At 35.7% G+C, this 243793-nt stretch overlaps 1 protein-coding gene, 1 long non-coding RNA gene and 1 pseudogene across 2 annotated transcripts; 1 reads left to right on the forward strand and 2 right to left on the reverse strand.

Moving 5' to 3' along the window:
- Positions 1-41247: 41247 nt before the first annotated feature.
- FAM47A (family with sequence similarity 47 member A) lies at positions 41248-43830 on the reverse strand. Its single transcript, XM_002831502.4, has one exon. It carries the CDS (start codon positions 43736-43738, stop codon positions 41405-41407), a length of 2334 nt encoding a protein of 777 aa, XP_002831548.3. The 5' UTR covers positions 43739-43830; the 3' UTR covers positions 41248-41404.
- A 14251-nt stretch (positions 43831-58081) lies between these two features.
- Positions 58082-58946, forward strand: LOC100450585 (ferritin heavy chain-like; annotated as a pseudogene).
- Positions 58947-116497: 57551 nt separating this feature from the next.
- LOC129052905 (uncharacterized) lies at positions 116498-237979 on the reverse strand. The gene is made up of 3 exons (XR_008518047.2): positions 237371-237979; positions 176693-176762; positions 116498-117256 (listed from the first exon to the last, which is right to left on the reverse strand). It is a non-coding gene; the product is annotated as an uncharacterized LOC129052905 (long non-coding RNA).
- Positions 237980-243793: the final 5814 nt, after the last annotated feature.

Raw genomic sequence — 243793 nt, forward strand, 5'->3', positions numbered from 1 at the left:
AAAAGTTTAAAGCCACCAAGTTAACATAATATCAATAAATAGAGAACTCAAAAATGGTAGAAAACTGTGGCATTTTATTTGCCCTATGTCCAACTCCGTCCATGGCCCAGCAGTGATACAGAAGACAGCAGTCCATAATCCCAGTGTGATTATGGTTCCTGGTTCTAGAAAGAACAGAATAGAACTTATTTATAATTTTTTTTAATTTTTAATTTTTGGGGGTACATAGTAGGCATATATATTTATAGGGTACAATGAGATATTAGGTATGCAATGCATAATAATCACATCATGACAAATGGGTTATTAATCCTCTCAAGCCTTTATCCTTTATGTTACACACAATCCAATTTTACTGTTTTAGTTACTTTAATATGTACAATTAAATTATAACTTAATATAGCTACCCTGTTGTGCTATCAAACATTAGATCTTATTCATTCTTTCTATTTTTTTCACATATAATTTTGTGTGCTGTAACCTGTCTGGAATCTACCTCCAGGATTGACACAAGGTGCTTGCCTTTGTTTTGCCTAACTCAGAACTCATACAACAGTAGAGAATGGTGAACATTCCTCAAAAACATTGTAAGGCAAATGAACAACCCTGGGGCAAAATATTATGGTTGAAGCATACAATAGAGCAACTAAAGCCTGAGAGGAAAAGACAGGATGTTTATTTGAGAAATTAGGCATTCAAAAGTGCTCATGTATAGGAGATAATTTGCCCAAGGCAGGGTACATACTCAGAAAAGACCTGAGAGTGCCCTATACTTTCAACTCTCATTAATCTATAGGTTCAGTGTAAGTAGGAAGTGAAGGGAAAAGCCATGTTGTAAATGTCCTGGCTAAACATTGAAGGAGTATCTCAGCACAAATTCAATCTGAAATATTGGGAGAGGGCATTAATGAAAAACCTATAGCACACCTCATAGTCAATGGTGAAAAACATAAAGCTTTTCTTCTTAGATAAGAACAAAAAAAATGCCTGCTTTCATAACATACTTTGTATGGAAGATAACTGCCAAAGCAAATAGAAAAAAAATTAAAAGAAACAAAAGACATCTAATTTGTAAAGGTATAAGTAATATTATATTAACAAAATATGTAATCCTATCTATGGAATATTGCAGAGTCCACCAAAAAAGAGAGAAAACGCCTTGAGTTAATACACAACTTTGGCAAAGTTGTAGCTTACAACAGCAACCCAGAAAAGTCAGTTGTGTTTCTATACACTAGCAATGAATAATGCAAAAAGTAAGTTAAGAAATCAAATAATTTACAATATCATCTAAAACAATAAAGAACCTAGAGAAAAGGTTAGCCAAACAGGTGGTGGATTTGTACATTGAAATCTACAAAACATTGATTAAAAAAATTAAAGAAGACTTAAGTAAGTGAAAAAATATTCTATGTTCACAGATTAGAACACTACCCAAAATGATCAATACATTCAAGATAATCCCTATTCAAAGTACAATGACTTTTGGGAGAAACAAAAAAGCCAGTTCTCAAATTCATATAAAATTACACGGGGTCCCAAATATCAAAACAGTCTTTAAAAAAGAAGGACAAATTTGGTGGACTCAAAACTTCCCAATTTCAAAACTAATTTCAAAGCTAGTAATCAAAGTAGCGTGACAGTAGCGGAAAGACAGACATATAGAACAATGGAAAAGAACCGGGAATCTAGAACAAATGCATACATCTATAGTCAATAAATTTTAACAGGGATGCCAAGATGATTCAGTCGGGAAAAATAATTTTTAAAATAAACAGTACTGAGGCTAATGCATATCTACATTCAAAGGAATAGATTTTTACACCTATGTTACACAATATATAAAACTTAATTCAAAATGGATAAATGACTTTAATATGGGTTTTCAGATCAATTGACATATAGTTTCTCATAATATTCTGTAATAGTATTTTAAATTTCTGTGCTGTTAGTTGTAATGTCTACTTTTTCATCTCTATTTTTATTTACTTAGCTCTTCTCTCTTTTTTCTTAGTTTACATTAATTAGTTATCTGATGTTATTTGCAATCCTCACATAACCAAAAAACAAAAATCTATAACAGATACACAAAAAATAAAGAGTAAGAAATTATATCATATCACCAGAGGCAATCACTTTTATGCAAAGGAAGACAGGAAAGAAGAGAGGACCAACAAAACAACCAGAAATCAAATAACAAGATGGCAGTAGTAAGTCCTTACTTACCAATAATTAACATTGCATGTAAATGTACTAAATTTCCAATGAAAAGACATAGAGTGGGTGCATGGATTGAAAAAGAAGACCTAATTCTGTGCTTCCTACAAGAAACTAATTTCACCTATAAAGACCCACGAAGAATGAAAATAAAATGATGAAAAAAGATAGTCTATGAAAATGGAAACCAAAAAAGAATTGGAATAGCTATATTTATATCAGCCAAAATGGAGTCCAAGACAAAAATTATATAAACAGACAAAATGGTCATTATATAAAGACAAAGTGGTCAATTCAGCAAGAAGATACAACAATTGTAAATATATGTGTACCCAACCCTGGGGGACTGAGATATATGAAGCAAATATTATCAGAGCAAAAGAGAGAAATAGACACCAATACAATAATAGCTGGGGACTTCAACACCCCACTTTCAGAACTGGACACATAATATAGACAAAACAATTAACAAAGAAACACTGGACTTAACCTGTGCTATAGACTAAATAGACCTAACAGACATTTACAGAACATGCATCCAAAAACCGCAGAATACACATTCTTCTCCTCAGCAGCACATAGAACATTCTCAAGGATAGACCATATTTTAGGCCATAAACAACGCCTTAAAGTTTCAAAAAAATTTAATTATGTCTAGTGTTTTTTACTGACTAAAACGGAATAAAACTAGAAATTAACAACAGGAAGAATTTGGGAAACTATAAAACACATAGAAATTAAACAATATACTCCTGAACAATGATTGGGTAAAAGATGATATTAAGAAGAAAATTGTAAAAGTTCTTGCAAAAAGTGAAAATGGAAATATCACATAAAAAACCTATGCAAAAGCTGTACCAAAAGGGAAATATACAGCAATGCCTACATCAAAAAAGTAGAAAAATTTTAAACAAACTACTGATGCATCTTAAAGACATATACCAGAAAGAGCAAACGAAGCTCAAAATTAGTAGAAGAAAAGTAAAGGACAGAGCAGAAATAAATATGATTGAAAATAAAAAAATATGAAAGATTAATGAAACGAAGAGTTTTTTTAAAGATAAAATCAACACACCATTAACCAGACTAATTAAGAAAAAAGAGAGAAGATCCAAAAAAATAAAATCAGAGATAAAAAAGAGACATTACAACTGGCAGCACAGAAACTTAAAGGATTGTTAAAGAATATTATGAGAAACCACATGCCAATAGATCAGAAAACCTAGAAGAAATAATAAATTACTGGACACATAAAACCTACTAAAATTGAACCATGAAGAATTCCAAAACCTCAAAACCAAAATAACAAGTAATGAGATAAAGCAGTAATAAAAGGTCTCCCAGTACAGATACGCCCAGGACCTGATGACTTCACAGTAAATGCTACCAAACACTTAAAGAACTAATACGAACCCCTACACAAGCTATTTCAAAACTGTGAGGAGAAGGAAATATTTCTAAACTTATTCCATAAGGCTAGTATTATGCTGATACCAAAACCAGGCAAAGGAAAATGAAAGGCCAATATATCTAATGAACAGAGATGCAGAAATCCTCAACAAAATATTAGCAAACCAAATTCAGTCACACATAAAAAAGATCAACATTATCAAATGGGATTCATCCCAGGGATGCAAGTGTGGCTCAACATGAACAAATCAATAAACGTGATACAACATATTAACAAACTGAAGGACAAACATCATATGATCATTTAAATAGATCCTGAAAAACAATTTGAGCAAATTCAATATCCTTTCATAATAAAAACTCTCAACAAACTTGGTATAGAGGGAACATACGTCAACATATGAGAAAAGCCGTATATGACAAAGCCAAAGTTAGTTTCATAATGAAAAAGGAAAACTTGAAAGTGATTCTGTAAGTTCTGGAATGCAATAAGGGTGACCATTTTTACCACTTTTATTCAACATAGTACTAGAAGTCCTAGCCAGAGAAATTAGACAAGAGAAAGAAATAAAGGAGATTCATATTGGAAATGAAAAAGCTAAATTATCTTTGTTTGCATAGGCTATAATCTTATATTTAGAAAAAACTAAAAATTCCACCAAAAAAACTATTAGAACTGATAAACAAATTTAGGAAAGTTGCAGAATACAAAATCAATATACAGAAATCAGTAGCATTGTAATATGCTGAAAGTGAACTATCTGAAAAAGAAACCAGGAGAGTAATCCTATTTATGGTAGCTACAAATAAAATAAAATATCTAGGAATAAACTTAGCCAAAGAAGTGAAAGATCTCTATAGTGAAAACTGTCAAACGTTAATGAAAGAAATTGAAGAGGACACAAGGAAATGAAAAGATAGTCAGTTTGCATACATTAGAAGAATCAACACTGTTAAAATGTACATACTACCCAAAGCAATCTTCAGATTCAATGAAACCCTTATGAAAATATCTATGACATTTTCCACAGAAATAGGAAAAAAAATGCCAGAATTTATATGGAACTTCAAAAAATTCAGAACAGCCAAAGCCATCCTGATCAAAAAGAACAAAGCTGGAGGAATGATATTACCTGACTTCAAGTTATGCTACAAAGCTGTAGTAACCCAAATAGCATGGTACTGGCATCAAAAGAGACACATAGACCAATGGAACAGAGTAGAGAACCCAGAAATAAATCCATACATTGACAGTGAACTCATTTTCAACAAAGGTGCCAAGAATCTAGACTCAGAGCAATTAGACAAGGGAAAGAAATAAAGGGCATCCAAATTGGAAAAGAGAAAGTCAAACTATCTCTGTTTGCAGATGATATGCTTATTTACCTAGAAAATCCTAAAATCTCCTCCAAAAGACTCTTAGATTTGATAAATGAATTCGGCAAAGTCTCTGATTACAAAAAGAATGTACACAAATCAGTAGCACTGCTATGCACCAGCAATGACCAACCTGAGAATCAAAGCAAGAACACAATCCCTTTTACAACAGCTGCAAAATAAAATAAAATAAAAACCTAGTAATACACTAAATGAAGGATGTGAAAGAGCTCTACAAGGAGAACTACAAAACACTGCTGAAATAAATCATAGATAACACAAACAAATGGAAACGCATCCCATGCTCATGGATTGGAAGAATTGTGTCCGGAATTGGTTCCTTCTGGTGGGTTCTTGGTCTTGCTGACTTCAAGAATGAAGCTGTGGACCCGCGTGGTGAGTGTTACACTTCTTAAAGATGATGTGTCTGGAGTTTGTTCCTTCAGATGTTCAGATGTGTCCGGAGTTTCTTCCTTCCAGTGTTTGTGATCTCGCTTGACTTCAGGAGTGAAGCCGCAGACCTTCCCATTGAGTGTTACAGCTCTTAAAGGTGGCACGTCTGGAGTTGTTTGTTCCTCCCTGTGGGTTTGTGGTCTCGCTGACTTCAGGAGTGAAGCTGCAGACCTTCGCAGTGAGTGTTACAGCTCATAAAGGTAGTGCGGACCCAAAGAGTGAGCAGCAGCAAGACTTATTGTGAAGAGCAAAAGAACTGGAAGGGGACCCGAGGAGGTTGCCGCTAAGGGCTGGGGTGGCCAGCTTTTATTCCCTTATTCGGCTCCATCCACATCCTGCTGATTGGTCCATTTTACAGAGCGCTGATTGGTCCATTTTACAGAGTGCTGATTGGTCCGTTTTTACAGAGTGCTAATTGGTGCATTTACAAACTTTTAGCTAGGCACAGAGCGCTGATTGGTGTGTTTTTACAGAGTGCTGATTGGTGCGTTTACAAACCTTTAGCTAGACAGAAAAGTTCTCCAAGTCCCCACCCAACCCAGAAGCCCAGCCAGCTTCACCTTTCAGGATCAATATTGTGAAAACAACCATAACCATCCAAAGCAGTCTACAGATTTGATGCAATTCCCATCAACATACCAGCATCGTTTTTCACAGAATTATAAAGAACAATCCTGAAGTTCATATGGAACCAAAAAAGAGGCCAAATAGCCAAAGCAATCCTGAGCAAAAATAACAAATCTGGAGGCATCACATTACTGGACTTCAAATTATACTACAAGGTTATATTTCCCAAAACAGCAGGGTAATGATATAAAAGTAGGCATATAGACCAATGGAACACAATAGATTACCAAGAAATAAATCAGAGTATGTACAGCCAACTCATCTTTGACAAAGCATACAAAAATATTAATTGGGGGAATGGACACTTTATTTAATAAATGGTACTGGAAAAGCTGGCAAGCCACATGTAGAAGAATAAAACTGGATCACTATCTGTCACCTTATACAAAAATCAATTCAGGATGGATGAAAGACTTCAATGTAACACCTGAAACAATAAAAATTCTAGAAGAAAATATTCGAAAAACTCTTCTAGACATCAGCCTAGGCAAAGAATTCATGCCTAAGGCCCCAAAAGCAAATGCAACAAAAACAGAAATAAATAAATGAGACCCAATTAAACTAAAATAGCCTCTTCATAGCAAAGGAAATAATAATCAAGTAAACACACAATTCACAGAGTGGGAGAAAATATTTGTAAATTACAGATCTGACAAAGAACTACTACCCAGAATTTACAAGGAACTCAAATCAGCAAGAAATAATAATAATAATAATCCTATCAAAAAATGGCCAAAGAACATGAACAGACATTTCTCAAAAGAAGATACACAAATGTTCAACAAACACATGAAAAAATGCTCAACATCACTAATCATAAGGGAGATGAAACTTAAAACCACAATAAGACATCACCTTACTCCTACAAGAATGGCCATGATTTAAAAGTCAAAAAATAATAGATGTTGGCATGGATGTGGGGAAACGAGAATGCTTATATACACTGCTGGTGGGAATGTAAATTAGCACAACCTCTATGGAAAATGGTATGGAGAGTCCTTAAGGAGCTAAAAGTAGATCTATGATTTGATCCAGCCATCTCACTACTGGGCATCTACACAAAGAAAGAAAAAAAGTCACTATATGAAAAGGACACTTGAACATGTATGTTTATAGCAGCACAATTCACAATTGCAAAGATGTGGAACCAATCTAAGTACCCATTGACTCATGAGTTGATAAAGAAAATGTGGTATATATACACCATGGAATACTACTAAGCCATTAAAAAGGAACGAAACAATGTATTTTGCAGCAACTTGAATGGAGCTGGGGGGCATTATTCTAAGTGAAATAACACAGGAGTGAAAAACCAAAAATTGTATGTTCTCACTTATAAGTAAAAGCTAAGCTATGAGTATGCAAAGGTAAACAGAGTGATATAATGAACTTTAGAGACTGGAAGAAGGTGAGTGGGAGGAGGGCTTGGGAAAAAACACTACACATTAGGTGTGATGTACACTTCTCAGGTGACAGGTGCACGAAAATATCAGAATTTACTACTAGATAATTCATCCATGTAACTAGAAACTACTTGTGCCCCCAAAGCTATTGAAATATAATTAATAAAAAACAAAAACTGCAAGTTAAAATTGATTAATTCACTATTAGAGACTTCAACAACACTCTATCAGTAATTGACAGATCTAGCAGGCAGAAAATCGGTACAAACATAGACAGCCCAAGCCATTAACTGGATCTAATTGACATAGAACACCTTCATTCAAAAACAGAAGAAGACATAGTCTTCTCGAGCTCACATAGGACATTCAACAAAATAGATAATATTCTGTAATATAAAACACACCATAAATAATTTTAAAAAATAGAAATGATAAAAGTATGCTGTCATAATATAATGGAATTAAGTGGAGTAATAACATAATATAATGGAATTAAGCTAAATAATAACAGAAAGATAGCTGTAAAATCCCAAAATCATTGGAGATTAAACAACATACTTCTGAATAGTATGTGTCTCAAAAAAGTCTCAAAGGAATTTAAAAGCATTTGGTACTAAATGAAAATGAAAATACTACCTATCAAACTTTGTGTGATAGAGTGAATATAGAATAAGGTGAAATTTGTAGCATTGAATGCATACTTTAGAAAACAGGAATATCTAAATTCAACATTCTAACTCCTATTTTAGGAATCTAGATAAAGAAGAGCAATATAAACCTCAATCAAGCAGAAGAAAAGAAAATAACAAAAGAAATTAGAGCAGAAATCAGTGAAATACTAAACAGGAAATCAATGGAGAAATTCAAATGAAAACAAAAGCTGGATCTTTGAAAAGATCAAAAAAAATTTTAAAAACTCAAATCAGGCTAACCATTAGGAAAAAAAAGGCACGAATTGAAAATATCAGAAAGGAAAAAGAGAACATCACTGCTGATCCCACAGTCATTAAAAAGATAACAAAAGAATATTATGAAAAAGTCTATGCCCGCATATTTGAAAACTTAAGGATGAAATTATACTAATTTTCTACAATCTGTGACAGAAAATAGAAAAAAAAATAATAACTTTTCTAACTAGATCCAGATAGGTTTACTGGTGATTTCTACCAAATGTTTAAGGATGAAATTATACCAATTTTCTAAAATCTGTGCCAGAAAATAGAAGAAAAAGGGAATACTTCCTAACTCCTAACTCATTCTATAAGGCTAGCACCTCCGTAATACCGAAATTAGATAAAGATGTAACAGGAAGGGAAAACTACAAACCAATATCCCTAATGAACATAGGTGCAAAAACTCACAATATACTATTAGGAAATCAACACCAACAATGTATAAAATAATTGTACATTAAGTGAAATTATTTCAGATATGGGAGGCTGGTTCAACATTTGAAAAATTAATATAAATAACGTATCCCATCAACAGCGTAAGAAGAAAAATCATATGACCATAACAATAGATAGAGAAACAGAATTTAACAATATCCAACGCTGGTTTATTACAAAAACTCTCAGAAACCTGAATACAGGAGAAATTCCTCAACTTCATAAACAAACCTGCAAAAAATAATGTCAGGAATGTTAATGTAGATAAAATTGATATAATAACGTAGGGAATGTTAATGGCGAGAAACTAGATTCTCCATATTATTTCTTCATATTACTGGGAAAAAGGCAGTGAAACCCTCTCTCACAACTACTATTCAATATGGTATTGGAAGTCCTAGCTAGTGCAATAAGACAAAAAAATGAAAATGAAAGATACATAGATTGGGAAGAAGAAATAAAACTGTTATTTACACAGCTAGTGTGATTTTCTATTCAGAAAACCCCTAATAATAGACCAAGAAAAGCCCTAAACTAATGAGCAATTTTAGCAAAGTTGCAGGATACAAGGTTAATAAACTAAGTAGTTAATAAACTACTTTTCTATGTATTATCAAGGAAGATACATTAAACTAGATAAATTTGTATTAAGACTAGTGACAAATTTATAGCCATTTTAAAGCTTACAGGGTATGTCCTAACACATTTTTTTAAACTATGGTTACTAAAACAAAGAATAGATCAAAACAAAGAAACCGGAGCTCAAAAAGATTCAGAAAATTTACTGCAATAGAGACCAGAAACATTGAAACCCATTGGCTGACTCTTGTGTTCTTGGGCCCAAACCCTGGGCACCAGGAATCTCATGGCAGATAGGCTGCAATATCCCAAAAAGGCATTCCCCCAATGACCATATTAATTATGAATATGGAAGACAATGAATGAGAAAGTTCAGTCCATAAAATGGAACTACATTCTGATAGATTGGCTATCCAGAGGGCTTCTCCACTGAAGGCAGAAAATCAATACTAAGCCTTTCTAGCAGGCTATGCTATATATTACGGACAAAAAGCTACTGTGAATTCCTTCCTCTTCCCCTTACTCAAATAAAGTTGTTGCATTCCTTCTCCATCGTTTTATAATGAATATATTGGGGGCAGGTAATTTATCTTTTTTATATAAAGGCACCACATTTGGACTTAATGAATAAGAGCATAGATCAAACATTTAATTCAAGCTGGATTTGGTAATTAGATGAGCCTATGAGAATGTCTCTCTTTGAAAGAATATAAATGCACTGAAAAAAAGTAAATAAATTTAATATGTATATATTGGGGAAAGCACCAGTATGAATATTGAACTAGGAAATAAAAAGGCATGTCATGTTTGGTGACTTCCCAATAGTCCTTCAGCCTCTTTTCTTCCTCAATTTATAGAAATCCAATTTGTTCAAGTAGCAATGTGTCATTCTTCAAGCCTTAGGGAAGCCATATTTGATATAAACCAAGCAAAATAATCCCAGTACTATTTTGTGAGGGCTTTTTTTTTTTTTTTGAGACAGAGTCTCGCTCTGTCGCTAGGCTGGAGTGCAGTGGTGCGATCTCGGCTCACTGCAACCTCCGCATCCCTGGTTCAAGCCATTCTCCTGCCTCAGTCTCCTGAGTAGCTGGGACTACAGGCGAGCATCACCACGCCCAGCTAATTTTTGTACTTTTAGTAGAGACGGGGTTTCACCATGTTGGCCAGAATGGTCTCGATCTCTTGACCTCGTGATCCGCCCTCCTCTGCCTCCCAAAGTGCTGGGATTACAGGTGTGAGCCAGCATGCCGGGCCTGTTTTGTTTTTTTGTTTGTTTGTTTTTGTTTTTGTTTGAGGTGGATAAGTAACTCACTTATATCTCGAGCCATAGGGTAAAGGATACTGTGGATTTAGAAGAAAATAACACACCTTTTTCCTTTAAGCAAAATTTATTTTAGAGAAGATGGTACTTGGAGATGTTTCAGTCATGTTTAAATCATGAGCGTATAAAACTAACAAAAATACGCCAAGTGTGGCATTGAAGATATGTAGAAAAAGCTTAGCTATCTGTTGTCATTGCTGAGGCTTTTTGCCAAATAGGGAATCATTCAATTTTCTTATTATATTAATTAAATGCCTTTATTATGGAGTTTTGTTATCTCTTTTTTTTAAATTAGGATATAAGTTACTCTGCTATAACAAAGAGAACTAAAAATATAGAAACTCATACCAGGTCAGGTTTTATTTCTCTACATGTAATAGTTCAGCAATGCATGGGCTATTCAGGGTGAGTGGGCTGCTGGGTCTACAATGCCATGAAGGAAACGAGGCTTGTTCTATCTTATTTCTTTGCTACCTCTCCACTTCCACCCCCAATGGCGTTGCCCTCATCAGCATGATCAGCATTAACATTATGACCACATTGATATTCTAGCCTGTAAAAAAGGGAAAATGGAGAGAAAACAACTTTATTTTTAAAATAATGTGAGCAGAATGTTGCACACATTCTTTCTACTCACCCTCCAGTAGCTGAAATTCAAATGGCCACACCTAGCTTCATGGGATTCTAGGACATGAAACTTCTAGTTGGGAGTTCATGCCCTGCTAAAACCTTGGGTAAACAGTTGGGTTTACATTGCTCAAAAGACAAACAAAAACAAAAACAAAACAAAAAAACAAAAAAAATAGTTTTTTTCTACACTTGTAGCAATTGAAACACTTTAAGAAACAACTGATCTGAACAGTCAAATATTTCTGAGATTTTAACAAGATAAACAATTATAATTATTTTTAATGTTTATCTTTAAGAAGTTCTGGCTGGGCATGGTGGCTTATGCCTGTAATTCCAGAACTTTGGGAGGCCGAAGCGTGCGGATCACTTGCGGTCAGGGGTTTGAGACCAGACTGGCCAACGTGGTGAAACCCTGTCTCTACTAAAAATATTAGGTTGGTGCCATTTGGCAAAAACCGCAATTACTGTTGCACCAACCAAATACAAAAATTAGCCTGGTGTGGTGGCATGTGCCTGTAGTCCCAGCTACTCGGCAAGCTGAGGCAGGAGGATCACTTGAACCTGGAAAGTGGAAATTTCAGTGAGCTGATAACATGCCACTGCACTCCAGCCTAGGCAACAGAGCAAGACCCTGTCAAAAACAAAAAAACGAACAAACAAAACCATAAAACAACCGGGCGCGGTGGCTTATGCCTGTAATCCCAGCACTTTGGGAGGCCGAAGCGGGCGGATCACCTGAGGTCGGGAGTTCGATACCAGCCTGACCAACATGGAGAAACCCGCCTCTTCTAAAAATACAAAATTAGCTGGGCGTGGTGGCACATGCCTGTAATCCCAGCTACTCGAGAGGCTGAGACAGGAGAATCGCTTGAACCCGGGAGGCGGAGGTTTTGGTGAGCCGAGATCGCGCCACTGCACTCCAGCCTGGGCAACAAGAGTGAAACTCTGTCTAAAAAAAAAAAAAAAAAAACAGAAAAAAAAAACCCAGGATTTCTTTACTTTGAAAAAAAGTGGGTTCAAAAACATACCATAGAGGAAGCCAAACTGCAGGAATTGAACACAAACGATTATATAAATAATATTGGTAAGGAAAGTGTGGAAAAATATATGGGCATGTACATTTTAGACTACTATTTTAAAGCTGAAATGAATGAGCATATCCCAACATTGGTAGGTAGAACAACAAAAATTAATATAGTGAATTATGTCATCAGATATTCAAATGTTAAACTAACTACGTGTTCTTTCACTAAACACTGGCAAATAATGAGCTTTCTTCTTCCCTTTCATATATTGATTAATGGTGATAATATTTTACTGGATATTTTTCATTTATTACAATGAATTTGTCAGACATGGGAATCATAGCTTTGCTAGCATCGTAAAGTAAGTTGGAAAATATTCCTGCTTTCTCTATTTTTAAAATAATTCCTTTAAGAGTCAAGTGTTTCTTAATTAAGTAATAGAATTATCAAAGCAAGTCATTTGAACTTGAAACTTCTATGTAAGAAGGTTAATTATAGATATCGCACAATTTATATCATATTTTGTTTCTTTACATCAAAATTTCAAAATAAATTCCATAAATTTAATTATAGCCTTTAGTGTCATTACCATCTGTATGACATGTAATATTCCCCCTTTTTCAGTCCTGATATTGGAAGTTTGTACTTTTTTTGTTGTACCTTGATTAATTTCCCCAAGGAGTTATGAATTTTAAAAACCAACTTTTACTTTTGTTGATTTTCTCTATTCTATATTGTTTTCTACTCTATTAATTTTTGCTCACTTCTAACTTATTTCTGTCCTACATTCTCTGCTGTACTAGTAATTTCTATACAGATACTTTTAAACTTTTTATTCTTTTCTAGTGTGTGCATATTAAAGCTATTAATTTTCTTTTACTTACTGCTATTGCTGTATTGTGTTTCATTAAGCCATATTTTTAGTATCATTTGGCTCATATTATGTTCTACTTTATATTTTGCCCTCTTTTTGAGCCTTGGATTATATATAGTGGTAGTGCTTAATTTTTAAGCTGTTAAGAGTTTTCTTATTTTCATTTTTAAAATTTGTTTCTTAATCCCACAGATGATAGACAATACACTCAGTATGATTCCCGACCTATGAGGTTTTTTGAAACTTGCTATATAGCTGAGCATATAAATGCTGCAATTTTAGAAATGTGCACTTTATTAGCATTTACTTTCTACAGGTTCCCTGTACTGTGTTTTATACATTTAAAGTTAAAATTTGATCATTGTTATTTTGTGTATTTTTACTGATTTTTTTTCTGACAAGTGCTGAGACATCTATTAAAATCCTCCAATTTGAATGTGAACTTCTCAATTTATCTTTATTTTTATGTCATTTTATTTCTTTATACATGCTTGGATATGTAATTCAGAGCATACAAGTTAAGGATAGTTATATATTCCTAGTTGATTGACTCTTTTATCATTATGGGATTTTTTTCATTATAATTAGTAATAATTCTTGTTTTTTAATAGTTTTTTATTTTTAATTTTTATGGGTACATAATAGGTGAGTATATTTATGGTATACATTAGATACTTTGATACAATCATGCAATGCATAATAATCACATCATAGAGAGTGAAGTATTCATCCTCTCAAGCATTTCTCCTTTGTGTTATAAAGAATTCAATTTCACTCTGTTACTTTGACATGTGTAATTAAGTTATCATTGACTATAGTCACCCTGTTGTGCTATCCAATAGTAGGTCTTATTCATTCTTAGTAATAATTATTGATGTTAGACAATTTTTTCTGAAATCTGTATAGCTACATTGTTTCTTAATTGTTTGTTTTTTTCATATAAATCCATTATCAGTTAATTAAAAATACATTATCTTCCTTATATTTAATTTTTTTCTCTTTTAAGCAGCATGCACTTAGAATTTTCTTCAGTCTTAATATCTTTGTATTTAAATTGGAAGAGTTAGATCTTTTTTAATTTGAAGTAATTATTGATTTATTTGTGCTTGAATCCACCAGCAAACTTTTCTATTTGTCCCATTTTCTATGCTCTTTTTTTTTGCTATTTTCTTGACTTATTTTTAGTGAATCAATAATTTAATCATTTCATCTTTGATTAGATTGTTTTAAAATACTTTTCTTTAATAGTTATGCTAGAGATTATAACAGGTCTTGTAGATTTATTAATGTCTAACATAAATTTTTAATTTTAACACCTCCCAAATGATGCAAGGACCTTCAACACTTAAAAGTAATGTAGGCTCCTTTATTTTTGTATTCTTTTTTCTGAATATTAATTCTGCATATACTTAAAACTTATGTACCATATATATTATTGTGTTACATATTTAATATAATTTCAGATTCACCCACATATTTATCCTTTTCATGGTTCTTTATTCCTTTTCATAATTTTGTGTTTTGAACTGCTACAATTTTTTATTGGTTTTATCTGATGATCTCACTTTGGAATTGCTTTTGTATAGAGGTTACTGGAGAGAATTATCTCAGTATTTTTTTTTCCTTTTCACATAGAAACATTTATTTCACCTGTATTTTTGGAGGATATTTTTATTGGTTATATAATTCTAAGCTGCCAGTTATTAATGCTTACCACTTTAAAGCTGTCAAGTTATTATCTTCTAACATTCAATTTTTCTGATAAGAAGTCATCTTTAAATTTGATTGTTATGCCTTAGGAGGCCACGTGTTGATTAACTTTGGCCATTAAGAGGTTTCTATTCACCTTTGATTTTCAGGATTTTATTATAAATTGTCTAGTTTGGGGGTTGCTTGTTTTTGTTTGTTTGGTTTTTTGTTTTTTCTTTGTTTTTTTTGTTTGTTTGTTTGTTTTTGTTTTTTGGCTTGGAGCTCTTAGAGATTTTCCAATCAGTGACTTGACAAACTTATTCATTTGTTATATCTCTTCAAATACTGTTTCTGTGTTATTCTGGTGCTCCAATGACCCAAATGTAACTTTTTATTATTTTCCCACCAGTACTTTTCAAATTAAAAAAAAAATTATTTTTTTTAATTTTTAGTTCTTGTAAGTACATAGTGTTTATATTGATGGGGTATATAAGATATTTTGATATAGGCATTCAATAATCACATCAGGGTAAATGGGACATCCATCTCCCTCAAGCATTTATTCTTTATTGGTGCTATAAACAATCCAATTATATTCTTTAAGTTATTTTTTTAATGTTCAATAAATTATTGTTGACTGTAGTCATTCTGTCGTACTATCAAAGACTAGATCTTCTTTTTTTTTTTTTTTTTTCCCCGCAGAGTCTCTCTCTGTCTCCCAGGCTGGAATGCAGTGGCGTGATCTCCACTCACCGCAACCTCTACCTCCTGGACTCAAGCAATTCTCCCACCTCAGATTCTTGAGTAGCTGGGACTATAGGTGCACACCACCATGCCTGGCTAATTTTGTATTTTTTGTAGTGATGGGTTTCCTCATGTTGTCCAAGTTGGTCTCCAACTCCTGGGCTCAAGTAATCCGCCCGCCTCAGTCTCCCAGAATGCTGGGAATACAGGCACAAGACACTGCACTCAGCCAAATACTAGCTCTTATTCATTCTAGCTATCATTTTGTACTGATTAACCCAACCATCCCATTTTTCCCCAGTACCCCACTATCATTCCCGGAATATAGTAACCATGCTTCTAAACTCTATCTCCATGAGTTCAATCATTTTGATTTTCAACCTCACAAATACATGAGAACATGCAAAGTTTGTCGTTCTGTGCCTGGCTTATTTCACTTAACATATGACTTCCGGTTCCATGCATATTGCTACAAATGACAGGATCTCGTTCCTTATTATAGCTGAATAGTACTTCATTGTGTATATGTACCACATTTTCTTTATCATTCATCTATTGATGTACACTAAAGTTGATTCCAAATCTTGGCTGTTGTGTAGAGTGCTGCAGTAAACATGGGAGTGCAGATATCTCTTAGATATATGATTTCCTTTCTTTTGCATAATATACTGAGAAGTGGGATCACTGGATCAATGGCAGCTATATTATTAGTTTATTGAGGAAACTTCAAACTTTTCTTCATAGTAGTTGTAATAATTACATTCTCACCAGCAGTGTACAAGGATTTTCATTTCTCCACATCCTAGCCAATATTTGTTATTGCCTGTCTTTTGGATATAAGTCATTTTAACTGGGGGTGAAATGATATCTCATTGAAGTTTTGATTTGCATTTCTCTGATGATCAACAATGTTGAGCACCTTTTCATATATCTGTTTGACATTTGTATGTATTCTTTTGAGAAATATCTATTCATATTTTCCCCATTTTTAATCTTTTTTTAGATTTTTTTTTCAGTAGAGTTGTTTGAGGTGTGTAGATTTGTTCTCGGGTTTTCCATTCTGTTCCATTGGTCTATGTGTCTGTTTTTATGCCAGTACCCTGCTTTTTTGGTTACTGTAGCTCTCTAGCATAATTTAAAGACAAGTAATGAGAGTCCTCCAGTTTAATTTCTTTTGCTTAGGATAGCTTTGGCTATTCTGGAATTTTTATAGTTACATTTAAATTATAGGATTGTTTTCTCTATTTCTGTGAAGAATGTCATCTGTAGTTTTGTAGGGATTGCATTAAATCTGTAGATTGTATTGGATAATATGGATATTTTAACAATAGTGATTCTTCCACTCTATGAACGTGGAATACCTTTCCCTTTTTGTTTCTTCTTCAATTTCTTGCATTAAAGTTTTGTAGTTTTCATTGTAGAGATGTTTCACTTCTTTGGTTAGTTTAATTCCTAGGTATTTTATTTTACTTCCAGCTATTGTAAATGGAATTACTTTTTTATTTCTTTTTCACGTTGTTAACTGTTGGCATAGAGAAATGATACTGATTTTTGTATGTTGATTTTGTATCCTGCAACTTTACTGAATTTGTTTATAAGTTCCCGTAGTTTTCCTGTAGAGTCTTGAGGTTTTTCCAAATATAAGATTATGTCATCAGCAAACAGGATAATTTGGCTTCTTCCTTTCCTATGTGGATGCTCTTTAAATCTTTCTCTTGTGTGATTGTGCTAGTTCGGACTTCCAGTAATATGTTGAATAACAGTGGTAAAAGTGGGCATCCTTGTTTTATTCCAGATCTTAGAGGAAAGGGTTTCAGTTTTTCACTACTTGGCATGATACTAACTGTGGGTCTGTCATGTATGGCTTTTATTATGTTGAGGTATGTTCCTTCTGTCACCAGTTTTTTAGGGTTTTTATCATGAATAGGTGTTAAATTTTATCAAATGCTTTTTCAGCATCAGTTGAAATGATCACATGGTTTATATCCTTCTTTCTGTTGATATGATGTATCACATTGACTAGTTTGCATATGTTGACCCATCCTTGCATCCCAGGGCTAAATCCCACTTGATCGTGATGAATGATTTTTGAAATGTGTTGTTGAATTCAGTTTGCTAGTATTTTGTTGAGGATTGCTGCATCAATACACATCAGTGATATTGGCCTATAGTTTTCTTATTTTGATGTGTCCTTGTCTGGTTTAGTATCAGGGTAATACTGACCTCACAGAATGAGTTTGAGAGTATTCCCTCCTCCTTCATTTTTCAGAATACTGTAAGTAGTATTGGTAATAGTTCTTCTTTAAATGTTTGGTGAAATTCAGCAGTGAAACCATTGGGTCCCTAGCTTTTGTTTGGTGTGGAAAACTTTTATTACAACTTCTATCTCATTATTTATTATTAGTCTGTTCAGGTTTTGGATTTCTTCCTGGATCAATCAAGATAGGTTGTATATATCTGGGAATTTATACGTTTCTTCTATATTTTCCAATTTTTTGGCATATGGTTACTCATAGTAGCCACTAATAATCTGTTTAATTTCTGTGGTATCAGTTGTAATGTCTCCTTTTTCATCTCTAATTTTATTTATTTAGATCTCTCTTTTTTATTAGTCTGGCTAAAGTTGTGTCAATTTTCTTTATCTTTGCAAGAAACCAACTTTTTCTTTCATTAATCTTTTCTAATTTTTAGTCTCAAATTTTATGTATTTCTACTGTGATTTTCACTTTCTTCTACTTAATTTTGGGTTTGGTTTGCTCTTTCTCTTATATTTCTTTAAGATGCATAATTCATTTGTTTATTTAAAATTTTTCTCCTTTTATGATGTAGGCATTTATTGCTATACATTTCCCTTTTGGTAGAGCTTTTGCATAGATTGTTGTGCGTTGTGTTTTCATTTTTATTTTTCCAATAAATTTTACAATTTTGTTCTTAACATCTTCATTGACCCAATCATCATTCAGGAGCATTTTGTTTATTTCCTATGTGTTTTTATAGTTTCCAAAATTCCTTTGGTTATTGATTTCTGGCTTTATTGTGGTCAGAAAAATATTTGACATAAATACAATATTTTTGCAATTTTTGAGACCTTTTTTTTTGTGGCCTAACATATGGTCTATCCTTGAGAATTTTCCATGTGCTGAGGAGAAGAATGTGTAATCTGAAACCTTTGGGTGCATATTCTGTAAGTGTCTATTAGGTCTATTGGGTCTATAGCACAGATTAAGACAAGTGTTTCTTTGTTGGTTTGCTGTCAAGGTTATCTCTCCAATGATGAAAGCTGGGTATCAAAGTCCCAAGCTATTACTGTACTGAGATCTATCTCTTTCTTTACCTCTAATTGTATTTGCTTTATATATCTCGGTGCTCCATTTTTGAGTGCATATTTACAATTGTTATATCTTTGATGTAGTTTATATATTTGTCCCTGCCAAAATCTCATGTTGAATTACAATCCCCAATGTTGGAAGTGGGGCCTGTTGAGAGGTGATTGAATCATGGGGACAGATTTCTCATGAGTGGTTTAGCCTGTTGAGAGGTGATTGAATCATGGGGGCAGATTTCTCATGAGTGGTTTAGCGTCTCCTTTGGTGCCATTCTCATGATAGTAAGTTCTCATGAGATATGGTATTTTAAAAGCATGTGGAACCTCTCCCCATGTTCTCTCTTTCTTGCTCCTGCTTTTGCCAAGTGAGGTGCCTGCTTCCCCTTTGCCTTCCACCATGATTGGAAGCTTCCTGAGGCCTCCCCAGAGCAAATCTTCTGTGCTTACTGTATAGAATGCAGAAATGTGAGCCAATTAAACTTCTTTTCTAATAAATTACCCACTCTCAGGTATTTTTTATAGCAGTGCAAAAATTGCCTAATGATATCTTCTTGTTGAGTTGACCACTTCATCACTATATGGTAACCTTCTTCGTCTCTTTTTATAGTTTTTGCCTTGACATTTATTTTAAGTATGGCTATTCCTGCTCCTTATTGGTTTCTATTGGCAAGGAATAACTTTTTTCATTCCTTTATTTTTAGTCTGTGTGTGTCTTTATAGGTGATATATGTTTCTTATAGGCAACTGATCATGGAGTCTTTTTTTAATCCATTCAGCCATCCTGTGTTTGCATTGGAGAGTTTAGCTCACTTTCGTTCAATGTTATTATTAATAAGTAAGGACTTAACCAGTCTTTTTGTTGTTTTCTGGTTATTTTGTGGTCTTCTCTTCCATTTTTCCTTCCTTCCTGTCTTCCTTTTAGTGAATTTGATTTTCTCTGGTGGTATGAATTAGTTCCTTGCTTTTTATTTTTTGTGTGTCTGTTGTATTTTTTTTTTAATTTGAGGATACTATGAAGCTTGCGAATGCTGTCTTTTAAACCATTATTTTAAGCTGATAACAACTTAACACTCTTTGTACAAACAAACAAGGAAAAAGAAAAGTAATAAAAACTACACCATAACTTCATCACTCTACCTTTTAACTTTTGTTGTTTCTAATTATATATTATTATACTGTATATGTCTTGAAAAGTTGTTGTGGTTATTATGTTTATTGGTTCATCATTTATTTGAACTTAAGAGAAGTTTACACACCACCGTTACAGTGTTCTAGTATTCTGTGTTTGTCTGTGTATTTAATATTACCAGTGAGTCTTTTACCCTCTGATGATTTCTCATTGCTCATTAACATCCTTTTCTTTCTGATTGAAGTACTCCCTGTAGCATTTCTGGTGTTGATGAAATCCCTCAGGTTTGTTTGTCTGGGAAAGACTTTATTTCTCCTTCATGTTTGAAGAATATTTTTGCTAGATATACTATTCTAGGGTAAAACATTTTTCCTTCAACACTTTAAATATGACATGCTGCTCTCTTGGGGCCTGTAAAGTTTACACTAAAAAGTCTCCTGCCAGACATATTGGCGTTCCCTTTTGTGCAATTTGTTTCTTTTCTCAACTGCTTTTAGGATCCTTTCTATATCATAGACCTTTGGGAGTTTGATTATTAAATGCCTTGAAATAGCCTTTGTGGGGAGTTAAATCTGCTTGGTGTTCTATAACCTTCTTACATGTGAATACTGACATCTTTCTCTAGGTTTGGGTAGTTCTCTGTTATTATCCCTTTGAATGAACTTTCTGCTCCTATCTCTTTGTCTGCTTCCTCTCTAAGGTCAATGACTCTTAAATTTTCCATTTAGAAGCTATTTTGTAAATATATTAGGTATGCTTCATTGTTTTTTATTCTTCATTATTTTGTGTCCTGTGACTGTATTTTCAAATAACCTGTCCTCAATCTCACTAATTCTTTCTTTTTTGTGTGTGTCATTGTGGGTTTTTATTTCACTTGGGTAAATAACTAGGAGTGGGATTACTGGATCTTATGGAAAGCATACATTTAACTTCATAAGAAATGGCCAAACTATTTTCCAGAATAGCCACACCATTTTACATTTCCACCAGCAATAAATGAGACTCTCAGTTACTCCTCATTTTCATCAACACTTCCTATTGTCACTATTTTTTAAATTTTAGCTATTCAAATGGTATGTGTTGGTACCTCATTGTGCTTTTTTAAATACCACATTTTAAAATTTAAAACTTTATTATTTTAATTTGATATTTTCTAATTGACAAATAACTGTACATTTTCATAGGGTACACAGTGATGTTTTGATATATACAATGTGTAGTAGTCATATCAAGGTGAAGAGCATATTATCATCTCAAACATTTATCATTTCTTTATGTTGCCAAAATTAAATATAGTCATTGTAGCTACTTGAAATGATGTATTATTGTTAACTATTGTCATAATAGAGTGGTATAGAACACTAGAAGTTATTCCTCTTATCTAGTTGTAATTTTGTTTGGATTTTTTTGTATTTTTCTTTTTTTTATTTAACTTTTATTTTAAGTTCAGGGGAACATGTGCAGGTTTGTTATATAGATAAACTTTTGTTACAGGAATTTGTTGTACAGATTATTTTTTGACACAGGTATTCAGCCTAATATCCATTAGTTATTTTTCATGATCCTCTCCTCCTCTTAACCTCCACTTACATATATATATATAAGATATATATGTAAGCTATATATGTAAGATATATATATATATATGATATATATGTAAGCTATATATATGTAAGATATATATATACATATCTTAAAATATATATAGATTTTACATTACTTTTGGCAAATTTTCTTCCTGCTTCCTCTTGTAATCTTGAAAAAAATACTTGATAGTTTTTTTCTGTTTGCAACTTCGAGTTTTTGTATATATCTATGTCTCTACCAAATTCTTTTATTAATATATATTTATATATGTTGACCTGTATATATATATCTATTTATTATTATTGATATTTTATTGTTATATAAATCAATATATATCTATACATATTAATATGCATGTTGACATATATATCAATGAGAGAATTGTGTATATTGACTAATTTTAATTGGTGAATAATTATTTTAAGCAACTTTGAGTCTGTGACAGATATTCTAATATGATTTACAAATGTGACATGCGTGTCAAAAAATATGGTTTTTTTAATCAGTGATTTTCTGTTATATATGTATATTTTTGCATTTTTATTGTGGTCCAAGCCAGGTATTCAAAACCCAGGATATATCAAATTAAAAAGTAATTCATAAATTTAAAATTATTATTATGCAATGATTTCATAATTTCTAATGATATAAAAGCACCACAGCTTCTGGGACTTATACAATATTCACTTGTTTGATTAAGGCAATATGACAAAATTCCATAAAGGAGATTTTTAAATTGATTCTTTTTCTATGGCAAAATAATATAGAATTTTGTTAATTCTAATTCTTTCAATAACTGTAAACTTCAAGGTGGGAGAAGTAGCACCCCCCCACCCCTCCATTATCTCTGCAAAGTAGCATATTATATAAACCTGTAAGGACCTATGGAAGACAAAAGAAGGCTTACTGACAGGGGATCATATTCTTCATTGTAACCACTCTCAATATTTCTTCATGAGTATGTATTCCTCACACTAGTAAATAAGAGTAATATGAAGGAAGATGTGTTTACAGTTCTCTTTCCTCGATTGACAAACGTACTTACTATTTTGAACATATCTCACTGTGGCTGGAATCCTGTCAAAAGTGAATGTGAAGGCAAGAGAGCACACATAATGCACATATTTTATAAAGTGCAAATAAATGAGCAATGGAGAAAAACCCGCTTGAAATAAAGATTTACAGGATGAACAAATGGGTGGTTATTCAGAATTATAGTTGTATATCAAACTGTAGCCTTCTAGGGGGTAATTTCGATAATTGTGATATAAATGAAGATGGAGTGTGGTTGCCAAATGATATGGATTAATGCAGAGAAATTGCCCTCTCAAGTAGCTGGATTTTATGTGTAACTTTCATGATATTTTCACAATTGTCCACTAATTTATTGATGCTTCATTTGCATGCCAAATGGTGGCATTTTGGAAGAAGTATGAAAGACTACTATGTTTAATCTAATTCAACAAGTATTTATTGAACCACTTACATATTCAAGCTATTGTAAGGAACACAGAAGAGATAATGAAAATGGTTCCAGCCCTCAAGCAACTTTTAAACTACTGAGGATGACACATGAAACCATTAAATAACTATTTAACTGCTGACAACTGGTGCAGAGATTGAGTACCATAGAACTTCAGGTTAGAGATAAATTAAAAAGCACTTGAATGATCAGGAAATCTTCATGAAAGAGGATGTCAATTTTGCTGTCATGGATGTAAATTTTAAAACAATATCTAACCAATGTATTTTATCACTATGAGCGTGATTGTGTGCTATATCGTGCAGAACATATATAAATGATTAAACCATGTCCTCAAATATTTTATAATTCAGGAGGATAAAAGACAAGTTCACAGATAACTCTCATATAAGGCAGAATATTATATGGTACAAATAAAAAACATTAAAAGTATAACAATGTTCTAAGAAGGTGGTTATGACAAATAAAATGAGAAGTTGTGGAAAATGACATGGTATTTAAACATGACATTTTGGATGGTGTTCAAAAGAAAGGTTAGGAAACAGAGAAAAGTAGCTACTCCAGCATGAAGCAATAGAAATAAAAGCTCCAGAGACAGGAACAGCACAGGCCTTATTTTGGATACAGTAAACCAGTAGTAAATAAATGTGAAAAATGAAATAAATTATCACACTGAGCATTGGCCTAAAATTCAGGTTGAAGCATTATTCTTATTTCTCTGGGTATGAAGATCCATTGAAGGTTTAAACAGAGAATAACTTGATTAAAGTTGTGATTCAGAAAGATCAGTGGACCAAACAAAATTTAATGGTGAAATGAAAATGGTGAATAACAGAAATAGGGAAATAAATTGCTTTGACCTCGTGTATTTTGATGCTGTTAGGTGCTTACAAATTAAGATTTGTTATTTCTTCTTCATCTTGAAACCTTTATCATTACATAGTGTTGTAACCGAGCGAGTTATAGAGAAACGCCACACTCTGAGACTAATTCAGGAGTCCTTTACTGCCGGCAACCGAGAGACGGCTAGCATTCAAAATTCTCTTGGCCCTGAAGAAGGGGCTAGATTTCTTTTTTATACCTTGGTCTAAAAGGGGAGCGGGGGGGGCGGGAGCCTAGCTGAAGCAATTTTTACAGTAGCAGAACAGGCAAAAAGTTACAAGAATTAATGGTTACAGAGATAGTTACAGAAAAATAAACAGTTCCAGGTGCAGGGGCTCAAACTATCACAAAGAGATAATGCATGGGCTTTGGGTACCATCCACCGACCACATCCCTAGGAGCTGCTGGTGCAGCTTGTCTCAATATCTTATCAGTAAGTGCATTCCTGGATGTACTTGGAGTCAGCTTGCACTAGTTAAGTCCTTGAGGAATGGGGGTGGGTAAGGGGCTGCAAGTGAAGGAGCCAAAATGGAGTCTATCTGACTCTCTCAGCTAAGGGAGAGTCAATCAGGTTAAAACAAGGTAGGGCATCACATTAGTACCTCTCTATATTCTTGATACTTGTTCTTGCTCTGAAGTCTGCTCTGCTGAAATTAATATAGCTATTTGACTTTCCTTCTGATAGCTGTTAGCATGATACATCTTGTTGCGTCACTTTACTTCTATCTTATATATCTACATTTATATTTAAAGTGAGTTTCTTGTAAAAAACATAGTTGGGTTTTATATTTGATCCACTGTGACAATCTTTGTCTTTTCATTGGTGTATTTAAACAATTGACAATTAATGTGATTATTGATATAGTTAAATTAATATGTACCATGTTTTTTCTGTTCTTTATCCCTATTTTTTCTTCTATTCTTTTTTCTGCCTTTTGTCATCTTAATTCAGCTTTTTTTGTGATTCCATTTTATCTACTTTTTTTTTTAGCATATCAGTGATACTTATTTTACAAATTTTTAAAATGGGTTGCCCTAGAGTTTGCAATATACATTTGCACTTGTTCCAGGTCCACCTTAAAATAACTTGATACTGCTTCCTAGGCAATGCAAGCACCTTATAATAACACATATTCCCAATTTTTCTCTCATCCCTTACATCACTGCTGTCATTCATTCACTTATATATAAAGCATAATCATATATTTTTGCTATGGTCATTTTGAAAGACAACTATCTGTTATATCACTAAAAAAATAAAATTAAGCATTTCAATTTTATCATCACTTATTCCTTCTCTAAAGATCTTTTTTTATGGAGACATGATCATCTGACTTGTATAATTTTCTTTCTCTTTGAATATATTCCTTTAACATTTGTTGCAAGGAAAATCTACTGGCAGCAAATTCCCTCAACTTATCTCATCTGCAAAAGTCTTTATTTCTCTCTCATTTTTGAAGGATGATTTTGCAGAATGCAGAATTCTAGGCTGGTAGGGGTACTTTTTTCTTCTCAACAATTTAAATTTTCACTCTCTTCTTGCATGCTTTCTGAGGAGAAATAAGATATAATTCTTTTCTTTGTTATTTTATAGGTAAGGTGTTCTTTTATTTCTTCTGGCATATTTTTTCAAAGGGATTATTTTTTACCACCCCCACCACCAAGGTGCACATGGTAACTTTTTCCGATCTTCACTGTGAAAATATAGTTGGGCTCCTGGAGGTAAAGCTCACAAAAGAGTGAACATGCTTCCTAAGACTGAGTTCCCCTGGAGTTTGTATGTCTACAGCTGTCATATTTAAAGTTGAGAAACCAAGTTCATGCTAAGATGAGGAACAAAGTAAGAAAGTCCACTCTTACTGCTCCTATCAACATCATACTGGAAGTCCTAGTTAATGCAATAAAATCAGAAATGGAAGTAAAGGCATACAGATTGAAAAGGAAAAAATAAAACTCTTTTTTTTTTTTAGTTGGGATGATTGCTTATGTAGAAAATTTCAAATAATCAACAAAATCTTCTGTATCAAATATGTGATTACAGGAAGTTTGCAGATTACAAAGTTAGTATACAAAAGCAATTTTCTTTTTCTTTTTCTTTTTTTCTTTGTTTTTTTTTTGGGGGGACGGAGTCTCACTCTGTCACCAGGCTGGAGTGCAGTGGCGCTATCTTGGCACCCTGCAACGTCTGCCTCCCAGGTTCAAGCGATTCTCCTGCCTTAGCCTCCTGAGTAGCTGGGACTACTACAGGCACATGCCACCACGCCCAGCTAATTTTTGTATTTTTAGTAGAGTCAGGGTTTCACCATGTTGGCCAGGATGGTCTTGATCTCTTGACCTCATGATCTGCCCACCTCAGCCTCCCAAAGTGCTGGGATTACAGGCATGAGCCACCGTGCCTGGCCCATTTTCTTTTTTATATACTAGAAGTGAACAGTTGGAATTTGAAATTAGAAACACAATGCCATTTATATTGACACCAAAAACATGAAATACTTAGGTACAATCTAACAAAATATATATAAGATGTACATAAAGGGAAACTAAAAAATTGATGGATGATTAAAGATGTCAACTTTTTCAAAATTGTCCATAGATTCAATGCATTTCCAATCAAAATTCAAAATTGTTTTGTGGATTTCAGCAAACTGATTCTAAAGTTTATGTGGAAAGGCAAGAGACCCAAAATAGCCAACATTGAAGGAGAGCAAAATCAGAGGATTAATACTACCTGACTTCAAGGCTATATTGTTACAATAATCAGCATATTGTGTGGTATTGGTAAAGAAACAGAAAAATAGATCAATGGAACAGAATAGAAAGTCCAAAAATAGACCTACATTAATATAATCAATTTATATTTGACAAATGAGCAAGAAAATTCGGTGGAGAAAGAATGCTCTTTTCAACAAAATGTGCTAGAATAATTGGACAGTCATATGCAAAAAAATGAATGTAGACACAGACCTTGCACATTTTACAAACAATAGCATCAAATGCATTGTAGACCTAAATGTAAATGCTAAACTATAAAACTCCCAGATGATAACATAAAAGAAAATATAGGTGGCCTTCGGTTTGGCCAAGACTATTTAGATACAGCACCATTAGCATAATCTATGGAAAAAAGTACATACATTGGAATTCCTTAAATTATAATGTTTTTCTGTGAAACATCCTGTTCAGAGAAGGAAAATCAAGTCATACAGTGAGACAAAATATTTTCAAAACATATATAGAATAAAGAATTTGTATTCACAATACATAAAGAATTCTAGAAACTCAACTATAAGAAAACAAACATCTCAATATTAAAAACAGATAAAATATCTAAACAGACAGGTCATGAAAGAAGATCTGCAAATGGAAAATAAACAAATGAAAACATGCTCAACAGTATATGTAATTAGGGAATTGTAAACTAAAACAAAATTATGATGGTTAATATATGTGTCAACTTCATTGGATTGAAGGATGCCTAGATGGCTGCTGAAGCATTGTTTTTGGGTATGTGCAGAGGGGTGTTTTCAGAGATTGACATGTGAGTCAGACTACTGGGAAAGGAAGACCCAACCTCAATGTGGATAAGCACTATCCAACTGGCTGCCAACAGAGATAGAACAAAGGGAGCAGAAGAAGGGGGGTATTCAGCTTGCTGAGGTCTCTTGCTCTGACCGTCCCTCCCCTTGCCAGAAGTTAGCTTTCTCTCTTCATGCCCTTGGTAATCGGACTCCAGGTTCTTTGGCCTCTGAACTCTGGGACTTGCACCAACAAGCTCCTGGTTTCTCTTGGGCCTTTGACCTCAGACTAAGGGCAGCACTGTCAGCTTCACTGGTTTTGATGCTTTCACACTTGGACTGAGCCACACTATCAGATTTTCTCAGTCCCCAGCTGGCAGAAGTCCTATCGTGGGAATTCACCTTTGTATTTTTTTTTTGTTGTTGTCCTTGCAATAGTTTATTGAGAATGATGATTTCCAATTTCATCCATGTCCCTACAAAGGACATGAACTCATCATTTTTTATGGCTGCATAGTATTCCATGGTGTATATGTGCCACATTTTCTTAATCCAGTCTATCATTGTTAGACATTTGGGTTGGTTCATTTGTAAAGACTTGTTTTGTTCTTTGAAAGTTTAGTTGAATTTGTCAGTGAAGCCATCTGGTCCTGGAATTTTCTTTGCTGGGAAACTTTATTACTGATTTAATCTCATTACTCATTAATTGTCCGTTCAGGTTTTCTCTCTTCCTGATTCAATTTTGGTAAGTTGTATGTATCCAGGAACTTACATATTTCTTCTAGGCTTTCCAGTTTGTTAGTGTATAGTTCATAATAGTCTCTGGTGAACATTTGTAATTTTGTGATATTAGTTGTAATGTCTCCTTTTTCATTTCTGATTTTACTTGGGTCTTTTTTCTTTTTTTCCTTGGTTAGTCTAGCAAGCGTTTTATTGATTTTGCTTATCTTTTCTTTTTTTTTTCTTTTTATTATTATTATTATTATTATTATTATTATTATTATACTTTAGGCTCTATGGTACATGTGCGCAACGTGCAGGTAAGTTACATATGTATACATGTGCCATGCTGGTGCGCTGCACCCACCAACTCGTCATCTAGCATTAGGTATATCTCCCAATGCTATCCCTCCCCCCTCCCCCCACCCCACAACAGTCCCTGAAGTGTGATGTTCCCCTTCCTGTGTCCATGTGTTCTCATTGTTCAATTCCCACCTATGAGTGAGAATATGCGGTGTTTGGTTTTTTGTTCTTGCGATAGTTTACTGAGAATGATGATTTCCAATTTCATCCATGTCCCTACAAAGGACGTGAACTCATCATTTTTTATGGCTGCATAGTATTCCATGGTGTATATGTGCCACATTTTCTTAATCCAGTCTATCATTGTTGGACATTTGGGTTGGTTCCAAGTCTTTGCTATTGTGAATAATGCCGCAATAAACATACGTGTGCATGTGTCTTTATAGCAGCATGATTTATAGTCCTTTGGGTATATACCCAGTAATGGGATGGCTGGGTCAAATGGAATTTCTAGATCTAGATCCCTGAGGAATCGCCACACTGACTTCCACAAGGGTTGAACTAGTTTACAGTCCCACCAACAGTGTAAAAGTGTTCCTATTTCTCCACATCCTCTCCAGCACCTGTTGTTTCCTGACTTTTTAATGATTGCCATTCTAATCATGTGAGCCAATTCTCCCTAATAAATCCCTTTGACATATACATATATCCTATTGGCTCTGTCACTCTCAAGAACCTTGATTGATACAAACAATAAGAAACAACTATATAACAATTAAAATGGAAAATTCCAAAACACTGATAGCACCTAATGCTGGCAAGGAAGTTGAGTAACAAGAACACTCATTCTTTGCTGGTGAAAATGCAAAATGGTACACTACTTTGGAAAACAGCTTGAAACTTTCTTACAAAACTAATGTTTATAGCAGCTTTACTCATAATTTCCACAACTTGGAAGTGACCATGACATCCTTGAATAGGTGAATGGATGAACAATGTATGGCACATCCATTCAGTGGGATATTATTCAGTGATAAAAACAGAAAGACATAGATGAACTAATTTCACTAGGTGGAAAAAGCCAATCTGAAAAGGCTGTGTACTGTGTGATTCCAACTATTTGACATTCTGTAAAAGGCTGAACTATGGAGACAGTAAAAAGGCCAGTAACTTTCAGAGATTTAAGGGTTCTAAGGGAGGGAGGAGTAGATGGAGCACAAGGAATTATTAGGGCAGTGAAATTATTTCTCTGTTTATATTAACATATCAATATTAAAATATATACACGTACTATGTACCCACAAAAATTAGGAATAAAAAATTTAAAACAAACAAAAATATATATTTATTTTCATGTTTGGTTTTCACAAATTTTAATATGATGTGTTTAGGTGTGATTTTCCTTATATTTATCATTCCTGTGGTTTGTAGCATTTCCTAAATCTGTCACTGGTATTTTCCAGCTTCAAGAGTTTCTTAGTCATTAGTTTTTCAAATATTGTTGTTGTGCCATCTTTCTCTTCTATTCTTCTGTAACTCGAATTATACATTTTTATGCTTTTCACCATGTCCCAAGTGTCTCCTACACTTTTTCTCTGTTATTTATTCTGTTTTTCTCCCAATAGCTGGATTTGTATATTTTCTTCTGGTTTATCTTCTAGGCCATTAATTTTCTCTTTAGCTGTCTAATGTACTATGAAATCTATTTACTGAGTTCTTAAAATTGCTTATTGTATACTTAGTCCTAAAGTGTCCATTTTTAATTTCTTCAATTCTCTGCTAAAATTGTCTAACTTGCCATTCAGTTTTTTGAAATATCACTCCAGATAATTTTAGTTTTTGCCTGATATCTCAAATACCTGACTATATTGTGGGTCAATTGCAATGGTCATGTTTACAATTAATGTTTACTTAAGTTTTGTCTTTTCGTATGTCTGGTTATTTTTTATTCAGGATAGTATGTGCGGAAAATGTACAGATACTTTAAAACTCCATCTGATGTTAACTTCTTCCTAAGAAATTTCATTTTGTTTCCCTCAACCAGATGTGCTAATGGAAGATCACCTTAATCATGTGGTAATGAGTTTATTATCAGAAACTGGGCTTCAGTCCTTGTTGAGATTGAGCTATTTCTAGTTCTCTCTTACTCTTAGAGAATAGCCCTTAGAGATACCAACAGAAAGTTTAGGTTGTTAGCTAGGTCCCTCTAATTTGAAGTCTCAGAACTGCCATTTTCTCCCTTAACTCCGCAAAACTTATAAAAGCTATGTCCTCAGTTAAGAAACTGTCACATTCCCTTCAATGCTAAGCCTATTGCCTGCTAATTTTGAATTGGAAAATTCCCCAGGGACAAAGCAACATCAACATCAAGTTTCATATTCTAATAAAGATATTGGAACTTCAAAGCTGAAACCTTTTAGAGAGGGGTGAAGGAATGCTTCAGAAGTCATAAAGAAAAGCAAAGAAGACATTTACCCTTCTTCTAGTTACACTTCTAGGAAGATACTGGAGAAACAGTCATTACGTTTAAGAGCTGAAATGGAAGAACAGAATTAGTGCCGAAACAGAAAAGCCAAATTTTAGTAAAAAAAAAGAAAAAGATAAAGAGACCTACATGAAAAATATGACTATAAAAGTTTTCTAAATTAGTTGTCAATGTATGCAATTCATAATTATGACCAGAATTTTAGAGATGACACAGTTGCAGGTAGTAAACAAAAATTAAAGGTGTTAGAGTTATTTTATGTGTGTCTTGATTAATTAGAAGATTCATATTCCATTCTTTGCTTACTTTGTGATTTCTCTCCACTTTCCTACGGACTAAATGGGTATTGTTTTGACAACATTTTGAGTAACTATGTTTCAAGATTGTTTGTAAAAAATCTGTTATCAAATATTTGTAAATTTTGAGATGCTTATATTAAAATATCAGAGTGAGATTATATTTAAGAAATAACAGTATACTAGTCAAAAAACTAAAATATAGTACATTTTAAAATTTAGTTTTTTAATACATACCAAATAAAGTCATCAACTAAAATGAGGGTGGATCTATCAAACCCTATCTTCCACTTTCAGGATTGAAATAATTCTAATAGATGTTACAGAACACTATTTTATGAAAGTATTGTCTTTGGTATGCAATTTAGTGGAAATAGCTTATGTTGATATTTGCCTTAATTTAATATTTATTTTTACTCACCCAGGGCAGTAGAGCTTAACTGTTATTTAAGAGAAAATGGCCTCTGTTTCTAACATTGTCAGTTCAAAATATAAACAGCATTGAATGTGTCAAACCCATATGTAGGTGGAGAATCTACATCATTATCATTTTCTTTAGATTTCTTATAATCCATAAGATGTTGATAAGAAATAGGAGCTTCCAGGAACCATGGAGTTGAAGGGGCATGAAAAAAAGGGTTAGAGGTCATTAAAGTAAGAACTACTAGTAATTTTCACCTTATAAGAAACAATGGCAGAAATTCAGGTTTCTATGGCGTAAATGATATATGAAAAGCAAACATTTGAAAAAAATCACTTAATCTCTCTAAGTTACAACTCCTCATTTCTAAAATGAAAATGGTAATAAAAAGCTGTACTTATTTTTATAAGTATTTGCTGAGCCACTGATGGAAAAATATTTTGTGATATAAGCAATGAAATATTTTAAAATTCACTTTGGGAGGCCGAGGCAGGCAGATCATGAGATCAGGAGATTGAGACCATCCTGGCTAACATGGTGAAACCCCGTCTCTACTAAAAATACAAAAAATTAGCCAGGCGTGGTGGCAGGTAGCTGTAATCCCCAGCTACTCTGGAGGCTGAGGCAGATGAATGGCGTGAACCTGGGAGGCAAAACTTGCGGTGAGCCGAGATCGTGCCAATGCACTCCAGCCTGGGTGACAGAGTGAGACTCCATCCCAAAAATAAATAAATAAATAAAAAATAAATATTGTGGAAAAATAAAATACATTTTAGAAATGCTTATCTCAGTGTCTTTGTTCATTTGGGCTGCTATAACAAGCATACCATAGACTGGGTGGCTTATAAACAACAGATTTATTTTTCACAGTTCTTCAGACTCTTAAGTCTAAGATCAAGGCACTGGTAGATTCAGTGTCTGGTGAGGACCTGCTTCCTAACATGTCTTTTATAAGGGCACTAATCCCATTCGTGAGAACTCTGTCCTCATTAGCTAATCACCTCTCAAAGGCCCTACGTCTTCTACTATCACATTGGCAGTTAGGATTTGTTTTTTTCTTTAACTTTTATTATAGGTTCAGGGGTACATTTGCAGGTTTGTTATATAAGGAAATTCATGTCACTGGGATTTGATGTATAGATTATTTCATCACCCAGATACTAAGCCTGGTACCCAATGTTTTTTTGCCTGCTACTCTCCCTCCTTTTAACCGCCACCCTCTCATAGGCCCCTGTGTCTGTAGTTCCCCTCTTTGTGTCCATGTGTTCTCTTCATTTAGCTCCCACTGATAAGTAAGAACATGTGGTGTTTGGTTTTCTGTTCCTTTGTTAGCTTGCTAAAAATGATGGCCTCCAGCTCTATCCATGTCCCTGCAAAGGATGTGATCTTGTTCCTTTTTATGGCTGCATATTATTCTGTGTTGCATATGTACCACATTTTCTTTATCCAGTCTATTATTTATGGGCATTTAGGTTGATTCCATGTCTTTGCTATTATGAATAGTGCTGCAATGAACAAACATGTGCAAGTGACTTTATAACAGAAAGCTTTATATTCCTTTGAGTATAGAACCTGTAATAGGATTGTTGGGTTGAATAGTATTTCTCTCTCTGGGTTTTTGAGAAACCGCCACACTGTCTTCCACAATGTTTTAACTAATTTACACTCCTACCAACAGCGTAAAAGTGTTCCTTTTTCTCCACAATCTTGCCAGCATCTATTATGTTTTTACTTTTTAATAATAGCCATTCTGTGTTGGCTACAGGCTGCCAAATCTGGCCATAAACAGGCCCCAAAACTGGCCATAAACAAAATCTCTGCAACACTGTTACATGCTCCTGATGGTCATGACGCCCACGCTGAAAGTTGTTGGTTTACCAGAATGAGGGCAAGGAACACCTGGCCCACCCAGGGCGGAAAACTGCTTAAAGGCATTCCTAAACCACAAACAATAGCATGAGCGATCTGTGCTTTAAGGACTTGTTCCTGCTGCAAATAACTAGCCAGAGCTCATCCCTTTGTTTCAGCCCATCCCTTTGTTTCCCATAAGGAATACTTTTAGTTAATCTATAATCTATAGAAACAATGCTTATCACTGGCTTGCTGTCAATAAATATGTGGGTAAATCTCTGTTTGAGGCTCTCAGCTCTGGAGTCTGTGAGTCCCCTGATTTCCCACTCCACACTCGATATTTCTGTGTGTGTGTCTTTAATTCCTCTAGCCCCGCTGGGTTAGGATCTCCATGACTGAGCTGGTCTCAGCAATTCTGACTGGTGTGAGATGGAGTCTCATTGTGGTTTTGATTTGCATTTCTCTAATGATCAGTGATGCTGAGCTTTTTTCATATGCTTGTTTCATCATTTATGTTTTCTTTTGAGAAGTGTCTGTTCATGTCCTTTGCCCACTTTTTAATGGGGTTGTTTGTTTTTTCCTTGTGAATTTGTTAGTTCTTTATAGATGCTGGATATTCGACCTTTATCAGATGCATTGATTGAAAAATTTTATCACATTCTGTAGGTTTTCTGTTTATTCTGTTGATAGTTTCTTTTGCTGTGCAGAAGCTTTTTAGTTTAATTAGATCCCATTTGTCAATTTTTGCTTTCATTGCGATTGCTTTAGGCATCTTTGTCATGAAATCTTTGCCTGTGCCTATGTCCTGATGGTATTGCCTAGGTTTTCTTCTAGGGTTTTTATAGTTTTACGTTACATTTAAGTCTTTAATCCATCTTCATTTTTGTATATGGCTTAAGGAGAGGGTCCAGTTTCAATATTCTGCATATGGCTAGCCAATTCTCCCAGCACCATATATTAAAAAGGAAATCCTTTCCCCATCGCTTGTTTTTGTCAGGTTTGCTGAAAATCAGATGATGGTAGGTGTGTGGTCTTATTTCTGGGTTCTCTATTCTGTTCCATTGATCCATATGTCTGCCCTTGTACCAATACCACACTGTTTTGGTTACTGTAGCCTTGTAGTATAGTTTGAAGTCAGGTAGCATGATGTCTCCAGATTATTTATTTATTTATTTACCGTGACAGAGTTTCACTCGTGTCACCCAGGCTGGAGTGCAATGGCTTGATCTCGGCTCACTGCAACCTCCACCTCCTTGGTTCAAGCAATTCTCCTGACTCAACCTCCCGAGTAGCTGGGATTACAGCTGCCCACCACCATGCCCAGCTAATTTTTGTATTTTTAGTAAAGTTTGGGATTCATCATGTTGGCCAGGCTGGTCTTGAACTCCTGATCTCAGGTGATCTGCCTGCCTTGGCCTCCCAAATTGCTGGGATTACAGGTATGAGTCACTGCGCCCGGCCCAGATTTATTCTTTTTGCTTAGCATTGCTTTGGTTATTTGGGCTCTTCTGTGGTTACATATGAATTTTAAAATAGTATTTTTTTTCTAGTTCTTTGAAGAATGTCAGTGGTGGCTTAATGGAAGTAGCATTGAATCTATAAATTGCTTTGGGCTGAATGACCATTTTAATGATATTTATTCTTCCTCTCCATGAGTATGGAATGTTTTTCCATTTGTCTGTGTCATCTCTTATTTCTTTGAGGATTGGTTTGTAGACTGTCTTGTAGAGATCCTTTAGCTCCCTTTTCAGCTATATTCCTAGGTAGTTTATTCATTTTGTGGTAATTGTGAATCGTAATTCATTCATGATTTAGTTCTCAGCTTGCCTGTTGTTGGTTTATAGGAAGGCTAACGATTTTTGCTCATTGATTTTGTATCTTGAGACTATGGGGTTTTCTAGATATAGGGTCATGTCATCTGCAAACAAAGATAGTTTGACTTTCTCTCTTCCTGTTTGAATACCCTTTATTTCTTTCTCTTGCCTGACATTCCTGGCCAGAACTTCCAATACTATGTTGAACAGGAGTGGTGAGAGAGGGCATCTTTGTCTTGTGCCTGTTTTCAAGGGGAATACCCTCAGCTTTTGCCCGTTCAGTATGATATTGGCTGTGGGTTTGACATATATGGATCATGTTATTTTGAGATATGTTCCTTCAATACCTAGTTTATTGACAGTTTTTAATATGAAGGGATGTTGAATTTTATCAAAAGCCTTTCTGCATTCATTGAGATAATCATGTGGTTTTTGTCCTTAGTTCTGTTTATGTGATGAATCACATTTATTGATTTGCATATGTCAAACCAATCTTGCATCCCAGGGATTAAGCTGACTTGAACATGGTGGATAAGCTTTTTGATGCGCTGCTGGATTCGGTTTGCCGGTATTTTGTTGGGGATTTTCACATCAATGTTCATCAAGAATATTTGCCTGAAATCTGTTGTTGTTGTTGTATCTCTGCAAGGTTTTGGTATCAGGATGATGCTGGCCTCATACAATGAGTTAGGGAGGAGTCCTTCCTTTTCAATTTTTTGGAATAGCTTCAGTAGGAATGGTACCAGCTCTTCTTTGTAAATCTGGTAGAATTCAGCTGTGAATCTGTGTTGTCCTGGAATTTTTCTGGTTGGTACACGATTTATTACTCCCTCAATTACAGAACTCATTATTGGTCTGTTCAGGTATTCAATTTCTTCCTGGTTCAGTCTTGGGAAAGTATATGTGTCCAGGAATTTTTCCATTTCTTTTAAATTTTCTAGTTTATGTGCATAGAGGTGTTCATAATTGTCTCTGATGGTTATTTGTATTTCTGTGAGGTCTGTGGTAACAGCCCTTTTGTCATTTTTGACAAAACACACACACTCTGGCTTTTTGAGATGTCAGACTTCTTGTGCTGGTTCTTTCTCATCTTTGTGGGCTAATGTTTTTCAAATCTTTGAAGTTTCTGTACTGTGGATGGGCTATTTTTTTTTTTTTTTTTTTTTTTTTTTTTTACTTTCATCCTATTTGATGACCTTGGGGGATTGATTGTGATATAAAGTGGATTCGGTCAACCGGCTTCATGACTGGAAGATTTCCGGGGGCCAAGGCTCAGCTCAGAACTCCTGCCTGGATTGTATGCTGTAACTCAGGTAGACTGGTATCAGGCCCCAGCTTTGATCTCTGGCTCCTCTAGGTTAGGAACCTGTTGTACTGGAGGGTCTGAGGTGCTACCAGACCACTGGTCACGACATTCCAGTGAGTAGTGCCCGCCAAAGCACTTTACAGGGCTTTGACAGTGGGACCTGTCCTTGTTCCCATGTACCAGCAGCAGCTGCAGCAGCAGCATTGGAGGGTGCACACTTATCCATTTGCTGCAGCAGGGTTCTCATGGCTGCTGGGGTGCTAGCCTCGATGTGGATATTTGCGGCAGCAGTGGTGGCAGTATGGCTTGGTGGGGTGAGGAGCCCCCACTGGGACTGCGTGCATGTCCCTGCAGGTGGAGGTTTTAGTGTGGAGGTGGGGCATCGGTGGGTGCTGGACTGTGTGCACCCTCTGTGCATGTTCATGCTGGCAGCAGTCTGCTCAAGGCTGGGGCTAGTCTACTGTTTTCCATGCCTAATTTTGCTCTGGTGGCCCAGGCTCAGGCGCAGGGAGCTGGCAGGGGTAGGGCTGGGGTGCTCTGAGCCTGCCAATGTTCTGAAGACAATGGTGGTGTGGGGGGTGGGAGGAGGGGTGAGGGGGCACACTCATGCTAGCAGCAGTGTCAAGGCAGGGTGCAGGAGTTCCAGTACCAGTGTGCTGGCAGGGAAGGGAAGGCTAGGTCTGCCTGGGCATACATGCACAGGCATAGCAATTTGGATGGTGACCATGGGTGCAAATGAGCTGTTGTGTGTCTGCAGAGATCACTCTGCTGAAGCACTCTGCCAGTCAGGCGTGGTCCACCAGCTGTGATGTGAGCCCCAGGAGGCACCTGGCAACTGTGCTGCAAACAGCTGTGGCCAGGCTGGGGACCTGCAGGAGTCCAACAGAATGAGAGGTGCTCTGGTTGTACTGGTCCTGTTTCATGGATAAGATTGTCCTGTAGAGTTCAGGTCCAAAAGTTCCCTTAGGGCTAAATTGTCCTATGGCAGCGATTCTAGCCTAGGAGGATGCACGTCTCTGAGAGTGCTCCACTACAGTTGCTCCCACAGGACACCCTCTGTGCTCTGCCCCCGGCTGGAGTTCTGCCCCCACCACTTCTCTAAGTAGCTTTCCCTGACAACGCAAGTGTCCATGGTAGTTGAGGGGTCTCCTCCTGCTGAGATTCCAAAGGCCCACAGTGAATTTGGGTTGCTCCTTGCCTTGGGTTGCCTGTTAAACACATCCTTTTTGTCGGAGTCATTGGGGGCCAGGAACACGTTCCAGTGTGCAGTAGCCCCCGGAAGTGTTCCTAGCTTCCTCCCCCTTCAGCCCAGCCTCTGTGTTTTCCCCCGTCAGCTTTATCCTGACTAAAGCTACAGGATAAGAACATGGCAGCACTGGGATATGAACTCATTTTTGCCTTGCTCCAAAGGCCTTGCTCATTCATGCAGACTCTCAGAAATGAAAAATAATTCCCTTCATCTTCATTAAATCACATGTTCCTACAGACAAATTATCCAAAGCTTTTATGAAACCTATGTGATGCTGTAATACAATCGATTACTACAGTATTTATGGAATATACCATTCATAGCTTTAGGCTACACAGGGACAATTATATACCAAGCTCTCTTGAATTCCCTCTCTTTCTAAAACCTATGGATTTGAAGTCAGGATGTTTTCAGAAGTCCAGCTGGTGTTAAAAATCCAAATAGATCAAACATTGTTTCTTTTTATATCTGTGTGACAAGTAATACCAATGTGTGTAATTACAGTGTGGAGAAACGCACGTAATTTCTCTGAGGAAAGTTTATTTCACTGGAAGAAGTCATTGCCAATAAGCAATAGAAGCCCTAACCAGTGGCTCTTATTTTGCAATTAGACTTTTTCATCTTAATGTTAGTATATGTGCAGCCAAAGCAAGCACCACTTTTTCATCTTAAGCAAAGCCTAAGTTTGTGTGTAATATAGATGAAGGCTATTACCAGACCAACACCATCAAAAAGTCATTTTATTGGTGTCTTTCTGTTGTGATTTTTTTAGTACCTTTCTTTCTTTCCTACTCCCTCCTTTTCCGCAAATATATGTTGAGTATCAATTCTGTGATGCTTGAGGCATTAGACACTTTAATAACAATCCTTTAAGTCTTGCCCGAATTCGAGTTTGATGATATGGTGTCCATTGTGTAGATGAGGATCCATCCTCCGTGAAGTGCAAGGTCACATAACCAAATGTGGAAAAGTAGGTGTGTCTCTTGCTGAAAGGAACTGAACATTGAATGCTGCTGCATGAAGCCCAAGGCTTCAGTGGACAACCTCAGAAACCAGATAACTCGGCTGGCCGGTTGCGGTGGCTCACGCCTATAATCCCAGCACTTTGGGAGGCTGAGGCAGGTGGATCACGAGGTCAGGAGTTCAAGACCAGCCTGGTCAATATGGTGAAACCCCATCTCTAATAAAAATACAAAAATTATCCAGGCGTGGTGGCACGTGCCTGTAGTCCCAGCTGCTCGGGAGGCTGAGGCAGAAGAGTCACTTGAACCTGGGAGGCGGAGGTCACAGTGAGCTGAGATCGTGCCACTGCACTCCAGCCTGGGCAAAAGAGTGAGACTCCATCTCAAAAAAAAAAAAAAAAAAAAAAAGAAACCAGATAACTCTGAGCCATGAGGCGTGACATTAGCCTCTCAGAAGCCTGAATAAATAAGTATGGAGATTTCCCTTATTTTGAAGGCATTAATGACTCATTTCTCTAGGATATTGAAGTGAGTTCTCCAGTGGAAGACAACTGGAAAATGAGTGTCCTTGTCTACAGACATAAGATCTTAATAAAAGTAATCATAAAATTGACCTTGGTGGGGAGACACTGAAACAGGATTACATGGCCTGAGTCAAGTCCTTACAATAGAGAAAAGTATGTACAAAGACACAAGAAAGACACAGAGGTAAGAAAAGGAATATTGACTGGAGTCGGGAATGCAGGAGCATGTGTGTGTGTGTGTGTGTGTGTGTGCATGTGTGTGTGTTTATATACCTAGATAGGTTTAGATGAGCCTGGAGAATTAACAAGCCATGCTTGTATTTCATAAAAATGCACTGAAGAAGAGACATGGGTTGGAAATTGTTGCAGATACAATAAGACATAGTGGTGACATGAACCATGAACCTAAGTTTATGATGATGAATTTGAAGAGAAATTCTAGGCCTTGCCTTGGAAAACAACATAAAAAACTTCGTTCTTCAGGAACACAACGCCCACAGACAAACTTCACTAGAAACAGAATTTGTACATAGACAGATATATATATCACTCCTTACTTAGATGAAATATATGCATATGCTTCCATTTACAGATGGACTCTTTCATCACTGAAAGAAAAAGTGCACTTCAGATCTACACTACAAATATATTTAGATACAAATTTACCTCCACCAGTGTTACATGTTATTTTTGTAAGGTAAATAAGTTACTTGATTTATTATTTTAAACTTATGAGTGCATTTTAAATTGCTATGAATGAAATGAAAATTATTTGAACTTCATCAGATATGTAAGGATATTTGCTGTTGCTTGGTAGCTTTTCTCATACAGATCCTATTTTGCACATGAGATTTGCCAGGGAGTTGAAGCTACCTCCTATTTTGCACCTGTTTATATGATTTGGTAATAGTCTTTTGTAGTGAAGGCTTATGAACATGGTGAAATACATATATTCTATTGAGAGATATGATAAAATGGCATAACTCAAGTTTCACCTATGATTTTGATAAGTAGTTTTCAAACTTGTTTTGGGGGTTTGATGGAATCCCAAATGGGAAGATAATTTTACTATTAACAAGTGTAAACATTATTTTGGCTATAGACTCCAATTTTGGTTAACAAAATAATTGTCATAATTATTTCACTACAATTTTAATATAAGAAGAGATATAATTCTCCTTTTACTCAGCACTTTTTTTTTTTTTTTTTTTTGAGACAGGGTCTTGCTCTGTCACCCAGACTGGAGTGCAGTGGCAGGATCACGGCTCATTGCAGTCTCCACCTCCTGGGCTGAAGCTGTCCTCCCACCTCAGCTCCCCGGGTAGCTGAGACTACAAGGTACATGCCGCCACACCTGGCTAATTTTTGGATTTTTTATAGAGACCAGGTTTCACCGTGTTTTGCAGGCTGGTCTTGAATTCCTGGGCTCAAGCAATCCACCCACCTGGGCCTCCCAAAGCGGGGAGGATTACAGGCATGAGCAAATGTGCCCGACCCTATTTCTCTTTTAAAGAATAATTCTAATAATAATAATTTCTGGTTTTATGTATTTTTACAAATAATTGACATGATGATGTAATTTTCACAATGCTTCAACAATGTGAAAAAGTATATGTGAATATTAATCACATAATTGATAAAATATATGAAATAATGAAGCCAAAGCCGGTCATTAAGATATATTGATAAACATTAGGTATTGAATTTACAGATGTTGCCAACGTTGTACATCCACAGGGCCAGTCATCATAAATTATGATTGATGATTAAAATGAGAGCAAGAAATACCCAATTGAGCAGTAAATTGAAAACCGCCTAATCTTCTTCCGATGCCTCTGCGATTTCTTTGTACTTGTAGAATATCGTTGCACGTTGAATAGGAGTCTTAACAGAGTCATAAGTCCATCCCTTCCTAGCAAACAGCCTTTCAAGGATTCCAGGCATTTCATAGCCCTTGCTTAGAATGAAATCCTTAAAGGCAATTGGTCCATAAAGATCGTCAAGAACGTCAGGTTCATCAGGCTTTTTAAGTAAGAGCTTGGGGTCAATCAAAGGTTCATCACTTCTTAGCTTTTTCCACAACTTAGGCTTGAGGTACCATGCTCCATACTTCATCTTCACAGGCTGTGCGGTATAAGAATTCGATGGCGTGTGGAATTTCCTGCCCCAGTATTTTTCCTGTGAGAAGAATTTGTCCTCATCCTTTTCATCTAGCTCCATGCTGTACTTCAGCTCTGAGGAGCACTCCTTTACTTTCTTAACCTTTTGGTCCTCATGGGTTGCTCTGTACTTGGGGGTAAAGTCAAACAGATTCCTGATGGATTCTTCATCAGCTCCCAGGTCTCCAGCCCACTTGAAGAATTCACGGAGTTTTTCCGATGTGTATCTATATTGAAGAGAGTCAGAAACGCACTCTTTGGTGCTTGGTGTATCTTCCTGAAGCAGTTCTTTTATGTAGGATGCTCGAATCTTGGGAGGCTCCGAGAATTGATGGGACTCTGGAGATTTGGGAGGCTCCGGGTGGAGACTGGACACTCGACGAGTCTTGGGAGGCTCCAGACCGAGACTGGACCTCCGATGAGTCTTGGGAGGCTCCGAGCGGAGACTGGATGTCCGACGAGTCTTGGGAGGCTGCGGGTGGAGACTGGACCTCCGACGTGTCTTGGGGTGTTCCGGGTGGGGATGGGACACCTGAGTCTCGGGAGGCTGCAGGCAGGGTTCCCCACAAGGGGATTTATCAGGCTCGGTGGGTTCCTCGGTTTTCTTCACCCGGGCCTCACAACGATCCCATACGTCCTTCAGCGTCCTCCCAGAATCCAACACTTTCAGCATGTATAGTAGGAGATTGGACACCTGACTGGTGTCGGGAGGTTCCAGGCGGAGATGGCACACTCCAGTCTTGGGAGGCACTGGGTGGAGATGAGACACTTCAGTCTTGGGAAGCTCCGGGCTGAGATGGGACACTCCAGTCTCGGAAGGCTCCAAGTAGAGACTGGACGCCCGACGAGTCTTGGGAGGCGCTAGGCGGAGATGGGACACTCCAGTCTCGGAAGGCTCCGAGCGGAGACTGGACCCCCGACGAGTCTTGGAATACTCTAGGCGGAGATGGGACTCTCTAGTCTCCGGAGGCTCCGGGCGGAGACTGGACACCGGAGTCTTGGGAGGCTCCTGGCGGAGATGGGACACTGGAGTCTCGAAAGGCCGTGGGCAGAATTCCCCACAAGGGTATTTACCAGGCTCTGTGGGTTCGTCGGTTGTCTTCTCCCGGCCCTCACAAGGAGCCCGTGCGTCTTCCAGCTTCCTCTCAGAATCCAGTTTCAGCAGCTGTCGTAGGAGACTGGATCTCCGACGAGTGATGGGAGGCCCCGGGCGAAAATGGGGCACTCCAGTCTCTGGAGGCTCCGGGTGGAGGTGGGACACTCCAGTCTCAGGAGGCTCTGGGCGGAGACTGGACACCGGAGTCTTGGGAGGCTCCGGGCTTAGATGGGACACTCCAGTCTCGGGAAGCTCTGGGCGGAGACTGGACACCGGAGTCTTGGGAAGCTGCGGACGGAGTTGGGACACCGGAGTCTCGGGAGGCCGCGGGCAGAATTCCCCACAGGGATATTTACCAGGCTCGGTGGGTACCTCGGTTGTCTTCTCCTGGGCCTCACAACGAGCCCAAGCGTCCTCCAGCTTCCTCTCGGGGTCCAGCTGTTTCAGCACCTGTAGTAGGAGATCTGGAGGCATATCTTCTCCTAGATTGGGGTACATGGCCAAGGGATGCTTGGCCATCAGCTGGGCTTCCACTTCCTCTACGAACGCCTTCCGTGCTAGCTGGGCTGGAGAGAGCTTGGAAAACAGGGCCGCTTTCTTAAGCAGCTTTTTCTGCGCGCGTTTGGGGTCAGCTTGGGGACCTCTGAGAGATATTTTGGGGAGTAAAAACTCGTCACGGCGACAAACGAGCGTATCTTCGGGAGACGGACAGCCGTAGCGGAAGTCGTCCATGCCCTCCTTCACGAATACCCAGTTCTGGGTGTCCATTGGCGGGAACTTCAGGCGCCTGTGCTTGTGCTTCGCGAAGCACTTGGAAGGCCGTTTGTTACAGTACCAGGGCTTGGAGTCCATGCCCGAGGACCTCAGCCAGTCCTGCGGCCTCTGGTCCCCCATGGTGGCCCTCGCTGGGGTGCCGCGTCTCCAGCTTCTGAGGTTCCTGATCCCTGCCGCTCTAGTCGCTAGGAGACCGCCAACCACGCGCAGCCCAGGTTCCTTCCTGGAGGCGGAGCAGCGCTGACGCCACCTGCGCAGCCCAGATTCTAACAGGTGTGTAGTAGAATCTCATTCTGGGTTTCATTTGCGTTTCCTAATGACTACTGATATTGAACATCTCTATATTTGCTTATTTGCCATCCTTATCTCTCCTTGGTTGAAGTTTCTGTGGATTTTTTCCCCATTTTTAAATTGTGTTGCTGGATATCATATTTAGTTTTGAGAATCCTTGCTGTGTTCTAGATGTAAATAGGTTATCAGGTATATGATTTGCAAATTTTTCACTTCATCCTTGGCTTTTCCCTTTCATTGTCTTAACAGTGTCAAAGAGAAGTTTTTTAATTTGATGAAGTCCAATTTATCAATTTGTTCTTTTATGGATTGTGCTTCTTTTGATGTATCTATGAAAACTTGGCCTATCCAAAGGTCAAGGTTTTAATTTTTGTAAACAGCACAAGATATAGATCAAAGTTTTTATTTAAAAATGTACCTATTGCTTACATATATCTGATAATTTTAGAACTATTTTTGTAAAGATTAAATTTTCTCCACTGAATTACATTTGGAAATTGGTAGAATATCAGTTGTGTATATTTTTTGAAGGTCAATTTCTGGACACTCTTTTCTCTTCCATTGATTTTTCTCTCACACAAATTTCACACTCTGTTGGTTACTTTAGCTTTATAATAAATCTAGAAATTAGGCTGTATTAGTCCTTTAACAATGTTCTTTTACGAAGTTAGTTTTTCCTAGGTCCTTTGAATTTCTATAGAAATTTTAAAGTCAGTTTGTCAATGTCAGAAAAAAAAAGTCCTGTTGGGAATTTGATTAGGATTCTGTTGAATCTATAGATCAATTTGAGGATAATTAGCGTGTTAACAATAGGAAATCTGACCACTGAGAAATGTACAGCTTTCTATTTGTTTATGTGATTTTTCATTTTCTCAGGAATATTGTGTGTTTTTTAGTGTATGTGCCTTTCACATCTTTTTCTCTCCAGATTTTTCCTAAATATTGTTTTTCATACTATTATATGTAGTATTTTTTAGTTGCAATTTCCAATTTTTTGTTGTTAGCATATATAAATATTGATGTTTGTATATCCATTGGTATCATACAACCTTGGAAAACTCACTCATTATGTTCAGAAGCATTTTTGTATATTACATTGAATTTTCTATATATGATAGTGTCATCTGTGAATAAAGACAGTTTCCCTTCTTCCTTTCCAATCTGAATATCGTTATACCCCCACCAGTCCAGTTGCAATCCTTCATTTTCCTTTAAATAATATCAGTTAAATTTTTATCTCTCTTATAGTGCTTAAAACAACACTATGAAAAGCATTTTTATAAAAAATTTTAATAATAGACAAATTCAGCCTGCATTATTCCTTAAGCATATCATTTTCTCAGCACATAATAATTTTTTCTGTACATTCTTACTCATTTTTTAAAAGAAGGTTTCTTACTTCCCTTCTTAGGTGCAGCTGAACAATGTTTTCTACCATTACAAGCAGGTATACCCTAGTTCTTCCTTGTAAATGAGGTATGATCAATGCCTCTCTTGGTTTTGGCTCCTCCTCTGTAAAATAGACACAATGTCTATTCCTCTTAGGTTTCTCATTAAATCAAAGAACTAGATTATGTGTAAATCAAAATAATCTATATAACATGACTTTGTATAGTGTCTGGAACAGAATCAGCATCCTGTAAAATATTGTTAATTTATATGGTATTACTACAGTTTGAAAATAAAAATATCCTACATTTGATGTCTATATAAAGGAAAAGCAACATCATACATTTACATATCACAAATATTTTCATTTATTGATTATAAAATCTATGTTATAGTCTCAAGATATTTAGTAGATTTCATAATGTGAGATTGGTAAGACCAAATTTGATATGGATTTATTTTTAACTTTCTTTTTTTTTTTCCTTTTTTATTTTTATTATACTTTAAGTTCTAGGGTACATGTGCACAACGTGCAGGTTTCTTACATATGTATACATGTGCCATGTTGCTGTGCTGCACCCATTAACTCGTCATTTACATTAGGTATATCTCCTAATGCTATCCCTCCCCCATCCCCCCACTCCACGACAGGCCACTGTGTGTGATGTTTCCCTTCCTGTGTCCAAGTGTTTGCATTGTTCAGTTCCCACCTATGAGTGAGAACATGTGGTGCTTGGTTTTTTGTCCTTGCGATAGTTTGCTGAGAATGATGGTTTCCAGCTTCATCCGTGTCCCTACAAAGGACATTAACTCATCCTTTTTTATGGCTGCATAGTATTCCATGGTGTATATGTGCCACATTTTCTTAATGCGGTCTATCATTGATGGACATTTGGGTTAGTTCCAAGTCTTTGGTATTGTGAATAGTGCTGCAATAAACATACGTGTGCATGTGTCTTTGTAGCAGCATGATTTATAGTCCTTTGGGTATATACCCAGTAATGGGATGGCTGGGTCAAATGGTATTTCTAGTTCTAGATCCCTGAGGAATCACCACACTGTCTTCCACAATGGTTGAACTAGTTTACAGTCCCACCAACAGTGTAAAAGTGTTCCTATTTCTCCACATCCTCTCCAGCACCTGTTGTTTCCTGACTTTTGAATGATCGCCATTCTAACTGGTGTGAGATGGTATCTCATTGTGGTTTTGATTTGTATTTCTCTGATGGCCAGTGATGATGAGCATTTTTTCATGTGTCTTTTGGCTGCATAAATGTCTTCTTTTGAGAAGTGTCTGTTCCTATCCTTTGCTCACTTTTTGATGGGGTTGTTTGTTTTTTTCTTGTAAATTTGTTTGAGTTCTTTGTGGATTCTGGATATTAGCCGTTTGTCAGATGAGTAGATTGCAAATATTTTTTCCCATTCTGTAGGTTGCCTGTTCACTCTGATGGTAGTTTCTTTTGCAGTGCAGAAGCTCTTTAGTTTAATAGAAAAATTCCATGGACTGTATGTTACATTCAAGAGCCAATGCTTCAACAATTCTCTATAACAATACTCTCACTAGCAAGCTCATATGAGTACTCACTTATCTAAAATGCATGAGAGTTTGAAAAAATCTTCTATATTCCAAATAATCCCAGAAAAAAACATGTATTGAATCTCCTAAAGTTCAATTGCGCCTATATAAAACTTTTCATGTGACTGTTCATTAAAACAGTTTTTGTTCCTTAAAGCCACTTTGTTTTTTTCACTTTTCACAGTAGAATATTATACAAGGGACTCACATCCAGAATACATAAATAATTCTTAAAACTTAATAAGAAAACAAAGAACAGAAAACAAAAAATGTATAATACACAGTAGTTTAATATATAGAGATATATAGTTAAAGAAATAATTATAGATGTGTGTACATATTGGTTAGTATACATGCTTATGTTTTATAGCTCTGTCTCTCCTGAGAAACTAGAAAAAATGACACCCAAGTAACAACAAGTACATCCAGTGCCCAAATCTTGGTTTCTAAATACCATTCTCTAAAATAACAAAAGCAAAACAAAACAGAGATATCCTTGGAGAAATGAGTAATTCTAGGCCTGGGGCAGTGAAAACACAAGATTAACCTGGAGTATTATGTAATGCCAGACAATATGGAAGTTCTCAGAAAACAAAAGAATGGAAGCAGATCAGGAGCCAAACTGAAAGAGCACTCAATGGCCAAAGTTAAAACAATTTAGGCAACAAAATGAATTAAAATTTTAAAATTATAACACAATATAAAATAAAATATCCATGAGTCAATACTGATATAAATAATTGTACAAATAAATAAATGAGGAAAAAGGTACAAATATTTTTACAAAGAATTTCAGAAAATGTACAGGGATACTCCTCCCTTCAGGAGGTGGAAATTAATTGTCCTCCCCAGGGTGTGGGCTGGATTCTAAGAAGTAAAATATGGAATGGGAAAAAATAGTGACCTTTTAGTGGAGAAGCCTGGCAGTTCTCTCCTTAAGCAAGTGATCAATGTTAATATCAGCAGTGAGAGGTCGCATTGGTATCATGCCCTTCTCTGATAGGATGTGATGAGAAAGACACTTCACTTCTGTAGTATTCTCCCCTAAATTCCGGAATCCTAGTCTAATGAGGAGAAAACATCTAACAAACCCAAGTCCAGGGACATTTTACAAAATTCTCAAGTACTCCTCAAAACCACAAAGGTCATGGGAAACAAGTAAAGACTGAGAACCGGTCATAGACTTTAGATTAAAGAGACATGAAAACTAAATTCAATGTGGTAGGCTGGGTTGGATCCTGGCACTGAAAAAGGACATGGGCATAAAAAATCTCCAAATCTGAATTAAGTCTGAAGTTTAGTTAATAGTAATATGTCAATGTTAATTTTTTAGTTTAAATGCATGTACAATGTAAGATATTAATTTTAGGGGAAGCTGAGTGAAATGTGCATGAAAATGCTTTGGACAGCCTTTGCAAATGTTTCATAAATCTGAAATTATTCTAAAATAAAAGGTTTCCATTTTGAACTATAGATTGCATCATGATGAATTATGAACAAATCACTATTAATCATACAAGAGAGAAAGCTGTAGCTTCTTTAAAATGCATACTTGTTGCCTCCCCCCATATACAGTAAATCATATTTTTTTTCTAAGTGGAGCCAGTAATCTACATTTTACATGGTCTTTAAATTATACACACCAATATGTGAGAATTACTTTTGTAAAGCCCTGTGCCTTTTATAGGCCCCGAAGACTTTCAAAGAGATTAAAAACCACAGTAGTAATGGTATTATCCAAAGTAACCAAATTTGGGGAAAATTAAATTTCTGCATATACTAGATGGAGCCTGAGAACAGAATAATTCCCTTAGGTAACATGTACATACCTGGTGGGCCCACAGGATAATGAAGTCATGATAGAAGAGTAAAGAAAATACAAAGTTTGGTGACTGACAGAGAAAAAAAAAAAAAAAACTAGGAGTGAAAGCAACTTACTTGTGCAAACTGCCCTTCTTGAGTTGAAGAAAACTGACATCACTGTAGAGTGCAGAGAAATTACAACTGGCCTGTTCAGTCAAGAAGCACCAACTGCCTTAGTATGAAGTGTTATTCCAGAGTTGAATAGTGTGGCTGACAGGCAAAACCAACACCAACAAGCTAATAAAGAAATGTTCAAGCAAGTCAAAATGCTCTGAGTGGAGCAGCATGTAATGAATAAGCAAAGAAGGGAATGAGAACAAACAATGAACATCAATGTGATGAAGTGCATTGGTTTAATGGAGCCTAAGTATTCCCAGTTCTGACATCTTTGTGTGCCTCTGACTGCTCTTAGTTACCTACAACCTTTACTGCAGACTTAACTCAGGACGCCATTTTCATGCTCCAGCAGACTCAAGTTATCTGCAACCTTGCTGTCTCTTCTACCCACCCGCAGCACCTGCCAGCCTTTCTCAGATACCCAATCTTGTTCACTCTGATCCAACCGTCTTTGGAATTCTTTTGCTTTTATTAGCTCTTGCTAAGTTTACTTTCTGTGATGGTTAATTTTCTGTGTCGACATGGCTAGGCTATGGTGCCCAAATGTTTGGTCAAACAGTCTAGATGTTGCTGTGAAGGTATTTTTTGGGTGTGATTTAACATTTTATTTAGTAGATTTTGAGTAAATCAGATTTACCCTCCATAGGATGGGTGAGCATCATCCAATCAGTTGAAGGCTTTCAAGAAAAAGATAAAATTCTCCCAAGAAGATGGAATTCTCCCTCCAGACTGAAACACAGGAATCTCTTTGAGTTTCCAGCCATCGGAATCAGGACTGCAACATCAACTTTTGCCCGAATTTCTAACCCAAAACCAGCTCTACAGACTTCGGATTTGCCAACCCCCGCAGTCGTGTAAATGAATTCCTTTAAATTTCTCTCTCTCTCTCTCCCTATATATATATATATAATATATATATAAATTATATATATTATATATATTTATATATAGGATAATAGGAAATAGTTGAATATGTAGAATATAGAAATAATAGGATATATATATCCTATTATATAATATGTGTAATAGCATATATATATCCTATTATATAATATATGTAATAGGATATATATATCCTATTATATAATATATGTAATAGGATATATATTATATAATAAGAAATAATAGGATATATATTATGTATTATATTATATATCATGATATATATAATATATAATATAATACATAATATATATCCTATTATATATAATATATAATATATATCCTATTATATATAATATATAATATATATCCTATAATATATAATATATATCCTATAATATATAATATATAATATATATCCCATTATATATAATATATAATATATAATATATATCCTATTATTTCTATATTCTATGTATTCAACTATTTCCTATTATCCTATATATCACCCTCCTCTCGCTCTCTCTCTCTCTCTACATATATGTAAAATAATAGGAGATATGTATAACTCCTATTATTTTCTTATCTTTCTGGAGAAATCTGATTAATACACTATTCATTTTGATCATTTTTCTACCAGTAACAATGTACTTGTCTTATAATGAGATACATCGCAGCAATTTTACCACTGCTACACCCACTGATAGTTTTTCTCAGCAAGGTATAAAATATAGTTAAGGCCTAAGAAATAACATAGACTTAAAGATTTCCATTTTGTTCTTTGAATAAAAATGCATAGAAGAATTATTCCATACCTTGGCTGAATTATCAGAATCCCTTGTGGCACATCTTAAAAGTATATATGCCAAAACTCTGCCCTGAGCTTGCTCAATCAAAATTCCTCCCATTGATAATGATTCACAGCCAAGGGCTGAAATCCCTGGATACATAATAATTTTATCACAGTATCTCAGACAGGATATAGTCCAGCACTACTGATATTAATAAAGAACTTGAGGCAAAAAGAGAACAAATGAATTACACAAGTTCTCAAAAAGTAAAAATAAACAATGTCAGGCTAGTATTTTTATATTTCTAGAAGATTCATTCTATTTCCTTGTATAGATAAATTATAGAAAAATATGACAGTATTCCTGTCTCCTTGCATGCATATGTATCACGTGGTCCATTCAATTCACAAATATAAATAGAATGTAATATTTAGAAAATAATCGAGCAGACGCAGCTCTATTTTATAAGGTGGTTCAGCTACAAATGAAATTATCTAGCATATAATTAGAGGACAACAAATGGCTAAAATCTTGGCAATTTTGTGTATGGTTAAAGTAATAAAATTTTGAGGACAGGTAAATGTTACTGTGTCATATCCTCTGATTTAATCAAAAAACACTGGTCTCACTTTCCTATTGATGGAATTTTGGTAGATGCATTCAACAGGCTGTCATAAATCTTAGCTTATTTTCTAGTAGCTAGCAAAAAAAAATCCAGAATCACTTCATATCATGGATATGAATAATGTAGAATAATCAGTAATCTTGGTTGTCCACGAGTGCTGTCTTAATCTTATTCTTTGGCTTCAAATGCAACATTTGCATCTTTTACAGAATTCAAAATTTACAGAGTACTGTACACATACACACATGACCAGCTAAAAGCCATGTTCTCAATAGTGTCAACTTTACCTGGCTAATGTCCAACGTGTGACAAGCAGGCAAAAATATGCAATATTAGTATTATTTACAGACAGATTGTTACAATTTTAACCACAATTTTGAAATACGGGCTGTTAATTCTATGTTAAAACCACAGCTCTTAAAAATAACATGCATATATACACATATATTCATACCACAATTCACATAAAGGTCCAAAGTTTAGCTGGTTTTAATGTTAGTGATTAAAGCCTAATATGTATAGGCAAATGTGTGTACACAATACACGTGTGAACACACCACAGTTTTCTAAGATATTATTGAACCTGTAACAAAGTGTTGAGTTGTGATTTTATAAAAATAGTTCTATTATATTATTACCTTTGTGCTCATTTGACGCAACAGTACTCCTTCAAAGAGTCTGAAGGGTATTCTACATCAACCAGCTATGTAACAGCTTTATAATGCCAAGTGTCCTGTACAGAGGTTTACTCCAATGAACTGGCTTAATTTAGAATGTAATCTAACCAATTATATTTAATAGCATGGCTAGGAAAATCAGCCCCATAGCCTAAAAACCGGTGTCTCTGGGAAAAAAGGAAGTGGACTTTCCTTTTATGTTCTACCTCTTAGAAGGTATAGGAATCACAATATTCTAAGCAAAACCAGAGATATTCTCTACCTCTGATCCTTTCCATTGCTCCTTTTACATTTATAACAAATGAATAAGCTGAATGTGATTTTTCATTTTGTAGCTGCAGTCTCTGTAGACAAACTGATCAACTGAAATACTTACACTGATTTGATCAACATATTTATCAATGAATAAGGACTTAGGAAGTTATTTTCATGATTTGGACAATTGTGCACCTGGATTCATTTAGAAACTATTGTCTTTTTCTAAATGTTAGAGATGTTTAATGTGGGGAAGAAAAACTTAAGGAGGGAGACCCACATGGAGGAAATTGCATTTTTCTCTATAGCATAATTCAGGGATACATTGGATTAGAGGCCAGAGTGATGATTTGGAAGGAATTAAAAGCACTGATATTTGATAGAGACCTGGTGAACTAAGGAAGCAATTCTAAATAGATTATTTTGGATGTGGAACAGATATTTCCATTCATCATTGCAGTTGTTAGTCCTTGACAGTGATTTAAGGTCTGAGGAATGCTAAGCAATGTTACAATACCTGCACGTACATATGCCCTGCACAGTCGTATGCCCTGCTACCAGTAGCTGCTCTCAGCACAGCTTTCCTCTTTCACCCTAAGCCAAGGAATTTGCCATACATGCAGGCACTCAAAGTGAAGAGGGTTGCCTTTTAAGAGTTATTTTTCATAGTTCCCTTCTCAATTTTCAGTTTCAACAGCCTCTTCCCATTCAAATTGTCTGCGTTTGCCTCACCTTCCTTCTCAAACCACCAGTTCCTTTACAATACATCTTCAACTTAGGTTATATAAACAAATGCTAGGCTTTGTCTTTCCACACAAATTCCTCTTTGAGTATACCTATGCTGTATAAATTCATATTACTGCTTGAGTATACATATGCTGTATAAATTTGTATTACTGCTGTTCGTTTCAGGAATCACCTCTTTCCTGGCAGGAGAAAATCAATAGATAAGATTACTAATGAGAATGGAGTCCTACTGCCTCCAGCACTTAGCAGATTATTAATAAGCCTTTCCTCATGGATTGTTTGTCATGTAAGAAATCATAACTGAATAGCACCGTACACATAAGCAAAAGTGAAATGTTAATCATATTTCTACCTAAAGTGTATCATATTAATTCATATTAAAATAAATGAGGTTTAAAATCATATTGGCAGGAATCTACTAAAAGTAATATATGTTCTAGAAATTTGAAACTCCCTAAATAGACGTAACTGTCCTTAAATATTAAAAGACATACTGGGAAAATGGCAAAAGCCTTCAAGAAAACAAGTCAAAATCGTATTGTTTATTTTTCATGTATGAACAAGAATTGAAGAATGAAAAGCTCAGAAGGAAGGTAATAAATGTAAATAATACATAGGAAACATTTTACAAAACTTTTGTAAATTGTGCGTTTCACTGAGTTTTAACTTTAGCTGGTTAAAGTCCTTATCATATTTCTATGAAAGATGAAATCAACAAATAAACCATTGAGAATGTGGAAGAAAAGTTCAGAAAATTAAAAACTGAGAGGCCATTACTCATGTCAACTTATAAAAATAGTGATCACATTAAACATAACTTACTCTCTTAACATACTGGGTTAATATCGTAGTAGCTTATGCAATCATAGGGAAAGATTTTGCAAGGATTATCCTTTTCTCCTAGCATGTTAGGAAAAATTTACACTGGATTTTGGTGAAGCAAAATATGTACACTTTCAACCGAGATATTCTGGGTCTTTAGGCTAAGTGACATAATTACATCAAATCTATTTTTCCATAAAATTTACCACTATATGTAGGAGAAGGTATAAGAACTTCTGTAGCAATTTCTGTGTTTTTGACAATAGAAGTAAAAATAGCAAAGAAAATATTATTGAATATATTTTAATAATTTAAAGTAAATATATTAGCACATATTTTATAGATTATCAATTTACTAGCAACTAATATATTTATTCATCCTATATATAGGATCAGTTATATATATATATAGAGAGAGAGAGAGAGAATGGACATATATGTTTTCTTTTTTTAATTGTATTTATTTACTTTAAGTTCTGGAATACATGTGCTGAGCGTGCAGGTTTGTTACATACGTATACATGTGCCACGGTGATTTGCTGCACCTATCAACCCATCATCTAGGTTTTAAGCTACGCATGCATTAGGTATTTGTCCTAATGCTCTCCCTCACCTTTCCCCCCACCCTCCGACAGGCCCTGTTGTGTGATGTTCCCCTCCCTGTGTCCATGTGTTCTCATTGTTCAACTCCCACTTATGATTGAGAACATGCAGTGTTTGGTTTTCTGTTCCTGTGTTAGTTTGCTGAGGATAATGGTTTCCATCTTCATCCATACCCCTGCAAAGGACATGAATTCATTCTTTTTTATGGCTGCATAGTGTTCCATGATGTATATGTGCCATATTTTCTTTATACAGTCTATCACTGATGGGTATTTGGGTTGGTTCCAAGTATTTGCTATCGTAACTAGTGCTGCAATAAACATACATGTGCATGTGTCTTTATAGTAGAATGATTTATAATCCTTTGAGTATATACCCAGTAATGGGATCGCTGGGTCAAATGGTATTTCTGGTTCTAGATCCTTGAGGAATCACCACACTGTCTTCCACAATGGTAGAACTAGTTTACACTCCCACCAACAGTGTAAAAGCATTCTCATTTCTCCACATCCTCGCCATCAACTGTTGTTTCCAGACTTTTTAATGTTTGCCATTCTAACTGGCGTGAGATGGTATCTCATTGTGGTTTTGATTTGCATTTCTCTAATGACCATTGATAATGAGCTTGTTTTCCTGTTTGGTGGCTGCATAAATGTCTTCTTTGGAGAAGTGTCTGTTCATATCCTTCGCCCACTTTTCGATGGGGTTGTTTTTATCTTGTAAATTTGTTTAAGTTCCTTATAAATTCTGGATATTAGCCCTTTGTCAGATGGATTGATTGCAAAAATTTTCTCCCATTCTGTAGGTTGCCTGTTCACTCTGATGATAATTTCTTTTGCTGTGCAGAAGCTGTCTAGGTATTTAGATCCCATTTGTCAATTTTGGCTTTTGTAGCATCTGCTTTTGGTGTTTTAGTCATGAAGTCTTTGCCCATGCCTATGTCCTGAATGGTATTGCCTAGGTTTTCTTCTAGGGTTTTTATGGTTTTAGATTTTATGTTTAAGTCTTTAATCCATCTTGAGTTAATTTTTGTGTAAAGTGTAAGGAAGGGGTCCAGTTTCTGTTTTTTGCATATGGGTAGCCAGTTTTCCCAGCACCATTTATTAAATAGGGAATCCTTTCCCTGTTGCTTGTTTTTGTCAGATATATATATATATATTCTATTGGCAAAGAAAATGAACCAAAACAGGCTCTTGGGCCCATGAGATTAAAGCCAATGTCTGTTGCAATCATTTGGCATTTAGCACAAAGACTAACATACATTAAGTCCTCAAAAAATAATTATTGAATACCTGATGTGTTCATGCCATTAAAATTCAGTATTCTGTATCTATATTTGATAATCCCATAGATCTTTTCTTGTGTTACATCTAAATGAAAAATTACTCTAAGCATTTTCAGGATTATCTCAATCTCTTTACAGTTCAATACAGCCACAAAAATTCAGTGTTCTTATTTGGATGTGTGTTTTCAATCCTGTTAAGTGAGATTGCTGCCAGATGGCATTTCTTAGTGTAAAAATGAAGTTGTCTCATGTTCACCCGTGTAGTCATGTTGCCTTATTTCACCAGCTGCAAAGTGATGATTAGGAAAGGAATAATATATTAACAGAAGGAAACTGCAGCACCTTCAGTTACTGAAGTTCTTGAGACTCTTTATTGTAATTTATGAAAAAATCAAACTTCATCAGAATAAAGTATCACTTTACGTTTCACAACTTCATAAAAAAGAACTTGACTGGACAGTATTTAAAGGATGGCTTACATTTCCTGAAAGAAAAATTACATTATGAATCATTATGTAAAATAAGGTGTGTCAAACATTTCAGTAAAAAAGAGTGATCAAGAATGAAGATACTCCAAGTATATCAGGGTATATAGGCATGGCACAGTCAAAAGAAAACTTGCACCACAGAAACTAGATCTATTCTCAACGAGAAGTGATTGTGTTTAAGACAAAAATCACAATGTGAAATACAATAGAAATTTCTTAGTTTTTACTTTTACAGTTTTATTTCTAATATTTATAAATTGTTTATTTTACAAGTATAAAAACATACCTTTAAGCATACACATTTTTATACTAGTTTTATCTTAGTGAATATTTAATTAAAATTATAAGAATTTCTCACCATTGTCACTGATTCTTTTTTCTTCCAAAGGAAACACTGTTTAAATAAATAATCAACGTCCACTCCCACTCATTGTTTAAATTTGGAGAAATAATAAGACTAAAACTTTTAACAGGCTGATCAATCCTTTAAATAATATTTTTGAACCCTTACTATGTGGAATTGATCATTGAGCAAATTACACAGTTTTTGTCCTAGAGGAGTTCATGGTCCTGCAAAACTTTCCAAACTATGTAGGGAGGAATACAACTAAGAGTGTCACTGTCTGCTATTTACAAGTTGTGAGCTCAAAAGATGTGGAAACAATCTAAATGTCCATCAACAGAGGCATGGAAAAAGAAAACGTGGGATATACATACAATAAATTACCATTCAGCCTTTAAAAAGAAAAAATTCCACATATAGATGAACCTGGAAGACATTATGCCAAATGATTGCAACGGATTGTTAAGTGACATAAACCAGTAATGAAAAAGATAAACACTGCATGATTCCACTTATATGGGGTATCAAAAATAGTCAAACTCATAGAATCAAGGAATAGAATGATGGTTGCCAAGGGTTGGGGGAGAAGGCAACGGGGAGTTACTAATCCATAGATACAAGGTTTCCATTGATCAAGATGAATAAACTTTACCAGTGTGGTGGTACCCAGCTACTCGGGAGGCTGAGGCACGAGAGTCACTTGAACCTGCGGAGGTGGAGGGTGCAGTGAGCCAAGATGGGGCCACTGCACTCCAGCCTTGGCAACAGAGTGAAACTCTGTCTCAAAAACAAAAAACGAAAAAAACAAAACAAACAAAAAACCAAACGGGGGGAAACAAAGAAAAAAGAAAAAAATAAACTCTTAAGATCTGCAGCACATCATTGCACCTATCATACTCTACTGTCTATCATACTCTACTGTCTATCATACTCTACTGTGCACTAAAAAATATGTTAGAGTAGGTCTCATGTTAAGTGTTCATACCAGTAAAATTTTAAAAAGTGTGTTTTAGTATGTTACAAACGCTCTAATTCACAATTTATTTATCTGTAAGATATGGGTGATAATAATAAAAATTAATTCAGAATGTTTCTGTGATAATGAAATAATTAATATAGAGTGAACAGCCCAGAGACAGGTAATACTGGTTTTGGATTGATGCACCACGTTCACTACTCTCATTAAAAAGTGATTTTGTTTATTCATATGCATATATACACAGATGTGTAAATATATGCACACACATACACACACACACACACACACACACACACACACACAGAGAGAGAGAGAGAAAGAGATAAGCTGCCAAGTACTTATGGTCCACTTCCTTATGAGTACATCATGGCGTCTACTGCGTGTATTACTATAGACGCATTCAAAAGAAAACTTGCACCACAAGAAGGGATGATGCAGAACGTTGAATATTGCTCAGCTACAAAAAAATGAAAATACGAGGAATATTTAGAACAAGTTTTTATGTTAGTATCTATAAAAATATCTGGTAACTAATAGTTACTCAGTAGAAATGTATTGAATTCATAGATGAGAGCTAATCACTGATACTGAGCCAGAACGTGTTTTGTTTTATCAATTGTGTAACTGTTTTTTAAATGATGAAGATAAGTGAAAGTCCAAACAAAGAGTTTTCACAGATTATAATACTAAAAATTGTATCCGTTCACTCTGGACTTATTATGAATAATACTGTGAGTTAATTTTATATTTCAACTTCACTGGGTCTCAGAGTGCCCAAATACTTGGTCGAACACTATTCTGGCTGTGCCTTTGAGGATGAAGTAGGATGAGATTAGCATTTGAATCAGACTGAGTAAAGATGACTGCCCTCCCTAATGTGGGTGGGCTTCATTAAATCAACTGAAGTCCTACATGGAACACATCTCAGCCCCTGCGGAGCGCGACCCTCCCCCCAGAAGGGGTTCCACTGCCCACTTCCGGTCCTGTCACAGACCTAGCGACTCACAGCGGCCGCTGATCGCCTCGCTATGGCAGGTGCGCCAAAACTACCACCCCGACTGCGACGCCGCCGTCAACAGCCACGTCAACCTGGAGCTCCACGCCTCCTGTGTGTACCTGTCCATGGCCTTCTACTTAGACCGGGACGACGTGACCCTGGAGCGTTTCAGCCGTTGCTTCCTGAGCCAGTCGCACGAGAAGAGGGAGCACGCCCAGAAGCTGATGATGCTGCAGAACCTGCGCGGTGGCCGCATCTGCCTTCCTGACATCTGGAAACCAGAGCGTGAATACTGGGAGAGTGGGTTTGAGGCCACGGAGTGTGCCTTCCACCTGGAGGAGAGTGTCAACTACAGCCTCCTGGAGCTGCACTACCTGGCCATGGAGAAGGGTGACCCCCAGCTGTGCGACTTCCTGGAGAGCCACTTCCTGAACCAGCAGGTCAAGGCCATCAAAGAGCTGAGTGGCTACCTGAGCAACCTGTGCAAGATGTGGGCCACGGGAAACCGGCCTGGCAGAGTACCCGTTTGACAAGCTCACCCTGGGCCGCAGTGGGGAGGAGTCCTGAGCCCAGATGGGCCCCACAGCCACGGGGTGCCTTCACCGGGTTGGGCCGCCAGACAGGGTGGGCATGTTGCCCTTTCAGAACGTTATCTTCAGTTTTTTCCTTTCAGTTTTACCATTGTTGGCAATAAAGTTATCTGGTTTTCAAAGCAATAAAGGTGTCCAGTTGATGCATGCCTGCAAAACTCTCACTATTTAGGAATAAAGGCACATCCTCATGCAAGTTTAAAGTTGGTATCTAGCAGTCTCTCCACCCAGCCCTGCCCCATCTGCATGCAGCTCAGGATCTCCAAGGATGGAGGAGGAAGGTATTCCATGGGTCCCTGGAAAACACATTAGTCTTCCCTTTATAAACTACATGGATATATGGAGTGAGATGCAGTGGGATGGGCAGTCTTGGGCCCTGGTGTCTGGGGGTGTTTGGGCATCGTAAAGTGTGAAGCATGGTCCGGAATTCATCCCTGCCTCTGGGGAAGAAATGAAGGGAATGAGATTGGGCAGGGATTAAAATAAACAAAGAGGTCTTCATCTTGCCATGAAAACTTTTGTTTCTTAAATATGAAAATGTTAACATTTGTTGATTCTAGGTAGCAAGCTGGGGATCCTGGAAGATGGCATGACAGAGTACTCTCTGACAAACTCACCGTGAGTGACAGTGACTTAATGGGAATGGGCTGGTTTCTCCATAGACTTCATAGTAAATCCCTATAGTCACCATTGCTGGGCATCTGTACTATTTCTTCCAATAAAGTAGTTATATATACATATGTATTATAGTAAGTCCTCAGTTAATGTTGTTGATAGGTTTTTGGAAACTGCAACTTTACAAAGAAGAACTTGTAAGGAAACCCATTTTACCCTAGGCTAATTGATATAAACAAGAATTAAGTTTTATGGCATATTTCCCATCACAAAACATCACCAAACTTGTAAAGAAAGACCAAATTACTTCCAGTATTAAACATGGAAATAAATGTGAGTTATAAGTACATTTAAAAGATTAATAGAAACAAGTAAAATAATTATTTATCCATGTATTCCAGTTCAGGGGGAGAGTGGCTGGTGCATACCTGGGAAGCTTAGGGAGCAAGGCCGGAATCAGCCCTGGCCAGGATGCCATCTCATAGCAGGTCACTCTCTCTCTCTCTCTCTCTCTCACACACACACACACACACACACACACACACACACTCTTACACTGGGACAATGTAGACACCCCAACTCACCTAACGTGCACAACTTTAGGATGTGGGAGGAAACGGGAGTACACAGAGAAAATGAAAATGCATACAGACATGGGGAAAACGTGCACACTCCACACAGACAGTGGCCTCTCTGGAAATTGATTTTTTTCCTCATCAACGTTATAATGAAACAACGTTGAACAAATCAATGTTGAAGGAACGATATTCGAGTATACTTATATATGCATAGATTTAAATTTTGTTTATATGTATTTCTTATGTATTTATTTATATGCATTCATTCTACCAGCAGCAGGCTTCATTTTGAATCTCCAGACAAGATTCTGAATTTTTGCTTAGGAAGGCCACCTTTGTTCAAAGCAGTTCAGTGACTGTGTCATTGAAAATGATACATCTGCTTTCTAGATCTTTTTTGAGCCTGGTTTTATTTCTGTGCTCAGGTTTCATGTATCTAACTTCGATTTGGTTTTCTTTGCTTGCTACCAAAAGAAACTTAGCTAATAAATCTCATTATCAATACATCTTTATCAGGTTCTATTGTAATTACTTATAGTGGAGTGAATAGCTCCTCTGGGGTAGCAAATGGCATTTTTCACTTTATTCCTAATAGAGTATGCTGAAAGGAAAAAGCATGAAAAATGAAAAGGAAAAAATAGAAAAAATTGTCTCCATGAAAATAGAAGTGAATGCTGCTATCACAGCCACTCCTTATCACCTGGAAATGTGTTTCTATCATAATTTATGGGGTTTTAATTCCTTAAACCAGCTTTTCCTTTTTTTTTTTTTTTTTTTTTTGAGACAAGGTCTCACCCTGCCACCCAGGCTGGAGTGCAGTGGCACCATCACGATTCACTACAGCCTCGCCTCAGCCTCCTGAGTACCTGGGACTACCGGCCCACACCATCACACTTGGCTAATCTGTGTATTATTTGTAGAGATGTGGTTTTCCCATGTTGCCCAGGCTAGTCTCAAACTCCTGGGCTCAAGAGATCCTCCTGCCTCGACCTCCCAAAATGCTAGCATTACAGGCACTAGCCACTAAGCCCGGCCTTAAACCAGGTTTATTAGACTCTGTTCCCTATCATCATATTGCACAAAATAGCAATAGGTGTTCAGTGAAAAAATGGATTCGTGGCAATATTTTAAATATATTTGTATTTATATATAATACATAAATAATTATATATTTTGTATATATAAATATGTATAAATATTTATATATTAATATATATTAATGTATTTTATATATAAATATGTATAAATATTTATATAATATATTAATATATATTTATATATTTTATATATAAATATAAATTATATATATGCAGAACATATTTGTGTTTATTAAATTAGCAAATTTTTTTGCCTTTTTCAGTTTATATTTTTTACTCTAGGAATTTTCAGTCTTCAATATAAAAATATATTTTGTGAATTTACAACAGGAGGATAAAATATTCAGCATTTTCCCAACTTCCTAATCATGAGATGCTTTTTCTACCAAATTTTACAGAACAATACTCCAAAGAAAATAACTCGGTAAACAACATCAAAGAATCTCATGGCGTGTTATTCCAGAAGCATATACCTGGCAGCTTAACGGCTCTTTCACTGAGAAATCATTATGCAAAACTTGCTTTTGCTATGAAAATTCCAGCACAGTAACTTTCAAAGCAAAAAGTGGAATTCAAGCCCCTCAGCATGAGTGTGTGTAGATAACACACAGAACCATTTCGTTTCCTGATGGATTACTCCTAACACTATATTTCTTTTCTGTTATCCTCTAATTTTCATTTTTAAATGAATGGTTTCTAAGAATGATGACATTGATATTTATCTAATACTTAAAGTTGAGAGGTGGTTTAGTGCTCCCACATAGCTTATACTCCTTCCTTCCTCTACCTATATATTCATCTTATCAGCAGGAAAGTTCTCCCTTTTGATTTTCCAAGATTGCTCATTTTTGGTCAGTAATACATCCTTTGGACAAAAGCAGTCAGTGCCTTCACTCTTTTGGAAAACAAATACCTGTTTCTTTTCTCACCAAAGCATGCTGAAATTCCTCAAAATTCTGGCACTGAGCTATGAGGAAAAAAAAATAAGGCACATACGGCTTACAGTATTTTAATAATAAAGTCCTGGAATGTTAAATAAATATACAAGTAATGTGCAGCATCTTACAGTCCACCTCTTTCCTCCAGTAGAGATCATCAGCACTTTCTATGTCACTATTCAATTTTGGATGGACATCCTGTTGCAGTGCATTCCTCTCTAGGTTCAGTAAAGGACATGTTAAGCTTCTCTCCAGCCCTAAAATACATGTTGTAATTCTATAAATTGAAACTGCATTTTTCCGAAACAATATTGAGCATGAAGCGACACCTAACCATAAACTCTTGCAGCTGTTTTAATTTGAATGTATCCTCACAGCTACTTTTGGGTATACTTATAGTCTTATCATTCCAATGAATTTGATAAGGTACTTATTTTATTCCCAGGCAGACATTAACATAATACAGAACTATTATTTTCTAAATATGGAAAATATGTAATCATTTTTATAAATGATTATTTTATCCTAGAAAATAACAAGGTGATTAAAAATGCTTTTTCACAAGAGCAGTGTTTGAGTCCGGCCTATCTTACTAACCACAACTTTCATTTGTCTGCTGTTTGGCTGTTTAATTCGATTCAACAACATTTGTTCTTAATAAATGAGTTGGTGCTGGGGAGTCAAAGTTAAATGAGACATGGACTTGGCCCAGTTAAGTGAGATGTATTAGCAGTTTGCCAATTTTTAAAGAGTAAAACACACATCCAATGTGAGGTTATTTTAATGAACAATTAAATCAAGAGTGAATTTAGGAAGTGTTTTCATTTATAATTTTCCATTCAATGTTTATTAAAGAGGTAATGCTACACAATCATTCAATGAACTTTCACAAACAGTAATGAAATAATTTTTACAAGGTTTGTGGAAGAATATAGGCCAGTTACTCTTCATATCAAAACAGTGGACTCTAAACAAATCTAAAGCATCATCGTAATGACAATTATCTGAGTAATTTGTAGTATGGAAATAATGTATGAAGGAACTACCTATTCCTGATAATCAGGGGATGTTACCTAAGGGAGAGGGAGATTTTGAGCAATGACTCAACACAATGTAATAGATGAGATTTTGGCAAATAAGGAGATTACAAATTGGTTTACATATTTTATGATATTTTTGCCCTGAGACAAAGAATGCACTTGGAAGTGTGTTTTCCTCGTGTGGATCACACAGGAGTCTTCTAAGGGACTGGTTTAAAAATATGTTTTCAAAACTAGAAATAAGTTATTTCTACTGTGGATATGAATCTGCAAGAAATCTATTGGTAAAGGTAATCTAAAAAAAAATAGGGCTTCCTAAATGTCAGCTTTTTATACCAGAAAAAAATACAGGTACTAGTTAGTCTTTTACAGTATCATGACTTGCTTTCACTAATGAAAATAGCTCACAGTTATTGAGAGCTTGCCATGTATAAGGCACCAGCTTAAGTCATTTATATAAATTACCTCATTTCTGCCTCACAGCAACATAAAATGTGGTGCTATCGTTATACCCATTTTACAGATGATGACAGTGAACTCAGAGAAATTATATTAATTCCTAATGTCTCAAAACTAGTAAGTGGCAGAGGTGAAATTTATCTCAAGACATTTTAAAATTTGATTTATAATTTCTCCATTTCTCCATTGGTGATTCAGATGCTGCACACTGTGTAATTACCATGTATTTGTGAATTTTCTAAAATTCCTATTGTTATTTATTTCTACACTCATGCCATTGTCAGAAAAGATATTTAATGCCATTTCCATCTTCTTAAATTTGCTAAGACTTCTTTATGGCTTAACATTTTATTTATTCTGGAGGTATTCTCTATGTGCTTGAGAAGAATGTGTATTCTGCACAATGCAGTACATCTATTGGATGTACTGCCTTGTGTATATCTGCTAGGTCCATTTGGTCTAATGTGTAGCATGTGTCCAGTATTTGGTATTTATTTTCTTTCTTAAAGATTTGTCCATTGCTGAAAGTGGATATTGAATTCTCCTACTGTTATTGTGTTACAGTCTATCTCTCTCTTCATATCTATTAATATTTGTTTTATATATTTAGGTGGTCTGATGTTGGGTGCATATACATTTACAATTGGTATAGCCCCTTGATGAATTTACCCCTTTATCATGAATGACCTTCTTTCTCTCTGGAGGGAGTTTTTTACTTAAAACTATTTTTTTATACATATATGTAGCTATTTTTGTCTTTTGGTTTTTATTTACATGAATATATTTTTCCATCCCTTCGCTTTTATTCTATGTGGGTCCTTACAGGAGAAGTTAGTATCTTGTAGGCAGTGTGTGACTGGGTATTTTTTGTTGGCCATTCAGCCACTCTATGCCTTTTGATTGGAGAATTTAATCTCATTTACAATCAAGGTAATTATCAATATGTGAGGACTCACTGTTGTCATTTGTTTATTGTTTTCTGGCTGATTTGTAGACACTTCATTCTTTTTTTCCTCTATTGCTGTCTTTGCTTTGTGGTTACCACAAGGCTTACAAAAAACATCTTATAGTTTTAAAAGGCTACATTAAAAAAAGTTTTATTGTAAGTACAGGGATACATGTGCAAGTTTGTTATACAGGCAAACTTGTGTCACGGGAGTTTTTTGTACAGATTATTTCATCATCCAAGTACTAAGACTAGTACCTGGTAGTTATTTTTTCTGATCTTCTCCCTCCTCCCACACTCTGCCTTCAAGTAGGCCCCAGTGTTTGTTGTGCCCCTCTTGGTGTCCATGTGTTCTCATCCTTTAGCCCTCACTAAGTATTAGTATAATGGCCTCAAGCTCCATCCATGTTCCTTCAAAGGATATTATCTCATTCTTTTTTATGGCTGCATAGTATACCATGATGTATATTTAGCATATTTTGTTTATCCAGTCGTCCGTTGATAGACATTTAGGTTGATTCCATGTCCTTCCTATTGTAGATAGTGCTGCAGTCAACATTTACATGCATGCATCTTTACGGTAGAACGATTTATATTCCTTTGGGTATATACCCAGTAATGGGATAGCTGGGTTGAATGGTAGTTCAGTCTTCAGCTCTTTGAGGAAGTGCCACACTGCTTTCCACAATGGTTGAACTCATTTATGCTCTCACTAACAGTGTATAAGCATTCCCTTTTCTCCACAATTTCACCAGCATCTGTTATTTTTTGACTTTTTAGTAATAGCCATTCTGACTGGTGTGAGGTAGCATCTCATTATGGTTTTGATTTGCATTTCTGTAATGATCAGTGATATTGAGCTCCTTTTTATATACTTGTTGGCTGCATTTATGTCTTCTTTTGAAAAGTGTCTGTTCTTATCCTTTGCCCATTTTTAATGGGTCTGTTTCATTTTTTTCTTGTAAATTTGTTTAAGTTCCTTACAGATGCTAGATATTACACTTTTGCCAGATGCATAGTTTGCAAATATTTTCTTGAATTCTGTATGTTGCCTGTTTATTCTATTGAGAGTTTCCCTTGCTGTGAAGAAACTCTTTAGTCTAATAAGATCTGATTTATCAGTATTTGTTTTTGTTGCAATTGGTATTGGTGTCTTTATCATGACATCTTTGCCAGTTTCTAATTCCAGACTGGTATTGCATAGGTTGTCTTGCAGGGTTTTTATAGTTTGGGGATTTTCTTTAAGTCTTTAATCCATCTTGTGGATTTTTTAATATAGTGTGTAGTGTAAGGAATTGTGTGTGTGTGTGTGTGTGTGTGTAATGGGTTCAGTGTCAATCATCTGCATATGGTTAGCCAGTTATCCCAGCACCATTTATTAAATAGGGTGTTGTTTCCTCATTGTTTGTTTTGTCTGCTTTATGGAAGATCAGATGTATGTAAGTTTGCAGCATTATTTCTTTTTTATGTAGCATAAGGAATGGGTCCAGTGTCAATAATCGGCATAGGTCTAGCCCGTTATCTCAGCACCATTTATTAAATAGGGTGTTGTTTCCTCATTGTTTGTTTTGTCTGCTTTGTGGAAGATCAGATGTATGTAGGTTTGCAGCATTATTTCTGGGCTCTCTATTCTGTTCCTTTGTTCTATGTGTCTGTGTTTATGCCAGTACCATGTTCTTTTAGTTAATGTAGCCCTGGAGTATAGTTTGAAGTAAGGTAACATGATATTTCCAGCTTTGTTTCTTTTGCTTAGGATTTCTTTGGCTAATTGGGCTCTTTTGTGGTTCCATATGAATTTTAAAATGGTTTTTTTATAGTTTTATAAATGTACTTTTAGGAATAACATAGATTCTGTAAATTGCTTTGGGCAGTATGGCCATTTTAACAATATTTATTCTTCCTATCCATGAGCATCAAATGTTTTTCCATGGTTTTGTCACCCCTGATATCTTTGAGCAGTGTTTTGTAATTCTCAGAGTGGAGATCTTTCACATCCACTGTTAGCTGTATTTGTAGGTATTTTATTCTTTTTGTGGAATTGTGAATTGGATTTTATTCCTGATTTGGCTCTGAGCTTGGCTATTGTTGGTGTATAGGAATGCTAGTAATTTATGTACAGTGATTTTGTATCCTGAAACTTTGCTGAAGTTGTTTATCAGCTTAAGGAACTTTTGGTCCAAAGCTATGAGGTTTTTACATATAGAATCATGTCATCTCTAAACTGGGATAGTTTGACTTCCTGTCTTCCTTTTTGGATGACTTTTATTTCTTTCTCTTGCCTGATTGCTCTGGACAGAACTTGTAATACTACGTTGAATAAGAGTGATGAGAGAGGGCATTCTTGTCTTGTGCCAGTTCTCAAGGATAATGCTTCCAGCTTTTGACCATTGAGTCTGATGTTGGCTATGGGTTTGTCATAGACGGCTCTTATTATTTTGAGGTTTGTTCCTTGAATGCCTAGTTCTCTGAGAGTCCTTAACATGAAGACATTTTGAATTTTGTTGAAAGCCCTTTCTGCATCTATTAAGATGATCACATGTTTTTTGTCTTTTGTTCTATTTATGTGATAAGTCACATTTATTGATTTACATATGTTGTAACAATCTTGAATCCCAGGGATAAAGCCTGCTTGATCATGGTGGTGCTTTTTGATGTGCTGCTGTGTTTGGTTTGCGGTATTTTGTTGAGGATTTAGCATAAAAGTTCATCAAGGATATTGGCCTGAAGTTTTCTTTCTTTATTGTGTCTCTGCCAGGTTTTGGTATCATGATGATGCTGGTCTCATAGAATGAGTTGGGGAGGAATTCCTTCCACTCAATTTTTCAGAATAGTTTCCATAAGAATGGTACAATCTCTTCATCATACATCTGGTAGAACTGGCTATGAATCCATCTGGTCCTGGGCTTTGTGGGGTTGGTAGGGTATTTATTAGTGATTCAATCTTGTTGCTCATTTTTGGTATGTTCAGGGATTCAATTTCTTCTTGGTTCAGTCTTGGGAGAGTGTATTTCTTCTAGATTTTCTAGTTTGTGTACATAGAGGTGTTCTAACTAGTATCTGATGATGACTTGTATTAACATATTTCTATGGAGTCAGTGGTAACATCCTTTTTGTCTTTTCTAATCATGTTTATTTGGATTTTCTATCTTTTCTTCTTTATTAATCTAGGTAGCAGCCTATCGTATTTTTTTTCAAATATTCAGCTCCTGGCTTCTTTGATCTTTTTAATGGTTTTCTGTCTCTCAATCTCCTTCAGTTCAGCTCTGATTCTGGTTATTTCTTGTCTTCTGCTAGCTTTGGGGTTGTTTTGCTCTTGTTCCTTTCAGTTGTAATGTTAGGTTGTTAATTTGAGATCTTTCTAATGTTTTAATGTGGATGTTCAGTGCAATATATTTCCTTCTTAGCACTGCCTTAGCTGTGTCTCAGAGATTCTGCTATGTTGTCTTTGTTCTCATTCGTTTCACAGAACTTCTTAATTTCTGCCCTAATTTCATTATTTACCCAAAAGTGTTTCATGAGATGCTTGTTGAATTTCCATTTAATTGTAAGGTTTTCAGCAATTTTCTCAGTCTGGATTTCTATTTTTATTGTTTGTTGTCCAAGAAAGTGTTTGGTATGATTTCAGTTCTTTTTTATTTGCTGAGGATTGCTTTATCTCTGATTGTGTGGTTGATTTTAGAGCATGTACCATGTAGCAATGATGTATATTCGTTGTTTTGGGGTGGAGATCTTCATAAACCTCTATCAGGTCCATTTGGTCCAGTATATAATTTGAATTATACTTCTGTCATTTCAGTCATCTCAGCTCAGTTAAGAACCCTTCCTATAGAACTAGTGTTGTTTGGAGAATAGAAGGCACTCTGACTTTTTGAGTTGTTAGAGTTCTTGTACTGGTACTTTCTCATCTTTGTGGACTGATGTTCCTTCAGTCTTTAAAGTTGCTGTCCTTTTGTTTTTGTTCTATTCCTTTATCCTATTTGATTCCCTTGGGAGTTTGGTAGTGGTATAATGTGGGTTCAGTCAACTGGCTTTAATTCCGAAAGATTTTAGTCGTGGGGTGAGGCTCGACTCAGGAATCCTGGGCTGCATGCCCTAACTCTGGGTGAATGTTACCAATCCTGGATTTCTTCTCTGGCCCCTCAAAGTTGGGAAGCTGTGCTAGAGGGACTGAGGTGCTCCCAGGCTGCTGGTCACAACACTCCAATGGGTAGTGCCACCCAAAGCACTTAGTAGGGAGGTGGCAGCAGTACCAGTTTTTGTTTGCTCATGCCAGTGACAGTGCAGCAGGATACTGGCCTCTGTGCAGATTTTCACAGTAGTGGTTGGTGTTAGCATGGCACAGCAGGGCGTGGTGCCCCCTACTAGTGTCTGTGTGAGCATCTGCGCCTGTGGTGGTGTTAGCATGAGGGTGGGGTTCTCGTGGGCTCAGGGCTGTGTGCGCCCTCTGTTCACCGTCACACGGGTGGCTGTGGCTGTGGTTGCTCAGGGTGAGGGTGGGTCCGCTGGTCTCCATGCCTAGTTTTGCACTAGTGGCAGTGTTGGCACAGGGGCTAGGTGCTGGCAAGGGTGAGGCTGGTAGATTCCATGCCCAAGAATGCTCCTACAGCGATAACAGTGCAGCGAGGGTGGGGAGCAGAACGCACTAACACTGGTAGCTGTGGCACAGCGGAGTGCACATGCACACATGTGCTTGCAGGGAAGGGAAGACCAGGTCCTTTTGGACACATGTGCACTGGCAAAGCGATTTGGGGGTGGTTGTGGGCAAGTGCATACAGGCAAATTGCCACAGGGGAGGCTGCAGTGCAGGAAGTGCTGACTGGCTGGTGTGTGTCCTCAGGTGCTGCTCTGTTGGAGCTCTCTGTCTGTGAGGTGCATTCTACCAGCACAGGAGCTATGATGTGGGACCCCAGGAGGTCCTCCTCCCCTGGGCACCTGAGACTGCACAGCAAGCAGGTATGGCCTGGCTAGGACTCCCGGGAGAGGCCAGCAGACTGAGGGGTGCTCAAGTCAGACCAGCCCAATCTCATGCGCACAGCCGCCGTGTGGAGTTGAGATCTGTCAGTTCCCGTAGGACTAAAGTCTCCTATGGCAGCAAGTTGAGCCTAGGGAAATGGGTGTCCCTGCCTATACTCCATTACAGACATTCCCTCAACAAACCCTCTGGGCTCACACTGGCTGGAGTTCTGCCCCGCCCCTTCTCTAAGCAGCTCTCTCTGCCAACTCAAGTGTCCATGGTGGTCATAATTTATCCTTCTGTCAGGATTGCAGAGGCTCTTGGTGAGAGTGAGTTGCTCCCTGCTAAAAAAGAATATTTTAATCTCATAACAACTTAACTTTAATTGCATACAAAAACTTTACAGTTTTACTTTCTCACACATTAAAAATGTTTGCTATAAATAGCTCTTATTATTTTGAGATATTTCCATCAATACCTAGTTTATTGAGTGTTTTTAGCATGAAGGGGTGTTGAATTTTATTGAAAGCCTTTTCTGCGTCTATTGAGATAATCATGTGGTTTTTGTCATTGGTTCTGTTTATGTGATGGATTACATTTATTAATTTGTGTAAGTTTAACCAGCCTTGCATCCCAGGGATGAAGCCGACTTGATTGTGCTGGGGTAAGTTTTTTGATGTGCTGAGGATTCAGTTTGCCAGTATTTTATTGAGGATTTTGGCATCGATGTTCATCAGGGTTAGTGGCCTGAAATTTTCTTTTTTTGTTGTGTCTCTGCCAGGTTTTGGTATCAGGATGATGCTGGCCTCATAAAATGTATTAGGGAGGATTCCTTCTTTTTCTATTCTTTGGAATAGTTTCAGAAGGATTGATATCAGCTCCTCTTTGTACCTCTGGTAGAATTCAGCTGTGAATCCGTCTGGTCCTGGACTTTTTTTGGTTGGTAGGTTATTAATTACTGACTCAATTTCAGAACTTGTTATTGGTCTATTCAGGGATTCGACTTCTTCCTGGTTTAGATTTGGGAGGGTGTGTGTGTCCAGGAATTTATCCATTTCTTCTAGAGTTTCTACTTTATTTGCATAGAGGTGTTTATAGTATTCTCTGATGGTAGTTTGTATTTCTGTGGGATCAGTGGTGATATCCCCTTGGTATCACTTTTTATTGCATCTATTTGGTTTTTCTCTCTTTTCTTCTTTATTAGTCTGGCTAGTGGTCTATATATTTTGTTGATCTTTTCAAAGAACAGCTCCTGGACTCATTGATTTTTTGAAGGGTGTTTCATTTCTCTATCTCCTTCAGTTCTGCTCTGATCTTAGTTATTTCTTGTCTTCTTCTAGCTTTTGAATTTGTTTGCTCTTTTTTCTCTAGTTCTTTTAATTGTGATGTTAGGGTGTTGATTTTAGATCTTTCCTGCATTCTCATGTGGGCATTTAGTGCTGTAAATTTCTCTCTAGACACTGCTTTAAATGTGTCCCAGAGATTCTGGTACGTTGTGTCTTTGTTCTCATTGGTTTCAAAAAGCTTCTTTATTTCTGCCTTAATTTCATTATTTATCCAGTAGTCAGTCATTCAGGAGCAGGTTTTTTAGTTTCCATGTAGTTGTGCAGTTTTCAGTGAATTTCTAAATTCTGAGTTCTAATTTGATTGCACTGTGGTCTGAGAAACTGTATGTTATGGTTTATGTTATTTTGCATTTGCTGAGAAGTGTTTTACTTCCAATTAGGTGGTCAATTTTAGAATCAGTGCGATGTCATGCTGAGAAGAATGTATATTATGTGGATTTGAGGTGGAGAGTTCTGTAGATGTCAATTAGGTCCTCTTGGTCCAGAGCTGAGTTCAAGTCCTGAATATCCTTGTTAACTTTCTGTCTCATTGATCTGTCTAATACTGACAGTAGGGTGTTAAAGTCTCCTGCTATTATTCTGTGGGAGTCTAAGTCTCTTTGTAGGTCTCTAAAAACTTGCTTTATGAATCTGAGTGCTCCTGTATTAGGTGCATATCTATTTAGGATAGTTAGCTCTTCTTGTTGCATTGATCCCTTTACCATTTTGTAATGCCCATCTTTGTGTCTTTTCATGTTTTTTGGTTTAAAGTCTGTTTTATCAGAGAGTAGGATGGCAACCCCTGCTTTTCTTTTGCTTTCCATTTGCTTGGTAAATATTCCTCCATTCCTTTATTTTGAGCCTATGTGTGTCTTTGCACATGAGGTGGGTCTCCTGAATACAGCACATCGATGGGTCTTGACTGTCGGTGGGAGTATAAATTAGTTCAACCATTTTGGAATACAGTGTGGCAATTCCTCAAGGATCTAGAACCAGAAATACCATTTGACCCAGCAATCCCATTACTGGGTATATACTCAAAGGATTATAAATCATTCTACTATAAAGACACATGCATATATATGTTTATTGTGGCACTATTCACAATAGCAAAGACTTGGAACCAAACCAAATGCCCATCAATGATAGAATGGATAAAGAAAATGTGGCACATACACATCATGGAATACTATGCAGCCATAAAAAATGATGAGTTCATGTCCTTTGCAGGGACATGGAGGAAGCTGGAAACCATCATTCTCAGCCAACTGACACAGGAACAGAAAACCAAACACTGCATGTTCTCACTCATAAGTGGGACTTGAACAATGAGAACACATGGACACAGGGAGGGGAACATCTCACACCTGGGCCTGTTGGAGGGCGGGGGACTAGGGGAGGGATAGCATTAGGAGAAATACCTAATGTAGATGACGTGTTGATTGGTGCAGCAAACTATCATGGCACGTGGATACCTATGTAACAAACCTGCATGTTCTGTACATGTACCCCAGAACTTAAAGTATAATAATAAAAAATTTTTTAAAGTTTGATATCACAATTTATATCTTTGTATATTGTGTATCTGTGATGGTTAATATTAAGTGTCAACTTGATTGAGTTGAAGGATACGAAATATTGTTTCTGGGTGTATCTGGGTGTTTATGGGTGTTGCCAGAAGAGATTAACATTTGAGGCAGTGGACTGGGAGAGGAAGTCTTCCCCCCTCCCCAGGAAGACCCACCCACAATGTGGGTTGGCACCATTCAATCCACTGTCAGCATGGCTAGAAAAAGTAGGCAGAAGAAGGTGGAAGAACCTGAATTGCTGAATCTTCTGGTCTTCATCTTTCTCTCATACTGAATGCTTCCTGCCCTCGAGCATCAGACCCATGTTATTTGGCTTTTGGACCCTTGGACTTACACTAGTGGTTTGCAGGGGTTCTTGGGCCTTCAACCACAGAATGAAGGCTGCATTGTTGGCTTCTCTACTTTAGAGGTTTTGGGACTCAGACAGAGCCACTACTGGCTTCTTTGCTCCTGAACTTGCAGATGGCCTATTGTGGTACTTCACCTTGTGATCGTGTGAGTCGTCTCCTTAATAAACTCCCTTTCATATGTATATGGATATATATATATATATATATATATATATATCCTATTAGTTCTGTCCCTCCAGAGAACCCTGTCTGATACAGTATCCCTTAACAAATTATAATAGCTATTTTTATTTTTAATAGTTTTATTTTTTAACTTTCATACTAAAGAATAATGGTGGTAATTTACATGCCACCATTATAGTATTATAATGGTATATTAAATTTGACCATCTACTTTCTTTTTCCAGTGAGTTTTATATTTTCATGCTTTTTTGTGTTACTAATTTGCATCAGGTTCTTTCAGTGTGTAGAAGTCCCTTTAGCATTTCTTGTCATAATGGCCTGATTTTGATGAACTCTCTCAGTTTCTGTTTGTCTGGTTAATTCTTCATCTCTCCTTCATTCTGGAGGACATCTTTGACAGATGCAGTATTCTTGGTTGACAGTTTTTTTTTTTATTTAGCACTTTTAATGTATCATCCCACTCTCTCCTGGCCTATAAGTTTTCTGCTTATAAATCTGCTGCTAACCTCGAACTTCCTTATATGTTATGTCCTTTTCCCTTGCTGCTTTCATGATTCTTTCTCTTTGATTTTTGACAGTTTGATTATAATATTTCTTTGTGTCGTCTTGTTTACACTGGATCTGTTTGGAAACCTTTGGTCTTTCTGTAGTGGGATATTTATATATTTCTCCAAATTTGGAGAATTTTCTGCTATTATATCTTTAAATGAGCTTTGTACATCTTTTTCTTTTCTCCTTACATTGATGCCTGCTCTTTCAAAAACATGGGCAATTATTTTAGTCTTTATAAACTGGCTTTGTCTGGGACAGCCCTCTGCCAGTCGGCCCATCCAGAGATTCTGAGCAGGCTGCCTGCATGTCTGGAGGTAGACTTGCTGCTGGAGTCATTGTGCAGCCTGGCCTGGTGCCTTGGTCAGCAGGTGGGAAGGCCTGGCACCTGGGTCTGCAGTGTTGGTCCTGAATCCTGGATCCATGGGGGTGGACCTGTTAATTGCATCTGTAGAGATGGGTCTAAAGCCTGGGTCCATGAGAATGACCCAAAACCCAGGATGTGTGGAGGCTGGCCTGACATGGGGGTGAACCCTTAACTTTAGTCCTCAAATGCTGGCCTGGCAGTGGGGTGTGTCTGTACCCTAAGTCTGCAATAGTACGTGTGGGTCTTGGGTCCATAAGGGCTAGACTGGAGTCTAGGTTTTCAGGGGTGTTCATGCAGTTTCAGTTCATAGGATTCAACCTGACAAAGCAGTTTCCTGGAGTGGTTCTGGACCTCGGGTTTGCTGGAACAGGCCTAGACCTGTGTCTTCTGGAGCCTGGGTTTGACCTGATGCTGGGGCAGGCATGGAGCCTATGTCTATGGGGGCTGCCCTGGAGAGTATGATTGTGGGTAGTAGCCTGGATCCTATGTCCACTGATGCTGGTCTGGAGACTTGTGCAGGTGCTAGCCTAGAGGCTAGGTCTGTGAAGGCTTGCCCTGTGGGGGATGGCCGGGGACCTGGGTACACACGTGCCAGTCCAGAATTGTGATCTACTGGGACCGGCCTGCATTCTGGGTCTGCTGGATCAGGCCTAATCCCTGGGTTGCTAGAACATAGTGCCACAGGTGCCAGTCTGGAGGGTTGGGCCACAGAGACCAGCCTGGCACTGGGAAGGCATGGAATCTATGTCTCTGAGTGTCTACCTTGTATTTGAAATTGGGCTGCTGACTTGGTGCTAGGGCAGGTCTGAAGCATGGGGCCATGAGGGCCACCTCAGTGCTGAGAATAGTCCAGAGCCTGGGGCTACTGGGTTCAGGCTGGCAGTGGGGTGGCTCTGAGACAGACTCCATCTAGTATGCCTAGAACCTGAAGCTACAGGATCTGGCCTCAAGCTGAGGTGGCTGGAGGCTCAGACACAGGCACCTGTGTAGAGTCTGGGGCCCTGGGGTTCTGCCTAGCACTGGGTTTTACTGGGGAATTCTCCGTGTTGGGGTCCAAAGCTAGGACCATTGCTTACTTCCTTCCCCTTCCCCCATATGGCAGGTATCTCTTTCCATACTGTGCTACCTCAAGTTGGGAAAGAGGTAATGAGGGTAACGTGAAGCTATTATTCCTACTCTCATCAATGTGACTTTTCTTATTTCTTTGATATACTAAGGTGCTATAATCTATCACTGGTCATTTCTGAAGATATATTTGTACATGATAATTGTTCATATTGGTGCTTTTGTAGGGGCACAAGTGCTAGACAGTCCTATTTGCTGACATCTGTCCCTTTGAGCTTGAATTTAAATACATGCCATCTAACCTGAGATCCTGGACACTTAACCATTGTTCTATACGGTAATGAGTAAATTGGAAATTTCTAAGCCCTATGATTATGACAATGTGACATGATCTGTTGTGAGAAGTTAGTAGGGGAGAGATCCTAGAAGCCTGATTTAACAGAAATCTCAGTCCAGTGAGATACAACCACAACAGGTTCAATCAGTTAAGTGCCAATAACACAGACTGAGACGACCAAAAGTCTGAAAAGTCAAGGATTTGGGGGATTTGTCTAAAAAGGGCAGTTAATTTAAACATAGAGCCAATGCGTGTGGTCTTCTGCTTTGTATTAAAGTAATTACACAGGTCTTAAAAAGGTGAACTGTGGCTTTGATTGAGCAGGAGTAAGCTGCTGGGATCCTTTTAAGAACTTTGTTAGAGATATACAGTAAAGATAGAAAGATTAAATGTAAATAAGAAGGGGTTATTTTAGATGGCTAGTAGATCAAGCATATTTTAACTAGTCAATATAATACTTAATAAAAAATAAACAGCACATGAGTGAACATGGATTTTTCAATCCAACATTCTGTGATTAGTAACAGAGTATAATTAACATGTTGCTACCAATCTGAAACTCACATTTTGATAAAAGGTTTTCAATTCCTTCACTCCTCCAGAGGACTCTAGGAGAGTACAAGGAAACTTTTTTTTTTTTCTTTTTGCTACATTCTCCCGAAGTTTGCCTTTCTTTTTTCTAGTTCTAAACATCATACAGTTGAAATGCCAACCGTATAATGTTAGTCATCATGCAGTTATTATGTTACTGTTAGCCAGTGAAGTTAGAAAGGATGAATTTGTGACAGGATACATCCACATGGTTACCAATACTTTCTATAAAAATGAATCTAAGGCTTTTGTTTTCTGTCGGAGAAAACTAAATTCTGTGCTTACCCAAGAAGAGGCAATTCACAATGTAGGTGAAAGGGGTGAGCAAATCTGGGAGACCAGGGAAGAGATATTGAAATTGTCTATTTTGGGGTTCATACAGCATAGAAGGTACATGTGTATAGGATTGTAATGAATATTAATAGACTAGACAGAACAAAGGAGGTGAAGAACAAGTTCACAAAGAGCGAGAAACATGGAAAGGTGGAAATATTCACTCTTTGAAATTTGGGTGGTGGTGCTCTGCTGTCAGAGAAGTGGAAACTTGATAATGACTAGAAGGAGAGAAGTGGAGATTGCTAGAGCTAATAAGGCCTAGGAAGTAAGTTAGGAGGTTATCCGAAGTGTTATTAGCATCAGTGTGGACTCTTCTTTCTGTATCCAGGCAATCTGCTCTGTGCTGTGAATTCCATGCCTGCAGGATGCCAAGACCTTAAATAATAATTATATGATATATAATAAATTAACTACATTTCCATATCACTTTATAATGTGATGTCACAGTGGACAATATCTCTTTCTTCTCAGGAGCCCATTCATTCAGATGTTTTCTCTTCTTCTCTGTGAAAGCATCTTAAGACTGTGAAAGATGAAGTCAAGATATTAGATATTAAAATATTAAGATGTTTGCAACATTGGAAAATTTGTGTATGATAGTATCTTTTGGGTTTGAGTAAAATCATTTTGAAATTGGCATGTTGAAAACATACATCATCTCACTGATTTGGGGCCTGAGGGTATTAAGAATAAATGGAACATAAAATATATATGAATGGGTTATTTAAAGAAAGCAAGGAGTTCTGGGATTGGACTTCACTCCTTCACATGATTTTCATGAACTCATTTGGAAGACAAATATTTATGTTTAGTCTTAGGTAACTATGTCCGTCAAGCCACAGAACAGCAGCCACCAACAGTTTGTCATAGTCAAGCAGCAGCAGTTCAGTGGCTCTGAGTGGTGAAAGGAACATGACATGAGTGTGTTTGTGGAGATTCCAGAACTACATTCTTAATGCTACCCGAGTCAGCAATTCATTTGCCAATTGTATAAAATCCCCAAGTACTGCTGATTTATGTATGTATGTATATATGTATGTATGTATTTATTTATTTATTTTATTATACTTTAAGTTCTGGGATACATGTGCAGAACGTGCAGGTTTGTTACATACGTATACAGGTACCATGGTGGCTTGCTGCACCCATCAACACGTGATCTACATTAGGTATTTCTACTAATGCTCTCCCTCCTCTTGCCCCCCACTCCCGAACAGGCCCCGGTGTGTGATGTTCCGCTCCCTCTATCCATGTGTTCTCATTGTTCAACTCCCACTTGTGAGTGAGAACATGCAGTGCTTGGTTTTCTGTTCCTGTGTTAGTTTGCTGAGAATGATGGTTTCCAGCTTCCTCCATGTCCCTGCAAAGGACATGAACTCATTTTTTTTTATGGCTGCATAGTATTCCATGGTGTATATGTGCCACATTTTCTTTTTCCAGTCTATCATTGATGGGTATTTGGGTTGGTTCCAAGTCTTTGCTATTGTAAATATTGCTGCAAAAAACATACATGTGCATGTGTCTTTATAGTAGAATGATTTATAATCCTTTGAGTATATACCCAGTAATGGGACCGCTGGGTCAAATGGTATTTCTGGTTCTAGATCCTTGAGGAATCACCACACTGTCTTCAACAATGGTTGAAGTAATTTACACTCCCACCAACAGTGTAAAAGCTTTCCTGTTTCTCCATATCCTCTCCAGCATCTGTTGTTTCCTGACGTTTTAATGATCACCATTCTAAAATGTGCAAGATGCTCTCTCATTGTGGTTTTGATTTGCATTTCTCTAATGACCAGTAATGATAAGCTTGTTTTCGTATGTTTGTTGGCCACATAAATGTCTTCTTTTGAGAAGTGTCTGTTCTTATCCTTTGCCCACTTTTTGATGGGGTTGCTTGTTTTTTTCTTGTAAATTTGTTTGAGTTCTCTGTAGATTCTGGATATTAGCCCTTTGTCAGATGGATAGATTGCAAAAAGACTCTCCCATTCTGTAGGCTGCCTGTTCACTCTGATGATAGTTTCTTCGGCTATGCAGAAGCTCTTTAGTTTAATTAGATCCCATTTGTCAATTTTGGCTTTTGTTGCCATTGCTTTTGGTGTTTTAGTCATGAAGTCCTTGCCCATGCCCATGTTCCAAATGGTATTGCCTAGTTTTTCTTCTAGGGTTTTTATGGTTTTATGTTTTATGTTTAAGTCTTTAATCCATCTTGAGTTAACTTTTGTATAAAGGGTAAGGAAGGAATCCAGAATGACTACTGGTTAAATAACGAAATTAAGGCAGAAATAAAGAAGTTCTTTGAAACTAATGAGAACAAAGACACAACGTACCAGAATCTCTGGGACACATTTAAAGCAGTGTCTAGAGAGAAATTTACAGCACTAAATGCCCACATGAAAATGCAGGAAAGATCTAAAATCGACACCCTATCATCACAATTAAAAGAACTAGAGAAGCAAGAGCAAACAAATTCAAAAGCTGGAAGAAGTCAAGAAATAACTAAGATCAGAGTAGAACTGAAGGAGATAGAGAAGTGAAATACCCTTCAAAAAAATCAATGAATCCAGGAGCTATCTTTTTATAAAGTTTAACAAAATAGATAGACGTCTAGCCATACTAATAAAGAAGAAAAGAGAGAAAAATCAAATAGGCACAATAAAAAATGATAAAGGGAATATCACCACTGATCCCACAGAAATACAAACTACTATCAGAGAATACTATAAACACTTCTGCACAAATAAACTAGAAAAATCTAGCAGAAATGGATAAATTTTTGGACTCATACACACTCTGACAACTAAACCAGGAGGAAGTCGAATCCCTTAATAGACCAATAACAAGTTCTGAAATTGAGGCAGTAATTAATAGCCTACCAACCAAAAAAAAAAAAAAAACCAGGATCAGACAGATTCACAGCTGAATTCTACCAGAGGTACAAAGAGGAGCTGATACCATTCCTTCTGAAACTATTTCAAAGAATAGAAAAAGAGGGAATCCTCCCTAACTCATTTTATGAGGCCAGTGTCATCCTGATACCAAAACCTGGCAGAGACACAACAAAAAAAGAAACTTTCAGGCCAATATTCCTGATGAACTTCGATGCCAAAATCCTCAATAAAATACTGGCAAACAGAATCCAGCAGCACATCAAAAAGCTTATCCAGCACGATCAAGTCAGCTTCATCCCTAGGATGCAAGGCTGGTTAAACTTACACAGATTAATAAACGTAATCCATCACATAAACAGAACCAATGACAAAAACCACATGATTATCTCAATAGATGCGGAAAAGGCTTTCGATAAAATTCAACACCCCTTCATGCTAAAAAACACTCAATAAACTAGGTATTGATGGAAATATCTCAAAATAATAAGAGCTATTTATGAAAAACCCACAGCCAATATCATACTGAATGGGCAAAAGCTGGAAGCATTCTCTTTGAAAACCGGCACAAGACAAGGATGCCCTCGCTCATCACTCCTATTCAACATAGTATTGGAAGTTCTGGCCAGGGCAATCAGGCAAGATAAAGAAATAAAGGGTATTCAAATAGGAAAAGAGGAAGTTGAATTGTCTCTCTTTGCAGATGACATGATTGCATATTTAGAAAACCCCATCGCCTCAGCCCAAAAGCTCCTTAAGCTGATAAGCAACTTCAGCAAAGTCTCAGGATACAAAATCAATGTGCAAAAATCACAAGCGTTCCTGTACACCAATAGCGGACAGACAGAAAGCCAAATCATGAGTGAACTCCCATTCACGATTGCTACAGAGAATAAAATACCTAGGAATACAACTTACCAGGGATGTGAAGAACCTCTTCAAGGAGAGCTACAAACCACTGCTCAAGGAAATAAGAGAGGACACAAACAAATGGAAAAACATTCCATGCTCATGTATAGGAAGAATCAATATTGTGAAAATGGCCATACTGCCCAAAGTAATTTATAGATTCAATGCTATTCCCATCAAGATACCATTGACTTTCTTCACAGAATTAGAAAAAACTGCTTTAAATTTCATATAGAACCATAAAAGAACCTGTATAGCCAAGACAATCCTAAGCAAAAAGAACAAAGCTGGAGGCATCACACTACCTGACTTCAAACTATACTACAATGCTACAGTAACCAAAACAGCATAGTACTGGAACCAAAACAGATATATAGACCAATGGAACAGAACACAGCCCTCAGAAATAATGCCACACATCTACAACCATCTGATCTTTGACAAACCTGATGAAAACAAGCAATGGGGAAAGGATTCCCTATTTAATAAATGGTGTTGAGAAAACTGGCTAGTCATATGCAGAGATTTTTTTTTTAATAAGGGACATAAAATTCTGTATTTATTGAGGTTTAAAATATCCACCTATGCTTATCAAGCTAAATACATTAACTTTTGCATTGTAATTATAAAATGTGTAAATGTGTATCATTGTTCTTACTTGATAATAAAATATTTGGTTATCTCATTTTTGTTAGAACAGAGTAATGTATTTAACATTAAATATAAATTAGAATCTAAAGTCTACAGTGGGAACTAAAATTACTGTTAGATTTTGAAAAATGAGGTAATATTTATGATATTATAGCTATTTATTACTGGGCTTCCTATTCAAAGACAATTCTGCTGATGGTGATTATAATCTTTTAATGATGGTATGATTAAGACGCAAATGTGTAAATAGAAATGTAAGGTTATCTTGCAGTATCTTTTAATTTTTTGACTACCATAATATTTTTAAAGATGTTCTATTAGCAAAGGTATATTGTTATTACATTGACACAAAGGAATATGTTAACACAGAAGAGAACAGTGGCACAAAAATCTATCTAATATTTGGATTCTGTATCTAAAACAAAAAGATTATTTTACATTAGGCAAATTTAATAGTTCTTTTTATTTTTAATACAATGAATAAAAATTATTTTATATGTTATATGCAGTACATATATGTGAGAAAAAATATTTCTATTCTTTCACTCTGAAGTTCAATTTTAAAATATTGAGATTAAATGTTAAGCATCAGTTGTATTTTCTTAAAATTTTATAAAATTCATTGCTATCATAAATGGGAAAAAAATAGAAAAGTAAAAATAACCATAAAATTAAGGAAGTTATTTCTTACAAATATGACTCTTCCTCATACCTATTTTAGAAAACATAAATAAGAAATATCTTCTCTTAAATATCTATATAAGTCACCCTTATTATTACTTGTTAATGACAATGTACTTTTATTTGTAACTATCTCTAAGACAAAATAGACTATATATTGACTTAAATATATCAAGGGAAGACTTTCCATCAAAATATTAGATCTCTTCCATTTCTCCAAAGGCTTCTTTGCCAATTTTAGTATTAGACATTAGTGATTTACCTATATTAATTATAATTCATTTACCCACGTATAACTCACTGTTTCATTATTTACTTAAATATTTATTTTCACATAATACAGCCATGAACCACATAACAACGTTTGGGTCAATTGCATATTTGAAGGTGTTCCCATAAGATTATAATGGGGCTGAGAAGTTCCTATCACCCAGTGATGTCTTGATGACCTTGACTTTGTGTAGACCTAGGCTAATGTGCATGTTTGTGTTTTAATTTTCAAAAGAAAAGTTTACAAATTAAAAATAAATAAAAAATTTCAAAATAAAAAAGCTTATAAAATAAGGATATAAAGGAAGAAAATATTTTTGTACTGCTGTACAACGTGCTTGTGTTTTAACTGTTATTATCAAAGAATCGGTTTTAAAAAATTAAAAATTTTATAAAGTAAAAATGTTACAGAAACCTAATGTAGTTTATTACTGAAAATGAAAAATATGTTTTAATAAATTTAATGTAGCTTAAGTTTAAAGTGTTTTAAAGGTCTTCAGTAATGTACAGTAATGTCTTAGCCCTTCACCTTCACTCACCATTCAGTCACTGATTCACCCAGAGAGACTTCCAGTTCTCCAAGCTCCATTCATGATCAGTGCCCTATACAGTTGTATCATTTTAAAAAATCTTTAATAGCATATTTTTACTATACCTTTTCTATGTTTAGGTATGTTTAGACATTCAAATACTTACCATTGTATTAGGATTGCCTCCAGTATGTACTACAATCACAAGCTGTACAGGTTTGTAGCCTGTGAGCAATAGGCTATACCATATAGCCTAGATGTATAGTAGACTATACCATTTAGGTTTGTGTAAATACACTCTGTGATGTTTGCATAACAACAAAATTACCTAATGATGGATTTCTCAGAATGTATCCACTTCTTTAAGTGACACATGACTGCACTGTTTATGAAATATATTCCTTAGTATCTATTTGAATGTAATGGTATATAAATGAAATAAACTGATAAATCTCTTGAATTATAAAGTCCATTGTGACACAAGTGTCTATTGCCAAGGTGCCTTGTGTACTCTAGCCTGCTAGAGTCACCTTGGGCTTTAAGATCGAAATAAAGCAAGTCACATTTCACGCTGTATAAAATCCAGTGTCCATAGCATCTCTGAGGATCTTTGGAAAACTCATTTTTCTTCCTCATCTCTGGTTTTATTTTCTTGCCCCCTTGATCTTGCATGTCTCATTTGTATCTTACCTTTTGTTAAAGCCATACTTCCACATACTGAAGTCCAAACTTATCTACTTCCTAGACAATTTTGGCAGCCCAAATTGATGCTTCATTATACATAGTAATTCGGTTATCTTTATAGTCTCCCAGAGAGTGCCCTAAAGATCTCTTCTGTCATGTTCACAGCATTGTATCAAGGTATTTTCTTTAACAAAGGGCTATACACAGAATGAGAATATGCCACAATCTTAGGAGGCAAACATATCTGTAGCCTGCTATGATTTCAAATAGTATTTTTCTCAGCTACACATTTAATTACTTGATACTATGACACTTTTGATGGTAAAAAGCATCACAAAATTAGTGACAGTTTTAAATGAGCAAAAGAACAAAGGCCTAAAAGAAGAATGTTTTTACATTGACTACACTTTGTCTCAAATTCTTGTAGAAGTAGAATTTGCCATGGATCTTCCCACTCCAATTCCAACAAATCTTTCTACTACACTATTAGAGCAATTTAGAAAATGAGATGTAAAACCTAAAATAAAGTATTTATGTTAGCTATAAACAAAGTGATAAGAGCGTATTCAGTGGTTGAGAAATGTAATCTCAAGAATATGTGTACTCATGTGACACAGAAACTTGATAATGTCATTTCTGATAGTTGCTAAGGAAATGCTTCACTGAGAGTGGAAGATCAAAAATGATTGACTATGAAAAAGAAAAACTGAGGTGAACATTTTGGAAGGGTCATTCTATCGAAAAGACATAAGATATGCAACATTCTGTAAGGTATTTTTTTCTTTGCAAATTTCAAGTTTTAGATATGGGGGTACATGCACAGGTTTCTTACATGAGTATATTATGCCCCGGTAGTGAATATAGTAGACAATAGGTAGTTTTTCAACCTATGCCTCCCTCCCACCCTTCCTTGTCTAGTAGTCTACAGTGTCTATTGCTCCCATGTTTATGTCCTTATATGGTCAATGTTTAGTTCCCACTTTAAAGTGAGAACATGTGATCTTAATTAAAATTGTGTATTTATATATAGACTGTATTCCATCATTATAGTAGTCTATCCTTATTCGTGAGGAATATATTCCAAGACCCCCAGTGAATGTCCAAAAGCTCAGATGATACCAAATCTTATAAGCCCTCTGTTTTTTCAATCTTATTACTGAGATAGCTACTAAGTCATTAACCAGAGGACAGTGTATACAACATGGATAATCTGGACAAGGGGATGATTCACATTCCAAGATTCTAGATTTTATCATGCTACACAGAACAGCACCGAATTTAAAAAGTATGAATTGTTTATTTATGAAATTTTTCATTCAATATTTTCAGAATGCACTTGGCCGCAGGTAACTGAAACCGCATAAATTGAAACCATGGATAAGGGGAGACTAATGTATATAGATTTTGACTCTGATGCTCTTCTACATAACCTAATCATCACTGGAATAGTGTATCATTATGGAATTGGTTGTATTTTATTCCCCTTGTTTCCAATAACATTACTCAAGGATGTAGTAAGAAGAAACAAATTGTTGGGGTGTGCTTTTAGGCCTCTGATAGAAAAATACACGAGTACAACAAGCCACAGGATATACTAGATGCATTTCCATATGATGCTAATGTTGAGAAACATTTTGCCTCTCTTTGATCTAATTATAGTTTGAAAATATGTTATGATATTTAAAAAGGAAAAGCACCTGCTTAAAAATCAACCTCTCATGGTAATCTCTAAGATTCTTACTGTTCTGTAGCTCATTGTTTTTAAGTTATTGAATTTGAAGATATAATTTCAACTGAAAATTAAAAAGCCTCAAGAATGGAGAGAGTAGACTCTTATTGAATGTAGGAGAGCCAAAAGCAAATAATAAAAACTGCTTGATTGAGCATGGCTATTTGACCTAGAAGAAACCTCTCTGCTTGCTCTTTGCATGAAGAATAAAATATAAGAACAGTAAGATAGCTCATCTATAGTTGTAGAAAGTTCTAAGAGACTCCTACCTGACCCAACTTCCAAGGTCTCTGAGAAGCCCGGAAATCAGACCTGGTTACCTTGGCCCTGCTGACTTCCAACTTGACCACTCTGTAATATAATTATCAACTTTAATAACAGTTTCTTGACATGTTCACCCAGGATATTAAGAAAATTTACAAAGTATTCATGAAGCTTTTCAAAATCTAGACAGTTACATTGTTAATAGTTTAAAATTAACCTATTCTCTGTCATCCACCTAAATTTATTTTGAGAAATTTTAATGATTTCCTTTAATTTAGCAATTCAGACAATACAATACTGAATAAATAAGGGGGCAGATTCATCAAAGTCTGTGGCAAAATACAGAGAAGGTAGATTCTAAAAGGCTGCTCAAAACTTTAAAAATTTTTAAGTATAGTAGATTGTAAATTTTGGACCATAATAATCATACATTTCTTTTTAAAAGCTATATTTGGTAAATCATCACAATGATTTTTTTATAATCACACTATTTGGACATAAAACACAATATAAAGTAATATAAGATAAAACACAATTTTCAATGCACAGAGGTCAAATGTTCATTCCATAGATGTTGAACATAAAGAGGAGAAATAAGACCAACAATCTTCAGATGTTTAAATGTAATAAGAAATTAAAGACTGATTATTTCACTGGATATTCAGCTTTAACTGGATAACAAACACTTTTAAGCATTTTATGAAATCAAAAATGTTTCATAATTTTAAAAATGGTTTTAATATTTGAGGATGGATCTTTTTTATATGAAGTATACTATAATACCTTTCACCTGAGGTGGGTGTTATTCGGCACCGTATTGCTCTATTTTTGTTTTTTTGTTTGTTTATTTGTTTTGGATGCAAGTTCTCACTCTGTTACCCAAACTGCAGTGCAGTGGCAGAATCGCAGCTCACTGAAACCTCAACCTCCCTGGCTCAAGCAATCCTTCCACCCCAGCCTTCCAAGCAGCTGGGACTACAGGTGCACACCACCACATCCAGCTAACTTTTGTCTTTTTTGTAGAGATGGGGTCTCACTATGTTGCCTGGGCTCATGTTGAACCATGGGCTCAAGTGATCCTTCTGCCTTGGTCTCCCAAAGTGCTGGGATTATAGAGATGAGCCACCGTGCACAGCACCATGTTCATTTTTCATGTGTGAAATCATCACCACATCCTTCTCTTAGAAAGATAATGGGGTTATTATACGTAGCATGTGTGAAGCTCATTTTTTTCTCCATATTCTCTCCTTTCCCTACCATTTTCACTGTACTGGAAGTTGTTATGAGGGAAATAATGCTTTTCATCCATCACAGATCCTGTTTCCTGTTTCTGAAGGTTGCCAAGTAAACAGGGACAAAAGTGAATCTGCTCTCCTGCTCTCTGGTCTGTATAGGTGCTTCAGATGCAAAAGGAGCTGCTACCAGATGCTTGTAGGTGTCCCGAGCAGATTCTAGCCAAACTATGTTGTCCCTCCATGTAACTATTCTTTAATATCTATTGCTTATTTTGTTATAAAAGAAATCAAACGTGGTATGTGGAAAAGAGTTGACAAGGAAGACTAGTAGGAAAAGAAATTCAACCCTGGTCTCACGTTTACAGACTCTATTCAATAAAATAAATTCATGCAGTTGACCATACCTACTCTCCTAGGAAGGCTAGGTTACTGACCATGCATTGTTATGTGACTATGACCCCTGAAAGTCAAGTGTCCACCCCAAGTAGTTTATTATATTTTCCTTTCAACCATATATACTATTTTTCCTGAAAGAATAATGGTAAATATAAAGTTTCCCATCTTGCAACATTAACCGTGATGTTGTTCTCTAGTATCTCTTATTGATGTCTACCTCTTGTAAGTATCCTATTGATCTCCTCTTTAATCCATTCTTAGAGTTGAATAATCTGTTGTGACCAAGATGGCTATGTCATGCTTAGTTGTGAGACATTTTCTCCCCTCTGGATCCATATTACAGGTAAGGGAATTTCTGTTCCAATCTCTCCAATGCTAAAATGACCTGGGAGACAGAACAGAGATGGAGAAGACTATGTATAAAGAGCAGGTGGGCCTTCCTTCATTCTGGAGTGGTCTCTGACACAAACATTTAGTTAGGAATTAAAGAATATCAAGTATGAAGAATATGAAGCCGACAAAGTCTCAAATTGATGACATACTTCTTCATTAATTTATGGCTAGGTAGTCTGGGCATGGTGGCTCATGCCTGTAACCCTAGCACTCTGGGGGGCCAAGGCAAGTGGATCGCTTGAGCTCGGGAGTTCAAGACCACCAGCCTTGCCAACATGGTGAAGTCTGTATTTTCTCTAAAATATACAAAAAGTATATTTTTATTTTCTATAAAAAATACAAAAAGTAGCCAGGTGTGGTGGCACGCTGGTAGTCCTAGCTACTTGGGAGGCTAAGGTGGGAGGATTGCTTGAGCCCACGAGGTTGAGGCTGCAGTGAGCTGAGTTTGAGCCACTGCACTCCAGTCAGGGCAACAGAATGAGACCCTGCCTCAAAAAAAAAAAAAAAACAAAAACCTATGGCTAAGTGAGTCTTCATTGCCTTGTTCTGCTTGGCAAAAGGGTGACTTCTAACTTTGGTTAAAAGGACCCTTCCTTCTTGGCAGGGAATAAAGAACAAAAATTATGGTTCAAACTAGCAAACTTAGAAAATATAATACACAAAAAAGAGCAAGGTTATTTGTATATTTCCCTTTTTAAATGTTTGTCTCTCCCACTGGATAATAAGCTCCATGAAAACATGGACAGCATTGGTTTTGTTCACTATCGTAGCCCCAGAATTTGGCAAAGTGCTTGGTACATAGTAATTTTTCAATGAATATATGTTGAATAATTGAATAAATGTCATCTAAACAAAAATTTTGAAGACAAAGCAAATGTGACTAGCTTAATACTTTAGCAGAAAATATTACTTTGGTAGAAACAAAATTCCATAAACGTTTTCACATGAACATTTGATAGCACAGAGGAAAAACACCTAAGGAAAAGAGAGAAAGAGAATGGCTTTTATAGGTTGTGCTTCTGGGAGGTAACTCTTAAATTGGTATTTGAATGCAGTTTAGTTTGGGGTAACTTCTGGATAAAGAACATAGGCAAAATATGTGATACAGCATCAATAAAGTCCTCAGCTTGTCCCCGGGGAAGCCCTGGAGCTGGAAATAGTCTTGAGAATAGGCTTGAATCGGGGAAAGGGGACCTGGACTTTATACCTGCTTTACACCCTTGCATTTCCCAGTTATTGGATGTGGGTTATCCTTGGAAGGGTGAACATGTGACACACAGGAAAGCAGTACACTGTAGCAGAGGGAAAGGCCTTGAAACAAACACAGTGGCAGACTGTCAGCAACCAACACTTAACAGCAGCAAGAAGAATGAGTGATTCCACCTGAAGGGACAATCTGGACACTGTCTGAAAGCGGTAGGCTTCAGAGAGGGTGTCTAAGAACTAGGTCTTGGGGATAAAAATGATACCGTTGAATAATGTCAGATACTCCAACAACAAATACACATTAGCATGAAGTGTAATGATAGGCTGAAGGAAACATGAGTAGAAATTATACATAATATCTATTATTATAATATGATGATGATGACAAAAGTAAAAAGCAGTTAGTAGTGGTAACTATGTGTCAAAAGCCATGCAATTTACATATGTAGTAGAGTCAAATATTATTTATGGTAACCAGAACTAAATTTACTAATGCATGAGTATCATGATCTTTCTTTTTTTGGCCAGATTACTGTAAGCAAAGAGTCTTACTTTATCCATATATGTCCCCAGTCTCTCCTTTTCTGTAAAAGAAAGTCTGACGACTATATAAAGTGGATATAATAAGAACATTTTAGAAATAGAAAGAATACTGGTTTCTGGAGAGAGCAGGGAAGGGTAAAGTGGGAAGGCGTATTGTGGTTATCAAAGGGCAAGAGACAGGATTCCTGCGGTGATGAAACTGCTTAGCATCTTGACTGTAGTGGCGGATACAAAAAGCTACACATCTGATGAAATGTGATAAAATTAAATAAACACACTCACATGTGCAAACACACACAAACACACATAGGAGTATGAATAAAATTAAGAAAATCTAAGCAAAATGGGTGGATTGTATCAATGCCAGTATCCTGGTTTGATACTGTACTATGCTTTTGCAAGATGTGTATCCACAAAAGTTTTTAAAAATTAAACAATTAAAATAACATGTTATCATTGTAGGAAACTGTGTAGAAGATATATCAAATATCTTTTTATTATATCTTACAATAATAAAGTAAGTGATTTACATACTTACAGTAAGTTATGTAATAATTATTTCAATGAAACTTTCAGTGTAAAATTACAAACATAATACGAGTGGGTATTTTTAAAGATTATGTTGCATTTGGGTTCATATTATCACCTACTGCAATAAATTTGGAATCAACTAAAATCAATGCTGTTGGAAGTGTTTAAGTATTATCTAGAAAACCCGCTTAGTTCTTGCCTATTTCCTCCAGGTACCCAACTCATTAGACTGATCCCTACCTTCTGCCACCAGTTTTACAAGAATTTAAATGTGATCACTGTCTGAAAAAATGTGATCATTTTGACCAGCATACAGAATTTAGTGAGAAATCTATTAAGGGGAGTAGAAGAAGGCAGAGTGCCTTTAAGAATAAAAACAACAATGGTTCACATAAATTGAACACATTATGTTTCTGACACTGTGCTAATTTTATGTTCTTTGACTTTTAAATCTTAACAATATCTTAAAGTACCTCTTATTATTGCCATTTTACAGAGAGATTGCATACATTTCTAAGTGCATGGAGCTATGAGAGGCAGAAGTGGGATTAATATTCACATCATTTTCTAAGCTTCAGATCTTTGCCTCTATGATATATCACATATAAAATATAGCTAAAGAGAACTCAGGACAAAGGATGACGGACTGTGCCTTAACTATAAATTTGGTGAATCCAGGTAGGCATACTGAAGGCTTAGGGGGAAAATCAGTTGGGGTAAGGGATCTAGGCAATAATTCAGAGGTCATCTATCCTTGCATTTTAACAACTCTCCAAGAAGAGAAACCATTATTGTCAAATCTCCAGGAAATGGAAAATAGTTATTGTTGAAAAATATCTGTTTTTCTTTCTGCAGGCTTTTTCTGTTAGAACTTTAAAATAAATGTAAGTTTTATCTGATTTGAATTACAGCTTATGGTTGTAATTTGAGAGAATTGTGGAAGTCTAGCTGGGACAATCCTTGAAAAAGCCATTATTGCCCATTTTATTCACAAAGGGTATAGTAACCTCTACTATAGATAATCTAATAAGAACATTATGACTGCAGATATCATGTATGAGACGTGTGTTAGTATAGATACAAACCAGACACACAAATATTATTTTTTCATTCTTTCTGTTCACATCTCTGCTACCTCCCTCATTTATTTCCGACCTCCTCTTTCGTCCTCTTCTGTTTCTGAAAACCTCTTTTCATTATCATTCTCTTCCGTAATTTTTCTCTTTCTTCATCTCTCCTCTCCTGGTTTTGCCTTTCATTGTATTCTCTATCACACAATAGCATTGTCTGTTCTTTAGCACAAATGCAGTCACTTAATGTTTCTCACTTTATCTTCAAAGTGAAATATAAACTAAGACCACCCTCACATCCCTCTCCCTTCTCTCACAAACCATTTCTCAGTATCTAGACAATAAGCCACAACTTAGATTTCAAGATTTCAATGTATTTTTATGCGGTGTGTTTTTAATGTGATAATAATGACAATTATTCTGAAAATTTTCTTTTTGAAGCTCTTAAATTTGTTTCTCATAAAATACATTCCTAAGTTTGTGTACGTCCCATTTCCAAGTCACATTTTATATTGCACATTCTAGTTTATTTTATAGTATAGGCTACTTTTGTTTTACAAAAATCATAAGTTGCTTCCTCCCAGCTATTCCTCAGTAAATAACTATTCTCCTCATGTGGGACTATCCAAACTTAGCCCAACAGAGATCTTTGCTGGACACCACTTAGAGGCACAGGCCAGCATCCTGCTGTGATGATTACAGATGTTCTCATTTTTGATGAAAAGAGAGAGAAGTAACAACCCACAGTTAGCTGTAAGTCCCAGTATACCTGCTTATCTGAGTGTTCTAGGAATCACAGGCTGAAAATCTGTATCTCCCTGGATATGCATTTGGCCAATTTAGCTAAAGAAAAGTTATAATTTAGAGTCATATTTGCATCTATGTAAGTATGAGATGAAAGCTGTATTTTTTTGTCCTAATTAACTTTAATGTGTTTCTTTCTTGGTTATTCCAGATGTACTTAAGCTGCTGCGTTGGTTTATATTCTTCTCTTATTTACAGATTTGTGGAATCTAGATAGAAATCTTTCTAAAGTACTTCAAAGCCCAAATTTATTCAAAATCCACTTTTCAGAATATTCACAAAAACATTAAAAATATATTCAAAAAGAGAGAAGCAATTGAAGATTTCAATGAAACCTAGTTTATAATTATTTATTTAAAGGTCATTTTTATCTCATTTCCCCAGTGGCTAACAGAAAACAGAGCCCTTCAAATCCCAACGATAATTACAGAGAAGGACAAATGCAATAATGTTCTTGATATTGGGTACTGTAGGGAAAATGTTTGCCCTCGGAGACACATTTTCTTCCATATATAAATTCATAAACAAATGTTACATTTAATTTGAATTCGTTTTAGTAGTAATTTTTAATAGCCTCTCAGCTATATTTAACAGTTTAACACTCTATGTCCCCTGATTCAGTCCAATCATGACAATTATTAATCATTTTTATTTAACAATCTTAAAACTCCTGAGATATTGAGTATATTATATCAACTCATTTAATACATATTTGAGATTCAATAGACTTTTCATAACCTCAAAAATAGACAACCTGTATTCTTAAAGTAATTGTAAGTAGAATTCCTGTACTTTTCTATGGCAAGCAAACCAATTAACACCAAAATAAGTACTTGCTTGGCAGAGGCCAAAAAATACCTTAATAAATAGAAAACAATATGGGTTGAAAAAGCTAAAATTTTTCTAAACTCATAAAAGATCAAAGAAAAGTAATTACCATAAATCTGTATATCTAAAAGCACATCATTTACTTTGAATAGAATCTTGGAAACCTGGAGTTCCAAGAAAACTTACAGAAAACATTTTTAACATTTGAAGAGTCAAGACTCTTTTGAGCATGTAATGAATGCTTATGAACCCTCTCTTTAGAAAAATCTATGCATGAAATATACAAAAAATTGCTTAACTCTAGGTAGTTTGTAGAAAACCTGAAGATCTCTTAGAGATTGTATATGCCAAATTAAAAATCCCTATCTTAGATATAGCCAGATCTGATATTCTACAAAATCTATTTCTTGGCTTCATAACATACATAAATGATAATCTGTTCTTTCTTAAATACCTCTGGTTCCAGAAAAATTACTGCTTTTAAAAATATTCGATTTTTTGATACTTGTAATTTTTTTAAGTTGTGCTTTTTATTTTACTATGTAACTGAAATCAGAAGTTCTGAAGTCTCTAGCTACACAGAGTAAATCCCTTTCACATGATAGCCTTAATACTCAAAGTATAGCTATAGTAGCCTTCTTTGGTTTCTTCTTCTTCAAGCCAAATGTCCCTAAAACCTTCAATCAATCTTCATAAAACCTGATTTTCAGATTCCTCAAAATTTTGAGCACTCTCCTATGAATGTTCTCTAAAAGTGTCCTTAAAACGTGGCAACCAAAGTAAGTGCACATGCTATTTGATCAAATAAGAGTTTATTTTCTCTACAGAGTTAAAACACAGGAGTGGAAAATTGGGTACCTTATTATCTCAAACTTCACTTAATAAGGTTAAAATTAGGAATAACCAAGTATAAGTAAGGTTAGAATCTCAACTATGTGATTAACAGAACTTCGAGGCAGAATAAGATAATGGTGCTAACTTCCCACACACTCTTTTAATATTTTATCCGTGAAATCTCAGGAAGGCATGACCCAACTATCACTGAAACTAATAAAAGTGAAAAAAAATTAAATACACGGTATTCCAAGTGAGCAAAAGTTGTATTAACTGAAGGTGGTATTCAGGATGTCATTTTAAAAATAAAGTGAAGAATTTGCTAGTGTTCTGGACATTGGATCTGGGATGCAGAAATGGCCTGGATGAGATGTCTCTTGAGGCTACCCTTCTGCTTTTCTAATTGAGTGCTCACCAAGAGACTCGTGATTATTTATTTGATTTCTCAAATGCCCTATTAGTGGAAAGGAGATACCAAGGATAGAAAATATAAGCATTCCGATCACTAAAACATAAACCTCATCTTCTTATCACCACCATTGTGATTTAATGCAGTCAAAATGATGATTCATACTTAGTTTGAGACCATATAAGTTGAATAACTTTACTGCTTTTATTAGGTCATATGTTTTTCATATTATACTTTCCATTTGAATCTTGGATGTAAGGACAGAAAAATACCATAAATTTCTGTCTGAAGTTCTTCTAAAACAGATAACACCAATCAAGATAATTTGCTATAAGATCAGTAGTACATCTGCTAATGTTAGTAGTATGCACACAGAATTGATAGCATAATGGATGAAATTGAGATCCCTTCTGTTATCTAAAATTATTATGAACTCACTCAGCTTTCATCAATTAAAAAGTTAAATTTTATCCTCATTAACACCATTGAAAAGTATATTGAACAAGACAATACTGAACACCACTAATAGAGATAGCGATGTAATCTGATAGGCTGCTTTTATGGACCATTGGCCTCTATATTTGTTTTCTGAGGCTACTATAACAAATTATCACATATTTGGTGGTGACTTAGAATAACAGGAATTTATTCTATCACAGTTTTGGAAGCTGAAAGTCTGAAATATGGCAAGGTTGCATGCCTTCTGGGGAGAATCCATTCCTTGCCTCCTCCAACTTCTGGTGGCTACCCCAGAATTCTTGAGTTTGTGGCTGTATAACTGTAATCTCTGCCTCCATCTTCATATCTTCTATTCCTTTGTGTGTCCAACTCCTCCTATCCTGTCTTATAAGCACACTTGTCACTGGATTTCTGTCCTATCCAGATAATCCAGGATGATTTCTTCATCTTAAGATCCTTAACTTAATTACATTTGCAAAGACCCTTTCTCAAACAAGGTAATATTCACAGGTGCTAGAATTAGGAAATAGACATATCGCTTTGTGGGTCATCATTCAGACCATTATAGCCTCCTAGTCATGTTTTGCCTTATCACTTATTGTATTTTCATCATAGAACTTGGAACTGGGACATTTTAAGATAAGTCACTCTATATTTTAGTCAAAAGTGTGTAATTAATGCCATAGAATGTAATCAACCCGATTAGTAATTCCTCCTCCCTGTTGAACAACTTGAAGCATTGCAGGACTGAAGACTTTCATTTCCTGTGTAATTATCCCACACCTTTGGTTATGACGTCGTTCTGCTAGAAAATAATATGTTAGAGCTATTATCCTAAGACTTCAATCCCTTAGTTGGATCAATGTGTTCTGAGATCTGCTTTGAACAGTGGTAGGCTCAGAAGCTTGATTTAATGAATATATCCCGAGGTTATTTAATTTAGAGCAACTGATTCAGATCCAAAAAGACCAAATTCATAAGATACATTTATATAGAGGTTAATATAATACTCTTATCCAATTTTGTAAGAGGACATAGTAATAATAAGAGATACCAAAATAGCTAGTTCTCTTAGTTGGTACATGATATCCCTGTAGGAAATTTAGATAAAAACTCATATTAAGAACATAATATAGCCTTATATATGAAGTATCTGAGCAAGTATAGTGACTTTTTTAGTTTTAAATGGTAGATTTGAACATTTAAATCTGTGCCTGAGTTCTTGACTGAAGCTGTGTAAGTCTCAGGGTGGCCTGAAATTGTAGTTTGTTATTCAGGATAGTCTTTCCATGTGGAAGTTTAGAAGACAAATTATTTTATCTTTGAGTCTTTTTATTCTGTATTCCATGAACAACAAACATTTCATAAGGAAATTTGGGGAAGACAATTGTCTAAGTGCGTATTATAGCTATACTAATCATATTAATTTCAGTTTTAATCAAATCATCTTGATTAAAATTTGGATGATCCTGATTCTAGTGACTTTGTAATATGTCAACTTGGATAGGCTGAACTAAATTTCCAAGAATTCCATTTTCCATATGTTTATGCTAAGGATTAACCCCAAGACAGAGTCTTCTGAAAGAATTGAAGGGCAGAAGTTTATCAGCACCCATTTTGTAGCTCACAATGTTTTCTTCGATTGACTGACTTATCTTGCTTGTGTGAAGCAGTAACTGAGCCTACACTGGCTCCACTTTCCCATAGATCTTCCTTCAACTTCTCCAGCTCCCAGACCACTTGTGTATTTTTACCTCCATGACAAAGAATTCCAGCTTCAGCAGGACATTCACATCACAAAGACAGAGGAAACAAGAACTAACATAGTTCTTGGTTTGTTTTCATCATCCCTACCTCATGCTTGTGGGCTACAATTTGTTCTTGTTCTCTACACTTTGAACCCATATTCTTTCCATGATAGCCTTCCCTGTGCACTTCCAGTTCTACCAGCATCAGATGCAAAGTAAACAGCCTTTCAGATACTGCTTAACAAACTCCCGCAATTGCATAAGTAGACCTCAGAGGGCCGAGTGGAGAGCTATGGACAATTATTTCCAGAAATTTAGATCTAATCCAGAAATTTTGCCAGGTAGATTTCAGAATTGCTATGGAACAATGATTTTTTTGTGGCTCCCATTTTCCTTTTCTTTAATCAAGAGTGCCTATAGCACTTATTGCATACTTGTCTCACTGTTATATGTTGGGTGGGTAATGGATAGGTGGCTCATCTCTTTAGTTCTATAGGTCTACAAATTGAGAGAAACTGTACAGTAATAACTATACTTATGGAACTACATGCAAAAAGGCTAACTCATTTCTGAACCTAACATAGATGATATAGTTTTGGACTTTGAGATGATGCTGCAATGGGATAAGACTTTTGTGAAACTTAGGAGGCAGTAAGTGTATTCTGCATGTGGGAGGGATATGAATAATTGGAAGCCAGTGAGCACCTCCAAGATGGCCTGCAGTGATTTCCACCTTCTGATATTTTTGTCTTTGTGCCCTTGTACATCACCTCCCTCTTGAGAATGGGCTGTATTGAGTGTCTTGCTACTAGCAAAAAGAATGTGATAGATAATGGTGGAGTATCATATCCATGATTAGGTTACAAAAAGACTGTATGCTCTTCTCTCTCTCTCTCTCTCTCTGTTCTTATTTTATGAAGAAGCAAGCTGTCCTGTTGTGAGTAACCCCTCTGGTTAAACACCTGAGGCCTGCCAAAAGCTATTTGAGTGAGCTTAGAAGCAGTTACTTTCCTAGTCGTGTGTTCACATAAGACCACAGCCCTGGTGAGCACCTTGACTACAGTCTTATGAGAGAACTTAAGGATCATGCATCCAGCCAAGCCATTCCCAGATTCCTAACACACAGGAATTATGACATAATTAATATTTGTTGTTTTAAGGCCATAGAATAACAAATTGTTTGGGGATAATTTTTTATAAAAAATAGATCACTAATACATTGACACTCTGGCTTAATTGGTTAAATGATTATTTATTAAATTTTAACACTTTTACAAATGGAAAATATTAATCATTACTTGTCACATTTATTTCTTCCATACTTTTACGAAAAGTGAGAAATCCTATTCTCAGGTACTGATGTATCATATTAGACTTATGTACCAACAACATATTTCAATTGCTTATTAATGTATCTAGTTTTACTATCCTCTAACTAATAGACCTTCATTTTGAAATATTGTATTAAAACTAAATGTGGAATCCCAATTTTAAATATCCAGTCCATATCTCTTGTTATCAATGATATTTAAAAATAAACCATGTTGGCTGGGCACGATGGCTTACACCTGAAATCCCAGCACTGTGAGAAGACTAGGCAGGCAGATCACTTGAGGTCAGGAGTTTGAGACCAGCCTGGCCAACACAATGAAACCCAAAAATTAATCAGGCGTGGTGGCCTAGGACTGTAGTCCCAGTTACTAGCGAGGCTGAGGAACGAGAATCTATTGAACCTGGGAGGTGGAGGTTGCAGTGAGCTGAGGTTGTGCCACTGCACTTCAGCCTGGGTGATAGAGTGAGACTCTGTCTCAAAAAAAATATATAAACAATGTGTTCACTCTGTCTGATTGGTTTTCAAAAAAAAATTATTAATTTTATTTACATTTTTAAATTAAATTTTAAATTTAAATTTAAATTTTAATTTTCTGGAAACATAGGTGTATGTTTATGGAGTATACAAGATCTTTTGATACACACATGCAATGTGAAAGAATCACATCATGGAAAATGGGTATCTGTTCCCTCAAGAATTTATCTTTCTGATACAAATATTTCAATTACACTCTTTTAGTTATTTGTAAAATTACAATTTATTATTGACTATAGGCACCTTGTTGTGCTATCATATTGTAGAGTTTATTCATTTTTTCTAACTATAATACCTTTTTGTACACATTAGACACCCCACATTCCCCCCAGCCCCCTACTACCCTTCCCACCCTGTGTTAACCATCCTTCTACTCTCTATGTCCATGAGTTAAATTGTTTGGATTTTTAGATTCCAAATATAAGTGAGAAGATGCAGTGTTAGTCCTTCTGTGCCTGGCTTATTTCACTTAATATGCTGAACTCCAGTTCCATCAATGTTGGTGCGAATAACAGGATCTCATTCATTTCTATGGCTGAATAGTACTCCATTGTGGAAATTTTACCACATTTTCTTTATCCAGTCATCTGTTGAGGGACACTGAAGTTTCTTCCAAATATTAGCTATTGCACACAGTGCTGCAACAAACACAGCAGTGCAGATACCTCTTCAATATGCTGATTTCCTTTCTTTGGGGTATAACCCAGCAGTGGGATTTCTGGCTTATATGGTAGCAATAGTTTTAGATTTTTGAGGAACCTCCACATTGTTCTCTATAGTGGGTGTTCTAATTTACGCTCCCGCCAACAGTGTACACAGGTTCCCTTTTCTCCACATTTGTTACTAGCATTTGTTTTTGTGTGTCTTTTCGATATAAGCCATTTTTAACAGGGATGAGATGATATCTCATTATAGTTTTGATTTGCATTTCTGTGATGATCAGTGATGTTGACTACCATTGCATATGCCTGTTTGCCACTTGAATGTCTTCTTTTGAAAAATATCTGCTCATATATTTTGCCCATTTTTTATTGGATTATTGGATTTTTTACCTATAGAGCTGTTTGGGCTCTTTGTATATTCTGGTTATCAATCCCTTGTATTATGGGTAGTTTGCAAATATTTTCTCCCATTCTGTGGGTTGTGTCTTCACTTTGTTGATTGTATCTTTTGCTGTGCAGAAGCTTTTTAACTTAATGTGATCCCATTTGTTCATGTTTTCTTTGGTTGCTGGCACTTGTTGGGTATAGTTCAAGACATTTTTGCCCAGACCAGTGTGCTGGAGAATGTCCCCAATGTTTTCTTTTAGTAGTTTTATAGTTTGAAGTCTTAGATTTAATGCTTTAATACATTTTGATTTGATTTTTGTATATAGTGAGGGAAAGGGGTCTAGTTTCATTCTTGTGCATATAGATTTCCAGTTTCCTCAGCACCATTTATTGAAGGGACTGTCTTTTATCCAGAGTAGGTTCTTGGCAACTTTTTTGAAAATAAGTTCACTGTAGGTGTACGAATTTGTTTCTGGGTTCTCTATGCTGTTCCATTCATCTATGTGTCTGATTTTATGCCAGTACCATGATGTTTTGATAACTATAGATTTGCAGTATAATTTGAAGTCAGGTAATGTGATTCCTCCAGTTTTCTTCTTTCTGCTTAGAATGGCTTTGGCTATTCTGGGTCACTCGTTACTCCATACAAATTTTAGGATTGATTTTTCTATTTCAGTGAAGAATGTCATTGGTATTTTGATAGGAATTGCATTGAATCTGTAAATTTCTCAGGGTAGTATGGAACTTTTAACAATATTGATTCTTACCACCAATGAATGTGGAATACTTATCCATTTTTTAGAGCCCTCTTCAATTTCCTACATCAGTTTCTTACAGTTTTCATTATGGAGATCTTTCACTTTTTTGTTTAAGTTAAATCCTAGGTATTTAATTTTATGTGTGGCTATTATAAATAGGAATACTTTTACATTTTATTTTTTACATAGTTTACTGTTGGCATATAGAAATGCTACTGATTTTTGTATGTTGATTTTGTATTCTGCAACTTTACTGAATTTGTTTATTAGTTCTAATAGTTTGCCTGTGGAAACTTTAAAATATAAAATATAAAATCATATCATCAGCAAACAAGGGTAATTTGACTTATTTTTTTCCAATTTAGATGTTCTTTATATCTTTCCCTTATCTGATTGCTCTAGCTAGGACTCCCAGTACTATGTTGAATAACAGTGGTGACAGTGGGTATCCTTGTCATGTTCCAGATCTTAGAGGAAAGACTAGGTTTTTCACCACTTAGTATGATACGAGTTGTGGGTCTGTTGCATATGGCTTTTATTATGTTAAGGTATGTTCCTTCTGTTCCCACAGCGTTGAGGGTTTTTATCATGAAGCGATGTTAAATTTTATCAAATGCTTTTTCGGCATCAATTGAAACAACAATCATATGGTTTTTATCCTTCATTCTGTTGATATGATAGGTCATGTTGATTGATGTGTATGTTTTGACCCATGCTTGCATCCCAGGGGTAAATACCACTTAGTAATGATATGTACTGTTGAGATCAGTTTGCGAGTATTTTCATGAGTATTTTTACATCAATATTCATGAAAGATATTGGCCTATAGTTTTCTTTTTTTGATGTGTCATCATCTGGCTTGGTATCAGGTTAATACCTCATAGAATGAGTCTGGAAGTATTTCTTCCTCCTTTATTTTTGGAATTGTTTGAGTAGCATTGGTATTAGTTGTCCTTTAAATGTTTAGTAAAATTCAACCGTAAAGCCACTAGGACCAGGGCTTTTCTTTACTAGGATTCTTTTTATTATGACTTTAAGCTGATTACTTGTTTTTTTGTCTGTTCAGGTTTTGGATTTCTCCCTCATTAAATATTGTAAGGTTGTATGTATATTAGATCCATCTCATGCTGCTACAAAGAACTGTCCAAGACTGGGTGATTTATAAAGAAGAGAGGATTAATTGACTCACAGTTTCACATGGCTGGGGAGGCTTCAAGGAACTTACAATCATGGCAGAAGGGGAAGCAAATATCTCCTTCTAAAAGTGGCAGCAGGAGAGAGAAATGCCAAGCAAAGGGGTAAAACCTCTTTATAAAACCATCAGATCTTGTAAGAACTCACTTGATGTCATGAGAACAGCATAGGGGTAACTGCCCCTATGATGCAATTACCTCTCACTGAGTCCCTCCCATGACACATGGGAATTATGGGAACTACAGTTCAAGATGAGATTTGGGTGGGGACACAGAGCCAAACCATATTATCAAGCAGCTGGCCTCTCCAAGATTTCACCTTTTCAAATTTCAAAACACAATTATGCCTTCTGAACTGTTCCACAAAGTCTTAACTCATTTCAGCATTAACCCAAAAGTTCATAGTCTCATCTGAGACAAGGCAAGTCCCTTCTGCCTATGAACCTGTAAAATCAAAAGCAAGTTAGTTACTTCCTAGATACAGTTGGGATACAGGCATTGGGTAAATGCTCCTGTTCCAAAAGGAAAAAATTGGCCAAAACAGAGGGGCTACAGATCCCATGCAAATTCAAAATCCAAAGAAGTAGTAATTAAATTTTAAAGCTCCAACATAATCTCCTTTAACTCCATGTCTCATATCCAGGTCACGCTGATGCAAGAGGTGAGCTTCCAGGGCCATGGACAGCTCTGCCCCTGTGGCTTTGCAGGATACAATACCCCTCCTGGCTGCTTTTACAGGCTGGCATTGAGGGTCTGTGGCTTTTCCTGGCATACAGTGTAAACTGTTGGTGGATCTAGCATTCTGGGGTCTGGTGGATGGTGGCCCTCTTCTCACAGCTCCCCTAGGCAGTGCCCAAGTGGGGACTTTGTGTAGGGGCTCTGAACCGACATTTCCTTTCCACACTGCCCTAGCAGAGATTCTCCATTAGGACTCCACCCCTGCAGCAAACTTTGGTCTGGACATCCAGGCATTTCCATACATCCTCTGAAATCTAGGCAGAGGTTTCCAAACCTCAATTATTGACTTCTGTGCACCCGCAGGCTCAACATGATGTGAAAGCCGCCAAGGCTTGAGGCTTACACCCTCTGAAGCCACGGCCCAAGTTGTAACTTGGCCTCTTTTAGCCACGGTTGGAGTGGCTGGTACACAGGGCACCAAGTCCCTGGGTTGAACACAGCAGGGGTCCCTGGGTGTGGCCCACAAAACCATTTTTTTCTGTTAGGCCTCGAGGCCTGTGATGAGAGGGGCTGCTGTGTAGGTCTTTGACATGCCCAGGAGACATTTCCCCATTGTCTTGGTGATTAACATTCGGCTCCTTGTTACTTACGCAAATTTCTGCAGCCAGCTTGAATTTCTCCCCAGAAAATGTTTTTCTTTTTTTTCTATTGCATAGTCAGGCTGCAATTTTTCCAAACTTTTATGCTCTGCTTCCTCTTGAACACTTTGCTGCTTAGAAATTTCTTCTGCCAGATATCCTAAATCATCTCTCTCAAGTTCAAAGTTCCATGGATCTCTAAGGCAGGGGCAAAATGCTGCCAGTCTCTTTGCACAGCAAGAGTGACCTTTACTCCAGTTCCAAACAAGTTTCTTACCTCCATCTGAGACCACTTCAGCCTGGACTTAATTGTCCATATCACTATCAGCATTTTGGTGAAAGCTATTCAACAAGTCTATAGGAAGTCCCAAATTTTCCCACATCTTCCTTTCTTCTGAGCCCTCCAAGTCTCTATGATGTTCGAAACTTTCCCACATTTTTCCTGTCTTCTTCTGAGCCCTATAAACTGTTCATACGTCTGCCTGTTATCCAGTTCTAAAGACACTTCCACGTTTTCAGGTATGTTTACAGCAGCACCCCACTCTCTGTGGTACCAATTTACTGTATTAGTCCATTCTCATTCTGCTATAAAGAACTGTCCAATTTTTAAAGGAAATTTTTAATTTTTAGTTGATTTTACAGGGAAGAGTTTTAATTGACTCACAGTTCCACCTGGCTGGGGAGGCCTCAGGAAACTTACAATCATGGCAGAAGGGGAAGCAAATATGTCCTTCTAAACGTGGCAGTAGAAAAGAGAATTGCCCAGAAAAAAGGGGAAAAGCTCCCTATAAAACCATCAGATCTCATGAGAACTTACTTACTATCACGAGAACAGCATGGGAGTACCTGCCCCAATGATTCGGTTACCTCTCACCAGTTTCCTCCCATGACACATGGGGATTATGGGAACTACAATTCAAGATGAGATTTGGGTGGGGATACATAGCCAGACCATATCAGTATCTGTTTAGGAATTTGTCCATTTCTTATCATCTTTTTCTAATTTATTATCATACAGTTGCTGACAGTAGCTATTAATGATCCTTTGAATTTCTGCAATATCATTCTAATGTTTCTTTTTGCATTTCTGATTTTTTAAATTTGGATTTTCTCTGTTTTCTTAGTCTGGCTAAAGGTAACTTTAAAGAGAATCAACCTTATGTTTCTTTTGTATTGTCTTTTTCATTTCAGTTTTATTTATTTCTGGTCGGATCTTTATCATTTATTTTCTTCTACTAATTTTGGATTTGGTTTCCTCTTGCTTTCGTAGTTTGTTAAGATGCATTTTAGATGTTTTTTTTTTAGTTTTTCCTCTTTTTTGATGCAGGCACTAATAGCTCTAAACTTCCCTCTTAGTACAGGTTTTGCTGTATGCCATAGGTTTTGTTATGTTGTGTTTCCATTATTTTTTTCCAAAAAAAGTTTATATTTTCTTCTTGATTTCTTCATTGATTCACTGGTCATTCAGGAACATATTGTTTAATTTTCATGTATTTGCAGAGTTTCCAAAATTCCTCTTGCTATTCACTTATTTTTGTTCTATTGTGGTCAGGTAAGGTGCTTGATATCATTTCAATTTTTTGAATGTTTTTAGACTTGTTTTGTGACCTAATATATGATCTATCCTTGAGGATAATCTGTATGCTGAGATAAACAATGTGTATTCTGCAGCCATTGGATGAAACGTTCTGTAAATATCTATCAGATTCACTTGGTCTATAGTGCAGATTAAGTCTGATGTCTCTTTGATGATATTCTGTCTGGATCTGTGTAATGCTAAAAGTGAGATATTAAAGTCTCCAGCTATTATTGTACTGGGGCCTATCTCTCTCTTTAACTCTAATAATACTTGCTTTATATATCTCGATGCTCCAGTGTTGGGTGCATATATATTTTAAATTGTTATATCCCCTTGGTGAAGTGACTCCTTTATCTTTATATAGTGAACTTCTTTGTCTCCTCTTATAGTTTTGGTCTTGAAATCTATTTTGTCTGACATAAGGATACCTACTCCTGCTCTCTTTTAGTTTCTATCGGCATGGATGATCTTTTTTACATCCCTTTATTTTCAGTTTATGGGTATCTTTATAGATAAAGTGTGTCTCTGGTGAGCCGCAGATCAATGAGTCTTTTTTAAAAATTCATTCAGCCACTCTGTCTTTTGATTGAGGAGTTTAGTCCATTTACAGTCAATGTTATTATTGTTAAGTAAGGACTTTTGCCATTTGGTTATTTGTTTTCTGGTTGTTTTGTGGTCTTCTTTCTTTACTTCCTGCCTTCGTTTAGTGAAGGTGATTACCTCTCATGATAGCATTTAGTTTCTTGCTTTTTATTTTTTGGTTTTTGGTTTGAGGTTACCATGAGGCTTGCAAATACTATCTTACTACCATTATTTTTAACCTAATAACAACGTAACACTCTTTGCATAAACAAACAAGAAAAAAAACTAATAAAAACTCCAAGTCTTCACTTCATCCTCCAGGTGCTTTAACATTTTCTTCTATTTATTTCTTCTTGTATTGCCTATGTCTTGAAAAGTTGTTGTTGTTATTATTTCTTATTGTTTCATTATTTACTCGTTCTACTTAGAATAAGAGTAGTTTACACACCATAGTTACAGAGTTATACTATTTTTACCTGTGTACTTACTATTACCAGTGAATTTCATACCTTCTAGTTATGACATTGCTCATTAACATCATTTTCTTTCTCATTGTAGTACTCTCTTTAGCATTTCTTATAGGACAGGTCTGGTGTTGATGAAATCTCCCAGCTTTTGTTTGTCTGGAAAAGTATTTATTTTTCCTTCATGTTTTTTGCTGGATATTTTTTGCTGGATATACCATTGTAGGGTGAAAGATTTTTTTCCTTCAGTACTTTAAATAGTCTATGCCACTCTCTCATGGCCTATAAGGGTTCCACTGAAAAGTCTGCTGGCAGATGTATTGAAGATTTATTGTATAATATTTGTTCTTTTTCTCTTGCTGCTTTTAGGATCCTTTCTTTATCCTGGACCTTTGGAAGATTGACGATTAAATGCCTTGAGGTAGTCTTTTCTAGGTTAAACCTGCTTGGTGTTCTATTACCTTATTGTACTTGGATATTGATATCTTTAGATTTGGGAAGTTCTCTGTTATTATCCCTTTGAATAAACTTTCTGCCCCTATCTTTTTCTTTACCTCTTTAAGTCCAGTAACTCTTAGATTTGGCTTTTGAGGCTATCTTCTAGGTCCTGTAGGTGTGCTTTATAGATTTTTATTCTTTTTACTTTTGTCTCTGTTTACTGTGTATTTTGAAGTATCTTGTATTCAAGCTCACTGATTCTTTCTTCTGATTCATCAATTCTGACAGTAAAGGACTCTGATGCATTCTTCAGTATGCCAATTGCATTTTTCAGCTCCCGAATTTCGGCTTGATTCTTTGTAACTATTTCAATCTCTTTGTTAAATGTATATGATAGAATTTTGCATTCTTTATCTGTATTATCTTGAATGTCTTGGAGTGTCCTCAACACAGCTATTTTTGAATTCTTTTTCTTAAAGGTCACAGATCCCTATTTCTCCAGGATTGGTCCTTGGTACCTTATTTAGTTCATTTGGTAACGTTAACTTTTCCTGGATGGTGTTGATGCTAGTAGATTTTCTTCGGTGTCTGGACATTGAAGAGTGAGTTATTTATTACAGTCTTCCCTGTCTGTGCTTGTTTGTATCCATCCTTCTTAGAGAGGCTTTCCCTATGTTTGAAAGGACTTACTTGTTATTGTCTATGCTGTAACTGCTTTAGGGGGCACTTTCATCTCAGTAATGCTGTGGTTCTAGTTGACTTGTGGAGGTATCACCCTGATGGTCTTGGATATGATCCAGGAGAATTTTCTGGATTACTAGGCAGAGTCTTGTTTTCTTCCAGTACTTTCGATTGTTCTTATTAAATGTGTCTTACACCCTAGGTATGACTTCCTATAGTTTTAAATATTAATAATATATTTAATAATCTACGACATATGTTTATATTTTAGGTTAATGTCAAGCTTATTAAGCTGTACTTTCTTGTATTAAAAAATATGGGTAGCTTTTAGACATATCTACACAATCACCTTGATTGTTTTGGAAGTCAGAATCCTCTTACTAGTATCTTCTGTTTTCTGTGATAGAGAAGAAGGAAGCACATAAGAACTGTGGGCTTTAACTTTACTTTTTTCTCATCTCAGTTTTCTAGTAACATTAAACCCTCTCTCTCTCCAAATCCTGCTTTACTTCTATTTTCTAAACACAATTGAAATAACCCTATTCTGTGATCATAATATCTTACCACAAACCCTCACTTATTTCATGTTTTATGATTTCTGGTCTTTTGTTGTTGTTGTTGTTAGTTGGTGAGGCAGATAATTTGTTTGTTTCTACACTAATCCTAAAATGTTTCATGCTATGTTTTTTGTTTTCACAAAAATCAAGTTTTTTTAGTTAAGTTATAGACAGCTAATATATCTACCTTTTATTTCATTATATTTTTAAGGAAAAAATATTACATGAATGTCCTAACATATTTCTCTCTATTCTGGTTCATAAATATATAAGCATTTATTATTGACACGTAGCAAAACATAAAAATAAACACACAACAAAATATTATTGAGTAAATAACCTCCAGAAACATTTTCTGCATTCTTGCATTCTTATTTTTTTTCTTGGACTCTTCCACATTCATGTAGGAGTTGGGTTGCTTAAAGCAACCTACTAATCATTATGAACCGAAACTATACTCAAGTCCATATTTTTTCTCCTTTGTTATTCCCAATGTGTTTTCCCTCATGTTTATTGTCTCTTTATGGAGCTTATATCTCCTCTCTGCATTCATACTTCTATTACTTAATATACTTATCTCCACAATCCCTGTCTCCCCCTCCCTCCCTCACCCCAGAACCCCCCTAACTAAACCATTTCACTCTCTTTAACAATACTTTTACAAGCAAACTATATATCTAACCTAAATTCTTACAGCTGTAGATTCAGGCCATTCTGCTGTTTTACTATCACTTTGGCAAAACAACAACAACAACAACAAAACTATATGTTATTCTTCATAAGTTATTTATGCAATGCTTACATCTTGGCTATTTTATGTATTCTGTCATATTTTCCCTTAATTATTCCTTACAGGATCTATTTCCTACCCTGAACTTTGCCAAAATTGATAGTAACCAGCTTGACAAACATAATCAGGGTGCTTTTATGATCCTTGACAATAGTCCTTAAAAATTGCCAGGTTATTATATTAAAATAAATGCTTAGAGTCATATGTTAACAAGATAATTAGATCAATAACTTGGTCTAAAATGAAAAGTCTTCTCCAGATATGCCAAAGGTGACTTGAAATGGAAACTAATAGAATGACCTAAATAAACATATTATTGCTAACTATTAGCTGCTCCCTTTGGAGGGTCTGTTTGTAGGTGTCCTGATGAAATGCTATCTTGATCTTATTTAATATTTTCATTAACAATCTGGAAAATAATAGTATCATTTAATTAAACTTTGAAGTGAATGGAAATTAAGAAAATGTGCAAACAACTGCTGAAGAGAGAAATAATATAAATAAACTAATAGGGGTTAACAAACTGGCAGGAAATGAAATGATTGCAAATAAAAAATAAGTACTAGCTCATTTACAATAAAATTAGGTGACATTTAAAGAGTTAATATTTTCGTTAAACTTCAAGGAGGCAAAATTCTGTGGTAAGTACTAGAATAAAGGAGACAAAATACGTGTTCTGTATTGAAGGACATCACAATCTAGTGACCAGCAAGCTATAGGGTCCTTAAAATTAAAATTTCAATGGAATATTGTAAGATCCCTAGAAATGACTCAGAGCTCACTATCCCACTTCGCATTTATGATATATGATATGATATGATATGATATGATATGATATGATATATAAACCAAGACCTACATTTTTCACTAAAGACTGACCACAATAATTGTGCCATTTCAGCATTAAGCCATGCTTGCTCTATTATGATCATGAGTTGGAATACATATGATAAAGGGTAAATATTAATAGATACTCCCTGACTCAATGACTTACAATTTTAATATGTCAAGAAAGTGTAAATGCTACAAATCTGGCAATAAACAATCGGTGCATCTGTTATCCACATTGCATAGGTAGATAAAATATCTTTGGATGATTTTCCTGGCATATTTTTAATGAAAAATTAAAGAGAAGATCTTTTTTGAATCTCAAAGAAAATGCAAGTCATATTTTCATTTCAGAATTGGTAAGCAAATGTTAAAAGTTAGTTTAGATGACTCAATTTTTTAAATGTGTTACTTTCAGCTCCTGCCCCCAACGTGGAGTGGGAGGCTTTCATGTGTTTTCTTAAAAAATATTTAAATTAATTTTAAACTGTATTTAAGCAATTTAAACTATAATTACAAGCACATCATTAAAAGCTTTTGTTTTCTAATTTCAACAGCCTGGAGACCACCAATATTTATCTTTATCACTAAGGAAACTTTTATTTTCAAATATATAACCCTCTGGTGTCTTTACACCAGTGCTTCTCTATAGGTAGCTGCTAGCCACATTCAGTTTTGCAATTTAAAATAAAGTTAAACATAATTAAAAATGTTCTTCTTCAGTTGCACTGGCCTCATTTCAAGGGCTATAGTCACATATATTTTATATTTATGGCTACTATACTGGAAAGCACAGATACAGAATATTTCCATCATTATCGCATAAAGTTCTATTGGACAACAGTGCTCTATAATAAGATTAAACTTCTTAAAAATATGTCCATTGACAAGGAAAATGGCATCCACCATTTCCTTGTCTTAGGTTTAGGCCTTGATAAATCTCCATCTTGAAACTTGTAAAGATAAAAACAAAACTACTTATTTGCGTAATTTGAGACTTTCTTGATTATGTATAAGTAGAAAAAATACAAAAATAAATTTGATGAGGAGGCCAATATCATACTAAAATATTAACTAAAGAGGTCTATTTAAAATATCTATCTTTATGAGAACAGCCTTCTTGCTGTCATTTTTGGCTTTATATCAAGTAAATATTATTCATTAAGTGATAAATAAACATTTAACATTTCAAAGTTAATTGATTTTGAATACTAAAACCTGTTCCTCCCACAATCTTTGTCATTCTCAGAGGAAGACTGTGGGAGAAACTGGTGTATTTCTAATCTACTAGTTGCTCAAGTCAGAATATTAGATGTTTTCTTAACTATTCTCTTTCCCCATAACTCCTGTCACATCCATCAGCAAACTGTTGATTTTACTTTCAAAATTAAAAATAAAAAATCCAATCAGTTATTGACACCATCATCAATGCTACCATATTAGCTGAAGGTATCTATCCATCTTATATCATCTTATCCCTTTTGGATAAAACTGTTACTCCTTTTCTAACCTTGCCTTTTCACAATCTACTCCCCTCTTCACTGATATTTTTAAAACATACTCTGATCATACCACTGTTCTACACAAAATTTTTCAGTGTCTTCTTGTCTCAGAGCAAAATCTAGCATTCTTACTATTGTACACAAAGCTCTATATTATCTGCATCCCCAACTTCCCCAACCTCTGTGCTTCATCAAACATTTTTTTTTCCTTATTCATTCACCAGGATCCAGCCACAGAGTTTTCCTTTCTGATCCTTCAATTCACTCTGCATATTGTTGCCTCAGGGCCTTTGCAATTGTCCCCACTCCCAGTAATGATCTTCCTTCAGATATTTCTGTGACTGACCATAGATACTTTTAGGTCAGTGCTGAAACGTAGCCTTATCACAAATGGCTTTCCTCAATATTCTATGTAGAATGATAAATCATATCCTTATTTCTGTTAACCTGATTCATACTTTTTTGTATCACTTGTATTATAAATACACTCCTTCAGTTTTTAAATATCTAGTCATCTCACAATAAAGTTCAATGAGGGTATAGAAAATTGTAAACCTTTTTTTGTTCATTGTTGTTTCCCTAGTGACTAGAACCTCATTTGTTAGGTTTCCAAAATATTTGATAAGTAGTTCAACGTTAAGATATGTGACAGCTGCAGGGAGTGGTTAACTGAAAGCCTCCAGATGCAACCTTTGGAATTCACTGCAATGTTTACATTAGTGGCAAGTTCCTGGTCAGTGACTAGGAGCAGCAATGACTGCTCCTAGTCAGTGATTGAGCATAGCAAGGTTAATGAAGCATGACCAATATATGACCTCATTAATGGACAACATGAAGCTATGAAATATAGTCTAGGGCTTTTCTTACCTATCTTCATCTCCCTCTCCCTTCATTGGTGTCAGACATGCTTCATGGTCTATGTCTCTCCCTTTCTATCCTGCTTCCTTGCAGATGATTCTTTCATAGGCATTTACCTCAATACATTTCTTGCACTTCTGTATCTATCTAGGTGTCTGCTTCTGGGAGGACCTGAACTGACAGAGATGACCATTTTGAGTTTACTATTTATTTTTTAGGTATTATAATTATGCATAATAATTTGTTTTGAAAAAGAACTCTGTAGCTATATAAAAGAGAATTTTTTTTTTTTTTGACAGAGTCTCACTCTGTTGCCCAGGCTGGAGTGCAGTGGCGAGATCTCAGCTCACTGCAAGCTCCGCCTCCCAGGTTCACGCCATTCTCCTGCCAAGATAATCAACCTATAGTATAAGCAAAATGGGAAGAATTTACTTTTTCAGGGTGAAGAGGACATGAAAGTTTTTTGAGCCTAATAGCCACTTTTAAACTGATTAATTAATTTGAAACAATTCTGGGCGCTTACTTTGAGTTGGGTACTGATGATCTAGGGATGTTGAACAGAACAGACAGGACCTTGCCCTTGTTGATATTTGGTATGCATTTCAAAATGGTTCTAGGAAGGGTAGTGGGGAGGGAGCAATAGAAGGGTTGGTTAATGGGCACAAAAATATAGATAGCAAGAATAAGATCTAGTATTCAGTAGTACAATGGGGTGACTGTAGTTAGCAGTTTATTATATATTTTAAAAAACTAGAAGAGTAGATTTAGAATGTTCCCAAGACAAAGAAATGATAAATGTTTGAGGTGATGGGTGCCAAAATTACCCAGATTTGATTATTACACCTTTTATGCTTGTATCGAAATATCACATACCTTACATAAATATATATAGCTATTATGTATCTATAAGACGTAAAAATAAAAAAGTTTATTCATTTATGCATGATTTTGGTAATGAACCAATTGAATTGGGAGTATAATTCAAGACTTTCTGTTTTTTTTTTTCAAATACATTTATTTGTAGAGGAAAACATTCTATATAAACACCAAGTTAGAAATATTGTAGAAGATAAAAAACACATTCTATTAATTTGGAGTATTAAAACAAGGAGGCATCCTACAAGCAAAATGTTATCAGTGAGATATATTTTGCAGAATCAGCCTATTCTCCTTCAGAGACGTGGAGCAAAGAGGTTAGTGTTAAACATGTTAGAAGCATCCTATGGTGCAGACCTTCACATTTTCTTGGTGTGACGGATTAAAAAGATGTTTAATCCAATGACATTTAAAACTGTCAGTGGGCCAAAAATAGTTGACTGGAAGGTAGGAACCTAGAAGGATAAAATTCAATACAAAAGAGATGTGACATTAACACTGTTTATACATCATCAGTTCACAGTCTTAAGTGTCTGACAGAGCAGCAAAACATTCAAGGTATTTAAATATCTGACCACAAAGATCTGAAAGATGTGTATTTCCTCGAATGCGATAGACTGGATAAGGGTAACGTGGAGAATAGAATCAGTTATTTGCTGAGTTATACCTTAAAGGTCTTGCTATGACGAACGGAGTGTTAATGGTGCTCAAAAGGAAGTTTTGGTGCAAGTTACAGACATCAATGCACTCATAACGTAGAAAGTCGAGATGAACAGGACAAACAGAAAATGTGGCAGTGGCAAGAGATCATCTAGCTTCATTTGATGGAGTTATCAATTCAGCATTTGTAAAAACCCAAGAAGGCAAAAAAAAAGTCACATTATAAATTGTATCATTAAATGGGATGATCTGGTCACATGGTTGTTAGGAGACCTGTGTTCTACAGGACGTGAACACTGATTAATGACTTGATTCATTTTGGAGGGCTTTTGTCTAGTAAGAATATTAAAAGATTTTAGATAAATTTAACTTCCCCTTTCTTAAGATATACTCTCAGGTAAGATGATTAGTTTTTTTAGAAATGGCTGAATGTCAAGTCATGAAGAAATCTGATGAGACATGTAAATCCACGCTTAGTTGTGTGGTTATAAATTTGGAGCCTTCTAATGAGCATCCCTATTAAGCCTTTACTGTTCTCTTATTTGGCAATGTAAGCTCTTTTAATATTAGTTACACATATCTCTCAGGGCTGCAAATTACTCATCTTTAAGAAAACTTTCTATAAAGATTTCCCTTTAAGAGACGGAACTGTTTAATGTTTTCAGCATTAATGCAGCATGCAAACTTACTCAGGTAGTCAACAAAATATTGGGAAAAATATCAATTGTATGTGATATGTATGTGTTTTTTAAAACTGCATTTAGAAATATAAATATTATATTACATTAGATCAATGAAATTATGCAATAAAGAACATATTTTTGTGGAGAAGCATATTTGTTTTTCTCTTCTATTAATTGAACATCATCAGTTTGTCCTTTTTTTAAAAAAAATAAAACCACATATTGTCATTGGATTGGGTTACTGATATCACTTTGGGATGAGTTGACATCTTGCAAATATAAGTTTTCCCATCTTTAAAAAGGATATATCACTCCATATAATGAAATCTTCTTTAATATTTTTAGCAATGCTTTTGTTTTGGAAGCAATAAGTAAGCAGTATAGCAGTCCATTTGGAGCTATCACTCTGATATAAAAAAATACAGTTTATTTTTATATATTGACCTAGTAAACTATGACTAAGCTAAGTTCACTTAGTTATAGTCATTGCTTTGTAGATTGCTAAGGATGTTGTATGTAGATAATTATATTATTAATAGATTCAGTTTTACATCTTCTTATTCAACCTTTAGATATTTATTTATTTTCATTAGTGTGCTGGCTTGAACCTCCAGATGAGTATTCAATAGAAGTGTTTAGACTGAACACTCTTTCTCTTTTTTACCTTAGGGAAAACTTTTTCAATATTTCATCATTCAATATAATTTTAGATGATATTTAGATGCCTCCTATCAGAGTTAGAGTGTTCTATTCTTAGTTTTCTTCAAGTTTTCATTATAAATGGGTCTGAATTTTCCAATGCTTTTTACTGTATCTCTTCAATGATCAAATGTTTTCTGCTTTATTTTGCTAATATGGAGAAATATATTCTTGATTTTTAAATGTTAAACACACCTTGCCTTCCTGTGATAAATATCAGTTCATCATAAAGCATATAATATTTTACTTAATTTCCTTAAGAGTTTTTATTTTAGGTTCATGAACAATACTGATGTACAGTTTTTATTGTAATAGCATTTTTATCAAGTTTTGTTACAAGGTTTTCCTGACCAAATAAAGCAAGTGAATAAGTCTCCTTGCAGTCTCAATATTTTAAATAGTTTTCAAATAATGGTATTAATTTCTTTTTAAGTGATTCATAGAATCCTGCACTTAAACCATTTGCACTAGATTTCTTTGGTTTTTAACAAGATATTCAATTTCTTTAATAAATATAGGATTATCCTTATTTTCTCTTAATAATTATATAACCTTTAATAAATTTTGGTTTTTACAAATGTGTCTTTTTTTATCTGAGTTACCAAATTTATTGTCATGATTGTTTTTTTAAATGATTCTCTTAAAAATGTAAAAAAAATTCCCATTATCCTTTAATGTCTGTAGGATATGTAGTGATAGCCTTTCTTTATTTTCCAATTATAACATCTTTCTTTTGATTATTCTTGCTAGCAATTTAACAAATTGGTTATATATTTAGAGAACCAACTTCTGGTTTTGTTAAATTTTCTCTATTTTTGCATGTGTTCTATATCGTTTTTTCTACTTTTAAATTGTTTCCTCTTTTTTTCCGGTTTTAGGTTTGTTTTCCCATTTCTAGTTTCTTAAATGAAAATTAAATCACTAGTTTTAATAATCTCTTTGTTTTCAGTATGAGTTTTTAATGCCACAACTTTCCCTGTAATCTCTGCTTTAGTTGTATCACGTACAAAAGGAGGTATGTTGTATTTTATTATCACTCAGCTTGAAATATTTTATTTCTATTATGATTTTTTTGACACATGGTAATTTTAAAGTGTCTTGATTGATTTCTAAATTTTGACCTTTTATATTTATCTTTTTCTTATTAGTTTGAATTACATTACCTTTTGGCTATGAATCGTAATCTACAACATTTAAATATTTTTAAATTTGTAGAACATGCCATGTGAACCTTGAAAGAATGTGTAATCTAAAATTATTGAGCATTATTGAGCAGAATGGCAATATGGTCAGGTTGGTTCATAGTATATGCCTCTTCTATGTTCTCACTATTTTTTTTTTTTTTTTGGCTAGTTGTTTTGTCAATCACTGAACAAGTCATATAAAACTCTAAATTTTATAATGGATTTGTCTGCCTCTCTTTTTGACTCCATTACTTTTTTCTTCATGTATCTTTCTGAGTACTGCCATAATAAAGCACCACAAACTGGGTGGCTTAAAACAGAATGTTATTGTCTCATAGTTCTGGATGCCAGAAGTCAAAAATCAAAGTATCAGCAGTATTGCTTCTTTGTGATAGATCTAAGGAAAAAATTGTTCCAGGCTTCTCTCCTAGCATTTGGTGATGGCCAGCAATCATTGGTATTCCCTAGTTTGTAGACACATCACTCTAATCCCTGCCTCCATCTTCACATGGTGTTCCTCATTTGTCTCTGTATCTTCGCATGGCTGTATTCTTATAAAGACACCAGTCACATTGGATTAAGGGACTATCCTACTCCAATATGACCTAATATTAACTAATTATATATACAATGACCCCATTTCCAACTAAGGTCACATTCTGAAGTACTTGAGATTAAGACTTCAACAAATCTTTTGGGAAGGAGGCAATTCAAACCATTACAATATATTTTGAAGCTCTGTTATTAAGCATATTCACATTTGTCATTTTTATGTTTTTCTGATGAAATGACTCTGATCTAACATTGTTTCTTCTGTTACTCCCCTTCTTAATATATTTTTATTTATATTTATTGTTTGCTATTGAGTTTCTATCCCAACTTTTGTTTTTCCATTCCCACTCAACTGCCTTCCTTATGATTATTTTTATGTTTTCCTAATCCCTTTGGGATTCATTTATTGGCCTTTTAGCAATATTCCCTTTGTACTCTTACTTTATTTTGTTTTGCTACAGATTGAAATATTCAAACTTGTGTTACATAGTTTCTCAGAGTTAATAGTCTACCACATAACAGAAAATTTAAGAACCATTATGCCCCATCTAGTATATATGCTATTACAGTAGTATATATTATATCCATATATATATACATATATATATATATTATAAAGCCCTCAATATTGTGTTTTCCCCTGCAAATAATTATAATCGTCCTTTGGTATCAGTGGAGGATTGTTTTCAGGACCTCTTGTGGATACAAAACTGTCTAAAATCTCAAGTCTCTAATATTAATATTAAAGTGGCATAGTATTTACATATAACCTATACACATTTTTGTATGCTATAAATCATCTCTAGATTATTTACAGTAATAACTATTACAATGTAAGTACTATGCAGATAATTGTTATACAGTGTTTAGGAAATAATGACGAGAAAAAAGGCTGTACATGTTCAATATAAATGCAATTTTTTTCTGAAATATTTTGCAGCTGAAGTTGGCAGAATCTACAGATATGGAAACCATGAATACGGAGGGCTGACTGTGTACATTTTTAAATTAACTTAAGAAAATAAAAAATCTAAATACTCTTGTATATTTATTTATGTGTATATCATTTGTAGTGCTCTTTATTTGTCCTGTATATTCCAGTTGTACCTAGTATCATTTCGTTATAGTCTAAAGGACTTTTTGTTGAAATTTTTATATTACAGTTCTGCTGTCAACAATTTGTTTAGCTTTCATTTATCTGAGAATATATACTTCGAAGGATATTATCATGGGGTATAGGAAAAAAAGACTTTCAGCACTTTATGCAGTACCTTTGATATATGGCCTCTGTTGTTTCTGATGAGAAGTCAAATATTCTATAACTCTGTGTTCATTTGAATGCAGTGTGTTTGCTTTTCATGGCTACCATAAGGATTTTGTCTTTTTTTCTTGTTATCACTTGACCATGCTGTACCTAAGTCTGATCATATTTATCCCTCTTGGGTTTTGATGAGACTCTAGGATTTGTAAGTCAGTTTTTCACAAAATTTGCAAATTATCAGCCATTAATTCTTCAAATATTTCTCTGTCCCGTTCTCTTTCTTTTCTCCTTTGAGAAATACAATTATATGTATATTAAACTGTTTGATATTTTCCCAAATGTCACTAAAGCAATGCTCATTTATTTTCAATATTTATCCTTCATTTACTTCAGATTTTATTCTTTTTTGCCGATTTATCCTTAAATTCACTGATGCTTTATTTTGTCCTTTCCTTTTTCTTGTTAATCCTATGCATAGATTTTTCCTCGTGTTTTAGTTGGCATTTAAAATTATACATATTTATGGGATATAAGGTGATATTTTGACGTGCATATGCAATGTGTAGGGATCAAATCAGAGTAATTAAAATATTCATCACTTCAAACATTTATTATTTCTTTATGTTGTGATCATTCAAAATCCTCTCTTCTAGCTTTTTGGAAATATACAATAAATTAGTTACCTTATTTGCCTTACAGTGCTGCCGAACACTAGAATTCATTCCTTCTGTCTGGCTGTAAATTTGTATCAATTAACCAACCTCTCCCTATCCTCCCTTCCCTTCTACCTTTCTCAGCCTCTAATACCAACAATTCAACTATTTACTTCCATGGGCTCATTTTTTTTTTTTTCAGTTCCCACATGTGAGTGACATGATGTGGTATTTATCTTTCTGTGATTGACTTATGTTGCTTAACTAATGTACTCCAAACTTATTCAAGTTGTATGCGGAGATTTTTTTTAAATGCTGTAATTTTAGCTCTAGAATTTCCATTCTTATAGTTTCAATTTCTCTATTGAGATTCTCTGTCTATTCATTCATTCGTTTTCCCCATTTTTTATTAAAATATCTAAACACATTTATGATAATTATATTCAAGTCCTAGTCTGCTTACTCAAACAGCTGAGTTATTTCAGAACCTGTGTCTATTAAGTGCTTTCAATCCTTATTACAGGTCACGTTTTCCCATTTTTTTCCTTGTCTTGTGGGTATTACATTGTAGATACTACTAATTTTTTCTTCCACTGAAGAGTGTTGATTTTTACTTTTAACAGGTTGTTAAATATGTTTTCTTTGTGGTGGGCAGTAGCTGAAATGTCTGCTCAGTTCTTTCGACCTTATATTTCTTGCTTTCTTCTAGGCTTCTGTGCATTTTTGGTGTTCCCCATTCTGTGTTCCCCTTCTTTTCCTCATTTTCCCCATCACTTTCTAGATGCTCTTGCAGTCCTGATGAAGCCTACTTGCTTGCCTTTTCTCCTCATTTCTTCCTTGCTTGCTTGCTTCTAGCTTTCTTTTTGATCTGTAGTCACTCCTTGCTGTCCTTGAACTGGAGCGTCTCCTATTAGAAAAAAAATAGTTTACAATTAGACTCTATCCAGCGTAAACCCCCCCAGTTCCTGAGTTTGTGCCTGCTTTTGATTATTCCCTTGTACCTGTAATTAGTGCTTTTGTCGGTTTCATTTTGTTTTGTTTATATTTGTTTGTTTTACTATTTTGTCTGGATTTTATAGTTATGTATGGCAGGATTAATATGTTGCAAGTTACTCCACTTTTGGTGGGAAGTGGACCTTATTCATTTTTCAAGCACATATACCTTTTATTATGTGTCACTTTGTTTAATAAGTATTAACTCAAAATAATATACAAGGTTAAGTACTGTTATTTTCATTTTATTAATGAGGCAAATGAAGCATGTAATGTTTACCTAACTTTCCCAAGTCCACACAGCTATTAAGTGGCAGTGGCAGGATTTGATCCCAGCAGTGTGGGTGCTATGATATGCCACATTTATAGCCAACTGTTTATTCTAACACAAACATCAATTTCCAAAATTGTTTGGGTTTATAAACTTACATCTAATGTAGCACATGGGAAAATGACAAATCTACATAAAACGAATACATAGTCCTGAAAGGGTCTATCAATTGCATTTACAGTTGTCCTTTTGCAAGTATTGACAGCAGTTCCAGGATAAGTGGAACACATCTGAAGAGAAGAAAGCAGATTTCTGATTTCTAAAATAATAATTTGTTTCTAGCAAGCCATGCTACACAGGAGAATGGTTCAGTATATGGCTGAGAGAAGATATTACAGGGAGGAGAAATAAGTTTTACATTGTGAAAGATGACAGAGAAGAGAACTAGGTGAAGTGGTGCATCCTAGTCTAAGTGATGGTAACTAAGTTAAATGAGAAGACAGTGTAAGTTAGGAAATGTGTGTTAGGAAAAAGCATTCAGGCAGATGTGTTTTTTTGTTTTTTGTTTTTTGTTTTGAGACGGAGTCTCGCTCTGTCGTCCAGGCTGGAGTGCAGTGGCGCCATCTCAGCTCACTGCAAGCTCCACCTCCCGGGTTCATGCCATTCTCCTGCCTCAGCCTCCCGAGTAGCTGGGACTACAGGCGCCTGCCACGACGCCCGGCTAAATTTTTGTATTTTTAGTAGAGACGGGGTTTCACCGTGTTAGCCGGGATGGTCTCCATCTCTTGACCTCGTGATCCACCCGCCTCGGCCTCCCAAAGTACTGGGATTACAGGCGTGAGCCACCAGGCCCGGCCAGATGTTATTTTAATAAGCAAAATTTCAGAAATATAAAATAATTGTGGAGACTTTTTGAGGTATCTGGAGGAAAGTTGTTATATAAGTGTGACTTATTTTACTTCTTGCTATGAGGCAAAATATTACTTCAAGAAATACCTTTAGCAGGAAGATTTTTTGAATAGGATTTGGAGGTCATGTTAGCATTTCGTATCAAAATTGGGATAAATCAGCTACTTAAAGTAAAATCCAAAACCTCTTAATAAGTTTTCAAGGACTTTGTAAAATTTTGCATTAAAAATTTGATAGTTGTGGGGCAGGCACAGTGGCTCACGCTTGTAATCCTAGCACTTGGGGAGGCTGAGGCGGGAGGATTGCTTGAGGCCAAGAGTTCAAGACCAGCCTGACAAACACAGCAAGATGCCATCTATTTTTAAAAAGTGAAAATAATTTGATAGTTTTGAAAATAAATACCAATATCGCTGCTCCTGCATAGGACAGTCTACATAATGTGAAATTTGTTTCATTTTTCAGCTAAAAATTATGAATTCCTTTTTCTTTTTAAAAATGTATTTATTATTTTAATTGGCAAAATAATGTCAATGGTGTACAACATGATGTTTTAATATATGTATGCATTGTGAAATAGCTAAATCAAGCTTATTAACATATGCATTATCTCATATACTTATCATATTCTTTTGGTAAGAACACTTAAATTCTACTCTCTTAGCAATTTTAAAGTAGACAATACATTGTTATTAAATGCAGTCACCATAATACACAATAGATCTCTTGAAGTTGTTTCTCCTGTCTAACTGAAATGTGTCCTTTTACCAACAACTCCCCAGTCCACTACTCCAGCCTCTGGTAGCCACCATTTATCAGAGAGTAACAGAAACTCCAATTCTTGAGTTTGACTTTTTTACACTCTGCCTTCAAGTTAGATTATGACACATTTGTCCTTCTGTGCCTGGCTTATTTCACTTAACATCACGTCCTCTGCGTTCGTTCATGTTGTCACAAATGACAGGATTTCCTTCTTTTTTAAGGCTGGATAGTATCCCATTGTGTGCATATACCACATTTTCTTTACCCATTCATGCATTGATGGACATTTAGGTTGACTGCATGTCTTGGATGTTGTGAAAAGTTTCATAAACTGATTTCATTTCCTTTGGCTATACACCCAGTGGTGGGATTGCTGGATCATATGGTAACTCTATTTAATATTTTTGAGGAATTTCCATGTTGGTTTCCATAAAGGCTGGGTTAATTTACACTCCCAACAACAGGGGAAAATCTTATTCTTACAAATTTTTGTTTTCTATATAAATATGATATATTTATCTTTGTGTTGAAACTGCATTTTGTGTAGCTTGTTGTTACACTATAACTTATAGCTATATTGATTTTATTATTTTGCAGAAAATAATATATGTAATAATTAGATCTTAAGTGTAATTCACCTGTAAACATCTTAGCTGAATATGATTTTTTACAAATATTATTTAGTCATACACGTAATTTTTAAATGTACTAATTATAAGATTTCTTGTATATGTAATGTAAACATTATAAAGGCTCAGCATCAAGGAAGACACTATGGCCCAATTTACCCAGAAAATAATATATCTTGGCCTTAAGGCCCATTTAATTTATCATTTAAACCAGAACTTACACTTTTATCAGAGTATATATTTTAGCTTTTTGAATTTTAAATATTTTAATATTTAAAGAAAAGTTACAGAAAAATAATCAAGTGTTTCTAAATTCCCTTCACTCTGCTAACCCAAATGTTACCATCTCCTATAACCTTATTACAGCATTAGGAAACAGACATTAATTCAATACTATTAACACATCTAGAGATTTTAGTTTTTTTTTAACCAGTCTTCCACTATGTCCCTTTTCTAGTTGAGATTATAATTCAGTATCCTACATGTATCAATTTGTCATGCTTTCTTTTTTTTTTTTTTTTTTGAGACGTAATCTCGCTGTGTCACCTAGGCTGGAGTGCAGTGGTGCCATCTCAGCTCCCTGCAAGCTCTGCCTGCCGGGTTCACGCCATTCTCCTGCCTCAACCTCCCGAGTAGCTGGGACTACAGGTGCCCGCCACCACACCCAGCTAATTTTTTGTATTTTTAGCAGAGACGAGGTTTCACCGTGTTAGCCAGGATGGTCTCGATCTCCTGACCTTGTGATCCATCCGCCTCAGCCTCCCAAGGTGCTGGGATTACAGGCATGAGCTACCGCACCCTGCCAATTTGTCATGCTTTCTTAGACTCCTCTAATCTGTGACAGTTCCTCAGTCTACTTTGTCTTTTAAGATCTTGACATTTTTAAGATTATAAACCAGTTATTTTGTAAAACAAGAAGATTATGATTAAGCATTTTTGGCACAAATACAAGAGAAGTAATGTCATGCTCTTTCCAGTGTATCATTTCTGGAGCTATGTGATGTCAATATATACTATTACTGGTGGTGGTAACTTCAGTCTCTTAGTTAAGCTTGCATTGGCCAAAGTTTGTTTGTTTGTTTGTTTGTTTGTCTCTTTCTCTGTGAAGTTACAATTTTCCCTTTTGTCATTAATGATTTATGAAGATACTATGAGACTATGTAAATATCACATTTCTCATACTTTTACCCATTTATTTTCGTTATCATGATTCCTGCCTGTAACAATTATTATTGTGGTGTTTAAATAGTTATCGTTTTCTGTTGCTGTCATGCCTTTTACATTTATTGTCTGGAATTCTACTGTAAGGAAGAGCTGCCCTTTCCCCCACCTCTGTTTATTTATTTACACAATTATTTATTTATGTCAATATGGAGTCATGAATATTTATTTCCAGATTTGGCTGTTAGTGGCTCCAACAAGTTGGCCCTTATGTACCGTTCATCACACCTCCATCATTTTTGAGCCCTTTGTTACTTTCTGGCACCACAAAATCAACTTGGTTCGTGTTATCTTTTCCCCACCCCAATCCCTGGTATCAACTGCTTATCCAAGGATCTCTAGTTCTTTTACTTGGAAAGTAGTATTTACAAACTAAGATCTAGGTACCACGTTTGTCAATTTATTGCTACTGGGATGTCATTGCTTCTAAAGCTTTCATCAGAGAGAGCTAAGAAATTGTGTGTGTGTGTGTGTGTGTGTGTGTGTCCTCACACAAATATCTCTATTTCTAAACCTATTGATTCCTATATATAATAATATCCATGACTTCATACTGACACTTACAATTGCAATAAAGCACCAAGTGTTCATTCTAGTTTTCTTTCTTTCTTATTTGTAACTATTTTCTCTAATGGGGAGAAACCTGACTCTGGTCCACAGTGTATTTCTTTATTTGCTCATTTATAAAATAAGGATAAAATAGCTTCAGAGTTTTAATTCACACTCCTGTGAAAGCAAATTTTCTAACTAGAGTATTTGTGTACAGTTTTTGTTTTATTTTGTTTTCATTTTGCTTTGCCTTACAGGATACATTTACTGTTTTTCAAACTTATTTGTGTTAATTCTTTTTTCTCCTTTTTCTTTAGCGTAGTTACAATTTTCATTCATAATATAGTTTGGTTTATTTATTACTGCTTTTTATTGTATTTTTGGTTCCCATATTTTTTATTTTAATTATTTCGAAATTTAATTTTTATTTACTTGGGGAGTATGTGAATCTTTAACATAGTTTCAAAATCAGAGCTATATGAAAATGTTCAATGAGAAAATTGTCACCCTCCTATACTTAGTACTCAGTTCTCTGCCCCCATTCTTACTGCGTTATTCCCACTCACCTCTTATTAGTAACCAATCTTGTTAGATTCTGGCTTTTCCTTTCCAAAATATTTTTGAGTGTATATTGTATGTACTCTCTCTCTCGATATATATATTATATATCTCTCTCTATATATAATATATAATATATAATTATATATATAATATATAATATATAATATATAATTATATATATAATATATAATATATAATATATATAATTATATATTATATATTATATATATAATATATATTATATATATAATATATAATATATATTATATATATAATATATAATATATAATTATATATAATATATATTATATATTATATATATAATATATAATATATAATTATATATATAATATATATATCCTTATTCTTATATGAATGGTAGCCTACTATAGGTACTATACCTACCATAGGTACCTTTTGCACTTTGACATCTTTCACTTTCCAATACATACTGGAAATAAGTCTATATCAGTTCATAGGGATCACCAAAATTCTGTATTCATTTTATAGCCTCCTCACACTCATTTGTGTATATGTGCCATAGTTTATTCAGTTATTTTCTCTGTATGGTCATTCAGTATTTTTCCCAATATTTTGCTATTATAAAAAATTTCAATTAGTAACCTTCTGTGTATGTGTTTTCATATTCTTATAGGTACATCTTTAAAGTAGATACCCCAGTCGGGATGCTGGTTCAAACGTTAAGTGGATACGTAGTCTGGTTAGGACTTCCCATAGGTTTCCTTACTTGTAAAAAAAAAAAAAACAGAGATAATAATACATTCCTATCATAGGTATTTTGAAGATTAAAAACATAGAATATATAAAACATCTTACATATAGGAAATACTTAGTATTGCTTTAGTCCCTTGACTCTATTCACTTACTTCTTCAACATTACACACATACACATGGACACATTCACACATATATGCAGTTATGCACTGCATAACAAAGTTTTGGTCAATGATGGACTAGGTATACAATGGTGTTCATTCAGTAAGCAAAATCTAATTTATTACTGAAGAAAGAAATTTTGTATAAATTTAGTGTAGCTGACATGTATAGTGTTTATAAAGTCTACAGGAGTGTACTGTATATCCTAGGCTTTCACATTCATTCACCACTTACTGACTCAATAAAAATTACATATTTTATTATGTATTGCATATTACATTATTACATAAACCTATTATGTAGTGAACAGGATAGAATGTTCAACAGATTTGACTCGGGCCATGCATGCTCCAATGGGTGATTCTGGGATTCTCATGTGTTTGCTCCGTGACGAAGAATTAGATGTTTTTCTTAAGAGTTAAGACATGACTGAATGAAAACCAAGAGCTAAGATGCAGAGAAAGGTATGGATGCCTGGTAAACAGAATTAAAATGATTGAGAAACTTGAAACTTGCAAATAAAAATTTAAATGTGGCTACATGGAAAACTAATTGAGATACTCTTTTTTAGATTTTGTCTATTGACTTTAAGAAGCCACAGTCAATAAAACTCCAGTTTCTTTTTGTACATAGTAGATCCATATCTAACATTTCTAAATCCTACAGAAGTATATAAATAAATGGGGGAAAAAGTTTTTTTTTTTTTTAATCGATATCATTTAGCTGGTCGGTATTCAGTTCAATGTATCCAACATAAAAAAGGGATTTGTTAACATCTGACATTCCATTAGCATATGTACAATAGAAGTAGTACTGATGTTATAAAAGAGCTATGTTATAATTCTAAGATTTTATTGGATTCTATTATTTTACAAATATTAGAAATGACACTCATTAGATACTACACTAGATTAAACATGAACATTATTATCCTCCTTTTAATACAATTATAATGCTGTAAATGCCAAAAGGATTAACTGGATGTGTGAATAAGTCACTACCACATATTCATTCAGACAAACTTTGCATAGACTTTTTGCAGATACTAATATTAGATATGCTTTTAGATATGAACTAGATACTGAATTCAGAAGCATTTTCATTACCTAGAGATTAAATCAATCAAAATGCCATAGAACTTTTCCAGTTGTACTTCATCCATGAAGAACAAAATTTTGTTATCTTAAAAAGAACAAATGATAAAGAATTATTTCTGGTCCTGGATCATTATCACATACATAGTAATTTTTTAATAATTGTTTTTCCACTTGATTCCACTGAAAGGAGAACTCATTACATTCTAAAATTTACCAGTCATCATCTGATTTGCGTATACTCTCTTTACTACCATTAGTTCATTTTAACAAGCGTAAGATTGTTTTCAATTGTGGCACTGTTTCACAGCCAGCTGTATTATATCTAATTGAATGAAACTTTTAAAATTCATTTCATTTGTTTTTTTTTGTCCGTGACATTAGGCAGTCTGTTTAAATAGGTTATGCACATTACTTGTAAGTCTGTATGTAGTAGCTCTTTCAGCAGATATCAATGCATTTTTTCATCCTTCATTATGCACATTTTCTCTTTACTCATAAATCATGAGTTTGAGTGCTTTTATTTGCAGAAAAAAACCTCTTTTTTGTATCACAAATTTAAAATACAAAATAATTGTATGTGTGTCTTTGTATGAGAGTGTTCATATGTGTCCTATGAATAAAACAAACATTGAGTGCCTACTACGTGTATGGCATTGTGCTTAGTGAAATGTTAGGTAAAATCTATTTCTTTCTTTATCATTGTGAAAATGTGACATAAATAGATTCCAAATATTTCTGTTTTAAAATCATTTTTTGGCTAAAAAATGCAATGCATTGAAGGGATAGATATCTAGTTTTTCATAATAGAATTATTATGCATTGCATGCCTGTATCAAAATATCTCATGTATCCCATAAATATATACACCTACTATGTAGCCACAAAAAAATAAAAATAAAATATTAAATAAGCAATGCAAAATTGAACAAGGTAGTTTTCACACCCATTACATTACAACTGGTGTTATTAAAGTTCCACCTCATTTATTCAGAAATCAGATCTTGGCACCTTCAAATTCTAAAATGGGGTGCCCCAAAGCAAGAATTTAGAATATAATGAAATGGATAATTCCTGGAAATATAAAACCTCTCAAGATTGAATCAGGAAGAAATTGAATAATTGAGCAGACCAATAATGAGTTCTGAAATTGATTTAGTAATAAAAAGCCTACCAACCAGAAAAAGCCCAGGATCAGACTAATTCACAGCTGAATTCTATACAGAAGAGATGGTTCCATTCCTACTGAAACTATTCCAAAAAAATGAGGAGTAAGGACTCCTCTCTAACTCATTCTATGAGCCCAGAATTATCCTATTACCAAAACCTGCCAGAGACACAACAGAAAAAGAGAACTTCAGGCTAATATCCTTCATGAACATAGATGGAAATCCTCAACAAAATACTAGCAAACCAAATCTAGCAGCACATCAAAAAGCTAGTCTACCACAATCTACTTAAGCAGGCTTTATTCAACATATGCAAATCAGTAAATGTTATTTACCAGATAAATAGAACTAAAAACAAAAACCACATGATCATCTCAATAGATGCAGGGAACGCATTTGATAAAATTCAACATCCCTTCATGTTAAAAATTCAACATCCCTTCATGTTAAAAATCCTCAACAAACTAGGTATTCAAGGAACATACTCAGCCAACATCATACTGAATGGGCAAAAGCTGGAAGCATTTCCCTTGAAAACGACACGAGAAAAGAATACCCTCTCTCATTATTCCTGTAGCGCTGGAAGCCCTAGCCAGAGGAATAAGGCAAGAGAAAAAAATAAAAGGCGTCCAAAATGAAAGAGAGGAGGTCAAACTATCCCTGTTTGCAGATGATATGATTCTATACCTAAAAAACCCCAGAGTCTCTGCCCAAAAGCTCCTTGATCTGATAAAAAATCTTCAGCACATTTTTGGGATATGAAATCAATGCACAAAAATCAGTAGCATTCCTATACAACAACAACATTGAATCTGAGAGCCAAACCTACAATGCAATCCCATTCACAATAGCCACAAAAATAATAAATACAGTTAACCATGGAAGTGAAGGACCTCTACAATGAGAATTACAAAACGCTGCTCAGCGAAATCACAGATGACACAAACAAACAAACAAACAAAAAATACATTTCATGCTCATGGATAGGAAGAATCAATATTATTAAAATGACCATAGTGCCCAAACCAATTTATAGATTCAATGCTATTCCTATTAAACTACCAATGATATTCTTCACAGAAGTAGAAAAAAACTGCTTTAAAATTCATATGAAACTGAAAAACAGCCTAAATAGCCAACACAATCTTAAGAAAAAGAACAAAACTGGGAGTATCATATTACTTAACTTCAAACTATACTGCAAGGCTACAGTAACCAAAACAGCATGGTACTGGTACAAAGATAGACACATCAACCCATGAAACACAATAGAGAGCCCAGAAATAGTGCCATACACCAAAAATCATTTGATCATCATCAAAATCAACTGAAACAAACAATGAAGAGAGGATTCCCTATTCAATGAGTGGTGCTGGGAAAACTGGCAAAGCATATGCAGAAGATAGGAACTGGACCCCTTCCTTGCACCATATACAAAAATCAACTCAAGATGGATTGAATACTTAAGTGTAAAACCTAAAAGTATAAAAACCCTGGAAGATAACCTAGGAAATACCATTCTGGACATAGAGCCTGACAAAGATTTCATGATGAAGATGCCAAAAGCAATTGAGATAAAAGCAAAAATTGAGAAATAGGACCTGATCAAACTAAAGAGCTTCTGCACAGCAAAAGAAACTATCAATAGAATAAAGAGACAACCTACAGAATGGGAGAAAACATTTCCAAACTATGCATCCAACAAAGGTCCAATATCCATAATCTATAAGGAACTTAAACAAATTTACAAGTGAAAAACAACTCCATTAAAAATTGGGCAAAGTACATGAACAAACACTTTTCAAAAGAAGACCGACATGCCACCAACAAGCATATGAAAAAATGCTCAACATTATTAATCGTAAGAGAAATACAAATCACCACCATGATGAGATACCATCTCACATCAAACAGAATAGCTATTATTAAAAAGTTAAAAAATAAAGGTACTGGTGAGGTGGTGGAGAAAAGGGGAATGCTTATATACTGTTTATGGGAATGCAAATTAGTTTGGCCATTATGGAAAGCAGTTTGTTGATTTCTCAAAGAACATGATACAGAATTACTATTCAACCCAACCATCCTACTATTGGGTATATTCCCAAATGATATGGGTTGGATCTGTGTCCCCACCAGATTTCATATCAAATTGTAATCCCCAGTGCTGTAGACAGGAGGTGATTGGATCATGGAAGTGTTCTTCATGAATGGTTTAGCACCATCCCCTTGGTGCTGTCCTCTGGATTGTGAGTGAGTTCTCATGAGATCTGGTTGTTTAAAAGTGTGTAGCACTTTCCCCCTTGCTCTATCACTTGCTCCTGCAATGTAAGATGCCTCCTCTTGCCATGTAAGACTCCTCCCCCTTTGCCTTTCACCATGAGTGAAAGCTTTTTGAGGTCTCCCCCGAAACAGAATCTACTATGCTTCCTGTACAGCATGCAGAACCGTGAGACAATTAAACCTCTTTTCTTTATTAATTACCCAGTCTCAGGTATCTCTTTATAGCACTGTGAGAACAGACTAATACAGAAAATTGATAATGAGTGTGGCATTGCTATAAAGATAGCTGAAAATATGGAAGCAACTTTGGATCTGGGTAATGGACAGGATTACCATGTCTAAAGTGGCATTCAGCCACTTCAGGTTGAGCAATAACAGGTCTGTGATGCTCTTAGATATCTGGGGCTGCATGCATGCCACAATGACTGGCTGTCTTCTTCCCTTGGTGGATGCTTGCTTCAGCTCCTCTTGTCATTGGACATCAGACTCCAGGTTCATCTGCCTTTGGCCTCTGAGGCTTGCACCAGCAGCTTGCCAGGGGCTCTCAGGCCTTTGGCTGCAGACTGAAGGCTGCACTGCCAGCTTCCCTGGTTTTGAAGCTTTCAGACTTGGACTGGGCCACTACCGGCTTATTTCTTCCCCAGTTGCATTCAGCCTATTGTAGAACTTTGTAATCATGTGAGATAACTCTCCCTAATAAACTTCCTTTTATATATACATATATCCTATTGGTTCTGTCCCTCTGGAGAAACTTGACTAATACGCCAAGGAAATATAAATTGTTCCACCATAAAGACACATGCACTTGCATGTTCATTGCAGTACAATTTGCAATAGCAAAGACATGGAATCAACCTAAATGCCCGTAAACAGACTGGATAAAGAAAATGTGGTACATATACACCATGGTATATTCTGCAGCCATAAAAAAAGAATGAGATCACGTTCTTTATAGCAACATGAATGGAGCTGGAGGCTGTTATCCTAAGCAAACTAACACAGGAACAGAAAAGCAAATACTGCATGTTCTCACTTACAAGTGAGAGCTACACATAGAGTACATAAAGACACAAAGAAGTGTACAACAGACACTGGGGCCTACTTGAGGGTGGAGAGTAGAAGGAGGGCAAGGATTGAAAAACTGCCTATTGAGTACTATGCTTATTACTTTGGTAACAAAATCATCTGTACACCAAACCACTACAACATGCAGTTTTTCTATGAAACATACTGGCACATGTGCACCTGAACCTAAAATAAGTATTTTTTTTTAAAAGAATATAAGGATCCTAGGCATGCAGCATATTTGCATGATATTCCAAGAGGAAATTGTTTTTACCTTGAATGGCAATATAAGGTGTTGGTTAAAAGCTGGCTTAATATCCTGGCTTTCCCAAATTCCAACTCTAAAAAAAGTAGCTAAATTAATTTTTATTGTGCTTAATTAAAATTACTTTTTGCAAGTTTTGAGTTCCTCAACCATTTCAATTCTATTTACCAAGCACCCCGTCTTCCTCTGCATCCTCTTGGTCAACTATGGCAACATATTTACATATAAATACATGTACCTATGGCACACAACTTCTGATAGCTCCATCTAATGATTTTTGAACTTTACAATGGTGTAAAACCGATACACAATAGGTAGGAACTGTACTTCGAGTACCCTTACAAGCATTCTGTTTTTCACTTTTAGTACAGTGTTCAATAAATTTTATAAAATATTCAGTACTTTATTATAAGATAGGCTTTCTGTTAGATGATTTTACCAACTGTAGGCTAATGTTGTGTTCTAAGCATGTTTAGGATAGGCTAGGGTGGCCCAGTGCGGTGGCTCATGCCTGTAATCCCAGCACTTTGGGAGGCCAAGGTGGGCAGATCACTTCAGGTCAGGAGTTTGAGATCAGCCTGGCCAACATGGTAAAACCCTGTCTGTACTAAAATCCAGAAATTAGCCGGGCGTGGTAGCAGGTGCCTGTAATCCCAGCTTCTTGGGAGGCTGAGACAGAAGAATCGCTTGAACTCAGGAGGAGGAGGTTGCAGTGAGCTAAGATCGCACCAATGCACTCCAGCCTGGGCCACGGAGCAAGACTCCCTTTCAAAAAAAAAAAAAAAAAAAAAAAGGCTATGATGTTTGATAGGTTAGGTGTATTAAATGCATTTTTAATGCATATTTTCAATTTATGATGTGTTTATCTAGACATAATACCATCATAAGACAGCAAGCATCTGTAAGTCACTCAGAATAGTGTACACACATAGGGTGTGTGTATATTTAACTTTCAAGATGCTTGATTATCATAAGCATTTCAACATATAATCTTGCATTTCAAAATATGCTTCTGTTATTTAATTAGTGGTATTCATAACTAATTTACAGAAAACCTCTCTTTCATCATTTTATAGATTAGGAGACGGAAGCTCAACCAACTAAATAATTTTCTTAAATATAATTAGCAAGTAAAAGAATGTGGTCGGTGAAATAGAAGATGACTTTAAGAGCAGTTTCTGTTGATAACTTAAAAACCAAGGGAGTAGGGGAAAGGCCAAAACAAAACAACAAAAACCTCAAAAGCCAACAGAAAACTGGCTATGACTCACCTACTTACCTAAGAGTTGAATAGATTTGCATAAAGACCATACTGCTTTATATTATATAAAGGGAAAGCAGTTATGTTAAGCAAGTACTGCCACTTCCTCCTCCTTCATCCATTAAAGTCTTGGTAAATTGCAACATTCATCACTTTACCTACATGAGGACATGTAATCATTTCTTACACATTACTCCATGAATCTGCTTTGGGGTGTTAGTGTTAGAAGCACAGAGTCTAGAACCGCAGTCTCTAATATGAGTCCTTATTACCTCTATTGCTTAACATATCTGTGCCCCACTGTCCTTTTCTGTGATATGGAGATAATAGTAGCACCCACTTCAAAGGATTGCTTTGAATCTTTACGTCTTTCTAATTAATTGTTCTTGTTACCCCAAAGTAAAGGGATTTGACGGTAAAATGAATCAAATTTTCTCTCCTAGGTTAAAATATGTTAAATAAAATAAACAACAACAAAAAGGCTGGTGTGTGTATAACACATTTAATGTTGGCAAGATGGCCAATATTAATGCACTTTTTTAGTTAAAATGTAAGCTTTAACTATATGAAAACATTGCTAAATTGAGATAGTGGAATAGGGTGTTTACTATGCTATCTTTCAAAAATATAACTAATATTATTTTGGGGCTATATTTTCTTATGGGTAACTGGCACATTTTTCTGTAAACCGTTATTGCTAAAGTCCATAGCTTTGAATTTCTCTTTAAATCTGCACTGGTCCCTGCTCCCATATTTCCCTCATGTTGTTCTATCTATCAGTGCATTCCTACATTTTGAATGCATTTTGAATTCCTACATTCTGGAAAAAAAATTTATATAAAGAGGAGAAAAAGAACAAATTATTGTTTTACTTTAGAGTTTCATAGTCATTCACATATTTTGAGGTAAATATTTGGACAAGAGAACCACAATTGAAAAAACACTGGGACCTATACAAAATATGTAATTCTTTTCTAATCTGAAATTTTTGAAAAATTTTGACCTTTTTTATGGCCAAGAACATCTATTTAATATGATACAGTATACCAGACTAATTTTAATTTGTATATTTCTGTTGGTCACAATCATCAAGTAATTATGTTTATAATTATATATACAGCAATACACATTTTTTTGTTTTTGTTCCCATAAGTTTTCCACACTGTTGCATGCTGTTCCAGTACTCCAAATCTTAAAACAAACAACTGAAAACAAAAACAAAAAAACAAGGATGATTAAATAAATTAACTTTCTATATCAGTGGTCTATTCTGCATTACAAAAAAAAACTTAAAACAATAAAAATTTACCATTACATATTAGTCTGTGGTTGAGCTGAAACTTCTGCTGATCTGAGCCAGGTATGACTGATGTGGAACGACTTGCTCATATGTCTGCATTGAGCCAGTGAGTTGGCCAGAGGCTGGTTCTTACAGGATGGTCTCATTCATATGTCTGGTGACTGGATGGATAGGTGTAGGCAGGGGCAATAAGGGTGACTGGTATCTCTCATCATTCAACAGATTAGCCTGGACATTAGCCTGGGCTTGATCACCTGATAACGAATGATTCCAAGAGAATGAGTGGAAGCATACAATGTCTCTGGTTCTAGCCTCAAAACTGGCACAACGTAATGCTTGATGCACTCTATTTGTTAAATAGGTCGCAAGAACACCACAGATCCATGTGGTAGAAAATAGACTCTTTTGGTGGAATGAGTGACAAAGTCACATTTCACAGGTGCGTGGGTAGAGGAACAGGAATAATTAGAGTCACAATTGCAAACGATCCACAATACCCTCTTATAGATGTTTGACTATTTGTGCACTTACCTTTATATACTACTTAAAAATTCTAGAGGAAGTGAAAATCGAGACATACTACTTGGATTTAGAAATTCAAACTACTTTGTGATGGAAGAAATGGTCTGTTTCTTATTCATACATAAAGTTCATTATAGATCAAAATGTTATCACCTGGCAAAATCAGTTTATTTCTTAATTTAATGCCTCTTAGTTACCAAGTAGCTGTTTACAAATAATGAAGACACACAAGAAACTTTTATGTTGAATACATAAATAAGAAAAAAATGAATAACTACATCTTATCTAATCACTATATTTTCTTTCGTGTAATGCTACTAGTATATTCATGAAACTAAACATTTGAAGATAAAAATACTTTATATGTGCATTTTAAACACTATGAGAGACTTCCTAAATTATTTATCATATTACTGCCATGCTCATATATTATTCTACATACTTCAAATAACTATATTGGTTTGGAAATCCATAATACTCAGAGATTTCCAAATTTCACACATTGGAATACTTAAATATGTATTATTTGATAGGGAACATTCAAGTATATCCAAATATATTCTAATCACCACCATAAATATTTCACAGGTGTAGAAGAAATAGGTAGTATAGGATGGGTTTTGCTACATTAATAGACATCGCAAATATCTCAATGGCTTGATCCAATAAAATAATTTCATGCCAAGTATATTGTACATCTCCCTGACATTCCAGGTCAGCTATGTTGGCTCAAATTTCCAGGATGCACAAATGTTATGATACCTTGTTTTAGGCTGTTCTTGCATTGCTATAAATAAATACCTTATGTTGGGTAATTTATAAATAAAAGAAATTTAATTGGCTCACGATTCTGTAGGATGTATAGGAAGAATGGCACTGGCATCTGCTCAGCTTCTGGGGATGCCTGAGGGAGCTTTTACTCATGGCAGAAGAGGAAGTGGGAGCAGGCATCTCACATGGCAAGAACAGGAGAGAGGCGGGAGATGCCACACACTTTTAAATGACCAGACCTCCTGAGAACTCGCTATTGCAATGACAACACCAAGCCATGAAGGTTCCTCCTCCAAGATCCAGACACCTCCAACCAGGCCCCATCTCCAATATGCGGGGTTATTTTGTTTCAACATGAGATTTGGGCAAGGACAAATATCCAAACTATATCATACCTCCATGAAAGTCATGAAAGGGTCAAAAGCAGGTTCACGAGTCAAACTCAAGTTATCCATTACTTTGATCTGAAATTAGTACGTATTACTTCCATTTACTTTTTATTAGCCAAAGCAAGTCATGTGGCCACTCCTGTCTTTGCAGGGTGTGGAGTGGTGGCAGTAACATGCAGTCCTTCCACTCCTTCAGTATGTCTGTAAGGAGAACTGGTAATATTGGTGAACTGAGCTAATGTCCCCCACTATAGCTGTTATTAATTTGGGTGATTAAAAAAATCTTAGTCACACTTTTTCAATAGGAAATTTACAGACTTGAATTCCCCATGAATGTGAGAGAAAAGTGACATACAAATGATGCTCTTCTGGCCTAACAAAGAAAACATAAGTTTGCAGCTTTCAGGGAGTGCTATCAATTTAAACAGAATTGCCAGGAGTATAGTTATTAAGTAAGATATTTTATCAGAATTCCAGGCTTTTTAAAAGTTAAAATTTATTTTTAGAAGGTATAGCAACTACCTTGTGTTCAGGGTGTCTTAAATATTTTTATCACATGTAAGGAAAGTTTTAAGCAAGGAAAGCTTTAAGACAGCAGAAGAGTGTCTATTTTGTATCCTATAGAGGGGACTATTTTCTCTTGACTTTGTGGAGGTTTCTTTTACGGAAAAACTAAAAAGCTTTTTGTTTTTAAAGCCAAGTAGTGGATTTAAAAAGAAAGAAGGCCAGCAAGAAAAGTGTAAACTTCTATAATATGGAAAAGAAAGGGCCAGAATGAGATTAAAGTAGAGCACAGGGCATATAATCTTCTGCATCTACACTGATGATATGGTGTATATTAAGTTTTCCAATGGTCATATTTTTCTCTTGATCATCTCTCTCATTGGATGCAATAATGTCTAAATTCAGAGAAATTATGCTTTAATTTTTCAGTTATTGTACAGGGAAGATCTGTATAGAGCACATGCCAGTCAACTAGGAAGGGTAAAATATTAATATTTCCATATCCATAAATTCAGAATAACAGATATACTAATCAGATTATCTGGTCATCAGCTATTAAGAAATAAGTTGACGTCATAGGAAGGAGGGCAAATGAGCAATACAAATCTGGTACTTGTTTCTTAATATTTCAGAGAAGAGGAGAAAAGAAAAGGCCTATATACGAAGGGGGTATAATGAATCATTTGGTATTCATATGGCAGCAAAGGAAAAATGTTTATATGTGAGAAGGAATGATAATGGTGATGAAAGGTAGCCTAGCTGCCCTAAATATAAGACACAGACTTCAACATTTTGCATAAAATGGACCTTGGTTATTTTATTTCAGGCTATTTTACTCCAATCAAATGTTGCTGCTCTGAGATTTAAGAATATTTTGCCCTTAAATATGATAATCCCAAAGTGAGCAGAATTAGCATGTATCTGTTTGAGGTTTGACATGTATAAACTTTTTATCATCATCTGTTTATGTTAATAACATCATTTTGTTAAAATTGGACAAGAGCTGTGGAAAGCACTTGTTGCTTATTTATTCTTATTTACTCTCTTAGCTTGGTTATTTTAAAATATCATATTTATTTATGGAGAAGTTGCTTGTTATACTAGACTTTTCAAGTGTACCTCACGGACAGGAACTTGACCCAGGAAGAACATTGTGTGTCTGTGTCAGAAAATATTAATCACATGGAAATGTAGATTCAATGACCTTCATTGCCCTATTTTTCTCAGATCTCATAAACTGATTTTGGGACTCCGATGGCAAATTTTAATGGAAAACTGCTATAATTGCTTGTAGGCTTTAGAGAGTCAGAATGCAACATCATGCTGTTCAGTCAGTTCAAATCAACACCCACTACACTATTAGATCTATATACAGGGCAGCAGAAAGGCCGGTATTACCAGAGCTGCAATCTCTTAGGTTATAAGGTATAAATCAAAGCTTAGGAAGCTGTACGTAAGGGAATATACAACTCAAAGCCCTTTCTGTTTGGCAATATTAAAATACCACATTGTTTTTCACCCCAAGTGAGGTGGTGAACTAGCCACGGAAAAATTCAAACTTCTAAATATTTGTCATCTTTCTGGAAAAAAAGGGGCTAGTTATGCTCTGTTAAAAAAGTGACTAAGCGATTAACATGACAATCTTCATTGAATTTTAACTTATATTGCTAAGATGCAAATTTATCCTTCACATTTTCTTGCTAATTTTCAACATAAATGTGTGTATGCCAAGTGTTTAAAAATAATACTCTACATTCTTAGATGTGACGAATATGGCATGCACTAATATCTAAGAATGAAAGGGAAGGTTACTCTGAGAGGCTAGATGTGTGTGCTAGTAGGAATCAAATCATTTTTTTCTCTGTCCTTATTCTTAAGCTACTAAAACTCAGGACTTCATTTTTTTTATGTTATGTTGATGTTATGATCTACAGTGCCAGAAAACCCAGCCTATTAGCCTTAAGCTCATCCATTCTTGCTGAGTATGCTTCTTACACTACTGGCCATTTTGTAAACATGTCCCATTTGTCAAAATACAGACATGGGAGGTATAGATTGCTATTCATTGCATGTGCTGAAAAAAGACTGCTGACCGTGGACATTTTATTGAATGCCTCTGCAACACCATCTTGAAATATAACAAATCATATATGAGAAAGTAATAAAGAAGGATTGCTTCAAATTTGTTAATTTACCTATTTTCCTCAAGCACACTTAGGTCCATTGGCCGAACAGAAAGAGAAAAAAGCAATATCTTTGGCACTAGCTTCCAGTGGATTCCCTGGAGCTAACTGTGTAAACAACTGTTGTCTCTGACCTTTTGCTGCATGCATTTACAAAAGTAGTATGTTTTAAACATATTTTGAATATAAGGCTTTATGTTCTGCAATGGGGATGTAGCAGTAAATGAGGCAGATATAATCTGGGAGTCAAATGTTATTAAACTCTAGCAGCTCTGCAAGGTACTTTATAACATGAGAAACACACCCAGCCACCCACCCCTATTCCCCAAACACAGAAATATAGTTGGTAAAAAAAAATGCAAAACAGCAAAGTGTCAGTTCAATTGGTGAGCATAAATTCATTACCACAGGCAAGTAATTTCATGGCTATATGAAACACAAGAAATAACTCTAGAAGTAAAGAAATATGAGTGATGGAGAGTTGTACCTAGAGAAGCTCTCAGCCTGGAATAATACATTTTACACAACCCACAGAAAAATGCAAATAGAAAGATGTTGTTGGATATGCTCAAGCGGAATGGTGAAATAAAAACAGGCAGAAAAAAGAGACAATCTTAGTCACTTAATACTAAGTGTTTTGCCAATACACTGGTGAAATATATAAATAGTTAACAACAACAGAAGTGCTGAACTTCATATGACCATTAAGATTATTCTTTGATATTTATACATAATTTTTCAAGCCTAATACCTTTAATTCTATAGAAAATCCATTTTCCTCCCCAGATTTATGCAAACATCATAGAATCTTTATTCTCATGGTAAATTCTTGTTCCTCCTACTTTCCACCAACAAATTTTAGATCTAATATCTTATTGCTTTTGCTAAGTTATGTGCAAATATGAAACTCAGCCTGTATTCCTTAATTACTGAAAAAAGCACTTGTTTGTATCATCAATGTATGTAGCATATTTTAAAGGGTGTTTATTCATGAAGATTTCTATCAAATAATATCTTAAATTTCCATATTAATTTACGTTTGCAAAAGATTTTTAAACCCCTTCCACAGATATTTTTCCCACTGGCAAGCTTTCTCAGAATAGATGTTCTAAAAAGATTGCTGGGTGTCCTTAAAAGAAAACTAGGCATTGTATTAGCACATACTTCTGGACTTTCTGACCCATATAGGGTCGCTTTACCTTTCCTAGTTTTTGGGCTCTTTGACAACTCTGTTAGTTGTAGAAACTGACAGCAATATGAATGATTCTTGTCCATAATCATACCAATACATTTCGTCCATTAGAAATACAATTAATCTCTCTCTCTCCAAACCACTGTTACATTTCATTATAAATATATTTCAGCATCATTTAATGCTTATATATGTGTGGTTCTTTGAATGTCCTTTGAACTAGTTGCAACATACTAGTTACTGGTTCCCATATCAATTAGCAAATTTAAAAGTATGTTTGGCATGTGCTCATTCTATATTTGTGTGAGAAAAGATTATGAACTCTTTTGAAACTGTAACTTTCAGGATCTAATACAATTTACTAAATTCATTCTGTCCTTCTAGTTAACCCATCTACCCCTGCTTCTTCATTTTCAGAAATTTTTTTGTGTGTACTATCACAGAATCAATTACCATTAGACTTATTTGAATAATATATCCAAGGATGTATTTTTGTGCACACTTAAAATCCATAATACCCAGGTTTCTATTTTAAGCATCTGAAAATAATTTGAAGAAATGATAAAATTCTGTATATTTTCTAAAATTCCATATGTCATTCTATTTCCCCCATTAGTGTATGTAATTTGAAAAGAGCAGAATAGATATATACTTCCTATTGATACAGCTTATGCCATGGCTGTTAGAAATAAGAAGTATCAACCATGTAGTCTGATTTTTTTAACCCTGATTCATGCCTGCAGTATATGTGGAAGTTTAAGTTGTTATATGTTGATATGGGATTGATTTTATAATGTTGAATGAGTACTTCTTAAATAATTTTATTTTATTACCTTTTTGATTTCTAGAATTGAAAGAATCTCTAATTCTTAGATGTCCTTCAGCCAGAAGGCCTACAAATACAGGCCAGCAATAAAAATAAAATGGTAAATCCTTCTCCATCTTTTTTTTCTTTTCTCCTGTGGGAGCCTTCTCTAGGATGACTCATGTCCATTCTTATTCTAGGCAATAATGAACCTTACTACAAAGTTGTGGTCAGTTTCATTTTGCAAAGCCATAAAAAGTTATGAATTAATCACAACTTTATAGTTTGGAACATTATTCACCTATGTTTAGAAGCTCAAACTTTAAAGTTTATCAGGGGAACCCGCCCTCAATAATTCATCATTATTTCATGTAGGTTCTTTTCTATTTCCCTAAGTGTCAACCGGTCTGAGAAATAAAGGGAAAGAGTACAAAAGAGAGAAATGTTAAAGCTGGGTGTCCGGGGGAGACATCACATGTTGGCAGGTTCCATGATGCCCCCTGAGCCTTAAAACCAGCAAGTTTTTATTAGCAATTTTCAAAGGGGAGGGAGTGTACAAATAGGGAGTGGGTCACAGAGATCACGTGCTTCACAAGGTAATAGAATATCACAAGGCAAATGGGCAGGGTGAAACTAGAATCACTAATGAACTTCCATGTCCTGCTGTGCATGCATTGTCAGGGTTCAAGAGCAGAGAACCAGTCTGACTAGAATTCACCAGGCTGGAATTTCTTAATCCTAGCAAGCCTGGGGCCACTGCAGGAGGCCAGGGCACACTTCATCCATTACCTGCAACTGCATAAGGCAGACATTCCTAGGGCGGCCATTTTAGAGGCCCCCCTGGGAATGCATTCTTTTCCCAGGGCTGTTAATTATTAATATTCCTTAATTAATATGGCTCTGTCCTGCCTGGCCCACAGGCAGCCAGACTTTAAGGTCATCTCCCTTGTTCCCTGAAAATCGCTATTATCCTGTTCTTAAGGTGCCCAGATTTCATATTGTTCAAACACACATGCTCTACAAAGAATTTGTGTGGTTAATGCAATCATCACAGGGTCCTGAGGCGACATACATCCTCAGCTTACAAAGATGACGGGATTAAGAGATTAAAGTAAAGACAGGCATAGGAAATTATAAGAGTATTGATTGGGGAAGTGATAAATGTCCATGAAATCTTCACAAATTATGTTCTTCTGTCACAACTTCAGCAGGTCCCTCCATTCGGGGTTCCTGACTTCACGCAACAAGGTAAGAGAATGTTCATATTCATAGGAAGGAAGAACTGACTGGATGGCTGAAATCTCATGTGACTTGAAAACTTGTTATATTCAATTGTAATCATAAGTGTACCTGAACCCATATCAGTCTTCACTCTGGTCATAAACACAGTAGCTGTATTAGAGTAATGGAAAAATATAGTGGAAAAATGAGAACTGTTATAAGAAATTTAACTTGTACAGATTTCACCTTCCTTTAGGTAATTTGCTATTAAATAAAACGTGAAAGAATATAAATATATGAACATGAAGATAATATTAAAAATAATCATTTCTTAAAACAATGGGATATATGTCTTCCTGTCTTCCTACATATAGGAAACTCTATTGGCTTAAGAGGAACTGCCAAAACATTATTTATCTAGTGGTCAAATAACATGGAAAGATTCCTTAAATCATGAATTAATATAAGAAGTGCTCCTTTGAAAAGTAAAGCTATTGCTTACAAAATCTAAGAAAAAAATCCTTTATTCAGGTTATAAACCATATAATTATATTTATCTTTTAAGTTTTCACAAAGAAAATGTTCACAGTTTTAATGAAAATGAGAAACTGGAATTGAAATGTTATATTATTGTAGTCAAAAATGAACTGCATATAAATTATACTGATTCAAGTTTCCATTAATGCAAAAATATGTAATTGGGTCATTATTATTTATAAAACACAATAACAAATGAAACATTTAGCTTTAAATGCTTACTGTGGCATACATTGAACTATGAATTAACTGTCCATTTATCAAAATAAATAGAAAAAGCAAATAATATGGGATGCAAGGGTAAAAAATGAACACCACATGGACTGAGTCTATCTATGTGCTGACTGTGACACAGCGGACTCAATAATTCCATCTTCAAATCTGCTTTGTTGGTCACAGCTGGACTAATCATGCAATAAGCTGCACAGATCATAAAGACAGCCAATATAATCATGTAGGTCAGGAGGGTTGCCCATCAGTCTGCTTAATGTGAATATGATCGGAATCAAAAGAAGTTGGCCACAATGAAAGAAATTACCTAGAAATGTAGATCAAAGAGATATAATCAGCATTAGTAATTCATCCCTGAATACAAATGCAGAATATAGACTATTACTTTTCACAGAACTTTCAACTAACCCTGCTTTGTCAAAGTACAATGATCCTTCATGAAGATTTTCTTACACAGAGACAGCTTGGAAGTTTCCAGAAAAATTGACTGTCAAAAAACTTAACATGTCTTAGATAAAGATTGATCATTTTATTTTTCTTTTAAATCATTGGAATGGAAAATATTCTGTTTCCTTTTCACAATCCTATACTCACACACACAAATATACACACACTTATATACAGAAATTCATACATACAATACTCTTACTCTGTTGTGCTGCCTTAAAGAAGAAAACTAAGCCCAGAACCAGAAGTAATCCTAATGTTATTATAAAAATTTGCAAAATATTCATGAAGATTATAAATTTTAAAATTTCAGATTTTATTTTAGAAAGAGTATTTCTTCTGGACAGATGTATTTACTAAAATTGATGTTTTTCTTTGTTGTGTCTGTGTGAAAATAAGTGTTTTTTAATGATGTAAAATTTGCACACAATAAAATACACAGTTCTTAAGTGAACAGATGGATGAACTTCGAAAATAGCATACATGTATGTAATCCATACAGCTATCAAAACATTGACAATGTTGAATTTCACCAGGGCTCTATGATTCCGTAAACAGCTACGATTAAATCTCTTTAATCATTTATGTTCCATTTGGCTTACTGCAAAGAAACACCATTCCTCATATGACTTTGATAAGACTCATATATGCCCGCTCTTTACCTATTACAAGGCTGGTCACAGACCCTTCCAATTTCCATTCTTTGTCTCATAAATGATTAACCAAACACTTGTCCCCACTTAACAATTGGAGCAAAATCCTTGTTAAACAAACTTGGATTTAGTTTCTCTCCTTTCCTAGATCTCTGAACTTTGACCTACCTTTACCCTGAGCCAGTATAATGCCCCTCCTTATCAGCCCCTTCTGAAAATAAGCTGACTCAGGGTACAGCATTCTCTGGTCTACTATCCAAGCACAACACCCTTTTTCATACCACTTCCCCCAGCCTTTTTCTCTCTAGCCCTAGCCTTTGTTACTTCTCTCTTTAAAGAAAAGCTTTGTTTCTAATAAACTTTGAGACATTTACAGATCTCACGCTTCCAGTGATCTTCCTTTTGCAATAGTCCCCTTCCTTCATTGCAATAATCCTTTCAACCACAGTCCCTGCAACCTAGGTCTACATTTGTTTTTATTTGAGAACATAGAACATTTTCTTTACCCCAGGAAGACTCCTCATTTCCTTCCCAGTAAATCCCTGCCCCACCCTTTAAAGAGGTAAATCCTGCTTTGATTTTTTTCTTTTTTACTATGTGTTGCAACACTTCTAGAACTTGAAGTGTGATAACGAAGAAAGTACTTTTGTACCGCTTTCTTTGGCTCAGTATAACAGCAGCACTACTGCTATTAGAGTACAGATAATTATTAATATTTGTCGTGGAGATTGTCTTGTGCACTGTAGGATGTTCAGCAACATCCCTCTAGTTTTCTGAAGCTCCTCTCTGAAGAGTTTCCTTTCTCATCCGTATCGAGTCCCTAAAATTAGAGTTATGACAATAGCCTGGAATGATAATCTATTTCTGCTCTGCTCAAGTAGTCCATATTTATTTGTTTGGACTCCACTTCCTTTGGTTGCGGTCTAGAAAATCATTATCCTCAGCAAACTAACAGGAACAGACAACCAAACACCACACATTCTCATTCCTAAGTGGGAACTGAACAATGAGAACACATGGATATCACGTGCGTCCATGTGAAGAGACCACCAAACAGGCTTTGTGTGAGCAATAAAGCTTTTTAATCACCTGGGTGCAGGCAGGCTGAGTCCGAAAAGAGAATCAAGGAAGGGAGGTAGGGGTGGGGCCGTTTTATAGGATTTGGGTAGGTAGTGGAAAATTACAGTCAAAGGGGGTTGTTCTCTGGCGGCAGGGGTGGGGGTCACAAGGTGCTCAGTGGGGGAGCTTATGAGCCAGGAGAAGGAATTTTGCAAGGTAATGTCATCAGTTAAGGCAGGAACCGGCCATTTTCATTTCTTTTGTGATTCTTCACTTGCTTCAGGCCATCTGGATGTATAGGTGCAGGCTTGGGCTCAGAGGCCTGACAATGGACACAGGGAGGGGAGCAACACTCACGGGGGCCTGTTGCGGCAGGGCAGAGTGAGAGCATTAGGGAAAAGAGCTAATGCATGTTGCCCTTAATACCTAGGTGATGGGTTGTTAGATGCAGCAAACCACCATGGCACACGTTTACCCATGCAACAAACATGCACATCCTGCACATGTGCCCCAGAACTTAAAAAAATAAATACTTTTTTTTAGAAAAAGAAAATATCTCTTGTCAGAAAGTTGGAGAGATGGCAGAGATCATCTTGTTTCTCTTCTCTCAAAGATCACAGTCTTATTCTACTTATTGTCAGACATCTAAACAAAGTTATTTGATATTTTTTGTTGTGGGGGTTAGCACAATATCAGCTTCTCCTCCATGGCCAAAGTGAAGCTCCTATTAAGTCTATTTTAACTGGGCTTTCTACCTTCCCTAATAAATTATTTTAGAGTCTTAATAAAAAGATATTTGAGTAAACTGGTGACACCAATAAAATGGTAAAGATTTAGAATCTTTTGTGTAAGTTTATGTTTATTTTTCAAAGTGATTTTTATATTTTAGTTCAAGTTTAAGATTCATAGAAGTAAATTTACAAACTTAGGCTAATTCTTAATAACTGAAGATATAATTACACATTGATTCTTCTCCTTTTCACACACACTAACATGTGTTCCTCTGCCCATGTTTTAAAAATATTAATTGATGCCTTTACCATATGCCTAGAGGAATTGAGACACAAAGGGGTGTCATAGAGAAACACGTTGGAGGCTAATATCAGCAAGCCAGTGAATTAAGTCTGATAGGTTATTAAAATGTAGGTACCAACATGGCTATGAAAAATTAATGATAAAACTATTGGGTATAAGAAAGCAAGGAATACAATAATAAGCAATGTTTCAGCCAAAGAATGGAATAAATTAGCATATATAAATATCAGGGGCCAGTAGCACTCATGGTATGCTTTTTCAAACTTAAATCTGGTGTCATTTTTAAAGGGTGCCATTTCTGGGGGAAATGAAACACTCCTCCATTTAAATAATTGATGAATCCCATTAATTCTGTCTTCATAGAATATCCTTAATCCATGTTTGTCTCCACATTCCTACTGTCACATGTTATATCTCATATTGTCCTTGGTTGATATAATAGTCTCTTATCAGGGTTCTTTCTTTCTGATCTTTCCCCATTCTAGTGTATCCTACATATTGCTGACAAATTTAGATTTTGTAGCTAATTGTTCCACAAACTTTTAATGGCTTCCCACAAAGTACAGAATAAAGATTATATTCCGTAGCCTCAAATTGCATGTGCTGTTTCATTTGAGGCCAAATGATCTTTTCTGCTTCATCCTTATACTCTGCTGAGTCAACCTACTCATTATTCCACAAATATGCACATAAGCATGACACTGTTGTTCCTTCTGTTACTTATTCCCACTTTATAATAAGAATCTTTCTTCAACCACATTAAAGAGCAAGAATGGAGTCATATTTCTGCTTGTGTTGCCAATATAGCCTAGTCTCAGATGAAGTTCAGCAAATGTGGTGAGATAGAGTTCCCACTCTCAGTTCTTTGAAAACTAAGATTTTTATGATGTGTGACAGCTCAGGGCAATGTGTTATCTCAATAATGAATCTTCATTGAGCTAGGTAGGTTCTAGGCGTATGATCCATCTAATTCCACTCCAAGTACAAATTAGACAGATATTGTTTTTGTGTTCCAGATAAACATTACACAGATTTCTGCCAGAGCCAGAGGAAACTCAGGTAGCAAGATTGTTATCACATTCCCTAAGTTTTAATTCTGAATGTCAGCCTGTTTCTAATAGGCTTCAGTGAACTAACCAGGAGGACATATTTTAAAAATAAATAAATGAATAAATAAACTTTGAACCCATTTATCTTTTGCCTAAAAGAAACCCACTTCACCTATAAAGACACATATAGACTGAAAATAATGGAATGGAAAAAGTTATTCCATGTCAATGGAAACCAAAAAAGAGCATCACTTGCTATAGTTATATCAGACAAAATAGATTGCCAGACAAAAACTGTAAGAAGAGACAAAGAAGATCATTAGGTAACGATAAAAGGTCAATTCAGCAAGAGGAGATAACAATGTTAAGTATGTATGCATCTAACACCGGAGCGCCCATATATAAAGAAAATACTATTAGAGCTTAAAAGAAAGATGGACCCCAATGCAACAATAGCCAGAGATTTTAATACCCTACTTGCAACATTGAACAGATCTTCCAGACAGAAAATCAGCAAAGAAACATCAGATGTAATCTGCAATATAGACAAAATGGATCTAATAGATGTTTTCAGAACATTTCATCTAAGAGCTACAGAATACACATTCTTTCCTCAGCACGTGAATCATTCTCAAGGATAGGCCACATGTTAGGCCACAAAACAAGTCTTAAAACATTCAAAAAATTGAAATAATATCAGCATCTTGTCTGACCACAATGCAATAAAACTAGAAATAAATAACGAGAAGAATTTAGGAACCCCTACAAATACATGCAAATTAAACAATATGCTTCTGAATGACCAGTGGGTCAATGAAGAAATTAAGAAAGGAATTAAAAATTTTCTTGAAACAAATGATAATGGAAACACAACATTTCAAAACCTATAGGATACAGCAAAAGCAGAACTAACAGAGAAGTTTATAGCTCCAAGTTCCTACATCAAAAAAAGAGGAAAAACTTCAAATAGACAATATAATGATGCAAGTTAAAGAACTAGAAAAACAAGAGCAAACCCAACCCAAAATTAGTAGAAGAAAGTAAATAATAAAGGTCAGAACAGAAATAAATGAAATTGGAAGGAAAAAATGATACAAAAGATAAATGAAACAAAAACTTATTTTTTCAAAAGTTAAAATTGGCAAACGTTTAGCCAGACTAAGAAAAAAGTATTGAAGATTCAAGTAAAATCAGAAATAATGAAGGAAATATTATAGCTGATACTGCAGAAATTCAAAGGCTACATATTAGGGGCTACTATGAGCAACAATATGCCAATAAATTGGAAAAATCCAGAAAAAAAATGGACAAATTCTGAAATACATACAATCTACTAAGATTGAACCAGAAAGGAATCCAAAACCTGAACAGACCAAGAAAAAGTAACAAGATTAAAGCCATACTAAAATATCTCCCAGTAAAGAAAAGCCCAGAAACTGATGGCTTCACTGCTGAATTCTACCAAACATTTAAAGAACAACTAATACCAATCCTACTCAAATTATTCCAAGAAATAGAGGAGGAGGGAATGCTTTCCAACTCATTCTATGAGGCCAGTATTAACCTAATACCAAAACCATACAAAGACACATTAAAAAAAAAACTATAGGCCAGTATCTCTGATGAATATTGATTCAAAAATCGACTACAAAATACTAGCAAACCAAACTCAACCATACATTAGAGAGATCATCAATAATGATCAAGTGGTATTTATCCCTGGAATGCAAGCATGGGTGAAAACATACAAATCAATCAATGTGATGCATCATATCAACAGAATTAAGGATAAAAAACATATGATCATTTCAAGTGATGCTGAAAAAGTATTTGATAATATTCAAAATCCCTTCATAATAAAAACCCTCAACAAACTGGGCATAGGAGGAACATACCCCAACATTATAAAAGCCATATACAACGGACCCACAACTAGTATCATACTAAGTGGTGAAAAACTGAAAGTCTTTCCTCTAAGATCTGGAACATGATAAGGATACCCACTGTCACCACTGTTATTCAACGTAGTACTGGGAGTCTTAGCCAGAGCAATCAGACAAGATATAAAGGGCATCCAAATTGGAAAGGAAGAAGTCCAGTTACCCTTGTTTGCTGATGATATGATCTTGTATTTGGAAAAACCTGAAGTTTCCACAGGAAAATTACTAGAACTGATAAAACAAATTTGGTAAAGTTGCAGGATACAACATACAAAAATCAGCAAAATTTCTATATGCCAACAGTGAACAATGTGAAAAAGTAGTAAAAAAAAGTAATCCCATTTACAATAGCCACACATAAAAAAAATACCTAGGAATTAACCAAAGAAGTGAAAGATCTCCATAATGAAAACTACTAAACATTGAAGAAGGAAATTAAAAAGAACACCAAAAAGTGAAAAAAAAAACATATTTATGAATTGGAAGAATCAGTATTGTTAAAATGTCCATACTACCCAAAGAAAATCTACAGATTCAATGCAATCCCTATCAAAAGACTAATGACATTCTTCGCAGAAATAGAAAAAACAATTCTAAAACGTATATAGAACCAACGAAAACCAGAATAACCAAAATTATCCTAAACAAAAGAACAAGACAAGAGGAATCACATTACCTGACTTCAAATTATGCCACAGAGCTATAGTAACCCAAACAGTATGATACTGGCATAAAAACAGACACATAAACCAATGGAGAATAGAGAACCCAGAAACAAACCCACACACCTACAGTGAACTCACTTTTGACAAATGTACAAAGAACATACACTGAAGAAAAGACAGTGTCTTCAATAAATGGTGCTGGGAAAACTGAATAGCCATATGCAAAAGAATGAAACTAGACCCCTATCTCTTGCCATCTACAAAAATTAAATCAAACTGTATTAAAGACTTCAATCTAAGACCCCAAACTATGAAACTACTACAAGAAAACATTGGGGAATATCTCCAGGATATTGGTCTGGGCAAAGATTTATTGAGCAATACCCCACAACCACAGGTAACCAAAGCAAACATGGACAAATGGGATTACATCAAGTTAAAAAGGCTTCTTCGCAGCCAAGAGTACAATCAACAAGGTAAAGAGACAACCACAGAATGGAAAAAATATTTGCAAACTATCCCTCCGACAAGGGATTAATCACCAGAATATATAAGGAGTTCAAACAACTTTGTAGGAAAAAATCTAGTAATCCAATCAAAAATGAGCAAAAGATTTGAGTAGACATTTCTCAAGAGATGTCATACAAATAGCAAACAGGCATATGAAGAGGTGCTTGATATCATTGATCATCAGAGAAATGCAAATCCAAACTACAATGAGATATCATCTCACCCTAGTTAAATGGCTAACATCCCAAACACAGGTAATAACAAATGCTGGTGAGGATGTGGAGAAAAGAGATCCCTCAAACATTGTTGGTTGGAATGTAAATTAGTACAACCACTATGGAGAAAAGTTTGGAGGTTCCTCAAAAAGTTATAATTTGAGCTGCCATGATCCAGCAATCCTACTGCTGAGTATATACCCAAAAGAAAGGAAATCAGTATATCAAAGAAATATCTGAGCTCCCATGTTTATTGCAGCACTGTTCACAATAGCTAAGACTTGAAGGCAACCTAAGTGTCCATCAACATATAAATGAATAAAGAAAACATGGTACATATACACAATAGAGTACTATTCAGTCATAAAAAAAGAGATTCAATCGTTTGCAACAATAAGCCAGGAACAGAAAGACAGATATCACATGCTCTCACTTATTTGTGGGATTTAAAAATCATATCAATTGAACTCATGAGCATAGAGAGTAGAAGGATGGTTACCAGAGGCTGGGAAGGGTAGTAGGAGGTTTCTTGCAGAGGTGATGATAGTTACTGTGTACAAAATAATGTGTACAGAAAAGAACGAATAAGTCCTAGTATTTGATAACACAACAGGGTGACTATAGTCAATAATAACTTAATTGTACATTTTAAAATAACTTAAAGAATACAATTTTATTGTTTGTAACTCAAAACATAAATGCTTGTGGGGGTGAATACCCCATTCTCCGTGATTTGATTATTTTACATTGCTTGCCTATATCAAAACATCTCATGTACCCCATAAATATATACACTTAAAATGTACCCACAAAAAATATTAAAAATAATAAGATTAAATTAAAAAAAATAAAAACAAAGTTTGAAAGCTCTAAATGTGGTCATCTATGGAAATCAATGAGAAGTAAATGGAAGCTTTGATAGGAACACAGGAAGCTTCCAAACCAAAAGAATCAGCATAGGGTATATAGAGAGTTAGTAAGATAATAGTGTAAATAGTTTTCAGAGCCAAGAGCAAGGCTTTTGTAGAAAGTGAAACTCAGGCAGTCCTCAATACATTTTTAATCATTATAGTACAAGCAACATATCTTTATAAAAATCTAACAAGGAAAATGACTCTGAGAAAAATCATAAGCTCTCAGAACATGGAAATATGCATGAAAGGCAAATATAAGACAGCAAACACAACAGTAAAAGAAAGTTGAAAAAAATTAAAAATTTATTGTAACTTTAATCAAAAAATACATTGTTTTGTGAGCAAATAATTGACCAGAAGAGAGAGGTAATGTATTATATGTTTATGATATTCATACATGAAAGAGTCACTGGTTTTGTGTAAATAAAAAAAAATCAATAAGACACTGTCACTGACTGTGATAGATGTGTTGGGCCCCAAATGAAGATTCTGTTGTTTTGGTACAATTTCAAGTTTTAGATTTGAAGAAGTTACATTGGTCTTTGAAAACAGATTTACATAGCTTCGGCAAGCAACAGAGCGCACGTGCAGTAGGAACACACAGCAATGGAAAACCTTTCTTTAAGCTTACAGTCCTCGAGAAATATGTTTTAGGATACCGAGGGAGTTCACTATAGCGGGATAAACCATTAACTCTTTCTTCCTCAGTTTCCAGTGTCTGAAATCATACGAGGTTAAATGGTGGGAAATTATTACAATTAGTGTAAAACTCTGAAAGACATGTCTCTGTTTTCCTTAAAGTGCTGTGGATTACCAAATGATGGTCAGGGCCAGAGAATGCTAAACATTGATATTTTGTCTTAGCCTAACATTCAGTCAGCTCTGCCTAATGATGCTTTCTGGGAAAAGTAGATGTCATTTGCATTTCTTGGTACCAGTAGCTTCTCTTGGCGGTTTTTTTTAGAAGGTGTCTACGCCTCTTAAGAGTGACTCCTACATTCCTTCATCCTTAACAGTATCACTTATTCACAGCGTGTTCCCCAAAGTTACAACATGGTGCCACTTTTGTAAGTCCCCAGTTTTCCTTACCTCCACAAATAGCTCCTGGATTTCTCACTGGATGGATAACATAGTGCTCTTGCTAAGGTGAAATATTTCATCCTTACTTCTAGGAAGAAACCCATAGCATATCCATAGCATCCTTCTAGTGCCAGAAAAAGACTCTTTTTAAAATCTCCTTTTTAAGAGACATATCTAAAACCCTTTCAAAAATACATTAAGGCCAGGCGCGGTGGCTCACGCCTGTAATCCCAGCACTTTGGGAGTCCAAGGCAGACGGATCACGAGGTCAGGAGATCGAGACCATCCTGGCTAACATGGTGAAACCCCATCTCTACTAAAAATACAAAAAAAAAAAAAAAATTAGCTGGGTGTGGTGGCGGGCACCTGTAGTCCCAGCTAGTTGGGAGGCTGAGGCAGGAGAATGGCATGAACCCGGGAGGCAGAGCTTGCAGTGAGCCGAGATCACACCACTGCACTCCAACCTGGGCGACAGAGCGAGACTCCGTCTCAAAAACAAAACAAAACAAAACATTAAGAAAGAGAACATGAGCTTTTACCACTAGTGTTATAGTCCTAATTACCCCCAAATACAAGTTGTCCTAATGCACTACGTCTCGTGAAATAATGCTTTTATAGGTAAGTAGTTGTCTCTGTTCTATTTATAAATGGAATTTATGTTTATTGTAGATAATTTGAAAAATTTAGATTCAAAAAAAGGTTTCAAAGAAGAAAATAAAAATTAACAATAATATTATCATCTACTCATATCCATTGCTAAATGTTGATGTATTTCTCCTAGAATATTTCTCTGTATATATGTGTAAATGGGTACTCACTTAACAAAAATTCTATAATACTTATAGGATTTTATCTTCATTTGCTGAAGGAATGTTTTCTCATGGACATTTTTAAGGTCTTTTGAATTAAAAGAATTAGTAAAGTATTTTAAAGTATATTTTAAATGGATGATTGATATCATTTTTAATAACATTATTGTACACAAGCTTCAGGTTTCATCATTGAAATAATATTCATACATTACTTAAAATATATTTCATATGTATCTTTGATTATTTTTTAGGAAATTTATCTTTCTGTGTTTATGCATTTAACATGTATTTACTGAGAGTCTGCTAAATATCAGACATGGTGGTATAAGCACTGGGAATGCAATAGTAAATGAAAAAATCATGGTTTCCATACACAGTGAAAGATAAAGAGGTATAGGCAGTAAACCAGCATTAAATTAATAAGCATACATTTTCATATGGAGAAAGATTCTATAAAGAAATCAGTAGTATCCTATGATAGAAAGAAAATCATGGGGAATGGGAGAATGAGGGAATCAGTTTGGATGGAATATTTCCCTATCTTAAGGCATGGTAATTAAACTGAAAAGCGAAGCATGAGAGAGAGCCTGCCAAGCATGATACTGGAGGCAGGATACTTCCACAGAGAGAGCTTATGTGCAGGGTGTCTGTCTTAGGTCAGGTTCCTGAGAAGCAGAGCCTGAGATAGAGAATTGGAGTCATATGATTTATTGAGAGAATGTTCTTCAGGGAAAAACTCTAAGACAGGGAGGAAAGCTGAATAGGGGAGGGACAAAAACTGAGTGAGGATGTGCTGTCATTCTAAGTCTAGTTTAGCCTTGATCCATGGGGGATGGCTTGTGGAGCATAAAGCGTACTGCACAACTCTCCCTTTCATGAAGTAAAGGGCTATTTGATACCTGTGCATCATTGTATCAGTCAGTCATTGGCTGAGGGCTAAACTGGAGGCAGCTGTGGAGGAGGCAGCTGTGGAGGAGGCAGCTGTGGAGGAGGCAGCTGTGAGCTAGCATTCACAGCAGCTGGAGGATGCATGCCTAGACACCACATGTACATAGGTTCTAATGTAAGAGAAAGCATAGGGCCCTTTAAAACTAAAATAATATTGGTAGGTGTTCTAGTTAGTATTTTTGCATAACAAACCAGGCAGATTTGTGGCATAAAACGATAACCATTTTATTACTTTTATGGATTTTATCTGTCAGAATTTCAGACTGAGAACAGCAAAGATGACTTATCTAGGACCATTGCTGGAAAGAAGCAAATGAACTTTGAGTGATTCAATTGACTGGGAGCTGGAATTGTCTGTTGCCTTCTTTACTTAAACATATGGTGACCGGGCTGGATAATTTGAAGGGTGTCCTCAGCTGCAACTGTCATGCCAAGCATTAACATATTCTCCGCATGTGAATTGAATTTCCTAAAAACCCTGACTTCTGAGTCAAATTCCAAGAAAGCCTCCAGAGAGTAAACTCTTGATACAAACTGAAAGTTTGTGTTTCCCCAAAATTTATTTGTTGACATTTTAACCCCAACTGTGATGGTATTAGGAGGTCCGGCCTTTGATAGGTGACTAGGCCACGAGGGCCAAACTCTCATGATTGGGATCAATGTCCTTATTAAAAAGACCCACGAGATCCCTTTCACTCCTTCCACCATGTGGGGAAACAGTAGGAAGACACCCTTCACTTCTAGTTTTGGGTGCCTTTACTATCCCATAGTTTCTTAAACTTTTATAGACTATTTATTTTGCAATAGATCTCATTGGGAAATATGACAACAATTGCTTAAGTAGATAGAGATAAGAGGGTATTGAAAAGCCACTGTGAACTACATCTGGTAGAATGATAATGTGCCCATGACAATACCTAATATTTAAAGACTTAAAAGTGTAGTTGTGAGCCTAAATAATTGTCTAGATTCAACACAAGCAAACCCGCTCAAGTGATCCTATTGATTTATATAGTTCCTATAAGCCATTTTGCCCTCCCTCCCCACAAGGGGACATTGGCATTGTCTGGAGACATTTTTGGTTGTAACAACTCAGGGTCAGGGGAGGTAGAAGCAAGGGATGTTGTTAAACATTCTACAATGCACAGGATGGCCTTCTTCAAAAATTAATCTGTTTGACAGGTTAAGGCCGGGTGTAGTGGCTGTAGTGGCTCACACCTGTAATCCCAACACTGTGGGAGGCTGAGGCGGGGGCAGATCACTTGAGGTCAGGAGTTCGAGACTAGCCTGGCCAACATGGTGAAACTCCATGTATACTAAAAATAATTTAAAAAAAATTATCTCGGCATGGTGGCACATGCCTGTAATCCCAGCTACTTGGGAGGCTGAGGCAGGAGAATTGCTCAAACCTGGGAGGCAGAGATTGCAGTGAGCCGATATCACGTCACTGCACTCCGGTCTGGGGGACAGCGTGAGACTCTGTCTCAAACAAACAAACAAACAAAAATAAAAAAAAAAAACACAAACACACACACACCAAAAAAACATACTAAGTTATGAGGTTAAGAAGCCTTGCTATACGTTGGAGGATACTGTGGAGTCCAGACTTTTCTTTGTATGAATTTTCCTGAGTGCCTGGTGGGTCTTTACTATCAATTGTTAAGTGATTGCTGATCCATAATGAAAATATAAAGAATACACAAAGTCATCAACTTCAAATTAGAAATGTAAGATAACTGAAAACTTATAGAATTGACGAGGAAAGACAGATTTTGAAATGTGCAATTGAGACAGACTCATTAATGGCCAAGAATTAAAAGAGATGCTTGAAAGAAACTATTAGAAAGATATACAATAAAGCATAAGATCAGAAGAGACAAGAGGACAAGGATAATGAAGCACCGTAACGGTGAATGAAATTAAAGAGGTTTTTGAAAAGGGAAGGACAGCACTAATGCATTAAGTATAGATATAAATTGGAACAAATAAAAGACAAGACTCCAGTTGGGTACTGTAGCTTGTCTGTGTATAAAACTACTTCTTTGCGGCTGGGCTTGGTGGCTCATGCCTGTAATCCCAACACTTTGGGAGGCCGAGGTGGGTGGATCACCTGAGGTCAGGAGTTCAAGACCAGCCTGGCCAACGTGGTGAAACCCCGTCTCTACTAATAATACAAAAATTAGCCGGGCGTGGTGGTGGGCGCCTGTAATCCCAGCTACTTGAGAGGCTGAGGCAGGAGAATTGCTTGAACCCGGGAGGCAGAGGTTGCAGTGAGCTGAGATGGCACCATTGTGCTCCAGCCTGGGCAACCAAGTGAGACTCCGTCTCAAAGCACACACACACACACACACACTACTTATTTGCTGAGCATATAAAAAGGAAATTACCTGTTAATATTACTATAGATAAACAATTCTATTCAAATAATAGACATTGGACAGAATTATCTAGACAGTCCTAATTCTCAAATTAAATAAAAGGACCCTTGAGTTTAGCTGCAATGTTTCAATTGTTTCAGAATATTCACATTGATAAACACACAGACACACACACACATGCACACACACACATACATACACATTTTCTATACCTCTCTGTTAACCAGAACTATTGGAATAATATAAATGCCATGACTAGGGAAATAATTATGATATATACATTAAGATTACTGAGATCTTCTGAATATATAAATAATACAGAATTATTTGGAGTTTAAACTAGTCATGGTACCAGAAGAAAGAATGACAAACTTGAATTATCATCAAAGCAGTGCTATTGTCACACGAAAAATTCTGACTGAGAAATTAATAACAGAAAGGCATGAGAAAATCAAAATGCTAACAAAAAGAAGCATAAAGCATACTAGGTCATCATTTAAGCTTACCATCATATTCTGAAATACCAAAAGTGATCTCAGACAATTCCAAACTAAACTGTGTGAAAAACCTCACAGTAAACCTTAAAATTTCCTTAGATTCTCATAATGAACTCTTTTTTAAAACAAATGTAATCTCATTTCAGTTTTAAGATTTCGGTGGCTATTTTGTAACTTTCAAAGTCTATGCTTTGTGGTTACATACCTATGAGGTCTTAGTAGAAATAGGTAACTTTGATACCATACAAATACAGAGTTTAATTTTTTCTCATAACTTTAGTTATGAAACTAAATTCTAATTTCTCAAATATTTTTCATAGTCAATGCTAGCATTAACAACTAGAAGAATAACAAGATTGAAAGATATTCTTATTTGGGTAAAGTCAGTATTTAGATTGAATGAGAGAATGGGAAACAGGGTATATTTAATATACAAATTTTCCACTAATTAATGAAAAGATCTCTTTATATGTTCCCACATGAATCTCAGTCCAAATATTTTCTTTTAGTTAGTCATGAATTAATCCAAATGTTAAAGTTTATGGATAAAATGGGAAGCGTATAATAAAATTACTGTAAAATAATTATCCTTCTCGGTAATATCTCTGAGTCACTATTTGAAGGATCATTATCCTGCCTCCATCCAACCTTGCCATGAAAAATAGGTTTTTGTTGTGTTAAACCACCTAATACTGAGATTCTTTTAAAAGCTTTCTGACTTATCACAGCAGAGATATAGACAGGGTCAGGGAATTGATCTGATATGGTGTGGCTCTGCGTCCCTGTCCAAATCTCATGTTGAATTGTAATGCCTAAAGTAGGAGATAGCGCCTGGTGGGAGGTGATTGGATTATGGGGGTGGTTTCTCATGAATGTTTTAGTACCATCCCCATGGTACTGTTCTCGTGACAGTGATGAGTTCTCACAAGATGTGGTTGTTTAAAAGTGTGTGGCATCTACCTGCATTTCCTTCTGCCCTGTGCATGTGGAGTGTCATCCTCCCTTGAAGCCGAGCAGATGCCAGCACCACGCTTCTTGTATAGCCTGCAGAACCATGATTCAAATAAACCTCTTTTCTTTATAAATTATCCAGTATCAGGTATTTCTTTACAGCTGTGAGAGAACTAATACAGGAAATTAGTACTGATGAATGAGGCATTGCTATAAAGATAACTGAAAATGTGGAAGCAGCTTTGGAACTGGGTAATGGGCAGAGGGTGGAATAGTTTGGAGGGCTCAGGAAGATGAGGGAAAATTTGGAATTCCCTAAAGACTTGTTGAATGGTTGTGACCCAAATGCTGATAGTGATATGGACAGAGATGGCCAGGCTGATGAGGGCTCAGATGGAGATGAGGAACTTATTGAGAATTGGAGCAAAGGTCACTTTTGTTACACATTGGCAAGGTTGGTTGGACTGTGTCCCTGCCCTAGGGATCTGTGGAATGTTGAACTTGAGAGAGATTATTTAGGGTATCTGGCAGAAGAAATTTCTAAGCAATAAATTGTTCAAGAGTTGACCTTGCTGCTTCTAACAGCCTATGTTCTTATGCATGAGCAAAGAAATGACTTGAAACTGGAACTTATTTTTAAAAAGGAAGCAGAGCATAAACGTTTGGAAAATTTACAGCCTGTTCATGTGGTAGAAAAGAAAAGCCCATTTTCAGGGGAGCAATTCAAGAAATGTGCATAAGTAATGAGGATTCAAGTGCTAATAGCCAATAAAATGGGGAGAAAACCTCAAAGGCATTTCAGAGGTCTATGTAGTCTTGGGACACTGCTCCCTGCATCCAAGCCACACCAGCTCCAACCATGGCTAAAAAGGGCCCAGGCAGAGTATGAACTGCTGCTTCACAAGGTGGAAGCCATAAGCCTTGGTAGCTTCCAGATGGTGTTAAGCCTGATAGTGTGCAGAATGCAAACGTTGAGGGTTGGGAGCCTCTGACTAGATTTCAGAGGATGTATGGAAAAGCCTGGATGTCCAGGCAAAAACCTGCTTCAGGGGCACAGCCCTCATGGAGAACCTCTACTAGGGCAGTGTGGAGGGGAAATGTGGAGGTGGAGCCCCAACACTGACTCCACACTGGGGCACTGCCTAGTGGAGCTGTGAGAAGAGGGCCATCATCCTCCAGACCCCAGAATGGTAGATCCACTGACAACTTGCACCCCGCATCTGGAAAAGCTGCAAGCACACAGTGCCAGCCCTTGAGAACAGGCATATGGGTTGAACCCTGCAAAACCACAGGCACAGAACTATCCAAGTCCTTGGGACCCCACTCCTGGCATCAGTGTGCCCTGAATGTGGGACATGGAATCAAAAGAGATTACTTTGGAGCTTTAAGATTTAATGACTGCCCTGCTGCATTTCAGACTTGCATGGGGCCTGTAGCCCCTTTCTTTCATGAATTCCTCCCTTTTCGAACATGAGTATTTACCAAATGCCTATACCTCCATTGTGTCTTGGAAATAACTAACTTGTTTTTGATCTTACAGGCTCATAGGCAGAAGGGGCTAGTCTCGTCTCAGATGAGATTTTGGACTTTGGAATTTTGAGTTAATGCTTAAATGAGTTAAGACTTTGGGGGTCTGGTGAGAAGAAATGATTGTATATTCAAATTTAAGAAGGACATGAGATTTAGGAGGGACCAGGAATGGAATGATATGGTTTGGATCTGTGTCCCTGCCCAAATCTCATGTCAAATTGTAATCCCTAATATAGGAGGTGGGGCCTGGTGGGAGGTGATTGGGTCATGAATGTGGTTTCTCATGAAGGTTTAGCAGCATCCCCTTGGTGCTGTTCACATGATAGTGCGTGAATTCTCACAAGATCTTGTTGTTTAAAAGTGTGTGGCACCTCCCCACTTCCTCCTGCTTTGGCCAAGTGAAGTGTTGGCTTCCCCCTTTGCCTTCTGCCATGATTGTAAGTTCCCTGAGGCCTCCTCACAAGTCAAGCATATGCCAGCATCATGCTTCCTGTGCAGCCTGTGGAATCATGAGTCAATTAAACCTGTTTTCTTTATAAATTACCCAGCCTCAGGTAATTATTTATAGCAGTGTGAGAATGAACTAATACATGATCCTTTATCACATGTTTCCAGAAATTCCTACCTACCACTGAGGGTCATACATGAAGCCATCAACTACTCATTCTCTTGACCTGGGTAATGTAGTACGTTAGGAGAAAAGCGTGTGGCATCATGGATGAGTGTGAATAATTCATACTAGAATGGGAAGAGTTTAGGGAGCTATGTGCAATACCTTGAGTGAATCGGGTTTCTCCCGTGTTTTCCCCAGGAGAAGCAGAATCATGGGCACATTTTCATCTGCAGCACAGCAGTGTTACTGAATAGTCAAACAAAGGGTACAGCTGATGTGCCTTGGATGCCTTGGTTGAGCAAACCCAGCTACATAAAAATAACAGCTCACAGTTATTGAGCTGTGCAGGATTCTAAGCAAGTTTTGAATAATTTTATCTGATCTTCAAAAATGCAACTGTGCTATATGTAAGTTTCTTGTTTTTTTGTTAGGAATCAGAAACTAAGCAGCTTATCTAATGGCAAAACCTTATTGATTCATGTGAACTTTCCATCAAAATGTACGTGAAAAAATGATATAACGGTTTCCACAATCTCCAATCAGATACCTTGGAACATGACATCTCTTTGAGAAACTTAAAGTTCTACCACCAGCTATGCCTACAGGCTCCCCATGTGTCTGATTCACGTATTTATCCCCTGAATTCTGAGACAAAAACTTAAAACTTGGTTGTGTTCTCATATTATGAGGTAGAAGAAATGTATGCCCAGTAAAAGTGATAATGCACAATTAGTCCTGATTTCACACTCACAAACTTCAATTTGAAATGAATATATTATTGGGGTTTTATAAAGCAGGGCTCCCAGATTTCATAGAAATATATCTCCAGAGATTCTCCTTCCAAGAATTCCTTGACTTCAATGTTAAGCTGTATAATTACCATCAGAAGTCTCTCGAATTCTCCACCTCCAATAGCAATTTTCAGAAGCCTAAGCATTTATGCAGATGGATGCCTTAAGGTTCAAAACATAATTCACTGGCAATAGGATAAGAAATTGAGAGAAGCTTTTTAAATATATCCTTTAGACTACTTAAGTAGTTCACTTGCCAGAGTTCACTGTCTCCCTGAGGCAGATGGATTAAAGCATATATAATCTCTTGAAATGGAGCTTCATCATCTTTCTAGAGCTGTGGTGTTCATAAGTGTGGCAATGTTTCAGCTCCATGAGTTCAGGATAAGTCATTTTTTACTCAGTGTTCAGCAGGAAATTTCTACTGTCATACTGTTAAATCGGTGTATATATTTTGACTAAGTATAAATATACCATTAATTAGGATGGTTATAGCTTTGTATTGATTTATTTCTAGAAATCAGATTCTTGCATATCTGCCCATATAAAACTATGAAAGACATTACTCCGCCTCAGCATACATTTACAATGTTTGATTAAATGCATGCGATACTCAAGTGAATCTTCTCAGTACATATTCTCATTAGGGAATAACAGTCAGATGCCTGTGTTACCAAGACATACATTTCTTTATAAGGGCACCTTATATATGATTTTTGTGCTCACTAGAAGTTTAGGGTGAGTACTGACTAAAAAGTATATAACAAAATATGCTTTTTATCTATTTATAATGATTACATTCAAATTTTTATAATTCTACTGTTATTGAAACCTTCTGGATGTAGTAAGTCAGAGTGTATGATTGCTGTAAAATGAGCCATTGAATTAATTATTTATGCGAATTAAAGTTCTCTATTAATACCAATAAAAATTAATATTAATATTTATGACAACCAATTTTAAATTTGTCTTATATTAAAAGCCGCTTATTCTATTGATTGGATTGACAATAAGTAAAGGTTGTAGATTTGAACTTGTGAAATGTATTTGTACTGATAAAATATCACTCATGTATATTATGCAGTTAAGTTTTACATAATATCTTGCTTGAAAACAGTTCTGTATATATGTATATATAGAGAGACAAATATAGATGTACAGATTGATAAATATACATTTATAGATGTAAATAGATAAGAAAGAAATAAGATCACAAAATATTTTCATACTAAAAGTACTAGGAATACATAATAATTCTCTATGCATGACATCACTAGGATGCTCATCTTCATTAACATGTGAAAAAATCCTGGTAACTGTTAAGATTATGACATATGCACCTAAAAACAGAGCCCTCATACACATGAAGCAAAAACTAACAGAATTGAAGGTAGAAATAGACAATTCAAAAATAATAGAGACTTCAATAATCCACTTTCAATCAAGGATAGAACAATAAAACAAAATTAAAAAATGAAGAAGATTTGAACAACTACTAGATCTAACAGACATCCATGAAACGCTCCACCCAGAAACAGAAGAATACACAGTTTCATCAAATGCTTATAAGGATGCCATCTAGAAAGTGAAAAAAAATCCAGAGAATGGAAGAAAACATGTGTGAATATATCTGATGAGGGTCTAGTAACCAGAATATATAATAAACTTATAACCCTAATAAAAAGACAAACAACTACTTTAAAAAATAGGCAAAGGATTTCAATAGATATTTTTCCAAAAAAAGCTTTATAAATGGCCAGTGAACACATAAAAAGATACTCAGCATCATTAGTCACTGAGAATTCAAATCAAAACCACAATGAGATACCACCTTATGCCCAATCAAATGGTTATAATTTTTAAAACAAAAATACAAGTGTTGGTAAAGATGTGCAAAAATTGGAACTCTCCTACATGGCAGATGCTAACTAAAAATCATACAACTGCTTTGAAAAACAGTTTGGCAGTTCATCAAAATGTAAACATCATATAATTCTGCAATTTTGCTCCTAGGTATATGCCCAAGATAATTGAAAAGATATGTTCTTACCAGAAGCTTGCACACAAATATTCATAGAAGCATTATTCAAAATATACAAAAACTGGAAACAACCCAAGTGTCCATCGACTGATTGATGACTAAACAAAATGTTTGTGATATATACTTAAAATGGAATATTATTCAGCCAGAAAAATAATGAAATACTGGCACATGCTACAATATGAATGAACCTGGAAAACATTATTCTATGTGAAATAGGCCAGTCACAAGAAATCTCATATTGTATAATTCAATGTATATGAAATATCTAAAATAAGTGAATCTATAAAAACAGAAAATAATTAGTGGTGACCAGGGACTGAGGGAAGGGAGGAATGAGGGGTGACTGCTGGTGGATATAGGGTTGCTTTAGGAGGTGGTAAAAATATTCTGGAGTTAGATAGTGGTGATGGTTGCATAACGTTATGAATACATTAAAAAATACTGTATTACATACTTTAAAAGGGTGAATTTTATGTTATATGAACTCTAAATAAATAAGAGGACAGATAATAATACATGTGTTTGTTTCGAATTGCTTAAAGCATTAACAGAGATCTGACCACACTGACTTAAAGAAAGTGTTTTAATGCACACCCATATGCATTCAAATAAAATCCAAAGAGAGAGTGTTCAAGGATAGCAAATGTGATAGTTACAATAATATGCCTCTAAAGATATCCATGTTCAAATCTGCAAACCATTAAAGGAAAAAAAAGACTTCAAATAAACAGGTTTGGAACAATGATTGAAACATATATGATAGGAAAAGGGATAGATAGAAGAGAGATAGCTCCTAGAAATTGAGAAGAAAAAAACCAAAACTTCATTAAAAATATGGAACAAAAGAAACGGAAATTTTACAGGAATCCAAATGTCCCTTGACCAAATGAAAATATGCATAAAATTACTTATAATAATATAAGTCTAAATTACAACTACACAGCCGGTACTGTTTCTCGTAAGCCATATAAGCAAAAATCCAAAAGTTTGACACCGTCTGTTGGTGAGCTGTGAGGAAAATGACATTTTCATATAGCTGGTGGAAATGCAACATGGTACAAGTTCTGTGAACAGAAGAATAAATTTTTGAAAAATAACCAGAGTATATAACTTTTGACCCAGCAGTCCCATTTCTAGGTGTCTGTCCTACAGATACACCTGCACAGTTTTGAAATGACAGATCTGTACACATGCCTATTACAAAATCATTTGCAATAACAAGATATTGGGAAAAACATGGATATTAGAACAGTCCAAGTATCCAAAAATGGGGAACTTGTTAAATAAATGATGATATATGAAATTCAGTATTGTACAGACATGCAAAAGCAAGAGGAAATTATCTACACCGTGTCATTGAGAAATGCCCAGGATATATTTTCAAGTCAAAACAGCAAGGTATGTAAAAATGTGTATAATGTTATACTTATGTAAGAGTGAGTGAGAGGATCATTATATGTCTGTGTGTGTGTGTGTGTATGTGTGTGTGTGTTTTGCTTACACTTGCTCATACACCAACAATTATAATTACCTATAGTTTGATAGTAGGGATAGAGAATGGGTAAAGGGTACAGTGGTGAAAATGAGTCTTTTTCCTATATTTTATGTATCTTATAAGACACATTACGTATTCAAAATATGTTAAATAAAACAAATTTAAAATTACAAAGAGGGAAAAAATCTTTGAGAACAATTCTTGGATCAAATTCAGTTTTGTCAGAACATCCTCATGATGTAGCCCAAAGTTTCTGTCTCTTATGAAAGCCAGTGGTTCTTAATCTCTAATTTCTCATCCTCATTTCTCTAATAACACATCACTTTAAGAAGTGAAAGTCTTTAACATTTTTTCCTTCATTTCAACTTTGGTGAATCTGATAATTATGTGTCTTGGAGTTGCTCTTCTCGAGGAGTATCTTTGTGGCGTTCTCTGTATTTCCTGAATCTGAATGTTGGCCTGCCTTGCTAGATTGGGGAAGTTCTCCTGGATAATATCCTGCAGAGTGTTTTCCAACTTGGTTCCATTCTCCCCGTCACTTTCAGGTACACCAATCAGACGTAGATTTGGTCTTTTCACATAGTCCCATATTTCTTGGAGGCTTTGTTCGTTTCTTTTTATTCTTTTTTCTCTAAACTTCCCTTCTCGCTTCATTTCATTCATTTCATCTTCCATCACTGATACGCTTTCTTCCAGTTGATCGCATCCGCTCCTGAGGCTTCTGCATTCTTCACATAGTTCTTGAGCCTTGGCTTTCAGCTCCATCAGCTCCTTTAAGCACTTCTCTGTATTGGTTATTCTAGTTATACATTCGTCTAAATTTTTTTCAAAGTTTTCAACTTCTTTGCCTTTGGTTTGAATTTCCTCCTGTAGCTCAGAGTAGTTTGATCGTCTGAAGCCTTCTTCTCTCAACTCGTCAAAGTCATTCTCCGTCCAGCTTTGTTCCATTGCTGGTGAGGAGCTGCGTTCCTTTGGTGGAGGAGAGGCGCTCTGCTTTTTAGAGTTTCCAGTTTTTCTGCTTTGTTTTTTCCCCATCTTTGTGGTTTTAACTACTTTTGGTCTTTGATGATGGTGATGTACAGATGGGTTTTTGGTGTGGATGTTCTTTCTGTTTGTTAGTTTTCCTTCTAACAGACAGGACCCTCAGCTGCAGGTCTTTGGAGTTTGCTAGAGGTCCACTCCAGACCCTGTTTGCCTGGGTATCAGCAGCAGTGGCTGCAGAACAGCAGATTTTCGTGAACTGCAAATGCTGCTGTCTGATTGTTTCCCTGGAAGTTTTGTCTCAGAGGAGTACCCGGCCATGTGAGGTGTCAGTCTGCCCCTACTGGGGGGTGCCTCCCAGTTAGTCTGCTCGGGGGTCAGGGGTCAGGGACCCACTTGAGGAGGCAGTCTGCCCGTTCTCAGATCTCCAGCTGCGTGCTGGGAGAACCACTGCTCTCTTCAAAGCTGTCAGACAGGGACATTTAAGTCTGCAGAGGTTACTGCTGTCTTTTTGTTTGTCTGTGCCCTGCCCCCAGAGGTGGAGCCTACAGAGGCAGGCAGGCCTCCTTGAGCTGTGGTGGGCTCCACCCAGTTCCAGCTTCCCGGCTGCTTTGTTTACTGAAGGGATCCTGGGCAATGGCGGGTGCCCCTCCCCCAGCCTCGCTGGTGCCTTGCAGTTTGATCTCAGACTGCTGTGCTAGCAATCAGCGAGACTCCATGGGCGTAGGACCCTCGGAGCCAGGTGCGGGATATAATCTCCTGGTGCGCCATTTTTTAAGCCTGTCGGAAAAGCGCAGTATTAGGGTGGGAGTGACCCGATTTTCCAGGTGCTGTCTGTCACCCCTTTCTTTGACTAGGAAAGGGAACTCCCTGACCCCATGCGCTTCCTGAGTGAGGCAATGCCTCTCCCTGCTTCAGCTCGCACATAGTGCGCTGCACCCACTGTCCTGCACCCACTGTCTGGCACTCCCTAGTGAGATGAACCCAGTACCTCAGATGGAAATGCAGAAATCACCCATCTTCTGCGTCACTCACGCTGGGAGCTGTAGACCGGAGCTGTTCCTATTTGGCCATCTTGGCTCCTCCGGCTCAACAGAAGACATTTATGCAGCCAAAAAACACATGAAAAAATGCTCACCATCGCTGGCCATCAAAGAAATGCAAATCAAAACCACAATGAGATACCATCTCACACCAGTTAGAATGACAATCATTAAAAAGTCAGGAAACAACAGGTGCTGGAGAGGATGTGGAGAAATAGGAACACTTTTACACTGTTGGTGGGACTGTAAACTAGTTCAACCATTGTGGAAATCAGTGTGGCGATTCCTCAGGGATCTAGAACTAGAAATACCATTTGACCCAGCCATCCCATTACTGGGTATATACCCAAAGGACTATAAATCATGCTGCTATAAAGACACATGCACACGTATGTTTATTGCAGCACTATTCACAATAGCAAAGACTTGGAACCAACCCAAATGTCCAACAATGATAGACTGGATTAAGAAAATGTGGCACATATACACCATGGAATACTATGCAGCCATAAAAAATGATGAGTTCATGTCCTTTGTAGGGACATGGATGAAACTGGAAATCATCATTCTCCGTAAACTATCGCAAGAACACAAAACCAAACACTGCATATTCTCACTCATAGGTGGGAATTGAACAATGAGAACACGTGGACACAGGAAGGGGAACATCACACTCTGGGGACTGTTGTGGGGTGGGGGGAGGGGGGAGGGATAGCTTTAGGAGATATACCTAATGCTAAATGATGAGTTAATGGGTGCAGCACACCAGCATGGCACATGTATACATATGTAACTAACCTGCACATTGTGCACATGTATCCTAAAACTTAAAGTATAATAATAATAAAATAAAATAAAGGAATTGAAAGTCTTTACTTGCATGAATGCCAGAACTGAAGCAACATTCCAAGTACTGAAGAATGAGTTCAACTCCAAATGCATCCCTCTAATAGTCAAGTAGATGTGTTGAACACTATTGTGGGGGCCATGATACTTAAAGAAATAAGCATTCCACACAAAAATTGATCTCTTCCATGTGCTTACTTTACAGGGAAGCTGGTACTACTCCTGTTTTAGAAAAAGGACTACTGTTTTATTTTTTTATTTTTTCTTTATTTTTTGGGTTTTTTTCTTCTGTTTGTTTCTAAAGCTGACTTTGAGATGTAGAAACCCTAACATCAATGTGCTCAGTATGCTTTTATGGTAAAGCCCAGCTATCACAGTCTGAGGTTATGAAACCAATAGTGAAATTAACATCAAATGACATGGACACTATTTTTGGAGATATATAATTTTCATGTGAATTGCATTTCATGTAACTAAAATTGCTGAGCACATAGCATATCATATCAGCTAAAACACCAAGGGAAAGTATAATACCCCGTTATGAGGATTTCTCTAGCCACAAAATTTTACAGCCAATAACCAGCAATCAGGACTTACTACGTTGATTAACCAGGTATATAAAACAGTTGTCTTTACATAACAGTGTCTAAGTAGAAAACTAGAGTCACCCAAGCACAACCCTTAAAGATTTAGGGCAAAACCAGACATATATATATATATGGAATATATATATATATCTGAGGAATATATATATATATGGAGTATATATATATGAGGAATATATATATATATGGAGTATATATATATGAGGAATATATATATATATGGAGTATATATATATGAGGAATATATATATATATGGAGTATATATATATGAGGAATATATATATATGGAGTATATATATATACGAGGAATATATATATATGGAGTATATATATATACGAGGAATATATATATATGGAGTGTATATATATACGAGGAATGTATATATATGGAGTATATATATATATACGAGGAACGTATATATATGGAGTATATATATATACGAGGAACGTATATATATGGAGTGTATATATATATACGAGGAACGTATATATATGGAGTATATATATATACGAGGAACGTATATATATGGAGTATATATATATACGAGGAACGTGTATATATATGGAGTATATATATACGAGGAACGTATATATATGGCGTATATATATATGAGGAACGTATATATATGGCGTATATATATATGAGGAACGTATATATATGGCGTATATATATATGAGGAACGTATATATGAGGAGTATATATACATGGAACATATATATATGAGGAATATATGTACATGGAACACACGTCTATGAGGAATATATGTACATGGAACACACGTCTATGAGGAATATATGTACATGGAACACACGTCTATGAGGAAAATGTGTACATGGAACACACGTCTATGAGGAAAATGTGTACATGGAACACACGTCTATGAGGAAAATGTGTACATGGAACACACGTCTATGAGGAAAATGTGTACATGGAACACACGTCTATGAGGAAAATGTGTACATGGAACACACGTCTATGAGGAAAATGTGTACATGGAACACACGTCTATGAGGAAAATGTGTACATGGAACACACGTCTATGAGGAAAATGTGTACATGGAACACACGTCTATGAGGAAAATGTGTACATGGAACACACGTCTATGAGGAAAATGTGTACATGGAACACACGTCTATGAGGAAAATGTGTACATGGAACACACGTCTATGAGGAAAATGTGTACATGGAACACACGTCTATGAGGAAAATGTGTACATGGAACACACGTCTATGAGGAAAATGTGTACATGGAACACACGTCTATGAGGAAAATGTGTACATGGAACACACGTCTATGAGGAATATATATATATATGGAACACACGTCTATGAGGAATATATATATATATGGAACACACGTCTATGAGGAATATATACATATGGAACACACGTCTATGAGGAATATATACATATGGAACACACATACATGAGGAGTATATACATATGGAACACACATACATGAGGAGTATATACATATGGAACACACATACATGAGGAGTATATACATATGGAACATACATACATGAGGAGTATATACATATGGAACACACAGACATGAGGAGTATATACATATGGAACATACATACATGAGGAGTATATACATATGGAACACACAGACATGAGGAGTATATACATATGGAACACACAGACATGAGGAGTATATACATATGGAACATACAGACATGAGGAGTATATACATATGGAACATACAGACATGAGGAGTATATACATATGGAACATACAGACATGAGGAGTATATACATATGGAACATACAGACATGAGGAGTATATACATATGGAACATACAGACATGAGGAGTATATACATATGGAACATACAGACATGAGGAGTATATACATATGGAACATACAGACATGAGGAGTATATACATATGGAACATACAGACATGAGGAGTATATACATATGGAACATACAGACATGAGGAGTATATACATATGGAACATACAGACATGAGGAGTATATACATATGGAACATACAGACATGAGGAGTATATACATATGGAACATACAGACATGAGGAGTATATACATATGGAACATACAGACATGAGGAGTATATACATATGGAACATACAGACATGAGGAGTATATACATATGGAACATACAGACATGAGGAGTATATACATATGGAACATACAGACATGAGGAGTATATACATATGGAACATACAGACATGAGGAGTATATACATATGGAACATACAGACATGAGGAGTATATACATATGGAACATACAGACGTGAGGAGTATATACATATGGAACATACAGACGTGAGGAGTATATACATATGGAACATACAGACGTGAGGAGTATATACATATGGAACATACAGACGTGAGGAGTATATACATATGGAACATACAGACGTGAGGAGTATATACATATGGAACATACAGACGTGAGGAGTATATACATATGGAACATACAGACGTGAGGAGTATATACATATGGAACATACAGACGTGAGGAGTATATACATATGGAACATACAGACGTGAGGAGTATATACATATGGAACATACAGACGTGAGGAGTATATACATATGGAACATACAGACGTGAGGAGTATATACATATGGAACATACATACGTGAGGAGTATATACATATGGAACATACATACGTGAGGAGTATATACATATGGAACATACATACGTGAGGAATATATATATATATGGAACATACATACGTGAGGAATATATATAGGGAACATATATACGTGAGGAATATATATAGGGAACATATATACGTGAGGAATATATATATAGGGAACATATGTATGTGTGAGGAATATATATATGGAACATATGTATGTGAGGAATATGTATATATGGAACATAGGTATGTGTGAGGAATATGTATATATATGGAACATATGTATGTGTGAGGAATATGTATATATATGGAACATATGTATGTGTGAGGAATATGTATATATATGGAACATATGTATGTGTGAGGAATATGTATATATATGGAACATATATATGAGGAATATATATATATATGGAACATATATATATGAGGAATATATATACATGGAACATATATGTGAGGAATATATATATATGGAATATATATATGGAGTATATATATGGGGTGTATATATATATGGAATATATATATGGAATATGTATATAAGGAATATATATATGAAATGTATTTAAGGAATATATATATAAGGAATACATATGGAATATATGTATAAGGAATATATATATATAAGGAATACATGTGGAATATATATATAGGGAATATATATGTGGAATATATATTTAAGGAATATATATGTGCAATATATATTTAAGGAATATATATGTGCAATATATATTTAAGGAATATATATATGGAATATATATATGAAGAATATATATATGGAATATATATATATGAAGAATATATATATGGAATATATATATGAAGAATATATATATGGAATATATATATATGAAGAATATATATATGGAATATATATATATGAAGAATATATATATGGAATATATATATATGAAGAATATATATATGGAATATATATATATGAAGAATATATATATGGAATATATATATATGAAGAATATATATATGGAATATATATATATGAAGAATATATATATGGAATGTATATATATGAAGAATATATATATGGAATGTATATATATGAAGAATATATATATGGAATGTATATATATGAAGAATATATATATGGAATGTATATATATGAAGAATATATATATGGAATGTATATATATGAAGAATATATATATGGAATGTATATATATGAAGAATATATATATGGAATGTATATATATGAAGAATATATATATGGAATGTATATATAAAGAATACATATATGGAATGTATAAATAAGGAACTTATATATATAAGGAATCAGAGGGTGATTCCTTTTCTCAGATAATTGTTCCCTTTTATTATCAGCTTATAGGAACTTATGGTGACCCTACATTCTCTCTGGTGGGTTAGGAAACAACTTGAGGAGAAAGAGAATACAACTGATGACAATTTTTCCACTGCCAAGGATAGGTTCTAAAAAAACCTTGGATGATTTGATTACTGACGTGTTTAAGTATTCTAATATTTTTTCTTTTTTTTTTGAGACGGAGTCTCGCTCTGTCACCAGGCTGGAATGTAGTGGCATGATCTCGGCTCACTGCCACCTCCACCTCCCTGGTTCAAGCGATTCTCCTGCCTCAACCTCTTGAGTAGCTGGGACTCCAGGCACGCACCACCATGCCCAGCTAATTTTTTTTTTTTTTTTCAGTAGAGATGGGGTTTCACCATGTTAGCCAGGATGGTCTCGATCTCTTGACCTCGTGATCCACCTGCCCTGGCCTTTCAAAGTGCTGGGATTACAGAGTAAGTATTCTAATATTTGTTGTATATATAGGAATCCTGATCACCCTTGGGAAGTGATTTTTCTGAGTTTGATCACAACCCAACTTGATAGCTATATGGCAAGTAACTCTTTCACTTGCCTTTCTTCCATGCCACACTGGTGTATTCATCAAAAAGTACTTTTCCCTTGTCAGCTACTGAGACTTCTATTCTATGATAAAAGATTCCATATCCTTATTCCAAACAAATTGCTTACCAATCCCATCTTATCCAGATCCATTAGTGAACCTCCTTGCAATATATTGTAACAATGGCCAAACTACGTAGGTCTCTCTTGAAAACAACATGACTAATTCATATTATATTATTCCTGTGAAATTTATACATAAAATTGCTACCTGTCTCTACCCCAAATCCACAATTTCCCATGACCTATGGCTTTCACTCCTGATATTTTTTGCAATATCAACAGCAGTACTGTCCTCCTAACCAATCAGAAACTGGAGGAGCTACAGGGTATCCATCATTTTCTGTAAGACATCTTCTAATATGCAAGAAAGTAACACAAACCTTATCTTCGTAGACCCCCTTCATAAGAAGAAATGCATGGCTCATCTGATATTTACAACATCCCCTCCCTTCCAAACCCTGTACAACAATTTATTGGATCATTCAAGTTGATAAAATTAATTAGCTATATCACATAGTTTCTTCAATTTTTTCCAACTACTAATATGTAAATATGACACAATATCTCACTGGATTCACAACCAGTCCAACATATGAAACAATGAAGTTGTTCAACCCAGAATAGTCAAGTTTTTCATCAGGTGGACTGTCCTTGCCACCCTAACCAGACTGAAGGAATTTGAAGGACTGAAGGTTTCAGCTCTGTTACTGACTTCTTAAAGCCATAAAAACTCTTCCTGATTCAAGTGTCTGGTGAGAATGATTCCAACAGCCTCTCCCCCTCCTTCATTTTTGGTCAATCTTTACCCAAATGTAAATTCCTGTCCCAGTAGTCTGAATCTCTTAGAATTATTGTTAATTTTTGGCTCTTTGGCATATCCAAACTAAACATTAACACAACCCAGAGAAGAATGCATAGCATAGAAATAAATAGGAGCTATATTTTATTCCCTCCCAGGAATGATCTGTTTAAATATGCTCTTGAGTAAGATATATATTGAGCAAAACGAATATTTCTTTTAATCTGGAATGTCCTTTTTCTATGTACCATAGTCCAACTAATATGAATATATATATATAAAGTTAAAGTTTTATAAAATAGTCAAGTTGTAAATTTAAAATTATCTTCAACACATATATATATACCAACACACACAAAATAAAGAATTAAACATTTCTAATAATGATTATATAAATCCACACTTACCATACACCATATGTTGAGTTGCCAGATTCAGAGATAATATTAACATGTGAACATGAATGTCAAATTGCTAGTAATTAGAAAAATGTGTGCCAGGTGCAGCAGCTCATGCCTGTAATCCCAACACTTTGGGAGGCTGATGCAGGAAAATAACACAGCCAGGAAATCGATACCATCCTGGACAACATATCAAGACCTTATCTCAACTAAAAATAAAAAATAAAGAAGTTATCCTGGCATGGTGGTGCATGTCTGTAGTCTCACTCAGGAGGCTGAGGCAGGAGGATCACTTGAGCCCAGGAGGTCCAGGCTGTAGTGAGCTGTGATGGTGTCACTGCACTCCAGCCCGGGCGACAGGGAAAGACCTTGTCTCAATTAAAAAGAATAATGAAAAGAGAGAAAATCACAGGAGTTCAGGAAAAATGGGCACACATGTATTCTATATTTTTCATCATTTTACCTACAATGAATATGTGAAAGAACCATATAGAAATTCCATCATCGTCAGGTATTACGAAGTTTTGCTACTAATCAGGTTTTCTGAGTTTTTTAAGTTAAAAGGGTCTGAAAATATTTTATTATATTTTCATGTTGTCAGTAATTCTCTTCCACATGCTAATATTAAAGCAAGTTATATAGTAAGAATACCAGTTAAGATTCTGTGTTTGATAATCCTCTATGCTTCCTACACAGTGAGAATGATATAGGACTACAAATACCCAGATTCAATTCTATTCTATTCCATTCTCAGTGGAAAGCAATTTAAGAGAAAAGCTGCTGTGCTCTTACCAGGGGTGTAACAGGGCCCATAATTCCTTAACTCTCATTGAAATACTTTTTTCTAGGTTTTATTTCAGCATAAGTTATTTTAAAATATAATATACATATTTTAAAAGATATTTCTACCAATAGTTATCAAGCAAACACTCATGGAACCTCCATTTAAGTCAAAAACAATATCAACCACCTGCCAGAAAGTTTCAATTTATTCCTTATTAATTTGAACACCTTCCTTAAGTTATCTTAATATTTTGGTAATAATTTCCTTCTTTTCACTATCATTTTAACACCAGTGACGCATCACTAACTGATATTTTATTCCTATGGTTATAAAGTATAATGTATATGTTGTTTCTCGTCCTTTTTTGTTCATTATTTTGTTGCTAAGATTCATCAAGTGGTGTGTTTCTATAGTTCATCAATTTTCACTAATTTTATTTATCCATTCTGCTGTCCTGAGTAATTGGGATGTTTCCAGGTTTTTGGCAATTAAATTCAATATTATGAATATACTGGATATGTGTATCTGGTACATATAAGCACTTAGGTCTCCAGGGAAACACTAATATAACTGTCTGCATTGATTTAAATGATCTATTTGTCCTGTCCAATATAGTAGCCAATAGCTGCTGGTGGCTATTGAGCATTTTAAATACAGCAAGTGAAACTAGGGAACAAAGTCTTAATTTTATTTCATTTCATTATGATTAAATTTTATACTTAAATAGATACATGTGACTAGTGCCTGTCATTTGATACCACTGACTAACTTGACAAGTATTTTAATATTAAAGACCCCTGGACTTGAAAGGTGGAATAAGTACTTCTGATTGCACAAGAGAGTTTACAACAAGAAAATTAAAATTAAAATTCAGGACTTTAAATAATTAGCTCAAGTGACAGTCAAATGAACAGACAGTTTATATGTCAGCCTTAAAAAACAATCTTATTTCTTATAACATCAGAAGAAACATATCTAAAAATAGGACCCCAAATTAACTGCAATATTTGTAAAATTGCAATGAAAATTTAATTCATAGATTGTCAAGTTTCAGATGTAAAATTTATAGCATCCATTGGAAAGTAGTGGGACTTTAGGAATTAAATGTGAATGTCTTTTAAAAAGAAATCTAAAGATGAAAAAGATATAAGAGACTTAGACTTTCAAGTCTCCCTGATGTTCCCTTGCTGCTGGAAGCTGACTCTCCTTCTGCCCTTGAAGAGACTAGGCTTTACTTATGTTAAGGCAATATAATAACATCAACTCAGGCAGCTGTTTTGCAAGTAGATACATATTCTCCTCAAGTCTCATCACAACCATTCCTTATTTGCTATAGAACTGTAAATAACGTTAGACAAGGGTATGCTCTGAAGCAAAAGTGCTAAGTCAGACCTAGAAAGAAATACAGTGTATTCCAAAAGTATTTCAGAAACTGGGGAAATATTTGCAAGAGTAGATTCTGAGGGAATCTCTGGTCTCAAAGCAAGTAGGATATTATAAATTATTGGGCTAGGCTCAATTTACTGATATGGATACACCAAGCAAAAATTTGAGATGACATATATTAAAGTGAACTGGAAATGACTCTAAGAATTTATTTCATTGGTTAATTGAAACTTGGACTTGTGAAGGCTTTTATTCAATGATGTTGAGATGCTAGAACTTTTATGGCATACATTAGTGAAAGAAATACAAAGATTTAGAGAGATAGGGATATTGTAATGGCTTTGTCATGTACATATTAAATATCTATCTCTACCACTATCTTCTTCAATAAGTCCCAGAAACCATGCCCTTTACTGAGGATCTGTGAAATATAGTCATGCATTGCTTAACAACGGGGATATATACTCTCAAATATGTCATTTGAGGGTTTTGTTGTCATGCAAACATCATAGAGTGTACTTACAAAAACCTCGGTGGTATAGCCTACTGTAAACCTAAGCTATGTGGTATAACCTATTTGTTCCTAGACTATGAACCTGTACAGCATGTTACTGTACTAAATACTGTAGGTAATTGTAACACAATGTAAGTAGTTGTGTATCTAAACATATCAAAATATAGAAAAGGTACAGTGAATATATAGTATAATAGATTAAAAATGATGTATCTGGATAGTGCAGTTACCATGAATGTAGCTTGCATGACCGGAAGTTGTTCTTAGTGAGTGGGTGAATAGTGAGTGAACCTGAATGCCTAGAACATTATTGTATACTACTTTAGGCTCTATGACCACAGTACACTTAGACTACACTAAATTTATGAAAACGTATTTTTCTTCCTTTAATAATAAATTTACCTTAGCTTACTGTAAGTTTTTACCTTATAAACTTTTAAATTTATAAAGGTAGAATGAATACTTTTGATTGACAGGAGAGCTTACGCCTTAAAAGGGGTACTTAAGTACTTATTCCAGCATTTTGACTTCTTGACTCTTTTGTAATAACACGTAGCTTAAAACACAGACACATTGTATAGCTGTACAAAAATATTTTCTTTCTTTATTTTCTTATTCTATACACTTTTTTCTATGTTTAGTGTTTTTTATTTATTTATTTTTACTTTTGAAACTTTTTTGTTAAAAACTAAGACACAGACACACACTTTAGCCTAGGCCTACATAGGGTCAGGATTACCAATATCACTGTCTTCTACCTCCACACCTTGTCCCCCACTGGAAGGTCTTCAGGGGCAATAACATGCATGGAGCTGTCATCTTCTATATAACAATACCTTTTTCTGGGTACCTCCTAAAGGATCTGCCTGAAGCTGTTTACAATGAGCATTTTTTATAAGTAGGAGTATACTCTAAAATAGCAGTAAAATATAGTATAGTAAATACTAGGTGATAGAAATATTTTAGCTCCAGTATAGTCTGATGGAACCACTGTGGTTTATGCAGTCCATTACTGACTGAAACATCAGTAAGTGGCCCATGACTGTAACTTCAGGTGGGAACTTCAGCTTCTTGGAATTGGAAATGTTCTGTGGTATCTTTCTTTTGTACTACAGTTTGTAGGAGATGTCACCATTAGTCTACCAATTTCAGTGGGGTTAACAGTATTTCAGAGTGACAAAGGCTGTTATAGTGTTTAATGATCTTAGACAAGGTGGACACATTTAACAAAACAGACAGCAGGAACAAAATGGTAATTACAATATTTTGACCTATAGGATTTTGGCAGTAGGATATTCATCAAATAAATTTTATATATGAGCAGTCTATAAAAATATTACTTCATCTCTATAACAGAAAAATGTCTAGGCCTTGTAGCCAGAAACCGGACTTGAGTTGTCAAATGGTGACTCACTCCCACGTTTCTGGACTTAAGCCAGTTCATGAACTTTAGGCCCTTGGACTGATAGAGAGTCCGGGCCCCCTTGAGGAAGAGCCCTGCAAGACTGTGAATATTTCTTGAAGCCATCTCCAACATTATCTAATGTCATTTACAAAGGTTATTGCCTACTGGAGAAAGGGAAATATCCAGATGTTTCAGAGATTACTAGACACTCATATGAATTGACAATAATTGCTGGGAACCAAAACTATCTCTCTGGTCTATTAGTTAAATAAAAACATGGAGGTTAGGGATAAGAGTAGAATTGGCCTAAGTCAGTCTCTTATAGGGCCAGTAGAGCAAAAACTCACTCTGTGGCTATGTTTTTCCCAATTCTTTAATGTGTAATTACCTCCTTCAACCATAGATGACAGTGAGAATAAAAAGGACCAAATACAAGTTGTTTTGACTTCCTCTCTTCACCAGGAAAATTAACCAAAAGCGCTTCTGATTCCCAGAGAAAACTGCTGAGTTGAGTCCTACCATCAAAGACTTGAAAAATATATATATTCAATTTAACTCATTTGTTTGCCCTGCACATATCTTGGAGACTGACTGTGTAACTGACTGACATCTGATGGTAAACTTAATCAGACGTTGATTTAATTTACAGCCACTGTTACAGCTGTGGTACCTTTACTGGAACAAATCAACACAACTCTGGCATGGAGAAATAATTATCGATCTGGCAAATGCTTTTTTCTCTACATGGATTTACGAGGCACAGTAGCAGAAGGTCATTTTCACTGCATTGTTTCAGAGCTGTGTCAATGTGCCTACTTTCTGCCATAAGGAGGTTAACAGAGGTGTTCATAATGATACGCCTCAGAATACCATAGTTCACTATATTGATAACATCAAATTGACTGGACCTGATGAACAGCAATTAATAAGATATATTTTGGTAAAATACATGGGCATTTAGTGTATATCCCTGAGCCAATGGGCAGACAAGGAGGTTATTCCACTGCCTCCTTGTGGTTATTTCAGACTGCCAAGAAAAAGATGGTATTGCTGATACATGTTGGGAAAGAATAAGCTATGCCTGCAACCCAGTAGATTGTTTAGGATTCTCTATTACTTTATTGTACGATAGCAAATGCTAATAGAAAAGTTTAGCAACCAAAACACCCCCATAGAAAAAATGAGGAGTCAAATCTTTTAGTAATGTAGTTTTAGGTTATCCTGACAGGTAAAGAATCCAGATTAATTAAAGTTTTTCCTGAGGACAAAAATAATATGGAATGGCTTGAAAGAAGGAAAGTATATCAACTCAGGCCTTATAATAACCTACAGAAATAACAGACACATCAGATATGCATATTTTCTTTCTTGATTGTTATGTGTGTATATATATGTACATGTAATGATACTTTTTTTTGTCCCTTATCCTTTCCAGTTACTATTTTATATGAGGATCTGGGGTATAGTTAACTTTACTACTTAGTGTTTAGGTTACAGAGCATTTGGAATAGCTTGTGACAGAGCTAGAAATGGATTTCACATTGCCCAGAGATGCATACTTTATTTGTTAAGACTTTTTTAGGAAAGAAGAGGTGAATGTCTTTGTATAAAACATTGGCACATCTTGTTAGCAGAACCATGAAGAAGCCATTATTGCTGCTATGTAGAAGTTCAAACATGTGGTGTGGTTTATAATTTAATGCAACATAGCCAAAGGGGAGGACTGTGTCAGTCACTTATGTAGCATACTCTACTCCAAATCCACCATATTTTACATGATAGGCCTGTGTGAAAAAAAAAAAATGCTTACCTTTGGCCAGCAAAGGCACTAGAGAAGATTGGAAGGCAACAGGAAAGAAGAAGAGATATCTTTGCTGTTCCTGTTAATAAATAAATACCAGTATAAAAATTTTGCCTTAGTAGTTGCAGTTACTTGCAGCTTACATTTACTTTCTGAAATCCCAGAACTAATGGCATTGTGCCCTACCATTGGTGTTCGATGTTGTTGAAACAAAAGGAACGAATAAATACATCAATGTCAGGGTTGAGATTAATTCAATATAATATTTATTCCAACTTATTTATTACACAGAAATTCTTGAGAAATATGCTTGTTTACATCAAGTAACTAAGAGAAACAAACATATTGAAGAATAAAAAATTAAGCGTAATAAATATAAAGTTCAAGAAATCTCCTATTTTTCTTTAAAATCCACAAGAAATTTTATATGTGTAATCTACATGTGGTAGTTAGGGAAGAGTTAAACAGCAAATTTCTAACTGTAGCAAGCAAATAGGGAAACATATTTTCATTCATAATGAAAATAATGAAAATGCCATGAAGAGAAAGGTAGTCGAATTATGAGGGAAATATTTCTAAAAAACACTTAGCTAGAAATATATTTTTTCCTCCACCTGAAAACATAAAAGTTCCATCACGTTTCTTATTGAAGAGACTTACAAACATAATTATATGGGTGAACTATATTTCTAGACATTATTATACTTCATAGACTTTTACCAGAGTAATTAAGAACATCAGTAGGATAACACACACTAAATAAAATTGATGAACTTTAGGTAATCAAGTCGAGTTGACACTTTAAAAGCACTGAGTAATTACAGAGAAGAAAATTAGTCCATAGTCTGGCAACACGGAGATGAACCTGTTTGATATGGACTAGAAATAGACATAGAACTGAACAAATTGGGTTAGAGACATATCCAGGAATTAAATACTTTGTGTATCCTGACTTCCAGTGCAATGATACATGAGGTAGGTACTGTACTCATAGAACCTATTGAGCATCTAGACAAAATGTAGATTCTTATTCAGTACATTCTACATTTCTAACAAGCTCTCAAGTTAAATGGATGGAGATGTAGAGGACTCTGCCTTACCATTCTTTTTCCACAATAAATACTACTATAACCAACAAATGAAATATAGTAAAACATTATTGGTGGATAAAATACATAATATTGATAATATTATTGATGAATAATACTGCTGAATAAAAAAATGAATCTATCACTTTAATAAATGTGAAGTACTTTCAAAATTTATGAATAATACATTTTAGGATGCCTGCAAGCCTGGGTACCTTTTTCAGAGAATTTCCATCTTTAGCACACTAACAGAAGTGGGAATCTAAAATGCTTCAATATATAACTTCTTCCTGTGATTATGGCTAAACAGACCTCTTATCCAGGTCAGGACACATAGTTTCTGTCCTCTGGGAATTTGGAGGACAGATTCATTTATAACTTATTGTGGACATTAGTTATAGAAGGTCATGTAACCTCAAGGGTTGAAAGTGACCTCATTTGCATTTCAACATTATGGATTGTGGTCAATAAAAGAAAAGGAAGGCAGGATGCAGAGAAGGGAGCAACACAGACATAAACAGAAAAAGAAAAGGAAAATCCATAAAGGAAACAGGAGATGTTAAGGTGAAGCGACCTTGGTCACGGAAGACTTTTCATGTTTTGTGTTGAGTTTCAGGTAAGGCTGTTTGCTGCTTTGCTTTTCCTGAAATTTCCTTTATTTTTTCCTTCAAATTAACTCCAGTGATTTTCTGGAGTTTTGTTTTGTTTTGTTTTTGCAACCAAAGGATCCCCTCACAAGAAAGCTCAGAATCCGTTATTCTTTTCAAGAGGTGGGGAAACTGAGGCCAAGGTATCTTCTAAGTGATTCTAACCCAAGATCATGTATCTAGGAGGTTTAACCACTCCTCAGCCACCAGTCAGAAATGACAAGATCATTCTAAAAGAATGTGCACCCATGTACTCACTCATACAATAAATTCATATCAAGAAATATACTCTGTGGAAAACGTACACCTTGTGAGAACATGTGTGTTGGGATATTGATATGGTCACAAAAACTTGGAGAGAAAACGGTAAATATACAAAAGTGAGGAAGTAGTTATTTAAATCATAGTATAGCGTTTCCTTTACATTATATGCAGGCATTTTAAATGATTATTACAAAACTACATAACAATATTGACATTTCTAGGACAAAATGTTCAGTTCTTAAAAACAGAAAACAAGTGTTTATTAAAGGTCTTGCAACCTAGTAAAATTTATATGTGTATGGATAAGTATGGAAGAAATCAGGTCTTCTGCTATTAAGTTTTAGTTTGTGAAATGTGTGAAAATGGCTATAAAATTGACCTTTTCTACCTATAATATTATAATATTTATCTGTGAAATAAATATGGATGATGAGTTAATTTATTGTAGGCCAAAATATGTAAAACATGAACTTAGTCAGGAAAATACAAAACACTTCCATCTTCCACAATTTCATTAGCTAGAAAAACAATTTATGAAGATAAATAGTGAGAACTATTAGGGAAATATTAATGTTAGTCATTACCAGTAGCTAAACTTTTAAAACAATTTTGAAAAATTGTGGAATCCTATAAAGCAATTTAGCCTGTGACTTATAAAAGTAAATTATTTCATTTAATTTAATGCAACAAACATCTGTATGACAATGTAACTGGGCCCAATGAAAAAGATAAAACAATCTACTCTCAAGAAATTTGTAGTAAAGTGGGAAAATAGATATAAAATAATATATCATAATATATTGGGTGGAATAAGATTAATATATCAAGCATGCAGTTCTTGAATTTTTGAATAAATTTCCTTAATATCTGCCCCATTGCCTAATAACTAAGTTGCCTTTTCTCTTTTAAAACATGGCTTTCCTTTTATCATATTTCCATAACATTTATGTATTTGTCAAAGGTATTTCCTTCTACAAAATGTGTCCCATTTGTCCATCATGCTATCCTACTAATTCTCATTCCAGCAACCATGCTGTCCAAATGACTGTGACTGATTAGGAGGCTTAATTAACTTGTCAAGGGAAAGATAGTTGTTTTCAGTTCATTTTCACTTTTCCATATGGCAAAAAAAGTCCATCTCCAGCATACATTTATAGATATATGTGCTGCATTGTGAAATGATGGCAAATTACCTAAACTTACCCTCTAGAAATTAGAATGAGGGCTACAAATAAATAATAATAAACACCAAAGGTTTCTTTTATTTTTTTTTTCAGAGATTTACATCCCAATAGGTGAAAGAGTAACCCCATCTTCTTTGCCAGTGCTAGTTTCAGAAATAGATGTGTAATGTGATTTAGAACATTGAGACACAAAGGAAGGTTTTGCTCAGGGGTTCTGGGAAAGCTCTTCTATATTCTTTTGATTTTTTTTTTAACAGACCGTCTCACTTTGTCACCCAGGCTCAAGTGCAGTGGCACGATCATAGCTCACTGCAACCTTAAACTCCTGTATTCCTGTCTCAGTAACTGGGACTACAGGCTCGTGTCATCACTTCTGCCTATTTTTTTATACATATGTATTTCTTTAGAGATAGAGTCTCCCTATGTTGCTCAGGCTGGTCTCAAACTCCTGGCCTCAAGCAATCCTCCTGCCTCAGTTACCAGAGCCACCACATCAGGGCTGAAATTATTATTCATTTATTTATTTATGCATTTTGGAAGCAGCTCTCCCATTTCTTTTTTCTCTGTTCCTTTTTTGATATGGGGTCTGAATTTGAGTAAGCCGTCTTGCTCCTAGTCTATGAATGAAGTCAGCCACCAGTAGAGAAAAGAGCGAAGAGAATCTGTGAGCAAAGGATCACAATTGCCAACTCTGAAGACTGCTTATGTGTTATGAGACAACACATTTTCATGTTTAAGCTATTTTGGTTTTGGCTTTGTTGTTTTCTGCGAAGACATTCATTCATTCACTGACAAATATTTACTGTGCAATTAATATGAACTAGGAAAGGTTCTAAGGGTTGGGTGACACAAGTAGTGGGAAAAAAAGCTAAAAATTTCTACCTTCATAGAGACCACATTCTATTGGATTATAATGAAATCATTCTACCTGATGAAGGTTTATAATAGTGATTTTGAAATGAATTCATAATTTGGGATCAGTCCTAGGACACAGATAAACCTTAAAGTGCAAAACTTTTTAAAAATTTGAGAAGAAAATTACATAGTTATAGCAGAAGCTGTTGAGGTCACCTTTAGTTCCCATTCATGTCTATGGATTTCTCTGCCTATTCTCTGGATATAAGAGTCCAGAAATGCCCTGAGGGAGAGTGAATGCTCCAGATGCAATCTTCAACCAATCAGGGATGGGAGTTGGCGGGTTTATGTCCCAGCTCCCTGACCACTCAGTGTAGAAATTCGAAGGTTTATTCTCCAATGGATTTAACCTGATCACTAATGCACCCTTTAGATTCCTTACTACCTTCTTGGTTTCACTTTCCCACTTTGATGCCATATTTTCTGAAATCACCTCTCAAATAAACCACTTGTACCAAAATCCTTGTCAAAGAGTCCACATTTGGAGGAACCCAAACTAAGATGATGGTAAATACAGCTATCAATTGTGTATCTCTTCTTCTCCATGCTTCTTCTTTAAATTTAAGCTGCAGCATTCTCCAGTGATACAGAAATACCAGGATAAAAACAAGACAAGAGAATTTCTCTCCTTCATTCTATTGTTCTTCCACTCTTTCCTTCTTCTTTTTTTTTTTTTCATTTTCAGACAATATCCTGGGCCTTATATAAATATCCACAGTACTTATTAGTCCTGTTTAATTTTCTGTGACTAATTCTTCTGATAGGTCTTTCTGCCCAAAATACGTGGCATAGATTGGAGACTACAGAGAAGTCAGTCAATCACAGGGAACACAGTGAGTAATGTGTTATGTTGATAATATAACGATCACTCCATCCTGTTTATATGTATCTATGTTGACTCCCTGTAAAAGCAGCAGCCCAATGCCAGGAAAAAAATTTAAGATAAACTTTCCTGTGACAACACAAGGTGTTTTATTTTTATTTTCATTTTTAATCAGAAGACAAAAAATAAAAACTACTTTCACAACTACTTAAGGATCTTTGTAAGGTTTTTTTGCAGTTTTATTAAAATCTTGGTAATAGAAATGCATATATTTTTATTCCTTGTGTCTTATAGCCCATGAAGTTTTAAAGTATGTCAGCTGGTTTTCATTTTCTATATTTAATTCTTCCTTTTTTTTCTTACTGGCATAGAGCTGGCATAATTCACTGAAATTATTCACTAAATTCAGTTATTTTAAATTTGAAATACTAACATTCTTTCCAGTTCATTGAGCAAATTGTATACGACACAAACCTTTTAGTAATTGTGAAGTTAAGCTGAATTTATGCAGGGTAGATTCTCTGCTAAATTGAAAATAATTCTAGGATGTATGTCTGATTCTCTGTGTGTGTGTGTGTGTGACCATGTGTTCATGAATGAGCTCAGGTATGTATGCTTGGAGGAGAACGTGAGGTGAAGAAGGTCATTTCTGGCAAACTTCTATAGTGTTTTGGATTAAATTAGACTGCTAGTCTGAACTAAGACGTAGTATTTCTCCTAATTAATCAAGCTAGTCCTAGGTACATTTTGCATATCATTCATTCTGACCAAATGGGAAACACTATCCGTATTCCCCTTAATTATTAATCTATGCTGTTTCTATCAAAAGGGCACAGATAAAAGGCTTGAAGAGCTTCCAATTTCAAATTAATCTTTTTAACTTCCAGTAAGTTATTGGGGTGGCCCTCAGAATCAAAGTACCTCTTATATTGTAAAATCTTTACAAGTACCTGTTTCCCAAATGGGCTTTACCTCTGCATCATCAAAACCTAGAGCCCAGGCCATGATGACTTGGGAAGCTGGTGATATTCCTAGTTAGCATTTTATGAAGTACATGGCCTTAACTAAGAAGAAGTCAATTTTAACATTCAAGAAATATCAATGGTAGTGGGCCTCAATCTTTATGATTCATGAGGTTCAAGGACTGTAGCTGGTGCCCGGAATTTAGCAAGTGGTGCCTATCTATATATAACTTGGCCTTTTATCTTAACCAGAACTCTCAGAAACTGTAGAGTAAGTAGCTCTGTTGCTTATAGCCTTTGAAGTATAAGCATGTATGAAACTGAATAACTTCTACCAATTCTGATTAGCCTGCCTTCGTTGGACTACAGCTTTGGAACTTATGAGAGGAATCATCACTTAAATGTATTACTTTGAAGCACAAATACCTGCAAAACTGAACTCCAATTAATCTTAGTCTTATATGTGGCTATCCGAACAAGGTTCCTTCATTCAGCCAGACTCTAGACTTTAAACTGGACACATAAATGTATTGACCACCATATTAGCAGCCTTATAATCAAGCCCACATACCAGGCATTGTGGAGGAAACAATATAGTTGAATCATTTACTCCAACTCAATCTGCAGGAAATTGTCTTCATGTTTTCTAGTTATTTCTGCCCTTGTCTTTGCATGTCTCTGGTGTTCTGATCTTAAAAGCAATTATGTGATACATATTTTCCCAGTTAAACCCCTTATTCTCTGATGTTATAGCTGGATGAAATGCAAATACCCTTAACATACCATCAAAAAGAAACATCAGATAAGACACCGTAGAAGGACATATAGAACTATTCAAAAGTGACAGTCAAGTTTAGTGCAGGAAATAAAAAGCCCCTTTCCCTTAATGCATGTCGGCAAACCAAAAAGAATAATGGGAACATCACTGTATAAATGGATGCTATTTAATGTCCAGTGCTCAAGTCTTACATATTTTATCAATGAAGAAAAATGACTGCAGAGAAACCACCAAAAAGAAATTTAATTTGCTTGAACATCAGAGCAGGCTTTAAAAAGCAGGATGAAAGTTTTCAAAGCTATTGCTATTTCTCAGCTTCCCACATTACTGGGAAAAAATTGCTGGCAAATACCATGTCAAAAGGTCATTCAACTTTTTAGAAGATGCTTGTTTGAAAATTCTTATTTCTCTCAATCTCTATGGATTCCTTAATCTTACCATCTTTTTGTGTCTGCAATGAATTTTAGTATAAAGGAATGGCTTTCTAGATGAAAGAAGTCAAATATATTTAGAAAGAGCCATTGAAATTCCAAGGACATTTTCTTTCTTGTGTTTCTTGCTTTTGAAGATATGAATAGAACAAATAAAAGTTTATAATAAATCCAGATATTTTCAATTGTTAACTGATAGCCCTCTGAAACCATAAGTGTGCTATTGTGAAATACAGACTTCCAAATATCCAATACACATTTAATCATAATAATTAACTCCTTTCAACCTCCAAATAATGTTTATATTTCCCTCAAAATTGATTATTCATGTTACTACCTCATGAAATTTCATATTTCATTTAGTTACATTAATATTCTATTAGTTCTGGGCCAATATACACTGGAAATTTTGTTACTTGATGACTATATCTCACTATATATTACCTAATTGCATTTTTCCAATTCCAAAGTAAGATTTTAAAAAATGAATCCTATGAAAGCATTCCTATTTCTCCACATCCTCTCCAGCATCTGTTGTTTCCTGACTTTTTAATGATCACCATTCTAACTGGCGCGAGATGGTATCTCATTGTGGTGTTGATTTGCATGTCTCTAATGACCAGTGATGATGAGCTTTTTTTCATGTTTGTTGGCCGCATAAATGTCTTCTTTTGAGAAGTGTCTGTTCATATCCTTCACCCAATTTTTGATGGGGTTGTTTGTTTTTTTCTTGTAAATTTGTTTAAGTTCCTTGTAGATTCTGGATATTAGTTCAACCATTGTGGAAGACAGTGTGGCAATTCCTCAAGGATCTAGAACCAGAAATACCATTTGACCCAGCAATCCCATTACTGGGCATATACCCAAAGGATTATAAATCATTCTACTATAAAGACACATGCACATGTATGTTTACTGTAGCACTATTCACGATAGCAAAGACTTGGAACCAACCCAAATGCCCATCAGTGATAGATTGGATAAAGAAAATGTGGCACATGTACGCCATGGAATACTATGCAGCCATAAAAAAGGATGAATTCATGTCCTTTGCAGGAGTATGAATGAAGCTGGAAACCGTCATTCTAAGCAAACTGACACAGGAACAGAAAACCAAACACCACATGTTCTCACTCATAAGTGGGAGTTGAACAATGAGAACACATGGACACGGGGAGGGGAACATACCGGGGCCTGTTAGGGGGTGGGGGACTAGGGGAGGGATAGCATTAGGAGAAATACCTAATGTAGATGACGGGTTGATGGGTGCAGCAAACCACCATGGCAAGTGTATACCTATGTAACAAACCTGCACATTCTGCACATGTATCCCAGAACTTAAAATATAATTTTAAAAAGAATCATATTGTTGATATCTATGAAATAATTGATTCCTTAGATAATCATCTGGCATTTTTATTCGTGCTGGGCCTCCTGGGCCTGCTAGCACAGACCATTTTTTTCCATAATGCAACCCTCAATTAACTGATGTGGTCAGTATCAGTGATTTAATTCAATAAAATGACCATTATCTCTCTTCTTACATGATGCCCCATGATCAGGGGTTGTGATCTGTTCACTTTTATCTAGTTGTTTAGATATATAAACACAGCTAGAAATTGCATTTTAAATATCTTACCAATTTGGTAATATTTGCTATAATAAATATTACAGTAATAATTTACTGTAATAATTAGTTTCATTTATCTCACAATAATTATTTAATATTGCATAGTATCTGAATATAATAAAATATAACATTTGTGATAGTTTTAAATATTTACATAAAATTAGCTGGAATGGTATTATTTGAATGCAGCTGGCCTAAAATTAATCACTTGCAATCTTAGCTGTAAATAAGGCCAAGGTTGAAAAAACACTATAAAAATAATCATTCGACTTGGTCTTTATACCATTTGTACTTTATGACTTTCAACATATTCTCTTCTGGCTTTTTCCCAAACCACATTAATAATACTGTTCCTTGCTAATGTTCATTTTTTTAAATTAATATTTCTTATTTCCTGTTGATATCACATAGGCTTACCTTACTTGGGTGCACTGTGTGATTTGTAACACAGTTCACTATTTTTTTTTCATCTTGATATCCTCTCCTCCTTTGACATTTGGAACACCACACTTGTTTTCACTCTACCTCATACAAACTCTTTATCATTCTCTTTTATTGTTGCAGTATTAGTTATCCATTGCTACATAATAATATTACCACACACTTAGCAACTTAAAACAGCACACAATTATTATCTCAGAGTTTCTGTGGGTCAGGAGTCTGAGCACAGCTTAGCTGTGCCTTCTACTTTATGGTCTCAAAAAGCTGTACTCAAGATGTTGGCCAGATCTATCATCGCATCTGAGGCTTCACTGGAGGATTTGCTTCCAAGCTCACATGGTTATGGGTAGAATTCAGTTCTCTACAGCATGTGAAACTCATGTTCTCAGTTTTTTTGCTGGCCGGAGACTGCCCTCAATTTTTGGCTATGTAGGTCAGAAATTCTCCCAATCTGAAAACTTTTTCAAATCCGGCAGAGTCTCTTAGCAAGACTGGGAATTACAATTTTATGTAACAATCTTATGTAATGTAATCATATGCATCCAGTCACCTTTGGTTGGAAGCACGTCACAAGTCACAAGACTTGCCCATACTCAAGGGGAGATTAGTACCCAAGGACATGAATACCAGAAGGCAAGGACCGCAGAATTCACCTTAAAAACTGTCTGCCACAGTATCCTATTATTTTACCATTTCCTACATTGCTATTGGTCCCTAAGACTTTGTTTTTACCTTTTCTTTTTGCAGCCAAGACCAGACTAAAAAGTCAATTGCCTATTGGATACTCCATGGATACTTCGAACAAAATATATCCACAATCAACTCCATCATTTTGCAACCTTTTTCTTCCCCTACAAGCCTCACATTTATTTGTTTGTCTTACTTATCTCAGAGAATGTAATGCCCAGCTACCCAGTTAAATGCAACCAGAGCCTTCTTTGTCTCTTTTCTCTATATCTAACATCTTTCGATCCCCACCACTTCTGTCTTTCATGAATTTATTTAATAACTCCTAATGTGAAATTATTACCACATGTAGATGGTATAATTGTGTATTTAGATTGCCTATGAAAATCAACTAAAAACACTACAAAAATATGTGAATTCAGTAATATAGCTGCATAATATAATTACATGCAGATTCCAGTAGATTTTCTGTATACAAGAATAAACAGGTGGGAGATCTAATAGAATAGTCCCCAATTATAATGGCAACAAAAATTAAAATTAAATTGACATATAATGTAAGACTTATATGATGAAAACTATAAAATTCAGGTGAAGGGCAAATGCCCCGAACAAAAGAAAGCCTGTGTTCTTAGGTAAGAAAGATCTTCATAAAAAGGCATCTATTTTTCACTAGGTAATTTTACACTTTACTATAATCCGAGTTAAACTTTTTAAGAGGTTTTTGTTGAAAACTTGATCCTTAAGTTAGTTAACATCAATTTTAAAATAACCAAGAAAATATATAAAATAAAAACAATGAGAAAATAAATGAAAATAAAACAAGTCTCACTTTGGGAGGCTGAGGCAGGAAGATAACTTTGAGTTCAAGACCAGCCTGGGCAACATAGCAAAACCCCATCTCTACAAAAAAATACAAAAATTAGCTGGGTGTGACAGCACACTCTTGTAGTCTCAGCTACTTGGGAGGCTGAGGTGGGAGGATCACTTGAGCCTGGTAGGCAGAGGTCGCAGTGAGCCAAGATCATGCCACTGAACTCCACCCTGGGTGACAGAATCAGACACTGTCTCAAAAACAAACAAACAAACAAACAAATAAATAAAGTCTAAGCAATTATAATGGTGTGGTACTGGCCCAGACAATTCATTTAATATGTGATGAAGTTTGAATCTTTGATCATGAAAAAAAATTTTTGATTATTCAATTAGTTGAATAACATCTATTCAACTAGATGTTATAAATTAATAAATGTCTATATTGCATACTATGAGATAAAAGGATAATTTTCAAATGTATCAAAGGCCTAAATACAAAGAATGAAACCATACAGTACTAGAATAAAGAATGTCCGTATGGCCTTGAAATTGATAAGGCCTTCCTCATTGCGACCATGAATCTGCACGTGTTAAAGGAAAGACTGATAATTGAAGCAAAAATAATTTTCAAAAATATATTGGATACAAATACCGTAGGCACAGTCAAAAGACAATTGACAAGCACATATGAAAATTACACTGATGTACCATTTTTCATCTGAACGGATTGGCAAAAATCCAAAATTTGATATTGTAGTCTGTATACGAGTCTGTATAAAAGAGACATTCATAAACAAATGCTCCTTGATTTATGATGGGTTTAGTTAGACATAACCCCATTGTAAGTCGAGAAGCATAATGAATGTACATCACCTTCATGCAATCAAAAAGTCAAAAAAACTCATAACTTGAACCATCATATGTCAGGGGCCATCTATACATTGTGGGTAAAGCATACATTGGAACAGAGGTAATGGGAGAGTAGTTGACAATATTTAGAATAGTCCCAAATAGTTTTCATTGTACTGTCCCAACCCCTTATCTTTTCACACAAAACTCAGCAAGCTGAAAGCTTTGTTTACCTCACTTGTATAATCTCCCTTCACTCCCTTTAAGAGAAATTCTCATTTCACCCTTCCATGCCTTTATAGATGCTATTATGTCTACAGGGAAATTTGTTCCTCTAATCTCCCACTCTTCCATTTACCTAAATCCTATTCGCCCTTTGAATCTCTACTCAAGAGACATCTTCCCCAGGAATCCTGCCTCATTGCCCTCTCTGATTTTCTTTCCGGTTCCTACTTTGATTATTCTCTCTCTGCAAGCTTTCACAACACTCTATGTACAACTCCATCAAAGAACTTATTAAACTCTTTTGTAAATTTTGAGCTTCGTATCACTAATCCCTAACAAAGTATGTGACAGACTGGAAAGTCAGAGCTAACTTAATTCAACAACTAACAAACATTGGTTCTTAACCCCTAAATGACCCATATTGCCACAAAATAATTTAAAACATCCATATTATCAACACAAATGTTTGAGCAATATCATAAAAATCAATTCACCTTCCCATGTACTTTTGGCAATGAATATGCAGTCAAATTATAGGCATAATTTCCTACTACTCCAATGAATAACCCTGCACATACCTGACACTAACATTTAAATTAAAAGTTTAATCAGCCAAAGACCACCAGGAACCAGACTGTAGTCAGAAAAATAATCAGATTTATTCACTCAGTGCAACAAGGGAGGATATGCCAGAGGAATATTATTCCAGAGGATGGAAGCATCCTTCCTAAAGGTTAGGTTTGCTGAAGCATTATGAGGGGATCATTTCTGGATTGGATACTGTTTCTAGGGTGGGATTAGGAGAAGGAGATTAGCTAGGGATTTGATGCGGTCATGAAAGAATTACACCTTAGCAACTGGGCATCCCCAGCAATAGATGGGAATAGCAGAGCAAATCTGGAAGCATCATTGATAAGAAATCACTTAAAGACACGGATGCTACAACGTTTTACACTTCCGTTGTGGTTTTGGGAGCAACAATGATTACAGTAAACTACACGCCTGGCTTTGTATGTGTCTATCTTCCTGGTCTGGTTAACTACAGGACTTTTTTTCTTTTTCAGTCCAATATGGATTTTCACTTTTCCAGTCCTGAACATATTTTCACTTTTTCAACAATCTTTGCAAACCAGAATGATAGGACTATCATAGTCTTTGGAATTTTAAACCTAGCTCTTTCATTTACTGGTTTAAAAACTTTTAAATTTTAGTTTAGTCTAATGACCTCATATGTAAAATTTGATAAGCATATTTGTTCAAAGAGCTGTTATTTTAAGGATTAAATAATCTAAAATATTTAACATACATAATATAGTACCTCCATATAATAGGTATTAAATATGCCATAGCTGACAAGAGGAGGAGGAAGAGTAGGAGTATAAAACTTCAAAATAACTGGTAGTGAAGACGAGATAGTGATTGCACTCACTGTTGTTTTCCAAAGACGTATTTTTTATTAGAGTCAAAGAAACTGTCACTGAATTTGAAGGGGTAAAAGATTTGTTGGGATCAGCAGCCAAGTAGAATAGAACTTTGAAGGTCAGAACTAAAAGTTCAAATTCAGTCTATGAGATTGTTGGAAGATACAGAGTAATATGTACTCTGGGAGAAGTTTCAAATACCATCCCAGCTGGTGTGAGTGATGTGTCTATTATATTTTTGTCAAATTTGGCACCATCCACCTGTCTCACATCAGAGCATTATATGAAAAGAATAGGCTTTTCCAAAGTATCAAGTTGTCAAAATGTTTCAATCCCCTTAAAAAAACTGTTGTATTTAGCTCCATAGTACATCTGTATCATTGAAATAAGGCCCTTTACTGCTAAAAAGAAATTACCCAGGAAAAATTAAAAGAGGAAAAGGAGAATGTGTATGAAAAAACTTAATGATAATAACCACAACTATCCCCAACCTGGATTCTACTTTGTAGGTTTCTGTCTGAATATGCCACATTTTAGTCTCTTTAAACTGATGAAAAAATAATCATTTCCCTATTCAAAAACCTAGACTCAAATATTTATTGAACACCCTGTATGTGCTGGCCTTATGTTATACGCTATGGATAAAACAGTGAATTAGATGTTCATGCTCCCTACCCTGATGGAGCTCTGATTACCTGGTAATCAGAAAAGTAATCACGTATTTGCAATTCACTGTGATAAGTGCTTTATGAGAAGGGAAGTGAACAATTAAAGTGCAAAGGATTATAGGACTTTCCGGGGAGGATGTAAACCTAGACAGTCGCTGCAGCCCTCTCTTTCAACTTTGATCCAACTTCAAACTAGCACCTATGTGGGAAAGAGTTGCTAGATTCAGAGGCAGGTGGACACCACAAGGTGAAAAATCAGCCACTTGTTTTGTTGGGATCTGATCCTACAGAACTGGCAACGGACTTTTCCTATCTGGGTGAGACCAAAGTCTGTAACCAGCTGCAGAAAGCTTTAGGAAGAGACTTAGGACACCACAATTCCTAGGGAGAACTTGCCATCAGTATCCATGGATGTCCAAGCAGAATGGTGATGCTGGCTGCTGGGATTGTATCTGGCAGACCTACTGGTCTCCATGAATGCTGAAAAGCATCTCAGGATTGCAGATGAGTTGATCTGAATTCTCATTGCTCCTGAATTTAGAGAACATTGGTCTTTGTAACTGAATAAATAGGCAGCAGAGAGGCTTCCTTCTGATGCTTCTATGGGGAACTGACACTTTGTGACCTAGGGTATTTATTGACAGCCCAGATAGCCAGCGACTACTCATTCTTCACCATTCTAGAGAGTGCTGCTGCTTGAAGTACCCTAGACATCAAACGCTACCCCCAAGGATGAACGGAGCCAAGAGAAAAGAAAAGACAAATAGCAAAACCAATAAGAGATTCTGAAACCAGGGAGAGAGAAAAAAAAAAAGTAGGACAACCAAGACAGAAGGTAGGCAAGTAGGCATAGATTAATAGTTTAAAGAACTTTTATTTGCAACATATAATTCTGAAACCAAAACAAGCAAAAACCAGAGAAAGGTCTTTAAACTTAACAATTCAGCAAAGAATTTTTAACCGAGAAGAGCTTCATTATTGATAAATGAATTAGTGAACTGAAAAGTCAAGATAAACTATATTTCAAAATACAGATATAATAAAAAAACAGGTGGTAATTTCAGGAGAAAAAACAGCAGCACTAGATATTGGATCTGAAGATCCAAGACACAAATGTAAAGAGTTCCAGAATAAGAGAGCAGGGATATTAGAGAAGAGGGGAAGATTAACCAAATAATAACAGAATATTCCCCTAAACAAATAATAACAGAATATTCCCCTAAACAAATAATAACAGAATATTCCCCTAAGGTTAAAAAAAAGACTTCAGTCTGAATATTGAATATATTCATTTAAGCCTATTTAGGCTTGATGAGAAATGATCCTTAAGCATATCCTGATAAAATTTCTGTACTCCAAAGATAAAGAGAAGAACCTTACAAAATCTGGAAGAGGGTGAAAAACGGAAAGGTATATACAAAGGAAAAGAATCAGGCATTAGATACTTGAAACTAGAGGAGCAATCTATAAGCTAATGAGAGAAAAGATACAATTTTTAAATTCTGAACCCAAAGAAATAGCTCACCTGTCAAAATATTTTTTAAAATGAAGAGAATATAGCATACACATTTTATGAAGAAAATTACCATCTAACCAAATAATTATTGAATGAAACAGAAAATGTAAGATAGAAAAAGATAAATAGAAGAGGAAATAAGAGAAAATCTAAATTTTTTCACTCATTTTGACTCTATACATTTATAATACATGATATATAATATATACAGCCATGCACATATAAATATAAATAATGCATGATACAGTGACTATTAGTGAACAATATGGAATATTTAAATTAAAGAATCATAATGCAGAAAATACAAGTAATAGTGTAGATTAAAAATATTTAATTAATAAACCCAAACCTAGAGTTTGAAGAGAAGGCTAGTAAAAGTAAAAGGTCTTTAATGACACTTGGTACAGAGATGTTTATTTCAGCACTATTTATAAAATGAAAACAGAACTAATGATTTTAATAAATCATAGTACAGACACCATGAACATTATGTGACCATTAAAAATAATAAATAGAAGCTATCCCAATTGTTTTGGATAGATTTACAACATTTGTTGTTTAATGAAAAGACTATGTGCAGAGTTGCATATATAAAATAAATCCCTTATATGTCTGAGTATGTGTGTACACCCATGTACATAATTACATGAGCATTGAGAAGAATTTGAAATTATAAACACTGGTCTGTTAATATTGGTTACCCTCTTGTGGGGAGTAGCAGGAAGAGAGAAGAGAGAGCACAAAAAAAAAACAAGTGAAAGAAAGATAATTGTTTTTAACAGTGTCCTTGATAAAAAAGAAATTATGTATTATGTAATCTCAGTTATAGGTGTGTAATATATGATGTATATGCACAAAGAGATATATGGAATGATGGTTAAGGATGGTTATTAAAACTTTAATTGAAGTTTCCTTGAGGTAGTAAGTTTCAGAAAGTATATATTTTTCTATATTTACACACATATATATACAAAGATTTGTAAATATAAGGCTATCATCATAATTGCAAATTCACAAAGGAATATCGACATTATCATAATTGTTCCTTATTGAACACAAACAAATGTCAGTAACTAGACTCACAACTTTATATATAACATATTTAATTCTACAAAATTTTTTAATTCTAAAAATGTATTATTGCCACATGACAGTTGAGGAATCTGAGTTTAAAAAAGGTTGTATTTATTACAAAGGTGATAGAGATAGTGAGAAAAATTCAGATCTGACTGCCTCAAAATACTTTCTTTTGAATACTACTCAGTACTTTCCTCTTTCTGTCCCCCTACTCCAACCCATCGCTGTGCCTACTCTCCTAGGCACACTTTCTTCCTTTCACTAAAAAATATTTTTAAAGGTGTTTGATGCCAAAAGATTATTCTCTTTGCTGAATTTGTGCACTAACACCTCTCAGTTCTGCTTCCTGGGCATTACTGGACCTGCTAATTGTAACTATGACTAAGCTATTACCTTCACATGTTGTTTCCATTTTCGAGGGCATTTCACTATTTTTTCTTTATGTATTATAGATATTAGAAATAATTAGTTTAGAAAGTGTCAGTGTGTGTGAATAAACTTCATAAAGCCATAATTTTTTCTCACTTTTAGTGAGTCACATAAGCTGAAACTTCCTTCTTTTTTTTTTTCTTTAAAATATTAGTTGAGGGCCGGGCGCGGTGGCTCACACCTATAATCCCAGCACTTTGGGAGGCCAAGGTGGGCGGATCACTTGAGGTCAGGAGTTGGTGACCAGCGTAGCCAACATGGTGAAACCCCATCTCTTTTAAAATTACAAAAATTAGCTGAGCGTGGTGGTGGGAGCCTGTAATCCCAGCTACTCCGGAGGCTGAGGCAGGGGAATCGCTTGAGCCTGGGAGATGGAGGTTGCAGTGAGCCGGGATGGAGCCACTGCACTCCAGGCTGGGCGACAGAGTGAGACTCGATCGCAAAAAAAAAAAATTAATAATAAATAAATAAATAAAACAGTTGAAATCAAGACAGTGCTTCAATAGGCACCTCCTTCTTATGTATCTAATATTTCTAAACAGGTTGAGAAATTGCCTTACTGGGTGGGGATGTTTCCAATATTCTTACTCTTATTTGTCAACCTTACAATTTTAGCCTTCAGTTATCAACCAGGATTTTTAAAAATTATTTTTTTTCTTTAAAACTTTGGTTTAAATCAGGACAGTGCTTCAAAAGGCACTAAACTCTTCTCCAAAAAAAGATCATTTAATAATTATTCATGTTTATTGATTGCTCACCATGTTTGATGTTATTTCAAGATAGATTTTCATGGTGATTTCGACTTCAACTGAAGCGGTAAGACCTTTACAAAAACCTGGTATGGAGCATCATTTTCTCTCTTAAACTAAATGAGACAGTAATTGCTTTTATTTATTTGGTTTGCTACCAGTAAGATCCATTAATAGAGAATACGTATTACATTTACAAGATACTGGAGGTTCTTTGTTTAAACCACTTCATTGAGGTAAACTAAAATACAAAAGCTGCACAAATTTAATGTATACAATTTGAGTTCAGAAATAAGTATATATGCATGAAACCATCACCACAATCTATGCCATAAACCTGTCCATCACTTTCAAAAGCTTCCTCCTGCCCTCTTATTTGTTCTTATTATTATGGTGATACAAACACAACATAAGATGTACTCAATTCGCAAATTTTTAAGTATACAATACAGTATTTTTAATGGTAGACACTATGCTGTACAGTGGATCTCTAAGACCTATTCATCTTGTATTGTCTAAACTTTGTACCCTTTGACTAATACCTCCCTATTTTCTCATCCTCCCAGCACCTGACAACCACCATTCTATTCTGTGCTTAATTGACTTGTATAGAAATGTATGACCTTAGAGAATTTATGCTGTTGGTAGTTGACACATTCTCTGTCCTCACTGAAGATTATTATCATTAGAAAGTTTAATTACAAATTTCCTACACTTTCTAAATATTTGCTTTAATGAATTGAAAACATTTTAGACAAAATTCAGTGTCTGAATTTAAAAAATACATGTGTGGCTAGAAACACAAATACCGCATGATCTCACTTATATGAGGAATCTGGAAAAGTTGAACTCATAGAAATGGAGAGTTGAATGGTGGTTATCAAGGGCTGAGGGACAGGAGAAGGACCCTTTAACCCTTTGTCAGTTAAAGGGTACAAAGTTTTAGTTAGAAGTAATGAGCTTTAGTGACCTATTGCAGAGAATGGTGACTATAATTGATAGTAATGTTTTGCATATTTCAAAATTACTAAAAGTAGATCTTAAATGTTCTCACTATAAAAAATAATGAATATGTCAGGTGATGGATATGGTAATTAGCTTGATTTAAGCATTTTGGAATGTAAATATATATCAAAACATCATATTATAACCCACACATATATGCAATTATTATTTGTCAATTAAAAGTAAAATAAATTTTTTAAAAATACATGTGAGCTTATTTTGTGAGAAACCCAGGGGAGAGATGTAAACTCTGCTTCAGTCCTATCTCAGCTGTTCTCCTAAGAGGACCAAGTCTGGCGTTCAAATTTTTTTAACTTATTTTGTATTGTTTAACTTATTGTTTTAACTTGTTGTTTAACTTATTCTTTTAACTTATTTTGTATTACCATTTTAATCTTCATCACTCTTTCCCTGAGCACTAGCCTTTCAGGGCTCCCAGTATTTATTTATGGCAAAAGTTTGGGGACAGTAATAATTCAGGTATAAATTGGATAATAAGGAAATAAAACAGTGACTACTAGCCCATAATGTTGAACGTACACAACACTTATAGAATCTTAAAAAACCTCAGATAAAGCCACTCAGTGACCTTATCTGGAATAAGGTAAAGGAGAGAAGAGCACTCTGCAAACGCAAAAGGAACTAAACATCTCCTTTTTGTGACAGACATGACTGACTGCTACTTTTTTTTTTTTAACCAATGTTAGCTGCAGTCCAGCTTTAAACCTCTCATCTCTTAGAAATATATCATATACTTGTATATGATATCCAATGACTCAACTATCCCTGTTAATGACATCATATCCAGAATAGGACGCTGATCTCTTGAACCCTCCTGAGCGCAAAGCACAAGCTCTAATCCTGTAAGGAGTTCCTCCCAAGTCCTATTTCTGAAGGACTCCTTGGATTTCCTGCAATATGGTCCAATTGGCGCAGCAAGCATGATAAACCTCATCTCATTTTTCTACAGGTGTGTTCCTGGTGATATGTGGTCAGTAAGTATCTTTTATATATTATTTTATTATTTCTTTCCCTTAGAGCATGTTTACTGAAAGGTAGAAGGAAAATGTAGCGTATATCCACTACTGTGAAGTATTGTGGCAAACTGTGCATAAGCCTTCCCATTAACAAATACATTAAGCTAAATATTTAAAGAGTAGATGTTACATCAGATCTTTATTATGAAGATATCCTTTATGGATTTTATTAGAGCAATTGGTTAGGGTGTCAGAATAGGCTGAGCACACATGTTTCTCGTTTAAAATACAAACCCACGCTGCCTAAATTTACACTATCCAAACATCTACAGGAAAAGATTAGGATCAGATTTTGTATTGGAGCCCCCTGAGTGGGACATTGGAGAGGGAAAACAACATAATCTGATACGTTTTTTGGCATTTTCTTCACTTTTAGTACCTGCAGTTGAATCATATGTGTTACAAACACAAAGAGAAATATGCTATCTTACTAACCACAGTGTTCTGAATGGACAATTATTTAGATGGATCGTGAGTGAAAGGTGGATTGGAGTAGATAAGCAATATTTTGATGTTGTACTTATGTGTCAGAAACTATAAAGACACTGTCTCATTCAGGTCATGTAAAATCTGAGAAAGAAAGCATCACTATCCCATTTCACGGTAAGAAGTAGTAAGAAGCTTCTCAGATTCAGAACTTCTTGTACCTGCCATTGCACAGTTAGCTTATTAAGGGCTTACAGCCTCTCCAGTGTTTCAGATTGTGGCTGGAATGTAAACCAAAGGTGATGGAAGTATGAGCACTTTCAGGGTTGAAACTTAAACCTTGAAGTCTAAGAATAACGCTCTTAAAACAAGATAAAAGTGAAAAAAGGGAGTACTTTGTGAAAATTACATGTGAGGATGACTAAAATAAATATGCTAAAATGTAATTAGGAGAAAGAAGTGGCTCAGTTTCAGTTATTTGTTACCATTTTTTTTCCTCATGTTTTATCTGTATGTAAGAGAGCATTCCTGAAAAGGCATAAAGTATTTTAATGCAAAGTTACAATTTGGTCACAAACTAGTTTTACAAACTAGTAATTTGTACTTCTCTATTTCCTATCTCAGAATTCTGATTTCCTATCTAAGGATTCTTCTCTTTCTTGAATTATTGGCATCAGAGATACCCTTGCATATTAGAGGGATATGTTCCTACCCAAAAAGGTGGAATAGTGCCTTGAATATCCCAGCAGAAATACCACAATGTCAAGACAATTAGTAGGCATGATACACCCAGTATCCATGTAAGAGATACATGCAGGGAGCAGCTACTGGTTTCTCATTAAGTTCTGTGCTTCCAGCTGGCCCAACACTCACAGCTATCACTCCCCAGATCCCATCACATCATAAGTCACAGCTCCTCTATCTCTGCAATTACCTAACTCCTATTTCTAATGAATAAGCTCTTAGCCTTTAATATGCCTCCCGCTGTTTTTGCTGCTGCTCTAAAAATATGCCTTTCTTCTGTCTCTGTAGCTTTGTATTCAACACATTTGTAAATTTACATTATACTGCTGAGTGGGAGACGTTTTTGTCTACTTTCAATACTACAGGTCTTTTATCTTTTGATCTTTGCCCATAGAGCTGTGGCACTGGGCTAAATCCTGTTATTCCAATATACACTGAAATTCAGTGCTTGTGTGTGTCAACTACATTAGGCTAGATTATGCTACAGTAAGAAAAACTCCTTCCTCGTTGCAGAAAACAACAAATATTTATTTCTCACTTTTGCTACATTGCCTGCTACACGATTTTGTTACATACTTGCGACATGTTTTGCTATATTTCTGTTGGCCCGGAGGCTCTGTCTGTGACTAAATAACCCAAGGTGATGGTTTAGTCATATTTTCAGATGTGATCAGTTACTGTAACATGGGGAATATGACATATCTTACTTCCTCTCACATACCATTGGCCAAAATTACCCCACCAATCAAATGGAGCACAGCAATGCAATCCTACCTTGTTCTGTGAGGCAGAGAGCTGGAAATAGTTGGCAAATGGCATTAATGGCTACTACATGAAGCATGCATAAAGGGAAACATTAACAAATTTAAATGGCCTACTGTTGTCTTTTTCATGAAAGTGTTCTATTGGGTCCCGGTAAGAAAAGAAGAATTAATATTGACTGAATACTATGTTCCATGACTTGTGCTTGGTTCATTCTTTCAGATCTTAGTAAATTTAATATCATTCCATTAGAATAAATTATCTCAAAAATCAGAGAGAAGTACACTCAATATTATAGAAGTAGCAAAAATGTGTGCAAAGCCCACAGTGTCTTCAAGCTTCCACTTGATTCTTGTATTGCAAGTATAGTCCCATTCTCCATTATCCCCCCGTCTTGGTTTGCCTGTTTCTCCTCTGACATCTTTCTTTAATCCTTAACAATAAATCCCCCAATGGCAGCAATTGGGCCACTTTGCCCCCTAATTAGTCTTATTTATGGCAGTATCAGGATGAGATTCAAGGAACCATAGACTAGCCATTAAGTGGCTCAATATCAAACAGTCCATGATATTATATTGACCATTTCCTTCTCTTTCAGGGCCGTTGCTTTATTTTTAAATTAAAGTTATGTCATTTATTCTTTCTGGCTATTTTGTGTCTAATTGTTCTCTGTACTTAAATCCCTGTTTGAGTGTTTCTAATTGTCTCAATCTCTTTAAAATAGGAGACATTTATTTCACAGCCCCAGTCCCCATGCCCCAACCCTGCTTTTCAGGATGCTGACTGCCCAAATGCTCTGCCCTGTCACTACTGTCCTCACTCCTGGTTCTATACCTGTTGATTCCTTTGCTCTCAAATCCTGAAGGTCCCTAGACTGCTTTGTTCACTAATGGCAACAGGAAATATTTCCAAACACAGAAATCTATGCAAGATCAGCAGGGAGTTCTATGTCACTATTAGGTGACTAATTGCTCCACAAATGATCATTATCATGCAAGTTCATAAAATAACAAGCCATCACATGCTTCTCCATTGACCTATTAATGTGATAAATTATAATTATTGCTTATAGAACATTAAGGCAGCCTAGCATTTAAGTAAATCTTGTGTGTTTATGTTTTGATTATTTAATTCATTGTAGTACTCAGTTTGTGAGTTTTCCCCTCTTCAGCTTTCCCCTAGATAAATGGAAAATAATATATTTTTCTTTCTGTGATCTCTGTGAAGTTTAGAGTGCTTTTGCCCAGTGCCTACCTAGAAAGAGAAAAGCTGGGCAGAAAAAGCAAATGGAATAGAATGAGCTCATGAAGTGGCTCTTGCTCTGATTGCTGTGGCTTGAGGAAACAGAGAGAGCAGGAAAGGAAGTGCACTAAAGGGACCAGGACTTTGAAAATTTCTCTAAAAATCAGCCAGAAGGAAAAACACCATGCGCTAGCAGTGGCAAATAGTATGTCCTTAAACCCAACATACTGTAGAATTTCTTACAAAGTTTTAGGAACAGAGTAAAGAGAAAGGTAAAGGAAGAGCTTTGGATGCCCCTTAAACTTTATCTCCATACAGTCATCTAGGAAAGTAGGTACACTTCAGACCCCAGAATATTGTAAAGCCATGAATATCACACTACAGTCACATCTTAGAGGTCCATGTCTGCTAGCTGTTTTAAGCCTTAGCACTCCAAGGGAATGAATTTCGAATTGATTTCTCAGGACTCAATTGGATAGCAGAAGTATTAGTAGCTTTCTCACTGTCGTGATTCTATACTGTACAAGTTACTTGGGTTAACTGCTGAAAGAGTAAATACAAAATGTTTAATGGCTCAGACACAATATGTGTTTATTTTTGTTTATGTAAAAAATCCAAGACAGTTCAATATAATTCTTCCCAAATTTTCTACTTGAAAATTGAATGGGTTTTCTTGTTGTCTTGGGCAATGACCAATAGCATGTTCTAATTTCAGTCTGCACCATATTAATAACTTTCTACACTCTAACATGTACAGATTGAGAACTTATTCCCAGAGACTCAAAACACCAACTCCACTATTTTTGGTATCAGGGACATGGTGCTTTGGAAAATGTTGGTGAAGTTAATAACAGTTTTAAAGGATATGACTTCTCTCTGCCTCAGCACATGGGCATTTGTCAGACTTTAATAGTATTGCGATATAATGGTAAGTATATAAAATATTATGGAATATATAATTTATATGCTATCTATTTGTTGGAATTTATAGATTAGATTTCACTGGGTAAATGAGACAGAAATACTCTGTAGGAATAAAAATATGTGCTGTATCACTGGGGTTAGCTCAAATGGGGCATAAAGAATGAGTGATTTTTCATTTATTATTGGATTAGTGAGACTAAATAAGCTGGAGAACTCAGCCGCATTTGAGTACATGCATACTCATTTTACCTGATTGCTCTCTTCCCATAAGTAAGAGAGGTTTGATACGGAAATAACTGGAAATTGTACTGGCATGTTATTTTGCAAGCAATATCCTATTGATGTGGGCTGATGTAAGGAAGAAAGAATAGCACAGAAGTGTGAAGGTGACTCATAACGCCATGTTCATATTATTTTCTATAAATAAGAAAGATAGCATGCATCATCATCAGTACAGCTGAAGGAATCAGCTTTTTACCCTAGTGCCAAGCTATATTATTTCACATTTATACTATTGTTATGAATATGAACATTGAAGGCTCCAGTGGAGAGTCAAAATGATTTTGAAGATATGCACTTTCTCCTATACGAGACATTCAATTTTTCTTCCTTTAATAGCTGTTGATGCTAAAATACAAAATGCAGCTTGATAAATATCTAACCTACTAAAATATAATTCCACTTTGCAGAAAGATTTGGATGGTGCTACTTATTTTTAATATTATATTTCCTTTAGGAATGAAAAGAAATGCTGGTATTGCATAATGTTTCATTTCCAATTATGTATATTCAGTGAATTTATCATATCGCCATAAATATAAAATTTAAGCAACAAAATAGAATGACTGAAGACCTTGCATTTTTTAAATCTCTTCTTTAATTTTCTGGGATTGAGGTGGCATCACAACTTGGCAACCTGCCGTTAGAGCAAGACTTTTGCCAGCAAGAATCCTTGTTTAGGATTATGTTGAACAATGAACATGCAGATTATAGGTAAAGACAGGAAGAATGACTCTTCCCCTGTATTTTCCCTTTTCTTTAACCTTTAGGAAATATTTTCTTTTCTTGCCTTGGCTGTTGTCATTGCCTCTTGGAGTCCTTACTTTCATCTGACCAAATTATTTCACTATGTTTTTCATACAGCAACTGGGGCAAAGTTGAAAAAAGAAGAAAAATAGGCAACAACTGCTTAAAATGTTTGAATTGCTTTCCACTTTACTCTGAAAAAAAATACATAATTCTTCTCATTTTGGCCTGAAAAGGACAAGTTCTTCCATCCATTCTCTCCAACTTTTTCCAGCAGTATTTTTTCCATCACTCATTATTTAGGTGACCATACATTCCAACTTATCTATATTTACTATCCCAATTTACTTTTGCTGTACAATAATTCCTTCCAGTTTATTATTGGCCCTGTTGATTATTTATTACGATAATATTTGTTTTGATACTCCAACTGTCCCTCATTCATCCCACAGAAGACTGGCTTCTGTGTCCTTTTGAAAAGTCCCAACTATTTTATGAGCACATCCTTGCTATTTATTCAGTCTGTTACAAAGTACTTTTATTAATAGTCATATGGAAATAGTTCAGTACCTATTTGGTTAACCTTCCATTGTACTTTCTTCTTCTGCCATTATCTTATCTCATCTAGTACTATGTGACATACATGTGCAGTTAAAATAGCCTTCACATCACATGTGGTTAAATCTGACAAAAAAAAAAAAAACCCAGCAGGATCCTGTCTCTTTTCCTGATTCTTTCAGTTTCAAAATCACTTAGACTTCCCTTTTCAGAGCAGCATGCACGGCTCCCACCGACAACGTGAAGGGAACTTAGATTAAACTGGATAGTAGTAACAGCTAATTGTTTGCCATTTACAATTGTGGTGGGAGACAGATTGTTTTTTGAAACTTATTTTTATTTTTTTATTTCTTTAATGAAGCCTAATTTATTTATTTACTTTATTTAATTTTTGTTTTTATTTTAAGTTCCAGGGTACATGTACAGGATGTGCAGGTTAACATGGTGGCCCTGCCTACCATTTGGATTCTTTGTTCCATGTTGTGGCTTGAGCACTAGGCAGCCATTTGGCATTTCAATAGGAAACTTGAAAATTATTGGTTAACTATATGTAAATTATGTGTAGAAATTAGAGATTTAGCAATCTTGCTATAGAGCCTATAAAAGGTAGTCAGAATATTATTGCTATATTGATTTTGTAATTTACTGTATGTGATAAATGTACAATTATTCACTTAGTTTGACAATGTTCTTTTTAAATTTTTTTGCAGTAAACCCTTCAGACAGCAATGTGTTGAAAAAGAAGAAGAAAGCTCTATTAAAAATTTTCTCACTGATATTCCATTTCTTAAGAGTTGATTTTGTGCATGAGTAATTAGCACAAAATGCTCATAGACAATAAGTATCTATGTGGATAATATCACTAAGCATATGCAATCAAGACACAATCTTTTGAAGAACATCATTTTGAGAAGACAGTGCCTAAAGACGATGATTTAATATGTACAGTTGCAGAGGTATGATGAAGTAACACTAAAAGTGACTTTTTTTAGACTAAATAACTGCTGATCTAAATGAATTGCACTAATTTCAATTGTCACTTTTCTTGGGCATGTACATTAAAAATTGCTGTTAATGTGTTGGCTTCATTAGCAAAAGAAATTCACGAGTAGTTAAAGAAGGACAGTTTTATATTATCATCTTCAGATACTTCAAAAGGAAATTTCATTAATTTACAACCAATAATGGTTCAATTTTGTCATCCAATTAATAAAATCAAAGTAAAACCTTTGCAAGTTCAATCTGTCAAAGGTGAAACATCTGACATTATGAATGCTCTTATACATTCAATTTAAGGTTTAATATTGCATATAGAATTACTACTGGAGAACACAAATGTAATGGAGCACTGTGTTGTGGTGAAAACAATGTGTTTAAATTAAGAAATCTACTAAACACAAATAAATCATGGTACAGACATAATTTATATCTGATAAATCCAAATAAAAACTGTACATGTCAAAATTTACATATGTAGTAACCAAATTAGAAAACGTGATGAAATTAATGTTGATTACAACATAAGTCTTCAATTTGGCTGTATATATCTTCTTTCTTTGCTGTCTGTCTTCAATTGGATTTTAGAAATGTTTGATCTGCTGAAAAACTATTTTGTAAATTATCCTGTGCTTTATAATTTTATTCAACTTTTTAAACAAACAATTCCTCTTATATTTTGGTTTCATATGGTTCATATTTAGTTTTAAATTGTTATTTAAAAAGCTAATTTTAAGCAGAGCCATAATTCATCATCTTTTCAAGATTTTATTGAATAGCAATCATAGGAAACAAGATTTTCAAACCAGTAAACTTTAATAACCATCTCTAGAGAAGTTAGTGAAAAATTTAAAATGTTAAGTAATGACAAGTCAAGAGTGTAGAAGATTTAATTTTAACACTTGATAATTATACTTTGGAAATATTTTGCCTTTATTATAAGGATCTTTTGATGGAGCTTCTTTTTTGTACAAATGTATGGGTTACATGTGCAATTTTGTTACATGTATAGATGGTATAGTGGTCAATTCAGGGTTTATAGGGTACCCATCACGTGAATAATGTATATTGTGCCCTTTAACCAATTTTTTGTCATCCGTTCCCCTCCCAATCCCTCGCCTTTCTGAGTGTCCAATGTTTATCATTCCAATGTGTTCATGTGTACACATTATTTAGCTCTCATTTACACATGAGAACATGTGATATTTGACTTTCTGCTTCCGAGTTACTTCACTTATGACAATGGCCTCTAGTTCCATCCCTGATGCTGCAAAAGACATAATTTCATTCTCTTTTATGGTTGAATCGTATGCCATTATGTACATATACCACATTTTCTTTACCCATTCCTCCATCGATGGACACTTAGGTTGATTCCATATCTTTGCCATTGTAAATAGTGCTGCAATAAACATACTAGTGCAGGTATTGTACTGATCTCTTTTCCTTTGGACAGATAACTGTATGGGATTGCTGGGCTGAAAGGTAGTTCTATTTTTAGTTCTTTGTGAAATCTCCATACTGTTCTCCATAGAGGTTGTACTATTTACCTTCCCACCAATCATGTATAAGAGTTCCTTTTTATTTGCAAATTCGCCAATGTCTGTTATGTTTTGTTATTTTAAAATAATAGCCAGTTTGACTTGTGTAAGATGATACCTCATTGTGGTTTTATTTTGCATTTCTATGATGATTCGTAGTATTAAGCATTTTTTCATAAACCTGTTGGCCATTTTTATGTCTTCTTTTGTCTTTTTTACAACAGTTTCCTTTTACTAAAAAGGGCCCACTTTTAATGGTATTATCTCTTTTTTGCTGTGGCGTTGTTTGAGTTCCTTGTAAATTCTGGATATTTGTCTTCTGTCAGATGTATAATCTAAAAGTATTTTTCTCCCTTTCTACAGGTTGTCTTTTCGCTCTGTTGATTAATATTTTCTGCTTTTCAGAAACTTTTTAGTGTAATTAAGTCCCATTTTTCTACTTTTATTTTTGTTGCTTGTGCTTTTGAAGTCTTAGTCACAAATTCTTTTCCTAGCCCAATGTCTAGAAAATGTTTTCCTGTTGTTTTTTCCAGTTCTTGTATAATTTTGAGTCTTATGTTTGTCTTTCATTCCATCTTGAGCTAATATTTTAGTATGGTGAGAGATAGATATCCAGTTTCATTCTTCTGTATACGTCAATCCAATTTATCCAGTACTATTTATTGAAAAAGGTGTCCTTTCTCCAATGTATGTTCTTGTCAGCTTTTGTAAAAAATTGATTGTTTTTAAATATGTGGCTTTATTTTCTGGGTTCTGTATTGTGTTCCATTGATCTATATATCTAGTTTTGCCTCCAAGTTAGCCTGGTCTCCAGGTCTATGTTTCTCACCATTATCCATCACCTTGTCTTGACAGAGCCACAAGTTAGGAAAATACGTTGAAAGAATAGGGAGCTTTATTTTGTATAGCCTTTTTATTCTCAGCTGTGGGCTCAATTTAGTCCCCTAAGCAAAGGGTAGGTCCTGACATGTGTTTCTTAATTAAAATTTACATCCATTATTAATTTTCCCTGTGGCAAGTAGCTTACATTGTATTTTGTGATATGACTCTCCATTAGGCAGAAGACTTTCCTTTTAATGTTTATAATATCACCTTATTGTCTATGTGATAATACACAAGCCACTTAATATATCTGCATGTAATATGGACATTTGGTGAGCATCAGATAAAATAATATATGTGAACATCTTTTAAAAATGTAAAGCAGAACCTTTTGTGTGGTTGCATTAGATGTAATATGTAGTACTATATTGTTTTTGGTCTGACAGTTACCAAAAAACTCATCTCAGAATTTTGACTATCAGGTGAATGTGTACCCTTTAGAACCTGCCTTCCCATGCTCTTTATGAGCAAAGAGAACTATGCTTTCACAGACTACTGGTGTTTGAAAGTGGAGCACTGCAGTATTCTATTGTTTTAATAATGCCTATCTTGCCTGAAGCACTAAGAAAACAATTTGAATCTCCTAGTCAAGTGTGTGTGTTTTCTATCAATATGTAGTTATCATGCCACCAAGTGTTGTAGTTCTGAATAGCAGTGCTCTCACAGTGAGCTTTAAATCAGTTAATTACTACATTTGCTTTTTTTGGTGGGGGAAAAATTACCTTCATGCTACCACAATTCTGTTTTCTTGAATGTTTCTGATATTGCTTTAATTACATATACATTGAATGCGTGCTCATATGTTAATAAAGAGGTATTTGCTAATGTGTTGAATGTGGCTCTAGAAGTATAATTTCTTTAGCACTTTGATAATACAGCACAAAAGATAATAAGGAAAGTAGTCTAAATTATCCCCCACAAGTCTACAGTAGGACTGACCGCAGTGTTATTAAGATTTTCAGGAGTTTTCCTGGCTATCAATCAAAGCTTCTAAAAGTCATCCCTGTGTTTATATTTTTACCGTATAAACACTTCCTACTAGTATCCTTTTGTAAGTCTATGTAAGTATGAGCATGAGTTACTAAATCATCCAATCAGCTATTTGAATAGAGGAAGGATTTTACCTAAAAGCAATAATTTTTCTCTTTTGAAAATGTGAGGAAATCAAGCATGAAAGTAAAGAAAGGGATAGAACAAAAGAGGAAAATGAGGTAGTAGGACTGTACTAATAATCAGAGTAGCTAACAAAAGGTCAAAGGGTCATGGCCAAGAGAAATAAAATCTAAGACAACGATAAAGTGATAACATTAACATCTATATGAATAGAGATGTGTTCTCCTAAATAGAGTCCTTTATCAGAAACAAAAACAATAAAGGAAGCAATGTGATAACCAAACAGAACAGCCAAGCAACAGAATGACATTAAATTCTAATTGAGATAGTATACATTTTGCTGAACATATGGGATACATTCTTGGGAATCTAGTGACTGAAACATAGCATTTATAGTCAATAAGGAAGTACTCAACCAATGCAAGAAATAACCAAATAATAGATAGCTTCCACAAATATGGTGCTATAAGTGTTGCTGCTCAATAAATATTTATTGAGTGAGTGAATGAATTAACGGTTAATGAAGGAAATACTCTTGATTTTCAACATTGATTCCCTAATTAAGGCTTTCATCTCCTTCACACCTAAAATTCAGTCATTTCTACATAACCATCACAACAAATGTGATCGTTATTATTTGACTGAATATTATTGTGATTTAAGAAAATAAAATCAATGTTTCAATAGTTATTGATTGCTATTTAACCAACCACCTCTAAATCTGTTGAAACATCAATCTTAAACAATATATTATTTTTCACCAAGTGCCTGTGTGTTAATTGGGCTCAGCATAGTGGTCTTTGCTTGGGATCTCACATGTGCTACCAGATAGGGGCTGGGCCTGGATACTGTTGGCTATAGTATCTACATGCTACATACAATTTCTCCACAAGGCTCAGGCTATTCACAGCATGGTTACTGGGTTCTTAGAGACATCATCCACAAACAAACATTCCGAGAGACAAAAAGTAGAAGAATATCTGTGTCTGTAAATTGGCACATCAAAATGTCTGTGATATTCTATTGCTCAAAGCACTCAAAGAACCTGCCCAGATTCAAGGGGAGAAAAGATAGGGTCTAACTCTTGAAGAGGAGAAGTAATCACAAAAAATAGAGCCATCTTAATTTATCTAAATCAACAATACAAATACTAATAATAGACATATTTTATGATGAGTATGAGAATGATGAGGATGAGATGATGTTGTGTATTTCTTACTAATCCTTACATCTTCACATAACCCATATCCTGATTTTTTGCATGAGGAAACTGAGGATGAAAATAGTTATGTAACTTGGTGAAGGTCACAACTTGGTGAGGGCTCAAACTTAAATATGCTTTTTCCATTTTATTTCATTATCTTCTCACCCTACCACGAAATCTACTATAATTCCCTGTGCTCTCCCATACCAAAGCTAAATTCATTTGTATAATTTCATCAATAATCTTTCCTATTCCTGCTTATGCAATCTTACATGTTTCTGCATCCCACGGTGTACCCTCATTCCCATAATGCCCAGCTATTAACCCATATATATTATCCCAACTTTGCCTTGTTCCCCTTACCTGAAATGCCCTCATCGCTTTCCACCACCTCCAATCTAAATTCTACCAGCCATTCATACGTTTCTCATAGCCCATCATTTTTTTTCTCCGAACGTCTCCCTATCTATCTATAGCAGCCCATAGTTATGTCCCATTTTAGTGTATCAGCTGTTGGACCTCAGTTGTTGGTGTTTTCACCTGTTAGTTTTATCATTCCAATTGTATTGCACATTTTGTGGCTGTATCTATATCACCTCTATATCTACATATAGATATATAGATATCTATATATATATTTGTGGCTATATATATATTTATATATATCTATATATATATTTGTGGCTGTATAGGAGACTAAATTGAGCCCACAGCTGAGAATAAAAAAGCTATATATATATATATATTTATCTATATATATATTTGTGGCTGTATCTATATCACATCTGGTATTCTTTCTGAATTCCTTGTAGCCTCCACCCTCTAAGACTGGTTCATCAGAGAATTGGCAATAAACTTCAACATGGTGCTTTAGTCACGCTAAAGTCAATTGAAACCTTCCATACAAAAATGATCAATGAAAATATTAGCCTGAAGTAACTAGCTTGACCATAGTGAAGGGAAGCATAGTATGCAGACGATACACTTATGCAAATTTTGCGCTATGTTCATCCTGCGCCTTCTCAGCAAATCAGAAGGAAAACCTACAGATCAAAGTGGCCCAGCAAAGCTGCAGAGTTATTGACTACAGGCTGTGATTTCTGAATTTCTATTAAAGAGCATTTTCTCTTCTACTAGGTGGAGATGGAAATGGCTTTAATAAGATAATGTATTCCACAATTCAGAATGAAGCTTAAGGCATGTGTTCACTAAAAGTATATGATCTTTTCCATAGAAGGTTCTGATCTGTCTTATGAAGAGTAGAGAGATTAAGAAGTTCTTGGGCATATTGTAGGGAAGTAGGTATTTCAAGAAAAGAAAAAGGATACCTGTTAATAGTTTGCCTAAGGTGGCATCTGCTAATGTTTCTAACTTCACAAAAGAGAAAAGAGGACATCCTAGGGCATAAGTCCTCCAGTAGTCAAATATAGAAGTTGGCCTGATAGCCTACGGAGTCCCTACCATCAGACACTCCCATCCCAATATCCTTCATACATACATGTAACCACTCATTGCAGGTTGGAGATTATTTAAATGCTGGCTTGAAATGTTGCTGAGAATTACGAGGAGGATAAAGCGGGGCAATATTTTACAGCATCCTGTACCACCTTCCTTATCCCATACAATTAGTAACTACTTTCCTGAGACAAATTTCCAAGTCAAATTGTAAATCAGCTATGAGTCTTACACAACAAAATGAACTGATCAAGCTCCCCATAGTGTCAAGTCCTCAGGTAGAGATTTTAGAAAGTAGTTTAGGAGGCAGGCTAAAGAATATAGCCAGCTAGCTTGTCTTACCATTAACTTTATTTCCCTTTCTATCAGGGACAGGTAATCTTGTTTAGCTGGCCACTTAGTCTTAATAAGCCAACATGAAAGCTCTAATGGGAATGCTAAAAATCTCATTTATAAGAGTCAGATGATTTCTGGTTACCAGCGGCACAATTTTCTATCTCCAGTTGACCAGGTATTTGACATCTACTGGTGTGAGAAAAATGACTTTATCATGGGGAACTGAACAAATGTTTGAGTTTTATTTTGTCTTGAGGGTAATTATTACTAGAATTCTCTTGCCCTTGTTTTGCCTGTCACACTAAAAACAATATTTCAAAACTGAAATATGTGCCATGGAGTAAGGCATGTGGTTGTGCAAAGAAAATTGTAAGGTTTGAAAATAGTCTTTCTTGGCATCCCTGTCTATTCCAAATCTAAAATAATTTTAGAATAAATTGAAGCACTCTGAATATTTATAAATGATTTAAGGAATCCAGTATAACTAGTTTCTCCAAGAAAAGTCATGTCCATGATCCTTGGAAATTCTTTATTTTTATCCCTGTCCTACAACCTGGCAGGGAGTGGGATGCTCCATGAAGCTTTCAACCTTATATCATGTTGCTCCTTGTCTAATTTAGAGCACCGAGAAGGGCATGATACATTGCTTTTGCTACTCTAGCCTCAGCGGTGGAACAGAGAACCCTGACATGGATATTCTCTGTAGTAGACCCTGTCCCTTCTCTGTGTTTTGGCCACATCCTATTCCTGCTACTCTGAGCCTTTGGCTTGAAGAGAGCAGGAATGACTGCAAATTTGCTCTCTGCACTCTGTTCAATGAAGAGGTGGAGGGAGTGACTGCTATTGCAGCATGTGCAGCAGATGCATCTGCCTAAATCCATATGCAGTAGTCACAGGGAGAAAACATTGTGGGCTCTTTTTTCTGGCAAAGGAGGCAAAAAGGCCCAACGTGTCTCCCACCACACCTACAAACAGAGCTGGGCAGCAGCTGAGACAGCCATAGCCACAGTTAGGAAGGAGTGAATTAATTATTCTCTTCCTCACTTATATTAGATGTTGAAGCAGTTGCCCATAAGAAGCAGCTCTTTTCAGCACTTGTGCCATACATTCCTACTCATTTTTCATGCATTCTGGAGCATATGGGTTGTGTAATTGGATGGTTCACCCAATCCCATCACCATCTGCTCTCCAGATAAGCTGCACAAGCCTTTGGTAAAGTAATGAAAGATTTGACTGTCCAAAAGCCTCTTCTCCCAAGCAAAACTTTATACTTTCAAAGTAAGTCTATTATCATAATGAATTCTATCCATATATGTCCATATAAATTTTGTTATTACATCACATGTAAAAAAACCCCACAAAATAATTTTGTTGAATTGAATCTATACTGTTAACAAAGAATACAGAAATAATAATTGTATTAATTTTAAAATAAAGTTGCCTTTAAAATGGTATCACAGATTCACATTTTACATAGATTTGTCTATGTGGAAATTTCTCTACGTATCAGTCATATCAACAGTCTTCTCAAAAAAATATGAAAATGAATTAATTTGCATGTTTTTGCTGAAAAAATAATCTCACAAACTTCAATTTGACTTGTGAGGTATTGATTTCAAGATGTGCCAGAATTTGAAGTGGATTCTAGTCATAAGACAACTAGGTTGCAGTTACACTTCTCTGTGATTCAATGCTCTCTCCTCCTTCTTGATTTGTCTTCATTTTTAGACTGTTTATAAGATGGATTGAGCATTTTCCAGCATCACATCCAGACATGACAAATCCAGAAGACAAAGAATCTGTATTCCTATGACTCTTTCATACAATTAAGAAAATGTCTCTTTAAAGTTCCTCAGATTTTGTTCTTATACTATTCACCAGAATTGGTTGAATATATCCATTTCTATACTAATCATGAGCAAGCAAAATAAGGTTTTCATGATTAGCTTACATCAGTCCTTGGAAAGTCAAGCATCAAGAGTATTTATAGTTATCCATTAAATACACACAAAGGCTTCCAATAATCTGTTTACTTTGATATCTTCCTGCCATCTAGTGGATTATGCATCTGGCTTATACCGGGGAAACGTAGGAAATTTTAGGTTTTCCAGCCATATTTACATGCCAAAGTGGTCTAGATGCTTACTCTTAACTTCTTTAAATAGTTCAAAAAATTACACTCGAGGTTATCTTTGCATAGAAACACCAATTCTAGCATTTGTTTAAATTGTTCAGATGGAAATATAAAAACAAAATGATGTAGCCAGACTAACTTTAAGAAGTATCACTTCTGCTGTGTGTTCCTGCAATGATTGCACTTATTGACAGGTGTTATTTGTGTTTGAAATCTCCTTGTACTTATTATTCTTCAAGTAAGATATTGAAGAAATAAAACAAAGAGGCTAGGAACCACATTTAATGCCAATCGGAAATGCATATGTAAAACAACAACAAAAATGTTCCTTATTCCTTACCTGAGTCTAGAAAGATGAATGGATAAAATGCAGTATACCCAGAATAAATCTCAAAGAAGACAATATTAAATATGAATATGGATTCAGTTTCCCCAAAGGGAAACCTACGTATGGTAGGAAAACCAGTGATTATTATGTCTAGCGCACATTCCCAAGATGACAAAATTGACTTCTTAGTAACTTTCATTTGAAGAGGCTGGTCAGGCATTTATCCATTTTATCTAAACCTAGACTATATTTTGAAATCATAAAAGCAGAGAATTTAACAGTGAAAAATAATAGAACTGTTATTTTCAAGTTATATCAAGAAACTGATTCAGTCTTAAAATGAAATTGCTTAATCCACTCATGTTTTTTGCATAAGAATTTAGTAGTCTTAAAACATTTTCTAAGAGTAAGTTTTATTTTTCCATTCTTCAAATTTTGGACTTTGGTGCCAATAAGTCAATCATATCATCATTTGTGCTCTGTTTCTAAGACTTTTAGGACCTCTGGAATATTTTCAGTTTAAAAGTGAGCAGAATAAAATAGCAGAATGAGCCACGAATTTTGGAAACAATGGAACTTGAGAAAGCTATGGAGCCTTGAAAAGCTAAGCAGGAAACGATATTTTAAGAGTCTTGGCCAGGCACGGTGGCTCACGCCTGTAATCCCAAGCACTTTGGGAGGTTGAGGCAGGTGGATTACTTGGAGTCAGAAGTTTGAGACCAGCCCGGCCAACGTGGTGAAACACTGTCTCTACTAAAAATACAAAAATTAGCCAGGCATGGTAGTGTGTGTCTGTTATCCCAGCTGCTTGGGAGGCTGAGGCAGGAGAATCACTTGAACCTGGGAAGTGGAGGTTGCAGTGAACCAAGATCATGCCACTGCACTCCAGCCTGGGCAACAGAGTGAGACCCCGTCTTAAAAAACAACAACAACAACAAAGAATCTTAACTACTTTATATTTAAGAGAGATATTGCCAATAAATAAACAAATGAAGACTCTTGCAAAATGCACAAGAGAGTAGGATTATTAAACCATATTTTATTTTATTTTTTAATTTTCTTCTTGATGTTTTCAACCTACAATGTTTAATGTGAGGCATTAAAATATTATCGTTAGTTCAGAATCATATGAACATTTAAATACTCTATGTATGTAGTCTAAAATGTATTCTTGGAAGTATTATGTATTTAAAACCTTTTTATATAATTCAAACTGATATTCAATGCAATAAATATAGATGGCACTCAGTTATCAATCCTTTTAAATATATCTTTACCATTTTGAAGGAGGTGGTTTTGCAACATTTTCTGTACTTTTGCACTTGTGTTCTGCTTTAATCTCCTGTTTATACTGATTTCAAAATAGATCCATTTAACTGTTGGCTACAATGCACAAATAGTCAAGATTAAACCTCACTATGGTTTGTTGAGTGCAGCAAAAGATAGCAAGTCTCATTTTGCTGAGGAGATTCTGGCTCTATTCAAAAGACAAAAAGGAAAACTAATAATGTAGGATTAAGCAGATTTTAATTTCCCTTGTTTCGACCTTTGACTCTTTTACCTTTTGTATTGTCTGTTTTCTGTTTTGCCCCTTTTGCTACCTCCTTCTCTCCTGAATGTTGAAAAACTGTAAGCCTTGCAAAAACAGCTATGAAAATAACTTTTCTGACAATTGCCAGGAGGAGATTGAATCAAGGATCCCGAGCAAGAGGCATAAAAAAATAATTCCAAGCTAGAGTTTTCCAGTAGTTAAAAAAGAAAACTGCATCCTGTCTTGCACCGTTTTCTTCTCCAGGCTCTATAAAACTCCAATACAGACTCAGTCCTTTTCTGTCTTATGACTTTACTAAAAATTTACTGCTCTTTATTGAAGATGCTATATAAGCTGAAACTCAAAGCTTTTAGGAAGAGGGAAAGCAGAGAGCTTTCCTCCATTTTTTTCGTCTTAATTGTCTTCAGTTGAACAATCCTCCATATTTTGAACAGGCATATTCTGGTGTCCCACAGCACAAAAGTGGCATGATAATTCCTAACTCTAGTTTTCAATCCTGGGGTATGTGTACTTCGTAATATATCTGAGAATCTTTAACAAAAGTAAACCTGATGTTTTCCATGTTAAATTTAAGAAATATTGATTTATATACTATGTTTCTACCATACTAAAGAGGAGACATCTTCTCTAATATAATTACAGAACCAAAGAGTATTCCAACTCCAAAACACTTTTTTGGTTTTAGTCACTGGAAGTTCTCACTTCTCAAATTGGCAAATGACTTCTTCTGAGCTTCTAAGCAGTATCCCCAAAATGAAGCCAATGTAAGCAGCCACAAGTCTGCTGGGTAAAACAACAGCAGCAACAACGACAACAACAACAACAACAAAATAGGCATTATCTTTCAGCTTTCAGTCCTTTTACTGGTGCTTGGTGTTATATAAAATATGGCTTTCCACTGCTATTGTAATCAACAAGTCAACAGCTTCGACTTTCACTGTACACACATTGCGGCTTGAGCATTCCTTGCTACCCAATAGGAATTTGTTTGCTGATGTCCTAGGAACAGGACAGAGGCAACTATTTCATCCAGGCTTTGGTCAGGAAACTAAAGAGGGAGTATAATTTTGCCAAGAAATCTACAGTTATCACTCAATTTATTATAGTGTTGCTCTCTGAGGAATGGCAGGATAAAATAAATCTGGGAAAAGCAAAAGACAGTTTAATACAAAGGGAGCCCAGAAGGTTTCAGATCATTCCATTAAATCAGGGTTAGACGAGGGCCTTAGCATGAACACTGACTTCCAAAGAGGATGAATAATAAAAACAACTAAACTTTATGGAGCACTTACTATGTGCCAGACAGCAATTTATATGAGATAGATTATGCAAGGTCACAAATCTAGGAAGTCTTTGAGCCAGAACTGAGACCTAGATATTCTTTCCCTTCAGAAACCGTGATTAGATGTATTATTCCACATTATCTCTCGAGAATACTTGAAAAGGCTTTCTGTTTCTATTTGAAGCTGTATGTTTCACGTGTGTCAATCAGAAGACTCTGTGAACATTAAGTAGAGTCTTTTGCCTTAGAAAAGGGGCACTTCTATGTTGGGCAAAAACTTTTTTACTCTGAACACAACTGAAATTCTTCACACTATGCCCCATGCCAATGAAAGAGATCGTGAACTTCCTATAATGCCATTCCAAGCTCCTATACATCTCTCAGTGTTATGGATTGTGTCCCAGTAGTGAAAACAAAGGTATTTTCTATGCAGTAATGTTTTCGCCATGAGACCTACCCTTACTGTCTTGTTTTAAATTGCAGCCTGTGCTCATCATATACTCCAGGTCTTTACCCTAACAAAAGTCACTAGGACAATTAATAGAAATTCTGAAAGCCCTCTATTCAGGACCATGGTAGGACTGTACTGTACCAAACTTGCAAGTTCAGCTTGCCCATCTGATTTATTTTAGGTAATAACATATGAGCGCAAATGACAGGTAGCACTTCTGGCTGAATCCCTTTAATAGTCAACACTTAACTTACCACTTTCTCTAACTGCTGCCACAGGAACCAGCCATATTCCAGATGGTTGAGTGAGTAACAGAGTCTTTGTTGTTAAAGATATTAAGATTTGGAGGATAGTTATATTAGCAAGACCTAGCATCGTCCCACAAATATAATTTCTTTCTATATACTATAGTGTATTTATAGAGTATATAGTATATATACACATATATATTTTCTTTTTTATCATATAACTTATTGCATTCCAACATACTGTACAAAATTTACTTGGTTGGTAAGTAAAGTAGTAAGTAGAAAGTAGTAAGCTTTAACCTATTATCAGAATATAAATTCCAGGATAAAAGGGGAACTTTTTCTATTTTGTTTCATATTGTGTGGCAAGCACTTAGAACATGATATGCCTGGCATATAGTAAGGGTTCAGTAAGTCTTTGGAGAATGACACTATTCATAAATGATGTAAATTTCAAAGATCATTAGGATGCTTAGGAAATGAAATTACTTGAACAATAAGGATAAATTAAGGATGTTTTAGTGATATGACAGCCCTGAAATTCCCTAATAATGGATTTATTTCAATGGGGAGAAATTGGCTTCATACTTTAAGCAACAAGGCTCTGGGAGCTATACATAGGACATGCAGGATTCTCAGCTCTTTCGAAAATGTAGGGGAGATAGACATTTAGGTTTGGATTTTATAGACCTATGGAGGACCTCTTGAATCAAATATTATTTGAATGAAAATGAGTTTAGTTTATGAAGTTTGTCAGATTCAATTTGAAAAGCAAATTAAAACACACCCACTTCATGTAATAGTTTTTAAAAATAATCTTAATAGTTTTTTAAATTTAATAGTTTTTAAAAATTTATATTGCACTATCCACAAGCTTTATCTGAGATAGGTAAAATATAATTGAAATTTCAATATTTAGACTAATTATTTGTATTACTAAGAGAGGAATCCTAAAGCAGATGACCTTTTGATTAGAATAATCATAACTATCTTACGCAAAGGTAGCTGGCATAGACTAGTCTAGAATGGAGGTTGAGAAGTAGATTACTTCAGGTATCAAGTAATAGGCTTTAGAATCTATTCTTGCCTAGCTAATCTCTTAGGGTTTGGGGGCCTTAGAACAGACAAGAGAGGAAGCAGTCAATATATAGTTTAAGGGAGAAAAATGGCCATTGAGGTACAAAATAACAGAAATATTCAGAGAACTTAGAGAGCAATGATTTCTTAGTCTCAATTTTAAGTGGATTTCTAGTCCATGCTATTCTGTACTCTCCCTTATCACAAAGTCTTTTGCACACATTGTTGTGTTGGTTCTACATTGAAGAAAGACGGAGGCTGGTGAAGATGAAATGTGGAGCAACATGAGTGGAAAAAAAGATCAACGGTGATAGAGAAACAAGCAGGGACTCAGTCTTTTTGGTGAACAGAAAGTCAGTGTCAAGGAGAACTTAACATCCATGGGAGTCTATAAAAAATCTTGAAGACTCCAAATTTCCAAATTCAGGGTAAAAAAATACAAGGTAAAGACTTACTGTTTAAATGAAATCTCTAGTAAGTAAAGTAAAATTCATTTACTCACCTGTTTTTAAAATTAGGGGGAAAAAGCTTTCTATACTCAGATAAAGAATATGACATATACCCAGGTGTGACATCCTTTATATGAATGCATAAAAGCTCAAAGTTAGATGTGAATGAAATTGAAACAACGTAAGCCCTCATTCTCTCATCCACTCAAATTTACCTCTGGAGAGGTAAACATAATTAAGAAATTTTAAATTTGCAGATTGGGTTCTGTGGAAAGCTGACTATGAAAATGAGTTTTTTGTATGAGAGTTTATGATCAACATCTGTGGAAGGAATTGAAGGATGTAGAATTGGTCAAAGATGGAAAGTGGGCTACAGTAAAATTTCAACCAAGGCTTCAGTAGAGCCCATGAAGAAATCTGGGATGATCTTTCACAGTTATTCCACATTGCAGTAAGGGGGTTAGGCCTTTCTATCCTAACAATGACCAGTCACTATGTGTGGGCCCTGTGATCTTAAGAAAAGCAGGAATCTTCAAGAAAAGACTGACAGCCCACAGCTACCAGCAAGCAGCCCAACTAGAAGCTAAGAAGTGGAGGGAAATTCTTTAATTCTGAACAAGGCTCTGGGCAATACATAACAACATTCGTTAAAGTATCATCCTAAACATCTTATTTATGCATTTCATCATATCACATGACATATTACAATATAATTAACACAATACAAATTAGCAAAATCATAGGTTCATTATACTTATTCTACTACATTTTTAAACACTAAGTCTTAGATCTTTCTTTAGTTTAACATACAAAATTTTTATCATTCTTTTAAACAATTACTTAGTATTCCATAGTATTGTTATACCATAAACTTCATTAACTCTTCTTATAAGAATAAACATTTATGTCGTATTCTAATATCTTCTATTAGAGGCAATGCCGCAGTGAACTTAATTGTTTAGGCTTGCATATATACAGGGTTTTTTGTAAGTATGCATTCTTAGAAATAGCATTTCTGGATCACACATATGGACAATTGTGGTACATGATGCTAAATTCCCCTTGAATTTAGGTCAAAATTCCCCTTGAATTTAGGTCAAAAATAGGTCAGTTCACATGCCTTTGAGAGGTACATGAGACTGCATATTTTTCCACAGCTCTACCAAGACTGTGTGTTGTAATTCTTTTTAATTTTTGGCAATATGATGGAAAGTAAAAATATATTTTAATGTGAAGTACCCGAATTGATATGTAACTGAACTTAATTTCCCATTGTTGTACATAACTATTTGTTTTTCCTCTGAATCACCTGCTCACATCATTTGCCTGCCTATATTTTTTATTGTTCAACTATTTTTCTTGACATGCAGGCTTTGTTTAAAGCTGCTCTTTTATTTCTATTCAATATCTTATATTTTAATTTTTGTTTATGGAATCATAGGCCATATGGAATCATAAGGCTATAAGAAATTTAAAAACAAACAAAAATAACCTCAGTACACCAATAGTAAAATCAGTGAATCAAACAGGAAAAATTATAAATAACAACCCAAATATGTTTTTCCCTTCACCAAAATTTGGAATTCATCTCCTGTTAGTGATGTTATAGCAATACAGTGTCCAAGAAGGAAAGAAAGAAATCATGCTAGGTATGTCACACAGAGGGGATGCAACGTATTGAATTCTTTATAAACATGTTGACTTAAAGTTTAACTTTTCATTTGACAGTGCACAAAGAAAAAAAAAGGTGGGGAAGTCAAGGAGGTCCCTCCCCTTGACTTCTCAATATTATTTTCAGGTACTTCTTTGGTCAATCCTAGAAAAAAACTGTTCAACAAACTCTTAATCTTTAGTTTCCTCTCAATTTCTCTTTTGTTCCCCACTTACAGTATCAAAATATGTTCTTTTCCCTTAAACAAAATGTCTCTAGCAGTTTATTTCTGCCCTGAAGCCTTCCAATCACAGAAAGAAACAATCAAAAACCCATTTATCTTGCGAAGCTATTGGTAAGATAATGAGTCAGCTCTTTTCGAGTCTGCAATCTTTTGAAGAACCACAGTAAGAGGAAACTACTTAAATTCTCAAATTAATTTATTCTGGAGGAAATTGGGAAGCCATGTACGTACATAAGGTGGTATAAAAAACAGGGCAGACAGCAAGTATGTATGTTTGGGAGGGCAGCGCTTCAAATCATTCCATGTACGTGTGTCATTTACTCCTCCCACAAAGATATAAAATGCAGGAAATCAACCCACAAAGCGTAGCCAGGTTTCCTTTTCCCCTGTGAACTGGAACACTTATAAAAAACCAGGGTGTCTAGAAAAACAAAAGATAATGTTTTCTAAGAAAACAGTAGCATGGTTTCAGCAGAGGAAAGCCATATGAGTGTGCTTAATGTTAAACATGGGAGCTAAATGTTCAATTCAAAATATTAGTTTTAACTGTTAGCCCTTTGTGCCACTTTGTGACGTTAAAAGTTTCATACACCTTTCAAGCCACAGTCTCCACATCAATAAAATGTGAAGATTTGACAAGTCAAGTGCCCAAATTCCTCTCAGATTTAAACGTTCTGTAGTCTGTGATCCTGGCTTTCTAGGTCTTTAAGCAGTACAGCCACTCTCTTCAAAACCAGACAGCACCTCTCCCTCTGCTTTAGGGGAATTCAAGAGATATCAGATTAATGGGACACATTATAATTAGTAAGTCTAGAACATTGGAGTGCATCAAGTCATCTGGTGATTTTACAAAAAGACAGAAAAGCTCAGGCCCCTCCTTGAAAGTTCTGGGTCAGTAAATTTCAGTAAGGTCCCATATCCCTGCAATTTTAACAAGCTTGCCAGGTGTTTCTTATGCCTACCAAAGAACTACTGGTTTCAATCTTGGCATTTATATATGATCTCTGACCTACACAGTGGTCTAATTTCAACATCAAGGGGTTAGGATAGACTTGAGTGTTTTTTTCCTCTATAATTTTGCACATATATATATTTGCTCTTACAGTAGAAATCTGTTTAAGTAAACTGCACTACTGGAAAATTATTCTTTTCAAAGTGGTAGACCTTTTGCTATCACAAATTATTGACTGCTCTGGATACAATTTTGTGATTTTGAAAACTCAAGGTGTAAAGTGCACTTTGCAAATCTCTCTGAGAAAGATTGCTTCAGAAGTTGAGAAGCAATCGACTTTTGCTGGGCACAGTGGCTCATACCTGTAATCCCAGAAATTTGGGGGGCCAATGTGGGAGGACTGCTTGAGCCCAGAATGTCACTGCTTGATCCCAGCTGCAGTGAGCTGGGATGACACCACTGCACTCCAGCCGGGGCAACAGAGTGAGACTCTGTCTCAAAAAAAAAAAAAAAAAAAAAGGTTGAGAAGTGCTGTGTGGGAGACTCCTAGCATAATGAGCAGAGAAGAGGTGCTGTCCAAAGTCGTCATGGTGCCAGGATGATAGCGGTATCATTTGTATCATGGGATTTAAAATATTTGAGTTCAAACACTTCCTGAGGAAATACAAGAATCATTTTTAATGCTAATATTGAACACATCTTTGATTCCAAATCTCTCATTTTTTCTCCACTTACAAAGAAAGGAGCGTCCCTCCTCCTGAATAAACCTAAGTAATGTGTCTCTGAATTTGATCCCATCCAATTCTGAATCCTTAGGACCTTTTCCCATTCTCCCATCACAAACACTGTAGCACCTTCCCATCTCTCCTTCATTTATGATGGTTTTTGTCTACTTTGAGATATGCACTGGTCTCCTCATCCTTTGTAAGATAAAAAATGACTGTTACCTGCAACTGCTGCTTCCTCTAATACACTCCTGTTCCTCACCTTCCTTTCACAACCAAACATTTCACATAAAAGTTCATGAATTACTTCATCACTCATCTTCTCCATAAAAACCAGCCTTCTTATTTATGTTATTCTGAATACCAAAATGCACAAAATCTAGTTCTCTCTCTCTCTTTATATATCTATATGTATAGGAAGGTAGATAAATATAGATATATCTAATTAGCTAAATCCAATGCCTTTTCTGCATTCTTCACATTTCTTCACCTACTTTGTATTTTTGCTAAATATGTCACTATTCACCCACCCACTCTGATCAATGAAAATGTTAGTATTACTACAATAGCAAATAAGCTGTGTTTCAGTTGTCACTAAGTACAAAACTTTAGTGGCTTAAAAATAGCATATGTGTTTCTCTCTCATGAAATAAGATCAACATGGGTTAGTTGTGGAATATGGAAGAAAGGACTCAGCTCATCAACATTCAGGGACTCAAGATGGAAGAATGGTGACCTCTTGAATATTATCATTTACCAAACCAGATAAAACTCTAAAGTATCTCACACCAATTATTAATTTCTTCAGCCTAGAAGTCGCATATATCAAGTTCTCTCATACAATATTGTCCAAAATTACACAGCCCACCAAACCATAGATAGTCCAGGAAATGAGATCTCCCAGTTGCTTAAAAAGTAAAGAACCAGAAATATCTTGTGAGATGCATAATCCATACCACAAATATTTTTAAAAATCCTAGGCTTACTTAATACTAAATTAGTATGGTGTTCCACTTTGGTTTATTTTATATTTCTTCTTACACAGCCCCCACATACTGTAATAACCCTATATTCTACTCTTCCTGCACTAACACTCCTATAGACCTCACTAACTTTCATGTAGTTAATTATCTCTTCTATGTCAATAATTTTTAACCTATATTTTCAAATATTCTTCTACTACTTGTATCACTCAATAGCAGACAGGGTATGTGAAATAGGTGCTGGAAAGTGACTTCACTTTATGATGGAGTCATATTATTAAAAAGCTGTTCTATAAAAGATCATAAGTTCCATAAGCAAAGGCTTAAGAATGAGAGCTCTTCAGTGGTAACACAACAGGAAATATCATCTTGGGATACAGGGAGATAGATGGCTACATGTTTCCCTTCAATTTTTCAAATAATAGACTATATTGTATCTGATAAGAGAAGATTTAGATTCAAATACAGCAAATATATTTCAGCACATACCGTGTGTCAGACTTTGTGTTAGGAGTGTTCACATTTATTATCTTGCTTAATCCTTACAGCAATAAAAGAATCTAATGATTTAAGATAAGAGTATAGAGGTTTAATAATAAAGAGTATAAAATAAGTCTTAGGAAAAAGTAGAAATACTTTAGAACTTTACACCCAATCTCATTCACAGTAACTTTGTGATAATTACTGTAAAGGCAGAATGGTTTGAATACCAAGACCTCTGACTGTAGACATTCCTATTGCTGGCAACATTTTAAAAATTTCATTCAATGGATCTCATGATCTAGTAGTAAAATTGCTATGCAGCGTTTTAAACACAAAACTATAAATACTTTATGAATTATCTAAGAAATTTTCAAATTTAATTTCTACTATATGTGATTTTTTTTGTCACCCCATCTCTGTAAGGTAACATGCAAATCTGTCACATACATATGTTATACTTCCTGTAATTAGGACAACTAAGATTCCCACTTCCATACAGTGACATTGATTCATAACCTTTTTCTATAACAAAACAATGGCACTTTTTATATAATACCACAGTTATAACATAAGTGTGAGGAGGTAACTCTGTTACCTCCTCAAATATTTTTCTACTCCCACTAGCAGCCACAGATAGAAATCCTATAAAACACAGTATTTTAAAAGAGACAAAGTGACAGCTAATATACCATAAATAAGGGGAGTCCATCTGTATAGAGGACCAAATATAACTTTCTGTCTGACACATTCCCACTACTCAGCCCTTCTGCAAATGCAGAGACAAGTTACTTGTTTCAGTCTTTAAAAAATGTGTCATTAACCCAGAAGTTTTGTCCTGTTCTTTTGCCTCCAAGCTGCTTTATCACCATTTGCATAATTAGTCCATCTGAGTACTACTTTGTTGCCTGTGCCCCCAGATCTATGCTACCAATGCCAGCAGGAGGACTAGAAGGGGCTCAAGGAATCATGCACTCTATCATTTTATAAAAGGAAAAGCTCTGGTTCTTAATTGATCATTACAGCAGTTACAGATGAAGGGATTGAACCCAACTGTGTGTTAACATTGTCAAAGGAACATGTAACTAGATTCTACCAGGAAAATTCAACAAAAGTTTAGCCTTTCCATTTTTAACTGTGGCTACAATTTTCAATGCAGTATTTTCAGGACAAAAATGTAGTCCCTAAAAAATGTTCTCCTCCCGTGTTGAGGGCTACAGAAATGCGTACTTTCAGAATATAGCAAATTTTACAGACGGCATTATGAAATACCTTATTTTCTCTTTCTTTTCATGCTATACTATGCTTGCCTCTTACTTACCTTACTGATCCTCTTTTATTTCTTTCTATTAACATCTGTTCTATGGTTTCTCTTTATCCTGACAGTGTTTTGATATCTCCTAACTCAAAATTTTTGGCTAGTTCTCCTAACTTCTGTTCTTAGCTCTCTTCTCTAATGTAATATTTCTATAGTTGAGTCCACCAGTAATGACAGCCATGTTCAACAATTCTGAAACACGGCTGGGCGCGGTGGCTCATGCCTGTAATCCCAGCACTTTGGGAGGCCAATATAGGTAGATCACCTGAGGTCAGGAGTTCAAAACCAGCCTGACCAACCTGGTGAAACCCTGTCTCTACTAAAAATACAAAAAATTAGCCAGGAATGGTGGCAAACACCTGTAATCCCAGGTACTTGAGAAGCTGAGGCAGGAGAGTCGCTTGAACACTGGAGGTGGAGGTTGCAGTCAGCCGAAATTGCACCATTGCACTCTGAAAATTGTTTCCATAGCCTTATAATCTGGGAGAAGCTGAGGTTAAAAAGTTTAAGAACATAATAACTAAGGTTAATAAATTTGGATAGGGTTAAACTTCAGCTCCATCACTTACTAAATATGTGTTTTAATTTCTCTTATGTAAAATGAGGATATGGCAACATAATTCATATGATTATTGCAAAGATCCCATTAAAAATATTTGTAAAGCACTGAACACAGTGCTTGGCACATAGTGTTTACAGAATTTGAGAGCAGGTAACTTGATAAGGTTTGGATGTGTCCCCACTAAAATCTCATATTGAATTGTAGTTCCCATAATCCTCACATGTCATGGGAGGGACTTGGTGGGAGGTAATTGAATCATGGGGATAGTTACCACCATGCAGTTCTCGTGATAGTGAGTGATTCTCCTGAGATCTGATGGTTTTATAAAGGGCTTTTCCTCTACTTTGCTTTGCACTTCTCCTTGCTGCTGCCATGTGAAGAAGGATGTGTTTGCTTCCCTTTCTGCCATGATTGTAAGTTTCTTGAGGCCTCCCCAGCCCTGCAGAACTGTGAGTCAATTAAACCTCTTTCTTTTATAAATTACCCAGTCTCAGGTATTTCTTCATAGCATCATGGGAATGGAACTAGTATAGTAAATTAGTACTGGGTAGTGGGGTGCTGCTATAATCATACCTGAAAATGTGTAAGAAACTTTGGAACTGGGTGACAGGCAAAGATTGGAACAGTTTGGAAGGTTCAGAAGAAGACAGAAAGATGTGGGAAAGTCTGGAACTTCCTAGAGACATGTTGAATGGCCTTGACCAAGATGCTGATAGTGATATGGACAATGAAGTCCAGGCTGAGGTGGTCTCAGATGGAGATGAGGTACTTGTTGGGAACTGGACTAAAGTCCCTTTGCTATGCAAAGCCTGGGATGCAGGGCATGAAGTCAATGCAAAGAGACTGGCAGCATTTTGCTCCTGCCTTAGAGATCTGTGGAAATTTGAACTTGAGAGAGATGATTTAGGGTATCTGGCAGAAGAAATTTCTAAGCAGCAAAATGTTCAAGAGGAAGCAGAGCATAAAAGTTTGTAAAATTTGCAGCCTGATGATGTGAGAGAGAAAAAAACAATTTTCTGTGGAGAAACTCAAGCTGGCTGCCAAAATTTGCATAAGTAATGAGGAGCCGAATGCTAATCACCAAGACAGTGGAGAAAATATCTCCTGTAGAAAATATCTCCAGGGCATGCCAGAGGTCTTCACAGCCATCTATCCCATCACAGGCCTGGAGGCCTAGGAGGGAAAAAATGGCTTTGTGGGCCAGGCCAAAGGCTCTCCCGCTGTGTGCAGCCTTGGGACTTCAGGCCCTGCATCAGCTGCTTCAGCTCCTACTATGGCTAAAAGTGGCCAATGTACAGCTTGGGCCAATGCGGTAGATGGTGCAAGCCCCATGCCTTGGCAGCTTACATGTGGTGTTGGTCTTGCTGGTGCACAGATGTCAAGAATTGAGGTTTGGGAACCTTCACCTAGATTTCCCAGGATGTATGGAAACACCTGGATGTCCAGGCAGAAGTTTGCTGCAGGCACAGAGCCCTCTAGGAGAACCTCTGCTAGGGCAGTGCAGAAGGGAAATGTGGGGTCAGAACCCCTAGACAAAGTTCCCACTGGGGTACTGCGTAGTGGAGCTGTGAGAAGATGGCCACCATCCTCCAGAACCCAGAGTGGTAGATCCACTGACAGCTTGTACCATGTGCCTGGAAAAGCCACAGACACTCAATATCAGCCTGTAAAAGCAGCTGGGAGAGGTGCTATACTCTGCAAAATCATAGGGTGGAGCTGCCTAAGGCCACAGAAGACCACTTCTTGCATCAGCATGAGCTGGATGTGAGACATGGAGTCAAAGGAGATCATTTTTAAGCCTTTAAGATTTGACTGTTCTGCTGGATTTTGGACTTTCATGGGGCCTGTAGCCCTTTCATTTTGGCCAATTTATCCCACTTGAAATGGGTGTATTTACCCAATGCCCATACTCTCATTGTATCTAGGAAGTAACTAACTTGCTTTTGATTTTACAGGCTCATAGGTGGAAGGTACTTGCCTTGTCTCAGATGAGAGTTTGGACTTAGACTTTGGGGTTAATGCTGGAATGAGCTAAGAGTTTGGGGGACTGTTGGAAGGGCATGATTCTGTTTTGAAATGTGATAACATGAGATTTGGGAAGGGCCAGGGGCAGAATGATATGGTTTGGCTGTGATCCCCCACCAAATCTTATCTTGAATTGTAGCTTGCATTATCTGCATGTGTCAAGGGAGGGACCCGGTGGGAGGTAATTGAATCATGGGGGTCATTATTTCAATGCTGTTCTCATGATAGTGAGTGAGTTCTCATGAGATCTGGTGATTTTATAAAGGGCTTTTCTCTTTTTGCTCAGCACTTTTCCTTGCTGCTACCATGTGAAGAAGAATGTGTTTTCTTCCCCTTCTGCCATGATTGTAAGTTTCCTGAGGCCTCCCCAGCCCTGTAGAACTGTGAGTCAATTAAACCTCTTTCCTTTATAAATTACCCAGTCTCAGGCATTTCTTTATAGCAGCCATGAGAACAGACTAATACATAACTCTTGTGAATTTTGAAATTCAGTTAAAGAAATGTTTCACTGCCTGAAATAAAGTGGCTCTCTCTGCCATCTAAACTTTTAAATTACTTAGTGCTACTGGAATATAACAGAAGATTGGTGCCTTTAACAGGAATGAGGCAGGAGAAATCAGTAAGATGAAAGGAGGGTTGGTAAACTTGATCTTTGCCATCTGTTCAAATTGCACTTAATATAGTGAATCTTTTTAACAGAAGTCATTTTTTATCTACTGTATGTGGCTTTGGCAAAAGTAGTTTATTATTGTTTTAGCTTTACACCATAGACCCAAGATATGAATAGTGGGTGGGAAATATTATTACAGCTTTGTTCCCCTGTATTCTCTAGAAGATCACTAGAATATTGATTTCCTTTCGGTCTGATTCACTGTACAATGGTTTTATACGGGTGGGTTGTAAGAAACAAGAATTTATATATATATACACACATATACACACATATATATGCATGTATAATTATACACATACAATTTCCTGTTTATTATCCATAATAAACACCTATTTTTATTATTTCAAAATAAATTATATTGAGATTTCTTGATTTGCCGGGAGAAATAAGGACAAGGTGCCTAGCTAAAATTAGAATTAAATGACTGGATTTTAGAGACAGGAATACGAGCTTGGCTAGGTCTCAACTTACACTATATTCAATTTAAAAATCTAAGAAATGGCAAAAGCAATTCAACACATTTCTAGAAATTAAATGGTAAAGCCTAAGAGTGAAGACTGAAACAATGCTACTGAAATAAGCTGCTGCAATCATTATGTACCTGTGGTTCCCAATTTTAATGTATTTTCACCGCATCAGGAAAACTTCCAGAAGACTACTAAAGGTGTGAAGAAGTAAAGCTAACTCCGACATACAGTCTCCCTGGCAATATATTTTTGTATTTTGTTTTGTTGTAATGCTGGTGACACTCCAGTTTGGTGCAGCCACAGGAACTGACATTTTCCAATCACTCTGGCATTTACAGCCCCTTCTTCACTCTGCATCCCACTGGGATCCTCCTCCTCAGAATTCACCAGCAAGGCTCAGCCTGCCTTCGCCACTGTCAATCTTGTTTCATTTTGATTTGATGAGTGGAGGTACAGAGAGGCTGAGAGTGTTGTAACTAAGGACAGAAGTGAATGATAGCACATTTGTATTACCCAGCTACCCTTTTCTATTCCCAACTGAAGATCACCCTTAGGGATATGTGGTTTAAAAAGTAGCTGAGAGAAATAGCCAAAGGAAGAGGAAAATGGATGCAAGAAAGAACGTGAAACAAGCCTTCATACCACTCTCATTCCAGTCTCCCTTTCCTCTATTGCAGTTTTTCTCTTCTCTATCCTGATTTTTCCTCCTCAGACAACTCTATTCCAGATTCTTTGTTTCTTCATTTGTGAAGCTCATCTTCATCTCTGCATGTCCTTTTATCTATCTTACTCAAAGCCAATCTCAGGGCCATGCCCTTATACATGTTTTTATTAATCCACCCTGAGTAATATGGTTGGTGAAATTCAAAGTGATCAAAAATGCCCTTTGGGATTGCATATATAATGTGAATTCCCTTGCTACTTTATGTGACTACATGAGAAAGTTTGAACTCTCTGAAATAATGATAGGGCACTATAAAATGCATGGCGTTATTATTAATATAATCATATTTTTTCATGTTATAAGTATCAGAAATAGCAGGTGTCTGTATTCTGCTAACAAGCTCTGTAGCTACACATGCTGACATATTGGAAGTTCTAGAGGCAGTTCTAAATAAGTATAAAAGTGCAACAAATGGCAAACCATTTATTAATCTCTTTAAGCTAATTTTTTTCAAGTTATTTTTACAGTATCTTTTAAAACAAAATCCCATATGAAAGTGAATAAATTCTAAAAATTATAAAGCCTAGAATTTCACAGCATTGCCCAAATAGTTATGAGCTTTGTCCATATGTCAGTAGAGTTACACTAAACTTAGTGATTAACTTTTTCACTCAACACATTTCCAATAATTGCTTTTTCTGGATAGTGCACTGTACTAAATCCTAAGGGAGATACACAAATACATAAACAATAGTCCTTATGTTCTGGAATTTTAAAGTTTGGTTATAATGGAAAGCATATAGTCAAATAAACCCACAGATGAATGTCAAATAAATGAATCAAATAATGTATAGTATAGGAATTTCTCCTTTTTGGAGAAAATGATCATAGAAGTTAAAAGGAGCAGATGGCATTTAAACTGGACACTGAAATAAGATTCTACTTGGCAGAAAATTGAAGAGGTGATTAAAATAGCAATAACAATAATAATAATAATAATAACAACAAAGCAATCTTGATGAAGTTTTTCATTTTTGGAGCATGCCCTACATAATAATTTCAATGTTAACCCTTTATCTGTCTTATTTCATTTAATATTCAAAACAACCCAATGAGCTAGGAACTATCATTATGCTATTTTCAAAGATGAGGAAATTTGAACTTAGGGGAATAAAACAATTGGTCAAGAATGTAGGGAATATAAATAAAAAGACCATAGTTTGAAAATAGGCTATTGTACAACATTCAAGCAAATGTACTGGTTCCAGTCTGTTTGTCTTAGATTCATTCATTGTTCTTTCTTGTCTCTATTTTGTGTCACATGATAGCAGACCCATACATGCAGCTTACTTTTTACCAGATTCAGCCAAATAGAGACACTGATGGGATATAATGGGTTAGAAAGAAGCTAAGAGGTTTCTCCCCATTCTCTCTCTACTTTGGTTACCTCTTCCAGCAGCCACTGTGTAACCTCCACGGCTCTACTACGTGTGAGAAAAAACACGTATGGTCCAATATTGACCAGGTTATCCGGCCCTGGGCTCCCTCACAACCTTCTCCTTAACTGTCCAGTATAGGAGTTGATTGAAATAGATTCCTGTTCCTGCTAATCCCTCCATTATCCTGCTAGCCGTTCTTTACTTCTCAGCAATTTCATCACTGGTGCTACTAATTTCCACTATTAAACTCCCATTTGTAGAGACTTGATGTGATTTATATTGTATTTTTATCTATGAGCAGACACAATAAAATAAAATTTCAAAATATATTTAAAAGAAAGGACACAAGCAAAGATTTCAAAGTGAGGAAATAGTAGCCACATTTACAAAGCTAATGGACTAGTTTTATTGGAGTAGGGAACTCAGGAAGTGGAATTCTGAGAGTGAGTTTTGAAGGTACAAGATGGTGGATAAGTTTGAATGGTGGGGTTTATGCAACAGGAAATACAGAGTGATTCAAAGTTCGGAAAGAATAATCTGAAATTCAGCAGTATGGGTTTGGTGAAAGAATGATGTCAAAGAAAAATTGCACCAAATTCAGTAAACGGGCAAGGAAGAATATTGCAACAGGAGTCAAGACGATTACAAAAGGAAGAGAGATTGCACTCAACTCTGCTGATGTAGAAAAATGGGAGAGATGTTAAGTGCCAAAGACAGCTAGTGGAAAAGAACTGGAGGACCTCAGGGAGGAAGTTGGTCAATGTGATTAGGCCATCTGTGTGTGCTAATTGATGCTTATCTAAGTTAGGCTCCTACCCTCCCACAGAGACTGAAAATAGGGGTGCTGTCTTTCTTGATGTTTACATTTCAAAGGGATGGCTTCCAGGTCCTTGAGAAAGACATTCCTGGGTTATAAAAGTCAGAAGACGCTGGGGGATTTAAATCTCAGAGGGGCAAAGAATTTACAATTGCACTTTTTCTAAAGTAAATGCCTTAAGAAAAGAAAGGTCAGGGAACTACAGTCAAGAAGAAACCTGTCTAAAATTTAGTCAAGCTGAGGAGAACATTAAGGACATCTTGATCAGTGAATAAAATTAAGGAGACCAGTGGGAAGGTCGTATAAGGTCATAATCTAAAGGTGTAGCAGAGAAAATGTGTAAAAATAATCAACAGAAATTGTCTGCTGGTTAGATATAGGTCAGGAAGAATAAGAAAGGGCAAATACAAGGTAAACTCAACTATTTTTTTCTCAGAGGGATGTGGCTTTAATAAAAATGAAATAAGTGGAAATAATAATATAATAATAAGTGGTATAAGGGGAAAGCCAATTGAATGGATGACCAATTCAAATTACTAGATTGATAATAGTCATTAACCAGTTGAAGACTAGCAAACCTCCAACAACATTCATTACATGTATTTCTGTCTGAGAGAATGGAGAAATATTAATTATTTAAATGTAACCACTACTTTATTTCCATGCGGTTTTTAAAAACATATTTTGAAGACAAATAATGGGAAAGTAATATATATCACTAAAATCTTGAAGTGAATAACATAATTTGATCCTATTTTTATCTTTCTCTAGGTAAAGGAGAAAAAAAAAGATCGGGACAAAATAAACAAGAATGAGGTGTTGTTTGCCCACATTGTGGGTCAATGTTTTCATATATTTATCTCATGTAATTCTCAAACAACCACGAAGCATGAAGAAGATATTATCTATCCTATCTTCAGATTAAACTTTGTTTACAAGGTAACAACCAATTGCAGAGCTGCCTTTGAATCTAAGTCTACCGAACTTCAAGATCTATACTCTGTTTGCTACAACAAGGTGCTTGGGATAAGTAGACTTCAATGAGCAGAGAAATTGATTGGAACATGCATGAAATGATGACAAGTTTTTCTGATCAAAGGCCTTTGCTCTGCTAATGCATCAAATTACAGGTGGTTTCCTCACAAACACTCAATTTTTGCAGAGCTATTCACACTTCAGGTGAAAGTATTTTTTTTTTCAAGGATTAACTATTATTATTGGCTTTTCATATGTTAACTAAATCCATGCTGTTGTTGGAGGCAGTGTTACAGTTTGATGTGCTTGTTTGCAATGATGCAACTTGGTCGCCCTCTGGAGGCTATTTTTAGGATTGACTAGCATGTCTTAATTTTGAAGAAAGGTCTTAACAATTTTAACAACTCATTTTAAAGGTGTGGAAATTATGTATATATCATACTTAATTTTAAAGTTTCAAACCATTGGATTCAAAATATTGAAAATATTTAAAAGTGTTCCATTTAACATTTTATGGCACAGAATATTTGGAATTTCACTTTCCCTTTGGAAATATAGATGGTCATGATTCCCTTTTCATCATGGAAAATCTATCTATACTGGGGTTCTTTTTTTCTTCCCCACTAAGAACACAAGGGCAATTAGCTCTATATATTAAAAAAAAAACTATATGATATAATATTTTTCACTTAATTTGAAACAAAATCTGTGGTTTTAGGTACAGAAACCCATCTCTATATTTCCAGATTATTTGTATTTTTCTTTCTGCCAGAGACAAAAGATGACAGCTTACAAAGATCTTTCTAAACAGAATGTCTTGAAGGATAAAAATGTTTTGTTCCCTAGTTCATTCTTTTCAGTTTTTTTGTTGAAAGAGTATTATTCCAGTTAGTGAAAAATATACAGGCAAAGTGTTTTCCATGTATTTATGACAGCTGCCATGACTTAGCTGTAACTATTTTTCACAAAATAAGCAGTTATGAGTTGCAACTTTAAACCTAGTGATTCTTTAGTTGATTAAATGAATGTCAGTTTTTAAACAAATGAGCAGATGGAGAAGTCAGCCTCAGTCATTATTTGGAGTACATCATACAACCAGAGTTGTATAGAAGTCCTGTAACATGAAGTTGTTATGGAGGTCTCTCCAGTCTTCTGAGACCATTTCACACTGTTTCTCACTGTGACTTTATATTCCATTGCTAAATGTTTTGGTGCAATGTTTGAGACCCTGAAATATTTATTTTTATTTTTTATTTTTTTATTTTATTTATTTATTTTTGAGACGGAGTCTGGCTCTGTCACCCAGGCTGGAGTGCAGTGGCACGATCTCGGCTCACTGCAAACTCCGCTTCCCGGGTTCATGCCATTCTCCTGTCTCAGCCTCCGGAGTAGCTGGGAATACAGGCGCCCGCCACCACGCCCGGCTCATTTTTTTTGTATTTTTAGTAGAGACGGGGTTTCACCGTGTTAGCCAGGATGGTCTCGATCTCCTGACCTCGTGATCCTCCCGCCTCGGCATCCCAAAGTGCTGGGATTACAGGCGTGAGCCACCGCGCCTAGCCGACCCTGAAATATTTAACAAGACAAATACATAATGCTTATTACATGGCTTCCTTGTATCACTCCTCAGTTCTTTCCTTCTAACAACTAGACACAGCCCCAGGGCCCTATCCAGCAGAAAGGTGGTGTCAAGCACTGCGTGTTGTAGTCTATGATCTTTGGCCCTCCAATTGCCTTTTAGCCACTTTCTTGACACCTCAACACATGTTCCAGCAGAACATTTCTTGAGGCACAGACTTTTAGGAAGTCTTGAATCCATGCTGGAAATGGAGAGGGGAGAATGGAGGAACAGAAGGGAAAAATATAGGAAAGACAAACACAAATATTTTTTATAAATCTTTCAGCCACAAAAATTATAGGCACCATGCAGAGCAAGTGGGGAAATTTAGATTCATGCATTAATTTACCAATTAGAATGACAGAGAAGAGTGAATAAAGAAGTATCTAAGAAGTAAATTGGATAGGATTGGCAATTGATAGGATATAATGGATGATGAGAGAGGGTGAAGTCAAAGTTAATGGCTAGACTTCTGGTTTATATAACTGAATGAATGGTGCCACCATACACTAAGACAAACAAAGACGGAGCAGGACAGATTAGAGGTTGTGGGAGAGCATGCATATGTTGAGTTTTATGTTTATTTAAAATAAACAGGTTGAGATGTTAAATAGGTACTGGATATACAGAATTTAAAACTGAGGTCTTGGATACAGCAGGTCCTCAAATAACGAAGTTTCATTTAACATCATTTAGTCATAAAGTTGATGAGAAAAAAAAATTAACTCTCACCTGAGGCCACAGTCTATGTGGAATTTGCACATTTTCCCCACATCTGTGTGGGTTTTGGCCTCATACTCTGGTTGCTTCCCACATCCCAAAGCTGTGCACATTAGCTGAATTGGCATGTCTACATGGTTCCAGTTTGAGTGAGTATGAGTGTGTGAGTGAGTGTGACCTACAATTGGATGGCTTTCCTGCCAAGGCTGGTTTTTGCCTGGAACCCTGAGATGCTGGGATAGGTTCCCATCACCCACCATTCTGAAATGAAATAAGCAGGATGGAAAATGAATGAATGAATGAATGAATGAGTACAAATTATTGTCAAGTAAAAATTTGTTAAGTACATGACAATCCTACAAATGCACATTTATTATCATGCCAAAAGTGCTCAGGGAGCATGCTGTATTTCCTATTATTTATTTTTGGACTTTATGGTACAAGGGGGTACTCCTGAAAATTTTCACTTTGCAAACATTTATTTCATAATTTAACCCATCACTGCTGTGACTGCCATCATTCACTGATTCACCAAAAAAAAAAAAAAAAAGTGGATCACTAACTATCTTACTTGATTTTATCAATTTAACTTAAATGTATGTGTAGCTCACATTTATTTCAATGTTTAATATTAGAAGTGTTTTTGTTTTTTATTTATAAGTTTGGTGATGGTTTTGTTACCAAAAATAGTCCATTAGAACTTATTTCTTATTTATATCTATTAGCCTATGGAAAAATTGGTTTCATTATGCATAGTTTTGCTTAAAGTCACAGTTTTCAAAAATCTATCCACAATGTTAAAAGAGGACTTATTGTACATGTATGTCCAATTTGCATGCGGGTGGAAATTAAAGCTGTGGACTTTCCGGGAAAACTCATGAATAATTCACCCCTTGTTTAGCATATAATCAAGAAATGACCATAAAAATGCGCAACCAGCAGCCCGTGGGGGCAGCTTTGCCTATAGGTTATCCATTCTGTATTCCTTTACTTTCCTAATAAACTTGCTTTCACTTTAAAAAAAAAAAAAAAAAAAAAAAATTTATATTATTGTAAAATATCTTGATAATTTTATAGAAACCCACATATTTTATGCTACTAAAGTGAGAGAATATAATAGTCTAGAATTGAATTTTGAAAAATTTCAACACTTAATGTTTGGAAAGAAGATGTATCTGCAAAAGAGATGGAGATTGAGCAACCACAGAGATAAGCGAAAACCAGGAGAGTCTTAGCCCAAGGAAAATTAAACTTAAAAGAGGGAAGCAAATTCTACTTACAGATCAAGTAACTAAAAGATTGTATCTTTTAGTTTCTTGAGGACATAGAGCCCCAAGGCCCAAGCCAACAAGGTCAGGAGATCGAGACCATCCTTGCCAACATGGTGAAACCCCGTCTCAACTAAAAATACAAAAAATTTAGCTGGGCGTAGTGGTGCATGCCTGTAGTCCCAGCTACTCGGGAGGCTGAGGCAGGAGAATTGCTTGAACCCGGGAGGTGGAGGTTGCAGTGACCCGAGATCGCACCACTGTACTCAAGCCTGGCAACAGAGCAAGACTCCATCTCAGGAAAAAAAAAAAAAAAAAAAAGATAATATCTACCCATTGCTTCTGTGAACTTGGAAATTAGTTATAAACTGTTTTTTATTGGAGTGGTAAAGGCTGGATTCTGTTGGAAGTAGACTAAAGAATGAGTAGGTGATGAAGTGAAGATACTGAATATAGAAAGAAACATTTCTTAGGAATTGAAAAACTATGGTTTTGCAAAAGAGAGGAGAGGGGAAAGATAATCAAAGCAGAGGATGTGTGGAAAAATGGTGAGTTTGATTTTGCATTTCTTCTTTGTTTTATTCTTCTTTTTAACTGTTTTTTCCCTAATTTGGAAGATGTTTCAATGCTAATGGAAAGGTGAGAAAAATATATTAAATGATATAAGGATTCTGAGAAGGTAGAAGTAGATGTAATCCAAAGCAGGATTGAAGAAATCGCCTTTAGTATAAACAGGGCTTTTGTTCCATTAAATGACCAAAGGAGATAAAGATGGGAGCAGAGGTGGTAGATGCATTATGTTCACTAACAGAAAATTTCCTCTCTAATGTCTTTTATTTTCTTTTCTGTGAATTAGAAGAGATTATCTCCTGACAGTACAGCAAATGGTGGGAATATAGACAGTTAAAGATAGTGTGGAATGATAGAAAAACACATTGTAAAGAATGTAATGACTTCCTGATAAACGAAGCAGAATTAAAGGTCAATATTGAAGGATCTTTGATGTCACTGATCATGAATTTATAAAGGAAACAAGCTAAACCTTTGTGTAATTTTGTCAGGTAGCCTTTTAAAGGTAGAGGTCAAAAAAAGTGAAAGCAGTGGTTTCGGGTTTATCCATGTTTGGATACAATGAAAAGACACTAGAACAAGGGAGTTTAGGATACAATCAGAAATAATAGGCATTGGAATCTAAAATAATAAGGAAGGATGTAAAGGCAATATTAGGAGAAAATAAAGAAGAAAATAGACTTGTTTCAAAGTACAATCATGGTGCAGCTGCGATTTGAACAACTAAACTGGAATGTGAGAAGTTTGTTTCAAGGGCACGCTTGTGTTAATGATTTGGGAGGTGGAACTGTATAATTTTTGTTTGTTTGTTTGTTTTTGTTTTAAGACCATGTCTCCATCCCTTTTCTCTGATTTTTATTGTAGAGGATAGCCTCACTAAATTGAATTTTCCAGCATGCCTTGACAATAAGCTTCCCATTAGGTTTGAGCAAAGGGAAGCCCTGATGAGATAATGGAAGGAGGGAATAAAGGAGAACACAGAATGCCCTCCTTTTTTACATTTTTTTTTGAGATAGGGTCTTACTCTGTGCCCAGGCTGGAGTGTAGTGGTGTGATCATGGCTCACTGCAGCCTTGACTCCCTGGTTTCAAGTGATCCTCCTGTCTCGGCCTCCCAAGTAACTGGGACTACAGGTGCATGCCATCATAGTCTTGTTTTGTTTTGTTTTGTTTTCATTTTTTGTAGAGACAGGGTCTGACTATGTTGCCCAGGATGGTCTTGAATTCATGGTCTCAAGCGATCCTCCCACCTCGGCCTCTCAAAGTACTGGATTACAGGCATGAGCCACTGCACCTGGCTTGCCCTCCTTCCTTGAGGGGCATAGACACCTACATTTGAGGCTTTGTCTCCTTCATGGATACAATTCCTGTTAGAGATTTTCTCCCTCTATATTACCAGAATCACCAGCACCCATTCCAATTTTGCTTAGGGAATTCCCTCTTGCCAAACTCCGAGTAGCCTCCTTATCCCCATTTTGACTCTTTCGCTTTACCAATCTTTGAAAAGAAAAGGTTATTGTATTAAAATGCGCTTTCTAAACTTCCTGAAGCAGACCATCCATCCTTCCTGAACTCTAATTGATTAGTCCCAGGAAACAGACCTTCAAAATAAGACTCCAGAACTGTTGTTTATCTCTTTGAACTTGAATGTAGTAAAGACCTCAGTACCAATGTAAAGAAAACAAGCACTTCTTCCAAGCAGTGGAAACATGATTATTTAAGTTACCACCAGTGTTTGTTTTGGATAAATTGCCAGTCAAAGAAAATCCTTTTGGAGGTCAAGTGGCTCCTGTGTTCATTGTGGTAATAATATCTATAAGCACTGTGGGGTACATTAGCTGCTTCTGACAACACCAGAGAGCTTACAAGATGCAAATAATAAGGTGAGTGTTTAACCTCTCAGATCAACGCATGGGAAGAGACATAGACAGCCCCTATGAGGGACTCAAATGTTTCTCAGGTTTTGTAGCCATAGAGCAGACATGGCTGAGGATCAAGCTTCAAATCTAAATTTGTGGGTTGCAGAATTAAAATAAAAGCTCAATTCCCATCTTTGTGTTGAGTCTCATAGATTAACATCAGAACATTGATCAAGAAAAAATTCAGTATTGAAGATTTAAGATAAGGACAGGTAGGCAGAGTAAGATTAATATGAAAACTTTTACCTTAAAACTTCCTGACGTTTCCTTGACAGTGAAAACAAACCTTCAGAGAGGGGGGAGCCAAGATGGCCGAATAGGAACAGCTCCGGTCTACAGCTTCCAGCGCGAGCGACGCAGAAGACGGGTGATTTCTGCATTTCCATCTGAGGTACCCTGTTCATCTCACTAAGGAATGCCAGACAGTGGGCGCAGGTCAGTGGGTGAGCGCACCGTGCGCCAGCCGAAGCAGGGGCGAGGCATTGCCTCACTCGGGAAGCGCAAGGGGTCAGGGAGTTCCCTTTCCAGGGGTGACAGACGGCACCTGGAAAATCGGGCCACTCCCACCCGAATACTGTGCTTTTCCGACGGGCTTAGGAAACGGTGCCCCAGGAGAGTATAGCCCGCACCTGGCTCAGAGGGTCCTACGCCCACGGAGTCTCGCTGATTGCTACCACAGCAGTCTGAGATCAAACAGCAAGTCGGCAGCGAGGCTGGGGGAGGGGCGCCCGCCATTGCCCAGGCTCCCTTAGGTAAACAAAGCAGCCGGGAAGCTTGAACTGGGTGGAGCCCACCACAGCTCAAGGAGGCCTGCCTGCCTCTGTAGGCTCCACCTCTGGGGGCAGGGCACAGACAAACAAAAAGACAGCAGTAACCTCTGCAGACTTAAATGTCCCTGTCTGACAGCTTTGAGGAGAGCAGTGGTTCTCCCAGCACGCAGCTGGAGATCTGAGAACGGGCAGACTGCCTCCTCAAGTGGGTCCCTGACCCCTGACCCCCGAGCAGCCTAACTGGGAGGCACCCCCCAGCAGGGGCAGACTGACACCTCACACGGCCGGCCAGGTACTCCAACAGACCTGCAGCTGAGGGTTCTGTCTGTTAGAAGGAAAACTAACAGAAAGGACATCCACACCAAAAACCCATCTGTACATCACCATCATCAAAGACCAAAAGTAGATAAAACCACAAAGATGGGGAAAAAACAGAGCAGAAAAACTGGAAACTCTAAAAACCAGAGTACCTCTCCTCCTCCAAAGGAACGCAGTTCCTCACCAGCAACGGAACAAAGCTGGACGGAGAATGACTTTGATGAGCTGAGAGAAGAAGGCTTCAGACGATCAAATTACTCCGAGCTACGGGAGGATATTCAAACCAAAGGCAAAGAAGTTGAAAACTTTGAAAAAAATTTAGAAGAATGTATAACTAGAATAACCAATACAGAGAAGTGCTTAAAGGAGCTGATGGAGCTGAAAACCAAGGCTCGAGAACTACGTGAAGAATGCAGAAGCCTCAGGAGCCGATGTCATCAAATGGAAGAAAGGGTATCAGCCCTGGAAGATGAAATGAATGAAATGAAGCGAGAAGGGAAGTTTAGAGAAAAAAGAATAAAAAGAAACGAGCAAAGCCTCCAAGAAATGTGGGACTATGTGAAAAGACGAAATCTACGTCTGATTGGGGTACCTGAAAGTGACGGGGAGAATGGAAACAAGTTGGAAAACACTCTGCAGGATATTATCCAGGAGAACTTCCCCAATCTAGCAAGGCAGGCCAACATTCAGATTCAGGAAATACAGAGAACGCCACAAAGATACTCCTCGAGAAGAGCAACTCCAAGACACATAATTGTCAGATTCACCAAAGTTGAAATGAAGGAAAAAATGTTAAGGGCAGCCAGAGAGAAAGGTCGGGTTACCATCAAAGGGAAGCCCATCAGACTAACAGCGGATCTCTCGGCAGAAACCCTACAAGCCAGAAGAGAGTGGGGGCCAATATTCAACATTCTTAAAGAAAAGAATTTTCAACCCAGAATTTCATATCCTGCCAAACTAAGCTTCATAAGTGAAGGAGAAATAAAATACTTTACAGACAAGCAAATGCTGAGAGATTTTGTCACCACCAGGCCTGCCCTAAAAGAGCTCCTGAAGGAAGCGCTAAACATGGAAAGGCACAACCGGTACCAGCCACTGCAAAATCATACCGAAATGTAAAGACCATCGAGACTAGGAAGAGACTGCATCAACTAACGAGCAAAATATCCAGCTAACATCATAATGACAGGATCAAATTCACACATAACAATATTAACTTTAAATGTAAATGGACTAAATGCTCCAATTAAAAGACACAGACTGGCAAATTGGATAAAGACTCAAGACCCATCAGTGTGCTGTATTCAGGAAACCCATCTCACGTGCAGAGACACACATAGGCTCAAAATAAAAGGATGGAGGAAGATCTACCAAGCAAATGGAAAACAAAAAAAGGCAGGGGTTGCAATCCTAGTCTCTGATAAAACAGACTTTAAACCAACAAAGATCAAAAGAGACAAAGAAGGCCATTACATAATGGTAAAGGGATCAATTCAACAAGAAGAGCTAACTATCCTAAATATATATGCACCCAATACAGGAGCACCCAGATTCATAAAGCAAGTCCTGAGTGACCTACAAAGAGACTTAGACTCCCACACATTAATAATGGGAGACTTTAACACCCCACTGTCAACATTAGACAGATCAATGAGACAGAAAGTCAACAAGGATACCCAGGAATTGAACTCAACTCTGCACCAAGCGGACCTAATAGACATCTACAGAACTCTCCACCCCAAATCAACAGAATATACATTTTTTTCAGCACCACACCACACCTATTCCAAAATTGACCATATACTTGGAAGTAAAGCTCTCCTCAATAAATGTAAACGAACAGAAATTATAACAAACTGTCTCTCAGATCACAGTGCAATCAAGCTAGAACTCAGGATTAAGAATCTCACTCAAAACTGCTCAACTATGTGGAAACTGAACAACCTGCTCCTGAATGACTACTGGGTACATAACGAAATGAAGGCAGAAATAAAGATGTTCTTTGAAACCAACGAGAACCAAGACACAACATACCAGAATCTCTGGGATGCATTCAAAGCAGTGTGTAGAGGGAAATTTATAGCACTAAATGCCCACAAGAGAAAGCAGGAAAGATCCAAAATTGACACCCTAACATCACAATTAAAAGAACTAGAAAAGCAAGAGCAAACACATTCAAAAGCTAGCAGAAGGCAAGAAATAACTAAAATCAGAGCGGAACTGAAGGAAATAGAGACACAAAAAACCCTTCAAAAAATAAATGAATCCAGGAGCTGGTTTTTTGAAAGGATCAACAAAATTGATAGACCGCTAGCAAGATTAATAAAGAAAAAAAGAGAGAAGAATCAAATAGATGCGATAAAAAATGATAAAGGGGATATCACCACCGATCCCACAGAAATACAATCTACCATCAGAGAATATTACAAACACCTCTATGCAAATAAACTAGAAAATCTAGAAGAAATGGATAAATTCCTCAACACATACACCCTCCCAAGACTAAACCAGGAAGAAGTTGAATCTCTGAATAGACCAATAACAGGAGCTGAAATTGTGGCAATAATCAATAGCTTACCAACCAAAAAAAGTCCAGGACCAGATGGGTTCACAGCCGAATTCTACCAGAGGTACAAGGATGAGCTGGTACCATTCCTTCTGAAACTATTCCAATCAATAGAAAAAGAGGGAATCCTCCCTAACTCATTTTATGAGGCCAGCATCATCCTGATACCAAAGCCTGGCAGAGACACAACAAAAAAAGAGAATTTTAGACCAATATCCTTGATGAACATTGATGCAAAAATCCTCAATAAAATACTGGCAAACAGAATCCAGCAGCACATCAAAAAGCTTATCCACCATGATCAAGTGGGCTTCATCCCTGGGATGCAAGGCTGGTTCAATATACGCAAATCAATAAATGTAATCCAGCATATAAACAGAACCAAAGACAAAAACCACATGATTATCTCAATAGATGCAGAAAAGGCCTTTGACAAAATTCAACAGCCCTTCATGCTGAAAACTCTCAATAAATTAGGAATTGATGGGACGTATCTCAAAATAATAAGAGCTATTTATGACAAACCCACAGCCAATATCATACTGAATGGGCAAAAACTGGAAGCATTCCCTTTGAAAACTGGCACAAGACAGGGATGCCCTCTCTCACCACTCCTATTCAACATAGTGTTGGAAGTTCCGGCCAGGGCAATTAGGCAGGAGAAGGAAATCAAGGGTATTCAATTAGGAAAAGAGGAAGTCAAATTGTCCTTGTTTGCAGATGACATGATAGTATATCTAGAAAACCCCATTGTCTCAGCCCAAAATCTCCTTAAGCTGATAAGCAACTTCAGCAAAGTCTCAGGATACAAAATCAATGTACAAAAATCACAAGCATTCTTATACATCAATAACAGACAAACAGAGCGCCAAATCATGAGTGAACTCCCATTCACAATTGCTTCAAAGAGAATAAAATACCTAGGAATCCAACTTACAAGGGATGTGAAAGACCTCTTCAAGGAGAACTACAAACCACTGCTCAAGGAAATAAAAGAGGATACAAACAAATGGAAGAACATTCCATGCTCATGGGTAGGAAGAATCAATATCATGAAAATGGCCATCCTTCCCAAGGTAATTTACAGATTCAATGCCATCCCCATCAAGCTACCAATGACTTTCTTCACAGAATTGGAAAAAACTACTTTAAAGTTCATATGGAACCAAAAAAGAGCCCGCATCGCCAAGTCAATCCTAAGCCAAAAGAACAAAGCTGGAGGCATCACACTACCTGACTTCAAACTATACTACAAGGCTACAGTAACCAAAACAGCATGGTACTGGTACCAAAACAGAGATATAGATCAATGGAACAGAACAGAGCCGTCAGAAATAATGCCACATATCTACAACTATCTGATCTTTGACAAACCTGACAAAAACAAGAAATGGGGAAAGGATTCCCTATTTAATAAATGGTGCTGGGAAAACTGGCTAGCCATATGTAGAAAGCTGAAACTGGATCCCTTCCTTACACCTTATACAAAAATCAATTCAAGATGGATTAAAGACTTAAATGTTAGACCTGAAACCATAAAAACCCTAGAAGAAAACCTAGGCATTACCATTCAGGACATAGGCATGGGCAAGGACTTCATGTCTAAAACACCAAAAGCAATGGCAACAAAAGCCAAAATTGACAAATGGGATCTAATTAAACTCAAGAGCTTCTGCACAGCAAAAGAAACTACCATCAAAGTGAACAGGCAACCTACAAAATGGGAGAAAATTTTCGCAACCTACTCATCTGACAAAGGGCTAATATCCAGAATCTACAATGAACTCCAACAAATTTACAAGAAAAAAACAAACAACCCCATCAAAAAGTGGGCGAAGGACATGAACAGACACTTCTCAAAAGAAGACATTTATGCAGCCAAAAATCACATGAAAAAATGCTCACCATCACTGGCCATCAGAGAAATGCAAATCAAAACCACAATGAGATACCATCTCACACCAGTTAGAATGGCAATCATTAAAAAGTCAGGAAACAACAGGTGCTGGAGAGGATGTGGAGAAATAGGAACACTTTTACACTGTTGGTGGGATTGTAAACTAGTTCAACCCTTGTGGAAGTCAGTGTGGCGATTCCTCAGGGATCTAGAACTAGAAATTCCATTCGACCCAGCCATCCCATTACTGGGTATATACCCAAAGGACTATAAATCATGCTGCTATAAAGACACATGCACACGTATGTTTATTGCGGCATTATTCACAATAGCAAAGACTTGGAACCAACCCAAATGTCCAACAATGATAGACTGGATTAAGAAAATGTGGCACATATACACCATGGAATACTATGCAGCCATAAAAAATGATGAGTTCATGTCCTTTGTAGGGACATGGATGAAATTGGAAATCATCATTCTCAGTAAACTATCGCAAGAACAAAAAACCAAACACCGCGTATTCTCACTCATAGGTGGGAATTGAACAATGAGAACACATGGACACAGGAAGGGGAACATCACACTTCAGGGACTGTTGTGGGGTGGGGGGAGGGGGGAGGGATAGCATTGAGAGATATACCTAATGCTAGATGACGAGTTGGTGGGTGCAGTGCACTAGCATGGCACATGTATACATATGTAACTTACCTGCACATTGCACACATGTACCATAAAACCTAAAGTATAATAATAATAATAATAATAATAAAAGATTAAAAAAATAAATAAATAAAAAATAAAATAAAAAATAAAAAATAAAAAAAAAAAAGAAAACAAACCTTCATCTCCTAACCCCAGTCTGAGGAAATTCAGCAATGTCTTTTGCTAAACATACTTCTAAAGACCTTTTCTGGAGTACTTAATTTTCAAAGAGTTTCTACTTTTCTCAAGACCCACTCACATTAGCACTTATTTTTTCCCAGCCTGTAACTATTAAGAGAGGAGAAAGAAAAAGAAATCTATCAAGCAGACAGTTGGGATGGGTCCTTGGTAAAACTCCTTCAAACAGAGAAACACCCAGAAAAATCAAAGCTACAGGCACAGATAGAGCAGCC

This window comes from Pongo abelii, chromosome X (assembly GCF_028885655.2).
Source record: "Pongo abelii isolate AG06213 chromosome X, NHGRI_mPonAbe1-v2.0_pri, whole genome shotgun sequence".
NCBI classification, from domain to species: Eukaryota; Metazoa; Chordata; class Mammalia; order Primates; family Hominidae; genus Pongo; species Pongo abelii.

Coding starts and splice junctions, on each gene's coding strand:
- FAM47A (XM_002831502.4), bottom strand. CDS start 43,738: ATGGGGGACCAGAGGCCGCAGGACTGGCTGAGGTCCTCGGGCATGGAC.